Genomic DNA, 226,135 nt, shown 5'->3' with positions numbered 1-226,135 from the left:
AGTCAGACCCCTTTTTTTTTTTTTTAAACAAACGCCATTGCTCGAGAGCAACAGGGGGGCTCAACTTAAGTGTTACATCCTCTCTCTCTCTCTCTCTCTCTCTCCCCCTCTCACTCACTACTCACTCACTCACATCACTCACTCACTCACTCACTCACTCACTCACTCACTCACTCACTCACTCACCTCACTCACTCTCACTCACTCACTCACTCACTCACCTCACTCACTCACTCTCTCTCTCTCTCTCTCTCTCTCTCTCTCTCTCCTCTCTCTCTCGTCTCTCTCTCTCTCTCTCGTACTCCTCTCTCTCTCGTCCTCTCTCTCTCTCTCTCATCTCTCTCTCTCTCTCTCTCTCTCTCTCTCTCTCTCTCTCTCTCTCTCTCTCTCCTCTCTCCTCTCTCTAGAGATATGTTCTCTCTATCTCTCTCCAAGCACACACTTATTGAAGGCAACAAGTGTCAACTGGGTGTTTTGATAAGGCAATGGTAGCCTGCACAAAAGGACCCCCGGTGTGTTCTGTCTGTCTGTCTGTCTGTCTGTCTGTCTGTCTGTCTGTCTCTCTCTAGAAATATGTTCTCTCTCCATAAATATAATTCCCTTAAAAATCCATCCGTTTCAAATGATAACAATGTATTGGCAGCTACTTATTCAGCCAATGGTGTATAATTGTCACATTTCACTAGTCAATAGCTGGAAGTATTATATTGTATTTTCATTCCAATATTTGAGGTATTTAGTTTTGATTTTGATTTAAATATCAATACCTAGTTCATAACTACAGTTTCCGCATGCTCATTAAGTGCCCTCAACCTCATCCTCTACGAATCAATAAATCCATAACAATAAGTTGAAAACCATCGGTAAAGCAATAGTTTCTGACACATAATATTTTGGCGACAATTTTGTAACTAATAGAATTCAACATCTATGGGAGAACAATATTTATGCATACATGTGATAAATCTGTAAATCCACTTTGTTTGTACAGACATATTACTTTTGGGCAACCAGGAAGGTTGTTCCACAGTTTCAATATGGAATATTGAAAAGTAATTAACGTTGTACAATCTTGTAACTCCCAATTCCTCGCTCTTTCTCTCTGTCTGCCTGCCTGTCTAAAGGTAGGCCCTCCCTCACCCCTTAAATTCCTTCCCCATCCTTTAGTCCCTGTCTCCCACCCCCCCTCATAAAGACCCCCCCCCCCCCTTCCCCAGAGAATAGAATGAACCCCCACCCTTCCCATAACACCTCTCTCTATCTCTCTCTCTCTGTCGCTATTTTTATTTGTAGTTCCCCTTATCATCCAAGGATCTCATAGGGCTATCTGTGTACATATAAATGTACACACAGCGCAGAGACAGAGTGTATTGAGAACACAGATTGCGGTTAAGTGGTAGCCTTATGCTATAAGGTACCACAGTTTTCAGCCGGACAGGTAGAACTCAGAGAAGTTTCTGTAGTCGGCTGATACATATGTAGTTTGCCCAGCCGCCATATTTGTAGTTCTTGGTAGTGCCCCCTACTCGTTAACACGAGATTATTCACAATTACATCTCAACATCTCCAAATGTGCCACAAGAATATAACTATTATAAGTCCCAACTAGACGACCCCAAGCTTTCCAAGTAGCCGATCTACTGTTTTCCCCACATCCAGCTCAAGAATCCCCTTAATTGTCTGCCCCACCAGACGAGACCAAATTTGCCTTGCAACAATAGGATCACGCAGCCCTGCAACATAAAGAGGAACACACCTAGGCTGTACCTTCAAACGCTCTCTACCACACACTACCTTATTTACATTGCTTAAAGAAGGCCACTCGCCTCTCTATTGTTAGTTACATTGAAGTTCTTGTCTTATTGTTCTTTCTTCCCCTTGCCCCCTCCCACCCTCACACCTAGCCATGTGTTGGAACCAGGATGTAAATTTAGTTAAGTGTTTGTATATTTGAGGGTCTGTGTGTCTTGGTGCTGAAATACGGGGAGCCAGTCCCTAGTTGATATCGGCAGGACACGCAAATATTTGTGCAGGTTGTAATCAATGTTTATTGATTCACCAACATTAATAGTTTAAACGATCTATAAATGTCTTGCATTTGAACAAAATTTGTTCTCTTTTCTCGTCAGGCCTTTGCAACCCGAGCAGTAATGGATGCCCGACATTCATCATTTTAATCATTAACATTACTACAAATATTCTCTTTTCTAATCAGGGAGTGGCAACACAACGATCAGTTGCCCACGATCATCATTTAACTTCTGTGCATATAATCTTAATTCTCTTTTCTCTTTAGGAGGTGGCAACACAAGCATTATAGTTGCCAAACACTCATCTTTTTACTTCATTGCATTGATCTTAATTCTCTCTCTCTCTCCAGGAAATGGCAGTATAAGAACGAATGCCAAACACTGACAGTAATTATTATTTTTTAGGTTGCTAAGCCCTTCTGTCTATTAAACATGCGTTTTGTGTAGCAAGACAGGTAGAGAACCAGGCTGGTTCAAATAGACATGGGGTTCAACTGCTAGAATAATATGTCTAATTAATAAATGGTGCACATGGTTTTAAACGGTGCCCAAGGAGGGAGTTAGCTCAACTGCTGTAGACACAATTACAATACGTTTTTTGCGAATATTAAAGGTACATGGGTTAAATTCTACTATAATCAGCTACTACATACGAATAAACTGAATAACACTGCGTGAGGTGTTCAAAGGTCAACTATTGCTTCCATTAAAGCGATTGCAATAGATATAATATCGTACCACCAATATGCATGCAATATCTTGTATTCAACAATTAGGAATGCCGGATTCCAGAACCGAAAGAAGTCCTACAAAAGGACACCAACCCAGGGGTCTTACATCAAACCAGATCCCTGTACGACAGTTACACGGTGATCTTGAGATAGGAATAATTATCTAAACTCCACATCATGAACGGTTAGCCTTTAAAGTTGTCCATAGCATGCATACCGCTCGTCCACAGAAGTCCGGGGATTATCCAGGCCTGGGGATTCTTATTTGGAGAATTCTGGGATAACCTGCCTCATAGGAGAGCGGAAGAGTCCCCCCCAATAGAGGATTCTGAGGACAAGCGGTAGAAATGCATAGTTCAACAGACCTGACGAGGTCCAAGTACAAAAATAAGAAAGAATAAAATATACGTTTCCTTACAAATTATGAAAATAACAATATTTCAATAAAAGTCTTCACGTAATCTATGGCTAATAATTGGAAATATTTACAATTAAATTACATAAGTAGAATAAAATGTTATCCATAATTCATCCTAATTGTGATTGACAATATACGTGTTACGTTTTTCATTACACGCCAAGACGGTGGATACTCGATTATTACAATATATCACAACCAGTTTAATGGTCAACCAAAACGCACAGCCGTACGTTACCCCGACTGTCCCCAACTGACAACGTTCCGGTAACGACAGATGTATGATGCCTAATATTGAAATGCAGATTTTTAATATTAAGATATTTTGATTATGTTCAAATTTAAGTTTTGTATGTTTGTATTTTCCCATGTGGTCTTGTCACCCTGTTATTCTGCAGGGTCGTTCAAATTCCTTTGAGGTTAGTGGAAGTCAGTTCTCACTCTGTTCCTTTGTTGTCCTGTGTTGGTTTGGGCCCGTTATCCTTGATCCCCAGAGAAGCGCAGAGACGCAAGTGATAAGGAACGGCCAACCCCATATTTATGACATCTTAAGGAATGATGACTTAGATGACCATATGGTTAACAAAGGCTTTTGATTTGTTGTGAGGCAGCTGCCCTCAGCAACACTTCTGAAGGTGTAAGAACTCCTGGCCACTCAGCGGACCTTTCTGCGGACCCTTTAGAAAATGAAGGGCTCCGCAGGAAGAAATCCCATCTGAGGTCTGTTGATGCATGTTATGATTAATCTTCGTTTGTGCTTTTCTTAAGAATGTGTATATAGAGATAAGAATAAAATGAAAATAAAAATCAGTAAAAATATAAAATGAAAACAAATGGTGGATTCATATACCATGTGTGAATGTCCTCTTGTGTGTGTCAGAGCCACCAAAATAATGGAGGTTACTCGACTGTTACATACACGAGGGGATATTGAAAGCATACCATATATAAAACTAAGATAATTAGAAAATGGTTCATTATAATTAACTTTCAGTAACATTTGCTTCACCCAATAACTTCTGAATTTTTCTTTTAGGTTCAAGTTTTGTTTTGTTTTAAAATATCACCCTATAAGGTAACTGTTGGAACCAGATACGGTTACAAAGAAGTGATATTGAACATACAAATTTTAACATTGTAATTTCCCTTTTTTCATCTTTTTGGGTTTATAAGATAGGAAAGGGATTAGCAATACATCTGCTCGCCAGGGACAATATAGGCTCAATTTAGATTCAGAAGTAGTAGGTTAACCTTTCAGATACCACTGCTACTGCTGTAACGCTTTGTTACAACGTCAGCGTCTCATAGTCTGATTTTTTTTTTTTTTACTCTGATAAGTTACGGCACACAGGTATACTGACTCATGAAACATTTACGGTTTACTGCATTTAACAACAGCGTGGTCTCAAGACGGCTGCATAGACCCACAACTATCGACCTTTGGTTTTGTATGTACTGGTCTTCATTTATCTTCATAATGGATTGGTTTATGTACAGATGATTAAGGAAAGGAACTTCAACTTGGTTGCACTACACCGTTGTTAGGTTTAATGCGCATGGCTGAAGCAATGCGCAAGGAGGGATGTAGTGTGAATATTAAATCAAGGTTGAAGGTTGAAATCAGCTCAGAATAAGGAATGGGTCACTCAAAACAAAAATTTAAAATCCGTACAAGCACTAAATAGATCAATTATAATACAAACATTTGAAACGCATACAATTTTCAGGTCCAATGTTTCCAGAAGCAAGATGAGTACCGTGTATCACTCTGACACAGCTAACTTTGCACGTAATGCTTACGGTTAGATTCATGCTTACACTTACATTTCTAGGATCCCATAATGGACTTCCATTCGAACAATTAAAAATAGAATTATAGGAAATATGTTTTTAAACAACTAACTGCTGTACATGAGTTTGTATTTCTACAATAGAAACAAAAGTTCCAGAACCAGATGCAGACAAACCCGGAGCCTATAAACTACGTCCGCCGAGCAAGGAGTAACAGTCACATGAGGATATCAAATAACGCACAGCTCCGGTTGGGTTGGTGGCCAGGGCGCTGGTATGATTACAATCCCTCAGGTTAGAATTGGCAGAGAACTCCGGCATTAATGACCCTTTCACAGGATGGATGGAGAATATGTTTGGGAGGTGGAAAGGCATGACCCAGTAAGTGCCCGTCGCGGGAATAAATGCAGAGACCGTGTTAATTGTCACCGGCTGCCGTTGTATTCCCTGTGCACGAGGGCTACTGCATCTGCTGATCACCACAGCAGTGGGCGCTACAGAAGCGCCAAGTGCCATTCAGGCTTACATGGGGATCAGATATGATCCGATGAAACTGAACGATACATCACCTGAGGGGCCCGACCCTATCCAGCTGTAATATCTAGAATAGTCAACACCTATACTATTCTAGTAGAATCGACTGTATTTAAGATAATCAATATCCCGGATTTACTTGAATAACACATTTTAAAATAACCATACCAGACTATGTTTGTTATTGTGCAGTGTTGCTTGGTTGCGAGTGCAACCCGTTATTTCTGAATCGCTGCATTGATAATGGTACTGTTGATCTTCTTTGAGACGGTTGTTTACAGGCCACCTGTTGCCGACACGACGACGACGGAGAACCTGTTTGGAGGCGCCCATGATGTAAAAGTAACCTCTCTGAGCTCAGCCCTTGACAAGGAGGGAGTAGTCTTGGGTTCATGAATTACAGGCCCGACGGCGACAGAAGAAGCAATGGCTACGATAATAACAACGCCCAAAACCACCCACATGCAACAGCGAACCAATGCACGAAGATCACCTGAACCACCCGAATCCATGCTAGGCTATCAATAATCTTGAATTTTTTAAATTGTATTATGATTTTTACTTTACTTTTGCACATGTTGAAAATTGTATGACCTTGTAGCACATGACCAAGAGTATTAGCTCAGGATTTCTATGAATAGTTTTGTTTGTGTGCTGTTTGGCCATGTGATTGTATGATAACAAGATTTATGTTCATTGTTGTATTGTTAAATGTGAATACCGTTTCAGTATTATGAGCGCGTAGTGGTTTTTCTCTATGCGAGAGTTGTTCCCACACGGTTGATGGTGTTGATGATTTGTCCTACTTGGACTATGTTTTCGGTGTGGTAAATGGTGTTTATGATTTAAAATATTATTGTATGGTCATCTGAGATGACCAAAGAGGGATTGTTACGTATTTTAAGAACCTAAGCTACCCACACATAGACCCAATGAAGCAGGACCAAACATATAAGCCGTAAATACCATACATAGCCACAAGGGGAGCAAGACCTTACTGAAGGCTGCAATAAATACTTTAGCCACAGAAGGCAGCACCACAGACCAGGCAAGAAAGCCGAGGGTTACCTCACATCGGCTCCCCCCACTACTTCCGGACCGCGCTGTTCAGACCATAACAGCCTACAGATCGAGCATGTCTTCAGAAACTTCTCGGCAGCTATTAGACATAGATGGGTTTATGTTTTTGATCAGCTAGGAGTCGCTCAGCACGTGTTTAGAATACATCTTCAATCTCTCTTTGCTTCAGAGTATCAGTTTACCATACCGAAAATACTTTATACTAAATAAAGTCTCTTTAAAGCTATTCCTTTGGATTCGATCACTTTCCTTGAAGAACTCAGCAGTGATCAGGATACGACTGGTCCTCTCCAACCCACGTCACCTTCCTGTTGTCCTCAGACGGAGAGAGGAGTTTGTGGGCTGTGTTTGGGTCCAGTGTGAGTTCACAGGCATCTGGCGGGAGAACAAGACATGATGAGCTGCTGAACTGCACAGAAATAAATTATTATTATTATACTATTAGTGTTTATAATAGTATCATGATATTAATGTTGTTATGTCTAAATAATAATCATAATAATAATAAAAAATACTTGTTAGGGTTAGGGTTATGTTTGATAAATAGGATGCATCACTTAAATTGTCTGTGATGTGGCCACGGAATTTGCTCCAAGGCAAGTTAATGACACTGATATTCCTTGGCACACACCAACCCGGTATCACGCTAAGGCTTGAAATAGATACGTTGGTCCACATCGCAAGGCGTGTTCAGGGTCACGCTTTGCCTGACCAAAGCTTGACCCTGAACATTCTTTCTTCTCCATTCGAAATGAATGGAGGAATAGCAACAACAGGGGGCTAGACGTTCTCCTAGCATTTGGTGAAATTGTTACGTAGCCTATATTAATCTTTATTATCTGAATGGGAAATGCAATATTTTAGGACAGATACACCATTAAACGTGTTTTTAATAACATTTCTAGCGAGAAATATACCTTTTCCTTGCATAATCTCCAGTAAGTGAATGTGTATGATCTTTATTAATCTTTATTATCTGAATGGGAAATGCAATATTTTAGGACAGAATCACCATTAAACGCGTTTCTAATGACATTTCTAGCGAGAAATGTACTTTTTCCTTGAATAATCTTCAATCAGTGAATGTGTATGATCTTTATTAATCTTTATTATCTGAATGGGAAATGCAATATTTTAGGACCGATTCACCGATAAACGTGTTTCTAATAACATTTCTAGCGAGAAATATACTTTTTACTTGCATAATCTTCAGTCAGTGATTGTGTCGGATCTTTAGTTTTATAGTTATTAGGAAGATTTTATCGGCTCGCGCGCATGTTTCAACGACGTCAGGTTGCTAGGGACGCTGCTTTCGCTAAACTAGCAGCTCACGTGTTTCCTGCGTTTGTGTTATTAAACCGTTACTTTATGTAACCTTTAATGATATCATCTTGTTAGAAACACGTTTATCTGAGAGCCAACCCAGTCGCCAAAAGCATACGTTGACAGTGTACGTTTTCGTAAACACTGGATTACGTCGCATTTCAACATAAAGTAGCGTGGTACACGCGCGCGCGCACGCACGCACGCACGCACGCACGCACGCACGCACGCACGCACGCACGCAAGCAGACAGACAGACAGACAGACAGACAGACAGACAGACAGACAGACAGACAGACAGACAGACAGACAGACACACAATGCATTTCGCTGATAAAACAACAACAGGTGGTGAAATGCTCCAGATCTGGATCCACCATGGCCAAAAGACCCCCCCTTAAATAAATACTATGGCAGAATAAAGAATAAATTCATGCATTATCATTCAACTTGAACATGTGTTTTTACAGTATAGAGTGGTGGAGGGATGACGTATGTTGGCCAACCCGGAAGTGAGCGTCGCCCTGGGTTCCCTTGACAAGAAGCCAACAGGTTTTTCCATTGGATTATTGCAGAAAATAAATAAATAAATAAAAATAACCGTGCTCCAAAGAACGAAATGTAAACCAATGCATTCTGAATGGGAGTGTTTCTCCGATTTTTCCATGCGAAATGTAAACCCATGCAAATAAAGACTTCATGGTCATAATAATTTAAATATCATTAATCTCCTGAGTGTGTAGGGTGGTTGTGGGGGGACGTGTGACGTCTGGCCTGCAGGGGGAGTATGGGCAGGTTGGGAGCGCACCGGATTGGCTGGGGGGGGGGTTGGACCTGAGTGCGAGCAGGTGTCAGCACTCAGGCCAATCAGGGAATGTTTGTATATATGTGCCTGCTTTGTGGTTAGGGGGGAAACCGGGGAGCAGAGAGAGAGAGGCAGGGGCGATCGCCACCAGAGATCGCCTGGAAACGCATCCTGTGACCGCTTGGAGCGGAGTTATGATTTACGTCCAAGGAATTGTGTTTTGTTGGACTGAGCGATCGAAATAAAAGGACTTTCTGTTGGAAAAAGCAAACCTGGTGTCCAAGCGCTCTGTGAACCTGCTACAGTGGTATTCTATTTTTTTCAACGGGGCTGCATCCAGTCACTTGACCGTCATGGTTGCTATGGTGGTTGCTATCGACCGCCCCCTCTAATCCGTACATGGCTCTAAAAACCACGCGGCAAAGGAGCTGCCATCAATTGTGTTGTTTTTGTCGTAAACTAGGGTCCGAAGGTTAAAAAATAGACAGATATTCCAAGGTATCCTTAGAAGGCATCTTGGATGTTTTTATTTTCTGCAGTTTAGACTTCTTCCATAACCTATTTTTGAAAGCAAAACATCAAGATCATTGATTTAACGAGGTAGGGTTATTTGAAACAATTTATTCAATCAATATTTGTGAGAGGTCATTCCTTCTCCTGAGTTTGATTCCTATTTATGTCTAGTGTACACCCCTACTGTCCACAAGCATCACCCCCCCCCCCCTCCACATATGGATTTGGAGAATTGTTGCCACGTCCCAGTGGTGGAGGTATCATATATATGAAAGAGGGCATTCAATTATACTACAATGATCAATAAGGAGGCCGAAGCCCTAAAGGAAGTGATGCAATAGGTGACTGAGTCGAGAACCTTTAAGTAAGCTGTACCTTGGGGTTTCTTATATATCAAAGGGGGTCTCAAAGGACGCATACGCTTCAACCTGTGGCTCCAGCCCTACAGGAAATGACTCAGCAAGTGCTCCATCTCGTTGCACCTCACCCAGCGGCTCGCTTGCAAGATTTTGGCCTGAAGTTCTTCCCAGACCTACACCATAGCCATCCAACGTGCATATCTGAGAATCAGGCCTCTCTTTAATAATGACAAAAAGTTATGAGAGAAACACACATTAACTTTTTGTTATCTCATAAGCGGCGTGGTGCCGGCTCCTTTAGACCTTTTGTCCCCAGACTTCTGGGGGAATAGCTGAGTCAATTCATTAGTCAATCAGAAGTCATGTAAATATCTTCCCGGTGGCGTAAGAGGGAAAGCAAGGTGTCCTTCAACATCTACGCTTCCAGGCGATTGCAACGGTGCCACACATGAGTATATTCGATATTCATTCATGTTTAATGGTAGTCATTCATGTTTAATGGTAGTAATTAGCTGTCGAAATTGGAGGCCTTAATCAATAATGAGCAGCTATTGATTTGCTTGATTGATTTGAGAGCAAGACAGACATTACGAGAGCGAGAAAGCCATCTCTTTCCCCGACAATCCCCTCTGTGCACGAACCCTTACATATGGTAATTAGGGCTGGCCCAAATTATTTGAATATTCGAATACTCGTTCGGAAAATTTGTATTCAAAGCTTAAATCAGTATTCAGAGCTTTTTTTTTTTTTTTCATGTACGTGACGTTACCAGAGCGAGGGAGGCAAACTATAAGCGTCAGCGACACCAAGCAGAGAAGCGAAAAAGGTGGAGGAAGAATAGATATCTTGTTTCCCTTTACTTTACAACATTAGTGGGATCTCTGGACGAAAAGTAATACTTAGCGAAATGCTAACCTTAGCTTAATTGTTTGTTTACGTTCACTGTACAGCGCCACGCCAATCAACTGTGACTGGCTCGTCCGGGATCCCTCCTCTTCACATGCATCAGAGGGGCAGATCCAGTGATACCAGAACCGACATCAAGACGACGACGACGTGACTGTAGACCAGGAGTCAACCTGTGGGTGTCCAGAGAGGGAGAAGAAGGATCTTCACCTTGCCAGGGAGCCGAACAACAGAACCGGGGTCCACGGGGCGTGCCGCGTGCGTCATCGGAGAAGCTACGCCATATCTATACAGACATACACAAACATACACCGTAGTGACATTCTATACCACCGAAGCAACGCACCATGGGAACGACACGGAAAGAGCTGGTGTGGAACATCAAACAAGGTTTGTTCAAACTCTCCAGCAATGACCTACACACTGTTGCTAGTGGCCTGTCAACAGAAGTTCATGAAGTCAGCCAATTGAAAGGCGATGAAGAAGGCTGCATAGACTATGTCATCACCTACATGGGGTCTCGGGAGTTGTTAGAGCTTGAGGATGAAGGTATGACTAACTTGTTAATGTTGGAAGATTTTGTGTGTAAATTGATTAATGAAAATGTATGTATTGAGTTGCCTGTTGAGAAATGGGGTGATGCTAAAACACACAAGACACATAGTCCTGAGCTACCCACCATCGATGTAGACAACATGTCACAAACTAACCCTCACTCCAACATCACAGTCACACCACAATATCCTCACTCCAACACACACATCCACGCAAACACGCAGTCAGTGGAGGAGCTTAGGAAGATGTATGACAAGCTTGGTGAGCAACTTAGAAAATGTTCAGCCACAGCCAACTCACAGACCCCTGCACCTAACCCCCAAGGTGAGTCCATGCCCCAACCACTCACACAGGGCATCAGGCACCATGGTTCCCCTGAGAGACCTCCCCTATCTCCAGCGCGGAGAGTTTAAAGTACATGGAGGCCAAATTGGAGACCAGTAGGGGTGTGAATCTTTGGCTTCAGACGATTCGATTCGATTAACGATTCAGTAGTTGGCGATTCGATTCAAGGACAATTATTTTTTTTGGAACGATTCGATTCGATTCTGTAAACCACGATTCGATTCAGTAACTTTGAACCAAAATTCTATATCCGTGAAATAAACATGCAATAATGTGACACCCTGTCATGGGTAGATGTGTTGGAGCGTCTTGAACTAGGTGGAAAATCACTCAGGAGCCGACGAGAAGTTTGGAAAAAGATGGGATCTTTTATTTTTCCAATTTAAGGCCCATAAGGCAATAAAAATAAAACGAAAATCAACAAAAAGAAAAATACTTTTCACTAAACAAACTGAATGGGCTTGAGAGTCACAAAAACATCAATTCGAACTTAAGCATACTGGACCTTTATATTATTGCTAGATTTTGGCGTAGCCAAAATATACAAAAACTGCAATAAACATAATTACAAAAACTCGGGGTCACTTCCGGTTTACCCGGAAGTTATGACGTTAATTTAAACCCCGTTGACGCGGCGGCACCATGGACATATTAAAGGATGGACCACAGACCGAAAATGGCCGCCCATTCATTCCTATGGAAACTGCTCAGTGGCGCAGGGCATCATGGGACTCTCTAAATCGACGCCACTTCGACCTGGGCGGGACTTTACGTCACTCGCTATGGGTGTGCATGTGTGCGCGTAGCCGTCACTCGCGATGGGTGTGCATGTGAGAAAGGTTTTGGCTTTTAGTGTCTATGGGTTGGTAATAACGGTTCTGATGATTTTTCTGATGGAAAAGTGGTCTTTTATTTCCATAATCTTTGTTCAGTGAACGCATAAACCCGTTTGTTAGTTAGCAGTTAAACAAAATGCGATCTCTTTGTTTACAGTTACCAACGACCAACGTTTAAAGACTGATGATTGGGGGTTCGATTCCCTAGTGATGCAAGGTTTTTTCTTTCATTTTGGACTGCACACACAACGCGAGTGACGGATACTCGCACAATGTACACACATCACTGTCTTTACAATTTCTAGGCAACCGAAGTTTAAAGATTGTCGAATACCGATACCGAAACCGATACCTTTGATTCGATACGATACCTTCACGATACTTTTTCCGATACTTTATATTATGAAAACCTTATAGGATTATCGACCAACTACTTTTCTACAATTATTATACATTGAGCACCATAATTCGTTAATAACTCTAGCACTTTGAGATTAAAAGGATACAATGACAATGAGGTCAACGGGCAAACTGGCAGTTTTATTGTGAGGGCATTTTCATATATTTCAAATGATCATATATACAACATAACATATTTTTTAATATTTTCCATCTACGTGGTTACTAATGTTAAAATTGCAGTAACTTGTATCTATCCATTCTCAGTTAGAATTCTTATGGAGGACGATAATCATATCTGCCTTTTCTGGGAGGAGACGGGCCCTTTCCAGACTAATTGTGTCCCCAGCAGTTGAGAAAGTGCGCTCAGCTGGAGTGGAGGATGCTTGGGGACACAAGTACCTAGCACTAAGATCAAACAAAATCGGTAAAGTCTCCTTTCTCTCCAACCACCAGATTACTGTATTTGTTGAGGTCAACACATTATATAGGCTTCTATACAGCTCCAACTCGTTTCTTGTCCTCTCTGCATCAGTTCGCGTGTTGGCACCGTCCACATTACCGCTGGCGCTGATGGTTAGGGCCCTGTCTTCCTCCACAAAGAGTTCACCGAGTGCAGTCAGGGGGGTCGACCTCTTTTGTGGTGGAATCTCAAAAAAAAGCAGATGAAAGCAACAGTGCTCAGAATGACATTCAAGACAGGGGACAGTGGCATGGCATTGATATTATCACATACATAATTTTTCCTTAGCTCTTACCTAATCTACGCCATCATCTTCATTCCCTTCCAGTGATGCTTCTTCTTCCTCCTCCGCCTGGCCATCATCAGATTGATGTTCCTTTATAAATGGAAAGAGATGTGTTTATGATTACTTCCATACATAGGTCTCTATAAGATATATAGATCTTATATAAGTCTCTATAAGATATATATATATATATCTGTCGGCTTAATATAAACCCCTCTGAACGCGCCTGTCTCTGCAACCGCAAGCAAGCCTCTTCCTCAAGCCTTGCCCACACGGCAACATCCTGGACTTTAGCCTTAAACCGCGGACCCATAGCGGTGGCCTCTTCCAGGAACGCCCGGATCTTCGGCTCCTGTTAGAGCAAATTATAAGACTATTATTACAAGTCAGTATGTCACAAGTGCTGGCTTGGACAGATGGACCTTAGTACGAAATGAAATAGGAGATAGTCAAAGGCAAATGCAAAGCCAACTAACTAACAAACGGTAGTGTTTTATTTACATTATACTACAAGCACACGCCATGTTGGTGACTTTGGAAAAAAAAAAATCTTTGCTCAACTAACGATCTAGTAAATTACGTTAGCTACCGTAATATTAGCTGGCACACAGCTAACCTGCTATTAGCTGGCTAACGTCTAGCGGGAAACGTACCTGTTATGTCATCGTTGCTAGCAGAAGAAGACCCAGCAGATGGAGTGTTGAAGACGGTGCAGTTGTCCAGTCTTAAATTGATGCCATGGATGATCAAATGCTTCATCATTTTGAGGTGTTCCCGGACTTGCATTTTATAATCACCAAGCAACGGTTGCATTTTACAGTATTGCTGTCAATTTTGACGAAATATAACCACGTTTTAGAACGCATCTGGCTAGCGCAAAGTTCTGTGAATTTTCCCCGCTTTCAACTCGAACGCAGTGACGAGTCTCACGTGACATCACCCAAATAGCTTCATGCTGATTTGTCAGTCAAGTCGCCTGTATACAACAACAACGGTAGTGATTGGCTGGCTGCGATAGATAAAAAATAAATAAATAAAATAGAGCTGTCAGTTAAACGCGTTATTAACGGCGTTAACGCAAACCAAATTTAACGGCGTCAAAAAATTAACGCGCGATTAACGCAATTATTTTATAAAAAAAAAAATAATAATAATAATAATTTCTTTGGCTCAAAACAAAGAAGCAGTAGCCTGACTGCTATGTTCAAATGACATTTGTTCAATGCAGTCGTTTAATTACACTATAGGCTCTTTTTTTGTATCGTCCTGTTTTGATCAGTATATGCCAATGTTGTTATCAATAAAAAATCATTTGCACAAGGCAAGCCGATGCACTTCACCATGTTGATAAGAGAATTAAAATGAGAAGAATTATGGGACAAAAAAATCAAGGAGTTGGAGGAAGGCTCAGTAGGGCAACTCTGCCAGAAGAAGTCAAGCATCCACTCACCCTCACTAAAGACCAGCATATTTCGACCCTTATTCTCAGGCATATCCACCAGCAACTGGGTCATAGTGGTAGAAACCACACACTATCCAAACTCAGGAGGAAATACTGGATCACAAAGGCTCCTTCAGCAATAAGAAAGGTCATAAATGATTGTTGGACGTGCAGACTCCACGCTGCAAGAGCAGGTGAACAAAAAATGGCGGACCTGCCTTTAGAAAGGACTTTGCCTGACCTACCTCCTTTCACAAGTCTTGGTGTAGACCTTTTTGGACCTATCGAGGTGAAGAGAGGAAGAAGCCTCTGTAAACGCTACGGGGTGATTTTTACCTGCTAAGTAAGTAGAGCTGTGCACCTGGAGGTTGCAAACTCGCTGGATACTGATGCGTGCATTAATGCTTTGCGGCGCTTCATAAGTAGAAGAGGCCAAGTTTCTCATATGCTATCCGACATTGGTACCAATTTCGTTGGAGCAAATAGAGAACTGAAGGAGGCTCACGCTGCACTTAATCATGAACAGATTCAAAGATCTCTCATTCCAGCAGGAGTGGACTGGAAATTCAATCCTCCAGGGGCATCTCATTTTGGCGGAATTTGGGAGCGCATGATTCGTACAATAAGGCGTGTTCTCAAATCTGTATTGCACCAGCAGCAATTGGACGACGACAGCCTCAACACGGTTCTCTGTGAAGTTGAGGCCATAGTAAATGACCGGCCCATCACCCAGCTGTCCGAGGATCCCAATGATCTTGAACCTCTCACACCAAACCATATCCTCCTCCTGAAAGGCAAACCTGCATTACCACCTGGGGTGTTTGTGAAACAAGACCTGTATGCAAAGAGAAGGTGGAGACAGGTTCAATATATATCTGATCTGTTCTGGAAACGGTGGGTTCAAGAGTACCTCCCTCTGCTGCAAGAACGGCAAAAATGGAACAGAGAAAAAGGGAATTTTGTGCCAGGAGACATTGTCATAGTCATGGATTCGGCTGCACCTCGTGGCTCTTGGCTGCTCGGACGAGTAGTCGAGACCTTTCCCGACAAAACGAGTTTGTACGGTCCGTTCGTCTTAAGACGAAGTTTAACACTGTGGTAAGACCAGTGACCAAATTGTGTCTGTTAAACGCAGCTTAAGATATCTGATGCTAATGCAGTAATGCATGACTGGTATTAATGGCTCTTTGTTTTGGTTTAAATGTTAGCTCCATCCGTCGCTTGCATTTGGGGGCCGGAGTGTAAGAGCCATTTTCCTGTTTTTCAGTTATGTTGTAATGTCTGTGTTGACCACTGAGTGGTGTTGCCGTATTGCGGGTACAGGTGTAAAGGGGACGTCATTTGGGGTACCTCTGTTGTTTGACCCCGGAAGGGCATACGGTTTTTGACCGCAAGAAATACCAAGTTGTTGTTATGTCACTGAGGATCTATGAATGTATTCCGTATTCCCATGCAATTGGTGTCATGGTGAGGAAATAAACAGGTTGTAAACCGGAGACGATCGCACGGATCAATCATTGCTTCACGTACCTGCATAGTACTGGAAACATCAACAAAGCGCGTCAACCAGGTCACCCGGGAGTCAAACCACACGGAGCACACACATTGGATGTGGCTCGTATAATATAGTGTATCTTCTCGATTTCCACGGGGTTTAGAGCCTAGAAGTGGCGGCAGACAACAAATGACGTAACGAACGAATCAAAACGAACAAATCAAATAAACGAATCGTTATAGTGAACTGAACTGAAAGAACTAGTTCCCGGAAAATAATCATTTTGCCCATCCCTAGTGGAGGGTAATGGGGGATTGTCTCGCGAGAAGGGGGGGGGGGGGACAACGTGAGGGAGGGTCCGGAAGCAACGGGTTGTTTTGATATAGAACTGTGTTACGGCTTAATGTACGGGTGGTCACGGCCAACAGTGATCGGAGATAAACTTTGGATTTGCTAAATAAAGAGCAGGATTGCAAGCCAGACATCGCCTGTTTATTCAACGCTGCACCACCGTGGGGTGAACGTTACAATATCCTCATAGATAACATGATAAAATGCATATGATTATAGCAAGTACAGTGAGTGCATGGTTTAAGTGTAGTGACATTAGCTGTGTTCGAAATCGTTCCCTATCACGGATATAGTGCACTATATAGGGTGCTCGCCATCTTGTAGTGGTGTTCGAATTCTCAGTGATTAATTTTATGCACTATATAGTGCACCTGAAATACCCAAAATTTGAGTGTACATAGGATGTACCCCACATGTTACTCCCGTATACCACAATGCAATGCGGTCTTGTTTTTCCGGAGGAGAAGAAGAAGCGGAATAACCGCGAAAACGAATAAATTTAATGATGGAGTCTCCGGCTTTCGTTTAGAAATGTCAACAATTTATTTGGGATTTAACATAGAAAATGTAGCATTAAAATGTAATAAAAAAAAAACGTGATCAAGGAAATGTAACATTCAACAACAATACAACCTCCAGCTTTCCCCGTGAGTGTCCGGTTTGTTTACATGATGTGGGCGCATCTGTCTGTGTCACACAAATACCCGGCGCGAATACTCGTTTGTTCGTTCCCTATATAGTGCACTATATCATGAACACTATATGGAATAGTGAGTGAGTGAATAAGTACGATTTCGAACACAGCTATTGTTTGTATTGTCTGTGGCCATAGCGGAAGGGGTCTTGTATGTTGACATCGGTGCCCAGAATGAGCACAGATGGAGGTCCGATCGTGGGGTAACCTCTCCAGAGGGGACGCCTTGACCTCCCACCAGACACTGTGCTCCCTAACCCTAGGGTAGAAAACGGGTGCAGAACAGCCTAGTGAGCTGAAAGGTTCTTGGTTTCTGTGTCTGCAGCCTAGCTGTAGGTGCACCTTGAGCAGAATGTCTGACCTTTATCAGAGACTCCAGGATTTCACGATGTTGCGATTCGCAACTTCAACCAATTACTGCGAATTCAGGGCGGGGTCGCAATTTTAACCAACTAGCGCAACTTTCCCGCAAATTTGACCAATCAGTGTCGTCGTCTTGAACTGACGTCGACGAACTACCTTCCGCTATACTTCCGTGTTCAAGTGATTCAACAGAGCCCGTCTACGAAGAGCCTGGGCACTCCCTATACGCCCCATTGTACCGATTTTGGTTGTAGTTCCATGAGACATCCACTGGGGGTGATCGCGGGCGAGTCCAGATTGAATGGGAGTCTATGGGGCTAGACGGCTAATTATGCCTCTTTCACCTGCTTGTCGTTGAAATATCGCAAATTTTATTGCAGATTCCGCAAGTTCAATAGATTATGGTTCAAAAGTTAAATGAGTGAGTACTTATGTCCTTTCAATTTCTTACAGTTTGGGCCGTTGTTGGCCATACACGCTAGCATTCTGCTAATGAATGCTGATTGGTCAGGGACGGACTTGCGACTGATTACGACCAGAGACCCCTCTTGACGGCATCTGAAGCTGAAGAGCAATCAGAAACGTGTGAACTCAATTTTTGCGTACTGTATTTATATTTTCCTGCAGGCCCTTTTATTTTTTAGATAGTATGTATGGTGAAAGTACATGGGCATAAATGGAATTTCTTCCATTTCTTGTGTTCAATGTGTTATATACATGGTAGGTACGGTATGACCACCTTAAATAATACAGTCAATATCCCGCTCAATATCATTTAATCTGTCATTGTCTATTTTTCGAAAATAAAGATAGTTTAAAAAAGAAATGCCTCGTAAATGTGCAATGATAAACTGCACTTACAGTGGAAACGGATTGTCCGTCTTTTCGTTTCCCAAGGACAGAAAAAGGTAACGTTCTTGCTTGCTCCTGTATGAATGGTCCTAGGCTACCTGAGGCTTCACCTGGTAAGGAAAGTTGCGCTGGAGCCCGGGTAATATCGCACATGGTAGAAACCCTACCATGTGCGATACACAACACATTATTCATGTTGCGCGCTAGACATTCTTTAAAGTGTCGAGCCTCAAGCACTTAACTTACCTTAACCGATTGTTCCATACAAAATGGTTGAATCTCATTCCTTTGCTCCAAGGAAAATCTCAGCCCTAGCCCTCGCTGTTGCGCGTTCACGCGCCGTGGAGCCATGTCCCAATACCAGTTTAAGGTAGCTTAAGGGGTAAGGGGGAGGGCTAACATCCCCTCAAAATTGAGATTTTCGATGGGCACCCTCAAAGCGCTTCAGTTCTGACTTGCTCCCACAATACCTTGCGAGAAAACGGAACATCAAGAAATATCCTAGACAAGATGGAGGGCGAACAGATGCGACAGGATTGGAAAAACACAAATGTAAGTGTTTTCTCTGTAATTAACTAGTAATTATTTTATTAATTATACTCTGCAGCCCGGCCGCGGGCTTCGAAGCCCGGCCGCGGACTCTCGGAAGATCGCGAAAGCCGCCCGACCCTCGCGTACAAGAGCCTTCCGTGGCCAGGCCACAGCTGCGACGGCCAACGGACCTCGGCCAGATGGCCTAGTGTGAGTGCAGGCCAGAGAACAATGGGGCCATTTGAGCAAGGTTAGGTGTGAAAACGGCCAACGGCCACGGCCAGATGGCCTAGTGTGAGTGCCCCCTAATACCACCTTTAACATGTAGCTAATTTACATTCAAAATAAAGGTATATTACGAGGGACAAATAGTATTATTATTATTTAATTTTTTTTAACACTTTATTTAAACATGCCAATTACAAAATATAAATACCATTTCAGGTTAAACATCTTTACAATGGGTCTTGCTTGTTGCCCGAGACAATGGCAGCCAGTCTGTCTCTTGTAACATTACCAGGGGTCTGGTTATCTGCTAGGGGGCACGGGGAGGCCATGATGACGTCACAGGGTGTCCCATTTGGTAGGGGATCGGTTAGGGGTAGCAATGAGGGGTAGCAATGAGCATGAGCAATGAGGGTTAGGGTTGAGATGTAGGGTTGAGACAGTGAGCAAAGAAACGAGATTGGGCCTTAACGATTTAACAACTTCAACATCTGCTATTAGTCGTTATTTTTTTGTAGGACTTGGGCTAATGACCTTGCACAGAGGGAAAACCATCTACACCACTTGTCATTGATTTCTATGCATTCACTGATCTTTACAGATGGGTTTGTTTTAAGCCATTGAATATAATTGCTCTGCCATGCAACACATTATAAGCTACACATGTTTGTTAAATGAGAAATATGGTCTGGGTCACATTGAAACAGTAACAGTTGTATAACAGTAATTATACAAACATTATGCCAGCATTGCAACAGGCAAGTTTATTCAAACATCACACTAACAAGAACACAATGGCCCTCATTTATCAAACGAACGTAGAAATGAGCGCAAATCTGAACGCATGATTCATTTTACGATAGGACCCACGTGAGATTTACGAAACCTTCGTATCACACCAATCCCAGCGTACGAAGGATCTTGGTGTTGATAAATACGGCGGCTGAGATCGATCGTAATTAACGTAACACGCCCATATAAAAGCACGTCTTCAGAAGTCTCGCCCCTAACTTTTACGACATGGAGAAACGTCCAACGGTAAAATAGAGGAATTTTTCCGAGACCCAAATGGAGACGCTCGGGTCACTGGTGGATGCGAACCGTCTGGTTTTATTTGGTAGCCTATAGCTGGCATTAAAGGCCAGCAAAAGAATGCTATATGGAAGGAAATAACTGTTGCAGTGAATAGTGTTTCCAATGTTCGTCGGGCTACGGAAGAGGTTTGTTAATTAAATTAATTAAATAATAAATTAAATGTACAACTTCTGTTATCCAGCTTAAAACATTTCACATATATGCTATTTGCATTCCGTTAAAGTTATTTAATTCCGAATAAGGTGAAGAAGAAATGGTCCGACATGAAGCTCAGCACCAAAAAAATCGTGTTGCGGCTGTGAAGCCGGCCAAGCAAGAAACGGGAGGAGGCCGGTGCAGTGTGACTGCAGCGTAACTCCCCGAGATGACTCTGACCATGTAGTGCGCCCTGATGTAGACGATGCCCAACGTTGCTATTTTGGAAAATAAAAGAATCGTGCGTGCCCCCAGGCCATCGGGCTACCATGTTCAGGATTGACATTCTGGCATCGCAAATAATCGGAACATTAACTGAATGGTAGCTTTTGCGGTTGATGTACGCGTAATCATTAATATATGGTTCATACGCACATGGGTACAATCAACCGCACCAATCACATTTGGAAACCTAGCAATAGCATACAAATCCCGTTTGATTCCAGTTTGCTGATCGTTATTATATGGGAATTTAATATAACGTTCGGAGAGGGACATTATAGCTGCCAAAACTGCTGGCATGGTTCGGCTAATACTTGGCTGGGAAATAGCAGACCTGTCCCCGATCTCCCGCTGCAAGATCCCGGTGGCCAAAAATCCCAAGGTAGAGCAAACCTGCACAGGTATTGCGTTTGATCGCCTAGTTTCTTGCCTTAACTGTGGCTCCAAAGCATTGCATAGCTCCATCAGGAGATGCCTTGGGAGACGAAAACGACTCAAGAGCCATTCATCGCCCTCCTTAAAAAAATCGGCGCGGTCTCGAAAAACTCTCTCGTCTGTGCGTTGAGGTCCTTAACAGAGCCAGATCTGCCATCGCTGAGACACGACCACCTATTTGGCAAAGCTCCTGTTAATATAGACAGCTGAATAAACATTTCACCTGTCACATTCTAATTATTTTCATAGCAATACTGTTTTTAATTAGGCCTGACTTGATTGTAATTGTTTGAACGGCTGGGCTAATTCCAATTTATTTAGTAATTAATACAGATGTTGAACATGGGCTACTTGTGCTGCACTATTCATCATTGAAATACCCGTATGTTGCGCCAAAAAAACTTGCGTACACGAGCTCAGACCTGACGTGAGATTTCATCGCAGCCTGCGCTCACGTTCAAATTGATAAATGCCAAACTCAACGTTGAAATGAGCGTACGTCCATTTTACGCACGTTTTCTGTCGTACGCTCGTTTGATAAATGAGGGCCAATAAGAACAGTAACTAATAAAAAAAAAGAGAAATGATTTAACAACACTGAACATACTGAAAAGAGGCAGGGGAAAAGGACAGAGGAAGAAGACTTGTCCGTTGTCACAGCATCAAGGTCCGACTGTAGAGATCAAGAATGGAAGAGGCATGAGGAGAACAACAGAACACTGCTCTCTAGCAGATTGTTTACTGATGTAAACTAAATTGATGCAGTCTTAAAATTATGATTCTAATCCAGGTTTCTATTTTAGGAGAAAGAAATGGCTCATAATCGTTACAAAAAAAAAAAAGCTTTATCATCGGCACTAGTGAGGATTAGAAAAAACACTCTGTAAGTATCATACATATGTAAAACATTTGCGCATTTCTTTTTTTTACATTAGCTCACTAAAACTCTGTAACTAGGGTATTGAGCAAAAAAAAGCCTTACCTCCAACAGCTGGTGTTATCCTTGCGGGAAAAGGGAAGTGCTTTAGAAACTGCCGTAAAGCAGTACCTCTGACAGTATGACAATGTGTGACGTCATCGCATGTTTTTTAACGCCTTTTTAGAACAGATACGTGAACTTAAAAAATGCAATATTCAGCTGAGTTTATTATCTTAGCCCCACCTTTTGATAACCCTTACTTGACAAAAAATTACATCGTGAGAAAAGTGGATTCTGAGGATAAAACCCCGTTGGCTCCCATTCATTCTGGACTCGCCTACGAGCGCCCCGCGTGGTCAGAGATTATTACTGCCACCAGTCCAGAAAACCGGAACTAACCCGCGAGTGCCCATTCTCCTCATATTAGACATTCTCTGGATTCAAGCATACATGGAGTATGTGCGCGTCAAACGTCTCACACTTGCCAACCAAAATAACTGCGAAAGATCGCGAAAAGCAGTATATTGGTATTCTACATGAAAGCGGGGGAAAATTGTTTTGCACTGCATGCAACATTATGGTGGAACATAAGCATAAATCTTCCATTGATAAGCATTTTGCCACCGTGAAACAGAACTGCAGGCAGGACATCAGACGACGAGGCAGATCACCATGACACAGGCTGTTGCATCCACATCAATTGCCAGCGCGGAAAGAATCAAGAATCAATTATTTATATGACCATTTCTCAGTGTTTTCGTTCTTTTAATTAATGTTTTTTTCAGTAATAACTTAATCATTAACAAATTAGTCGGGGAAAATTGCAGTAATAACTTAATAATTAACATCAGGAAAATCGCAACTTTCATCGCAACTTTCACTTCCTCTCGCACTGTCATCGCAACAAAAACCTAAAAAACACGGCAACTTTCATCGCAACTTTTTGGAAAAGCTCATGCAACATCAGGCATTTTAAGCCGCAACATTCTCAAAAAAATCATGTATCGGATCCAGCAGCGGACTTGGACAAAAAAATCTGCCCGGGAATTTTGGACCAGACCGGCCCAACACAATCGATAACGCACACCTTTTCGTTTTTTCGAATGTGTATACCAACAGTGCAACTCTTTAAAACCACGTACCTTAAGCCATTCAATGAGTTAACGGGAATCAGTGAGAGTGGAAACATTAAATACTTCCAGAAAGTGTACCCATCAGTGGCGGAACAACTTTACAAGTGCCCTGGGGTAGAAATGGGTCAAGCTCCCCCCCAACACACACACACACACACACACACACACACACACACACACACACACACACACACACACACACAGTGGGCCTATGCCAGTGAGAAGAGAAGAGTACAACACTGTAGGCCTACATTAAATTCATCATCAGTATTCTTTCTCACTTTCAGGTACACATAGGCTCATCTCATTAGAGTTTAATACCTGATGCCAACCCTCCCCATTAATCCAGGCTTGGGACCGGCCTCCAGTTGAGTTGGGTATCATATCATGAATTTATTTGATAAAATTCGAAAAGCAAGAACATGGATAAAAAAAAAAAAAGTCATACATTTATTCCTTTTCAAGATTGCTTTAGGAATTTCATCTCACATATTTTCTTTTACTGAAATTTAACTCCCACCATGATCAAATAGTATACCTAAAGTCACGGGTATATAATCAAGCATGTCGATTTCGACATTATCTGTAGAGTTGGTTATGGCTAGCGGTTTGAGTAACACCAATCTACGAAGACTAGCGTGCGTCAGGGCCGATGCCCATTGGTTAGGAAACCCCTGTGCTGATTGTGATTGGGCCTGCCCAGTGTCAATCGGGCCGCTGTTCAACTGGTTTTATGGGCTGGTCAGACCAATATATATAAAAAAAAAAAAAAGTGTTGGGACTGTCGGCCCACCGGGAAAATGCCCGGTATGCCTGATGGCCAGTCCATCCCTGATCGGATAGATTGACTGACTTCTATGATAATTACTTGTAGAAAACGGGCAGCCTCGAGGCTGCCGAGGCAGTGGTGCCTCAGCGCGGTCAGCGGGGCTCCGGCGGAAGACAATCGCGGTCCACAAACGCAGGCAACAATCTCCTTCTCCTCCATGTCGCAGTTCAGTCTACTTCAGATTGATGTGGAAGTGGAAGAACCAGAGTCCAGTACGAGTACAGTTGTAAGTAAAGATTAAGTAATATAACAGGTGAGGCATGATATCGCTTTAATCTGTGGTACGGTTTAATTTTTTCTACATATGTATTTGAAACAGGGATCCAGACACTCGAGAGATGAGTCGACATTTGGCACAGAGGAACACTGGAATCTCTGACGGCACCTTAAGGATTTTGTGTGGTGAAAAACGTTTTTGCCCTCTAAAGAAGAAACAACAAAAATCAAGACCGAATACACACAAAGTGCAGTCGAGATAAAGTACATCCAGACAAAAGATAGAACCCGAGATAGACGATTTCACAGTGTATAAAAGTATCGCACAACATCACTGTATGAAAAACAACATATGAAACAGCTGTCCGACAAAAAAAATCATTAAAAAGCTTGTCAAATGTACGCCCAAAAACTGGTACACATTTACTCAATGTTCAAACATGGATTGTCATTTAAACAAAATACTATGTATGTGTTTTACATGCACACAGTATTCCTGATCATCTGATTCTAGGTGTTTTATTTTTCATTTAGGCCATATTTACATCTTCATATTTCTACCAGGAACAAGTTTTGGCATGAAATATTGCAGAAGTACCAGGTGACGAGACGGTAGAAAATGTACAACATGCCGTGTTTCTACGACTACTTTAGTACTACAGAGTACTGTGCAGGGTTTCGCACTTAAATATGCTTTTTCTAGCATTGCGACAGGTGAATGAATTGGCTAGAACATTTTACCGCAATTGTACTGAAAATTAAAAAATAATCATTGCTTTAGTTTGATATATATATATAGATGGGATAAGAGACCCGATGTTTGCATTGTACCGTTTCGCTACAAGTTTGACACTGTACAATCAAACATAAGCTAATGCTAACGCCTCAACATGTCATCCTGTTTGTAAAACCGCTAACTTTGTCTTTGGATACTGTGACAATATCCCCCCCCCCCTCCACATGATCGGTACAAAAATACTTTTACTTTTCTTAGGTCATGAAAATACCAAGTAAAGTACGAGAAAAATGAAAATAAACCTTACAAAACCGTCTTCAGTCCCGGTGAGCTACATGGAAGCCCTCGGGTACAGCAGTTAGGAGACATCAACGTCAGAAATGGCGGGCACTCGGGGAAGACCATGTGACAACGACAATCTCAGTGCTGCCACCCGCAGGGGAGACGGTGCAATTCAAATATAAAAAACAACGCAGCGGCTAGAGATTTCATGTGTTGCACAACTACAATTTAAATAGATTGACATTGGACACGTAGAAAATTAGCCCCATTGGACTCAAAACAATGTTTCTAAGACAAAGAGGAGAAAGGTGGTGGTGGTGGTGGGGGAGGTGGGTGTGATATCCTGCTCCCCAGTCTCTGCGTCACCAGAGGGGACTGCTTTAGCAGCCGCAAAAACATACACAAGTTCCTTAAAACAAGCGGTGTGGACGGTAGAGAGGGGTGGAATGAGAGAAAGACAGAGAGAGAGGTGGAAGGAGAGAGAGACAGAGACAGAGAGATGGAGAGAGAAGGCGGGGTCAGTACAAGTCCTTCCGGCTGGCGGTCAGGGTGCGGCTGGCAGAGTAGGTGGCGCTGCGGATCACCTCCATCCACCTGTGGAGATGAGGGTATCAGGAGGGCATTGTTCAGAGGAACACAACAAACCAACAACTTTAACAATGCTCTCGTCCAAAGGTTCAATTGAACCCTCAGCCATTTTAAAGTTTTGGATGAGTATCGTTTATTTGATGTGTATTTCTGATCCGACAAAGATCCAAAAACCAACACACTACAGACAGACAGACAGAGACAGAAAGACAGACAGACGGGCAGAAGGCTACCTCTCGAAGGCGTACTCGCTCTCTGATCTGAAGTAGTACACGTGGGACTTGAAGTGCAGCTTGAACACGTAGTCCTTGTGGATGTTCTCCGCCTCGGCGGGCACCGTCACGGAGTAGCCCAGCAGCGGGAGGCTGGCCAGGGGGTAGTCATCCTGCAGGCAGAAGGTGGAGGTTAGGTTAGCTTAGCGTAGCTTGATTAGGCTCGCTAGAACATTGTGTAGGGAAAATGGTTGACAATATTGTGTATCTGCCTCCCCGCGCTTCGTTTTAACCTTGGAATATATCTAATATATATATAATCCGCCTATAATGCCATTGTATCCAGTGTTAGCAGAGTTAGCTGTGGTTAGCTTGTGGCTGGGAACCAATTAGGCATTCTTTCAATCCTGCCACTTGAATTGAATTCTACACTTTTTTTTCTACTTGCGACTATTCAACCAATCAATTTATTTTTGATTATTGTATTTCGTATCCACTGATCGATTCCATCTTCTGTTGTAAAAGCTACTTGGCATAAATGGATTTCCCCCAAGCTGTAACGAGTGTGCACCTTGACACTTTGACCTGCGTCACACAGTACCGCGAGAGGGCGTCTGGCCCTTGGTAGGACACTGTAAGGCAGGGGTCGGCAACTAAGTTTGGCCTCGGGCCAATTTTTTTCAGCCAGTAGGTGGCGGGCCAGAACATTATCTGTTACGCCTCGTGCCCACTGCACCGTCAGTCAACGGACGTGGGAAGGCGTGGCTGACGGATGGGGGAGTAGTCTTTGCAGAGGCAACCGTCAGCCAATCAAATCGCTTCGCCGGGTTCTTCCCGCTTCTTCCTGCTTGTTGCGAGGCAAGATGACCCGCTTTCCCGCTTTCCAGTATCGTCAGAGCCCGAGTCGCGTCACAGTGCTTAAATTTGCATACGCGATCTGATTGGATGACGGATCCGTCGCGGCCGAAAAAGTTGAACATTTTTCAACTTTTTGACGGTGGCGAACGCTCCAAGTCAACGGACGGATCCACAATGCATTGCGCGACCGTCCCCATTCAAAGTCAATGGGCAACGGACAACTGACGGAGGTAGTGGGCACGGGGCGTTAGAGCCATGGAGAAGGTAAGGCTTATGTTTGCTTTTTTTGCCTTATTTGTTAATGATATATTTTGCTTTCATTTATAATAATGAATCATAACTGATATATTGTTTTATCTTAATGTGATTGATGTCTATTCAGTAGATTAGGGTTTATTATGCTCTTATTTTGTCCTGCCACAAATAGATACTGCCGTAAAGCACAGCTAATCGTAGTAAACTGTCGTGAACTAGCCATGTGGACACCTGTCGGCGTCTCTGCATTGTTATTAAGTGTTCGGAGCAGGACGGGAGCAAAGACTTTTCTGACCGTAGCTTAACGTAGCTAAACCATAGTTTAGGCATAAGAAACTTACCTTTTCCTGTCAATTACTTTGAGGTGACAGACCAGATACCCAGGATTTTGCTTGGAAACGTTTGCTTTTTGTTCAATGTGGATTATGTTTTGGGAATAAATCAGCAATTTTTTTTCCTTTTACATCGGCCTCGTTTCCTTCTTGGATTTACTTGGAGTTTATTGCCTTACGAAAAGCACGAGTACAGAAACTTTACATCCTGCAAGAGTAGCAAATAAGTTGCCACTACTTTATCAAAGGCTAGTTCAAGGAATTGATTAACGAAAGTGCATCTGGAACTGCGACGCAGGCCCATCAGCTGGCTTAGTCATATGCCTACCAAGCACTAGATGATTCTTAAAAGACGTAGGCCTCCATATATTGCAAGTGTATGCCCTAATCATGTTAATGTCATGCCTGATCACGTTGGGTAGAGGTGTTGCTGCACTGTCTCCACAGAGACAACGCAGCGATATCATCATGAGCAGTTCTAACTGGAGACAAAGTGAAATCCGCGAGCTGCTGATCATGTGAGAGAAGGTGATGCATTCATATTAAACAAAGACGTTGAAAGATGGTGCGATCTACGAGAGAGACGCAGAGGAACTGTCCTTACGAGGCTTTTGTCGGGATAAAAAACCCTAACCCGTCCCTAACCCAAAAGTGGTCAGCAAAATAAAGAATATGTTGGCGTTTTTGCACTTGTATATAGTTAATCACGTTTGTAGCCTACACTCAGACGTGAACTCATTCTTGCATGCGGGTGCCTTCATTCATAAAAAAATAAAAACATTCAGGAATATGCAAATTATTTTAAAGAGGTCTAGACTCCTTGCGCAGCCCCGCCTTCTCCAGTGAACCAAGAAAGCTTGCGTCATGCTGAACGGGGGATTTTACCCCCTCGGTTATACACAGGAAACTTGAGATAAGACTGTGAAATCGCCGGGCGTGCCAAGCCTCGACCGAACCGGATTGGCAGTGTAGAAAGTCCTTATGCTGGAGAGAGGGCAGTAGTGCGCACCTAAAAAAAGCAGCCAACCACACAATGCAACACAACACACATACACACCACGGCGGGTGCTGACTGACTGCACACACACACACGGCGGGTACTGATTAACTGCGGGCACACACACGCACATATACACACACAGAGGCGGGTGCTGATTGACTGCGCACACACAGAAACCTCCGTTCCTAGCCTACTCACCGTTAGAAGAGCTGTAGGTGAAGTAGCCTCATCAGAGACTTGCATTGCGTTAAACAGCAAAGTCTCAGAGCTTGGCGTCTTAAATCTTTTGTGGACTTTTGTCAACAGCTCCTGCCTTTCTCTTACGTGCAGTATCACACAAAAATACGAAATGTTGGGTCGCCATGGTTGTTGTATGTAGGCCTATAAAGTGGGGTTCCCCTTCATTTAATATTGCATAGTTTCCAATAACTCCCGCTCAGCCCCTTGCAGTTTACGCCTGACCGTGACGAATGTGTCTAACCTTCCAGGAGTAGTAGCAGGATTTGATACAATTAAGTTCAAAAACGGTTGTGAAAGAAAAAAAAGTTCACTGTATCCGGTCCTTTACATTTAAGCTAACAGATAGATATTCGATATTCAAAAAAAGAAATAAAAAATATATAACATCAGAATAATCTGGCGGGGCAGATATTATGTCTGGCGGGCCAGTTATGGCCCGCGGGCCGCCAGTTGCCGACCCCTGCTGTAAGGGATGGCTGAGTGATTCATTAATGAGGGGTGAATGGGTGAAGGGATTGCTCACCAGGTGGGACTTGTAGAAGAAGAGACTGAAGCTGGTGAAGACCACCCAGAGCTTCTGCCAGCCGTTGCTGTTCTTGAACTTCCTCAGCAGGTTGCCTGAAAGCTGGTTCTATGTACATACATCAAAGAGAGAAAGAGAGAATATCAGCAAATACGTCAAATACGTTGCGTTCCACAGAGACAGGTTGGCCCCGTACAGAGGGGACTCCCTCCCTTTCCCAAGCTCGGAGTCTCAGGTGCCCGCCCGGAGGGGCGACGGCGCAACTGCTGCACGCGGCTACACAGGGGCACACGAGCCCTATCGAAATCCCATTTCCCCTGCACATACTTCCACAGAGACAGTGACTAACAGGGGCGTAGGAACGAGTTTAACATTGGAGGGGACACATATCGGAAACCTGACAGATCCATTAATGGTTCGAAAAGAAATATGGCATAAATGAACTACACTGCAAAACATTCACAAATGTATTTTATTCTTCTAAAAAGATACATTTGTAAAGGAAAACACATTTTGAATGGCAGTATTGAACTGATACATATCAAGTCAATTCTTTAATTGCAGGCCTTATCATACAGTTTTGTAGACTGATAAATAACATGGGAAGAATATTGATCTAAATTTGAATTCGTATTTTCTGAATACCTTTTATTTTCTTAGTTGTATCTTATGCCTCAATGAACAGACACAGGCAAAGGTTAAGGTTAAAGGGAAAAACAGCATCAAGAATTTTAACATACACCAACTTGTTTTACTCTTGAGTGTATGATATTCCACATTTCCACTAACTAATTGGTGTGTGAAGGTAAAGGTAAACGAAATCGACATTAGAATGGATGTAATGAACTGATAAATATCAATTACTGTGACACACAAAAGGTTGAAAAACACTGGCCTAGGCAAAAGAGCCAAAATGTTTTCTCCTCCTGTCATTCGCAGCCACAAATTGCTTGCAAATTGACTTCTTGTCCAGTAAGTCAAGTCTATCCGGATGGACATGACAGACAGCAACATGGTTGAGTCTGTTTTGAGACATCGTGTACCGGAGCCAGGTTTTGAGCCTGCGGAGGACACTAAAACTTCTCTCTGCCTCACAGGATGAAACGGGGACTACCAGAAGCAACCTGACCAGGTTTTCCACTTGCCCAAATAGTCTACGTACCTCTACAGGCAATCCACGAATGATCCCTGCAGCCTCTGCACTGTCTGTTGCTAAATGAGTAGTTCAGGCGAAAAATAGAAAGCTGCACTGAAAGTGACTCTCTGTTCAACTCTGGGTATTTCTCAATGACTGCAGCATCAATCTCTCCACTCAGAAGTGTCTCTTCCAACTTTTGCAAAGTCAACAAGTCATCCTGGTTAAATGGCTCACTGAGCTTTGCATCCACAATATCCAGGACAAATAATGAAAAATAATGTTATTTTTACAGTCATCTTTAATCAAATCGCTTTTTGTCCTTTTCTTTACTGTAAAGTCTGCTACATTTTCGCCAGCAAACGTTGGCTAGTAACGTTCATAATAACAACTTTTACCTAGCAAGAGTTAGATGTTGAATCATCAGCTTAACATCAACAACTCTAACGTTAGTTTTAAAATAGAATTATCCTCCTGGATAAAATTATGACCAACTCACATTTCCTTTCTTTTTTTTTTCTTCCCCTGGAGAAAGAAATCATTGAAACTACGCTGCTGCTGTCTTTTCATCTTAACAGCTCTAACCTTTCGCTAGCTGCAGACACCCGCATCTCAAACAATCTGACGCCTGATTTCCACCGGGGACGTGTTGGCTCGTTCTTTCGCAAACCGGTTCGAATGAACGAGTCTTTAGGACGAACCGAACCGGTTTGTTTCTCTCGTTCGTCTCGTTCACCATTCGATTCACCGGAAACTCGACTGAACGAATGAACGAGTTTCCGGTAGCACTAACTCCACTGAGTCTGACTGACTCAGATGAGAACTGTGCAATGGCATGCATTCCGGCGAAACGGCTGTGCCGCGGAACGGCTGCGAACTCTGCCCTGCGTCAATCCCCAGCGGGCGCGTAACGGCGTAGCGCTGCCTTGCGAGCCAGCCGTATTCATGCGAGATCACGTGATAATCCTAAACCTTATGTTCTCACCTTCCACTCCCAAAACTACTGCAATTAAATGCCAGGCTTTGTCCTTTCTGACATTGTCCTGACATTGTCCATAAAAAGGATGATATATTTCATAAATAATTTTATGTTGCTCCACTTCGACAATCAGTCTCTCGTCGTCCATGTTGCTGACCCTCTGAGACCCTTTGATTGATTGACTGCTGACCTGGTGCCACCGGTCATGACGTAATGTCGATGTGAATTGGTGATAGGCTACATGAGTTGAGTATTGTGTTTTATTTTGAAAATTGACCGGAGGCTCTATGGCTTTTACTTTTTCACTTCCTGCCCGGCTCGATCTGCTCTGTTGAAATTGACGCGGTTCAGCAACAGCTCGTGTCAAAAATAGAAGTGCTACGGAATGATAGGGATGCTGCAGAGAATTTCCGCAGCGCGGGATCCCCGGTGGGGATGGTTTCATTAATTAGAGTGGCAGAAATCAGCAGCGGTGACCGTGCCGCAGCCGTTACGTGGCGCTTATGTCCCCGGTGGAAATCAGGCGTTATGCTGCGTTCATTAACGGTCGGAGGTGGGAAGTCGGAATGGAAAAAGCGCATTCTTCGACCTATGTGCGCTCGAGCTACCAAGTTCGAAAAACATGGATGCTCACGTTGAACTACAAGAAAACAAATGTATAATTAGAATTATAGATGATAAATGTAATCTAGTTCTGAAAAAAATATTGTCGACAGTAAGGGAACGGACTATACATTGCTGTCATCGTAAGAGAACCCCTTATTAAGAACAAGTGCTATGAATAGTTACAATGCTGTATTGGTATAAACAAAGTATCGGCCTATACTCAAGTTCATGAATCGGAATTGGTATCGGGAAGGAAAAAAAATGGTATCGGAACATCTTTAAAAATGTGTGTTCGGAAGTACCAACTGGCACCTTACAGGCCACCGCAGCTTATCGGCAAGGGCAGGGTAATCAGATAGAATCTGCATCCTCACCGCTAGACGCCAACATTGTTGCCTACTTTGCGTTTAAAATGTTAAACATCCCGTACAACGACAAACAATACACTACATATCCACACACACACACACCTCCACGGCGACGCTGAAGTCCACCATGGACACGCTGGTGTTGCGGTGCCAGCACACGTGTACAGTGGTGTTGCCACGGTGACCCGGGCGCTCCAGGGAGGAGCGCGATCCCGCCAGCTCCTCCTCAGACTCCTGCTCCCCGATGCCCTCGTCCTGGAGCTCTGCAGGACAGGGGGAGTAGGAGGGATGAGAGAGGAGGAGGTGGGAAGAGGGGAGAGGGAGGAGAGGCGGAGGAGGAGAAGAGGAGGAGGGATGACAGGAGGAGTTTTGTTTAAATACAGCACTTTATTTACCGATGTTTTGAACCGATTTGCACATGTGACTTCATTTTAATCCTATCGATTTTTTTATTGTTGTTGTGTATTTGAGGGCCTCGAAGTGCGCTACATAAATAATATTATTATTATTATCAATGTGTTCTAAGGATTACAGGCACGGCGCAATACTATTTGAGAGGAAATTTCAGAACTACTAATAAACTACTCACTAATAAAAAATAAAAAACAAAGGCAAAATTAGGGGATTGGGAGATGGACGAGACGTGGGAAAGTATTGATGGGAAAGGGGCATAGAGGGGCGGTCGAAAGAGAGAAAAATAGATTATATTTTGCTGTTTTTGGTTCCTCTTTGATTTCAAATCTGGGAAAATACTTTACCAGGGATTCCCACAATTTATAGAAAACTATTGTAGCAGGCGGGAAAAGCAAGCTCGCGGAAAAGTAGTAGGACCCATATAGCCCCACTCCAACCCCAAATGTACCGGGAGTGGATCTATAGAACGCCCTAACAGGACGGCGCCAGCTGCTGTTATAAAACCATGTTTACAAGAGGTAATTTGACCTGTCAGAGGCTCAGGAACAGTGCTAACTTCAGTAAGGAGCTACCTAATCACACAAGAGTTTCATAGTTACCACCTTGTCATTCAGCAGCACACACGCAATGACAATCTCACAAACCACTCGGCCAATGGTCAGTGTTGCCAGAATCACCAGGGATTCTGTCCCAATCTGGCAACACTGCCTATGTTGTTGTTTTCAAGGCCTTTTTAACATATTTTGACAAAGAAATACCACACACACGCACACACACACGTACTACCACACTAACACACACACGCATACACACACACACACTCACTGTCGGCGAGGCTGGAGGATAGCAGGTCAGACTGGGGGTCGCTGGTCTGCTCGGCGAGGTCCACTGCCATCCTGATGTCTTCCAGCCAGCGCTCCATCTCCGCTGCCGAGCTGGGGAGAGAGACCACCGGTTAGGACCAGAGAGAGAGAGAGAGAGAGAGAGAGAGAGAGAGAGAGAGAGAGAGAGAGAGAGAGAGAGAGAGCGAGAGGGAGCGAGTGCGAGAGAGGCAGAGAAAAGCACAGCAGATAACAAAAAATAGACAGATAGAGAAAAACAAAGGCTAATATTAATCCTATTAAGTATTGACTATTTAGTGAAACCCATTCCAGATAAGAGAGTGAAAGAGGCAGAGAGGTCGCCATGCTTCAAGATAGGTTAGTGTCAAAAAAGACGCTTATCCGCAGCAACGTCAATTAAACGTCCAACATCAACAACGGTGTCATGAACGAAATTAGTAATGCACACAACATAACGCCACATGGCGAGATTGATTTAGCATGAGCAGAGATCCATACTTCATGAGATCAACCCCGATCCCAGTCTCCCAGCTTTTGCTCTAAGCCTCCAGTAAGATGTTGTTCATGTGGATGACAGCCCACTCTAGTCCCCACGCTGTCACTCTTCACTCAGCAGACGTGTCTTCAGTGCTTTTCTTTTGTGCGCACCACCCTTTTGCTCTCCCTGTTCGTTACGCAACTGTTAATTTTGTGTGTGTGTCTGTGAATATGTGTGCGAGTGTGTGCGTGTAGTTGTATATCATGCGTAGCCTCACTAATTGCATATTTGCCTCATTATTTGATCACTAGCTATTCTGTTTTTGTGAGTGGGGGTGTGTTTCTACATGTTGTGCGTGCGTGTACCTCGCTGCTACGACCACAGGCTGGCGCTGTCCAAAGAGGGTGAAGGAGTGAGGGACCCCCCACTCGTCCTCACTCTCTCTGACCTAGGAGAGAGAGCGAGAGAGAGCGAGAGCGACAGACACAGAGAAAGAGTGAGACACACACACACACACACACACTCTCTCTGAATGCCACTAAAGTCCTTCCGCAGAGTTTTCGGTTTGTCGACTGCACCAACAAATTATGATGGAACGTTCTAGATGTTGCTATGGGAATGCAGACCCTCCTGTAATTAAATGTCTCCCAGTAAACAAGACGAGAAGTTTGAGGTAAACATAAGATGTTCAAAACAGTAAATCTCGGGAAAATCATAAAACCTACTGATGGTTGGGTTTTTAAATTGCTTAAATGCAACCTTGTCACGGACATCGGAAAACCAGGACAAAAGATTCCCTGCTCTGAGGGGACCTTTGCATGTGTGTGTCATATATATACGTACGTGTGTGTGTGTGTGTGTGTGTGTGTGTGTGTGTGTGTGTGTGTGTGTGTGTGTGTGTGTGTGTGTGTGTGTGTGTGTGTGTGTGTGTGTGTGTCACCGTCATGCCGTAGAGAGGCAGCTGTCCGTGAACTTTGAACTGGTTGGCTTTGGTCATCCCACGGCTGGTGTACACCAAACAGTCGCTGAACTGGGAGAGGAGAAGGGAAGATGTTCATGAAGGGTTTAACACATAGAGCCACCTTGTAACACAGGGGCATTTAGAACTGGAGGACGGGTAGAACGTGGAAAATGGAAAAAGAAAGAAAGATAAATAGATAGATAAAAAACATTTACATTTACATTCAGGGCATTTAGCAGCGACTTTTAGCCAAAGTGACTTACAATAAGTACATTTGTCAGACGATAGTGTAACAACAATATATCGCTGTCGGCTCAGTAAGGATGTTCATAGAATCACTAGGTTATTCCATTCCCCGTGTACAACAAAGATAGCTAGGATAATAATACACAGTAATAAGTACTATTTTTTTAGTGCCAGGCGTACAACATACAATAAGTGCGTACAATAATTGCGAGGACGTACAACATACAATAGGTGCGTACATTAAATGCCACTCAAGATAGAAAGAGCAAGTGGCAAAGGAGGGAAGGATAGAAAGATAAATGAATTAGATGCGAGTTTGAATGAGGAGAGGAGCAGAGATATGGATCAGAGATGAGGGAAGGATTGATAGAAAGGTGACGTGAGATAAACATAAGACATAACACGACCAACTGAACTTCACCCCAAATAAACTCAAAGCTATATCGAAGGATTGGACCACTCAGGAAAGAGTAAAGTGACATCATACCAGGAAGAACATCCTCTGCTGGAGACCTTTTCCCGAGAGCTTGCTGAGACATCCCAGCCTGATGAACTCCTGTTGGACAAACATGACAGCTGTTACTCACAAACAAACCACACATCAGCACTGCCCAGGGACATTGGACCTGGTCAATTGTTTCTGGATGTTACTATTTGGATGTAACAATCCTGTTGTAAGTGGAGGCAACCAACATGAAGATGATCCGACATTGGCATTGTTTCATTTTAATCCTATTTAATTGTTCACTATACGTTTTTTGTTTGTTACATTTATTAATACCCTCATCCTTAGTTTATTATTTGTATCTAGTCATTTCATCGTATTCCTGTCCTGACCGATTCATTCATTGTTTCTCTCTCCCACTCTCCCTCCCTCCTTCTCACCCGTCCGGGGATGGCCAGGTTGTCGATGCCCGTGAGGTCCTTCCTGAGCTCCAGAAGCTTCTGGAAGTTCTCCATCTTCATCATTGTCCCCTGCAGCTGGAGCACCATCTCAGAGATATCTGCCAGGGCGGCTTTAGAGAGAAGGAGGGGAGTGGGGGGGAGAGAAAAGGTGGACGGAGGGGGAGGTAGTATAAAAGAGAGAGAAAGATTTAAAATAACATCTTCAGACGTGAGGGGACGATGGTGCTTGAGATTGGCCGGAGAATCTGAGCAGCCGGGGCGGTATTGCATTCCCTTTATTCACATTGGGTTTTCTCAGGAGGGTGGCTAGCGTCTCCCTTAGGGATAGGGTGAGAAGCTTCGCCATCCGTTAGGAACTTGGATTAGAGCCGCTGCTCCTCTGCTTAGAAAGGAGTCAGTTGAGGTGGTTCAGGCATCTGGTAAGGATGCCCACTGGGCGCCTCCCTAGGGAGGTGTTCCAGGCACGACCAGTGGGGAGGGGACCTCGGGGAAGACCCAGGACTAGGTGGAGACTAGATTATATCTCAAAACTGGCCTGGGAACGCCTCGGGATCACCCCGTCAGAGCTGGTCAATATGGCCCGGGAAAGGGAAGTCTGGGGCCCCCTGCTGGAGCTGCTGCCCCCGCGACACGACTTATTTTGGGGTCTAAAACCTCATACTTCAGACTGAATTGAAAGGGTGACATCAACAGGCTCCAGTACACTGCATCACTATGACAGGCAGTTAACGGCGAGCGGTGACACCAGACCAGGGCACTGAGGACGTCACACACTGTGGCCCTCCAAGCCCAGCAGTCTGGTCCGGGCTGGGGCAACACGCTGACTCAGTCTCTGGAGGACTGAGGGCCTTCTTGTACTCAGAGGTCCATGAGCGGCTAAAAGGGCCGTAACTGGTCCTTAAGTCGCACCGTGGATCCAGGCGGATCTTAGGGTGCGTGCCGGATGTCGCAGAGTAATATGGGCCCAACACCCACCTGACCCACCACTGACACCCATAGATGCTCACTGGCACCCATCCACCCCATCTACTGGCCCCCATTCTCCCAATCTAGTGGCACCCATCTACTGGCACCCATCCATCCCATCACTGGCACCCATCCTCCGAATCTAGTGGCACCCATCTACTGGTACCCATCCTCCTCATCTACTGGCACCCATCCTCCCAATCTAGTGGCCCCCAGCCCGACCCAACACCTGATCCCGCCCCCCCCACCCCCCAGAGCCCCACCTACCGCGGGAGTCCCTGAAGTCCTGGTGGGTAGGGGGGTAGTGCTTGCAGAGGCGCTCCAGCAGCAGCTTGTAGTGCAGCAGGCGGTGCAGCGGGCGCAGCAGGAAGACGTTGAGGGGCAGGTAGCAGGCCTTCTGCAATTCAAAGTCCCCACACACAGCCTCCAGACGACAACTCGACCTGGGGGGGAGAGGGGGGGGGGGGAGAAGGTGAGGTAGACCGAGAGAGATAGATGCAGAAGGAGAGAGATTGAGTAAGAGACAGAGAGAGACAGAGAGAGAGAGAGAGACGGTGAGACGGAGAGGGAAAAGAGAGAGAGAGAGAGAGAGGGCGGAATTGGAGGTTTAGACAGTTAGAGGAAGTGAGCCAGACAGACAGAGACTGAGACAGATTGGGCGAGAGAGAAAGTGGAAGAAACTTGATAGGGGGAGGGAGAAAGACGGTAGGATCGGGAGATGGGGACAGGGAGGAGAGAGAGAGATGAACATAAAGAAGATAGGATGGATATGGAGAGAGAAAGAGGTAGAGAGAGAGAGAAGGCGAGGATAGAGAATGGACAGAAGAGTGGCGAGGGATAGAGAAGACGAAGGATAAGGTTTGGAGAGTGCTGGGTAAACGATATGTGTGGTGATGTATTTTCAGCACACTAAAGTGAAGAGAAACTCAAATGACCAGGAGAGGAGGAATGAGGTCAGTGTCTCACCTGCAGGCCCTCTCCAGCTCTACCAGACACTCAGGGTGCTTCTGGAGTTGAACCGTCAACTGCTATAAGAGACAAACAAACGCAGAGAACCCATTAATACTGCCAAGGTCAGGGGTTCGATTCGCTGGCTAGCTTAAGTGGTAGGGCAAGGCATCAACACTGCTAGGATGAGGGAGTCGATTCCCACTGGGGGGTACCCATTTTATGAAGTATATACCTACATACATGTTAAAGTCAGACGCTTTCAATGTTAGGGGCATACATAATACTACATGAATGTAATATAAAAAAAAAGAGTTATGGAGTTACCTTCAGACCCTGGATGTTCTTGAGGAGAATGTCTCCAACTCTCTGGTAGTCTCCCTTAATGTGGGCATTGGAGCGACCCTCCCTGTCAGAGAGGAACACAAAAACACACATTAAGGTCTCTGTGAGCGTCAGCCTGCAGTACCCCAGATTCAGCACAAGGTGTCAGAGAAGAGCAGGTTACTGTTACAATTGTCCAATAGCAACTCAGTCAATTTTCCTCTGTCCCTTGAGAACTTTCGCAAACGGTTATGAGGTGTGTGTGTGTGTGTGTGTGTGTGTGTGTGTGTGTGTGTGTGTGTGTGTGTGTGTCCCTGAGAGAACTAAACCGTTAAGTTTTCTTCTTATAGCAATAACAGTAATACAACATCCCATAAAGAGTGTGTGTGTGTGTTACGCCGTCTGGCTTTAATGGGGTTTATGTGTGAAAGTGTCTCAGGATCGTTTTCTGAGGGAATAATGAGCAGGGATTGTATTCAGTCTCATTAAAAAGGCTTTAAGAGACCATGGACACAAGAACCAAAAGAGACCAGAGCTCACCCAGACATACATATTGTATCTGTCAGCCTGAAACACCTTTCATTTGTGGAACTAACACACGTTAATTAATGTTTCTTTCTCTTGTAGTGCCCTCTCTTCAGACAGAGGGTGAAGGAGGGAGAGAGAAAGACAGAGATGACCCATCCAGGCTCCATTACCAAGCCTTGCAGAGAAGAGAACAACAAAACCCTTTACCGTTGGCTCTCTGTCTGAGCTCAGACGTTTCCATGGATACACATCTGATTCTATACGTTTACCCAGCTGGTGAAAGATATTTGGATTTGAAGAATCCCCCTACATGAACGTTCTTATTTTACTGTAATTGGACAGATATTCAAAGACAGCAGCAGGATTAGTGTGCTGTCCTCTTCTACTTCAGCAATTTTCCCAAAGTCAGTCTGAAGGCAAATTCTTCTTCACAGAAACAGGACAGCTTTGAAATGATGCTCACTGCCGCGCAGGTTAGCTTAGAGCGGCTCTCCGGCTAGTCGCACGTCAGACACATCAACCAACCGACGGACCATCCTTCTGGAGTCATGGTAGGTCATGTATTTCTCAGCCAAAGGCCAGCAACTATAGATATACCTTTCCTTTTAAACTACTGACAAATTGTGTGTGTGTGAATGAAAAGATAATCTTTTGGTTTATTCATCCTTTAATGATTCTGCGTCAACTAAATGCCGACTGAATTTCGATCAGTTGAAGAGTGACAAGCCAAAAGATCACCACTGTTACGACTGAAAGTAAAGGAACAAAGGCAACTTCTTCAAAATAACACGATGTTCCTCCAGGCTGAGAACCATAGCCCAGATGTCCAGCAGCTGGTTTTTGCCTCGATCTATGTTGGATATATTTTTAAGAAAAGAGTTGAGTCACGGGACCTGATGAGAACCACAGTCTTTATTCTGGGAATCGCTCCTGGTTTCTCCCAAATCGTCTCGAGGCCACGATCAAAACAAGCCGATCCAGAGCCACCTTCTGTGTTCACAGAGAGGAGTTACAGTGCTGCATTACAGCCCCAACTACCTTTGGCTTCATTTACACCATTTACAATTCTGTGTAGTAAGAACCTTAAGACATCCTCTGCATTGAAGCTGGTTTAGAGACCCTCGTTGAAAAAAGATAAGACACAATTAAATTATAATTTCAAAATTAAACTTGAACTGCAAGCAGTTATCCAGGGGTCCAAGCGATGTGCATTTCGCTGGTACAACGCGAAGCATGTATTCAAAACGCTACCGTGAACCTGTGGATATAAAGGTTTTGACTGTGAGAGGTTCGGTGTGGGAGTTATAGCCCCAAACGCGTTTTTCCTTGGTATAGCGCCACCTAGTGACCGGCATGTCTGGATTTTGTCGTCTGCGTAGTCCTCACGGACCTAGATGTAGTCATGCAATTGGCGTGTCTGCACCATTTACGGTTTGGGTTGTGGTACCACTTTTATGGTAGGAAGTATAACTAGAACTGCAAGCAGTTATCCAGGGGTCCAAGCGTGTGCATTTCGCCGGCACAACGCGAAGCATGCATTCAAAACGCTACCGTGAACCTGTGGATATAAAGGTTTTGACTGTGAGAGGTTCGGTGTGGGAGTTATATCCCCAAACGTGTTTTCAGAACATTCCTTTGGCCAATTAGGAGATAAACGATTTCCTCGTTTATGGCGCCCCCTAATGGCGAAATTTTGTAGAAGATATACAATTTCCTCGTTTATTGCGCCCCCTAATGGCGAAATTTTCCGAAGTTTTTATCGAACGAAATTAAGGGTAGCACCAACATGTGTGTAGAATTTGGACTCGATCCGATGTGTAATTTTGGATTTCTTTGGATTTATGACTTTCCACGTATAATTTAGCTAATAAACGAAAATTCAAAACGCTACCGTGAACCTGTGGATATGAAGGTTTTGGACTGTGGGAGGTTCGGTGTGGGAGTTATAGCCCCAAACGCGTATTCCTTGGTATAGCGCCACCTAGGGACCGGCAGGTCTGGATTTTGTCGTCTGCTTAGTCCGAACAGATCTGGATCTAGTCATGCAATTGGCGTGTGTGCAGCATTTACGGTTTGGGCTGTGGTACCACTTTTGGGGGGGTAAGTATAAAAAACACTACAAAAACAATAGGGATCCAACCTGTTGGCTTGGACCCCTAATAAAAAAAATCGCTACAAAAACAATAGGGATCAAACCTGTTGGCTTGGACCCCTAACTAGAACTGCAAGCAGTTATCCAGGGGTCCAAGCGATGTGCATTTCGCCGGCACAACGCGAAGCATGTATTCAAAACGCTACCGTGAACCTGTGGATATAAAGGTTTTGATTGTGGGAGGTTCGGTGTGGGAGTTATATCCCCAAACGCGTTTTCAGAACATTCCTTTGGCCAATTAGGAGATAAAATATTTCCTCGTTTATGGCGCCCCCTAATGGCGAAAATTTGTAGAAGATTACAATTTCCTCGTTTATTGCGCCCCCTAATGGCAAAACTTTCCGAAATTTTTATCGAACGACATTAAGGGTAGCATCAACATGTGTGTAAAACTTGGACTCGATCCAATGTCTAATTTTGGATTTTTTGGGACTTATGATTTTTTCACGTGTAACGTAGCCAATAAACAAATATTCAAAACGCTACCGTTTCGTTGTCGACGGTCGGATCAAAAAAGTGTTACAATTTCTTTTTTTGTGTGCGTCTGAAGATGTCGTGTGCAAAGTTTGGTGTCGATCGGGCACGAAATGTGGGAGGAATAGCGAAAAAACAGTTTAGCGGTTTTCGCCATTTTGCGAAAGAAAAATCATCAACGAAAATGGGCGTGGCCTATGCCAAAAGATGCAGCAGACTCCAGTGAATCTGTGGGTATAACGTTTTTGACTGCGGGAGGTTCGGTGTGGGAGTTATAGCCCCAAACATGTTTTCCTTGGTATAGCGCCACCTAGTGACCGGCAGGTCTGGATTTTGTCGTCTGTGTAGTCCGCACAGACCTGGATCTAGTCATGCAATTGGCGTGTCTGCACCATTTACGGTTTGGGCTGTGGTACCACTTTGAAGGAGGTAAGTATAATAAACACTACAAAAACAATAGGGATCCAACCTGTTGGCTTGGACCCCTAAAAATAACAATCGCTACAAAAACAATAGGGATCCAACCTGTTGGCTTGGACCCCTAACAAACAGCAATGTGGGGGTCAAGCATAATGGGACTTGATAAACTAATTTAGCTGGACGGACGTAATCGGCTAGGTGGCTACATGACGACCGTCTCGGTAATCGGTAATACCGACAGCCGGTGGGATGAGCATTATGAGAGTACGCGTCAATGTTTACCAAATGGGAAAATGATCCCACCTAGAGGTAAGGGCGCAATACAGTCTGCCTGACAGAACAAATTTCACAAATACATAGGGGTATTCTGAACAATATCCCAAAAAGAGACACAATGTAAACAAGCATCCGTTCTGGAGGTGGTTCATGAAGCATCTAATCCAGTGGGAATTGCAGTTTATATTGTAAGTGGGCGGAATGGTAAATAGTCATTGTTGCATTATACATTAAGTACCGCTTGTCGCCACATGAGTGCAGTGTCTACCCATTAATGAGCGCATTTTAGTAGTGTTCTGATTGTATGCTGTATGTCAGATTGACATGATGATTGAATATGATTGATATGTTATCAGTTTTATATAACACAGTATATGATGACCATGATAAAATACATATGATTAGATTTTACTGACAATGAAAGTTATTGGCAAATGTGTATCACAATGAAAATACATTGAAGTTGCTTTCTAAGGGCTGGAATGGACTTGCTGCTAACAACGCACCCCTAAAAGTCAAATCACACCAAATTATTTGGGCATTATCAGGATAGGGTCATAAGACTATGAGCCAAGTTTGGTTTGGATGCATGAAGGCCTTGCAGAGATATGAGCTCACTTCCTGTTTGACGTGGCCCTGAGGTCAAAGGTCAGCAAATAGTTTGGATGTCCCCAGAATGATGTCATGAGTCTATAATACAAGTTTGGCTATGATATGTTAAAGAAGTGCTGAGAACAGGCTTACTTCCCGTTTGGCTGCTTTGCCGTCAAGTTAGATTGGCTGTCACGACCAAACGGTTTTGAATTTGAGAAAGCTGTTTGAACTTTCAACATGGCGGCCAAGTTCTGATGTTGCCATGAGAAATAATTTATAAGCTATATGGGGAGGTCTGACAGTATCATCAGACATTGAAAATAAGTTTGAAATGTACTCATGTGAAGAGAGAGGAGTTAAAAAACGTCTTCATTAATTACAGCGCCCCCTAGAGGTCAATGGTCACCAAATTCATTGAGTGTCCCCATGATGATGTTATGGGTCTATGTATCAAGTTTGGTTATGATATGTCAAAGGGTTGCTGAGAAATTGGCTTACTTCCTATTTGGCGGGTTCGCGGTCAAATATGATTGGCTGTCGCGGATATTTCTGCATGAAACAATATACTAGCTATATGGGGAGGTCTGATAGTATCATCAGACATTGAAAATAAGTTTTAAATATACTCATGTGAAGAGAGAGGAGTTAAAACACATCTACATTAATAACAGCGCCCCCTAGAGGTCAAACCAGATTCATTGGGTGTCCCCATGATGATCTCATGGGTCTATGTATCAAGGTTGGTTATGATATGTCAAAGGGCTGCTGAGATATTGACTTACTTCCTGTTTGGCAACTTGGCGGTCAAATTTTATTGGCTGTAGCGGGCAAACGGTTTTGAATTTGAAAAATCTTTTCGATGTTTTTTATCAAGCATGGCCTGAAGATCATGTGTGCCAAGTTTCGAGATGATTGGAGAACATTTGTGATAGGAGATGCATTTTGAAGGTTTTTGACATAAACCAAGATGGCGGAAAATCCATCATGGCTTGGACCAAGGCTTCCAATGATCCCTTGTTTGTGAATATTGGACGGATGGGTCGAAAGTTATGAACATGAATGCATGTCCAACTTTCACCTGATGGTGGCGCTAAAGCTGATGAGCTAGCGACCTCAAATTTGCTTCATGGGCTAATGGGACTGTCCTGAACCAGTGTGCCAAATTTCACAACATTTCACCAAGGCATTCTATGGGCTGCCATAGACTCCCATGGCAGGAAAATAATAAGAAAACGTACGAAAACAATAGGTTGTCTCGCAGCTTCGCTGCTTGACCCCCAATTATAATAAAATGATAATTTCACAAGTCAATTATAATTGCAAAATTCAATTATAATTTGAAAATGATATGATGAATTTCAACGTGAAGAGAACCAAGGTTCTCCCCAGAGAATTAATTTCCAATTACAGAAGACAACCAACTCGTCGGAAAAATGACCTCAAAACTGATGATTGATTCTTGTCCCTTACTGCACGACAAACAGGAAGTGAACCCCGCGCTACGTGAACAAAATTAAAGGTTGGGAATGGAATTCTCTTTTTTGGCCATTTTTGCAAAATTACTTGAAATCCTTATCATAACCAACTTACAGCCACTGAGTTAGAAGTACTGACATGAAAATTAAACAAGTCAATCATCTATGGAACGGCCAGGGCTCCAGCCAATGATTTCCAGACCCACCGAGTGGCATTGGACAGTAAGTACGTCAATCAAGCGGTCGTACTGCACTCCCCCTCCCCCGCGTGACCCCTTCAAGCACGTACTTAAAGCTCGTGACCCAGAGCAAGCTTCTGTTTGTTGTTATCCTGCGGTAGCTACTGGAGCTAGCTAACTAGCTAATGGTTCGCTCTCACGCATCAGTGTTCGCTCGTGCATGATTACGCGTCCATGTACTTGGAATGGGTGGAGTCAGAGTCAGAGTTGAAGGACAGTGGGTAGGACCATTTGAGTTGTGTGTTTTCAAAATCTGCTGCCGTTTCGCAAATCCCATACCCAACCTTTAAGGTCCTAACAGGGACGAGGTCTGAGGGCCTTACTGAGATCATTAAGGTCCTAACAGGGACGAGGTCTGAGGGCCCTACTGAGAACATCTTAAGGTCGTAACAGGGTAGAGGTGTGTCTGAGGGCACTGACCACTGAGCGAGCCGCTGCTCCACCTCGCGGAGGAAGCCCTGGTGGAACTTGAGGAGCGGCTCGTAGTTGGCGGCAAGGAGGTTCCTCACGTTCTCCGGCAGCACCTCCTCCTTCCCCACTGCCTCCTGGAACGACTGGGAGAACCGGCCGGACACATGGTCAATACACACGTTAAACACACGTTTAGACAGCTTTAACTTAAAGCTGTGTGTGTTTAGGGGATTACCACACACATTAATTCACAACACACACACTGCCATTTGTTTGTACCAGGACCACTCACACACACGTTTGAAGCCCCAAGGACAGACGTTCAATAACACCATGGCAGTGGGGTGATAAATTCAACCCACACACCAGAGTCAGGCGGCTGTTTCTCAGAATGTGAGAGTAGGGCACACACACAGTGAATATGATAGATAGAGCCAGATAGATTTGGCAGAGAATAAGACAGACAAATAAAGAGCAACCGCAAACCTACCACCACATCAAAGCATTAGCATAGAACAACACAGCTGGAGAGAGACACCAGGGAAAAAAAAAAAAAAAAAAAATTAGAGAGAAGAGAGAGAGAGATTAATGATACTGGGAGCCTAAAGAGAGGGTTCTTAAATGAACATAGTGCGATGACCCCAGCAGGTAGCAGGGCGGGTGGGGTCCTGTGTGTTCCTCACCGTGGTGACGACGTGCAGGTCTTTGAGGTAGGTGCGCTCGGTGGTCAGCAGCTCCTTGGCCAGGAAGTAGGCTTTGTCTGTTGGGAACTTCTGGACACACAGAGAGAAACACATCACTCTCTGCTTCTTCATCCAGCATTCAAAACGTCTCCAATAGCACTACAGTCTAACATCCACTTCAGTAGTAATCTATAATCTACAACATCCCCAATAGCAATGCTCTATAGGCTATCACAACTACGATAGTAGTGATCTATAATTTATAATGTCCTCAATAGTACCAATCCATTATCTATAACATAGCCAATAGTACAGATCTATGGCTATAACATCCCCAAAATAAGTAATGTATAATCTATAACCAATGGGACTGATCTATAACCATGAACTTGATAAACTTTTTCAAACATCCAACTGAATTGTTAGATTATCCTAGATGGACACACGGCAGAATTGTGTACATCATTTAAGAGTATGATAAAGCTCACATTCTCTGCTGTACACCGGAGAAGTTGATTGATTCATCCATTCATCATCTTTACACCCAGCCGTAAGGTGCTTTTAGAAACATCGCCCCACCTCCAACCCTCACACTCAGGTGACCCCTACCTTTCTATCGCCCCACCTCAACCTCACACCCTCACTTCACCCCCACCTTCTCATCTCCCCACCTCCACCTCACACCCTCAGGAGACACCCACCTTTCTCCTGGCCTCGTCTTCGTCGTCCGTGCGCACGTAGCCCGCCTCCATCAGCAGGGGGCTGGTAAGCGGTGAGGGCAGTGGATCCACGGGACTCGTACTCACGCACAGCTCCGTGGTCAAGGGCACGACGGGCGGCACCACCCCCGCAGCCGCAACTGTCAGGGCTGTCTGCCCGGTGACGCCATCGTCGGGGGAGACAGGGGTCTGGGGAGAGGGCGTGGTGGTCGGGAGGTCCGGGGAACCGGGACCGTCTGGAGGAAGGAGAGGAGAGGAAGAACACACTGAGGACTGGATCTCAAACCAAGCAGAACATCTCAGATGATGAATACTAAGGGATGACCTTTGATAAGGGCTGAGAGAGCTCAGAGGTACGATCCAAAATGACTTTCGTGTTTTCACAAGAATGCATTCATGCGTAGTCGACTTTACATTTAGGGCATTTAGCAGACGGTTTTATCCAAAGCGACTTACAATAAGTACATTTGTCAGAAGAAGAGTTCATGATAAACACACTATCCCATGTTTGAATAACATCAGACGCAAGGTTATTCCTACCTCTGCTCAAATAAAGTGTGAATAAGTGTTCATTTAAATACATATAATGAGTATGAACTAAGAATTACAGTCGTTAATGACTGCCTCGTCGTTACGCATTTCAGAATTGTACAACTTCTAAACACAGAATGGTCGGTTCATGAATGGGTTGATTGTGTTAGTCATGTATTAGTAAGTAACAGATTGTTATTAAGTCGTCTACGTAATCAATCAAATGTCTTGTTGATGAACACAAAGTTAATCAATGATCTTACGATCAATTCCCCCCCCAGAAGGAAATGTGATCGGGAGGATTGCAAACTACGACCACTACGACTAGAGAACTACAAAAAAAACGGACGGAAAGACTACGACAGGCGGGACTAGCTAGTTCCCCGGCGCTACGACTCGACCAGCATACTTGCCCGGGTGTTTCCCACCGAGAGTCCACTGACCACACTGGAGCGTTACCATGGCAACCAGTCCAGATCTGGGACCAACGAGTGTTCACAAAATAAAAAACAACAGCAACACATCGAATCGATCTACTCTACACACAAAGCAGGAGCTAGTGTCCACTACCATGAAGACTATACAACACAACACCACAACAAACACAACCACAACACGATAAGGGCTGGGCCACTATGACAACACAATCACTGACAGACTGAAACTACAAAATGATATACTACTACACAGTAAGCACAGGTGTGTGTGTGTGTGTGTGTGTGTGTGTGTGTGTGTGTGTGTGTGTGTGTGTGTGTGTGTGTGTGTGTGTGTGTGTGTGTGTGTGGCATGTGTGCTTGTGTGTTGGCCGCGTGTGTGCGGCGTACGTGTGTGTACAATAGTCACTTTTCACTTTCTAGGTGCACGTCACAAAGGAGTATATTGGGGTGTGCAAGTGTGACTGTGTTTGAGCGTGTGGCTGTGTTTGAGAGTGTGGCTGTGTTTGAGCATGTGGCTGTGTGTGATTAAGTGTGCGTGTGTGAATGTTTACGTAAAGCAAATATTCTCTAGTCTACACTGTGTGTCAGTGCATGTGCATGCATGTGTAAGGCATATATTCTTGCCAGACTACAGTGTGTGCGTGCATGCCTGTAGGTGTGCTTGTGAGTGTGTGCGGCACGTATTCTCTCTGGTCTACACAAAAGCTACACAGTCCCTTGTCTTGGAGCTTAGGCCCTTATTTTATTGACTCTAGTGCAGCACAGGTTACAGGTGGTTAAGGAGAGGTCACCGGGGGAAGAACTCATTCCAAAACAAAAATAAAAACACAGCAGAGACTCAAGACGTGGACGGTGAGAGCGTTCAAGTGATGCGAGTGCGTTGCAGAGATACAAAGAGCAGAGCGGTGTAGACAGAGGGATACAGTGTACAGTGTTACAAAGTCAACAGTGCTTCAGGGGGTGAGTTTCAACAGGAGATTGTTTCGATTAGAAAAAGGACATTTGTGAATAAAAGAACACCAAATAAGATTGCCATGCAGAATTCTCCAACATTGAACAATGCAAGGGTGTCAGGAAAGGTAAAAAGTACCAGGTTTGCAGTGGTTATTGGTGGTTTTAAAACGTATATTGTTAGCGCGCTACATCTAAAACGTTGCATAAAGTTAGCTTGCGCTGTGCTATTTGTACTAGCATGTACCTCGTAAAAAACATTATATATATATCTATCTATAGATGTATATATCTAAAAAAGCACTTCTGCCTGTTTCACGTCCCTACACAGATAACAAAATCCAGCAGTCAGAAATACAATCAAACATTGTTTAGCATTGTACACAGTTAGGATCGCTGAAACACTATCAGAAAATATTATCAAATTAATCTAGATAAAGATCTCTGATTAACGTCCATACAAATAACAATATGAAATTGAATAAGAAATTCACAATCTTCGTTGTAATATGTACATAGTTTTAAGAAACACCATATATCTGGCCTTGCTTTTGGTAGCAGACAGTGAATAGGAACTCGGGGCAGACTCTAAGCCAATGCTCAAACACGTGTGCGCGCACATGCCTACCAACAGTACGGTGTCCCCGCCTCTCGCAATATTCGACATGCACACTTTCAGACACCAAACGCCAGATATCACACGGAAAACGTTTGTAGAAACGTATTCCGCTCAGTTTCGCTGATTGAGCTACACTTTGCTTTGCCTTGATACAACATCCTCCCACCCACCTAGAACATTCTGGTTAATATTAAAACTTTATTCAGATGTTGGCTGTGAGTCCGCCCCGGTCGGTCCATGTGTACAGTGAGACAAAAAGGCATGGTTGTGAAAAATACGAGGTTCCGTGGGTAAAAGATTACAAAAAATCATGTTGTGAGGTGTGAGAACGGAGTTAGCCCATCTCAATCCAAAATGGTGTTGGGACTTCAAAGCTTTACAGAAAATGCCGTGGAATTGACGGTAAACATAAAAAGTGGGGAAAGAATATTTTGCACCACGCATTTTTCAAAACTCATGGAACAATTTTCAGCCGTGTTGAAAGAAGCAGCAGGAGAGAGGAAACCCAGACAGACGTGACAGAGCAGTGACAGAGCAGTGACAGAGCAGTGACAGAGCAGTGACAGAGCAGTGACAGAGCAGTGACAGAGCAGTGACAGAGCAGTGACAGAGGGACAGGAGACAGCAGTTCAAGGGTCAGACATTGAGTTGGAGCAAAATAAAATAAACACCATACATAGAATGGGGAGGTGAGTGTTTCCAAATAGGCACCGTGCTGAATCGATATTTTGTTTATCAGACAGTGCGGTCTATTCAAGGAGGAAAAGGTGTGAATTTTTCTTAAAAATAGTACAACGACACAAGAAAAGTATGACATGTGATTAATCACCCTATAAAAATGTAGAAAATATTTTCAGAGAAATCCTCATATATGCCTTCCACAATAAAGAAGGGTATTTTGTAATTCTGCTGGAGAAAACGCTGTGGAATCACAAGTGGAAAATCGTACAAAACCTTGCTACAAAATGATATCCTGAAATTCCTGCATTATGATGTGTGCAAGATTCACTTTTTTGTAGGAATCAGAGATATAAGGGTGGGGCTTGAAACAACGTTGGCCTTTATCACTAGTTCACTCAACACATCGCCATAAAAAGATCTAAAACAGTCTGGTCCCAAATGCAAACAAATCTGGTCCCAAATTCAATGAAATCTGGTCCAGACTCGGCCGGAGTCCCTGGCCCCAGCCCCGGCCCCAGACCCACGTCGGTGGGTCGCGAGCGTGACAGTGGGCAGCAGGCAGCTGAGGCAAATGACAGCAATGCGGATGGAAGAAGCGAAAGTCAAGCAAAACAAAATGCTCAGCACCCATGGAATGCCTGGGGGAGTTCGGGTTTGGTGTGTGCGTGTGCGTGTGTTTGGTCCTAGCCACACAGAGGAGCTGCGGGGATGCAGTGGTGACATCTGGGATAACATTTCCTGTTGATGGTCTCTCTCAGTGTGAGAACAGAGAGAAAGAGTGAGAGAGGGAGAGCGAGCTATGTATAGAGAGCGAGCGTGGAAACAACCGGGAAAACGAAGACTGAACAGTAGCCGGCACCAACGACCTCAACCACACGACACTACTACACCCAGCGCCCCAGCAGAGGCTGCTGGGACGTCAACACCATGCTACAGAGCCGCGCCTGAGACAACACATTTCTTCCGATCCCAAACGGCAGGAACAGGGCCTTTACAAGCTTGCTTTCTCTGGTTGAAAAGGTTTTCGTCCAAACCACCAGACAAGACAGGAACACGGTGTATTCCTACACCCGGTGTCAAGGAATGAAGGTTCAAAAGTGCTGGGGAAGAGGAGAGGGAACTCTTCCACTGACCACGAGAGAAGGCAGAGTGGTCAGCAGCTGCAACATCACGCCTTGTTGGAATAACTTAGAACCGGGACGTAAATCGATCCAATAAATGAATTCCTCGTCCAACAAACTACGACACAAAGCGAGTCTGGTGTATCAACTTCTTCCCACAGAGCATCTAGTTCAGCGGTAGACGTCTCTCAAGAACTATGTGACAAAGCCATTGTGGACATAGAGTCACTTTCTATTGAATAAACAGCCACTTAATAACAAAAGATTATACAAAAGATACAAGATTAGAAATGACGATTCACCTCACGCACTACAACACACAGTGGTCTGACGGTTCAGAACGGTTTAGAAGACCAACTTCGGGCAGAACCCCACAACCTATTTACTGGCTTATTGACCAATGGCATTCCCTCTGTTGAACTCCTTGAGTCAACCATATCCATAAATCCCCACAGTATCACAACTCCAAACAAAACACCATTTCAAATCCCACGGCAAACCGTCTGACACCATATAGTTAACTCAGCTCTACTACTGTACATACAGAACAAAGTTATGGCACTTTGTAAAAGAAAAAAAAAAGAAGCTCTTCTCTACAGACAGACTCCTGTGCCTCAAACAAACGTTCTACGGACCAGATTTCCTTTGGCCCTTTCATCTCCTCAGCCCAACGCAACCGTCCTCAAAACAGCCAAGCTGACCTCAGACCAGTCAGCTCTTCCTGTGTCCTCAATAGAACCAGCAGCAGAAGCCGTGGGTTGGAGAACCATTTTAAAAAGGTCCTGGGGCGCCGACTCCTGTTTTCACCTCAAAGTAGGGTGGGCCTCTAAGGTTCCCAAAGCCCCGGAGTCGCTCGAAAGGCCAACATGTTTAAGAGTTGCCATGAATACAATGTCCTTTGCACTCCAAAAAAAGACTACACAATTCTCCGTCCCTGTTACTGTGTCCAAGAAACATCTAATTTTCCCCCACAAGGCCTCGTCTCCGCCATCACACGCCGGGCGCCTCTTGAGCCCCTCAGCAGCTGAAGACACGCCCTCCGACCTCCTCCTCGGTGAAGCGATAACACCCCTCCTCCTCCTCCTCCTCCTCTTCGTCCTCAACCCCCTCCCCTTCCTCCAGCTGGAGGCTCCCGAAGGAGAACTTGCTCCGGTTCAGCGGCGACCCCTTCCCCGCATTGTTGGCGTTCCCAGAATGCACGGCAGCTGGGTTGCCGTACATCAGCGGCTGGCCGTAGCCACAGCCGACGCCGCTGCCCGTGTCTGACTCCGTGTCGCTGGTGTCCGTGCCGCTGCTGGTGGACCCGTCTATCATCTGCACCGGCGGCTGGTTCAGGTTGTTCTGGTGGTGGTTGTTGTTGCCGGAGGCGTCACCCTCGGGCTTTCCCCGGCGCCCGTACAGCCGCTGCGCCGAGTTGGGCCGGGCCTTCCCCGGGACCATCAGCTTGGCGCTCGCCGGTGAGTGGTTACCGTTGGTGACCAGTCCCCGGCGCTCCGTGGGGGCGGAGGCAGGCGCGGGGTTGGGAGTGGACGTGCCCCTGATGCCGGCGCCCAGCGAGTCGTGCTGGCGGGACGGGGCGGTTGAGTCGTAGCTCAGGATGAAGGGGTCCGTGTCGGAGCGGTTGCGGGCGCCATTGTCGTTGGGCGGCCGCTGCGCCAGGTGGGCGGGTGTGCGGTGGGCCACGATGGGGGAGTAGCTTCCGTACTGTCCCAACGCTGACGGCGAGAGCGGCATGAGGGGCGGGGCAGGCGGGGGGTCGGCCCCGGCCCCGCCCGGGCGCTTGCTAAAGTAATGCCCGCCGTCGTCCCAGCGCGGGCTGGTCGGCTGGTTGCTGTTAACCACCCCATCGCCGTAGCTCAGCGAGTTGGTCCTGTGGTGGAAGCTGTTGAGCACCGGGCTGGAGCACTGGCTCTGGGTCCCGGTCCCCAGGGGACGGCCCCCCGCATGGGCCCGGCCCAGCGCGCCGCGGCCCTGGAGGATCTCCTCCAGCAGGGTGCTGTGGAGGGGCGGCTGGCCCTGGAAACACCTCTGCTCCACCTCGTCCAGGCCTGGCCCCGCCTGGCTCACGTTGAACCTGCCCTGCGGTGAACCCTCCACCAACCTGCCCCTGTTATCCAGCATGCTTTGTGGCTGCTGCTGCTGCTGCACCTGCAGCCCCATCATAACCTGCCTGTGCTGCTGCTGCGCGTGCTGCAGCCCCTGCGGGTTGGAGTGGTGAAACCCGTTCACCACACCGAACAACCCCCGGCCCAGACCCAGACCCGGAACCCCACCGCTGTTCCCCGAGCCCACAAAACCGTTATTGCCCTGCCGATATGGAGACCCCACCTCCTCCCCATTGCTGTCATGTGCGTGGCCTCGGCCCCGGGGCCCCGCGGCCGCCGCCACCCGGTGGCCCCGGGCCGCGTCCTGCTCACTGTCTACATCACTGCAGTCTATGTAAGGGATGGAAGAGGTGCTGCCTTTGTTGGCCCTGCCCGCTGAACCTGGGTTGAGGAGGTGCTGGTCGCCCGCCGGAACGGAGCCCACCGCTGCCGCATGGAGGCGGGTCTGTCGTGAGCGTGCCATCGGGTCCGAGCCGGGGGCATCCAGGAAGCCGTTGGTGACGGCCGTGTCTGGGGGTCCATTGGGGTCGCCCCAGTGGTCCGCCCTGAAGGAGGAGGTGTCAGTCTGGCCCGCCAGGGGGATGGACATGACCCTCTGCACAGCAGGGGGTAAAGAGAGGCGGTCACTAAGTTAATAAACACTCAAGGACGTGGAGGATGACTGGATGATGGGCATGGTGTAACGACGTACCTCTGTTGTCACTTGGGAACGGAAGGACGAGGTCAGGCCGGACATGATCTTACTGTGCTTTCTGGAGACAAATGCAATCAGAAAAGGGTTAATTGACCGACCGACCAATCCGGAGGCAGAGAAAGTTGCCTACTAAAATGATGAATTCAAAACATTTTTAGATACTGTTCTGGTCACTTTGTCCCTGTCCCATTTCTGTGTTAAGATTTCCAGACAGACGCTGAGCTCTGGTTTAATAGGGGCTTCACCACCGCTGACACCACTTCACCTTTCAAACGGGATCTTCTTGAACTCCGAGTCCTTCACATAATCAATGATCTGCTTCTGGGTCCGACCGCTGAAACCACAAGGGAAAAAGGACATTGAGAGAAATAAAACACAACACAGACAAAATATCATTAGGGAAAGGAGTAAACATGAGTTCAAATGAACAGAGAATGATGTGTTTAAATGACAGAAAAGTCACAATGCATTAAATATGATTCACTGCAATTATCTTGTAATAAGAGTTCTATATCATGAATGAAATGATTTGTCATTATGGGGAGATATTGTTACCATGTGAGATAATGCTGCATGTCAAAACAAAGTTCTAATTGCCTAGGTTCTGGTATATTCACGTTCATTTAGGGTTGTACAGCACTACGACTCCTTGAGTCCTCTCAATAGGACCTATATCAGCCCATAGAAGCGTGCGTCAACAACAAACAAACAAAAAGACTAAAACGAGAGAAACAAGTGCAGATAAAACACACACACACACACAAACCTCATCCCACTACAACTCGGTTTACGCCTTCGGTTGTATGTTACACATACACATATTTTTGTGTGTGTGTGTGCATGTGTGTGTGAGTGATAGGGATGTGTCGGTCGCGACTGATTCGTTACAACGAACGAATCCCGAACGTGAACGACAAGAACTGGTTCCCCAGAGTCTACAACTTTCTCAAAGATTCAGCCAATGAGAGGTAGTAATGGTGTTGGAATGGCACCTGGGTAAACCAATGACAAGGCTGTACCGTCGAATATGCGCGCTTTCTCTGTCTGACGTATCTTGGGTCATACCATTCGACTCATATATCCCCCTACATTTTTTCGAAAATAGACTTGACCTCCATCTGTTTCTTTGCTCCATTCTACGTCAATTTAAGAACAAACAAAGAAATTAAACTGCAGTTCGTATTTTTTATTTATGACCATGCAAGTTCTGTAATGCCTGAACAATGAAGAATTAAATGTAAAGTAAAATAAAATTATAAATGTAAAACCATGAATGAATATAGAGAGTAAGCAAGTGGTATAAATATTGGTGGGACGTTCGACATACTAAATAGCAGGCATCTCCAAACGGCGGACTGCGGTCTTGACGGTCCTATCCGGACCCACGACCAATTAAAAAAAATAAAAAATTATAAAAAAAAAGATTTTTTATTTTTTATTTTTTTTAAGATGTAATCTGACGTAACGAACGAATCAAAACGAACGAATCAAATAAACGAATCGTTACAGTGAACTGAACTGAAAGAACTAGTTCCCGGAAAATAATCATTTTGCCCATCCCTAGTGAGTGTGCGGGTGTGTCTGAGAGAGAGTGTGCGAGTGAGCGTGAGTGAGTGAGAATGTGCACGAGTGTGCGCGAGTGTCCAATTGTGTGTGTGTGTGTGTACCTGAATCTGAAGGAGGATCCGCGGGTGAAGAGGACGGGCTTGGGTTTGGGCTTGGGCTCCTCGAAGAGCCTGAAGAAGGCGTGGTGCTCCACACACACCTTCCAGAACACCTTGCAGCAGTCCCGGCTCGCCATGGAGAACTCCAGCGTGTCGTGGTGGTTGCTCTGCTGCTGGGGGACAAGGGGGCACCCGTGGGTGGGGGAGGTGGATATAGAAGAAGGTTAGGGGGGGATGAGGTGGGAGAAGGACAGAGGGATGGAGAGATGGAGGGAGGGAGAAGGAGAGATGAGGGAGAGAGGGAAGGAAGGGAGTGGGAGGGAGTGATGAAGGGAGGGGAGGAGGACAGAGAGATGAGAGATGGAGGGAGAAGGAGAGATGGAGGAAGAGGGATGGAGGGAGGGGAGGAGGAGAGAGGAATGGAGAGATGGAGGGAGGGGCGGAGGGAACAGGGAGGGAAAGGAAAGGAGTGAAACGTTGAGCTTTACGAGTTTGTTCCAAAAAACTGTCAAACGGACGGAGACGGCAATCGGTAAAAACAAAAACAATCAATCCTAAAGACGAATCTCAACCACACAGCCAGAGAAGTAAGGAAATACAATTAAAAAAATAAATGGCAAAGGTTCAAGTCAGAAATACAAAGTACTGTAAAAATGGTAAATGGAATGCATTTATACAGCTCTTTCCTAACCAGTGTCCACTCAAAGCGCTGTATAATATTGCCTAACATTCACCCATTCATACACACATTCACACACGGGGGAGTCAACCATGCAGGGTGACAGCCAGCTCGCAGGAGCAGTGAGGGTGAGGCGACTTGCTCAGGGACACCTCGACACTCAGCAAGGAGGATCCGGGGATTGAACTAGTAACCTTCAGGTTACCAGCCAACCCGCTTTACCTCCTGCGACACATGCCGCCCATAAACAAATAGCAGCATTTGAAGGGAGGGAACAGAAGGAGGCGCGGACTCACAGCGGGGTCCGACCGCAGCTTGATGAGGAACCTCTTGCGCTTGAAGCTCAGCTTGCGGATCTTTGACCAGTTGAAGGCGTTGATCCTAGTGTAGCCCTGTACAGACATAGGGGCAGAACATGAACCCCAACATCTAAACAACTGGATTACTGGAGGGTTCCTCTCGGATAATTAGCATGGAAATAGATTTTTATCCATTTTCTGATGCAAAACAGAAACCCATCGTACAGGATCAGGGTGAGGGGCTCAAGGGTGATAACAGTCGACAGTGGGGATCAAACCCAAAACCTTCTGTCTGAGAAACAAAGAGCCGTAACCACATCACCATCCAGCCCGAAATAACAGTGTGACCACAAACCGTATTCACCTCGCAGCCATATTGGTTCGTCGGCTGGGGACACCTTCTAATATCTTTAAGTGTGACCACGACAACTCACTGGAAATGCATTCTTAACACCACCAAAAACCAAAACCTTTTTGAGTAATCATGGTTTCCCAGAAGATTCTACAAGCCTTCCTCCATCCAAAAATACCAAGATGGCCACCAGGTGAACGAGGTCACACACACAAACACACACACACACACACACACCCCCTCCGCACCTGAAACACCAGCACTCCGGTGTGGGCCACCGCCAGGCTGAGCTTGGTGCCCTCGCGGTCCTTGGCCGGGTGTTGCCGGATGCCGAACATCTCCAGGCGACGGGCGATCTCCAGCAGCTGGTAGTCCGACTCGGCCGGCGTCTGGCCGCTGGTGGAGGGAGCATATCCATTGATAATATATTTTTTTGTTTTTAGTTTTTTAAGATTTATTTTTGCATTTCTATTCTTTATGATAGAGTGAGATAGACAGGGGGTATGGACAGAGGGGAGGACATTCAGCAACGGACCTCGGGCAGGAATCGAACCTGGTCGCTGCGGTCAGGACTGACCCTTAATGATCCGCACTCTACCCGGTGAGCAACCGGGGCACCCTAAATCTCTCATTGATCAGCGATTGGTCAATCAATTGGTTGCTCTGAACAACAAAGCTCTTTGTGTAATGGTGTCTACCGTTTATGACCACTTGTTAAAGGCAGTATGGGGATGTTTCCTTTGGACGTCCATTGATCAACGGTATCCCCTCAGGTGATCAACTGAATCCATTCCTCTGACCACCCCACCCGGTTTGGTCACGCAGTTTACAACCAATCCAATGTCACGTGAGGGGTGATTACATTGTGACCGCTTCCTCTGGGTGTCATTGATCGATTAATCAGTCGAATCGATGAGTCTGAAGAACGATGTGTGTGTGTGGTATCTTGAATGAACACATTGTTAAAACCGTGTGCGGGGACGGACGGAATAAGGATTGTGTTTACTTGCATAGTCAAGACCATATCAAGGTATTTCTAATGATGGAGAAGGTTTTACAGATGCTAGTTCGTAGATCAACGCAATGTGTGAGCGGATCTGATCTGTGTTAACAGTACCAAACACGCAGAGACATACTGGGACACCTGGAAGGTTAGAGCGACACCATTAGAGAGATGGAGTACTCCAGCGTCTGCAAAACCCTCTAATGTTGGCAGGTGGAACCACAACACTGCCCACACCTCCCTACGGGCGGCTGGTTGCTGTTGATTATCTCAACCATTTCATACTTAGTAATAAGTATGTTTGTAAGAAGAAGGAGAACAACAATATATCGCTGTCGTAACCCAATCACTGTATACAACAACGATAGCTAGGATAAGACGCTACACAACTAAGTACTAAAACTAAGTACGACGACATACAATAAGTGCGAACGTTAAGGGCCAGGACGTACAATGTACAACAAGTGTGTGAGGGGTGGGAGGGGGTGGCTATGCAGAGTCTAGGTGAACTCTCATCGCAAATTAGTGTCAGCTTGATGTTGACAAACCACGAGCCGCATGTCTAAACCACGAGATCAGGAGAGCTGAACAAAGATTCACGGCTGATTTACATCAACATAGACGATATCAACAATTAACCTGCGGTCTTAAAGGGCTCATGTCATGCCACCAGGTGTAGGTGTGATAAACTAGTAGAAACCGTTGGGAAGGAATGATTTTCATAGTGACATCAAAAGTTGCCGTGTCCACCTAGATGTATGCTGGATAGATCAATCTACCAGCCTACCCAGTGGACGTTGCTCAAACTTTGCTCATCAATCCTTCATACATCTGGGAGGACACGCCCACTTGTGATGTCACTATGAAAAACATTCCTTGTGCCAAATGGCTTGCATCAGCTAATCACACCCACACCTGGTGGCATGACATGAGCCATTTAAAGGGGACTTATTATACCACCAGGTGTGAGTGTGATTAGCCTTACAAGCCGTTTCGAAAATCTGCCTAATATGACATCACTAGTGGGTGTGTCCACCTAGATCTGTGCTGGATAGATCTATCTACCAGCCTACCCAGTGGACTGAAGTAAACATTGCTCTTCTATCCAGCACAGATCTAGGTGGACACACCCACTAGTGATGTCATATTAGGCCAATTTTCGAAACGGCTTGTAAGGCTAATCACACTCACACCTGGTGGTATAATAAGTCCCCTTTAAGAAACCGGGTGAACCCTTTAAGGTTTATGGAACAAAAATTAGACGCCGGCAGACATGGCGGATAGCATTGAGGGTTCCAAAACAACCAAAACCACCACAAGGTTTATGTGTCCTCTAAACACTGGAGATAACTTCCTTGTTTCTGTCTGAATTGGCAACTTCTTTCCTGTGTTGGCGGTGGTGTTGACAACCGGGACTGAAGCCACAAGGGGTGCTCGTGTCTGAACCTTCTTGTCCACTGCGCTCTGATCTGACTCCTGTTTTCCCCCCTATATATATATATATATATATATATATATATATTAGGGCTGTAACGATACGCGTATCAAACCGAAAATCGCGATACTCAAAGCCACGAACCTGTCTCGCGGTGTGAGAAGGCGTGCTGGTGGATGTCTGGAGCGCGAGTTGCACATTATTCAACAGCGCCCCCTCGGGTCACACTTTTTGGTGGGTCGCAGAATTCGGTGTAACAACGGGACTCACTGCACGCCACGAAGATGTGACGTTCGGCTCAGCTGCACTTGGAGGTTATGGTAGGTGACTATTCAAAACACAGCGATACAATTATAAATGCACGAGACTTGCATTTCTTTACCGATCTATTAGTTTCATTAAGTTTAGATTTTTTCATCAAACAAATAACAGAACGTTACACCAATATGAAGCATTTGTTGTTTTATTCCACACTGACGGTGTGTTGCTGGTAGGCATAAAAGGGGCCCTATTATGCCTACCAGCAAAAAGCATCCTCCAACTGCAATCTTTGGTTATTTCTTTATTAATTTAGCTATACTTTAATAGTATTCTTTCGGTTCAAATCTGTTCAGTGTTCCAAATTATTTGTTATTAAATGTTACATTAAGATAATTGGTATTTAAGTGTTGTTTAAATAAAATGCTTTTTAAATTTAAAAGAATCGTGGGATGTATCGAACCGTGGGTCAAAAATCGTGATACAAACCGAATCGTGAATTTGTGTATCGTTACAGCCCTAATATATATATATATATATATATATATAGTGCTGTCAATAGATTTTTTAAAGACCGAAGCTTGTAACAGATATTTACTTGAGTAAAATCATGGAATTAATGTAGAATCAACAAAAAATAAAGTATATTTAGATTCAATTCTTTTTATTTTAATAGCTTTCTTGAATTTTTGAATACAATTTCTCTCCTGTGAATACAAATGTTCCAAAAAATCATCAACATTGACTCAGCGTTAAAGGCATCTCTCTTATATCTGCGGCGCTAACAGAAATAAAAACTACCCAGGCCTATGTTAAAGTGCAGAGGGCGATAATGCCTTATATGAACGGCCAGTAATATATTAACAACAAAAATGTGTTCCATACTCATGTCAGTTGAATTTCAAAAAGGTGCATGAGTTATTGTAAAAAAATAACAAGGAAAGATACTGCTGAAAGTTGTGAATGTTGAAAAATGTTCACTCCATAGAGACAATTTGGCTTAGTCCTTCTTTACACTCAGCCAGTTACTGAGGCACACCAGTCTGTTTACGTTATCAAGGGACAAAGAAGCTTGCTTCTTTTGAACGATGTGGCCAGAGAGCGAGAACAACCTCTCACAAGGCACTGTGGTTGCAGGGGTTGACAAGTACTTGCGTGCAATGGGTGCCAGCTTGGTATGTGCTTCTACCCTCTGTGACCACCATTGTAGTAACCCCCCCTCCATCTACATTTTGGGCTCTGCTTTGTAGCGGTCCAGTCCAGACAATGCTCTATGGACTCTTCTTCATCCGACGTATCAGACGAACCAAGCAAGAAGATGGACATCTTCCTCTTCTTTGGTGATGGTTCCTCTGTTGTCACAGCAGGTGGTTGTCGTGTCACCTTGCCACGTACTGAATCCCACACTTCACTCCTTTCTTCTTTGGGGAGACACTTCAGGTCTTTAAACCTGGGGTCAAGGGCAGTAGCAATCTTCAGCCAGGTGAGGTTGGTGCTGTTCTTCCGCTGAGTTAGGTCTGTGGTAAAGACCTTCTTGAACCGCACAAAGTAGATTGGATCATTGTCTGAAGGCTCCATAACTTTGACCAAGTGACGGTAGGCTGGCAACACTACAGAACAAGAGACATACTGCTCCCCCCCAGCAGTTCAGTGATATATCTGCAATGGAAAGCAAAATATGTTTTAAACATGTCAGTCAATTTGTATAACACAGAAAAAAATACTCACACAAAAAATAAATAACCTTACCTGGCGGGTTCAAGTAGTTCCTCAAGCTTTTGCAGTTTGGCAAGCTCTTGTTCAGTCACCATGGCAACCTTGCTATTTTGCTGCGCCAGTGTAGTGGTCAGTGGAGACTTGTTTCTCCGGTTCCGCTTGACCATCTCCAGGGTGGAATTGCATCTTGTTGCAACGTCCTGAGCAAGAGATTCTTGCTTATGTCCGTGTGCAAGTTGCTGCTCATTTAATTCCTGGGCGTTTGATGGACTATGCTTGAAGTACCAGAACACTTTCAAACCCACTGTCCTGATGGGAAACTGTGACTGTTCTTTGCATACTGTCGATATTTACGCCATTGATTAATAATATCTTGACCATTAAATAAATGCTGAATCTGTATCTCTCATAATGAATATCGTCAGACAATGCCAAGGGATCGGTTCTGTCCCGAAAAACCCTCTGTCTCCCGAGAGACGCCTGTACGATAAGTGCGCCGAGGTCCAACACCCACAAATGGTGACGCCATTATCGGAGGAAGGGCTAGGAAGCTGCGCACGCCGATATAAGTAGCCGATCTCCGGGTAGACTCGCTGAAAAGCTGCTCCCGACCAGGTTTGGTTGCGAGCGTAAGTCACCATGGTGATACAGCGACGCTTAAAGAGATCGACTTTCATGGTACAGCTAACCCAGGCTTTCAGCTCAACATACCTCGCTAACCCTCTAATCGAGCTTCGTAGTACAGGCCCCTGGATTGGGCTTTGCGGGTTTGTTTACCAGCGTTTCTATTGTTACCGGTCTTGCGCGTTCCAATGGTTTATTAGGTGTCTAATAAATCGCTGTCTAATCAATACTTCATTCACTGCCTCTTCCGTGGTTATTACAATATTATGAATAGACTGCTCTGTAAAAAAATAAATAATAATAATTATACCAGATACATTTTCAGTCGCACCGGAGCGCCCAAATAAAATATTTGGTCGCTGTAACGGTACACGTATTTGTACCGAACCGTCACGGTACAGGGACTTACGCACCGCGGTATGTAAATGTGGTGTACATAGTGTTAATATGGTGAATGAAAAGGCTTGTTTTGCGATGCGCGATTTAAAACTTAAAGTCGGAATTCCACCCGGACCGTTTAGCCAAAGTATACTACTCCGACTCTGTAATCCGACTCCGTAACTACGGAGACCCCTCAGCAGCTCTCCATTGGGATGTCGGATACGCAATGCAATTCGCCGCCCGATCTATCTTATAGGTTGACTACAAACCATGTAAGCAATGTTGTAAATAAACTTCAAAAGCTTTTCAAATCTTATTTGGTGTTTTATTGGTCCTTAAGGTGCAAAGTAAACAATGTACAAAGTAATTAAGGTGCAAAGTCAAACGGGAAAAGTGACTCCGGAAATGAATTTTTTAGAGGACCAATCACAGCCCTTGCCGTCTCCGTACCCTCACGATCCGTTTTCGGCGCATGTAGGTCTATCTGCCTAAGCCCAAGTTGAAATAATTTTGATGTTGAATGTTGATGGCGCAGTTGTTGAAATAAACAGATTGATTTCATACAAATCATAAAAGCCTCTCCCTGTGTCATTGTTTGTGCGTGTATCCGAGGTGCGTGCGTGCGTTGGGGGTTCTTCATTGACCGAATTTCAAATATTATTCAAATACTTCTGAGCGAATATTGAATAGTATTTTTGCCAGAAATGCACATCCCTAGCACACGCATTTGAAAAGGCACCATCCAGGTGTAAAAAAACGAGCTGTGCAAACCCAGCTCACAAGACTATTCCAACAACAGTCAGAAGGAGTCAAATATAGTGCAGGTGGAGTCAGGAGTCAGTATATATGTAATGGGTGCAGGGGGGGCAGAGAGAAAGAGTTAAGGTAAGGCCACACTGCACCCGCGTTGGCGTTGAAAATCTGCATTTTTGCACAGGGAACCATTGGCCTAGGCGCGTAGATGCATTACACGCGTTAAAGCGGTGTGTTAGTGGCGTTAGACGCGGCATATGCACGTAATGACGCACGTAAAAGCACCAACGCAAAAAGTTAAAAAAATTTAACTTTTGACGTGCCTACGCGTGACACTTAGCCGCGATAGCCAATCAGCGTGGAGCTTGACCCGACGTCACTGGCAGAGAGTAGTGATGCTTGCACAGAAGCATGTGGCAGACATCTTTCTTTATTCTTGGTGGAAATAGTTACATAGTTACGCCGTTAAAAGCACATTTTTAGCGAGAAATGTGCATTTTACTTTCATAATGTTCGCTGGGTGAATGTGAAGGATGTTTGGTTTGATAGTTATGACAAAGAGGGAACGCTCCAATGACTTGCATGGACAGCGTCTCTGGTTGCTAAGCAACCTCAGAAAATCCATGTAAAGGTATTCAACCTGTCAAATAGTGATTTATTGCACCTGCACCAGACATCATATTACAATGTAGGCATTCCTCGTGTGCACATCAGGAGTGTGTGTGTGTACGTAATGTGTGTGTGTGTGCGCATTTGCATGTACGTCATGATTTTGTGTGTGCACGTCGAGTATGTGTGTGTGCGTCATGAGTGTATGTGTGCGCGTAATGAGTGTGTGTGTGCGCCTCACGAGGGTGTTTGTGTGTGTGCGTGCGCGTCATGAGTGTGTGTGTGCCTGCTCTTCATGAGTGTGTGTGCCTGCGCGTCATGAGTGGGTGTTTGAGCCTGCGCGTCATGGGTGTGTGTGCGTGCATGTCATGAGTGTGTGTGTGCGTCATGAGTGTGTGTGTGTGCCTGCTCGTCATGAGTGTGTGTGTGCGTGCCTGCTCGTCGTGAGTGTGTGTGCCTGCACGTCATGAGTGTGTGTTTGAGCCTGCACGTCATGAGTGTGTGCTTGAGCCTGCGCGTCATGGATGTGTGCGCGCGTCTGTGTGCGCGTGCATGTGCGTGCGTGCGTGTGCAGGTCATGTGTGTGTGTGTACTTCATTGCGTGTGCGTGTGCAATGCGTCATGCGTGTGTACATCATGTGTGTGTTTGTACTTTGTGTGTGTGCGTCATGTGTTTGTGTGTGTGTTTGTGTGTACGCCATATGTGCGTGTGTGTACATCATCTATGCGTGTGTGTGTATTTACGCATGTCTCCACGTTTACTCACACGTGCTTGCGGTGGCAGTCGGTTATCTTGTCCCTGAGGGCGTCCTGGTCGGGCAGGTACTTGTTGTGCAGCAGGTGCTGCCAGCTCTGGGTCTCGTCAAAGTCCCCGATCTCAGCTGGAGAGGGGGAAGAGCCAGAGACAGTCAGAAGGAGTCAAATATAGTGCAGGTGGAGTCAGGAGTCAGTATATATGTAATGGTTGCAGGGGGGGCAGAGAGAAAGAGTTAAGGTAAGGCCACACTGCACCCGCGTTGGCGTTGAAAATCGGCATTTTTGCATAGGGAACCATAGGCCTAGGCGCGTAGACGCGATACACGCGTTAAAGCGGCGCGTTAGTGGCGTTAGACGCGGCATACGCACGTAATGACGCACGTAAACGGACCAACGCAAAAAGTTTTTTTTTTTTTTACTTTTGACGTGCCTATGCGTGACGCTTAGCCGCGATAGCCAATCAGAGTGGAGCTTGACCCGACGTCACTGGCAGAGAGTAGTGACGCTTGCACAGAAGCATGTGGCGGACATCTTTCTTTATTCTGGATGGAAATAGTAACATAGTTACGCCGTTAAAAGCATTTATGTAAACATTTTTTGCGAGAAATGTGCATTTTACTTTCATAATGTTCGCTCGGTGAATGTGAAGGATGTTTGGTTTGATAGTTATGACGAAGAGGGAACGCTCCATTCACTTGCATGGACAGCGTCTCTGGTTGCTAAGCAACCTCAACGTCTTGGCGGACTATATCTCTGCTGATCAACACTACGAATGCTGGAAACACACCAGACACACCATGTGAAGTTATTTAACCCGATTATTGTTATTTATATTATTTGGGTTTCCTACCTCGGACTCCTAAATCCAGCGCAGCCACAGGCGCGTTAGGCGCGTTAGGCGCGTTGAACCATTTTTGGGATCAAGTGTCAAGTTAGGCGCGTTATGCACGTTTTTTAACCCGAAAAACACGTGCAGTGTGGCCTTTACTTGAGGCAGTGGATTCAGAGAGAGGGAATTGGGGGGCGGAGTCAGTGAGAGTTAGGGGTGGAGTCTGATCTATAGTCAGGGAGATAGATAGAACATTTTGAAAAGATAGAGAAATATGAATGAAACATAAAATGAATGGAAAGACAAGTAGAAAAGGTGCCAGGACCAGAACAAATGCAAGGCAGCAGAAAGATGTAGTGGGGGAAACCGACATGAAAAGGTGTGTGTGTGTGCGTGCGTTTACATTGGATGATGTGGGACACCATGAGAGCTGCGCTGGTGTCGTTGCAGATGAGGCGACCACACGCCAAATCATGCTTTATCTGGAGTGCAAACAGATACCTGGAGAAAAGAAAGAAAGAAGGAAAGAAAGAAAGAAAGAAAGATACGATATGAGAGAGAGAGTGGTATGCAGTCAGATCTATGATGAGCTCCTGTTAAAATATGATAAATTAGCCTAAAAGTGAGTACAACAGAAACACTAAATGTGAATGCAGGATAGGAAGTAATAAGAAACCACTTCAGATACTTTTCCTGGATTTTTATGTGGATTACAACAAAAGAAAAGAAAAGGAACATCTTAAAGAAACCTGAAGATAACTGAAGGAGAACTGACTGGGTGACTAGCCTACAACAGGAGTTAAATAAAAAATAAAAAACTGGATTTAACCAAGGTAAGCCTGATCACAGGCCAAGGACACTTGCCCAAGAAGCCTTATCTCAGAAAACTACACTTGATTTACATTCTGTTATCTGCTAGCCATTAAGTGGGATTAGCAGGTTAGCATGGCTAACTAACTGTTAACCTTGGACAGTGACAGTTGGAGTAGAACAGTTAACATTATATCGCCATGGCAACCAAGCAGCCAGCTGAATACAGGGAAGTGGTGTTTCCTAATAAGTGCACAAGTGCTGAGGCTAGGAAAAAACACAAAGAGCAGCAGCTGGTTGCACCAGCAGAACGTAAGGTCCCACTTAGCTAAGGTCATACTGCACGCGCTCGGGTTAAAAAACGCGCCTAACTTGACGCTTGATCATTGTGTGTCACAAAAAATGGTTCAACGCGCCTAACGCGCCTGTGGCTGTGTCACACCAAATTTGTACCGGGTGCCAAATTTGTACCGGGTACGTCATCCTTACGTAATCCTTTCCAAACCTGCCAGGCAACGGACGATCGAGTCGAATGACGTGAGAAGGTTGAAGAACATTCGCGAACACGTTCATTGAGTGCGACAAGACAGATAACACTTATTTTACAAATTACATTTATTAGCATTCCTAACTTTATATTTGTATTGTATTGTATTTATCTATTTCCCTACACAGTAATAGCTAAATGTTATGGGGATAACGTGAATAATAATAATAAAAAATATTTACCAGTTAGTAAATGCCTGCTCATCTACCCATCTATATCTATCTATTACCTATAATCTATTCTCTAAATTAAATTAAGGAAATTAAATTAACACAAGCTAGCTAGACTATGATACACTTTAAACACTCAGTTTACTAGCTAAATTCGATGAAACAATTAAATGCAATACAAATATAAAGTAAAAACAAGTGTTAGCTAGCGATCCGTTATCTGTATTATGTTATTTCGTCTTTGGCAACATTAGCGGGAATGATTTTTGAAACCTGCCTGGCAACGGACAACCCCTTACGTAATCTGTTCTTCCGTTGGAACACACAAGACCGGAAACATAGCAACAAACCCCGAGAAGCCCAATCCCTATGAGAGCTCTCCGCGCTACGGCCATCCGGAGGCGCACAGAGCTTTTGGCCGTGATATTATATATACAAATATTATATTATATACTATTATATTATATATAGTGCTCCAGGAGTCGCAAACGGCAACATTCACTTTCTCCTCCATGCTGCAGGTCACCCTGGACTGCACTGCACTGAGTTTGACGGTTGAACGCTGATTGGCTGTTACGTTACACATGTGACTCAGTGGCCACGCTGTTGAACGCTGATTGGCTGTCATCACGCGGAATTCGCGTCAAAGTTCAAATATTTTAACTCGAGCGAATTTGTCGCGCCACAAATCCTTGTGAACGCGCTCGCCTGTGCACGGCGAAAGTGTGGCGCGACAAATCAAAACTTGTCGCCGGTTTTCTCTCGCGAAAAACACGCGTTAAAGCGGCGCGTTAGACGCGGCATACGCACGTAATGACGCACGTAAACGCACCAACGCAAAAAGTTCAAAAAATTGAACTTTTGACGCGCTTACGCGTGACGCTTAGCCGCGATAGCCATTCAGCGGAGCTTGACCCGACGTCACTGGCAGAGAGTAGTGACGCTTGCACAGAAGCATATTGCGGACATCTATCTTTATTCTGGGTGGAAATAGTAACATAGTTACACCATTAAAAGCGTTTATGTAAAAAGAATTAGCGAGAAATGTGCATTTTACTTTCATAATGCGTGAAGCTTTAGCTTAAGCGTCACGCGTAGGCGCATCAAAAGTTCAATTTTTTTAACTTTGCGCGTTGGTGCATTTACGTGCGTCATTACGTGCGTATGCCGCGTCTAAGGGCCGTAAAGCTAAGGCCACACTGCACGCGTTTTTGGGGTTAAAAAACGCGCATAACGCGCCTAACTTGACGCTTGATCATTGTGTGTTCCAAAAATGGTTCAACGCGCCTAACGCGCCTGTGGGTGTGCTGGATTTAGGAGTCCGAGGTAGGAAACCCAAACGCTGCCGTGTTTGGGTGCATGATAGAGTTTAGATCAGGTTAGATTAAATAATCTCCGATATAAATAACAATAATCGGGTTAAATAACTTCACATGGTGTGTCTGGTGTGTTTCCAACATTCGTAGTGTTGATCAGCAGAGTCCGCCAAAGACGTTGAGGTTGCTAATCACCCAAAGACGCAAGTGAAAGGAGCGTTACCTCTTCCTCATACCTATCAAACCAAACATCCTTCACATTCACTGAGCGAACATTATGAAAGTAAAATGCACATTTCTCGCTAAAAATGTTTCCACCCAGAATCAAGAAAGATGTCCGCCATATGCTTCTGTGCAAGCGTCACTCGTTAATCTCTGCCAGTGACGTTGGGTCAAGCTCCACGCTGGTTGGCTATCGCAGCTAAGCGTCACGCGTAGGCGCGTCAAAAGTGCATTGGTGTGTTGGGCGCGTTGCTGCGTTTACGTGCGTCATTACGTGCGTATGCCACGTCTAACACCACTAACACGCCGCTTTAACGCGTGTAACGCGACTATGCGCCTACACCAATGGTTCCCTATGCAAAAATGCTGATTTTCAACGCCAACGCGAGTGCAGTGTGGCCTTACCTTAATGCTACGGCCACACCAAACGTGTTACTCACGTTGGATAACGCGTGTAACGTGCCTAACTTGACGCTTGATCATTGTGTGTCATAAAAATGGTTCAACGCGCCTAACGCACCTGTGGCTGAGCTGAATTTAGGAGTCTGAGGTAGGAAACCCAAACGCTGCCGTGTTTGGGTGCATGATAGAGCTTAGATCGGGTTAGATTAAATAATCTCGGATATAAATAAAAATAATCGGGTTAAATAACTTCACATGGTGTGTCAAACCGAAGATCCTTCACATTCACCGAGCGAACATTATGAAAGTAAAATGCACATTTCTCGCTAAAAATGTTTACATAAACGCATTTAATGGCGTGTTACCATGTTACTATTTCCACCCAGAATAAAGAAAGATGTCGGCCGTATGCTTCTGTGCAAGCGACGTCACTCTGCCAGTGACGTCGGGTCAAGCTCCACGCTGATTGGCTATCGCGGCTAAGCGTCACACGTTGGAGCGTTGAAAGTTCAATTTTTGAACTCCGGGCGTTGGTGCGTTGGGCGCGTTACTGCGTTTACGTGCGTAATTACGTGCGTCTGGCGTGTCTAACGTCTTCAACGCGTGTAACGCGTCTACGCGCCTATACCAATGGTTCCCTATGCAAAAATGCCGATTTTCGACGCCCCAAACGTGAGTAACGCGGTTGGTGTGGCCGTACCTTAAGGAAGCGCCGATCCATGCAATACTATGCGTTGGCGGTGGGGGCGATACTGCAAATATTGTACATTATTTCAACTATAGGTTATATTTACAGAAGAAAATTTGGGAGGATGAGGGAACGTGATAAGAATGACATTCACGTCTCTTTTACTAATTACCTGTGCCAATTTATGCGAACCCTTCCACGGGGCAAAGTGCTATTTTGATGCGTGACATCAAACAGCTGATGCGTGTCATCAAACAGCTAATGGGGGATTATGAGCCATTTTAATGATATTCTTGTCACCCGATATTCGTTCTATTACTGGCCTTATTTGTATTTGTGTTAGCCTATTTGAAATAATTACGTAATGTTTTGTGTTCACGTTCTGTGTGAAACATAAGTGTTCATGTTCTGTGTGAAACATAAGTTCAGTAGCCTCTTTGAGTGAATGAAATTTGAAAGCGTGAGTGAATGAAAAATGTGTGCGTGCATGGTGGGTTTCTGTATTTGATAAATAAACCCCTTTTCTCTAATAATGTTTCCTACCATATAATTTCTGAGGACATTATGTGCTATAGCTTTGGCTATAGGCCTACACTTAAATAATTAATTAATCTGTCAAGGCAGTAGCTTGTTGTGTACAAATTTTATATGGATATGAATAATGAGTTTGACGTAAACCAAATTAGTACACTTGTGTAATGTGATAACTAATAAATCAAAAGTCATGCTTCCAAGTGACCAATGTAAATACATTTATTGGTCAGTGCGCATACCCAATTGTAGCACTTTGTACTGGTGGGGAAACACGCCAGCATCTGACAAAAAATAATCTGCCAGCTGCTCCCTGACAAGGGCCGGTTTTGATCAGAGTCGGGAAGATATCGGATGACTCGCAAAAGGAGATCATCAAACTTTGGCGCGGACATCCGAAAATACTGGAAATGCCTCTTCTCGTCCAGGCTTCGCATTGGAAGCACCAGAGAAACAAATTCCCCATCCTGATCTCGTGTGGTATTTAAAGGGCGCACATACCACCGCCTATCTCTGCACTTCATGCGTTGCCGCCGCCGATGTAAAAGGAGCAATAAGATGCACTCTTCTTCCGTAGCCATTCTGATCGGAATGTCACCCGGAATATCACCCGCAATGTCACCCGCGAAAACACCGGTGACTCTGCTGCCACCCGTGGCGTGAGTGGTGTATGCATGTCATGCATTGCCCGCGACGTTTGCGTATGCTGTGTAGACTACGAAAGGAAGCGCGTCGCTTACGCGCGTTGCTCGCGTTGACTATGTAACGGCCCTTATACTACGTTGAACGTAAATCGCCCAAACATTCGACTTTACGCTCTACTAAAAAAATAGCAGTTGTACCAAGCAGATAGTTTCAACGTAACACTAAGTTATAACTTATATTTTACACCTCCCCTCTGGTGTAAGTTCCATTCTAACGATAAAGACCGTTAAATACGTTTAAATATTTCAACACAATAGATGTTTATTCATTTTGAGCAATGGGAAGAGGAGTTTCAACACGGTTTGCGCCGGGAACGGATTGTCCGTGACCGTATCGATCCATTTCTTCAGTATGATGATGTTGATTTATATGCACGATTTCGCATAGCCAGGTTGAGGCTAGTCTCGCAAAGCCAGACCAAACTACAGCAAGTAGAATGGTCTGGAACCACGCTATTTAGAGCAGTCTATCCGGGGGGAAACTGGGCTGGCCTGTTTTTATTTCTTTAAACCAATCCCAATCGTCTAGGGCGAGGCTAACCCCAGGAAGGAGCAGCGGTGTCCATCCAAAATAGTGCAAGAACATCTTTCTTCCTCAGCAAATGCTGCAAGCAAATCTTTTGAAGTTCTTTGCAATTTTCGACAGAAAGAGCCAAACATGCTAGCTTTACAGTGCCGTCAAAGTCCTCTTCAAAACGCTCCATACTGACTAGTTTCCGAGTTTGTGGGGGAGCACAATACGGGAAAGCCTGCAACAGGAAGGGGAGGAGTAGCGGTGGAATCCGACGCTAGACGCTGTCCATTTCCGCTCAGCCAGACTAGGTAGAGGCTAACTCAGACAAAAACTCACGACACACACAACGAATAGCATACAAAGCATATTTATTTATTATAAAATCCGCCATCAAATAGCTTAACCTCACGCCTATACCGTCTAAGTACATTTTAGAGAATAAATGACTGAAACTGTTTTGTTTGCCCTCTCCTCTTTGAAACTAGCTACGTCGAGCGTAGGGTTAAGGCAGACTTTACACCCAAACTTATGATCGGCTTTACGTTCTGCTGGTGCAACCAAAAGCAGGTCCTTAAACAAAACCCAGAGGTCCTTTATACAGACTTTGCAGTTCAAAAAGGCAAAAGGGTAAAATGTACCCTCATTTTTCACACCAATCATGGTCCTGAGTGGACATCTGTCCTCTGCAAACACTACGACAACATACGCAAAGGGGGAATTGGACGTGGTGGCAGGCTAACAATATGTGAAGATGAGACCCTAAACATACAGTAGATGACCCTGAGTTGACCATCTCCTACTACAAAATGGGTACAGTCCTAGTCCTGGGTAATGAAAAACAGCCTGAGCTCCTTCGAGAGAGCATTCCCCATGCTGAAAGCAGAGGTAGAGAGTGGAAAAACACACTGCTGAGAAGCAGGTAGTGAAGGAAACACCAGTCTTAGCACCGGCTCCACCAGCATCCCCCAGCTCTGACAAGCAGTTCAGAGAATCTCTGGCTCATCTTGAGCTAGACTTGGCTGAATTCAAAGAGCTCATGCTGGCCAGGTTCGACAACACCCCTTATGACTCTTTTAGGGAACCCAAAGAGGAGCTCTAGCAACAAAGAGTTGACAATGAGACATCCATCTCTGAGCTCAGATATGCCTTCCAGACCATCAAGGAGGAAAATCTAACCCTCAGAGCCCAGATAACCGAGCTGAAAGAAGACGCCAGCAACAAGGAGAGCCCTCCCACAGGAAGTAATGCAGATGAAGGAGCAGATGGAGGTAAATAAAGCAGCAATTGACAATCATAGGCAGAAACAAAGTCACAAACACACTTACATACACAGAGGCGCAGCCCCTCCCACTAAGCACTCAAAACACACACCCAAGACCACAAACAAACAACAACAACTTGCCTTACACCTCAAACAAACACTCATCCCACACTGATAACAAAAACAGCACACAGCCTTCTATGCAGACAACAAAATTGAAACACAACCTCACGGGGAAACCTCTCCTCACTCCCCCACACCCACATCCACTGATTCACAGCTTGCCTCACAGAACCCTACAACACCTGACACACAAGTGGTACTCATCATGGATTCCAATGGGAAGTCCCTGAACCCCGAAAAACTGTTCCCTGGACGAGTAACCTCCAAACCCTGTAACAACACTAACCAAGCCCTCCGTCTCCTTAATCAGGACTCCTTTGGCAAACCCAACACCATCATCATCCACACTGGGACAAATGACTTGCATTCTCAGTGCCACAGGATTGCAGAAGCCATAAAAAAGGTTGCAGAGAGAGCAAGCATGGAGTTTCCAGAATCCCGCATTGTGGTCTCTACTTTGCTTCAACGCACAGATTTCCCACCCCACATTATCCATGACATAAATGCAGAGCTAACAAGAAGCTGCACTGCCCTGCCTAACGTCTATATAGCCCATCATCCCTCCATCGGCCCACAGGATCTGTACGACAGACTCCATATTCACAAGGACAGAGTCAGGAAATTTGCCAGAGGCCTAAAAGATGTGGCCCTAGGACAGAATCCAACCAGCTCACAGCCCCGTCCTCCATACCCCTACCCTCCCCCACCCTTCATGCAGAGCAATATGCCATTCACCTGCTGGCCTCCGTCCCCCAAGCATCTACCATCCATCACCTCATCACAAGGAAAAACTCCACAGCCAAGGAAGAAGACACCATCCCCTACAAAAGCCTCACATCCGCCAGAGAGACAGAGCTACGCTGAAGCAGTGGGCCAACCAACCGCTGCACCCAAACGACCCTCTGAGCTGGGAGAAATCAAGCTTTTGCTCCACAAACTATGTGCAGGTCTTCTCAGAGAGTGAGTTGAACTTAATATTCACATTATTCCGGAGATACGTACAAACACACACACACGGGGAATTATAATGATTTTTTTTTATTGTAACTCTTCTTATGAGTTATTTTTGCATTAGCTGTTGGAACATACAGGGTCTGTATTCCTCAACCTTTGGCTTGAAAAGCACAAACCCTGAGTTTTTAAATGTATTCAAAACAGTGAGAGACCTGGGGTCTCATTTATAACCGTTGCGTATGCACAAAATGGGGCTGAAAGTGGCGTCCGTGACTTTCCACGCCACGGTTGTGATCTATAAAAAACTAACTTGACGGGAGAATGTGCGCAGCCCTAAGCAAACTCTGACCCATGCGCACGCATGGTTTGGAGGAAAAGGAGAATTGGCGAAAGTTGTACTGAAGTCAGACTGAAGAAATGTAGAGTGAGAAGAACGATTATGTTTTATCATCGCCCTTCATAAATGTAATTTCAACCCGTATCATGCGTAAAATCTATGTAATCAGAATAATTTAAGTCAACTGTGTTATTTCTCAGTTATAATTCCAGAAACATCTCCTTAGAATCTAAATGAAAATTCAAAATGAAAATTCTCTATATTTAATCCTGTCACTCCATACTGTCCACTGACGGCGCGACTGCATGGAATAAAACATCTGTCCAACATGTGTCAATAACATAATATTTTTATGTGACACTGTAAACACATAATCAAATGTCAATTAAATCCCAAGTGTGGAAAACCAAGCCACATACTCCTCATCACAATTGTTATATCATTGTCCGTTCCTCTTGATGCTTTTCATGACAAATTACTGTCCGTCCACACCAGAAGCGAATTGAGCGACCAAATCGCCGGAAGTCATTCACTTTCTATGGGCAAGAGCGACCAAAGCGACCAACGCTACCAGCGGCCAAAGTTGAGCGACCAGAGCGTCAAAAAGAAGTTGAAAACTTTTTAACTTTATGCAAATGACTATTATTCGCTTCAGCGGCCAAACACTGACAGCCAATCGGAATGTAGACGCTCTTCGCTTTCGTGGATCCCAGGGAACATCGGCAGGCACTTTGGTTCCTACCTACCTTTATTCACTCACTGAACAAAATGTCGGCTGAAGTATTAATCGCGGCTGTAACTGGGCACCCGGTGTTGTACGAACCCACCCTTTTTCAGTTCAGAGATCGAAATGCCATAGTGGTTTGGATATCAAGTGATGATAAGTGGGAGTATTTATAGGCTACATCTAGAACGTTCGTATTTAAGCGGGACTCATTTTAATTTGCTCTACATGCCACCAATCTAACCAACCAATCGCGTGTAGCATGCTTTAAACAAAACCAAAAAAGTTTTTGAAATCGTCACATAAACAAACTAATCGACAAGACGAGGGATAAATGACAAGGGATATATCTCTTGTCTTTTATCCCTCTATTCCCCACTATTCACGGAGCCTGAGGTGAATAATTGTTAATTAAATAGTCTAGATAGATAGCCTAGTCAAGTCTTTATTAATACCAAACGCCACAAATCGTCGGGAATCCATTTAGGTGGTTCGGCCCACACAGGACAGTAGCCTACAAGACCACACAGAACAAGTCTGACTGGACATACACACAATAGGCTACATCACATTAAAACTAGACACGCGTTGATAGATATAGACAGAAAGACCTAGATAGATAGATATGTTCCATTATTTGCCTTGCGGAGCCAACCAGTCCTGTGCACGTATGCAAATTAGCCATGTGCGCTAATGTCTATTTGTTTTGAATGCGACGAATGAGTGCAGATCATGATTTGCAGATCCAGATCAGTGAAACATATTTCAACTACTACAGCACGCAGGGTTTTTTGTTCTCGGTTGTAATTAGCCTACATTTTAGGATTTTTTTTTATATTAGGGGGAATCACTGTCCTACTTGTTGTCGAAGCACTTTATCGAACAAGCAAAACCGTCTCGGCAATATGGCCAAGGTGTATGGGAGAGTTCACCATTTGATATGGCTGTCTGTAGGGCCTACTAAACGCATACGGCTCCTTTTAATGCGTCTGCATAATTGAATTGTACGTCATGATGAGCGACTTCAGCGACCAAAGCAAACAGAAAAATTCGCAGCGAAACTTTGTGAGCGACCAAAGCGTCTTTGACGCTTTGGTCGCTCCTGGTGTGGACGTACAGTTAGGCATTAAAAGGGGGTTATGTTCAAGAACATTTTAGGTGGGTGATTACAAACTGATTATCCAAGGTGTTCTCGGTCAGTCTTATTACCGTAACCCTATAAATACAGTGGTGAGCCCCGTGCGTAATACTGCACCATGGCACTGCTGGCACTGCTGGAGCCTGGGAGGACCATGCAAATAGCAGGATTCGGAGGGAGAGGGTCTTCAGGGACCATAATGATTTATTGGTACTTAAAAATATGTACCTTTATGTCAGACCACTTCTTTTTTAATTATGGGACTGTGCGCTCCGTGCCACTGACAGAGTTCACTGCTGCAGCAAATGTTGCCACTCACTCTGCTTTTTGTTGTTAGTGATCCCAATCCCGTGACCGCCGAACAAAACTACTTTTCGGGCCTCTACCTCACCCACAAGTGTCGCCACTTCAACCTCCGTGAAATATCGCTTTTTTGTTCTCAGTCCTTCTGCCATTGTTTCCGACAAGACATAATACTTGCATCTGAGTCCGTTTTATATGCAGATCGCATTCATGAGGTCGTTTGCATTGACCATTTATGGTTAAAAAGGGGCGTGTACAGGGCGGAACGTGAAGCTGATTCAGCTGCGCACACTTGTAGGCACTCTGTGATTTATAAAGCAAAGATTGCTTAGAGGTGTGCGTACGCAGGGCTTTATAAGTCTGGCTTTTGGGCGTACGTACACTTTTAGTAACGATCCCACACACAGTTTTATAAATGAGACCCCTGGTGTCGAGAAAATGTTGCTACCATGTGTCCAACAAACTACTATGAGATCATTGTGCCATCTGTAAAACTACGAACGGCACGCCGTGGAAGAGATTCTGGTGGTATTCTGGTGTGGTGCAAGAGTGAATTGGCTGAACATAGATCAGTCGTTAAAACTGAAAAATATCACATTTGGCTGAAACTACACAATATAGGCCCCACGGAAACTACAACTTACCTCTGTGCTGCCTACATTCCACCAGCAGAATCAGAATACTATGAAGAAGACTACCGGTACCTCAATAATTTGTACTCAGATATAAGCTACTTTCAAGCACAGGGAAAAGTACTACTATGTGGGGACTTCAATGCACGCACTGGTGTTGAGCCTGACTTCATAGACCCTCAGGGCAGTGCACATGTTTTTGGCCAGTCACCCTTGAATCTTTCACCAACCACCACCACACGAGGAAACCTTGACTGCGTGGTTAATAACAGTGGAAAAAAGTTAATGCACCTCTGTCGAGCCTTAAGTCTGTACATTCACGGCAGGATACCAGGGGACTCTTTAGGGAGATTCACGTTCTCTTCAGTCCTGGGTAAAAGTGTAGTGGATTGTGCAATAACTGAAATGGACCCCTCCTACTTCAGCGCATTCACTGTCAGGCCGCAAACTCCTTTTTCAGACCATAACCAAATAAATATATTCCTGAAAATGACCAACCAATCTACTAACACATGTAAAGAACCTGACAAAATGTACAAACTCAATCCAACCTACAGATGGGCTCCAGATAGCGCAGAAAAAAATTATACAAGCGCTAAACTCCCCTGAATTAACCTACAAACGAACTAACCTTACTAACCAACAGTTCTGTACTGATGAAAAGAGCATCAACATGTCTGTTCAAGAAGTGATCAACATTTTCTACAAGGCGGCTAAGAAGGCTGGCTTAAGAAAAAAGAAAGGATTAAAAAAATTAGAAATGGTTTGACACAGAATGTAAAAAAATGAGGAAAGAACTGAGACATCAGCCAAACCAATAGCACCGCCACCCTCGAAACACAGATCTAAGAATACAATATTTTACCTCCCTGAAAATATACAAAGAAACTATCAAAAGAAAAAACAACACCATAACAGCAAAGTTCTTCATGAAATCGAAGAATCCATAAATAAAAATGAGTTCTGGAGCCATCCAGAACTCATCCTCATCCTCATCCGCTTATCCGGGGTCGGGTCGCGGGGGGAGCAGCTCAAGCAGGGGGCCCCAGACTTCCCTTTCCCGGGCCACATTGATCAGCTCTGACGGGGGGATCCCGAGGCGTTCCCAGGCCAGTGTTGAGATATAATCTCTCCCCCTAGTCCTGGGTCTTCCCCGAGGTCTCCTCCCCACTGGACGTGCCTGAAACACCTCCCAAGGGAGGCACCCAGTAGACATCCTTGCCAGATGCCCGAACCACCTCAGCTGACTCCTTTCTAAGTAAAGGAGCAATTTGAGCATAAAATAACCAAAATAAATACCAATACAAAACGGAAATAATTGGACAGAGCATTTCAAAAAGCTTTACAGTGAAATAAAATTAACAGAAAGTAATCGGAACCAGATCAAAGAAAAATTGCAAAATTTAGAACTGATATTTAAAGACAATCAAAATCCACTTGACTTCCCCATCTCAAGTGAAGAACTGACAGAAAAACTTAAATCATTAAAGTCCCATAAAGCCTGTGGGCCTGACAGCATCAGAAGTGAGATGCTTAAACATAGCATACTTGCAATGCAGAATGCAATGCTCAAATTGTTCAACCTTGTTCTATATTCTGGCTGTTTTCCTGACATCTGGAATCAAGGAATTATTACCCCAATTCATTAAAGTGGAAAAAAATTGGACCCTAACAATTACAGAGGTGTGAACAGTAATCTGGGGAAGGTTTTTAATAGCATTTTAAATGGGAGACTTCAAACCTTCCTTAACAAACCCAATACCCTGTGTAGAAACCAAATCGGCTTTCTTCCAGGCCATCGTACTACAGATCAGATTTACACCCTACACACTCTAATCAACAAACATGTAAAAAAATATGAAAAATTGAAAAATATTTGCCTGCTTTGTCAACTTTAAAAAACCATTTGACTATTTGGCACACAGGATTATACTACAAACTTGTAGAGAGTGGTGTAGGGGGTAAAGTGCTTGATGTGATCAAGTCAATGTACTCAAATAATAAATGCAGTGTAAAAATTGGCAGGGCTGCAGCTTGAGTCCAACGCTTTCAACATCTACATAAATAAATTAGCGGTGCAGTAGGAAAAGTCTGCAGCTCCTGGACTCAACCTTCAAAGCACAGAATGATCTGGTTCTCCCGTCACCCTCTGAACAGGGCCTACAGCAGCGCCTGGACCTGCTAGCAAAATTCTGCCAGAACTGGGCCCTGACAGTTAAACCAAAATTATGATTTTCCAAAAGAAGCCCAGATGTCAGGAAAACAAATGCGTGTTTACTCTAGGAAGCACCGTCCTAGGAGACACAATGAAGTATACTTACCTTGGTCTGGATATTACTGCTTCTGGAAGTTTCAGCATGGCAGTGAATGCACTCAAATAAAAAGTGCGTAGAGCCCTTTATGCAATAAAATCTAAATTTTACAACATAAACATACCTATCTCAATCTGGAACAAATTATTCAACGGTATAATACAGCCTATCGTGCTGTATGGAAGTGAGGTCTGGGGTCCACTAAGTCCACATGCCTACACTACATGGGATAAGCATCCAATAGAGGCCCTACATGCTGAATTCTGCCGATCCATATTGAAAGTCTAAACAAAAAAACACCAAACAACACATGTAGTGCAGAATTAGGTTGTTACCCATTGGCTATACCTATCCAAAAACGAGCACTAAAATTTTGGATGCTCTTAAAATCTAGTCCCAAGAATACACTAAAAACCCAGGAACTGAACCCTGACAAGAGTCCCCTGTGCCAGCTGGTGCTGAGGCTTATTAACACACATCAAGATCAGTCCAGCACTGCTTCCCAGACACCAATTAGAGTCAACAAAATAATTAATCAAGCACAAGAAGACTATTTGGAACATTGGACAAACCAAACTTAAAACCAAAGTAGAATGAATTCCTGTCTGATCCTAAAGAGAAATTACAAATTTGTTCTACAACTCCTCTCTGTCAGAGATGTGAAGCAGAGACAAAGCCTGACCAAGTGCAGGCTCAGTGACCACAGTCTTGCAGTGGAAACAGGCAGACACAGAAAGACCTGGCTGCTGAGGGAACACAGAATGTGTGGTCACTTTCAGGCAGAGAAGGTTGAGACAGAGGAGCACTTCTTTTTACATTGTAAAAAATGACATTTTAAGACAGATATACTTCACCAAATTACAAACCTATATTCCGGATTTTTCAGACATGGAACATAAGGACAAAATTGCAATTCTTCTTGGTGAAGGTCCTTCTGCTGCCCTGGCAGCACAATATGTCCTGAAATGTCATAACCTGAGAAATTCAGTCTGACTTGTTATTGTTGTTATTATTATTGTTATAATTATTATGTGTTATTTGTACAATTATTCTTGTGTAATTTGAATATGCTTTGGCAATGCTGTATTCAAATACTGTCATGCTAATAAAGCACTTTGAATTTGAGAGAGAGAGCATCCAGAAAGTCCAATAGAGAGGGAAAATAACAGACAATGAGAGCGTTATCATGTCAGACAGTTGAGGTGAGAGGTCACGAGGTTAATGCATAGTCTACACATAGGCTTAGCAATGTACGATGTACCCAGCGCCTTTCATTAACTCCCAACCAGCTGGCACTCGTACGCAGTGGGATTCACGTGCACATATGGGCCCATGAAAACCCACCCGCCCACCACATGAAGAGACACGGTCACTGAGACGAAGAATGAACCCCCCTCAGAGGAGATTCCACACCAAGACGGCGCTTGTCTTCAGGTGGAGGAATGTCCCAGTCATCCCAGTCTGCTACCACGGTGATAACTAATCAATGATGATTCAATGCACACACGCACGTGCCCACACACGGGAACACACTCGGGCACACACACACTTTCCCATACAGACAAACGTGCCTTTGGTTTGTATGTCATTAATGTAGATATATTTTGAACTATTTGAAATAGTTATTTGTTTAAAAAGGGTACAATATGTAACAAATATCGAATCAACTGAATTATAAAAAGGAACAATGCTACAGCCAGTATGTACTCAGTAGAATTTTCCTTTTTAGGTCAGTTAATTGGATTTAGTTATGATTCTTTGCAGGGCCGGTTCTAGGCAGTAAGATTAGTGTGGGCAGATAGAACTAATAGGTGGGCAGCGAAACCTGTGACGCTTCGCGCGCGAGCAAATCTTTTTTTCTATCTCTGTGCCTGCTTTTGGGCACATTTACTGTAATGAAAGCTTCTAGACACACCACTGCATTATGGGGGGGGGGGGGGGTTACCATGATAGCACTGCTACCAGCAGCTTTCCACATCAACCTTTCAACCATCTGCCACCTTCTATGAAAAGCTACATAGATTTAATTTTCAAATTCTTAGAAAAGAATATCGATAAAATATACAGAATAAATTGCATAACAACTTCACAAAGACACCCCAGAACTTGATGAAATGTCACAGTATCTCTGAATTGAAAATCCAATTCTGCCGGCAGAAATACTGATAAGGAATTTTCCAGACAAAAGTAGTAAAATTGTAAGGCGAAAAAATTCTAATTTATGTAAAAAATAAATACAAATAACCTGTGGGTGGGTAACTTGGGTGGGTAACTGTGGGTGGGTAACTTGGAGGCAGGCTGTCCTGCCCACCCAATTAGAATATAATAGAGACTTTATTGTCATTGCACATGTCAAAAGTACAGAGCAACGACATTACCAGTTACATCCTGTCCAAGAAACATAAAAGACAGTGTGGGGAGACAGGACGGAGAGACTGTTGGGGCGCATGCGCTCCCTCATTATTAGATAAGAAAAGGAAAACAAGAGGGTAAACAGGGGGGGGGGGGAAAGGTAATTCCCAAACTAGGCTCCTCTAAGGGGGGCACAGTGTAGGGATTAGCAAAAAACACCTCTGCACATAAGCAACATATCAAAAACATCACAAACACATGTGGGAGGGGGGAAGGTTGTCGGGGAGGGGAGGTGTCACAGCTCAGACACCGGGGGGAGGACGCAGCCAGCGGGGGCGTCGTATCACTCGCGGCATACTGTACTGTAACGAGGGACGGAGAGAGGGGGAGGGAGTCCAGAAGGCGTTGAGTCCAGGGGGTGTGTGTGTTATGTGTCTTGTGTGTGTGTGTGTGAGCCCAAGGACTCCATCTCCACCCAGACTCAACCGTGTCTCTCTCGTCTGATGCTGGTGACGAGGACACGACTGTTGCCGTGGAGACGACCACGATGAGTTCTGATCCAGAGACAAAGTTCACGGGAGGATAGGGGGTGTCATTCCATTATCATTTCTGTGCATATGTGTATGTGTATGTGTGAGTGAGTGAGTGAGTGAGTGAGTGAGTGAGTGAGTGAGTGAGTGAGTGAGTGAGTGAGTGAGGATAGGGGGTGGGGTGGTGGGGGGGGGGGGAGAGCATGCATGGTAATGGTATATTCTAAAGTATTAATTAATTTGCTGAATTCTATTTGACATTTTCTTGGACAGCGAACGGACAGGTCCGTCCGATAGTGGGTCTGGACAAAAAAAAAAAAAAAACATTTTCTTCAATTTTGTTTGGGTGGGCAGGGCGCATATTTTGCCCCTGAGCCCACCCTTGCCCCTGGCTACCGCTGGCCCTGATTCTGTGTGTTATGATTCACTATTCTCCAAGTACTGCAGGTTGGCAGACAAACGCAGTATTCCTTCATCTGCAAACATATTCATTGGCTGATCATCTTACATCGTAGTATTCGTCATTGGAAAAAATGGAATAACTGCACTGGTCTTAAAATACAATGGCGCACTCCGCTAGTTTTGCACTCGTGTGTTCGCTGTTCTCAACCTGGCAACCCGTTTGAACTCCAAGTAGAAAGTTCAAGTGTATATGTTAGCATTATTTTAACTGCAAATCCCCCCTCCTCCTGCTCTAATTGGCCTCTTGCTGTTGGGGAGGACGCTGACATATTGTGGTGCTTGGCTTTGCAATGTTTAATACAATAGGTGCCTAGACTGTGTTCACAGCTGCATCCCTGGCCACACACACACACACACACACACACACACACACACACACACACACACACACACACACACACACACACACACACACACACACACACACACACACACACACACACACACACACACACACACACCATTTTTTGTAATAATAATTGTCTCTCCTCTCTCCAACGCAGTTAGTGAGACCTTATCTTTAACACAAGTGGATTCACACCACCCAATCAGGAACCAGGTTTGGAATAGCATGCGTGTTTAAATTATTCAGTGGTGCCAGTGGCTGTTAGCTGAATTATCTTCAGGGGTGTATGTTGTTGTGTCTTTGGAAAAAGAGTGTTGAGCTGCCATTGTTCTCAACGTACACAACAGTAAATTGGGTTGAAAATAGACCTCTCTGGCGTCTGCACTTCCTAAGTGGACATCCGTGTGATGTAGATCTATTGATCTATGACTATACCGTCTCCCTGCTACTCCACTGATCCAGCCATGATGCCCGTCCATCCTTTAAACCAAGTGTGCCCACACTTTTTCAGCTTGCGAACTAAATTCAAAATGAGCAGGTCAAAATGATCTACCTGCATTAAAATAAAATAAATGCTAAACATATATTTATTTATATACTGAGTACATATTCTGATGACTTGCTCTGAATGGAGTCAGCCAGGGTTGCAGAGTCCGGAGAGCAGCTGCTGGTAGGTAGTCTCAAGCAGGCTTCCAAATGACCAGCAATGATGGTGGAATGGTATTTGTACTTAATAATCTTCATGTGGGAAAAGGCTGCCTGGCATACATTAGCCTTTCATTTTTATTTTTTGTTTTAAACAGTGTATTCTTGCTCCAATTCGTTTGTTATTTATCACTATCATTATTTAATACTTCGTAATTCCCTTTTACCGAGTGCCTTACTTTGCATTGGGGTAAATGTCATAAACACGTCAGCTCTCTGTGCTGGTGTCTATGTCTCTGTGGGCCGCCCGGTGGAAACACTGTGCCACAGAATAACTCAACAGCAAACAAAGAGGAAGTCGGGCTCGGTGCCAACTTCCTGTTTAGCCCTGCCTGTCAGCGGGAGCCTCCGACATACTGACTGACAGGGAGGGATGGATGGAAATAGAGCGAGAGAGAGAGAGAGATGGAGGGATGGAAAGAGAGCTAGAGCTAGAAAGACAGAGCTAGACAGACAGGGATGGATAGACAGAGACAGACAGACAGACAGGGATGGACAGAGACAGACAGACAGACAGGGATGGATAGACAGAGACAGACAGACAGACAGGGATGGATAGACAGAGACAGACAGACAGACAGGGATGGATAGACAGACACAGACAGACAGGGATGATAGACAGAGAAAGACAGACAGGGACGGATAGACAGAGAGACAGGTATGGAGAAACAGACAGGGATGGATAGACAGAGACAGACAGACAGGGACAGATGGATAGACAGAGATGGATAGACAGACAGAGATAGACAGACAGGGACAGACAGGGACAGACAGGGACAGACAGACAGACAGACAGACAGACAGACAGACAGACAGACAGACAGACAGACAGACAGACAGACAGACAGACAGACGGACAGACAGGGATGGATAGACAGAGACAGACAGACAGGGATGGAGAGACAGACAGGGACGGATAGACACAGACAGACAGACAGGGATGGAGAGAGAGAGAGACAGAGCTAGACAGAGAGACATACATAGAGATAGACAGACAGAGACAGACATACAGAGACAGACAGACAGGGATGGAGAGAGAGCTATACAGAGACAGACATAGAGAGAGAGACAGATATACAGAGCTCTACTCCAACAACATCCACGGAAAATACAATCTGTTGTGCAAACTTTTGTTCATTGGGCAATGCTTTTCTTTATTAAAATATTTAAATTTTGTTTATTTTGGGTTGCTGTGATTTGTTTTTTATTTTGTTGTTATTGATATGTTGTGTGCGCCGTTTGGAAACCTAGTCATGCTGGAATTTCCATAATCCATAAAGCATAGCACTTTTATTAGGGCTGTCAGAAGACATGTGGATAAGGAGGTGACCGGGGAGACACCAATGCCACGACCTTCAGCAGAACACGGACAGCAATGTTTTTCACTAACCGCTTGTTTCTCCCGAACAAGACTTCCTTAAATGTGCGCTGTGAGAGTGTCGCTACCGACGGCTCGTAAACACAAACACACACGGCCCATCGACTACCGACCAATAAAAGCACAAAGGACGAAACAAAGGAGAGCGTACAAAAGTACAACGTGATGTTGTTCGATATTTGAGGAGTGGGATTTGGACAGGTTGTCTGCGTGGTTCTGTTGGCCTGCTTTTCTTAAAGTGAGAAACAGACATGAACAGGGCGGGCATGGTTGGTTGTTGTGAACCTACCTCGTCAGCTCCTCCATGAGCTGGGTGTGGTCAGGAGGGAAGAACTTCACCACGAAGCGGAGGATGGTGTTTTTAGGCCCTGAGAGGGAGCGACAGACAGTGATTAAGGGTGGGGAGAGAGAGAGCCAGAGAAAGATAGAGAGAGACAGAGAGAGATAGAGACAGACAGAGATTAGGGCTGTTTCCCAATGTGAATGCTCAACGGCCGCCCTTTTAAGGACGCTACGTCATAGAACGCAGACAAGCACTGTTCCCATGTTAAGAACACTCGGAAATTTGCGCCCTTTATTTTTGAGAATTCAGAGATTTTTCAAGGATGCATCAATGGATCCTCAACGAGCCAAAATACCCACAATTCTTTGCGTTCACGCGCTGCGTGTGGTATTTAAAAATAGCGTATGGAAAGCAACACACATTGCTTTACACAAGTGAAGTTATTTGAACGTTTTCAGAAATATTATGTGCCGTATTTCTTTTTATAGATCAATCATGTAAATGCAAAAATATTACCTTTTTCAAACGTTTTCGCAACGTAATGATAGGCTATATTTTGCATGGATTGATTTGTTTTAATATGTAAGTAGTTGGTGTTTGAACAAACTACTGTCGCCAATTACAATTTAAACATATAAAATATACAAATATTTACCACTGGAGCAATATTAAAAAGCGGAAGCGCTTCCACACTAGCGAGTCGTTCCAAACTCTGAACGCTACAAACGCCAGGCAGCACTCTAACCAGAACTCTAACCAGAACTCTAGCTCCATCGCCATAGGACGCGACTCGCAAGGAAGTGTTCTAGCAAGGCTGCAGCCTTCACTTTGGGAAACAGCCTAAGTGTGGGGAGAGAGAGAGACAGAGAGAGTCAGAGACAGATAGAGAGAGATAGACAGAGATTAAGGGTGGGGAGAGAGAGAGATGAAGACACAGAGTAAAAGAAAAGAGACAGACAGAGAGAGAAAAAAAATAGAAAAGAGAAAAAAAATAAGAAAAGAAAGAAAGAAAGAAAGATAGAGAGAAGAGGAAAGGAGAGGAGAGGAGGTGAGGTGTGATGAGAGTCTGGATTGAGAGACTCTGCATCTGTTACAGTTTGTCACATATTTTAGTTTCAAGGTCAAAAGTCCCCCCTCATCGTTCAGTCACTGTCTTAGTCAGTGTCTATCACAAAGATGCATGTCACTCAAAAGGTTTCCATCTAGAAGGTACAGAACGGCAAGACACATATTGAATGAGGAGGTTGTGAGCTTACTCCTTATCTGTTTGAGGATTGGCTTCAGCAGGTCCAGCCATACCTGGGAGAGGGAAAGAGAACGTTAACACAACGTATTTTTTCTTTGGATATTAAAACAGCTTGAAGGGGCAGGGCATTCTGTTTAATAGGCCGACCGGACGTTTTTTCACTTCCCACTGACGTAGGAATATCAGGCCATTAAATACGAGCGTCAAACATTTGACTAATAACTAGGGATGCACGATGTATCGGCATTAATATCGGTATCGGCCGAAGAGCGTCATTTTTTAACATACCGTTATCGGTCCGATGAGAAAAATTGGGCCGATATCCACAACCGATGTATATCCTCTAGTTGATGTTTGTGTGTCGGGAGAGGGAGAAGGAGGGGGAGGGGGATTTGGCCATGTGTATAGGGGGATTATTTGTTTATCAACACAGCGGATGCACACGCAGAATGATCGCAAAATAAAATTTGTTTGACCGGTTGCCATGGTTATATCCGTGTGGTTAATTTGCAGTTGCGGAGTAAATTAGCGATGTTGTCATCTTACTGTTACATAAAATTGTGATCAGAAAACGCGGTAATATGCTATAGACCCTATAGTATCTGTGGCATAAAGGCTAAAAGTATAGACCGTCGCGATTCCAATTGAAATGAATGCCGCTGTGATTATTCTTCCAAAAAAAACAAAAAACTGGTAAATTGTGGAAAATGAATTAAATTGTAATCAGTAGGGATGGGCGTGAGGAATCGATTACACAAGTACTCCTTGTTACAAATGAACTTGGTTGGTGTACAGGCAAACTCGAGTTTGCATATACACACACAAAGTTTTCTGAAGCAAATGTATCAATTTTCTGTCGGCGCCACTAACGCATGCCGTGGGCACAAAGCAAATGAAATGTATCCATTTCTGTGTGGCGCGTTCCGTGCCGTGTGCAGGCACGCCAGAATTCAAAAAGTTAAGAGATGGCGGTTAAAGCAAAGCGCAGCGAAGAATTGAAATACTTTAAAGAAATAGGAGATCATAAGGTGAAATGTAAAATATGCCAAGCGAAATCGAGCTACCAGAAAGTACTATGCGGCAACATATGCTCCTGAAACACAACGGTGAGTTCGGGAAAGCAGACCCGCAGCAACCAAGTGTGTCGGCTATTTTCACGCAAGACGCAGCTGAAATCCCGGCCGTGTAGAGAAGATCACAATGCTGAGTATTTCCATAGTCCATTTGCTGCCGTTTTATTTGCAGCTTTAAATTATTTGCAATGGTTACGCTACTTGTTTCGTTTTTGTTTTTTTTAAACTGTTACAGGCCTTGGTTCGACGTGATTTAAATTGTGAGACGCATATTTATTTTTGTAAGGAAAATGTGTTTTGAACGTTTGCAAAAATGAATAATGAATACTCTGATAACTCTGACTGTTTTGATGGTGAATAAGCATTACATGTTTGGTTGGTAATATTGCCGTTCATCATCAGGTCTATTCCTGCAGCAGATGCGTTGCATTCTAAAAATAGATTTGATTAAACGAGTACTCGATTGATCCTCGAGGAATTCCTTCGATCACTCGAGTTTGGAATTTACTACTCGTGCCCATCCCTAGTAATCAGACAACGCAGTAATATGCTATAGACCAGGCATCTCCAAACGGCGGACCGCGGTCCGGGTCCGGACCAAGTGACACTCCTATCCGGAACCATGACCAATTAAAAATAAAAAAATATATATATAAAAATGATGATTTCACTATACAAAGCATGATTATGTTAGTAAAATCATTTCTCACTGAAATACAAATTGAAAGGCAGAATAGTCTGTTGTACAGCATAAAAACAGCAAAAAGCAATGATCTTCACAGAGCGAAGATCATGCACTCACCGAACACCCCCCCTCCCTCCGTCTGTCACGGCATGTGCGTAATAGCGTCACTCAAATAATAGCCAATCAAATTTTTTGTTTACCGGAAGAGCAATTTGGAATGAGAAAATGACTTGCTCGAATATAAGGAAATTTGAACCCGAAAACAGACATTTTAAAGATGAATGGACTGACCAATACATATTCATTCTCCCGCAAGGCAGTACAAAACCTTTGTTGTGTCTTTTATGTGTTGAAACCGTGGCGCTGATAAAAAGCGGGAATATGCGGCATTACGAATCCAAACACAGATCCTTCGAGGAAAAGTATCCCCGAAGTCAGAAGTAAGAGCGTGGAAAATATCCAGGCTGAGAGCTCAGTACGAGAGGTCTACGCGTGTCTTCACATACTCATTTACAGGCCAGCAACGTGCAAGTGAATGCTCACTTAAGATTGCATGGATTTTGGGGCAACATAAAAAAACTTGTGAAGGAGCGCTTGAACGCCGCTGCCGAGACGTTACTTGAAGGTAAACAAAGGGATGAATTGTGTGAAAAAATAAAGCAAATCCCAATGTGAGCTGCAACGACAACCAGAAAATCCGAAATGTTATCAGATGACGCACTGTCACAGCTTCATGCGGCTGTTCAGTGCCCCATCCTTAGCCATTGATGAGTCTTCAGATGTAACAGATAATGCCCAGCTTTTGGTTTTGCCATTGTTTAATCAAGACAAGAAAGAGATCTGTGAGGACCTGTTGGGTCTAACACCACTTGAGACACTGTTTTGCTTGAAATGTAGGCCTAATGCACTTTGTGTTTATTTGAAGTGTAGGCCTAGTGTTGCTGTTCTGCTTACTTCACATGTAGGCCTTATGCACTTTTTATGTTTACTTGAATTGCAGGCCTAATGTACCTGTTTTGTTTACTTGAAATGCTAATATGCGTTACTTTGTCTTACTAGTCTTTCATGGTTAAAAGTCAGCTATTTGGAAATTGAAAATAAATACACTTGAAATTATGAGGTAATATGCCGTGTTGATTGTATTTGACAAAAGAAGGCTATTATGATGTGGTAGGTTCGGACCTTTCTTGGAAGGAATTTTTAGTAACTGGACTTTGTTCAATTTTAATTGAAGACCCCTGCTATAGACCCTAGAGTATCTGTGGTATAAAGGCTGGGACGAATTTCGAATAATAAATATTAGGGGTGTCAACAATAATCAATTCGGCGATGCATCGCAATGCGGGGCATGCACGATTCAGCATCGATGCGGCAACGTGCCATAATCGATTATGTCGCTGTTTATTTCTGGGCCTCGAGTGGACAATAGAGTTGTGAAGTACATGCTAAGCGGCGGTGTAACGTTAAAATTGTACCGGGGGTGAAAATTGTACCGGCCTACGTCATCAGTTGTCCGTTGCCAGGCAACGGACAACAGATTACGTAAGGGTTTGTCCGTTGCCAGGCAGGTTTCAATCGCGCTCATGTTGCCGAAGACGAAATAACATAACACAGATAACGGATCGCTAGATAACACTTGTTTTTGCTTTATATTTGTATTGCATTTAATTGTTTAATCGAATTTAGTTAGTAAACTGAGTGTTTAATGTGTATCATAGTCTAGCTAGCTTGTGTTAATTTAATTTCCTTAATTAAATTTAGAGAATAGATTATAGGTAATACATAGATAGATAGATAATAGATAGAATGATGGGTAGATAGGTGAGCAGGAATTTACTAACTGGCAAATGTTTTTTATTATTATTATTCACGTTATCCCCATAACATTTAGCTATTACTGTGTAGGGAAATAGATAAATACAATGTGCAATACATTACAAATATAAAGTTAGGAACGCTAATGAATGTAATTTGTAAAATAAGTGTTATCTGTCTTGTCGCGCTCAATGAACAAGTTCGCGAATGTTCAAGAGCCTTCCACGTCATTCGACGCGATCGCCCGTTGCCAGGCAACGGGCGACGCGATCGTCTGTTGCCAGGCAGGTTTGGAATGGATTACTATGGATGACGTAGGCCGGTAGAATTTCCGCCCCCGGTACAATTTTAACGTGACAGCGGCGCTAGCTAGCAACAACAACACCACTTTCCACATACGTACATTCTCGTATGCGATCCAACCTTCTCCGACCGAAAGTCCATTCATTCCTATGTGATTCTCCGTAATGTCCGTTTTTCCTCCGAGACTCCTCCCCTCCGTAAAATTTCTGTCCGGTATGTCCGAAATATACGTTCAAAAAATTTAACTTTCGCCGTCGTTTTACGGAGATACCGTATGAAAGTTTTTATGTTTTTCACAATACTTGTAAGTACCTGGCAGGCCAAACTCCTCACCGATCTCTTTCCAAGCCTGGTTGGTTTTGTTTTTATCTCTGTATATGTCGATCCTCATGTTCCACAGTACCGGTCTCCTAAAAACGGCCATTATCATACGCTCCCACATCTTTTGTCTCATCTCATTTTCGCCCGCTTATCCGGGGTCGGGTCGCGGGGGGAGCAGCTCAAGCAGGGGGCCCCAGACTTCCCTTTCCTGGGCCACATTGACCAACTCTGACGGGGGGATCCCGAGGCGTTCCCATGCCAGTGTTGAGATATAATCTCTCCACCTAGTCCTGGGTCTTCCCCGAGGTCTCCTCCCCACTGGACGTGCCTGAAACACCTCCCAAGGAAGGCGCCCAGTGGGCATCCTTACCAGATGCCCGAACCACCTCAGCTGACTCCTTTCTAAGTAAAGGAGCAGCGGCTCTAATCCGAGTTCCTCACGGATGGCTGAGCTTCTCACCCTATCCCTAAGGGAGGCGCCAGCCACCCTTCTGAGAAAACTCATCTCGGCCGCTTGTACCCGCGATCTCGTCCTTTCGGTCATCACCCAGCCCTCATGACCATAGGTGAGGATAGGAACGAAGATCGACCGGTAGATCGAGAGCTTTGCCTTGCGGCTCAGCTCTCGTTTCGTTACAACGGTGCGGTAAAGCGAACGCAATACCGCCCCCGCTGCTCCGATTCTCCGGCCAATCTCACGCTCCATAGTAGGCCTACCCTCACTCGCGAACAAGACCCCGAGGTACTTGAACTCCTTCACTTGGGCTAAGGACTCATTTCCTACCCGGAGTAAGCAATCCATCGGTTTCCTCCTAACATCTTTTGTCCGTAAATAAATTCATGCCCGTACGTAAAACACTAGCGACTCCTTCCGTAAATTTACGGAAGCACGGATACGAAAAACATACGTATGTGGAAACGAGGCGTGATTTCCACCGGGGACGTAAGCGCCGCGGAACGGCTGTGCCGCGGTCACCGCTGCTGATCGCTGCCACTCTAATCAATGAAACCATTTCCACCGGCTCAGCAGCGTCCCAGAAGCCGCGCGCCGCGCCGCAGCACTACCATTCCATAGCACTTCTATTTTTGACGCGAGCCGTTTCTGAACCGCGTCAATTTCAACAGAGCAGATCGAGCCGGGCAGGAAGTGAAAAACTAAAAGCCATAGAGCATCCGGTCAATTTTCTAAATAAAACACAATACTCAGCTCATGTAGCCTATCACAACTTCACATCAACATAACGTCATGACCGGTGGCACCAGGTCAGCAGGAGGTCAATCAAAGGGTCTCAGAGGGTCGGCAACATGGACGACGAGAGACTGATTGTCGAAGTGGAGCAACATAAAATAAATTATGAAATATATATTCCATTTTATAAGGACAATGTCAGAAAGGACAAAGCCTTGCATTTAATTGCAGTAGGTTTGGGAGTGGAAGGTGAAAAAATTTGCCTTTTTGTGTGCAGTAGAATTTTGATGCATCGCAATGCATCATAGAATCGAATTGAATCGAATCGTTGCCTGGTGAATCGTAATCGAATTGAATCGTGAGGGCAGTGCCAATGCACACCCCTAATAAATATGTACACTTTATGTTGAAAGTATAGACCCTCGCGATTCCCATTGAAACGAATGGCGCGGTACTTATTCTTCAAAACAAGAGCTAGTAAATTGTGAAAAATGAATTAAACTAATCAGACAATGTGGTTAATGCTACAGACCCTAAAGTATCTGTGATATAAAGGCTGGGACGAATTTCGAATAATAAATATGTACACTTTATGTTGAAAGTATAGATAGACCGTCGCAATTTCCATTGAAACGAATGGCGCGGTGAATATTCTTCAAAACGAGAGCTGGTAAATTGTGAAAAATGAAATAAACTGTAATCAGACAACGTGTTTATATGCTATAGGCCCTAGAGTATAGGTTGGTTGGTAAAGGTTGGTTACTTATGTTTTATGGTAGCCCTGTAACCATGTTAAGTTAAATGCGTTCTGAAAATAAAGGAAGACATTCAAAAATTCAGTTTGCATGATTTTCAGTCTGTACAAAATTGTATCATCTCAGAAACCTTTTTTAAAAAACATATATCGCTATCGGTTAATATCGGTTATCGGCCAAAACAGCAAAATTAATATTGGATATCTGTATCGGCAAAATTTTCATATCGGTGCATCCATACTAATAACAATGATGAATTATATCCAAGACATCCAAGGCGTTGTGGTTAGAGCATTAAGGTAAATACTTTCTGATTACAACTATCGTTGAACACGAATGCCAAAACGTTCAGTTGCTGACGGGAAAAGGGTGAGATACCTTCTCAGACATATTATGTTGAGGGCTTTATACTTTTTAAGTGTAGGTATGTGTTATATATTGTGAACAACAATTAAGTCAATGTGTCTTTTCCTTGGACGAACATCCTGTGTGTGCTGTTTAATGCAAATGTTTGATGTGATATTTTGTTGTTGGGCAAAACACAAACATGAGTGGTATGTCCTCTTCCATGCCATCTTGAGTGTGTGTGTGCATGCATGTGGACAATGCCATTATTCATTAATAACGCATGTATACCACTCCGTTGCATCTCCCGAGTTCAATGGGTGTGTGTGTGTGTGTGTGTGTGTGTGTGTGTGTGTGTGTGTGTGTGTGTGTGTGTGTGTGTGTGTGTGTGTGTGTGTGTGCATGACTCGAGGGAGTGAATCTTTGTGTGCACCAGTGCGTGAGTGATTGAGTGTTGTGAGGAAGTGAATGTGTGTATATGTGCGCGATTGAGTGAGCGATTGAGTGCCTGAATGTCTGTGTGCGAATGAGAATGTATGTGAGCGTGTCAGTGTGTGTGTGTGTGAGCGGTGTGCCGTCTCTCTGACTCACGGTCATCTTGCGGTGATCTTGGTACTCCAGCCCAAAGTAGTCCCCCTCCACCAGGTTGAGGTGGTTGGCCACCAGGTCAAACAGCAGCTTGCCCGGAGACCGTTGCTAGGGGAACACAAACAAGATGGAGGGTGTTAAAAGACTGCTTGGAGGCATGCCCTGCTAGCATGCTAACTACGTAGACGATACACATCTTGAGAGACCCGGGAGCATTTCCCATTGTTATTGTGCATGTTATTCCCTTGCTCTCTGTAAATATGCTTGCGGTCTGTGTTAACGGTCATGTACATATCATAACATCCAGACATCGTAGCTGTTGTGGTGCGAATTATGTCTGTTTATAAGAAAATGGAAAAAAATATATAGTTTTGGATTGTGGTAACTTTGGTAAGCGTGTCCTTATTTATTATATTGTTAATACATACGAGTGATGAATAAAATAAATAGGTAAATAGGTAGGTTGATCGACAGTGGCAACAACAGTTATAGCTCCATCTTATATACCAATTATCCATAGCTGTACACATCTACAAATATTTGTTAATTATATAAAAATAATAGACATAATATAATAAAGGTCACCCCTAACACTGCAACACACAAACAATGAAAGTACACAAACGGAAAATGGCAGCCTGTGCTGGCAGGCCCAGCTAACGAGCCGTTCAACATTAACGATCCCGTACCCTTCGACCCCGCGCTGAGGAACGCTAGAGGCAGGTTAGGCTGCTACCAACCAGACCGAGGCCACACACACACCCTTTCCTAGGGTGTGTGTGTGGCCTTCACCACTTACCGGCACCAACCTTTCCTTTTAAAAGTTACACAATGTTATTATGCGGTGCCGATAATAGTTAATATACAGCTCTGCTGCTGAGCTTGCTGTAAAACAAATACACACCCACAGCCGAGTGTAAATCTGACATCCATCGGTCAAGGTAGGGCTGGACGATATGGGCCAAAATGAATATCTCGATATTTTTTTACTATATCTCGATACACGATATATATCTCGATATATTTTGAATCTCCTCTAGAGCACATCATAAATGCTCGATTCAACCATGTCTGGCATAATGTTACGTCAGTAATAATTCTAGTATTACTGAAACATAAGTCTGCATGTAGATTACATGAAACAACATATTGTTTAAACTCATCAGTGCTTTCTATTGGAACAATTTAGAACTTGCACATAAGAAAAGGAAAATCACAGCAAGTTAGATTTACCAACACAGCATTTATTCAAACCGTTAATTATTTATTAACAGTTTGAATAATAATTATTATATATACACTGCCAGACGAAGGATCCAGTGCTATTCTTTTTCGAAACCAAATCCTCAGTTTCCATCCTTTTTTCTCTTTCTGGCTGTTCTCACTCACCAGTCGGAGGTACACGCACCTACAGCAGCGCGCCTTCCAGACTACGTCACACACGCGCGTCCATGAGAATCTCGTGGACTCGCAATGGCCGGGGGGAGTGAGTTTAGAGAGCCACCGGAAATAGCGAGAGAAGGGAACGCTGTGCGTTAAACAAACCCCGAGAAGCCCAATCCCTATGAGAGCTCCCCACGCTACGGCCATCAGGAGGCGCACAGAGCTTTTATCCGTGATATTATATAACCAATTATATTATATTATATTATATATTATTATATATAGAGCTCCGGGAGTCGCAAACGGCAACAATCACTTTCTCCTCCGTGCTGCAGTTCACCCCGGACTGCACTGCACCGAGTTTGACGGTTGAACGCTGGTTGGCTGTTACGTTACACATGTCACTCAGTGGCCACGCTGTTGAACGCTGATTGGCAGATACGCGTCTCTACGTTCACTTTGTATGAGATCTTGTCGCCCCGTCGCGTGAAAGCACAACGAGTATGCCGGCGGCGGCAAAAAGAAACATTGCGTCCCAATTTATATTCGATGTTCGCGATATGGGCATTTTATACATCCCCTGGAGAACATCTCGCGATACATCGCATATATTCGATATATCGCCCAGCCCTAGGTCAAGGCAACATTTATAAACTTTTACATACAAACGGTACACACTATACAAGAACACACACACTATACAACACACACACACTATACAACACACACACACACACACCCACACCCCCCCACACACACACACACACACACACACCCACACCCCCCCACACACACACCCACACACACACACACACACACACACACACACACACACACACACACACCCCAGCTGAAGCCTTTTATCCTCCCAGGAGGGCGTGTGTGTATGTCATGGATTGTTTGCGTGGTAACAATCTGGATTACATTTGTCTTTACTTTCAGTCATGTACCAGACGCTTCTATCCGCAACAACCATCAAAGTGAGGCTGGGGACAATGAAAGTAGAGATATTAAGCCTCTAGGTAATAGTGTAAATGTGTTTAAATCAATGAAAAAAGGATCTTAAACGAAGCGATACGAACAGAATTTGGACACGTTTCTCATTGCAGTCTTATTCTTGCTTTAATTATGATGATCATTGTATTCTGAAAAAGAAAGTCTGGGTGTGGTAGACACAGGAGCTTAGGTTGGGTAGAGGGGGAGAGAGGGAATCAGAACAGTAAGACCAAGGTGTCTGCCAAGTCTGACACCATCTGGCTACTGTGCGTGTCTGTTTCAAGGTGGTCAGTCTGTGTCACAGGCCAAACTGTCACACCCATGCATTACAGGGGCAAAATACATGCACACAGAGACACACACATCCTCAACAGTCAGTCCTAAAGTTACATCTGATATGTGGTGGAATACTTCTCCTTTATATATCGGTAAAAATAGAAGCAGATTGAGCGACTGTAAATGCAACATGTTCCCGAGGGGATATAAATGTTGGACACAGTTCCTGCTTGATGACCAATATCTTGTTAGTTAAATTTGGGCATACAGGAACATGTCTCAGTTACAGTCAGGGACGCTGGAAGTGGGGGGGCTGGGGGGGCTGCAGCCCCCCCATCCCCCGGCGAGAGGCTGAATGTGAAATTCAAAAACCCCCGCGGAAATAAATAAATAGTCCAATAGTCAAATGAGTCAGAAAAGAATTTCGGATTTTTTCAAAGATCCTGTGGGTCATGGTTCCACCAAAAGGCAAAACACTACTACGAATGTAGAATGTGTCAGCATTCAAGTGTCTTTACCATCAAAGGATCATCACCCCCCAATCAGACCGGAGGAGGAGAGCTTGGAGGAGGAGAGCTTGGATGAGCCGGCGATGCTAACTGCTGCGGCGCCGTCGGTTGATTCTGTTGCTGCTACTAGCGGCGGGGAAGCTAGCACTAGCTACAGTCTGATAGAGGAGCCTTTTCAGCCAAAATATTTTTCGTTCCCAGCCAGGCGTTTTGCCAATGAAAACTTCTCCAGATCTTTCAAGGCAGGGTGGTTTTCGAAATGGCCATGGATTCATTATCTGAAAGACACTGACAGAGCTGTGTGTTTTGTGTGCTGTTCGGCGATGGAGAAGAAACTGATAAGTGCAGAAAGAATGAGGGAGGGGGTGTTTATGAAGGGGGGGTTTGGCAATTGGCGAAAAGCAGGGGACAAATTTCGGGAACATGAGGAATCCAGTTTCCACTTGGAGGTAGTCAGCAAGCTGTCAGCGTTAAAACAAACGCCTATCAACGCGCTCCTCTCACAGGCTATCGCCAAGGACCAGGTGACTGCCCAGACTGTTCTGGAGCTGGCGTTTCGTTCCATCAAGTTTCTAGCTCGTCAGGGGTTGCCGCTGAGAGGACAAGAACATCGGGATGGCACATTTTGGCAGATGATGTTAGAGAGGACGTACGACCTGCCTGCTGCTCGTGAGTGGCTTCTCCGGAGGGACAACTGGATGGGGGACAACATCCAAAATGAAATCATTGAGCGTCTTGCCCATGCCGTTCAGCGCGTTGTGGTGAGAGAGGCTTTTGGTTCCCCATACTATGGGCTAATTGCTGATGGAACCACTGATATAACAGCGAAAGAACAGTTCTCTTGTCACTTGTTTTACACAGATGACAATTTTATCCAGCACAGTCGGTTTCTTGGTTACTATAACGCGCCCGACACCACAGCAGAAACTCTTTTTGTGTGCATCAAAGACGTGTTTTTGCGTCTCAACCTTCCGTTAGAGAAGCTGAAGGGATATTGTTTTGATGGCGCAAGCAATATGTCCGGACGATTTTCTGGAGTGCAAGCAAGACTTGGAGAGGTATGTCAGGGATCGTTGTTTGTGCATTGCTGCAATCACTCCCTTGACCTGGCACTCCAGGAGGTTGCGAGAGAGGTGCCGCTTATATCGGAGACTCTTCAGTTCGTCCAGAGCGCAGCCAACATAATCAGGGAATCCAACAAGCGACGGACAACTTTTGAGTCCTGTTTCGGTGATGAGGATGCGAGATGTAACATCCTTGGACTGTGTCCTACGAGGTGGTGCGTGAGAGCCCTTGCAGTATCCAGGATAATCCGTGCATTTGGCCCACTTCTCAAAACCCTACAAACACTCCAGCAAGATGTTCGCGGCGAAATGAAGGCAAAGATATCGGGGCTACTGAAACAAGCCAAAAAGGGAAAGACCATGTTTGGTCTTCTTTGCTCCGAGGCCCTCTTCACTCCTTGCGAAGCTGTGGCTAAAGTGCTTCAAGCTGAGAAGGCCACAGCTGCTGGAGCGCTGGAATGCATAAAAACGCTGAGTGAGCGCATACAGGCCCTGCGCAACGATAATGCTATGGAGGAGCTGCTGAATAAGACCAACGCATCAGCAGCTAAATACGATCTGAAGATGCCTGACCCAACCACCAACCGGATCACGAAAACTCCATCCAGATACCGTGACACAAGGCAGACTGAAGATGCTGTTACTTCAAAGGGAGCGGCATCATGGAAAATGCAGTTTTTTGAGGCACTGGACCTTGTCCATGCTGAAATAGAGCGCCGATTTGACCAGAGTGGCATGACAACTGCCGCACTAAGGGAAGCAACTTTGCTTTCTGCCACAAACGGGATGGTTGGAACAGAAGAAGACCTGGTCTCTCTCAAGCTGCCGGGTAATATTGATGTGCCTGGTCTGCATATGCAACTTCGGATGCTGGTGGGGCTTACACGGCAGGAGAAATTTGGAACGCTCTATGACCTCGCCACTTTCATGTCTTCCCTGCACGCCCAAACAAGAGGTCTTTTCAAGGACGTAGGAAATCTACTCCATCTCGCTCTTTCCTTGCCCATCTCCGTGGCCTCATCAGAGAGGTCATTCTCTGCACTGCGCCGCTTGAAGACCTGGCTGCGCAACACCGTCGTACAGAGAAGACTCACTCACCTGGCCCTTCTACATATGCACCAGGATATTCTGGATACACTGGACGTCCCTGCTCTGATGACGGAATTCATCAGCACCACCCCAGAACGAAAGACCACCTTTGGAGTCATACCATCTACTTAAGGTAAGAAAATGTCTTTTAACTGCATATCGGTGTGGGCCCTTGATTAGCAATATCAGATGGTTGGTTTGTGTTCTCATTATGTAGTGGCCGTGCAGCTGGATTAGTTGGGAAAAAAAAATGTTGTTGTTAGACCTTTTGGCTAATAGTACTAATTTACTTCTTTTTTGTGTGTGTTCTTCTGTAGTTCTTTGAATGGGAGCAAGAGGAGGATGGTTTGTGCGTGCGTTTGCTTCGGAGTTCGGAGGAAGGAGTTTTTTTTCTTAACGTTAAATCAAAATCAGTTAGCCTCATCTAGGCTGTTATTTGTTCATAACACTGTAATGCATACTATCAGTACCTTGTGCGTGTAATTAAATATTTGAGGTCTTAATTAAAGACATTCTGAGAAATACTTGCATTTCATGTGTGATTCAATGAAGCACATTCACAAGTTGGCCTTATGGTGTATTTCTAAAACCTCTGGTCTAATACAGGTTGGTTGTGATGACATCTCATTATAGCCTTTATCACATGATTACTAGGCATATAAATAACCAAGTGTAACACCCTATCGAGAACGTTATTTATTTATGTTTGACCTTTCGCATTATGACGTCATCGGAACGTTTCTCAGCCCCCCCAACTGTGAATTACTTCCAGCGTCCCTGGTTACAGTGAGTGCAGATGTAACAGAGTTAAAAATGTAGTGTATTATTATATATGATTCTCGCCAAAATAAAACTGCCGTGGTTAATAAGTGTGAATGGGAGCCACCCGTGGCCATATGGTGTACTGCAGATCTGCCGCGTTTAGTTCTGTGCTGCGTGGAAATCTACTGCGTTCCTACTCGATCAGAGAAGCCGTTGCTTTTGATCTGGTAGGTTCGCTATGTAAAGCACTGTACCCAATATCAGTTTTCTTAAAGTGAATTCATGTTTAAGTTGATAACTTCGATGTATCCCATGTGTTATGTTATTTTCCATTCACTGTTACGATCGTACTGTAGTTTGCATGTTTTACAGAAAGTTTATTAATACTTTTCTTATGACCTTGGGTTTCTACATGCTAAGGCTAACATGGCTAGCCGTAAACTCCGCTAGCCACGTTCATACATTGAAAGTACTATTACTCTCTTTCTTGCTTGTGCAGATGCTGTATATGTACACCGATTTCTGATGGCAATGATTAGATTTATTTTCCAAAGGTATGTGGCTCCATAATGTAAATAGGTTTTAATGAAGTGCTGTAACTGCACTTGGACTACAGTTATGCCCATTCATGGGAAGTTAAATGTTGTGTATGTATTTTCTATTGCTAGTAATCATCAGAGAAGCCGTTGCTTTTGATCTGATGCTGTATATGTACACCGATTACTGATGGCAATGATTTGATTTATTTTCCAAAGGAAAATAAAGGAAAGAAAATTCAACAGTTCCGCCTCCGTCTCCCTGATGCTTGACCATCGTTACACAGACATTAAAAATAAACATTCAACATAGTAAATAAGCTAAATAAGCACAAATCCAATCGAGAATCCTCACAAATATGGCAATAGGTAATTTCCTGTTTGGAAAGAAAGAAGCAAGGGTTTGGGTTGGGAGTTGAAAAAACAAATAATGAAGAAATAATAGCCCAAAACAAAGGCAGTTCAAATACGAGATTCGGGATCATCCTCGTATGATGAACCCACAGGAAAACGCACCACAAAACTGAAGCAAGCCTAAAAACACACCCTCCTCCTGTACTGTTAACAAGCAGCAGTGTTTCCCATACATAGACCATTGTGTGGCGCGGCGCCACAGAATCAACATCGAGCGCCACGAATTGATTCTGTCTTTTTTTTTTTTTTTTTAAATTTATTTTTAATAACGCGATTTGGAAATCTAAAAATCGTTCCGTCCATTCATCTCTGCATAGCACACGTTCCCCCTGTCATTCTCACACACACACACACACACACACACACACACACACACACACACACACACACACACACACACACACACACACACACACACACACACACACACACACACACACACACACACACACACACACACACACACACACAGCGAGAACGACGATGCTAACACATGAACCCACCGATGTCACCCGTCGCTTAGCAACCGGACACGCTGGGGTTGTTAAGTTACCGGACTACTGAAACTACTACGGAGTGATAATAACAAAGACGTGAATCAGGCAATAAATCCAATTTCCTTGACAGCGGTAAGGTTCAGTGTGCATTAAAGTACAGACGGAGTGGACCAATTGCGAACTACTGCAGCTGCTCCAAGTTAAACCCCAAACTAATCGGAATAAGTATTTATAGCGGACTACACCACCTATTCTATTCCGCATAGAATTGTATTCCGAACCGATTGAGGCGTATACAGTGGGGCAAAAAAGTATTTAGTCAGCCACCAATTGTGCAAGTTCTCCCACTTAAAAAGATGAGAGGGGCCTGTAATTTTTTTATTTTTTTTTCATAGGTATACCTCAGCTATGAGAGACAAAATGAAAAAAAAAATCCAGAAAATCACATTGTCTGATTTTTTTAAGAATTTATTTGCAAATTATGGTGGAAAATAAGTATTTGGTCACCTACAAATCAGCAACATTTCTGGCTGTCACAGACCTGTAACTTCTTCTTTAAGAGGCTCCTCTGTCCTCCACTCATTACCTGTATTAATGGCACCTGTTTGAACGCCTTATCAGTATAAAAGACACCTGTCCACAACCTCAAACAGTCACACTCCAAACTCCACTATGGCCAAGACCAAAGAGCTGTCAAAGGACACCAGAAACACAATTGTAGACCTGCACCAGGCTGGGAAGTCTGAGTCTGCAATAGGTAAGCAGCTTGGTGTGAAGAAATCAACTGTGGGAGCAATTATTAGGAAATGGAAGACATACAAGACCACTGATAATCTCCCTCGATCTGGGGCTCCACGCAAGATCTCACCCCGTGGGGTCAAAATGATCACAAGAACGGTGAACAAAAATCCCAGAACCACACGGGGGGACCTAGTGAATGACCTCCAGAGAGCTGGGACCAAAGTAACAAAGGCTACCATCACTAACACACTACGCCGCCAGGGACTCAAATCCTGCAGTGCCAGACGTGTCCCCCTGCTAAAGCCAGTGCATGTCCGGGCCCGTTTGAAGTTTGCTAGAGAGCATTTAGATGATCCAGAACAGGATTGGGAGAATGTCATATGGTCAGATGAAACCAAAATAGAACTTTTTGGTAAAAACTCAACTCGTCGTGTTTGGAGGAGAAAGAATGCTGAGTTGCATCCAAAGAACACCATACCTACAGTGAAGCATGGGGGTGGAAACATCATGCTTTGGGGCTGTTTTTCTGCCAAGGGACCAGGACGTCTGATCCGTGTGACGGAAAGAATGAATGGGGCCATGTATCGTGAGATTTTGAGTGAAAACCTCCTTCCATCAGCAAGGGCACTGAAGATGAAACGTGGCTGGGTCTTTCAGCATGACAATGACCCCAAACACACCGCCCGGGCAACGAAGGAGTGGCTTCGTAAGAAGCATTTCAAGGTCCTTGAGTGGCCTAGCCAGTCTCCAGATCTCAACCCCATAGAAAATCTTTGGAGGGAGTTGAAAGTCCGTGTTGCCCAGCGAAGGTCCAAAAACATCACTGCTCTAGAGGAGATCTGCATGGAGGAATGGGCCAAAATACCAGCAGCCGTGTGTGAAAACCTTGTAAAGACTTACAGAAAACGTTTGACCTCTGTCATTGCCAACAAAGGGCATGTAACAAAGTATTGAGATGACCTTTTGTTATTGACCAAATACTTATTTTCCACCATAATTTGCAAATAATTTCTTTAAAAATCAGACAATGTGATTTTCTAGATTTTTTTTTTCATTTTGTCTCTCATAGCTGAGGTATACCTATGATAAAAATTACAGGCCTCTCTCATCTTTTTAAGTGGGAGAACTTGCACAATTGGTGGCTGACTAAATACTTTTTTGCCCCACTGTATATATATATGATACTTTTCTATTCCGATTGAGCTGTTCTTCCACATCTATGCAAATCAGATGTGTCCGCATGTAAACGCGGAGTTACATGCACACTCACTGACGGCCGCGTCGCCGTGTCGCAGACGTCAGTGAGTGCGAGTGCGAGTGCGAGTGCGAGTGCGAGTGCGAGTGCGCCCCCCCCCCCCCCCCCCCCCCCCGCACCACACATTGGTCCTTGGTCTGTGGGAAACACTGAGCAGCATCCTCTAATTAGCTAGGCTGTCCCCAGTTAGCCACGCCGCGTCGGTAAGCAGGCTGGGGAGGAGACTCAAGATAATTGCATTCCTCCCCAGAGCAAACCCAAGACGGTGGAATGCACCGGGGGCGCGATGGAGTTGGGGAGTGGTGGAGGAATCGTGATGCAATACCCTTCCTCTCACCGCCTCTTGACTCCACATGATTTGTATGTTTACCATGCCTTAAAAATACAAAATAAAAACAACAATTGGACCAGGAGGCAACCATGGAGATCCGACATGGCCCACTGGACTGATACTCATACAGTGTAATCCAAATGGACGTAGGCTGCAAATCCACCGCTCTTAAAGAGCTTTAGCGCCTTGTCATTCAGAGATAATTCCTTCAATTTATACACTGTGACCTCTTCGTGTGACCCCCCCCCCCCCTCCCTGCGTCCCCCTAAACCCCCTAAATCTGGGAATTTGAACGCCATTGACACTCAAACGTCAAGCCTTCACCTGGGAAAACTCACCCCTCCCTGAGCCATTGACTCGTGTGGGAAAACCAGACTCGTCCGGAAGACTTTCTGATAAGAGGTTCCTGTCCACAAAAAAACGCATGAGATGTGGGTTGCACTGCAAGGGGCATTGACAAGAGGTGACCATCAACAGTCCGGCAGCCATTGTATTTCGAGCAGATAAGTCACCACCCAAGGGCTGTGGACATGGGATCACATTATGGAACCCTTCTACTATCCCCTGAACGTGGATATGAGTGGTGGGATTGAGAAACCACAATACTTCAGCAGCAAGTTATCTGGATAAACTAGGGTTGGATAAGGGTACGTTTGAAGGTAAGAAGTGATGTTCTGTATTTGTGTTGGCAGTCCAACCGTGGCTCCACCTATGGTAGGAATGGCCGTTCTCAGGTTGCCAAAAAATGGGTTTGGCTTCGAAAATCTTCCTCTTTGTCTTGGAATGTTGTTTCATGACATTATGCCTTATGTTGGAAATGAATGACCGCCATGGTGTGCACACTGAGTCACAAAATATATCTATGTTCAGATTAACCTGCGAATAAACCTGTGAGGAAGTGACGGGACAAGACATTAGCCAAGTTGGTGGTGTTTAATTAAAGTGCTGTGCTGTTGTGCTGTGCTCGTGGCTGGAAGGGCCTCCCCATGGCTAACAGCGGGAAGCTAGGTTTTATACTGCAGTCGCACCTAGAGCCTTACAAAGGATTAGCAAGAGATGCGAACCGTGAATTGCCGCTACTGAGGCAGCCAGAGACAAGGCTAGTTAAAATCGAACAAGCTAACATTGTTCATCTCCAATTTTTTAAACAGCTCTTGAAGCATTTCTTCTTCATGACTGGTGACTTCTCATTTTTGGAATGGCAGAACAAATGCTCTCAATATGTGGCTCAAAGCCCACGCAGAAAGAACAGAATTCACTGCGTTCTCATGCGGTCTCAGGCCCTTTGATGGGCTGGGTCAAACATAATGTTTATGAGGACGGGGTCGTATAAATAAATGTGGTTCTCAAGGGGACCGTGAGAGGGGAATGCATTTGTGCCACAAACATTAGCGCCTTATAATATGAATAAATGAAGCCAATACTTGCTGTAGCCTTATGAATACAGACATCCACTATGAATGTCAATAGTAGACAGCTCCCCTAGGCCTCGCGAATAACTTAAAATCGGGATAAAGTGAATATGAGGCTGTTGATCAAACCCAGTGCGTGTGTGCGAAAACATGTCTGATTTCCAAGCAGCCCAATGCCAGGCTTTGAGAGTTAGTTCCTTCCAAGTCACAATCACGTTTTTCATAGCCTTCGATCAATGGGTCTTAATTTGCCAGAAGGGCAATGCATGCTTACACACACATACACAAAGTTCGGATTTAACTTCTCAATTCAGAACCACAGAGAAATAAGGTCTTACGAGTAGGGATCGACCGATACAGATTTTTTAGGGCCGATACGATACCGATATTTTTTCATCAGCCTTAGCCGATACGCCAATGCCGATTTTCTTGAGCCGATATTTCGAGCCGATATTTAGAGCCGATACTGCTTTTGCTCCCTCAATCATAAAAATTACACTGATAACAAATGTTACAAGTCTCAATTTAAAAAAAGGAACATTTATTGAACTTCAATATAAAAAACAATATTTAACAAATAGTAAAAACCTGTGAGGTAGAGCACGTAAGAACAAGTAGATTAACAATATTTAACAAATATTAAAGACAGGTGAGGTAGAACAAGTAAAAAGAAAAAAAGAAAATTGGCGAAAAAAATATCTGCGAAAATCAGCCGCGTATCGGCCGATACGATACACGTAAAAACGCGAATATCGGCCGATAATATCGGCCGATATTCACCGGAAAACAGAGTTAAAACAAACACAAAAATTAGACTAAAGTGGAAAAAGGAGTTAGGGCTTTGGGCTGCCACGAGTCACATGAACCTGGTAGTCCAGGCCAAATATGGGGCCTTGAAGGCACGGGCCCACTGTACCCAGCTGTCTCCGTGGGAGTCGGCGCGGCACCTCCCCTTTAAAAAAGATAATTAAAGACCTAATCCCCGTCGGCGAGCCAGGAGACACAGCAGTGCCTTTTAACAACCACCCACCGTCGCCACGGCCAATCTGCGCTAGCCGTTGGGCACAGAGCCCGCGATTTTGGCCGCTTATTCGCCATTGCTTCAACGTTTACTGAAAGTCAGACCGGCCAAAGTAAGTGCCTTGACAGAGTAGAGGCATAGCCGCACCGCTGGAGCTCACAAAGAGAGACCGTCTAACCGATACCTTAAGGAGGTCCGATTAACTGCTTATTCTCAAGAACATCCAAAAGACATGTTGAAATACAACGATCGCAGTCGCCCTGGTACTGCCCATCTCATGGTCTAAGACGTAACGTTTTGTTGAAAAGCCCGTGGCACCCCTGGCACCCAAAGAACATCAGGGGCCAGATCGGTCCCTTTGCCAACAAACATCTCATTGTCTCCATCCCATCTCATCTCGGGCGGCATGTGGCTCAGGAGGAGCGAGTTTAAATATAACCTGAAGGTTGCTAGTTCGATCCCCGGCTCCTGGTGGTATCCCTGAGCAAGACACCTCACCCTGACTGCCCCTGACGAGCTGGCTGTCGCCTTCCATGGTTGACTCTCCCGTTGGTGTGTGATTGTGTGTATGGGTGTGTATGGGTGAATCTGAGGCAACATTGAAAAGCACTTTGAGTGGCCAATGTTTAGGTAGGCGCTGTATAAATGCAGTCCATTTACCATTTACCATCTCCTGCATCAGCATTAGAATAACCTCTCTATTTCGGTCATGGTCTTGATGCCGTTGAATCGTTCTCACATGTAAGCAGGACGAAGAGCCAGTTATATATTTAGCCCGTCTGGCCTGATATTTTAGTGACCCTCCTTCCCCCTTTAGTTCCTTCTCCACTTTCAGAAGCAAATCCAGCATATATTTAAAGTCCCTCACTCTCTCTTACCCTGTGTTGATCTGTCTCCGCGGTGGTGCTAAAGCAAGCATGTTAATTATAGTAATGCATCACATTCCCTCCAACACACACACTCATGCAAATACACATACATCATGCCAGTGATGACAAGCTGTCTGTCGACCCGATTTTGTCTGTAGTTTGGACGATTCGGTTTCAGTCCACACACACACACACACACACACACACACACACACACACACACACACAAAGGTCTGGTGTTAGGTCCGGTTTTAAACATGGTGCTGTTGCTTCTGCTGTGTGGTTGTGAAATGTGTGTTTCACACTTCCAACTCCGTACTGATAATCAATCAACTCCTAATCTAACCTGGGTCGTGATCCACATATTCATTGTTGGGCTTATCACCAGAATCATTCCACCAATTCCTCTATTTTTTCTTTACATGTGCTTGCTTTAACACCGGTGATATACTGGCCAGTGAACCAGTGAACTCTCTCTCTCTCTTGAAATTGCCATCTAGAAATTGACCCGTTTGTTTGGTTTTTGAGCTTGGATGATGTCCCCGTTACGAGTCGTTAACCTGAGCTTCGACCCGAGGAGGAACCAGCTCGACGCGTTTCTAGGGAGAAGGTTACCTAAAACAACATTGCATACACTCGCTCCTCCATTTTATTGGTCACTACCAGAAAGGGCCAGAATTATTAAACAGTGTTAATTAACTTAATTTGTATACTGCGTCAGAAAAAAACATGTAGCTATTTTTTTTGGTTTTTGTTAGTGCTTGGCACTTGGTTCCATGAATTAAGGGCTGATTATGGTCCCAGGTTCACGCAACACAAGGGGGTTACAGGCGCGTTACGTCCTTGCGGACCCTCCTTGCGTCCACCGCAAGGGCCTGACGTGCGCCTCCCAAAAATGGTAACGTTCCGTTGAGGCGACGCAGCAGCTTGGGCTTTCATTGGTCCGATCACTAAAACCCAACGAAGAACCAAAACAGGTTCACGACTGCGTCGAAGCGTCTGCGTGGTCCTCACGTTTCGCGAACGTGAGACAATAATCAGACCTTTACTGTACCGATAGCGGTATATTGTTGTTTCACCTTCTTTTGACACATGTACTTATTGTAAGCTTTGGAAAAAAGTACCTGCTAAATTCCCCAAATGTAAATGTAATACGCGACTACGGTTTAAACTTTCCAAAGGCCAGACTTTCTCTCATACCCTCTCCAGCGCAGAGGTTTACCCGGAGCTGACCAACACTGCCGCGGACACATACCAGACAGAGAGGCCGAGACTGTGGAAAAAGGTCCAGAAAGTAAACAACTTGATCCAGCCCTGCTCTTCTTTGCCGGTGTTGAGTTACAGTTTTAACCAAAAGTGTCAATCCATGTATATAACTCATGGATAGTGTGTGTGTGCATAAACAATCTAAGGGGAAAAGGTGAGTAGATTTGCTTGTTTTTGTAACGAACAGACGGACCATAATTCTGCAGGCTGTCCTGCAGGAAGAGGTTGAGTAACAGGCTGGGAATGAAGTGACCCCGAACTCAACCCTCTCTCAGGGATATACAAAACTGTGTGTGTGTGTGTGTGTGTGTGTGTGTGTGTGTGTGTGTGTGTGTCTGCGCGTGTGTGTGTCTGCGCGTACGTGTGTGCAGAAACATGTGACCGTTAAAAAATGCCAAATGAATAACACATTTCTGCAGGTGATCGATAGGGACAATCATTTTGTTTATAGTTTTTAGTTGTTCTTCCCCTTTAAACCCTCCATGACCAGGTACATACTGACACCACCCATTTTAATGGTCAAATCAGGAACAAAATGAAGTCAGTGTACAATGCTGCCAGGGAACAGAGACTGGAGGGAGGAGAGAATAAAAGGATCCCTGTGGAACACATATGGGAGGGAGGGGAGAGTATTCCTCCTTCCTTAGAAGTCCACCATCAGGTGGATCGGATTATGTCAGAAATAGCTTAACCCTGCAGGCAGGACGCCAAAGAGTGTTTCCTCTGATACCAGAAGGATTCTGGTTCAGGCTTGCGTGTGCACGCACACACACAAAAATGCATGTCTCCACAACTGATTGGACAGTGTAGAAAACAGCTTCCTGGCGACATCATCAGCAGCCATGCTTAATGGGGCGCTGTGGGAAATCGAACCAGCAACCCCCACCACACACACACGAGAGACCAGCCTGGAGGCGTGCAGGCGGTGTGTGTGAGACGGCTCGGCACACACACACGATCAAAAGCTACACGGACCGTGTCTCCGATTTGGGAAAAACGACAGCGGGTCAGAGGTCACTCCCAAATAGTAAGTTATGCTTCAGAGTCCACTCGCAATGCGCTTTGGGTTGAAACGTTACGCTAAATGGCTAAATAGCAAAACACATACACACCCGCCCCGCCACCGAGGATCGTTAAAGGCCACCGCCATTAGAGCCAAAGATTTTCCACCCCAGAAAAACATCCATTGGGTTCCATTGGAGCGAGGTCGGGGGGTGTGGTCAAACGTTGCCCCCCCCCCCTACATTCACTCCAGCAAGGAGGCACAGCCAATAGAAATCCACCGCTCTGGAAAAGTCTGCTTCGCCGGGAGCAGTAGAGCTCTTGTTTTTTTACAGAGGATTTGCATATCTTTCGACATGTTAGTCCAAAATAACTGTGATTATGGGGTTCACCTCCCTTTTAAACACCCCTGCGAACCAATGAGGAAAACAAACTTGAGATAACAAGCAAAAGAGGAAAAAGGGGAGTCGAGCCACACGCCTGCCGCTTGGTGGTGATGGTGATCAGGGCCGCTTCCCGGGCCTCAGGAATAGAACTCAGTTGTTGACTGAGCAGAGACCCCCACCGCGCTCGCCCCATCAACCGCCAGTTTGTTAACTCAACACCTCGTTGGCCAGCACAAAGGAGGCTGTTCACATGCACCTGAATGCTCACTGGGCCGGAGGGGGAGGAGGAGGAGTGGGTAATGGACCCCGTTTTGGTGTAGCTGAAACGTGAAAAACACCAAGGCCGAACCGGGCCCCAACACAGAGCTCAAAGCACTTCATGTTTCTTCTGTACTATGTGAAGCTTATCATTTGACAAACAGCGGATAAACATATGACCGAAGGGATTTAAAACACTGGTACAATCGCCTTTGACTCAAACTTAATGACTGTAAAAAATTATTAATTTGTTTTGCTGGGGTACTCAATTCAACTCAGTGGTATTGGATGAAGTTTAGGTTTACATGGTGGCGGTGTGGCGCATCTTGCACGTTGCCAGGGCAACATCACGTCAACCGTCAATGCCTTGGCTGTGTGCTCACGGAGTGTGTAGACACATTATGTTCTAAGCAGCCATAAATAAACCTCCACCGTTCAATCACCTTGTTCTGTGTGTGTGTGTGTGTGTGTGTGTGTGTGTGTGTGTGTGTGTGTGTGTGTGTGTGTGTGTGTGTGTGTGTGTGTGTGTGTGTGTGTGTGTGTGTGTGTGTGTGTGTGTGTAGTCAATCGAATAACGACTGGTAAACACACATACGCGTGTGCGTACATGCATGTTAACAACCCCCTCCCCCCTTGGTTCGAACTCCTGGGAAAATTTGGGAAAACTCAACAACCACAACGACGAACATTGTGACGAGTCCAGGTTGGGGAACACATGGGACAGAGAGGGTGTTATTGAGCCTGTCTATTCACTGGTGACAGACTGGTGCTTATTAGCTTATTAGTTCCCAGTCACTTCCGGTGTTCCCCAGGGTTCTGTTCTAGGCCCCCTCCTGTTCATCATTTCTCTACTTCCACTTAGCCATATTTTCCGTAAATTTAACATTCATTTTCACTGCTATGCGGATGACACCCAGCTCTACATATCCACCAAGCCCACTTCTACCCTTCCTCCCACCTCCCTCTCCGATTGCTTACAAGAAATAAAATCCTGGTTCACCTGCAACTTTCTCAAACTCAACAGCAATAAAACAGAAGTTCTCCTCATCGGCACCAAATCAACCCTCACAAAACCTGACAGCTTTTCCATCACTATCGACAACACCTCAGTCTCCCCCTCCCCCCAGGTTAAGAGTCTGGGTGTCATCCTCGACAGCACACTATCATTCCAAGCACACATCAATAACATCACCAGGTCTGCCTACTACCATCTACGCAATATCAACCGCCTCCGCCCATCCCTCACACCCCATAGCACAGCCATCCTTGTTCATACCCTGGTCACTTCCCGCATCGATTACTGTAACTCCCTCCTCTTCGGTCTCCCCCTCAAGTCCATCTGCAAACTCCAACTGGTCCAGAACTCTGCCACCCGCATCATCACCAGAACCCCCTCCATTAATCACATCACCCCTGTCCTTCAGCAGCTTCACTGGCTCTAACGCACATCCACTTCAAGATTCTGCTCCTCACCTTCAAGGCCCTCCACAACCTCGCCCCTCCATACATCTGTGAACTCCGACACATCAACACACCCACCCGCACTCTCCGGTCCTCCTATTCCATTCAATTCACTGTGCCTCCCGCCCGCCTGGTTACCATGGGGTCCAGAGCCTTCAGCAGATCTGCCCCCCACCTCTGGAACACCCTCCCACCCGACATCCGTAATTCTGACACTCTTTCCACTTTTAAGTCCCGTCTTAAAACACATATTTTTAAACTGACATATTCCATCCCATTTCACCCCATGTAAATTGTTCAATGTATCTTGTTCTTGTGTTTTTTGTGATTGTTGATTTTGTTTTTTGTTTTTTTAAACTGCCTTGTAAGGTGACCTTGGGTGCTTTGAAAGGCGCCCTCAAATAAAATGAATTACTATTATTATTATTAGCAACGCAGTGACCAAACGAGGAAGAGCCCATGAAACAGGGAAAGAGGGAAGGATGGTTGAGACATAGCCTGGTCCTACCAGACTCTCGTACTTCATTTAATTTGCCTAGAGAGACTCTGGACCTTCTCAATTGACAATTGTAACTCACTTGAAGGCAGGTGTCTGTTGAAATGTAAAGCTATTGGATCTCCCCAGTGCCACTCTGGATCTGCCACTCTGGATATTTTTGCCTTTTTTGCTGATTTCGGATGACACAAAGCAAAATCATCTCCTCTACAGATGCAATGTTTGCGATTGTCGATTCCGGTAATTTACAACACGAAAGTCACTGCCCTCTAGATGATGTATTGCGTAACATCCATAACAACGCTAAAACCGGACGGAGGTATGAAGGCTAGTCCCGGAGACAACGTTTGTTACGGATGGACGAATTTCGTCAGGATCCGGAGGTATGAATCGGACATTATACTTAAGTGCTGTCAGCTAGACTGCACTTCAAGACACATTCCTCCACAGGGTTTTCTCAGGGTGGAGAGCAACAGGAGACCTCTGCTCACTGCTCTCTGGTTTAATGTAGTGGCCCCTATATAGTGACAGTGACACCCTGCACAAGGAGGTCTTCACCACTCCAAGCGGTAACCACGGCCACCAGATTCCCGGGTGGTGGTGTCCCGTTTCGCTTTTTGTTTTCGTCTTCTTCCATGGGCTTTTAATTAACAGGTGTAGCCTGGCCGGCGGGACCTCCATCATCGTCCACTGTCCCCTGACTGACAGCAGCCTGGGACCACGGGGGGGGGGACCCATCTATCTCCTGCATAACAGAGGAGTCCCGATAGAATGAGGCCATGCGTTCAGATCCTTATTCACTTCGGGTCGTTCTTTTGCACGGCAGGCCCTTAAAACCATTTGTCCTCCGTGGCGGACATGTTGCTGAGTGGGAGCAGGTGAACGAGACCCTGAACGCTCTTAGTTTGAAAAGAAAAAGCACTTTGAGCGGATTTTTTATACATGTATGGTTGGAATAGTGCCAGACAAAATCGTCCAGCCCAGAAATGCATTTTTATTTAATGCATATTAAAAGGTTGTCGTCTCGATAGTGAGGCTTATGGACTTAAAATAGAGAAGATACAAGTCATTTGAGTGCAGGGAGGGCTCATGTGCTTCTCTCCACGATGCCGGGATACGTTTAATTTTGGACATCCAAGCCGGATGGAGTGACTAATCCCGCTAAACTTCTGAAAACGAACTTTACAGAAACGGTTCAGTTTAAGACAGGGAGGGTTTTTCAATGATGGTTGTTATTTCACAAAGAAACCCATGTCATTCATCAAGTATGACGCACAGAAAATGAAAGCTTTGGAGACGTATAATTGTCAAACAACTAACATTGAGTCCCACGGTTTCAGTCAATTGCACAGAATGCAGAGAATGCTTTCGTTTCTCGTTTCCCTCCCTCCCTCGCTAGCTCCAAAATATTTCCGAGACACACGCCTCTCTGCACTTACGCAACACCATAAACACCCGACTTCAGCACTTCTTCTTATCTGGAACCGCGAGATCCCAACGCAAACACATTGGGATCAGCAGAAACAGATGGGTTTCAGCCCGTAAACACCGAACCAAAAGTAGACGTGCACTCCCAAACAGAACGGCGTTGGCATGTGGTGCCGTGGACTCAACCAGCTAGCTCGTTAATCACGTAGCGCGTCGAAGCGACCGCAGGTTTGATTCCCACCTTTGTTTCCCACCTTTGTTTCCAATTACAAGAATCACTCCCTCCTCTCTCTTTCCAAACTTTATTTCACTGTCCTGTCAATAAAGGGCACAAAACAAACACCCATAAAAATATATATTTAGAAAAAAAAAAGGCCGGAGTTCGCTGGTTTTGGAGAAGTTTACATAGTCAACCAAAAGAACAAGCCACGACCGTGGCTGACAACAAACCTGTAAAAACAGTGTGATGCAAGAAGATACCCAACGATATCACACACGAACACACACCCATGACAAAGAGAGGAAATACAAAGGAAGTTGTGTTAAAATATGGAGGACCCTGAAGGAGGGTTAGGAGGAGGAAGATGGACCCTGACCTCGTAAGGCTAAGACACACCACAGTCCCAATCAGAAATGCACACCAACTTAAAGTTTTAGGAAATACTTAAGAAAAATGGAACTTAAAAGCGGCAAGTGCTTGCATAACACAGTACCATGAGCGATTAACCGAACCCCGAAGAAAAGAATGTGATTGTAATACACCAATGAAACCAAATACATTCCAGTGACTTTATGCATCTAACCACCGCCAGCAGGCCGTGAGAGGAACTACACAAACGTTGCATTCACCACGGCCCACCTAGTCCCCTGGCCTACTACCTGGGCCCCGCTGGGCTAGCTACGATAGCCCGACCTAGCTTACTAGCTGGGCCCCACTGTGAAAGCCCAACCTAGCCTCCTGCCCTCCTAGCTGGACCCCCTGTGCTAGCCCCACCTAGCACCCTTCCCTCCTAGCTGGGCCCCGCTGTACTAGGGCGCTGTGCTAGCCCCCCCTAGCCTATTAGCTGGGCCCCGCTTTGCGAGCTGCGTTTGCCCCGCCTAGCCTCCTGGCCTCTCCAAGCTGGCCCCCACTGTGCTAGCCCCACCTAGCCTCCTGGCCTCCTAGCTGGGCCCCGCTGTGCTAGGGCGCTGCCTTAGCCTCACCTGGCCTCCTGACCTCCTAGCTGGGCCCCGCTGTGCTAGAACGCTGCCTTAGCCTCACCTAGCCACCTGGCCTCCTATCTGGGCCCCGCTGTGCTAGGGCGCTGCTGCGTTAGCCCTTCTGCCAGCAGATGTCCTGTCCTGTTTAGTAATCTGGGAGTCAGGCGGTTCCAGGGTGACGAGGGCCAGGAATGCCGTTACCCACGCCGCCCTCTCTCTCCACAGGAATGAGATGTTGCACGCCCGCCGCTAGCACACACAGTGATGCCCTCAAGATGTCTTTCTGCCATATTTGCTTACAGATAGTTTGCAGACTTTCCTATAGCGTTGATTCATGCATGTTCACGACACACACACATGGGAGGTGTGTGTGTGCCGTTGACGGTTCATTTGAATTGATGGTGTATTGTATACATCTCCACAATAGAAGAATGACAGTAGGTGAATGTTGCACCAATATGGACCACTGAGTAACAATATAAACATTACATTATAAATATGGATTGCCTCGAGATGGTCATTTATTGTACCAAACTGTATGCAACATTAGCTCCATGCAGTATAGAGAGAATTTGTTTACACTTCATGGAGCCACACACACATGCAAGGCCTCTTCATGGGCACACACAGGTTTAATGTGGCCCTTGTGAGCTCATGTAAACAGCATTTATATTGTATTACTGCTGAAGGAAGGGATTTGAGAAGCCAATACTAGCATTAGAACTGATACGTTTCCAATAGATGGGAGGGAGAGATGGAGAGAGAGAGACAGCGAGAGAGAGAGAGAGAGAGAGAGAGCGAGAGCAAGAGAACCTGGGCAAATTCAAACCAAGAGCATTTGACATTTAGGTATGATTGAACAACAAGGTTAAACAAATTAGTATTGTAAAGAGAGAAAAAGCAGGAGACGAGGAATGAGAGATGGTAAGAGAAGACAGAAAACACGACCAACTGGAGAAAGGAATAGTTAATCGTATCAATGTCACCATGGCATGACAGTTCTGGAAACCAAAATTAACTCTGCGTCTCTGCTTACCAATTCAACCACGGCTGCCCATGGGTCCACATTGCAAACCCCCCCAGTCGCCCCTCACTGCTGTGCATGTTGGGACAGCAGAGACCGGAGCGGATAGCACACTTCAAAAAAAGTTCAATTTCTTCCGGCCGGCAAAGAACCAGAAGTTATTTGCGTAGAAAGCCGTTGTGTCCCAATGCGGTTTGGGAAGAATCGCGGGTCGTTCCGTTCGTTAGATCATGGAGACAGAAAATGTAATTATGATTGTGGAACTAAAACTAAATAAAATCACATCCCCCCTCCCCTGCCTGCTGCCAGCTTAACGCTGCTTTGAGAAGGCGAGGAGCACGTCAGTTTTAGGCAAAAAACATCACAATTTACATGGATGATCATCGCTCAAACACACTCGCAATGTTTACATTGGCGGCTACAAAACTGTATTCTGAAACCGACGACATTTTCCATTGCCAGCAGTCCTAGGGGTTTTCCATCAGTCCCGCACACGTGAATGTACGTCGATAGGGATGTGTTCCGCACGCCCTGAATGTGATCCATTAGTCAACGATAACCACCCCTTTCCTGTTCTCTCATTCTCCTCTGTCGCCCCTGAAATGCCTCAATGATTTCAGTTCAAAACCGGGATGAGAATTACATTTACATTTAGCAGACGCTTTTATGCAAAGCGACTTATATAAGAAAGAAACAACAATTTATCACTGTCGGTACAGTAAAGATGTTCATAGAACCAAGTGCCAAGCACTAACAATCGCTAGGTTATCCCATTTCCCGTATACAACAGAGATAGCTTGGATAAGATCCTACACGACAACAGTAACTATAACTAAGTAGCCTACCACATACAATAAGTGTGCACATTAAGTGCCAGGATGTTTCTTAAATGTAAGAAAACGTATTCAATAAAGTCTGGTGCTTGTCATCCCTTCACCCTCAGTCTACATCCTCTTTTACACAAACCCCAACCTGCTCCTCTCAGTTTCAGCCTTTTCCAGTCTGTTGGCATCATAGGATAGCATTTAGGCAATTAGCAGATGCTATTACCGAAAACGCCTCCGGGAATGAGTATAAAAAGATTGAGACGTCAAATCGAATAAATCATTTTGCATTCCCTTTTTTACCACGGTGAAATGTTTCCTCTCAACACACACACACACACACACACACACACACACACACACACACACACACACACACACACACACACACACACACACACACACACACACACACACACACACACACACACACACACACACACACACACACACAGGAAATGATAAGAATTTGTCACGGTAACGTCAGGGTGAGGCAGCATATCAACAGTGACCATGAGCTCTACTTATCATGAGCTTTAGTTTACACTGGGAATACAAATACACACACCATCCACTGTTGGTGGAGTAAGTCTTATCCATCTACATACTCATAAACGTACGCACACACACCCTTGCTCACACCCAACCAACAACACACAGACTTAATAAATCTGATGTCTAAATTTAAATAAAGAGGGTGTATTATGGAGATTACATCAAGACCAACTGAAACGCACTCATACATGCACACGCATGACCTATCTCCCTCCCCCTTCAAAGGAGGGAAAACGAGTGGAGCGGTGGGTTTTAAAGCTATTTTCTAAGCTTCTGGGTGGATCTTGATGACAGCGTTCTAATGGGGATTATCTGCGACAGAGGGGGGAGATAGAGTCAGTAGGGATGTACTGAAGGACAAGGCAGATGGAGGAAGAGATACAGAGAGGAGGAGGCTCTGTATGTTTATGTGTTTGTGGGAGGGGGGCATCTCACGTGATAGGGGGTGGGGCAGAGAGGTCTGGGATAGATAACATTCTGCCACACACACACTCTGAATCTGGGACAGCAGCCTTCATGGTAATGTCCTGCTGATTCCTTCTGACTGGCCCACAAGGTATACAAAGAAGGTCCTGCAATAGCAGTTAGGGCTAACCCTGCCACAGTAATTTTGATGAACTTTGTAATCATGGTGGAAAGAAGGACATTGTGTTGCTGAAAAGCACGCACACACACACACACACACACACACACACACACACACACACACACACACACACACACACACACACACACACACACACACACACACACACACACACACACACACACACACACACACACACACACACGTAACCGCCTGTGTCACTGCTGACACAGGTGAGACCAAACAAGCTCTGGAGCACCACACTGTCTTAACCTTCACGCACAACAGATGCGTACAGATGGAAGTTATCCATTATTCATGTTGCGCTAGGGGCAGCGTTGGCTACCGGCTACATGTGTAAGGCTGGTCGATTATTTCAACGGAGCAAGATAAATTTTTTCAGTGCCAATTTAAAGAGCAGGACAAAAATTGTTTGACAGGCTGAATAAATACATCATGTTTTCAAACTCAAAAAATCATTGTTTGAATAATCGTGATTTCAATATTGACCAAAATAGTCGTGATTATGATTTTTTTCCCTAATCTAGCAGCCTACATAACATATCTGTCGTCGACGGCAAAGCACTTTTAATCAGTATAACTGCTCAAAAAAAGACTGTTCTGCCAAGCGTGTGAAAGTGCAAAATGAAAGCAATTCTGTCACAATACTGACTTAACACCCTCTTGCAACAACAACCTTCCACTTGACTTGTCCACAGCTCCTTTGTACTACCCATCCGTAATCCTTTGAGGTAAGAAAGGGCGGTTTGGGTTTTAAAAACATATATTCCCACTCAGAGCGGAGTCGGAATGAAACTCTGGGAACCCTCCTGCTGCTCTGATTGGATTCCAGCAGAGGACTCGGGATGATGGAATTCATTCGCAATTCCCCTTTTCAATCTGTATTCCAAAGTGGCCACAGTACAGGAAAACGTTTCGTAGAAGACTGTCCAATGAACCACTGAAATAGCTTATTATTTTTCTTTGACTATGGCTAGTATATGTGGGGCACATTGAATACAAACCAAAACAAGTATGGGCTAAGCCTGTGCCAAGAATAGCTTACTTTACAATAAACAACCCATTGGCAGAATGTCATTATTATAAATTCCCAGATGATTTTCAGGGAGCCACCAAAATATGACATCAACTAACCTATTTAGTCATTTAGCATTCATCCAAAAGCACCTTTCAATTTATGTCCAAAATGCCATTTTAGCGTGCCACGAGAATAGCATTGTAATCCTCTTTAATCTCTCCAGTGCCAAGGAGACCTCTCTAGTCGACCCGACCTGAACATTGTTGTAAACGTTCAGGAACAGGCAGTTCTCTGAGGGATTTTTTGTTAGTTCAACTGACATTCTGCAGCAGTTCTCTCTCCTTCCTTCCCTTCTCCTGGACCATAATTAACGGTATCAGATAACGCCGGCTTTAAACATCAGAGCTGCCAAATGGAGGGCGAAGGTTTGGCTGAAGTGCAGTCCTCATTAGACAACGCCTATCGCACAAATACACTGCCGGCTCTTTATGAAGGCAGGGAGGAATCAAGGTGAGGGAACACAATGGCTCACTTGTCTATGCCAGCCTGTTATAAGCCCCTTTTTAAATCCTTTTTCTTCACGGCATCTCAACTTTCACTGGCTTTCACGCATCGCTTCCCATTTTCTTATTTTTCTCACTTTATCTCTTCCGAATAGATGTTGCAGCTTTCCCCATGCGTGGCTCCTTTCTATTTTTCACTTGACTAAACCAATACTTGCCTACTTTTCTTGATTTAATTCCTCTCATATAAATCCCCAGAACTTGTCCTTTATATAATAGTCATCTTCTCTCTGTGCTCTATGTTGTGGTGTTTGTTTGTTCAGAGTGGATATCCTAAATGCTAAACCAGCTTAATTTGTGTCTGTCAGTGCGTTTACATGCAGTAATAATCGGGTAATTTAAACGAATAAGACCTCAACCGGACCTTTACCCGATATACTTCTGTCAAAGGGTAGTTTGTCGAGGGTCTTGCCGTCAGCCAATCAAATCGCTTCCCGCTAACAACAACAAAGCCGGGTTCTTCCCGCCTCTTCCTGCTTGTTGCTTTTGTCATTGCAAGATGACCCGCTTTCCCGCTTTCAGGTATCGTCAGAGCCCGAGTCGCGTCACAGTGCTTAAATTTGCATACACGATCTGATTGGATGACGGATCCGTCGCTGCCGAAAAAGTTGAAATTTTTTCAACTTTTTGACGGAGCCGAAGGCTCCAACGGAATGAACGGATCCACAATGCATTGCGCGTCCGTCCCCATTCAAAGTCAATTAGGATCAGTCAACGGACGGAGGTAGTGGGCACGAGGCGTCACGCTTCGTGCCCACTGCACCGTCAGTCAACGGACGTGGGAAGGCGTGGCTGACGGATGGGGGAGTAGTCTTTGCAGAGGCATCCGTCAGCCAATCAAATCGCTTCGCCGGGTTCTTCCCGCTTCTTCCTGCTTGTTGCGATGCAAGATGACCCGCTTTCCTGCTTTCCAGTATCGTCAGAGCCCGAGTCGCATCACAGTGCTTAAATTTGCATACGCCATCTGATTGAATGACGGATCCGTCGCTGCCGAAAAAGTTGAACATTTTTCAGCTTTTTGACGGAGCCGAAGGCTCCAACGGAACGGACGGATACACAATGCATTACGCGTCCGTCCCCATTCAAAGTCAATGGGGATCAGTCAACGGACGGAGGTAGTGGGCACGAGGCGTCACTGCATGCGAGGGAAATGTTTGGTGCAGCCACAATAAGGACGCATGAGGACGCGCCAATAGCCGCGTCATCACAACATGAACGGAAAAGGGAAAACGGATAAGAACACCTAGGCTGAATCCGAATACTTAGTACATACTATTTCTGTTCAGCATCTACTCCTTGACGGTACTACACTTGACAGTGTAGTACGGTCTACAGCTATGCGTTGAACGCCTCCGAACGCTTCCGAACATCGCCGAAACTCCACCGGATGTTTGGAGATGACGTATCTCCCCTCAGATGCCGGCAAAATTACCTTGATAAGTTACCTGTTTTCCGTCTTGTCATCCTTGCTATTAAATTAAAAATGTCTCTTTTTACTTAATTACTTACTTACTTTACTATTTTACTCTTTTTAATGTCCCTTTTTTTCGCCGCTTTCTACAACGTCTTTCTGGTGGTGTCGGGTCAGCCATCTCTTCTTCGTTCGTTACCAGACTCCGGTTGCATTGTGGGATAGCGTAGTGAACTGGTTTACTTTGGCGGAAGTACGCATTCGGAAACGTCTTCCGTACTATACACAATTCTAATCTCTTATAAATATTTAATTATTTGTTTATACGTTTATGGTTGTCGCCGTTTGAAAACGAGAAACGTCGATTTATTTAAAAAGGTGACGCAGAAGATGGAGGAAGCCGGTGTCAAGTCTAACTGTACGTCCACACCACGCTCATAAAGTTTCGCTGCGAATATTTCTGTTCGCTTTGGTCGCTCATGACGTACAATTCAAAATTGCCTGCCGGTGTTCCCTGGGATCCATGCAAGCGAAGAGCGTCTACATTCCGATTGGCTGTCAGTGTTTTGCCGCTGAAACGCGTCATAGTAAACAGTTTTCAACTTTTTTCATCCCGGGCAAAATAGAATGTCTTATCAACTACAGTTGCCTACTAATAATTGTAATAATAGAACTGCATGATGACTGAGAATGACTGTGATTAATTACATAGCCATTAAAGTGATCTTGGAACTGGGTAGTGTCTTTTTTTTGTAAAAATGTGCCGATTGTGAACCCATATCGCGGAACAGCCCGAGATGAAGCCTCGAACGTCACACGCTATGTCATTTCACCCATGTGAATCCTACTCGATACGGAGCTTCGCTGGGGGGAGGAGCCGAGGTACTCGACACACGCCCCGATGCCTCGACGCAAAGCATAACATCACTAGTGGACGTACAGTAAGTGAGCTTCGTAGTACCATTTAGCTCCGATTGAGAGTTGCATCCCTGTCGATCCATGCTTTCTTGGGAAAGCCTGAGTATGTTCAGCGAGGTTCGTAGTATACCCCACCGGTCTGTTTTCCACAGGCGTGTTCTGTGACATTCACAGATCATAGAGATAGGACCGGCCTATCTCTATGATCTGTGTGCGTGCGTTCGTTCATGCGTGGGTGTAGTAAGGATGGAGTTGAAATTGCCCTAAAACATTTACCAAGAACTAATTTAGAGGACTTATTTCAGCAAAATAATACTTTATTTACTTAACTTTTTTATTAGTATTGCCCTAAAAGATTCATATTTTTCTGATTAAAATAAATCATATAACCACTATGATAATTTCTCAACCTTCCACTAACATGTAGAGAAAAGTAAATATCTTACAGAATCCATTAGGGTTGAACAAATGGACATTTGTCAGCTTTCTGCAGTAATTATATCCCAGCTCCGCACAAAACATACAGTTGGACCATTTTACACACAACAATACACACTGCATACCCCTTCTCTGCCACAGCAAGACAGAGACATCCCGAGGCTACAACAAAAACACCACCACACACATTCCTGGCATTTTCCCGAAGAAGAGAAGGCCTGGAAATTCTGTGAGATAATAACGTTCCTTCTTAACGATGATCACAAAGTGTCTGAAACAGGACTCCAGAAGCGTTCTGTTCCTCTTTGCAGACCATAATAAACCACTTGTTGCAAATTCCTAGCTTAGAGAACTGAAGATATTCCAACGACATGCAAAACACACCCCAGCAAAGCACACATTACAGGGACTGTAGGGACTTTTAACTGCTTTAAGATTCATTGTTTCGCAATTAATCTATTACCTGTAGAACAACTATAGGTAATAAGGAGCCTTTCGAACACACAGGCAACACGCACAGCAACGAATCACACACACAGGCAACACGCACAGCAACGAATCTCACTCACACACACACACACACACACACACACACACACACACACACACACACACACACACAGAGAGATGTAAGCCCTCCAATGTATATTAATATTTCACACTCAGACAAATTGAGGATGTAATTATATCAAAAGCTGTTACTCTCCAGGGAGAGTGTGTGTGTGACTTGAGCCGAACTTCTGCTTATTCTACATCAACTAATCACATGTCCCATAATGTTCCAGAGTGGAGCACAAAGACGGGACGATTAATGGATTATGTACAAAAAAAAAACAAGACCCGAAAACCAACCTCAAACCGGTTTACAAGGTGTAACCATTACCAAAACAACGAAAGATTAAACACATGAAGACAAGTGACCAGACACGTGACACAGGGGAGGCCCGACAGAAGCCCTGCAGACCGGTAGATGGAGTGATCTCTGGACAGTATCTAGCAGCAGACACATGCGGACCATAGCTCTTGGACCAGAACCTTCTCTCCGTCAGTGTTATCTCTGGTTCCTGGTGTTGGGTATGCATGTTTGGACAGGAAAGTGGAATCTCTCTCATTTCCTGTATGTGCCCTCCAGAGAGTCCAACTTCTTTGTAAACTCTTGGGGTGAAAGCGTCCACCAACCACCACTGACAAGTACGGTGAGTTGCTGTTTAGTCCACCAACAAATTGAGTTTTCCAATCTTCAAAAATAGATTTCTGTAGGAAATCAGGGATTAACTATGGCCCCCTTTCATCATTCATCTAGTTTACTTTGTGGGTTTGGCCGAAACTAGGCTACATATAGAAAAAAACTAAGCTAAACCAGACAAAAGTTGTATCTAGACCAAACTAGGCTAAATAAAGACAACACTAGGCTGAATAAAAGCAAAACCAAGGCCTAATAAAGAAGAATGTCAATGGTGTCAATGGTAGCGGAGGCAAAACTGAAATTTGAAACGTCCAATAACAATCTAGACAGAATGACAACAGATTCAAAACTATGTTAACATTATAAGCGCTTGTTTCGTGTTTACAAATCTTGTCCTAACTGGAACCATCAGATGTGATCTTCCATGGAATCCACTCATAAACCTGTTGACTTGGTCTAAGATCACATAAAAAAATATGCTACAGCATACAGATTCCCATCTCCCAATGGGACCCCTAACCTACGTGCGCAAGCTGAGCCACACAGGAAAAAATATTCAATGGTCTGAAAGGGTTTTGACAACCGTTCTACTCCTATGCATCTTGTCGGGAAAGGGTCGATTTTGAATTGCCATGTAATTGGCTAATCATATTGCACTTGAGGTCAAGGTTACGCTACCTGCCAAGAAGGCTAGCTCAACTCCGCTTCCTACCGATAAGTACGCTGGGCCACATCTGGCGACACTACAGCGCAAACAGAACCCGCCCACACAAACACATCATGTCAAGCCCGTTTCATGTACAAACACAGACAAACGGGTCCTCTGACTCACCGATATCTGGAAGACCTCCTGGGTGTCGTCCAGCAGCTGGACCCTGAGGGGTACCTGGCGGCCCCCCGAGGGCTGGGTGGTGGGGGGCCGCAGGCTGGGCTCAAGGGTGGAGACCCCGTAGCTGTCTGGGGCCCCCAGGCGCTGGGCCGCGGACGCGGGCCTGTCAGACGGTTCGACCATGGTGGAAAAACGAGGTGAATTCTCTCGCTCTCACTATGGATTCAGGTGGTGGTGTTATCTGTAGAGGAGAGGGGTGGAAAGGGATGCGTTAAAAGTGATGGACAACAAGATCTACAAATGTAAAATTACCTTGATGTATCACAGAATTACCAAATATCTGGTCAGGAAGAAAAGTTTAAAAATAAAGTATCTTCATATACATTTACATTTAGGGCATTTAGCAGACGCTTTGATTCAAAGCGACTTACAATAAGTACATTTGTCAGAAGACGGTGAAAAAATATATCGCTGTTGGTATAATGAGGAAGTTCATAGAACCAAGTGCCAAGCACTTACAATCGCAAGGTTAGCCCATTCCCTGTACACAACAAAGATATCTAGGATAAGATGCTACACAGCTCAAAGTCAATTAATGACAAAGAAATGTTGTTGTGCTTCTTAAAACAGAATGACTTGGGAAAGTAACATGATTAATTTGCAGATGCAGAGAACAACAGTTTACAATATATAATCAATATTGGGGTTACTCCAATAGATGCCCTGTGTTTACAATTTGTTTTCTGAACTAGACAGAGTTTAGAGCATCTCTCGGAAAGAAACAATGAAGGTTAACAGATGATCTTCTTTGATAGTAATAAGTACCATAAAGTCAACAAAAGTGTCAGCTAGTCAGATGTTAGCCAACAATGTAAAGAGAGGCTTTAAAGGCACCCAGTGCAACTTTATGTAAACATTCAATGAAAAATAAACATTCAATTTCTAGTCTTTTTTACACGTAGTAAGTTTCAATAACTCCATACCATTACATATCGACATTCAAGGAGCAAAGATGAGACGTCGTTGTGTGGTGAGAACTGATAGAAAATCGTAAACAACAACAATCGCCGGTGGGGAGAAGCCATTTTTCCATTGACTGGAAGCCTGCTTTATTTATTGTAGGTTACAAAAAATAAAGAAAATGGCGGCATTGTTGTTGTTATCGATTTTGTATCAGTTCTCACCACACAACGACGTCTCATCTTTGCTGCTTAAATGTCGGTATGTAATGGTATGGAGTTATTGAAACTTACTACGTGTAAAAAAGACTAGAAATTGAATGTTTATTTTTAAGCCTCGAAAGTTGCACTGGGTGCCTTTAAAGATTAAACGTTAACTGGTGAACAAGGTGTGTCAACAATGCTGCAATTTTCCATATCTCGAATATGGCAGCATTGAAAGTAGGGATGCACTGAAATTAAAATTCTTTGCCAAAACCGAAAACGAGGAAACCAAGTCCGAAAACCGAAAGAAATTATTATGCCAATTATTAGTACCACTACCATTGCATTTATGGCTATGACTGTGTATTAACTTCAAAATCAAGGCATTGCAATTTTTGCAAATCGCTATACGTGGGTCTTTCTCAGAAACATTGAAAAAGGTCAACACCGCAGACAGTGTTGGCGCTGCCAGCACACATGTAGACGTGTGCTGGCAGCGCTTTTTTGTGTCATCACAAATTTCTGTTTCGGCCGTGTTGTTTTGGTGATAAAAGTATTTCGGCCGAAAACCGAAAATGCGCTTTTGGGCCATTTTCGACCGAAAATTCGGTGCATTCTTAATTGAAAGGTCTACACCATCAGCACATTTTATAAGTTGTGCTTATCCTTGTGGTGCCTGAGGAACACATATTCTGAGATAAAAAATAAATACTTTTATAAAGACCTTTATAGGTTTTTGGATCGGACAGTATATTGGATACGATGTCGTTAATGGACTAGTTTGTCTCCACTCCAGAAAGACAAAAAGGCTGTTCTTCAACCAGTAACCCACACCATCAAAACGCAGCCAGCGCCGCTGTGGGCTGTTGGCGTTTGTCGTGTCTATGTGAATTGCTCGTTGCAAATATCAACACCATCAGAGGACCACAACATTTCAGTTGTGGTTCGCTCTAGGGCTGGGCGATATGGGCCAAAATGAATATCTCGATATATTTTTACTATATCTCGATACACGATATATATCTCGATATATTTTGAATCTCCTCTAGAGCACATCATAAATGCTCGATTCAACCATGTCTGGCATAATGTTACGTCAGTAATAATTCTAGTATTCCTGAAATATAAGTCTGCATGTAGGTTACATGAAACGACATATTGTTTAAACTCATTAGTGCTTTGTATTGGAACAATTTAGAACTTGCACATAAGAAAAGGAAAATCACAGCAAGTTAGATTTACCAACACAGCATTTATTCAAACCGTTAATTATTTATTAACTGTTAATAATTATTATATATACACTGCCAGACGACGGATCCAATGCTATTCTTTTTCAAAACCAAATCCTCAGTTTCCATCCTTTTTTCTCTCTCGCTGTTCTCACTCACCGGTCGGAGACACACCTACAGCAGCGCGCCGTCCAGACTACGTCACACACGCGCGTCCATGAGAATCTCGCGGACTCGCAACGGGCGGGGGGAGTGAGTGTGTTTGTGCCATTGCATGTCTTTACCTTTTGTGGAAGAGGGAGAGACGTCGGACGCGAGCTTTTGATATTATACAATTATATTATATACTATTATATATAGAGCTCCGGGAGTCGCAAACGGCAACAATCACTTTCTCCTCCATGCTGCAGTTCACCCCGGACTGCACTGAGTTTGACGGTTGAACGCTGATTGGCTGTTTACGTTACATATGTCACTCAGTGACCACGCTGTTGAACGCTGATTGGCTGTCATCACGAGAAATGAAAATACATTTCAACTTTGTCACGCCACAAATCCTCGTGAACGCGCTCGCCTCTGCACAGCGAAAGTGTGGCGCGACAAATCAAAACTTGGTGCCGGTTTTCTCTCGCGAAGAATTCGCCCAATACGCGTCTACGTTCACTTTATATGGGATTTTGTCGCCCCATCGCGTTTGGTGTGAACGCACAATGAGTATGCCGGCAGCGGCAAAAATAAACATTACGTGCCAATTTGTATTCGATGTTCGCGACAGGGGCATTTTATACATCCCCTGGAGAACATCTCGCGATACATCGCATATATTCGATATATCGCCCAGCCCTAGTTCGCTCCCATAATACAGGAAGTTATTCAAATTATATTTGTGTGGTGCTTAAGAGGATGGTGGCATTTGTGAGTAGTGAAAACACAAAGAACAATGTACAGCCTTTTATTCATAAATACCTAGCCTACGGTTTTGTCCTGCTATAAATCCAGTTGAGTGTGTGACAGCGATGGAACAGGTCGAAACACAACCAAACCAGGGAAATAACCACACATTAACACTACTGCACTTCCTTAATGGCTACGGTCTGCATGCCCTTGGGCCAGACCATTACAGAGATGGATCGGTTGGTGGTGCTAACCCCCACCGGGAAGAAGACTGTGGTTGAAACTCGGGATAAAAACCTGAGTCTCATGAATTTGAATAAAAGGTTGAGAAAAAAAAAAAGACGGATGTGTGGCATTGCACTGATAATAAGTTGAGTAAAAAAGTATTGCCCAGCAGTAAATCACAGGCATACAACTGCCCCTGGTGTGTTAAAAAATAAGCTTTTATCTCCAAAGGCCGTCAAGGGATTAGATGGGTCCATGGGTGCGGTATAACATGAGCCGTGGGTGGGGTATATTGTGGGCAATAGGTTTCACATCAGTTCACACGCATCGTGTGATCAGGCACACATTCATCCAAGTCTGCGGCTTTCCCCGTGGTGTGGGATTTAACTACTGTGTGCATGCGTAACTGTGTGCGTGTGTCTTTGTGACAAGGACAGCTTGTCTGAGTTTGCAGGTGGGCTGAACTGTACACAAAGCGGTCCTCTTTCACCTCTTCACATCACACACAGACCTGCACACAAACTCCTATGTCCACACACACCCAAAATCACACACACACACACACACACACACACACACACACACACACACACACACACACACACACACACACACACACACACACACACACACACACACACACACACACACACACACACACACACACACACACACACACACACACACACCATCTTCCAAGCGGGGTGAGTTGGGTCTTCTAAAACCAGTCCCGACGTGAAACCAGGCCTCACATAAGGTGGAACAGATGAGATACTGGGGGTTATCTCACCCCTCCTCTCTAACGTCACCTCCCCCCTCTCACCTCACCCCTCCCCCACCTCCCCTTCCCTTCCTCTGGGGGCTGATGCAGCCCACGGCCTTCATGCTGCCATCAGCAGCAGAGATAAGATGTAGGAGGAGGAGGAAGAAAATAGTAAAACCTGAAGCCTGGGACAAGAAACGGCCTGACAGAGACGGTTGGTGACATCACCGCTCGGGATGGGCGATATGGCCTAAAATCCATATTGCGATATACATTGCAACCTATTGCGATAACGATATATATCACGATATATAAATCATAATAGAACCATTTCAGAACAGGTTACTTATGCCGCTTTTCCACCGCACATGTAGCTCGACTTGACACGACTCGACACGACACGACTCGACACGGTAGCAACACGGGTGCTTTTCCACCGCAAATAGTACCTCCTGGACGTGGGCGGGGTCGGCTGCGCGAAAGGGCCGTGACGTATTTGTGTACGCGACGCAAACAACACATACGCAACCCACACATGGACAGAACCCACATAACAACAATGGAGGACATCGATCACATTACTATTATTAGCCGGCATGTTGAAGAAGTTGGAGAAGTGGAACATGTTGGCTGCGGCGCTGCTATGGATGTTACCAGCATGGTTGCCATGTCGCTCTCGTGACTTCGTCACACTCTCTGGCCAATCAGTCGCCGGCCGTCTGCCGACGTCACCTTTTAGCATCGGCTCAGCTCGCTTGGTACCTAGAGCGAGTAGGTACTAGAAAAAGCAGCCACTTCAGGTACCAGATACCATGGTACCGCGGTGGAAACGCAAAAAATGCGAGCTGAGTCGAGTCGTGTCGAGTCGTGTCGAGCTGGTACCATGCAGTGGAAAAGCGGCATTAGACTCTAAGGAAAGCCAAACTGCTAAATGTATAAAACAAAAGAAGAAAGAAACTTTTGAGAACATTTATTGTGCAAAATTGTAATCATACAACATAATGTTGTAGCTGCAGAGACTTTAACAAAGAAAAAAATCTTCTGTTTAATGACGTATACTTCTCTTAATGAACGCGATCTCGTCCGAAAGGACGAGATCGCGGGTACAAGCGGCCGAGATGAGTTTTCTCAGAAGGGTGGCTGGCGTCTCCCTTAGGGATAGGGTGAGAAGCTCAGCCATCCGTGAGGAACTCGGATTAGAGCCGCTGCTCCTTTACTTGGAAAGGAGTCAGCTGAGGTGGTTCGGGCATCTGGCAAGGATGCCCACTGGGCGCCTCCCTTGGGAGGTGTTTCAGGCACGTCCAGTGGGGAGGAGACCTCGGGGAAGACCCAGGACTAGGTGGAGAGATTATATCTCAACACTGGCCTGGGAACGCCTCGGGATCCCCCCGTCAGAGCTGGTCAATGTGGCCCGGGAAAGGGAAGTCTGGGGCCCCCTGCTTGAGCTGCTCCCCCCGCGACCCGACCCCGGATAAGCGGATGACGATGAGGATGATGAGGACTTCTCTTAATGAAATTAAAACTGGTGGTGTCTTGCTCATAAAGAAACGGATACTGTGAATTAGGGAAATACGTCCAGTATTAGGCATGGCTATTTTAAATAAAGAAAAATCTTCCAAGTGTGTGCACAGATACTTGATATTAAAACATAAAAGTGCAAAATGAACGCATACAATTTTGAAATGAACATGAAATGAGTGCAATCACCAGCACCTCCGTTTCGCTTTCAGCCATATTTACTTAGATGACGATGATGCGTTGAAGCCGGTTGCAGCTCATGGCTCTTTAAATTTCGCGGGTCGCGGATGATGCGTTGCAGACGGTTGCAGCTCGTGGCTCTTTCAATTTCGAGGGTCGCGGATGATGCGTTGCAGCCGGTTGCAGCTCGTGGCTCTTTAAATTTCGCGGGACGCGGACGATGCGTTGCAGACGGTTGCAGCTCGTGGCTCTTTATATTTCGCGGGTCATGGATAGATCACGTCAAACATACATTATCGCGATAGGGCAATACAACTAAAATCTGTAGGCTAGGGATGGGCGATATGGCCTAAAATCCATATTGCGATATACATTGCAACCTATTGCGATAACGATATATCACGATATATAAATCATAATAGAACCATTTCAGAACAGGTTACATAGACTCTAAGGAAAGCCAAACTGCTAAATGTATAAAACAAAAGAAATAAACGTAGTAGGCCTGTCGTTTTGAGAACATTTATTGTGCAAAACTGTAATCGCACAACATAATGTTGTAGCTGCAGAGACTTTAACAAAGAAAAAAATCGTATGTGTAATGACATATACTTCTCTTAATTAAATTAAAACTGGTGGTGTCTTGTTAATAAAGAAACGGATACTGTGAATTAGGGAAATACGTATTAGGCATGGCTATTTTAAATAAAGAAAAATCTTCCAAGTGTGTGCACTGTGCACAGATACTTGATATTAAAACATAAAAGTGCAAAGTGAACGCATACAATTTTAAAATGAACATGAAATGAGGGCAATCACCAGCTCCTCCGTTTCGCTTTCAGCCATATTTACTTAGATGACGATGATGCGTTGCAGCCGGTTGCAGCTCGTGGCTCTTTAAATTTCGCGGGTCGCGGATGATGCGTTGCAGCCGGTTGCAGCTCGTGGCTCTTTAAATTTCGCTGGTCGCGGATGATGCGATGCAGCTGGTTGCAGCTCGTGGCTCTTTTTAAATTTCGCGGGTCGCGGACGATGCGTTGCAGAAGGTTGCAGCTCGTAGCTCTACCCATGACCCGCTCTTTATATATCGCGGGTCATGGATAGATCGCGTCAAACATGCATTATCGCGATAGAGCAATATAACTAAAATCTCTATCGTAGGCCATTTTTTATCGTTTATATCGCGCATTCCTATCGTAGGGCATTTTTTATCGTTTATATCGTACATCGTTTATATCGCGCATTCCTAATCACCACTGAGGAATGTATCATGCGCTGACGGAGGAGGGCATACTGGGTCACACACACACACACACACACACACACACACACACACACACACACACACACACACACACACACACACACACACACACACACACACACACACACACACACACACACACACACACACACACACACACACACACACACACACACACCAGTAGGGATGGGTAAAAAATGTTTTTGATTGAATCGAATTTTGCAATATCGATTCATAGGGCATGACATAGATTATTATTATTCATTTTTTTGTTTTGTTACTATTATTTTTTGCACATTAATAAACAATGTCTTAATGCAATTTTCAGTGATTGAATGTTGTAGTTCAAGAACACTTTCACTTGCAATTCCTTTCTAATTTCAAAGTTGCACTTTTGACACTTGAGTTTTGTTTACAGCTCAAGTTAAAACTGTCCAATTTACAAGTTTGCACTTAAAACCTGTTTAAGATGAAGAGAAAAAACAAAGTACATTTGTATTTTGTAACACAGTACAGCCATTTTCCTTATTTAAGAGCAGATTGAATCAGGTCGTGATTAATCGATTCAGAACCTTATGAATCGAAATCAAATCGATTTAGGAAATTGGCCACAATACCCAGCTGTACTAAACAGTCCCTGACCCAAAGCCTCCAGTGTGTGTGTGTGTTTCTATACATAAATGTGTGTCAGTGTATGTATGCAAATTAAACCTTAAACATATCAGTCCATGAGTAATCCTTAAAGATCCCATGGCATGCTACTTTATGAATGCTTTTATATAGCCGTTAGTGGGCCCCCAATACAGTACTTAAAGACTTTCAAGAAATTCAGCCTGGGTGCAGAATTACAGCCACTACGAGCCAGTCCCACAATGAGCTTTCCATAAAGGTTTTTTTAGAGGCGGGTCAAGATGGAGGATGGGTGTGTGGCCCTGAGCAGCTTGCGGCCACGGTACCATCCGCCGTGGCTCCTCCACCGCAATAAACATCCCGCTTTGAACGGTGAACTCTTTATGCCAGCTATAAAAAGCTATAAAAACTACAAAATGACTATTAATGCAGGCTATGTGGAAAATGCGCCGACTTTGGCTCAGCCTCAACCGCTACGTAGCTAAGATGGCTGCCGTTGAGTACGGGGAGTGTCCTTCGATCCACACTTCACGATTAGCCCGTTTTGAGTACGGCATCCGGGTCCTTGAAGTATACTTCTTTTCGCCGGATCTGAATTGGAACGTACTGCGTACTCAAATTTTGGCTAGTAAGTACGGACAGTACGGGTATTGGAACACGGCACATGTTCTGTAAATATTCTAGAACACTCCGGGTGCTCCAGCGGGAGTCCTGGAGCTCTTTATCCAAATAATATCATATTATACATAGATGTCTATATCATATAATATATATTATCACAACCAAAAGTTGTGTGCGCCTCCAGACGATATTATGAATCTCAAACGACTGCGTCGGGTTCTCTGACGCCTCTTGTTCTTCCACTTCCACATAAATTTGAAGTAGACTGACCCGCGACATGGAAGAGAAAGGGATTGTTGCCCACGATTGACTCCCACCGGAATCCCACTGCCCGCTGCCGAGGCAGTCGTGCCTCGCGGCGGTGGTGCCTCGGCAGCGGGGAGCGGTGCTTCGGTGGAAGACAATCGGCATAACACCAACAGCAGAACGGTTATCAAGATAATAAAGAAGTGTACAACACTTGCATTACCATGCGTGTACACACACACACACACACACACACACACACACACACACACACACACACACACACACACACTAAGGCTGGGGTAAACGATTATTTATTAAACGATTAATCGGGCGATTATATTATCTATTAGTCGACTAATCGAATGACTAATTGGATTATCTATTTTTCTGTTGCTCGATTAATAAAAAACATAATGTATCTCAAATAAATACCCAAAACATTTTGCACAGCAAAAAACTTCTGCTTTACACAAAATAAAATAAATAAAATAGTTTGCTATTTTCCAAACATAAATCTCTCCTGAACAAAAGATCAAAAAAATGCAGTGCAAAAACCAACATAAAACCTGATGCACAATAAAAATGACTCTTAACTGCTATTCTACTAGCTTACATGCTAATGAAGTTTTTGCAATATAGCACTGTCCACTTTCCTCCACTTCTCTCCTCCCTCACCACTCTTTAGCTACCTACTCTGAATTACTGTGGAGGAATGTGAGCATGTCCACGTGCTCTTTGGTGAGGCTTGCTCTTTTTTTGCTCACGATGGACCCTGCTGCTGAGAACAGACGTTCCGAAGGTGTGGATGTTGCAGGGGCAGCCAGATAGGATTTCGCCACTACAGCCAGGGCAGGGAACTTTGTTTCATTTTCCTTCCACCACTGGAGTGGGTTTTTGTCCTTTGGAATCCGTTTCTCCCTAAAGTATGCAAGCAGCTCATTCCTGACAGCATCATCCCTTCCGTCTTGGCCTGGGTCTTCATCTTCCAGCTCCTCATCATCATCTGTGCCAAGCAACATGTCCAGAACAGTCTTTGGCTTCTGTCTGGAATGATCTGGCTGGTCACTGTCATCTTCTTCAGGCTCTTCCCTCACTTGCACTCGTCTGGCTTCAAGTGCAAGGGTCTGAAGTTTGAGTTTCACCTTCAGGATGTCTTCTGTGGACAGGAACTTGAGTTTTCGGAATCTCGGATCAAGTTGATCATATAGTAAGAACTATTCCATCTAACAGCTACATCCTGGGTGAACTTGTGTTGAGCTGTGCCCATTTGCTCTTGTTTGAGTTTCAACTTCAGGGTGGCAACATCGCTGCTATGGAAGTACCCGGCGAGGCTCCTTGCTGCCCCAAGTGCCTTGTTGATGCGGGGCTCTTTCAGAGCATGGTTGACGATAAGCTGGGTGGTATGGCCAGCACATCGAAGTGAGGCAACGCCCTGCCTCTCTTCAAGGATTCTAAGGGCTTTGACCACATTAGCTGCATTATCGTGGACAATCGCCAGGACATCATCAAGGAGAGAGAAGTCAAACTTCTCGGCAACCTCTTCAATCCAGCGAGCAATGTTTTCTGCAGTGTGTCGGTCCTCAAGGGGCTTTGTGCACAAAACAAATTAGACCATCTCCCAGTTGTCGTTGATGTAGTGGCAGGTCACTCCGAGGTATGCCTCTGTGGCAATACTTGTCCAGGCATCTGTGGTGAGTGTGATTTTTGACGACCTCTTCTTTAGGTCTTTCGTCAGATCTTCAAGAGTATGTTGATATGCCTTCTCCAACTGCTTTGTGAACCACCACCTAGAGGGACATTTGAAGCCTGGGCAGGCATATTCAATCATGTCTATGAAGGCTTCACCCTCAACAAGAGACAAAGGCCTCATGTCTTTGACGATCACCTGTAAGACAAAGAAAATGATTATTAATAACATGAACATAGCACCTTTCATTGAGCCATGTGTTGCTTACAATGTAAGAAGATTAATTATTAGACAATCTAAACAAGGACACAAAGAAAAGGGCCAAGTTAACTGAAGAAACACCCATAACCTAGCTAATAAATATAGGACACAAAAAATGGACACAGCCTTTCCATCCTAAAAGATGCTCAAAGCAAACAACAGTGAGCTAATAATTACTTACTCTCAAGATCTTTTTGCTCAATTCAGCTGCCTTCTGTGGAGTGCATTGTGTCTCTTTCCCAAGGTAGGACGGCAAGGTTCTTTGCTTTGTCCTAGAAAACACAAAAGCAATGCATATTAGAACAACAGCTATGACAGTGGGGCATTTTAAATCTACTCTTAACCTCATTGCAGTGCTTTGCTATGATTAGTTTATTTGAATGCTATCGTGGCTACTTTTAAAAGTAATGTTATGTCCAACAATGCATTTGATCATCATGGGTAGCCTAACGCAGCAGCTGTGTCTCTGTCTGTGTTGTTTTGTAACATGGAAATGGCCAGGGGTGCACATAACAATTTTGATCTGGTTACAATGCAAAATACAATGCAATACAATACAAATATAAAGTTAGGAACGCTAATAAATGTAATTTGTAAAATAAGTGTTGTCGCGCTTAATGAACGAGTTTGCGAATGTTCAAGAACCTTCCACGTCATTCGACGCGATCGCCCGTCGCAATCGTCTGTTGCCAGGCAGGTTTGGAATGGATTACTATGGATGACATAGGCCGGTACAATTTTCGCCCCCGGTACAATTTTAACGTGACACCACCAATCCAGCACGAACAAACCGCACCGCGCAGAGCCCAAGCCACACAACACACCACACAAACATGAAATTAATTTAACCAACGTTGGTACTTACTTGCAATCGTCTCCATCACGAGTGACAATGGGGTGCCATGCTCCAACATAGCCGTCGTGCTCTTGTGATATGCCATATCCATTTGGCAAAGAGTGCAAATCACAACACCTTTCCGTTTAGGACTCATCTTGAAGTATTTCCATACTTTTGAGGATTTCGCGTGCGGACATTTTCCTTTATTTTGACTTTTGTCCATTTTTCTTTTTCTCGTATGGCGAAAATCGTCGACGGAGAAATATGACGTCGACGAATTTTTGACGTTGACGCGTCGCTACAGCTCTAACTAACACACACACACACACACACACACACACACACACACACACACACACACACACACACACACACACACACACACACACACACACACACACACACACACACACACACACACACACACACACACACACACACACACACACACACACACACACACCTCATTGGCGGGCCAAATTCTCTGGGCAGGCAAGGCAGAGAAAGGGGAGGTAACTTGGCCCCTTATGACGACATATTGGGCCGAAATCGGGAGTGTCTGAGCTTTAATTTTTCAAAGGCGGAGCAGGATACCTAGTGCTTGTTTTACACCTAACGCCATTTCTAGCTACTCGGGGACCATAGGCAGGCTAGGGGAACTCATTAACGTTAGAAAACATCATAAAGTGAAGTTTTCATGCCATGAGAGTGATGAGACCTTTAAGCCCACAAAGAAACGGGCCTCACAGGCTTATGCCCGATCTAGTCTACTTAGGGTAGAGCGAAGACATGCATTCACACCACACATTGAAGATTATAGTTCATGGATCAATGTGACACACACACACACACCATAAACAGTTTACGGCTCTACGCCTGAGCAAAAGATAAGTGGATCCCATTCCCGACTAGAGACTTGACCTGCCACATACAGTGAGACCTGCCATGCAGGTTAGTCATTCTACCTGCAGGTAGGGCTGGGCGATATGGGCCAAAATGAATATCTCGATATTTTTTTACTATATCTCGATACACGATATATATCTCGATATATTTTGAATCTCCTCTAGAGCACATCATAAATGCTCGATTCAACCATGTCTGGCATAATGTTACGTCAGTAATAATTCTAGTATTACTGAAACATAAGTCTGCATGTAGATTACATGAAACAACATATTGTTTAAACTCATCAGTGCTTTCTATTGGAACAATTTAGAACTTGCACATAAGAAAAAGAAAATCAAGTTAGATTTACCAACACAGCATTTATTCAAACCGTTAATTATTTATTAACAGTTTGAATAATAATTATTATATACACTGCCAGACGAAGGATCCAGTGCTATTCTTTTTCGAAACCAAATCCTCAGTTTCCATCCTTTTTTCTCTTTCTGGCTGTTGTCACTCACCAGTCGGAGGTACACGCACCTACAGCAGCGCGCCTTCCAGACTACGTCACACACGCGCGTCCATGAGAATCTCGTGGACTCGCAATGGGCGGGGGGAGTGAGTTTAGAGAGCCACCGGAAATAGCGAGAGAAGGGAACGCTGTGCGTTAAACAAACCCCGAGAAGCCCAATCCCTATGAGAGCTCCCCACGCTACGGCCATCAGGAGGCGCACAGAGCTTTTATCCGTGATATTATATAACCAATTATATTATATTATATTATATATTATTATATATAGAGCTCCGGGAGTCGCAAACGGCAACAATCACTTTCTCCTCCGTGCTGCAGTTCACCCCGGACTGCACTGCACCGAGTTTGACGGTTGAACGCTGGTTGGCTGTTACGTTACACATGTCACTCAGTGGCCACGCTGTTGAACGCTGATTGGCAGATACGCGTCTCTACGTTCACTTTGTATGAGATCTTGTCGCCCCGTCGCGTGAAAGCACAACGAGTATGCCGGCGGCGGCAAAAAGAAACATTGCGTCCCAATTTATATTCGATGTTCGCGATATGGGCATTTTATACATCCCCTGGAGAACATCTCGCGATACATCGCATATATTCGATATATCGCCCAGCCCTACCTGCAGGGCAGCCATTCAGATCCAAGTAGGCTACTCTACTGCTTTCGCCGTCACACACGGCGTCTCCGTGTCACCGCGTCTCTGTGTCTCTCCCCGCTTACCATTTTTTCCCGGGGCGACAAGAGTGAGACAGGTTTAAAGTCGTCCTCGCTGGTAGAGACGGAACAGTTTGCCTGAGGACAGTGTGTGAAGGTGTCCACTTCGTTAATTCGTAGAAACCAAATGGACACGTCGATCAAAAATAATTGGCGGTTGCGAAGAGAGGTTGGCATCATTAGGTAAGGAGACATGTGCAAGTTAAACAAAAAGCCCCCCAAGGGCATTGAACGCAGAACAGAACTGACATGCAATGATTTAACAAATAAATGGTAGCTTATCCTTTTTACTTAATGGAAAGAAAGAAATGAGAAAACAATTAACAGCCTTTGTCACTTTGAAACAAGACAGATGACATAGTACGGGCACAACAGCCAACCAATTAACTACATTTAAGATAAAATTGCCCAGTTATACAATGGCAAGCCACAAATAATATAATTATAATTTAGACATCCAGCCTATGGAACATTACTTGGCTGAGTTAACCCCACCCTAACGAGCCCAGTCCATGAGACATCAACTCTCACCAAAGACTAAAAAATAACATGTATTTTCTTTGGTATATCGTCACAGGCTAAAGATTTCGACCAGCCTTGCAATGATTATTTGTATGGGTGCAGATTAGAGCTGGGACGACTAGTCGACGTGGTCGACTTCAAAAATTCGTCGACATGAATAATTTGCGTCGGCGCGTCGCCTTCTCCCCCCAAGCCGAGCTCCGAGGGTTTGTTTACCAGCGTTGTTATGGTGACCGGTCTTGCGTGTTCCAACGGTTTATTAGGTATCTAATAAGCTGTCTAATCACTTCATTCACTGCCTCTTCCGTGGTCATTACAATATTATGAATAGACTTTGTCGGGTTCGGATTTTATACTCTGGTGAAAAGAGAACTTTTGTCATGTTATGTATGTAGTACTAGTCTAGCTGTTGACTGTCGAAATTCCACGATCTAGCAACCAGTTCTAAGTAGTAAGAGAACTTTTGTCATGTTATGTAGTTCTAGTCTAGCTGTTGACTGTCGAAATTCCACGATCTAACAACAAGTTCTAAGTAGTAAACACACACTACAAGTTGACAATTTAAATTACATAAATCCTTTTCGAAGTTGGGTCTCTGAGGTGGCAGTGCATTATTTTTCAGTTTGCACAATGAGAGAGGGAGGAAGGAGTAGAACAGTATTTTCATTTTTTGGTATATTCCTCCTGATTGACTTATTTTGTTCATTTGTTAGATACTACATATGGCATCAAAATGTACTATTTTGCAGTTTTCACAATTTAAGTGCCTTGTTTGCACAATGTTATTGCACAAAAAAGTGGCATGTTGAAAAGTCACATTGATGAAGTAATGTGAAATAATCGGTAACTGAAAAAAAATAATCGTTAGATTAATCGTAAAATTAGTCGTTAGATTAGTCGACTAATCGAAAAAACAATCGCTAGATTAATCGTTTGAGAAATAATCGTTTGGGACAGCTCTAGTGCAGGTAGTGCGTCTGGTTTACAGTGTTTTTTCCCGACAAATAGTGTGATAGGGCTAGTTTTGGGCTTCTGAGAGTCTGTGGTCTGCTTATTAAGGGCAGGGTTCCTGAAAGGGAAGATACATTAAAAAAATAACATGAACATGCAGGGGTTGACACTAAGGTTTCAAAAGCACTTGCACATCAGGAAAGTACAGGTCATGTTTGCCTTGCCCGAATGTAATGTTCACTTGCCCAATTAATAATCAGAATCGTGAACGGGCCTCTTTTTGCCAGGCACCTGGCCTAATTTTGGGAAAATCAGAAAACTCATCCTAGCTCAGACTGAAGCTGAATGTTAGCTTCCACATATGTACATGTTTAAAAAATAACAAACTTCTTTGTTTACTTATTTACCAAATAGAGAAAAAAAAAAGAAAAAAAAGCTATGTGTAGACCTGCATGCTTTCTAGGACTAGGTATTGCCAGGTACCTCACAATTCAATTAAATTCGATTCTTTAGGTCTTCATTCGATATCGATTCGATATTGAACCAATTGCTTCGAAATCGATTCAATAATACGTGCAGATGACAAAAATATCTAAATATTATTTAGAATTAACCATTTCATTGTGCTTTAACTAGCAAAAAGGGAATACACCATTGTATAGTATTGTTCCTGAGCTGAACTTGCAGCATAAAAGTACATTGATAGTACATTGTGGCATGTACATTTAGGCATACTCGCTTCTAGATTACATTGACTGAGTAGGCTATTTTTTAAATAAAATATATATATTTTTTAAATGTTATCTTTTATTGCACTTCTTATTTATTATTGTTTGTTGTTTTTGTGCCTTCCTGCAATATTGCACTTTACTGTAAAGCACTTTGGTGCAGCTAAGCCGTCTGTAAATGCGCTATATAAATAAAATTGACATTGACATATGCTTCTTTTATTTTTTTATGGAAATAATCGATTTCAAATAAGTTCTGATATGTATTTTTTACCTTTCACGTTTCTTGTAAGTCTAACTAAATAATTGCAATTGCGTTTACAGTAGTGTTGTCACGAAATTGGATTTTCTAACTTCGATACTATACCTGGAAAAATATTGATATTCTATTCCATTTTCGATACCAGGGGAAAACAGTTTTTTTCAAAAAAGAACGTAACCAAAGTAAATAGAGTACATCTTCAAAACTGCTAGGGCTATAATGTTACATCTTGGTGCCAATAGAAAGAATGTTGTGCAAGTGTGGATCAATGTGGATACTACTTTACGGCATAAGTGGAAGATTAAGTTCCACCTGAAATAATTATCAGTTGTGGTCATTATCAGTTGGTACTGTCGTTCTATGAGACCCAATTAGATAGATATCTTACCATTTTGTCACTTGATACCTCTATATAAAGTTCAGGGCAAATATAATCGAATGACAAACAATGCCAAACATTCGCAAATACACGTATGGCCACTAGATTGCGCTAAAGAACATGTGTTCTGATTGAAGGCAATTTATCTTTTTCCTAAGAAACCTTCTCTTAGTAATTTATTGTAAACACCAAATTTAGTTGCAAAATTTGGCCGCTGGATTATCTGTTTATGGTGGTTTAATGAGATCAGATTCAACTTGGTGGACAAAAATCACAAAGGTACAATTTATTTTTGGTTGTTAAAAGAAAAGGGGAAGTTTCTTCTTAAGTTGATATTTGCGAGTTCTAGTCCCAGAATGATATGGTTAGATTGTCGGAATCAGTGGAGGCTCAGCATTCATAGTTTGTGCAGGTCCAATTTCGTGAAAAAGATCGCTATTGCTGTGCATGTGCACAGTTATGAAACCCAAAACCTTGTTCTTTTGACTTTCCTTGGTAATTTGCTTTAATCTAAAGTACTTCCAAACCGCAGTCCTCCATCACCACTCCGTCTACCTTCTCTACCTAAACGGGTTGCGGCGGCGCTGCACTTGAGATGCTAGCTGTGTTGGCTAACCTTTAGCCAACACCGTCACACAGAGCATTGAGACCATGATTAAGACTAGGGCCTAAAAAAAAAAAATTTGCTTCCTGTTGGTTGTCAGTTGAGGTCATGGGTAGGTAGGGAATTTATTTTATTTTATTTTTTCCAGCGGCAGCGAATGATAGGTAGGTTGTTTTCGGAAAATTCGGTCGGAAACCGGAACCAAATAAAAAATAAATTTAGGCCTAGTGCACCGCCGAATCACAGCCAGAGACTAGGGCTGCAACTAACGATTATTTTAATAATCGATTAATCTGTCGATTATTTTTTTCGATTAATCGATGAATCGGATAAAAAAAAGAAACATTTGGAATTGCCGCATCTTTATTAAAAAACTGAACATTACTTCCAATTCACAGTGCAGACTGAAGTGTAAAAACACCAGGTTATTGCTCCAACGTCCCGGAACTATTAAAAGTAATATTAAAAAAAAAAAAAAATTAAAAACATAACTGGGATAACACAAAAAAAACATACAATGTATGATATACTTTTATATGTATATAAGGGATGTCCATGGTTAACCGGTCGAACCTATTGATACCATTTTCGAGACTCCTTGAAATAGAACTTGTAATATTGCTTTAATTGCTGATAAGATGATAGTTCAAGATAGGACATTAAACAGGTCATAATTTTATCTTTACTATCTATTTTATATTACTGGGAAAACAAGTTTTCACCAAAATCTCAATTATTATTATTATTATTTTTCTGTTGCATTTGAACGCATCAATCATATTACTGAGCCGACCTGAACACATCACATTTGACATTGTTTGTGACCATTGGTTAGTTTTTAAGCTAACTAGCTCTATATCCTGCCGATTTTAACATGGATTTAAAAACTGCATTACTATTTTTAACTGACGGGACTTTCTACACCGTCCGGTTGCGTGATTACTACCGCTGCTTTGAATGACTGTTGATGCACGCGGTGCCGACTCTGAGCCCGTCTGCACAACGTCTACAGCAGCAGCAGCTGACAGAGTTTTCGGTTGGACTAGACGGATACTGAGTTGAAGGAGTTTTTTAACCCAAAGACAATGAAGGTCCAACACTTTTATGTAGGCCTACAGTCCAGTTTTAAGATATGACCAAAATACAAGCTGTGGTCGCTCACACTAAAGCTCGCTGTGGGCGTGCATGAACCATGAACCAACCTGTCGGCGGCTGGCTGTAAACAGTGCTGCGCCTATGAGTAACTTATTAATCGTGCGACACAACGAATCGACGACCAAATTCGTTGCCAATCGTTGCCAACGCATTTAGTAATCGATTTTTATCGATTTTATCGATTCGTTGTTGCCGCCCTACCAGAGACCACACTGCGAGTGAGTGACAGGAGGCGGGGCTATGTTCGCGCTGTCTGTTAAAGGTTGGGTATGGGATTTGCGAAACGCCAGCATATTTTGAAAACACACAACTCAAATGGTCCTACCCCATCTCCTTCAATGCTGACTCCACCCATTCCAAGTCCTGGACGCACGCGAACACAGAAGCGCGAGAGCGAGCCATTAGCTAGTTAGCTAGCTCCAATAGCTACCGCAGGATAACAACAAACAGAAGCTTGCTCTGGGTCACGAGCTTGGAGTACGTGCACGAAGGGGTCACGCGAGGGAGAGTGCAGTACGACCGTTTGATTGACGTACTTACTGTCCAATGCCACTCGGTGGTTCTGGAAATCATTGGCTAGAGCTTTTCGATCCACAGATGATTGACTTGTTTAATTTTTATGTCAGTACTTCTAACTCAGTGGCTGTAAGTGGGTTATAATAAGGATTTCAAGTAATTTTGCAAAAATGGCCAAAAAAGAGAATTCCATACCCAACCTTTAACTTGCTCTCCGAGAGAAGAGAACACAGCGCGCTGATCAATTGCAAATATATCCATTTTGTGTGATTTTGCAGAAGAAAATGGTTGTTCTACAGTTTTTAGTAACTCTTAAATAGCTTTTATATGAACAAACCCTAAAAAAAATGCACACAACCAGAAATCATCTCAGCCAAAGTATTATTTTTAGTTGCCCCGGGCAAGCGGGCAACCGTTAGCGTCAACCCCTGAACACGGGAGATTTTCCAGCAGGTCCATCATCCGACGGGGAACACCAGCAACTTGTAAAGGCCCATTCACACCCTACGGTAAATACGGATACGGACCATTTCGTCCGGTCCCGGAGGTGTTTCGTCCTTCAATGGGTCGTTAATTTGTGAAACGACAGTCAGTGCCCTCTAGAGGATTTATTGCGCAACATCCATAACAACGCTGAAACCAGACAGAGGTATGAAGGGTAGTTCTGGAGGCAACGTTTTGGGGCGACGGACGAATTTCGTCCGGATCCGGAGATCAATGGGGATCAGTCGGAGATCAATCCATCGACAATCGCAAACATGACATCTGTAGAGATGATTTTGCTTTGTGTCATCCGTAATCGGCAAAAAATTTGCAAAAAGTGTAGCCCTAGGCGGTGGTGGCATGTGACACCCCTCACCAACCCGCAGATTATCTCCTCAAAATGTTGTTAAATGACCCTCATTCTCGTCACTCATTGCCAAAGCAGGGGATCAATAAAATTGAAAGGTCAGGTATATAGTATAATATAAATATAAAACATATCAGATATTATACTACTCTATCTATTTTCGCGAATGGTCTGACTTTTGACTCTATACTGCCGCCTCGATTTCCGGTGGTATTGCTTCGTTTCTCCCGGAGCACTCCGGATTCGTAAGCTCAGAGGCGACGGACCCATTGACGGACGAAACACCTCCGGGACCGGACGAAACGGTCCGTATCCGTATTTACCGTAGGGTGTGAATGGGCCTTAACGCTTCGTGCCCACTGCCTCGGTCCTGGACAGATCCCCATTGACTATGAATGGGGACGGACGCGCAATGCATTGTGGATCCGTGCGCTGAAGGCTCCGTCAAAAAGTTTAAAAATGTCAAACTTTTTCGGCAGTGACGGATCCGTCATCCAATCAGATCACGTATGCAAATTTAAGCACTGTGACACTACTCAGACTCTGACGACCCTGGAAACCTCCCCCATCCGTCAGCCACGCCTTCTGAGTCCTTTGACTGACGGTGCAGTGGGCATGAGGCGTTACATTTACATTCAGCAGCCAATTTTATCTAAAGCGATGCCTCGTGCCCACTGCACCGTCAGTCAATTGACGTCGGAAGGCGTGGCTGACGGATGGGGGAGCTTTCCAGGGTCGAAACGCACCATCAGAGCCCGAGTAGTGTCTCAGTGCTTAAATTTGCATACGCAATCTGATTGGATGACGGACCCGTCGCTGCCGAAAAAGTTCATTTTTCAACTTTTTGATGGAGCCGAAGGCTCCAACGGAGCCCACGGATCCACAATGCATTGCGCATCCGTCCCCATTTAAACTCAATGGGGATCAGTCAATGGACGGATGCAGTGGGCACGAGGCGTATACAGCCAGCTCAACGGGGGCAGTTAGGGTGAGGTGTTTTGCTCAGGGACACCTCGACACTCAGATAGGAGGAGCCGGGGATCAAACTAGCAACCTAGAGGTTACAAGTCAAACCCGCTCTACCTCCTCAGCTACTTTTTCTTCTATATGATTTTTATCATATCTGTCGCGGTGATCCATGTGATGGGCCCCCCCTAGGGCCAGGGGCCGGAGATTAGCATCCTCTGCATCAGTCCCAAACTAATCAATCATAAATTAATTAATGTTATTTTTCGGTGCTTGAAATTGTGTTCCCAGAACATAGTTTACATTACAATGCATCGATAGCATGCTTATTACTCGATCCCAACAAGCGTTCAAAAGCAGGAACTGCTTGGTGTGATGCCTAAACAGGGAGGAGGACAGATCACCCAAGATGTTCCATTAACCCCCAGAACAACACAAATTCACACCAGACGTGTGGATTCCTGGAGCCTGAAAGCCCCCTCTGTCTACAGATCTCCAGAGTGCTGCTGGGAGCATGAGGTCAAATGTATAATATCAAGGTGTTCTCCCGTCGTGTACTGACACGGAAAAAATCTTAATATTTCAAGTGCGTCGTCTAAAAAAAAATCAAAGATCTGACAATGCAGCCATTTCTTCCATTATTAAATGAATCCAGCAAGGAGGAAAAGGAGCTTTTCTAGTCAAATATTGATTGGGCTGTCTGTGCTCACACACACACGCACGCACACGCTGTTTGAATGGAGGGTCCAAACCCTCCCGTCCTCCTCTCCTCTCTTTTCTATCAGTGGTTTTGGCAACTATAAACAGAGTCCAGACCCACATGAACGCCAGGCTTTTCTTCTCCCAACGAGAAGTAGAGAGCCAAACTTCCATGGCCTCCTCTTCTGTAGGGGCCGGGGGATCGAGAGGGCGAGAAACAGAGACAGAGAGAGAAAGAGACCAAGAGGACCAGCGAGCAAGGCGGTCACAGAGGCACAAAGGAAGCGACTGTGGGAGTGTACTTCTAATTCTGGGGGACTGAGGGTTCTCAATAGGGCTTTGAAGTGCCTGTTTGCCTGAATGTTTCCCAAGATTTTTAGCAATGGAGAGGCGGGGGGAGGGGGGGTTCAGTGCATGAGAAGAGGATGCACGTGTGTGTGTGTGTGTGTGTGTGTGTGTGTGTGTGTGTGTGGTGTGTGGCGCACAGATAGCTGAGAGAACCGTGGGCATGAATATATGTTTTTTGTACACACAGCTTATGCATGAGATGTGTTTTCAGTCATTATGTCTGGAGAATCAAGAAGGCACAACACAAAAAAACAAAAAAAAGATTATTTTCTTTTACCATGTCGAAATATTTCCAAATTTTGTTATTCTACATTGAACAGAAAGAGGGCATGTCACTGAAACAGCAAAAGCAAGAGGCCATGACATAATCAGCAAAAGATATGCTGACTACTATTTTTATCAAGGTAACACACTCGGCTCAAAAAACATTTGTATTAATACACTGTGTCAAGGGAACGCCTGGGTTTGTGTGCGTACGTGCTTGTGTGTGCGCGCGCTTGTGTGTGTCCTTGAAGAAGAGGCAGACTGAGGACGAGGCCTGTTAAGGGCCATCCTATTGATGACAACAGCTACATGCATTTAATGTATCAACACATCAATGGATTACACCGGGAAGCAACTAATCAGCGGCAGCCCACCCACTGTTCCTCATGTTCTGGTCTGTTTAAGTGTCCCTGGGCAAGGCACCAAAACACAATCCTTCTCCATCTGGTAAATGGGTGGAGGGGCCCTGGGTGACCCCTTCCTTCTGACCTGTGGAGGAGGGGGGACTGGCCATAGGGGCTTTCCCCTTCACTGAGGATCAATAACAGAGCCACACAAAAGGAAACCATGAATAAAGACTGGTTTGTCATCTGTTGTCCCCTGTAGTGGACTCCTATGCACTCAACCCCAACACCTTGGATAGAGTGAAAGTTTAGAGATATAGGCCTAGGCCCTCTGACTGCAGAATCGACAACAATAAGTCACTTTAAACCTGAGTGACTGCAAACATACGCACATAGACATAAATTACAAGCAAGGGGGATATCATACATAAGTAACCAATGCAGGGATACGTTGCCAAACAGTGCGTAGCTCAAAGCAAGCTGACTGAATGTAGGTTAACCTTAGATTAATCCTTTCGGGTCGGAGTGAAGGGATGTCAGTGGGTTAAAGACACACGCACAGAACAAACCCGGTGGCTGCGTAGGGGAAGGCAGTAAGCAGGGTATCACAATATAAAAGTTGTGTTTCCAAGTAAAAACAAGATCACAGATATTCCATACCATGTGGTGAAACAGATATGTGTCTAAATCAATCCCATTCTTGAATGTAGCAGGCTATCTGACCGGTGTGGGCTGACGTCGTGCATAACTAACTAAAAACCAACGCACAAAGGCGATTAAAAAAAGGTTTTGCATTGAGGCTTCAGTTTCACCTCACACACATACGTGCCTTGAAATCGTCTCAGTCCCATGGGAGAAAGAGGGCTGTCGGAAAACAGTAGGACAATACGATAGCAGCACTTTAAACCATTAAAATCATGCATCATTCAACCACCATTGACTCGCTCTCTAATCCGGATAGCTCGGTTTCCTTACCCCCCTCTCCGTCCGGATCTCTGCAGATCGTCCCACACGTACGGTGTTGTAATTCTCTCCCCTTTACAATCCTACAAGTTGATTCGGTAACAATCCAAGCCAGATCTTAGGGTGTTCTTCTCAGGTAGGACGTGGCGTCTGCACGGAAAAGGAAGAAGCCATGGCCGAGGAGGATCAGCGTGTGTGGGTCGCGCCTCTTATCTACACTGAAGCCAATTTAAAGGGAAACCGTGTGTACGGGGATTGAGACAATAAAAAAAGCAATGCGGCTCCCTTAACGCTAGGGATCCCGGAGGTAGGGCACAGTGGCTGGTGATCGGGTGGGAAAAAGAAGTGAAGAGCGCCACCTTGGGTGAGCTGGGTGAGATGCCATCATATGAATGCACAATGCACAACTTTTATTACATCATATTGTACAAATACACAAGAGTAAAATTATTAGGCTTGGTTCCTCAACAGCCACACAGCAGCAACTACACTACAATTCAAAGTAAATAAAGATAAGTAAAAATAAAAATATGCAAAAAATAAGTAAAAAAATAAGTAGCAGCATAGATAACAATAATAAATTATAACAAAACAATAAAGTAAGTTATAATAAGAGAAACGAATACAGTGGTAATACGTTTATTATAAGTAATGCGGTGTAGTAAAGTTTTAGGTGTAGTGTCCTGTCCAGTTGTAGTACCAGCCACGGTTGATTCTGCAAAAATGCTGGGCAAATTACATAAAATAAATATGTTTTTTGTATATAATTTGAATGCACAAGGGGTGGCTACTGGCTAGTGGTGGTGGCAATCGCTCTGGTATGTTACACTTACTGTGACACAAGAGTCAATACAGACCAGCCTTCCCACACGACCATAAACATGTGGTTTCGATATTGTTATGCTGTTGTAGCGACTGACTGAAAATGGAAACAAATAATATAAAAGAGTATGGCCAGTACGGGTATCGAACCCGCGACCTTCGCGTTATTAGCACGACGCTCTAACCAACTGAGCTAACCGGCCACTGATTTCCACACTAGGTTTATAAAGGATTTCAACAATTTCAACAATTTAATGACACAACCACCAACTGAATCCTGATTAACCAGTATCACTTCCCGCTCCAAATCCAAATAGCCCCGGTTGCCATAGTTGCCATCCAACACCGTGGGGCGTGAGCTGGGAAAGAGACCGCCGCTGTTCACGTGACCAAGCATCAAGATGGCGTCGGTAGGAATGGACATATATATATATATATATATATATATATATATATACATATATATATATATATATATATATATATATATATACATATATACATACATATATACATATATACATATATATATATATATATATTAGTTAATATATATATCTATGGGAATGGATGGGAGTGTGTGACAGTGTTGCCAGATTTCTGGCTGCAGACAGCGTTGCCAGATTGAGCGGGAAATCTGGACCAATCTGGCAACACTGCTGCTTGAGCAAGATGAGCTAACGTTAGCTAATTACTGAGGGACAACATCATCTCAAATGGTCATTCAAACTTTAGGATAATACACTATACGTTGTTCACATGCCGGGACAAACTAGTGAGTTTCATCGCTTAATCCTTTTTTGAACCATTTGTAACGATGATGTTGCCTGTTTTTTTATTTACCAAAGACGTGATGTGATGAGCGAAAGTAGTTGGTTTCTGAAAATCAATTCCGCTATCGCCTTTCCCATCACGTCTCCTGATGTTAAACTTGGTCTTGAAGTCATTTCTCGCGTTTCATTCTGTGTATAAGCACGTTGCAAACACGTTACAGCCACAGCGAGTAGTTGGTGACTGTACCCGAACCTCGTGTCTTTCCTTGGTTCTGGACCCGATAACCATCCCTTTACCTTGTGTCTTTCCTAGGTCCTGGACCCGATAACCAACCATTTACCTTGTGTCTTTCTTAGGTTTTTGTCTCGATAACCAACCATTTACCTTGTGTCTTTCCTAGGTTTGGGTCTCAATAATCAACCCTTTACCTTGTGTCGTTCCTAGGTTTTGGACTCGATAATCAACCCTGTACTTTGTGGTGAACTGGCGTCTCTAAACTACTCTTCGCTGTCATCGTATCACAGCATCAAGATGGCCCTGAATGTCTTTGGTAAGCGCGTTTTTTGGGTGGATGGTCTGAGTCCGCCTGTTTCAGACCACTATCTTTTTGTTTATATGTTGGCAAATTAAAGTCAATACTGTGCTAGTTAGGTTGAGGTAGGATGTGTGTGTGTGTGTGTGTGTGTGTGTGTGTGTGTGTGTGTGTGTGTGTGTGTGTGTGTGTGTGTGTGTGTGTGTGTGTGTGTGTGTGTGTGTGTGTGTGTGTGTGTGTGTGTGTGTGTGTGTGTTTCAACCTTTGCCCAGAAGGGTTGGATATTCGGAAGACACAATGAAGTTGGAAGACATGCCAGTCTGGGCAGGAAGTGCTGTATTAGTGTAACTGTGCCGTACATCCAGCCCTCTTTACTCAGGAGGTACGGGCTGCAAGGCCAAGGATAATAAGCAGCCCATTCATAGTTTCTAGGCTTGTGTAAACAAAGCCAGCATTTCCTGTAATATGTTTTTTGAAGGACCCAATTATTGTTTTCTATTTCCAGGCAAAGTTTCAGCCATGTATTGCATGTCTCAATTTACCTTTCTTCTCCCGAAGGCCACGGTTGTCAGATTTCAGATTTATTCTTTCCTTTACCACAGCAAAATAGATTCTGATATACACAGACAAAAAACAAACCTCCACCACCTAATATAAAACCCTGTAACCTACCCAGCCTAGGCCACAAGGCAGAACGGGGGTGAAGACAGGCACACATTGTGGGGAAACAATAATGCCTTTCTGTTTTTTTCAGATCATGATGAATACAGACCACCAGTCTGGAAGTCCTACTGTGAGTACAGTTGACTGCATACGTTTACTACTTCTCTTTTTAATCAATAATAACAATTAATTATACGTATTTATTAACTGCTTTTCATATAGGACATTGCAAAAGGGCTGAACCAGGGCATACAAGTAGAGCAAAAAGTTAACTAGATACTAACTGAATATCTTCCCATATAAAAGGCTATTTAGGCCCTTACTAACTATATAATTCCATGCACGATAATGGCTGATTCTCAATGAGAATGAGTCGACATAATTAGTATAGATATTTTCAGCCCATAAGTACATTCAATTTGTCTGCTTCAATCATTGCAACTTGTGAAGTATTCGTGGTGAAAACAAAATCCCTTCCCATAATGCATTTCACTGTATCCGTTTATCTCTTGCTATTTTTGAAGCTCATTAATAATTTATTATTGTGAGTCGTATTGGGACACCTGTCGATGATGTGCTCGCTGAGTATCTTTAACATCTATTTCATACCCTTGTACAGTTGTATTTTGTGTATTTTCTTTTGACTGCACCAAACAAAAATGATATAGTAAAGTGAGCTGAAAATAAATCAGATTATTTCCATGTCTTAGTGTACCAGCTCCAGCAGGAGGCGCCACACCCACGAAGACTCACGTGCATCTGTGAGGTGAGATCCACAGTGAGCACGAACATGCATGTGAACAGTCAGGCACACACGTGTATGTGAACAGGCACAAGCATTCATATGAATTAGGCAGTGGTGGGCTGTCAGGGCCAACAAGGCCTTCTCTGCGGGCCTAAGCACTATCAAAGCATCTATAGCTACCGGCACAAACTAAAATAAAGCGAATAATAAATAAATAAAGCGATTCCCTGAAGCGAATTAAAACTTACTCCAGAAACACGACTGGACAGACTCGACTTTCAGCATTAGCCTCCCTGGCGATAGAAAGGGACTTATTGTTTGGAACTGAAACACACAGATAAACTGTACAACTGAGTAATCAAACTCTTCTTGTGGAAAGAAAGGAGGATGGACTTTGCGTACAAATAATCAGTAGTTTTGGTGAATAATGCATTTTATTTAAACGTTTTAATATTTTTGTCATTTAATTAGGTTAATACTGATGTTTCTGCTATCGATGATGTATGTATGGCAGCTGTGGCTACAGTGAAAATAGATTTGTTGAATGGTGCTAAGTGGGTTTCTTGCTTTAGTAATGGCATCCTTTCTTGCTACATGAGATACCTGTCTGTGATGCAACGCCCTGTTATACTGCATTTCTGTTAGGAATGCGCGATATAAACGATATAAACGATAAAAAATGGCCTACGATAGAGATTTTAGTTATATTGCTCAATCGCGATAATGTATGTTTGACGCGATCTATCCATGACTCGCGAAATATAAAGAGCCACGAGCTGCAACCGTCTGCAACGCATCGTCCGCGACCCACGAATTTTAAAAAGAGCCACGAGCTGCAACCAGCTGCATCGCATCATCCGCGACACGCGAAATTTAAAGAGCCACGAGCTGCAACCGGCTGCAACGCATCGTCCACGACCCGCGGAATTTAAAGAGCCACGAGCTGCAACCGGCTGCAACGCATCGTCCGCGGAATGTAAAGAGCCATGAGCTCCAACCGGCTTCAACGCATCATCGTCATCTAAGTAAATATGGCTGAAAGCGAAACGGAGGAGCTGGTGATTGCTCTCATTTCATGTTCATTTCAAAATTATATGCGTTCATTTTCCACTTATTGTTTTATGTTTTAATAGCAAGTATCTGTGCACACACTTGGAAGATTTTTCTTTATTTAAAATAGCCATGCCTAATACTGGACGTATTTCCCTAATTCACAGTATCCGTTTCTTTATTAACAAGACACCACCAATTTTTATTTCATTAAGAGAAGTATACGTCATTACACAGAATATTTTTTCTTTTTTAAAGTCTCTGCAGCTACAACATTATGTTGTATGATTAGTTTTGCACAATAAATGTTCTCAAAACGACATACATTTAGCAGTTTAGCTTTCCTTAGAGTCTATGTAACCTGTTCTGAAATGGTTCTATTATGATTTATATATCGTGATATATATCGTTATCGTAATAGGTTGCATGTATATCGCAATATGGATTTTAGGCCATATCGCCCATCCCTAATTTCTGTGTAATATTGATGGTTTCTATAGCCGTGGAGTCATAATGATGGCATTAAGAGGTGGATTAATTCATGTAGGACACCAGTGAAGGCCTAGGTGTGAAATACACGGCCCACCGCTGGAACTAGGGATGGGCACTGATAATCCATTATTCGAAATGACGCGGGTATTCGACTTTAGCTGGAGCAGATATTTTCGCGTTTGGTGTGAACACACAGTTATGGCTGCGGCACGGAACGGCTGCGACTCTGCCCTGCTTGCATTTCCACCGGGCACGTTACGGCAGCGCAGCGCTGCCTTGCGAGCCAGCCGTATTCACGCGAGATCACGATATCACGCGATAATCCTAAACCTAATGTACTCACCTTCCACTCCCAAAACTACCGCAATTAAATGCCAGGCTTTGTCCTTTCTGACATTGTTCTTATAAAAAGGATGATTTGAGACCCTTTGATTGATTGACTGCTGACCTGGTGCCACCGGTCATGACGTAATAATGTTGATGTGAAGTTGTGATAGGCTACATGAGCTGAGTATTGTGTTTTATTTAGAAAATTGACCGGATGCTCTATGGCTTTTACTTTTTCACTTCCTGCCCTGCTCGATCTGCTCTGTTGAAATTTACGCGGTTCAGCAACGGCTTGCAGCAAAAATAGAAATGCTACGGAATGATAGTGCTGCGGCACGGCGAGCCGCTCCTGGGACGCTGCTGAGACCTTACGCAGCCGCGCCCTGTGGAAATGGTCTCATTGATTAGAGTGGAACCTATCTGCTGCGGTGACCGCGGCCAAGACGTGCCGCAGCCGTAACGCTGCCGTAACGCGTCCGGTGGAATCAGGCCTTTATGTGTTACGTTAACTGGAAATGTTTTCGACATACTGTATTTCCGTCTTACACATAAGATATTTTTGTTGCTTGTTCTGTTCAATGCACATCATGCGTAATGCGAGGCAGGCCCATGCGCTGCAAGTGGAGTTCTGTTGATATCCAAGCTGTTTGCTCTTTTGCTTCAGTTACTTTAATCTATTGAGTTTGTGCCTTTTAAAATAATTTTGATCAAATTTCAGTTTCTGCCTTAAAGGGGACATATTATGAAAACTATGAAAAAAACTATGAAAACTACACTTTTCCTGGGATTTGGTGTTGTTTTGGGTCTCTGGTGCTCCCACACGCATGCAAACTTAGAAAAAAGTCTGTACATGATTTTTTTGAGTGAGATATGCATTTCTGAAAGTACCCCGCCTACATCTACCAAACGAGTGAGTCAGTTTCGGCGCCCCCTCGGTTAAAAATCGGTCTCGCGAGATTTGTGAGCTATCCAAACTTCTATTTGTGGCCTGTAGGGGCAGTAATGCGCCTTTGCTATGTCAAGCCTGCCAGAACCTAACGAAGGAGAAGGAGGAGGAGAAGGAGGGGAAGCAGGGGAAGCAGCCATAGGCAGCCAGAATGACATCGGAAAATACCCGTATTAACGTGGAAGATGCCCGCGCCACTTTTAAATGATTTGTTTGGCAGCATTTTGGGTACCTGGCGGAAATGATGAATGGCAGTAGAGTGACTGATAAGACACGGACAATACCAAGTTGTCAGTGACATACTTGGTCGGACTGTGTTTGCACTATTTGCACTCTGTATTGATGGAGTAGAACTTTGATTTGGTTTTGCACATAATATTGTTTGCACTTGAAAAAAAAGAGAATTATTTAATTTAATTTATTTTACTTATACATTTTAGTTTTAGTTTCAATTTCATGAATGTTAAGAGTTATAATAAAACATTTTAAAATGCATGTGCAACTCGGTTAAATAAAAGTCTGTTGGTCCAGTCATATATTTTGTCATTGTCGTTTTCTTAAAATCTCGTCTCGTCTCGTTCTCGTGAACCGAAAATCGTGTCTCGTCTCGTGAGCTGAGTGTATCGTCACACCCCTAATTATAATACATAGAGCTCCAGGAGTCCGCAGACGGCAACCATCCCTCCTCCCCCATGCTGTGGTTCAGTCTGACAGCTTTTTTCTGGAACTCAAATACTATGTTTACTTGTTGAGAAAACACCATAATATGTCTCCTTTAAGTATGCAATACTACATATTTTTGTCAAAAACAATGGTTTAGTTTAAACTCGTTTCGATTCACATTACTGATTTCCAGTGTTTATTTCCTTCTAAAATGCCCAATAAATTGAACAATTTGGATTTGCGTTACACTTTTTTCTTTTTTTTCGCGAATATTCAAATATTGATATGCCTTTAAATGCACATCCCTAATATGAACAGGCACACATATGCATGTGAACAGGCACACACTTGCACACGCACGTATGTAAGCATGCACACACATGTATGTGAACATGCACTCAAACCTCTGGCTCCAAACTGATACAGTGTATGATTTCTAAATAGTGGAAATAAACGGATAATGTGGTGGTTATTTGCTCATCAAAATAAATGCTGGCTGTAAAAGATCTGGGTCAGGCCAAACATTTGTCATGACTGGCTGATTCTCTCACTCGCCGTGTGGTGCTTTAAAACATCAGAGATACGCGACAAACCGCTGTAGGAAACATGCAGGGCCGTGAGGAGGTCATGTTTGGTTTGTGCGGTCGCGTGCAGTTCAGGCACAGCGACTTTGAATTTGTTTTATCCTAAATATTGTATCTATCCGGTGAAACCCTCATAGTAGACATTTCTGGAGTACTCTGTATGATTTTGTTTTACAGAATGAATAGCTTTTTTGTGTCAAGTACTAAGGGGCTTGGAATACCTTTGATATATTTCAATGTCGGGGAGACTGGCTGGAAAAATGTGACTCTCCCCGTCGGGAATTTGAACCCCGGTCTCCCGCGTGTCAGGCGGGGATACTGACCACTATACTAACGAGGAGATGTGTGAAAGGTGTCTTTGGCATCAAATCAATTCTATAGGCTGGATAAAGGGGTGGGAAAAATTATAAATTCTTCGATGAATCGTGATTCTTTCTAGAACGATTCCGTCTCGATAATCATTAATAATCAGAATTTCAATAATAAAAAGAATAAAGAATAATTATATTTGTTCGCCTGCTGCAACCTTCTGTTTGCCAGAGTGGGATAATTTTTGTAATTTTAAAATTATTTAATTTATCTTGTATTGGCTAATCTATTTCAGTGTGTATTGGCTAATCTGATTTGTCTTGACACGATTGCGATTTAGCCTACGCATATCATGCCTGCAAACTCACAGCCAGACACAAGAACTCCTTCTAATTGACTAAGAGCAGCTTTTCTTTAATAACAGAATAGAAAGATTAGAAAGAAAAGAAAACTGAATCTGTTTTATTTTGTACATACTTCTATATTGTGTTGTAATGCAAGCTGCATTGATTATTGTATTCTTCATAGAAAGTCATATTTGTGACAAAAGCTTTTTCTCTGATAAAATATTAGATAAAGTAATTCAGTTTTTCCCCTAGATTTTTTTGTAGCAGTGGTGCTGTGAGTTGGTAACCTAGCAACTAGGGCTGGGTAAAAATATCGATTCATCAATGTACTGCAATTTATTTGTTCTCGATTCAATTTAGATTCAGAACTTTTTTGAAATCGATTTATTTCCATAAAAAGAAAAAGCATGCTCAGTCATTGTAATCTAGAAGCAAGTATGCCTAAATGTACATGCCCTTCTACATTTGTCTATGTTATGATTATTACTTTTATGCTGCAAGTTTAGCTCAGAACAATACTACAATGGTGTATTCCCTTTTTTGCTAGTTAAAATGGTTAATTCATTTTGAAATGGTTAATTCTAAATAATATTTAGGTATTTTTGTCATCTGCACGTATTATTGAATCGATATCGAAGCAATTGGATCAATATCAAATCGATATCGAATCGAATGAAGACCTAAAGAATCGAATTGAATTGAATTGTGAGGTACCTTTTTTTTTTTGCAATTTCTTTTTTTTTGTTGCAGTGGAGCTAACAATCCAGCAGCAGTGGTGCACCGCTGCTGAATGCATATAGGGGAAACACTGGATAATTCATCTGTTGATGTCTTTAATGATCATCAAAAAAGTATAAAATGATAAGCAAACTCAGAGTAGCAAACGCAGATGAATTATGAGGTCATATTTTTCAAAATCACACATGGAAATGTACGTAAAAATATTATGGCATCAATTCGAGATGCATCGATAATCGTTTTGGAATCCAATCATTGACCTCATAACCGGAATCGAATCGTGAGGTGCCAAGAGATTCCCACATAAGGTGACTTTCTAACCTTTTATTAAATTTGAGTGACCAATTAAATGCAATTCCGAATTCAGCTATAGTCTTTGATCTATTATTTGGATCTGCTTGAGTATTTTACAAGTGTATGACAGAAACGAAGAGTCTCAGTGCTTGCATCATTGCATGAATGAATTTCCCCGATTCCAAGTAGAAATGACTTATTGATTGAATTCATCGGGTCTCTTATGTTCCCATCCTATTCTGTGGGACAGAATGACCTTATTTTGAGGGAACACACCAGTGTTAAGGTAATGATGGGGAAGTACACATCTGTTCCCGATTGAGCACATGCTGTGATGAGTTGTGTTCATACAGATTAGGGATGGCGAAAACGTAAAATATTCTTGACCGACCACCGAGCCTCATTAACCGGTTAATACAGATTAACCGATCAGATTAAAATGTGCAATTTGAAATAACAGCCATTTCGAGCGGCACAAGCCGCCTGCTATTTTTGCTAACTTTTCCAGATATTGAAGGAACCATTTCTAGATGTACATGGGTTTGAGCAAGGAGATATGTGAGTGTCCAGTGTTGACAGAATGAATGAAAGGGAAGGTGTTTTCAGATACAATATTGAATATGGAGGGGCGTTGTGTACACACGCACGCACACACACACACACACACGTGTACGTTGCCATTGTTGTTGCCTGTGAAAATAAACACCTTGGGAGCAGTATATTTTGTGCGCCCTCTGCTCAGGCCCCGTCCACACAGAGCCAAAACAGGCGAAAACAATCCGATTTTGTTTTATGCAGTTCAGGAATATCTCCGAAACGAGTCATTGCGAAACCGCATCGAGCTGTAGTAAATATTCAGGGTGCTGGTTCTCCACAGAAAAAAGTGGAGCACATCAAGCCTGCGCGTATACAGCCTGCGCGCTGTATACAAATATTCAGTCACGAGGAGATGCAACCTTTTAAATTGAGCAGAAACACTTTTTAATGTACAGTTAGTAATTCAATTGATCAAGGGGCTTTATTTCAAGCTACAAAAATAATACAAATAAAATGTTAAATAAAAAATTCAACGCAACTCTGACGTCCCCCTGCTGGTGGGGGGCTAATGACGTCATCGTTTGCGTTTTAGGAGTCCACACAAATCCTAACCCGAAACCTCATAGGTCCGGATAGATTTGAAACCACCTCCGAGGGTGGTTTCAGAAATGTGCGGTTTCGGGCACCGGATTCGCCGGCTCCGTCTGGACGGTCGGCCGAAACGCAAAAGACTTATGCGGTTTCACCAAAAAATCGCCTCTGTGTGGACGTGGCCTCATTCATGCGTAACGTTGCCCCACCAACAATTGGATGTGCATATACATCTGCTCCTACACACTACTCAGACATACTAGGGCGTGTAAATTAATATTCGCCCCACCTTGGTGGGTCTTTGTCGATTTATTGGCCCGGCCAGCGGATGTGCTGAAAACAACCGAATGTTCTGTGCGCTCAGTCCTTTCCTGTGTTTGCCGGTGCAATATTTCCCCGTCCCTCCTCACGTGTGCTCCAGTGCATGTTCACACTTGTGTGCAGCACAGAGTTACTTGTGGGCCTTTTCTACATTGTTAGTAGAGTGTGGCTGCACCGTCTGCTCTGTCAAATGATCAAATATTGTCCTAAAATGTCTCCTTTCTTGTCTGCAATCTCACACTGTTACCGCGTTGTGTTCCTCCTCAGGTGGACAACCGGCCTAAATATTACGGAAGAGAGTACGTTAGTTTTCTTATTTCTCTATGTATTCTTTGTTCCCCCCAGTAATGTAAACCTGTTCTAACACCGTCCTCAGCAGCGCTATGCTAACTCCAGGGCTCATGTAGATGAGGGGGTTGTCTTTAGTCATGTAAAACAATAGTCAAACCACCCTAGGTCCCAGTTGCCAAGACAATGGGCCCTGAAGACTACATAATCGACCTAGCCATACCTAGTCTAGTCTGGAGTTATTAAACAGGATTGTATTATATTACATTTTGCAATAAAACCCTCCACCCACAGCTCAAATCAAACTAAATTATCGTTGTCTATGGGAGTGAACAAATTTGGAACAAAAGTGATGTCTCCAGTGAATCAAAGTTACTAAACTGTAGTGGCTTAAATATTTTAACTGCCACGAAACATATCTTTTCTGATCCTCCCTGATCTTTAAGTGCCACTAATGTCTACCCCAACTGTAGAGAAGAGGATGTTTTATGTTTGGAGGGAGGGAGGGAGATTGATTGATTCTGTGTAATATGTGCTATATTACCAGGTACCACGGTATGGTCTCCCGGGAGGATGCTGACCAGCTACTGAACCAGGCCGAGGGCAGCTACCTCATCAGAGAGAGCCAGAGACAGCCCGGCACCTACACACTGGCCCTACGGTACTGTGTGTGTGTGTGTTTGAGAGACAGACAGACAGACCCGGTGTCTAAAATCCAGATAGTATCTGGGCCAGACCACGGGCCCCACTCGTTGATGTGCAGCACGATATGCCTCTCGGGAGAAGGTTGTCTAATTTAGCTACCTTCAAACCATTTGCAAGAGAAACCACCTGCGGCCAACCCCTGCGCTAATTTATTTCATTGTGTCAGCTTTCAGATGTTGAGTTTGTGGTCCGTTTTGGTGACAAAGGAGGAAACTTTGTAGTTTGTAGTTAGAAACTACCAACGATGGATTAGAGAAGCGGTTAAACCAGTGGTTTTCAAACTGTGGGGCGCGCCCCCCCTGGGGGGCGCCAGAGTTCTTCAGGGGGGGCGCGACGTGAGAAAAAAATAAACCCGAAAAAACCCTGAAAGTCGATGATTCAAATCATCAGTCGTACTTCAACTGTAGAAGTAACATAACTGAATCAATTTTCAACCGTTTATCTTCGTGCAAACCATTTAACATATCTACACACTTGTATCTCAAGAATTTCGATATCATTTAAAATTTCTTCAGAATCACAGTTTTAGTTTCATACCGCTTCGTTTTCAGCCCATTCTGATACACCTACTTCTAGACATCGTAACTCATTCCTTTTTCAACCGTTTACCATCGTTCAAACCATTAAACAAATCTGCACACTTGTATCTTCAATACTATCGAAACGGAATTTTGATAGCATTTATACTTTTTTCAGAATCACAGTTTTAGTTTCTTACCGGCATCGTTTTCAGTTGCTTATAATAATTTAGGTCACCATAGCAACGCCGGTAAACAAACCCCGCAGATTAGTCTAATCTCTGGACTGAAAATGCAGATCTGATTCGACTGGCAGTTTACACAGATTAAGATGTTCAAATGTATTTGAAAAAGGTTAAGCTAAAACATGCTTAGATAAAGTTGTTAAATTGTGTTAAGAGATCTGTTTAAAAACAGATTTTTTAAGATGTTGTAATGATTAACAAATATGTTTCAAATGTTTCAAAAATATGTTTCAAATGTTTTAAAATTATGATCAGAGATGTTTCAAATGTGTAAAATAATTAAAATAGCTTTCAAAACACAGGTATTTAGAAAAAAAAAATGGGGGGGGGGGGGGCTCAGCTGAATTTTTTTTTCTCTGAGGGGGGGCTCACTCTCTCACACTTTGAAAACCCCTGGGTTAAACAAAGGACCCTGTGGGGGGTACGTACTAGAGCCCGACCGATATACGATTTTTAAGGCCGATAACGATACGAATATTTTGTGATTTAAAAATCCGATATGCCGATATATATATATATATATATATATATATATATATATATATATATATATATATATATATACAGTGGGGCAAAAAAGTATTTAGTCAGCCACCAATTGTGCAAGTTCTCCCACTTAAAAAGATGAGAGAGGCCTGTAATTATTATTTTTTTTTTCATAGGTATACCTCAGCTATGAGAGATAAAATGAAAAAAAAAAAACAGAAAATCACATTGTCTGATTTTTTTTTTAAGAATTTATTTGCAAATTATGGTGGAAAATAAGTATTTGGTCACCTACAAATCAGCAAGATTTCTGGCTGTCACAGACCTGTAACTTCTTCTTTAAGAGGCTCCTCTGTCCTCCACTCGTTAACTGTATTAATGGCACCTGTTTGAACGCCTTATCAGTATAAAAGACACCTGTCCACAACCACAAACAGTCACACTCCAAACTCCACTATGGCCATGACCAAAGAGCTGTCAAAGGACACCAGAAACACAATTGTAGACCTGCACCAGGCTGGGAAGTCTGAATCTGCAATAGGTAAGCAGCTTGGTGTGAAGAAATCAACTGTGGGAGCAATTATTAGGAAATGGAAGACATACAAGACCACTGATAATCTCCCTCGATCTGGGGCTCCACGCAAGATCTCACCCCGTGGGGTCAAAATGATCACAAGAACGGTGAACAAAAATCCCAGAACCACACGGGAGGACCTAGTGAATGACCTCCAGAGAGCTGGGACCAAAGTAACAAAGGCTAACACACTACGCCGCCAGGGACTCAAATCCTGCAGTGCCAGACGTGTCCCCCTGCTAAAGCCAGTGCATGTCCGGGCCCGTTTGAAGTTTGCTAGAGAGCATTTGGATGATCCAGAACAGGATTGGGAGAATGTCATATGGTCAGATGAAACCAAAATAGAACTTTTTGGTAAAAACTCAACTCGTCGTGTTTGGAGGAGAAAGAATGCTGAGTTGCATCCAAAGAACACCATACCTACAGTGAAGCATGGGGGTGGAAACATCATGCTTTGGGGCTGTTTTTCTGCCAAGGGACCAGGACGTCTGATCCGTGTGACGGAACGAATGAATGGGGCCATGTATCGTGAGATTTTGAGTGAAAACCTCCTTCCATCAGCAAGGGCACTGAAGATGAAACGTGGCTGGGTCTTTCAGCATGACAATGACCCCAAACACACCGCCTGGGCAACGAAGGAGTGGCTTCGTAAGAAGCATTTCAAGGTCCTGGAGTGGCCTAGCCAGTCTCCAGATCTCAACCCCATAGAAAATCTTTGGAGGGAGTTGAAAGTCCGTGTTGCCCAGCGAAGGTCCAAAAACATCACTGCTCTAGAGGAGATCTGCATGGAGGAATGGGCCAAAATACCAGCAGCAGTGTGTGAAAACCTTGTAAAGACTTACAGAAAACGTTTGACCTCTGTCATTGCCAACAAAGGGCATGTAACAAAGTATTGAGATGACCTTTTGTTATTGACCAAATACTTATTTTCCACCATAATTTGCAAATAATTTCTTTAAAAATCAGACAATGTGATTTTCTAGATTTTTTTTTTTTTCATTTTGTCTCTCATAGCTGAGGTATACCTATGATAAAAATTACAGGCCTCTCTCATCTTTTTAAGTGGGAGAACTTGCACAATTGGTGGCTGACTAAATACTTTTTTGCCCCACTGTATATATATATATATATATATATATATATATATATATATATATATATATATATATAAAAAATCCAGAAACGCGCAACAAAACAAACAGATTTCTCTAACATTGGTTATTTGTAGTTATCCTTTAAAACCTTTTCACTCTCAGCTAACACGTAACAACAGCAAAACTGGACATGGTAGTCATGAATTAAGTCATGCTTATCGACTTTAGAGATTTGATGGGGATGTTCTTTTGGTAACACTTTTTTTTTTTTTTTTTTTTTTGAGCACTCTACATTCTAAGCAGAATCTCAGAGTGCTAAAGGACAAAAGGACAGTTTAAGAAAATGTTTACATTTTTTAAAAAGTAGGAAATGCCTTTATGAATAAAAAGGTTTTTAGGCCAGTCTTAAAACAGTCTAGTGTCTGTGTTGCCCTTAAGTGGTCCGGGAGGCTGTTCCACAGTCGAGGGGCTGCAGCGGCGAAGGCCCGGTCGCCTATGGTGCGTAGCCTGGTGTTTGGGATCTGCAGGGACAGACTGTTATTTGATCTGAGGGGGCGGGTTGATGTTTGGGGAGTGATGAGTTCTTGCAGGTAAGGGGGGGCATGACCGTTTATGCATTGGTGGGTGAGTAGGAGGACTTTGTAGTCAACGCGGGATGAGACAGGGAGCCAGTGCAGTGAGTGTAAAATGGGGGTTATGTGGTTGTATTTCCTGACTCTCATCAGGATCCTGGCAGCGCTGTTCTGGATGTACTGCAGCTTTTGGATGTTCCTGCCAGTGAACAGTGAATTGCAGTAGTCCAGTCTTGAGGAGATGAAGGCGTGGACGAGCTTCTCAGCATCTGGCAGGGTTAAAATGGGGCGGAGCTTAGCGATGTTTTTGAGATGGTAGGAGATTTTGCACAGATGCTTTATATGATCGTTGAAGGTGAGGTGAGGGTCAAACCTAACTCCTAGATTTGTGACTGTGGTGGAGAGGGGTATGACCTGACTGTCGAAGGTGAGATGAGTTATGGAGGATGACTGAACCTGGTGTGGAGTGCCAACAAGAAGGGCCTCGGTTTTGCTGCTGTTTAGCTGGAGAAAGTTGTTTCTCATCCATGCCTTTATCTCCCCAAGACAGGCAGTGAGACATGACATGGCAGCAGAGGGGCTTGAGGCAGTTTTGATGTACAGCTGTGTGTCATCGGCATAGCAGTGGAAGGACATCCCATGTCTGCTGACAACACAGCCGAGGGGGAGCATGTAGATAATAAAGAGGATGGGGCAGAGGACAGACCCTTGTGGAACACCACAGGAGACAGGGAGCTGTCTGGAATTGCATCTTCCCAGTGAGACATACTCAGTTCTGCCAGATAGGTAGGACTGGAACCACTTGAGTGCAGAGCCTGACAGTCCAATGGTGGTGTGGAGGCGCTCTAGGAGGATTGTGTGATCCACTGTGTCATTTTCCTGATGATTTCCTCAACATGGCTCTCCTGAACCTCAGCAAGATGCAGGGGAGACAGCACACTTGCAGATAGGGTGTTGGCGTCAGAGGGAAGCAGAGATGGAGAGCTGGACATCTCAGAGCGAATGCTGTCAACCTTTGATCTGAAAAAGTCGATGAAGCTGTTACATTGCTCTTCTGTAGCTTCAGTTGAGGAGGATGGTTGTGGTTTCAGGAGATGCTTTATGGTGGAAAAAAGCTGTTTAGAGTTTCCAGGGTTTTCATTTATTAGGCTGGAGTAGAACTGTGAGCGAGCATCTTTAAGGGAATTTGAGTAGGCCTTTTGATGCTCACGGAAGGCCAGCTTATGGACTGTGAGCCCAGAGTGCCTGCATCGCCGTTCCAAGACACACCCAGCTGTTTTCATTTTCCTCAGTTCATGAGTGAACCATGGAGCAGACCGTGAGAAATTAACAATACGTGATTTGACCGGGGCATGGAGATCAAAAACACTGCTCAGTGAGGTATTATAGTTTTGATAGTCCACTGTTGACACTCAACAAGCCATCAGTAGATACTCAGTTGCATGTCAACAGTTAATTGAGTTGACAATCAACTGAACTATATCAACAGATAAGTAACATGTATTCAACTGACTGTAAGTTAACTATAAGTTGCACTATTAGTAGATGGTTAGTTGATATTTGACAGAGCTTGTTCAACAGATAAGAAACAAGGATTCAACTAACTCTGTTAACTATAAGTTGCACTATTAGTTGATGTTGTTTTGTACACGTAGCATGCATTCAACTAACTGTCAGTTAACTATTAGTTGCATTATTAGTAGATGGTTAGTTGATATTCAACAAAGCTTTCAACAGATAAGAAACAAGCATTCAACTAACTGTAAGTTAACTACACGTTGCACTATTAGCTGATGTTTAGTTGATATTCAACAGTGAGTTAGTTGATACTCTACAGAGCTTGTCAACAAATATGTAACATGCATTCAACTAAGTGTTAGTTAACTATAGGATATTTTTATTTTGTTTACAAAAACAGTCTGCAACAGACATTGTGCTTTTTACTACATGTTCTTTACAAATATTCAACTATCAGTTGAGTGTCAACTTCTAGTAAGTTGACTATCAACTGCTGTTATTAACCAATTCTCAACTTACGTTTCATATGGTTCAACTTTCCCCCACTCACAAGGAACACATGTGAATGTGTTCTAATGAATGAACATTCAACCCTCTGTTGATCATATATGTTCATTGTAAAATAAAGATGAGAATATTTTATCAATCAATAGGCACCCTGTGTAGGTGACAACCTGTTGATTGTCATATGACTGTCGACAAACTATCAGTCAATATTCAACTAAGCATTAGTAGAGAGGTCTTAGGACTGTCAAATTAAAGTGAAAACAGTTTAGTGTCTACAAACTATTAACAGAGCAAAACAGAGAAAATAGTTGACTATCAGTTGATTCTCAACAAACTATCAGTCGATATTCAACTAAGCATTAGTAGAGAGGTCTTAGGACTGTCGAATTAAAGTGAAAACAGTTTAGTGTATACACACTATTAACAGAGCAAAACAGAGAAAATAGTTGATTCTCAACAAACTATCAGTCGATGTTCAACTAAGCATTAGTAGAGAGGTCTTAGGACTGTCAAATTAAAGTGAAAACAGTTGAGTACAGTAGACACTCTACAAACTAGTAACAGTACAAAATAGACAAGTTTTGCTCAACTGATCAGTAAAACTGGATGACCGCAAAGTGAAATAAACAACACATAAGCAGCATATCAGAGAAGAAAGCAACTTTATTATTTCAAAAAAACTAAACTTTAACAGAACTTTTTTTTACAAAGGAAAATTTCAAAGAGACCATTACCGTTTGAACAAATACAATTTTTTTTTTTTTTTTTTAAATAAATGAAAACACTCCCCTTTCTCCTCTGTCCATTTCAGCCTCAGCCTCTTTTGGTGAATGGTATCAGTTTTTTTTTTCTTTTTAAATTCTTCAATCTTCAAAGAAAGCTCTCCAACTATTTTTGATTCGCAGACCTTTGCTAAATGGAGGAGCGTCTTTTTGCCCTTTATCTCCTCCAGGACACTTCTGTAAGCTATATACAGTTCTGCGATTGCGGCGGTGTCCTTCACGGCATTTCTTGAGACGCCTGCCTTTAGGAATGCCCTTGACATCGTGTGTCCCCTTTTAATTATTCGAAGGACCTGGCAGTACCGCTTCACCACATCCGATATTGTTGTCACTGAAAATGGAAAAAAAATCCATTTCATCACTCAATTTGGCCCACCTGATTGTGTTAACCTGCTCGATTTTAGGCAATGCAGCTCAGGGTTCACAAACTTTTGCACATACAACAGTTGGCAAATCATTTGTTTGATCTGTTTTAACAATTGATTTCCGGAAAAGAAAAATGTTGAATTGATAAACAATTCTGTTATTTCTAAAAAAAAATACTGGTATTGATAAAAAATTAATTAATAATGGTTAAACACAATAAAATTCCAAAATGGTCAAGGGGTTCACAGACTTTCAAGCAGCACTGTATATGTAATGTCTGAACCTAAAGAAATACAGCACAATTATATAATTTACTTTACCACGATATCCTTTGGCCTTTGACTTCTTCGACTTCTACGACTTTTTGCTCCTTTTTTTTGCTTTCTTCTTGTGCTTCCTCTTTTTCTTTCGGCCATCAGAGGAGGAAGAGCTGCTGCTGCTGGAATCTGAGTCTGTGCTGGAGCTGCTACTTGCGTCAGTGTTTGACTCTGGTTCAGTGTCAGTGTTGTCCACTTTGTCACCTGGGAAATGACGAAAAGCAGAAAAAAGCACTTAAAACAACTTTTAAGGGTAACTTTACCCCCAGTCTCAGCATAACTTGTCACACTGCACAATTTTGAAAAATGCGTTCTGACCAAGGTTCTGACGGCTCAGTTAGGAAGAAGGTGGCTGTAAAGGACGCTGGGTTAATCTAGCTGTCACTCAAGAAGATCTAAATGATATAACTTCCTTGAAAAGCAGAGTGACAGAGAGTCTAAGGGCACTATCGCTACACGATGTGAGCTCATATGTCACACAGATGTGTTGTTTGAGGTGGAGGATTTTTCTAATTTTAAATTGTTGGAGGGCAATTCGGAAGTGGATGATGTATCTTGATTAGGGCTCGACCGATATTGATTTTTGAGTGCCGATGCCGATTATTTTCAGAGAAAAATTACGATTACGATTTAATCGGCCGATTAAAAACAAAACAAAAAAAAGCATATAAAACGTAGTTTTTGATACCTTAAATAATAATAATAATAATAATAAATTTTATTTATAATGCACTTTATATTCAAGAATCTCAAAGTGCTTCAGAGAAAAAAAAACTATTAAAAGGGGGAACCTCAAAGAAAGTTTAGCTAAATGCTCTTTTAACCCATTTAGGCCTAAAGCGCCTGGAAAAAATGCCTGTAAAACCTATAGGCGATTTCAGAAAAGCCCCCAAAACCTGAAGTTTTTCTAGAAATTCAGCAATTGTGTCAACGCCTACTAAATTACTGATTTCTCAGCCCCTGTAACAGATAGGAACACAATTCAAAAAGTATTTGAGAGCTGACACCTGTGGCTTTCATGGGAAATTTGAGTTTTTATTTACAAATATTTACAATATTTACATACAGGTAGAAAAGTAAATAAAAAAGTAAAAAAATATGTAAAAGTGCAGGAACAGCACAAAACTGTAAAAAAAATAAAGTATAATAAAGTGAAATAAGTATATAAGAAAGTAATAAAGTATATAATAACAAACATGGGAAGGGGAACAGACTGGGACTAAAACTGTAAACAGTCTGCGTTTTAAATTACATGCACTTGTATGTGATGACTACTGAATAAAAGTATTATGCATAATACAAATACAATTGCATTCCATCCTAAGAAGTAGCGTAATTAAAAGATACAGGCTATAATTTGGGAATGTATAGTAGCCTTGGCCTTATTGTTCTGGAGATCGCAGTTAGGTGTGAAATCCAAAGAAGCTCTATTCTTTGGAAGAGCCTTGAACATCCTGCATACGGGCCCGTCGTTGCCTTGTTACGCCACTGGTGGTGACATTCCAGAGAAGCTTATCTGGTTTTACGGGTGCTTTACGCATCTCCGGGACAGTAATACATCTCTTACATATAAACTGTCGTCATTTCTTATTACAGCATCATCACAATCAATAAGTATTACTATTGATAAGTATAAGTGACATTCCAGAGAAGCTTATCTGGTTTTACGCACCCGGGTGCTTTACGCATCTCCGGGACAGTAATACATCTCTTACATATAAACTGTAGTAATTACTTATTACAGCATCATCCCAATCAATAAGTATTACTATTGTCCTTGCCTCCAGATGGCCGCAAATCTGTCCCGGGACATATTTCTGGCGAATTGCGTCCGAAAGAGATTCTTACTCTGTCGCCAGTAATCTCTTCGCACCGGCAACACAAGCAGCCCCATTCCCATAGCCCCATTCCATACTTCTTCTTCCTCGTCGTCATTCACGAACATGTGCCTTAACCATAATTCCCGGTCAATCGGTTCGTATTCGTCATCAAAGGACTCGGCCTCATCAACATCTTCGAAGCCGAGAAACTCGAAATCGCTACCGTCAGAAAAGTCTTCAGTCTCAAATTCCGCCATACTTGCTTGAAGAAATTTCTGAACTAAACTCACGAGGAACAAGTTGACACCTATATGTGTCTATTCTGATGCATTTCATTGACCCAGAGGCCGACACTTTGGGCAAAAACCCCCCTTTTACAGAAAAACGACGCAAACGCTTTCCCGTCCTTAAAGGTAGAATGACGCAACAGCGCCCCCGGCTTTAAAGGTAGAACAGCGGCAATGCTTTCCCGGCTTAAATGGGTTAAAGAGATGGGTTTTGAGGTTCCGTTTAAAAAGAGCTGTAGTCTGTGGAGCCCTCAGGTGGTCAGGGAGGGCGTTCCATAGTCTAGGGGCAGCAGCAGAAAAGGCCCGATCACCCATGGTGCACAGCTTCGTATGTCGGGTTTGGAGGGTGTGAGTGGATCCTGAACGGAGTGTACGTGAGGTTGTCGGGGGGGGGGTGAGGAGTTCCTGAAGGTAGAGGGGGGCAAGTCCGAGAAGGCACTGGTGGGTGAGGAGGGAGACCTTGTACTCAATTCTGAGTGGGACAGGGAGCCAGTGCAGTGATTTCAGGATGGGGGTGATGTGGTCATGCTTGCGCACCCTCATCAGGACCCGGGCAGCAAAAATCTAACTACAGTCTGCACTACCAACAGTCACTGGAGCTGAACAGTTCACATCACCTGCAAAATAGGCTCAGAGCAGCAAACACTATGAACCAGTGTGTTTAAATATACTTTAAACACTTTTGACGAATATGTGCATTGAATGCAGAACCTTTGAGTGTTTTAGAATACATTTACAGTCAAAAATTTGTGCAATGTAAAATGTAAAATAAATAACTAACTCCCAATGTGCTGCGCTCGTGAGCAGTGACTAACACGTGCGTGCTGAGCAGTATGGTCTCACCGTTAGAGTCTACAGTATAACAAATTAACATGGCCTGGGACCTAAAGAAAAACAGGCACAACATGCTCAAACAACGCGTCTTGTGTACATTGGTGAGGTGAGCGCGCAGATGCCTGAGCGAGCGTGCTTTCATGTTGTACGGTAAAATTCAATCTGCTCTTTTTTACTCCAGCTAAAGTTGTTAGTTAGCCAGGCGAGTAGGAGTGCAATCTGCAGGATACTAAGCGCAATAACATTTGAAAAAAAAAAAAATAATAATAATAATCAGTTGTAATCGGCGTCTTTTTGGCAGATGTTGATTATTTTCAAAAAGGCTATAATCGGCCGATTAAACCGGCAGGCCGATGAATCGGTCGGGCCCTAATCTTGATAGTAGTGTTATGAGACAGTGTAGCCTAAGTGAGTGAGCGAGAATGGCAGTGTGTTGTTGTTTGAGGGATTTCAGTGAGTGCATGGACGAGCGAGGAGAGTGAGCGGTAAGCATGTGTCAATCAAGCAAAGCAATGAATGAGTCTGGGTGTGTGAATGCAAGCGAGAGAAAGCAGCATAAGCTAATGCAACCTACTGTAAAGTGAGTGCAACGGGAATAAAGTAAGCCTGTCAAAAATCGGTGTCCTCCTCATTCCGACCCACTGCCGGTAGAGTTGAGGGTGTTACCGTAACAGTTGTGTATTTTTTAAAAGAGCGCAGCTGGCCGGCTTTGCAGCGTTCACCTGTAAGGCGCAGGTGTGAATAGTGCCCACCTGATAGGCTGATGTCTATCAGATGTTGTGACGTAGAGTGACCCTCATACAATGGGTGAACTCCAATATTGTGGTTGTTGTAGTGAAGCCACATACATTACAGTTTTTTTTTCGATCGCTAACCCACAGTGGGCACAACTGGAGCTCAATGTGCAAAAATCTAACTACAGTCTGCACTACCAACAGTCACTGGAGCTGAACAGTTCATATCACCTGCAAAATAGGCTCAGAGCAGCAAACACTATGAACCAGCCTCATCGCGATAACACATAATGTCACTCAGAACATGCTCAGAGTATAAAGCATCAAACCCCAATTCACAAATGACAAACTTTGATCTTTACAGTTTAAATAATCTGAGTTACTTACACAAATTACGTAATATTTTCTTTGAAGAAAGAGTGAAATTTAATAACAAACCAGTTTTTACTAGGTTATCATAAATAAATGAAAATCAGAAGTTTGCTTCAATAGATACATCTTTAGTATATCTTATTGATACCATTTCTGAATGTAGTATTTATCTGTGTTAATATTTTATAATTCTAAAACAGAAGTCAATTCCTTCAATTTTGCAATTTACTGAAAGGATGCATCTCAAATTTTCATAACTTTTTTAAAAATCCGAATTACCGATGCAACTTTAAATCTTTGCAGATTGGGTTGCACTCTCAAACCTGCCTCTCTCAATGAGAGACCATGATTCACAACAGGGTCTATCAGTGTAGCCCTTACTGTATTTCATCAGACATAAAGTTCTATGTCTTCTTGGGGCCTCTCCTAATAGTCCAATCTCCTAACCTATAAGCCTCCTTTCCTAAACCTTAACCCCTGAACGTCATCGGGGTTAAGGAGAGATGAAAGGTGCTTCCTATCGAACATAGGAAAAGACAGCAATGTTTCAAATGAATTCGACTCCACTTTTCCTAGTTTTACAACACTAGCCTATTTTGATCCATGCGTTCTTTTCATATTGATTTTAATCAGGTTTTCGCCAACAGAGTGAGAATCCCTCCGATATATCCCAATTCACATGTGGAATAAAAAGAGGCTACATATGTTGATGTTGAAATTAACTGCCCCAGTAACTTCATTAAATGTGAAGTTGGTATTTTATTTTCTTATGGTGTAAATTATGTGCTACGAAAATAACTATTATGATGTTGGTCTTTTATGAGTTCTTTATTATCATTATGGGGGAGGGGGGGTGGGGGGTATTTTGTTTTAGCCGAGTTAAATCTTCCTCTCCTCTCCTCTCTTCTGTTTTACCTCTTGTTCGTATGAATTTGTGTAGAGTCGGTAAACTCCGGCGGTGGCCTGTTGCTTTAAGTCTTGCCGCCGTAAAGGATTATGGGATACCACTATCTCCTTTCCTTTCGCATAGGTTGGTCCGGAGTAACCTATGCTAAAGTAGGGTTAAAGGATGAATCAAGGCTCCTTTCCCATGCCTTTCCTAAGTATTTTGAGAATTCGAATCACCTGTCCGCCGAGTATTTCCGGGTCATCTTGATAGGAAAGGAAATTTCCTATGCAAAAAAGACTATTCGGAGAGGCCCTAGGTCTTCCACACATCCACACTCTCACTGCCACTCTTCTCCCTCCACCAACCTTTCTTCCTTGGTCCATTTCCAAAAGAAAGTATTTTTGTACTTTCCCTATATACTGTACATATGTTCACTCACAAGTCTAAAACAAGACACCTTGTGTTTCAGTTGAAATTGCAATCCACAGTGTTTAAAATGCACCAGGATGAAGTCCATTCTGTTTTGAATGTGTGGTTTACAGTTGTGACAGCAGTGTGTTAGCATTTGAACAAAGTGCTGAAAATCCACAGTGTTGTGCAGGTTGTGATATAAGCCATGAGATAAGTGTGTAGAGTTCTGCAAATTGTGTTTAAGCAATGAAAAATGAGCTAGTGGTTGGTCCACAGGAACTGCATGCTGAGTTTTGCACGTGTCGCTCCAGTTGTGCCCACTGTGGTTAAGCGATCATAAAAAACTGTATTGAAATCCTCAGGTAAAACTATACTCTAGCTTTACAAACCTTGCTCTGCTGAAGGCCTTTGCTCAAGCTGCTGCTTCAGTAAAGCGTTCTCCTGCAACTCTATCCGTGTCTGCAGCTCTTCTGACTTCTTCTTCCATTGGACTTTGCCTGGTTGAAATAGAATATTTTCCATATTAACAACTGCAACATATGACATGATAGATAAAAAATTCATGTTAGTAGAGTATATGAGGCAAACCTTGTAGGAAAAGTACAATGCTTTTTTTATATGCATAATAATATTTGATCTATAAAACATACTACTGAAGTCTCGACTGGACACGCTGACAAGCATAAAATAAATTCAAATCTCCTCATGAAGCACATGAATCTGCACCTGCCACTGTCAGGCAACTCGGAGTCCAACAAAAATAATCCCACACAAGGATCAATTCTGCCCCACCATAATATGTGTTGGTGTGTTTTTCTGCACAATCCTCCTCTCTCTGGATGTGTTTTACATAGCGTGGTTCCAGAGTACGCCTGTTTTAGGCACCTGAATATCTGTGGATATTGTCTTTAATAATCGTGATTACACTGTCAATCAAAATAATCGTGATTATGATTATGATTTTTGCCATAATATACATGCTGATATGTTCAGCGATCAGATGGAGAGGAGCGTCTCCCGTAGCCTACAGTGCCAACAGGTTCACGCTGCGCTTTGCATGAAGTGTGTGTGTTTTTATTTTTCTTCCCAACGGGACCGTCAAACTCAATACTGTCCCAGTGTCAGTTTGGAGCTGAACTGCGCCGAACTGCTAGCTGATACACAGCTAAATCAGCTGTGTTTCAGTTTGAGCCTATCCTTCTCGCGAGCCGCGCGTCCAGCAGCAAAAATACAGTAGGCTATACATTATGTTTCACATCGTAGGCTACAAACCACATAACGTGGCATTGACATAGGGCTACATATTATAATGAAACAACAATAATTTGATGTTTTTCTTCTTTATTTATAGGCTAGATGTAGGCATTTTTATTATTTTTAACCCCATATTATATCAATGATATATTTCGCAGTTTTTATTTCGTTCTTCCTGCTTCTCTCCACCCCAGAATGTCTGTCCAATGAATGAATGATCTCAGATCAGGTTTTGCTTCGTAATGCTGGTTCACTTGCAAAAGGGGCAATATGAAAGTGGACCACACCAAACTAAAAAAATCTAAATTCTATTTGGTCTGGACCAAAGCAAGTGAACCAACGGACTTTCCATGTGTGAATACACCTTAAGTCACACCACTAAACATCTAAATGCATGAGTAATACCATCTTATGACACTAAAATGCGCCTTGATAGGCGCTCATAGGCGCACAGGTCACACAAGACAAAAACCTGCAAAAATTATGTAGATAAATATCACTGGTAAGGGGCTTCTGTTTTTGGTGAAATACAGTTGCTTATTTGCAGCTGAATTATTACTTTGAAAAGTAGTCCCGCCACCGTCTCGCAATTAAACGCTTGTGGTGGCGTTAATAAAAAGTCCCGCAATTTTATGGTTCATGGTCTAAAGCTAATTATGAGCCTTTGGTTGATATCCAGACAATCCTCTATTATTCAGTTGGCAATGACCACCCGCAACACTGCTACATGCGCCAAAGTATGTGAATATCGAGACGGGAAGAAAAGTCTACGATGTCGCCAAGCAGCTATTAACGTTGTCACCCCCTAGCTAAGCAAAACTAACGTTACTAGCTCTTGCTGAGCCCGGCCAGAAACAGTTCTGAGTATTACACTAACTTTACAAATGTGTCAACCCAACTTACCAGCAGTAGGCATATCGGAGCTTTCTCCTTCATTCCCCCGCTGTCCTTTTGCCCGGGTAGAGCGCTCAGGCCTTTCCACCATAGGCCTATTCATATTTCCAGGCGAGGCCGATCTTAACTGATGAAAAATCATATGCTGGTACTGAAACAAGAGATAGGCCTAACATAAGTGGTTCACACGTACAAGTAATGGCGCCTGCTTTCGAAATAAAACAATAACTGTTGAGAGAGGGTTGATACTTACCATAGCGACAAGATCCAATTTATTTTGCGCAGACTAATAGCTTCTTTCAACAGCACCGAGTTGGCGGTGCGGCTTAGCCAATCGGACGGTAGAAGCGCTTGATTATTATGATTGAGTCAGGCATCAACCAGGGAATCAGCCCAACCTTTGCGGTGGGAGGTCAGTGTTTCCCACAGACCAAGGACCAATGTGTGGTGCGGGGGGGGGGGGGGGGGGCGGGGGGGGCGGGCGGGGCGGCGGCGCACTCACTGACGTCTGCGACACGGCGACGCGGCCGTCAGTGAGTGTGCATGTAACTCCGCGTTTACATGCGGACACATCTGATTTGCATAGATGTGGAAGAACAGCTCAATCGGAATAGAAAAGTATCATATATATATATATACGCCTCAATCGGTTCGGAATAGAATTCTATGCGGAATAGAATAGGTGGTGTAGTCCGCTATAAATACTTATTCCGATTAGTTTGGGGTTTAACTTGGAGCAGCTGCAGTAGTTCGCAATTGGTCCACTCCGTCTGTACTTTAATGCACACCGAACCTTACCGCTGTCAAGGAAATTGGATTTATTGCCTGATTCACGTCTTTGTTATTATCACTCGTAGTAGTTTCAGTAGTCCGGTAACTTAACAACCCCAGCGTGTCCGGTTGCTAAGCGACGGGTGACATCGGTGGGTTCATGTGTTAGCATCGTCGTGTGTGTGTGTGTGTGTGTGTGTGTGTGTGTGTGTGTGTGTGTGTGTGTGTGTGTGTGTGTGTGTGTGTGTGTGTGTGTGTGTGTGTGTGTGTGTGTGTGTGTGTGTGTGTGTGTGTGTGTGTGAATGACAGGGGGAACGAGTGCTATGCAGAGATGAATGGACGGAAAGATTTTTAGATTTCCAAATCGCGTCATTAAAAAGAAAAAAAAATTAAAAAAAAAAAAAAGAAAAAGACAGAATCAATTCGTGGCGCTCGATGTTGATTCTGTGGCGCCGCGCCACACAATGGTCTATGTATGGGAAACACTGGAGGTGTTCAGATGTAAAAATCAAGCGTACCTCCACATATTGAACCAATAACAGAAAAGTGCGCCAGATTTTCAAATCAGGGACTTTTTGGCCAGTAACATCAGTTATTTCCTCTGCCCACCGGTGCTATGGCTTCGCTTGCAGGAACACTTTTGAGAAAAGTGAATGTCATGGAGACAAAAAAAACTTCATTCAAGTTGATAACATGGTTGCAAAAGAAAAGGTTGCTGCAAAGAAAAGTGAAATGCAAAAACTGCAGACACAAAATGAAGATGGTCTACTATACACAGTCCACAGACCTCCACATCTGGTAAGTGTGCTAATGTTATTAATGATTGTTAACTCATGGACCCATCAGTTGTTTGGCAATCGGCACAACCATTTAGGTTGGAATATGATATTATTGCGAGTTTCCGCGCCTCCACCGCGCAGCAGCTCGTCGCCTCCCTTCATTTCAATGAGGGAAGGCGGCAGAGGGGAGGCGGTTGCCCTACCGCTCAGCTTTCCCAAACTGTTCTCTCGACTTTATTATTGGTAAAAGCTCATACAGAGACTATTACACCGGTATACATGTTTTAAAAGAGAAAGACGTGATGAATTTCTGGTCAAGCTATCCCAACGAGGATGATTTTTTTTAAAAAAGGTCACTTTTCGTTTTTCGTGTTTTGATTTCCAAACGGATATGGATTGAACGGAAGATACACGGATTTTGGGGCCATAGGATTTGGTGCTTTCACGTTAAAATTGTAACGGGGGAGAAAATTGTACCGGCCTACGTGACCAATAGTAATCCATTCCAAACCTGCCTGGCAACAGACGATCGCGCTGCCCGTTGCCTGGCAACGGGCGATCGCATCGAATGACGTGGAAGGTTCTTGAACATTCGCGAACTCGTTCATTGAGCGCGACAAGACAGATAACACTTATTTTACAAATTACATTTATTAGCGTTCCTAACTTTATATTTGTATTGCATTGTATCTATCTATCCATCTATCCATCTATCCATCCATCCATCCATCCATCCATCCATCCATCCATCCATCCATCCATCCATCCATCCATCCATCCATCCATCCATCCATCCATCTATCTATCTATCTATCTAATGCAATACAAATATAAAGTAAAAACAAGTGTTATCTAGCACGATCCGTTATCTGTATTATATTATTTTGTCTTCGGAAACATGAGCGCAATTGAAACCTGCCTGGCAATGGACAACCCCTTACGTAATCTGTTGTGATGACGTAGGCAGGTACAATTTTCGCCCCCGGTACAATTTTAACGTGACACCGCCCCAAAAAAACAAATGCTAATATTGAAATATTTGTATGGTAGCCCTTATTAACAATTCCTATTTGAATGTAATATATGTAACTAATGAATCAAATGCTAATGAATGGTTTGATTGATTCAATGTTATTATTTCAGACATATCAACAAAACAAAATGAAAAGCATGAAATACAATAGACAAAAATTATGTTCAAATCAATTCACAATAAATAAAAATAAACAAAATATTAGATATATTTAATTGATATGCCTGAAACAAGTAGGAAGAACTATACACTTAATCCTACCCCATTGTAATGCATGATTGAAATGATGAATAAGCTTGTACACAGCGAATAGCCGGAAGCATGTAGCTTGATATGTAGTATCAAGCTAGTTTAAGTTTTAAGATATCTATTTGATCAAGTTATAATTTATGACATGATCATCAATAAGGGTTATTTACATTGCCACAATGTTTTAGGCTGAGCAGTTGGTAGACAATGTATGTATGTATATGTCAAACTTATAGACATCATTTAAATTTCCAATTTGTTTGCAATTTTCAGGGAGTGCCGTCTTAAAAGATGTGGACGTTTGAGGAGAAGCGTAAGGACCAAGTCTCTTTTCTCAAACTCACACTGTAGTCTCTTCACATGGATGAAGTACATTCACAGGTAATCATTTTAGGTTTTCTCCAACTCCAGTATTTCACAGATTACAGCTCTAGGTTCAGAGTGTGAAATGTTTGTACAATTTAAGCTGAAACTATAGTTGCAAGTTGCAACAGTAGTTTTTCCGTGGAAAAAGCTTTGTGACAAAAGTAGACTTACAGATTGATCAAACAAGCACATATTTTCTTTGTGTATGGAAACAGTTCTGATTAAATCTTTGTTTTCTTTGTAGATTCGCACAGGGTTTGCAGCTACGGCAGGTAGACATGCTTCAGGATGGCATCACTAAAAGCACTGCTACACTCTCAATGATGTCTAAAAAACTGCGAAGAATTTGCCTAAAAAGCCTTAAAAGGCACAGGAAAGGAAAAGGCCAGAAAATCGGTCAACGCTATCGTCCACATTGACGAGAGCAAGTTCTGCCATAAGCGCAAGGTATATTTGTAATATAATTCACTAAATATGGGGTCATTCAATTTCAACTCATCAAAAATCTGATCTTTCCTCAGTTCTTGTTTTGGATTTTATTATAAACTTAATGTTGAAATATCAATTGTCTTCAAGAGAAATCTTTAAGCTTTACTTTTAGATTAATTATTGTGGAAGTTTGGCTCTATGAACATAATTTCTGAATTTTCTGAATTTGTATTTAAAGCCTCACCATTCAAAATATTTTCCCTGGAATGGTTTTAACCACACTTGAAAAAAATTATTAATTTAAGTACTTGATGATGTTAATGCAATCAAATAAATAGCACTATGTACTGTATTCACATGCAAATCGGCATATTGGAGGGGCCGATGAAAAGTTACAAGGTCATGACTTGTGTGCTGTATGCATCTTTCAAGAAGTATGGAAGACGCCTCGGAGTGTTTTGATACTATTTGCTATAACCAATCTATACCTTAAGAAAACATGGGCTACATTCGTTTTTTCAGGTAGAGCAAGTTGAAATAAGAAATAAAATTAGACCGTAGGCTATATCATATCAAGGTAATAATGCAACTTCTAGGTAACTGTCAGGTAGTTCAATGCATGGAAGAGTTATCAACTCATTCACTGTTGACATGCAACAACACATACTAATAATAATATGCATTCCAAACTTAAAAAAACAAAAGTTTTTATATTACTCCATTATTTATATAATTTGGAAATTAGCATAATCATCCTACTTCTCACTGGCTGTAATATAACATTGAGTGGTTTTCTTGATTATGTATATATTTGACTGTAGGGTATTATTTATTTTATAACATTTATATTGTGTTTTGGCAGTACGGAAGAGGGCGCTTCAGGAACAGCTGGAGGAGAAAAAGGACATGGGTCTTTGGAATGCTCCAAATCAAACAGTCTGACAGGCGTCCTATTCTTCGCCTTGTGCAGAGACGAAATAAGGAAACCCTTGTTCCTATCATCAAAAAGCATGTGAAGCGTCACAGTCTCGTCGTAAGTGATGAGTGGAGAGCGTATGCCGGTCTCGCCACAGAGGGCTACAGGCATGTCAGGGTGAACCACAGCCAACATTATGTTGACCCTCAGACAGGACTCCATACTCAGAACCTTGAGAGAGCGTGGCAGACCTATAAAAAGGAAATTTGGAGAATGCGGGGGAATCGGTCGGAGAAGGCCTTGAAAGAGCAGCTCTGCTTTATTGAGTGGACCTACTGGTTAGCGAGGGAAAATTCAGAAGGTGTCCTTGGCAGGCTTGTCAAGAACATAAGGCGTTCCTATCAGACATAGGAAGCAGAGCTTGGCATTTATCAAAATAGGCTGAAATGGACAGGAGAAAGGGGAGAGTGTTTTAATTTATTTTTAAAAGAAAAGTTTTTGTTGTATTTGTTCAAACGGTTTATAGTATTCTTGGTTCTTTTGACTCTTCGAACTCTTCCTTTGTAAAAAGGAAGAGTTCGAATAACTTTATTATTTTTTTTAATAATAAAGTTGCTTTCTTCTCTGATATGCTGCTTATGTGTCGTTTATTTCACTTTGCGGTCATCCAGTGTTACTGATCAGTTGAGCAAAACTTGTCTCTATTTTGTACAGTTACTAGTTTGTAGTTTGTCTACTGTTCTCAACTGTTTTCACTTTAATTTGACAGTCCTAAGACCTGTCTACTAATGCTTAATTGAATATCGACTGATAGTTTGTTGAGAATCAACTGATAGTCAACTGTTTTTCTCTGTTAATAGTGTGTAGACACTAAACTGTTTTCACTTTAATTTGACAGTCCTAAGACCTCTCTACTAATGCTTAGTTGAATATTGACTGATAGTTTGTCGACAGTCATATGACAATGAACAGGTTGTCACCTACACAGGGTGCCTATTGATTGATAAAATATTCTCATCTTTATTTTACAATGAACATATATGATCAACAGAGGGTTGAATGTTCATTCATTAGATGTGTTCCTTGTGAGTGGATGAAAGTTGATCCATATGAAACGTAAGTTGAGAATTGGTTAATAACAGCAGTTGATAGTCAACTTACTAGAAGTTGACACTCAACTGATAGTTTAATATTTATAAAGAACATGTAGTAAAAAGCACAATGTCTGTTGCAGACTGTTTTTGTAAAAATAAATGAACAAAATAAAAATATCCTATAGTTAGCTAACACTTAGTTGAATGCATGTTACATATTTGTTGACAAGCTCTGTAGAGTATCAACTAACTCACTGTTGAATATCAACTAAACACCAGCTAATAGTGCAACGTGTAGTTAACTTAGTTAGTTGAATGCTTGTTTCTTATCTGTTGAAAGCTTTGTTGATTATCAACTAACCATCTACTAATAATGCAACTAATAGTTAACTGACAGTTATTTGAATGCTTGCTACGTGTACAAAACAACATCTACTAATAGTGCAACTTATAGTTAACAGACAGTTAGTTGAATCCATGTTTCTTATCTGTTGAACAAGCTCTGTCAAATATCAACTAACCATCTACTAATAGTGCAACTTATAGTTAACTTACAGTTAGTTGAATACATGTTACTTATCTGTTGATATAGTTCAGTTGATTGTCAACTCAATTAACTGTTGACATGCAACTGAGTATCTACTGTTGGCTTGTTGAGTGTCAACAGTGGACTATCAAACTAAAGTGTTACCGTTCTTTTTTTAATTTAATTGTTATTCAAGCAATGTATGTCTCGTGACAGTTGCCAACTTACCATGAACACACTTGCACACATGAACAACACCGATGATCTCCGTCGATCTCCGTCATTCACTCTGCCTAAATCTGGCTGAATCAGCGGGTTTGGGGCGTCTCTGGCTCTCTCAGCGCCCCAAAACCGCATTGGTCCGGATAGATTTGAAACCACCCTCGGACATGGTTTCAGAAATGTGCGATTTCGGATTCGCCGGATCCGTCTGGACGGTCAGCCGAACGGTTCACACACAGCCACGGCATTTAAGCCCCGTCCACAAAGAGCCGATTTTTTTTGAGAAACCGCATAAGTCTTGTGCATTTTGGAAGGGTTGTTTATAAACGGGGCTCAATCATGGACATAAAAAGAAGGCTCAATCCGTTTTGGTTTTGATTTCATGGAACGCAGCCCGTTCTTTCGCACAAACAAAGCCATTGGAAACGCGTCTAAAAGCACTGATGAATGCATATGTAACCCAGTTCCTGTTAGGGACTCTTAGGCCCTGTTCACACGAAGCCGAAACGGGCGAAACCGTTACGGTTTCGATCTATCCGGTTTCGAAGTATCTCCGTAAAGACGAAGCCAAGCGAAACCGGGTAGATTTGTAGAAACACTGTAGTACACATTCCAGGCCCATAAGGGGCGCTGCTTCTGGTACAGAAAGCCAGAAGAAATAAAATAAGAAGAGGCGAGCATGCGCATAAAGACTGCCCTTATGCGCATGCTCGCATATGATTTCTGAGACTCTGCGGGCTTAAGAGCCATTGGCTAGGAGGTCGAGGGGTGGGGCGATGACGTCATGGTTTGCGGTTTCAGGCGTACACACAAATCCAAAACGAAACCGGGTAGATTTGAAACCACCTCCGAGGGTGGTTTCAGAAGTTTGCGGTTTCGGTCAGCGGATTCGCCGGCTTCGTGTGTACGGAAGGCTGAACCGTACAAGACCTTTGCGGTTTCGCCATGAAATCGGCTTCGTGTGAACGTTGCCTTATTCTGAAGGAGGAGAACGGAAGTGTCTGCGTGTGGGTCGCTGTTTTGACTGTGTTGGGAGCGCTGGAAATAAAGTGGATCGCCCCGTTCAGTGAATGGAGTTAACCGATTCTTCTTTTATATATAACCCAAGTATAGGCAACAATAATTTGTACATTAGATTATTATTCACAGTTTAGAAAACAAAAGGAGATCGTTAATACTTGGGAATAACATGGGAATGAATGAAACGCGCATGCGCATTTAAAAGACAGCGTATACAGGAAGTGCGTCATTATTGCGCATCTAGGACCCCGAGTCGATCTGGCAGCCGAGTCAATCCGACACCCACACCGGCGATGCAAACGATGACGTCATTAGCCCCCCACCAGCTGGGGGACGTCAGAGTTGCGTTGAATTTTTTATTGATTATTTTATTTGAATTATTTTTGTAGCTTTAAATAAAGCCCCTTGATGAATTAAATAATAATAATATAATAATACATTTAATTGATAGTGCCCTTTTCATCCGAAGATCTCAAAGGGCTACAGGTTAAAAGCAAAAAAAAATAAAAAGGGGGGGTTAAAAATCATCTAAGAGTTGGAGCCAAAGGTTTTCTTAAAAATAAATGTTTTAAGACCGATTTTAAAGCCATTTGTGGATTTTGGTGCCCTCAAGGTGTCAGGGAGGACATTCCACAGGCGTGGGGCGGCAGCACTGAAGGCCCTATCTCCCATGGTCCTAAGTTTGGTTTTGGGTATTTGGAGGAGGTTAGATTGAGTGGAGCGGAGGGAGCGTGTTGTGTTATGTTGGTTGAGAAGTTCTTTGAGGTAGGGGGGGGGCAATTGAATTACTAACTGTACATTAAAAAGTATTTCTGCTCAATTTAAAAGGTTGAATCTCCTTGTGACTGAATGTTTGTATACAGCGCGCAGGCTGTATGCGCGCAGGCTTGATGCGCTCCACTTTTTTTCTGTGGAGAACCAGCTCCTTGAATATTTACTACAGCGTTTCTACAGCTCGATGCGGTTCGCAATGACCCCGTCTTTACAGAGATATTCCTGAACCGCATAAAACGAAACCGGATCGTTTTCGCCCGTTTCGGCTCCGTGAGGACGGGGCCTTATATGCCGCTTTTCCACCGCACATGTAGCTCGACTCGACTCGACTCGACTCGACACGACTCGACACGGTAGCAGCACGGGTCGTTTTCCACCGCAAATAGTACCTCCTGGACGTGGGCGGGGTCGGCTGCGCGAAAGGGCCGTGACGTATTTTTGTACGCGACGCAAACAACACCTACGCAACCCACACATGGACAGAACCCACATAACAACAATGGAGGACATCGAAAACATTACTATTATTAGCTGGCATGTTGAAGAAGTGGAATATGTTGGCTGCGGCGCTGCTATGGCTGTTACCAGCATGGTTGCCATGTCGCTCTCGTGACTTCGTCACACTCTCTGGCCAATCAGTGGCCGGCCGTCTGCCGACGTCACCTTTTAGCATCGGCTCAGCTCGCTTGGAACCTAGAGCGAGGCGGTACTAAAAAAAGCAGCCACTTCAGGTACCAGATACCATGTTTTCGCGGTGGAAACGCAAAAAATGCGTCGAGTCGAGCTGGTACCATGCAGTGGAAAAGCGGCATTAGTCCCTGTTTCGTCGTTACAAATCTGTGTGTGCACAGTTTGTGGGATCTGCATACAGATCTCACCTGGACTCTGCATAGCCTCCTCCCTTACCCCGCCCCTTCTCCTCCCTTACCCCGCCCCTTCTCCTCCCTTACTCCTAAAAACACCCTTCTTCGCACTTATTGTAGGTTGCACGTCATCAAACTAAATGTACAGGCACTTAAAAATAGTACTTAGCATCGTGTAGCATCTTATCCTAGCTAGCTTTATTGTATCCCGGGAATGGTTTAACCTAGCGATTGTTGGTGCTTGGCACTTGGTTCTATGGACATTCTTACTGTACAGAGAGCGATATATTGTTAGTCTTTCGGTACATTTTCTTTGGATAAAAGCTTCTGCTAAAGGCTGTAAATGTTAATGGAGCTTCAGATTTTCCGGTGTGAAATCGGTACGTGTCACGCAGAGCTATTCGGTTTTACTGGGTTTGCGTTTTGACACGCTGGTGTATTCTGCCTCTTTACAATTGTATGGACATCCCACGAGACACAGCTTGGGGTATGATGTGATCATATATTGAACATGAGTTTGGACACATAAAGAAACGACTAAAACAGTGGAAGTAACGTGTGCATTATAATGCCATTTCGATCTTTGTGAGGAAACCATGAATCATTTTGATAGCCTTGCTTGGGAAGTTCTTTCAGTAGTGCGAATGAAACCTTCAGTGACTACTAGTACAGATCCCCCCTATCTGTAGCCTGGCGTAAACTTTGAGTTTGAATCCCAAGATTCCATTGGGAACACTGTTGAGCAACAGTAAACGTTTTTACACTGCCAAACATAATAATAATAACACATTTCATTTAGAGGCGCCTTTCAAGACACCCAAGGTCACCTTACAGAGCATATAGTCATCATACATTTTTTAAAAAACAAGACATTGTGGAAAATAAATAAATAAATAAACATAAGCAATAAGAAATAAATAAAACAAAAACAAGACAAAACAAAAAAACAAAACAATCAAAACAGTGATCAGTTAGACGTTGTGTGCGAGTTTGAACAGGTGAGTTTTGAGTTGTGACTTGAAGGTTGTAATGGTGTCTGACTGTTTTATGTGTGGGGGGAGGGAGTTCCAGAGCCTGGGTGCTGAACAGCTGAATGACCGGGCACCCATTGTAGTGAGTCGTGATGTGGGGATACATAGTAGTCCAGCAGAGGTTGAGCGGAGGGAGCGGGAGGGAGTGTATTCTTGGAGGAGGTCGCAGAGATAACTGGGGGCTAGGTTGTGGAGAGCTTTGTAGGTGAGGAGTAGGGTTTTGTATTGGATACGGTAGTGTACTGGGAGCCAGTGAAGTTGAATGAGGACAGGGGTGATGTGGTCAGATGATTTGGTGCGGGTGATGATCCGGGCGGCTGAGTTCTGAATGATCTGCAGTCTGTTGATGAGTTTGGTGGGGAGTCCGGTGAGGAGGGCGTTGCAGTAGTCTATGCGTGATGTGACAAATGAGTGAACTAGGATTTCAGTGCTGGATTGGGTCAGTGATGGGCGGAGTCTGGCGATGTTGCGGAGGTGGAAGAATGCAGTCCGGGTGATGTTGTGAATATGGGGTGCGAATGAGAGGGTGTTGTCCAGGATGACGCCGAGGCTCTTGACTTTGGAGGAGAAGGGTACTGGGAATCCATCGATAATTATGAGTGGAGCTGGGGTGTGTTGTGATTTAGTGAGGGTGGATTTGGATCCGATGAGCAGGGCCTCGGTCTTGTTTCCATTGAGTTTCAGGAAGTTCCTGCTCAACCAGCTCCGGATCTCTTCCAGGCACGTGATGAGGGAGGTGGGGGGGATGGCAGCGGTGGGTTTGGTGGAGATGTAGACCTGTGTGTCGTCAGCGTAGCAGTGAAAATGGACCCCATGGTGACGGAGGAGTGTGCCCAGCGGGAGGAGGTAAGTGGTGAAGAGGAGTGGACCCAAGACTGACCCCTGGGGGACACCCAGTGAGACACCTGAACACCCAGACTTGTGGTTGCTTAGTTGAACAAATTGTTGACGGCCGGTGAGGTAGGATGTAAACCAGGAGAGTGCAGCACCAGTGATCCCAATACCAGCTAGGCGGTCAAGGAGCAGAGGGTGGGAGATGGTGTCGAATGCTGCGCTGAGATCGAGGAGGATGAGAATGGTGAGTAATCCAGAGTCGGCTGCAAGGAGGAGGTCGTTGGTGATTTTGACTAGGGCTGTTTCAGTGCTGTGTTTTGGACGGAAGCCAGATTGGAACGGTTCATGGAGATTGTTAATGTCGAGGTGGGACTGTAGTTGTGCGGCAACCACCCTTTCAAGTGTTTTGGAGATGAAAGGGAGATTGGAGATGGGCCGGTAATGGTTAAGCTCAGTTGGGTCAGCACCAGGTTTTTTCAGGATGGGAGTGATGGCAGCCAGCTTGAGAGTGGGGGGTACAGTACCAGTAGTGAGGGAGGAGTTAATTATGTTGGTGATCATGGGGGAGATGGACGGAAGACATGCTTTGACAAGGGAGGTGGGAAGAGGATCGAGCTGACAGGTGGTGGTTTTGGCTTTGCGGATGAGTTCTGAAACGGTCTGTTCTGTTACTAGGGTTAAGTCAGAGAGGCTGATGAGAGGTTGGCCAGAGGTGATCATCCAGGGTGGGTCATCAGAGGGGGTGCGAGATGAGGCCAGTTGTTGGTGAATGGTGTTGATTTTAGAGCTGAAGAAGTCAAGGAACGCAGTGCATTGGGTGGTGGAAATATCTGGAGGGAGAGATTTAGGAGGCTGAAGTAAGTGGTTGACTGTTGAGAAGAGGACTCTGCTGTTGCCTGTACCAGTGTTGATGAGGTTGGAGTAGTATGAGGTTTTGGCAGTGGTGAGGGCATTCTTGTAGTGATGGAGGTGGTCCGAATACATTTGGCGGTGTACAGTGAGTTGAGTCTTATTGTAGAGTCGCTCCAGTCGACGACCAGTGGCTTTGAGCTGGCGCAGATGAGGAGTGAACCAGGGAGCAGTGTGGGTGAATGAGACTGAGCGGGTTTTCACGGGGGCCAGGGTGGTGAGGGAGGAGGAGAGGCAGTTATTGTAGTGAGTCACCAGGTCAGTCAGGGAGGAAGCTGGGGGAGGGTTGGGGTAGGAGCTGATCATGGTGGAGAGGTCTGTGGTGTTGATAAGTTTGATGTTTCTGAAGGAGATGGTCCGTTGTTCCTTGGTTTTGTGTAGTTGGGTATGAATGTCAAAAAGTACAGCTTTGTGGTCGGAGATGGGGAAATCAATGACAACAAGGTTAGTGGGAGTGATGTCAGTGCAGCAGATTAAATCCAGAATGTGACCTTTGTTATGGGTTGGGAGGTTGACATGTTGCGTAATGCCAAGACAGTCCAGAAGTGATGTGAAGTCATTAGCAAAAGTACAGGATGGGTTGTCAATGTGGATGTTGAAATCACCAAGGAGGATAACAGTGGGGGACATTGCACATACAGATGTAAGTAGTGATGAGAATTCATTGAGGAAAACAGCGGAGGGTTTTGGTGGTCTGTAAATGGTGACAATGATAGTGGGTTTGGGGCCTGAGAGTTTTACAGTTAGACATTCAAAGGAGGAGTGAAGGGGGACTGTGACAGTGGTGACTTTGATGTTATCACGATGGAGGAGAGCGAGGCCACCCCCCCTCCCATTAACCCGGGGTTTACTAATAAAAGAAAAACCTGGTGGGACAGCTTCATTTAGATGGGAGAAGTCATTTGGTTGTTGCCAGGTCTCAGTGAGGCAGAGAATGTCTAGGCTCTGGTCAACAATAAAGTCATTTATCAAAAGGGCCTTATTACTGAGGGATCTGGTGTTCAGCAGACAGAGTTTCAGACAGGTGAGTGGAGTGTAGCAGGTTGCTTTGAGCAGAGGGGACAGTACACTGTGATTGACGGGACTGACCGTACGGGCTGTGTGAGGAGGGGGGCGGGGCCCAGTGGACCAGAAGGAGCGTATGTTTTTGTTGCTGGTGTGAGAGTACTGAAAATTCCGTCCAGAGCCTCGGTGGATGTATTTTGGTCGTTTGAGAATGTCCTGGTGGGATGCAAGCTGAGGTGGTTGGGTCCTTGAGAAGATCCGTAGACGTAACATCTCCGTTACCGAGTAACGGAGCGGCAGAAATGCGCTCACGTGAGAGTCAAACATAGCGCAATCCAGAGGAACAGGTTAAATTCCACAGGTTGTGAAGTCGGAAGAAGCCAGCGGTAGATCCAGGCGATTAAGGTGAAGCCACAGAGCCAGCACAGCGGAGGCAGAGGAGTGGAGCAAGCCGGTTGTAGCTACGCTGGAGACGGGGAAGCCAGTTGGACGGCGCCGGGGGTTAACAGCAGTCTAGCCGGCCAGCAGGTGTCATCCACCAACAGCTGCACGACTCCACGCACAAAACACAAAACAAAACACGCAGACGTTTAACGTTCAGAAATAAATAAATAAATCAAGAAAACTGACGCAGTTACTCAACTTAACTTTGTAGTCCGATCCGAGGTCCAGAAGGGTTTCAGACAGAAGGTGTTGAAAGTAAGCAAAAGAAAACTGATACAAAGTTAAAAGACTAGAAAGAAAAAGAAAATCGCGAAAAAATAATGTTCAGAATGACGTTCCGGTGAGCAGCAGCAGCAACAGCGTTCAAAAGGCAACAGCGTCCACCAACTGTACGACCTCACGTAAAAACACGTACAAATAAAGAAAACTGGCGCACTGACAATAGCGAAAAGTGACTATATAAAACTAGTAAACTTAGCTAAACTACTAAAGACCAAAAAAAAGACAAAATGTTCAATGCAATAGTGAGAAATATCGGAAATACTGAATAAAAACAAGCCATACAGAGCGGCGTTAGACTCGCCAGCGTCCCCGTTACTAGGCGTAATATGCCCCTGTTATGCCCGCATTTTTCCCGGCATGTTCCGCGCGTTTACACCGTTTACACTTGCATATAGTAGCCTACACTGAGATGTTGTCTACTCATTTGTGCATGCGAGTGGCTTGAATGATAAAATAAAAGAACATTCTGAGTATATTTGGTAATGGCCTTGTCAGGTCCTTCCACTGATCCAACCACAATCAACGTTTAATCTAATTAAATTCCCACGCGGTTTTTGGTTTGCAATGGAGACAAATACTGATAGCCATTAGAATCCAAAGGGTTGTGGGCCGAAACTCTGTCGCTGATCTCTTCTATATATGATTGGGTGTTGGGTTGTTTTATATCTATATATTTGCCACGTTTCTGTTGGGATTGGCATACCTCAGATATATTTGAATATCAGGAAAGTCTGGCTTTAGAAAAAAATGTGACCCTCCCCGTCGGGGAATTGAATCCTGTCTCCCGCGTGACAGGCGGGGATACTGACCACTATACTAACAAGGAGCTGTATGTAGACTCTCCTTGGCATCAACACATTTCTATAGGTTAGATAAGGTGACTTTCTGACCTCTAAAGGTGCGGACACACCAAAAGCATATCCCGCGTACCATGTAGGAGCGTAACGCAGCTAAAATGTTGCTTGACCATTTTGTGTCAAAAATGGTCCTACATACGCAGCTACGCGCCTGTGGCTGCGCTGGATTTAGGAGTCCGAGGAAGGAAACCCAAATTGCGCTGTGTCTGGGTGCATGATAGAACTTGAATCGGGTTAGATTATATAATCTCGGATATAAATAACAATAATCGGGTTAAATAACTTCACATGGTGTGTCTGGTGTGTTTCCAGCATTCGTAGTGTTGATCGGCAGAGAAATAGTCCGCCAAGACGTTGAGGTTGCTTAGCAACCAGAGACTCTGTCCATGCAAGTGAACGGAGCGTTCATTCTTCGTCATAACTATCAAACCAAACATCCTTCACATTCACCGAGTGAACATTATGAAAGTAAAATGCCCATTTCTCGCTAAAAATGTTTCCATAAACGCATTTAATGGCGTAACTATGTTACTATTTCCACCCAGAATAAAGAAAGATGTTGGCCGTATGCTTCTGTGCAAGGGTCACTACTCTCTGCCAGTGACGTCGGGTCAAGCTCCACGCTGATTGGCTATTGCGGCTAAGTATCACGCGTATGAGCGTAAAAAGTTAAATTTTTTGAACTCCTCGCGTACGCGCGTATATGTACGCGCGTATATGTACGCGCGTATATGTACGCGCCTCATACGCCCCTAACGCGAGTAAAATGTTGCTTGGTACGCATGATACGCGTGTACGCACCTCATACGCGCGTAAACCAATGCTTCCCTATGGAAAAATTGCCGATTTTATACGTGTGGTACGCGGGTAACGCGTTTGGTGTGGCCGTACCTTAAGTACATTTGAGTGACCAATTAAATGCAATTCCAAATTCAACTATAGTCTTTTGTCTATTATTTGCATTTGCTCAAGTATTTAACAACTTTTGTCCAATGTACTAACAATATTGTAAGGTCGGTGTCATACTGATCCTTACACTTTCCATCCATGGTGATTCTTACCATGACCTTTTGTTATTACAGAAATTCAGATTTACTTTAGAGCAGGAATGCTGCTTTACTTGGGTTCATTGACTGCCCCTTGCAGGGTGGAGAATACGCAATAAACACCCAAAGGTTGCTCAAAAATCAGATATGGGTTGAGTCATAGGGCCGTATCTTGCATCCAGCGCAATTGACTTTCTACACTGACACATGTATCGTAGCTAGTTTGCAACTTGCGCAGAGCGTTCTTTTCCCTCCACCTCTACACGCCGGTAAATTAGGGAATGATCTTGCGCCCGAAGGGGCGGTTCGGCGAAAGGAGGTGGCGTGTTCTGGCGCAAACGTTCCCTGGTGCTATTTTGCAGCTTCACAAAACAATTCCGCCACAAACCAGGGAATACCTGGTTTAAAGGCAGTGGCGCGTTGTTCAGATGCTATTTTAAGGGCGCATGCATAATGTTGCTTGTGCACCTCACGCATACACTTTGCTTCTCTCATCTACCTAGCCACACATTCTTGGTAAATTATTTGGGAAAGAAACAGGTTTTCGCCAAAATCTCAAATTGCATTTGAACGCATCAATCATAATATTGAGCCGATCTGAACACATCATATTTGACACTGTTTGCGACTTTTTTTTTAAGCTAACTAGCTCTATGTCCTGCCGATTTTAGCATGAATTTAAAAACGGGATTATTATTTTTAACTGACGGGACTTTCTACACCGTCCGGTTGTGTGATTGCTACCGCTGCTTTGAACTCCGAGCCCGTCTGCACACCGTCTGCAGCAGCAGCAGCTGACAGAGTTTTCGGTTGGACTAGACTAGGGATACGGAGTTGAAGGAGTTTTTTTAACCCTAAGACAGTGAAGGTACAACACTTTTATATAGGCTTACAGTCCAGTGTTAAGGTATGAACAAAATACAAGCTGTGGTCGCTCACACTAAAGCTCGCTGTGGGCGTGCATGAATGAACCAACCTAGCGGCGGCAGGCTGTAAACAGTGCCGCGCCTACGAGTGGCGTATTAATCGCGCGACTCAACGAATCGATGACCAAATTCGTTGCCAACGCTTTCAGTAATCGATTTTTATCGATTCGTTGTTGCAGCCCTACAGCAAACCCATATTTTCTTAACACAGACATCGTGTACAAGCCCATAACTTTTAGGATTGATGAGTATTTGACCGTGAGAAAACATTGTTTTACTGTGTGTGTGTATGTATAAAATAATTAATGAATGTGGGCACGCTTGGGTGCATCCATCTGTTTAAACACACGCATACTAAACACGTAACGCATAATACAGTCCATGGCAGTGTATATTAACAGGGGGACACATGCATATTAGGAACAAAAGTCGATAAAGATAATGCATACAATACTGGTAAGAAACAACGTTTCTTAATGTATTGCGTGTATCATTAAATAGAACCACAGTTACCCCATATCATACGTGTGTTAAGTTTTCTTTGCCGAAATCTATTTGAGGACTCAGTATTTCCGAAGTTGTGGAAGAAAACGCTATTCCATGTTTGAATTAGGCCATATTATTCGGCCATAAACTTAGCCATTTGAAGTTTAAAATTCATGTGGTCATGCATCTGTCTCATCGGAGACTGCAAACGCCAAAATATCAACTCGTCAGATTCAAAAGCGCTCAAGCCTCTTAAAGTGAATGGGAGATGTCACTCTCATTGGTTTATTGCACGTTACGCCCAAACCACACCTACGGGTAATTAGGCTACTTCAGACCAACCCTTTTTAGATTTGCGTCGGGCGCAAGTGTAATTTATCCGCTGGTAAAATAGCAACATCGTCAGAACCGCCCTCAAAGCTACTTGTGTTTGAAATAGAGACCGTTAAAATAGGGCCCAAAGTCTTAATGAGTTCATTCATCTTGAGTGATTGTTCACTGCTGGTTCATGTAGTAAGATAGGCTAATGGAGATGCAGTTTAATCACCAACAGGGCTCCAGACTAACATTTTTCACTGGGAGCACTGTGGCCCCAAACTAAAAATTGTAGGGGCACAACCAGAAATTGTAGGGGCACACACCATAAATCAACGTGCCAAACAAATATTCACATTTCTCCTAATTTACACTGTATTACTAATAAATATTTTGAAAATAGATGCAGCAATTACAATGTGCAGTTTCAAATTCAGTTCGACATTTTATTGTGATTCCCATCTATCCCAACGTTTTCCACGTGTGCGTGCATGTGTTCGACGAGCATGGAACAACAGTTTCACGGGAATGCGCCCGCTTGTCGTCGTGCCGCTTGACAGGACGCTGCGCCTCCTCTCTGCCCGCTCGCCTCTCCATTGAGAATGCATTAGCAGGCGCGACAAACGCCTCCTGTGTGAAAAGCCCTTTATGGCATCTAAAACAGCACGGGTTCGGGAACCCGCACAATTTGGATGAAACGGGTGAAAAATAATGTACTGTGTCGGACATGGGTGCGGGTCGGGTTGGACGCCGGAACAGCGCGGGTCGGTCGCGGATTTTTCGATTGTGAGCGAGACATTCTGACAATGTCAGAATCAGAATATTTTATTTGACACAACAAGGAATTTGTCTTGGTGAATAAGGTGCATACATTAAGACAATGAACAAACAGTCACTATCATATATACAATATAACACAATATATAAACAAGCAGGGACATATGTGATAAGTAAAAAAAAATAGGATAAAATAGAATAAAGACTAAAGTAAAAGATACTTAATAATGTTTAAGAATTTACAAATTGGTGATGGGTATGAGTGCCAGAGTCAGTGTCAGTCATTGGGGTTGGCGTTCCGGGACCTGTTAAGGATCCCAACTGAAGTGGTGGAGAAACTGTTCAAGTGGCAGGAGGTTTTTGTCCTGATGGACCGCAACCTCCTGCCAGAGAGGAGAGTTTCAAATAGTCTGTGACCATGATGGTCACAGGCCATAATCCTGCCTGCCCGCCTCAGAGCCCTGGAGCTGTGCAGGTCATTGGAGGGATGGAAGGTTGCAGCCAATCACCTTCTCAGCAGAGCGTATGATACGCTTCAGTCTGCTCTTGTCCTTAGCCGTAGCAGCAGTGTACCAGACAGTGATGGATGAGGTGAGGATAGACTCAATGTAGAAGTGCACTATCATAGTCTTTGGCAGGTTGAACTTCTTCAGCTGGCGCAGGAAGAACGTCCTCTGCTTGCCTTTTTTGGTGAGGGACCTGATATTCAGCTCCCATTTTAGGTCCTGGGAGATGATGGTGCCCAGAAAGCGGCAAGACTCCACAGGGTCGACTGGGGAGCCACACAGGATGATGGGGGCGGATGGAGCTGGGTCCACAATAATCCACAATAATCTCCACTGTTTTTAAAGTGTTAAGCTCCAGGTTGTTCTGGCTGCACCAGGTCACCAGATGGTCAATCTCCCACCTGAAGGCTCATCCCCGCCAGAGATGAGCCCGATGAGCGTGGTGTCGTCCGCAAACTTCAGGAGCTTGACCGACTGGTGACTGGAGGTGCAGCTGTTTGTGTACAGGGAGAAGAGCAGAGGGGAAAGAACACAGCCTTGGGGGATCCGGTGCTGATGGTCTGGGATTCAGATAAATGTTTCCCCAGCTTCACACGCTGCTTCCTGTCAGACAGGAAGTCTGGAATCCACCTGCAGGTGGAATCGGGCACGTGGAGCTGGAAGAGCCTGTCCTGAAGCAGAGCTGGGTGGATAGAATTAAAGGCGGAGCTGAAGTCCACAAACAGGATTCTGGCATATGTTCCTGGGGAGTCCAGATGCTGGAGGGTGTAGTGCAGAGCCATGTTTACTGCATCGTCTGCAGACCTGTTGGCTCTGTAGGCAAACTGCAGTGGGTCCAGGAGTGGATTGGTGAAGGATTTGAGGTGGGACAGTACAAGGCGCTCAAACGACTTCATGACCACAGAGGTCAGTGCAACGGGTCTGTAGTCATTCAGTCCTGTCGACCTTGCATTCTTGGGGACGGGGATGATGGTGGAGACTTTGAAGCAGGTTGGCACATGACATGTCTCCAGTGAGGTGTTGAAGATCTCTGTGAACACTAGAGACAGCTGGTCAGCGCACTGCTTTAGGGTGGATGGTGAGGCAGAATCTGGTCCGGCTGCTTTGCGGGGGTTTTGTCTCTTGAAGAGCTTGTTGACGTCCCTCTCATGCAGGCAGAGTCGTCACTGTGGTAGAGGAGGGGACAGACCCAGAGGTGTGAGGTGTAGAGGCCAAGGTTTCTGCTGAGCTGGGGGTGGAGGGGTTGGTGAGATGGGAGAGGGAGTCGCGTGGGATGGTGTCAGGACTGTCCCTTGGTCTTTCAACACGACAGTAGAACTCGTTCAGTTCATTAGGAGGTTGCAGGATGTTGACTGAGTAGGGGGGTTTAGGTTTGTAGTATGTAATCTGTCTGAGCCACTTCCAGACAGAACCAGATTCGCTGAGAACTGGTGTTGGAGTTTCTCAGAGTAGTGTTGTTTGGCTTCTATCAACGCCTTGCTGAAGCTGTACTTTGACTTCTTAAACCTGTCTCTATCCCCACTCCTGAATGCATCCTCCTTTTGCAACCTAAGCTGTCTGAGTTAGGCTGTGAACCAGGGTTTGTCGTTGTTATAACTCACCCTGGTGTGTGATGGAATACAGCAGTCTGCACAGCAGCTGATGTATGACGTCGAAGCCTCTGTGTATTCACCAGACTATTGGTGGTGTCATGCCAAATTTGTACCGGCTGCCAAATTTGTACCGGGCACGTCAACAGGACAACTGATTACGTAAGGGTTGTCCGTTGCCTGGCAGGTTTCAAAAAACATTTGCGCTCATGTTGCCAAAGACGAAATAACATAATACAGTTAACGGATCACTAGATAACATTTGTTTTTACTTTATATTTGTATTGTATTTAATTGTTTAATCAAATTTAGCTAGTAAACTGAGTGTTTAAAGCGGGTTTCAAAAAACATTCGCGCTCATGTTGCCAAAGATGAAATAACATAATACAGAAAACGGATCGCTAGATAACACTTGTTTTTACTTTATATTTGTATTGTATTTAATTGTTGAATCAAATTTAGCAAGTAAACTGAGTGTTTAGAGCAGGTCATGGACGAAATACCACAATACAGATAACGGACAAGTGCGAATGAATGAGCTTGAAGGTTCGCGAATGTTCGTGAACCTTTCACGTCATTCGACGCGATCGTCCGTTGCCAGGCAACGGACGACGCGATCATCTGTTGCCAGGCAGGTTTGGAATGGATTACGTATGGATGACGCGCCCGGTACAAATTTGGCAGCCAGTACAAACTTGGCATGACAGTGGCAGTCCTGAAAGCATCCTAGTCTGTACAGCCACCGCTGTACGAGTCCACTGCTTTGAAGTCCTCACCACAGGTTTACAGAGCTTTAGTTTCTGCCTGTATGAAGGAATTAGGTGGACCATGACGTGGTCGGAGAGGTCCAGTCTAGCACGGGGGTCGGCGTGATATGCACCGCTGACTGTGGTGTAGCAGTGATCCAGAATATTGTTCTCTCTGGTCGGGCATTTCACTGTTTGAATTTGGGTAGTTCATGGTTGAGGTTGCCTTTGTCAAAGTCACCATGCACAATCATCAAAGAGTCCGGGTTAGTACATTCCACATTCAGTATCTGGTCGGCTAGCATGCGCTGCGCCTCCTGCACACAACAGCAGGAAGACTCCAAGCACACATTTCAGAAGAGAATTAAGGGCTTTCTTAAAATAGTACAGATCTGAAAATGTACACTGTTAATGGTATTCACCTAATGATACCCATATGGTACTTATACGATAACAAAATGGTAATCTAGGCAAAATGGGTTGAGACTGTGGACGTTTGGCTTTTCTATGAAATTGTGGGAAAAGTAAAAAAATTTAGAGCAGAAGACCAGGGTGAAAAAGGTGCATCTGATTTTAGAGATTAGTATGATGAAAGAATTATGAGTCCAGGTCCATCTCGTAAGGAGAAATAAGGCTAGTTCAGTTCATTTTTTTTAATTAGCGCCACCTTTGGGTGCAGTATCATAATTTGGGTATCCACCTAATAATAGTCATGTTTTTTTTATACAATAACAAAATGGTCATATAAGAAAAATGGGCTAACTGCTCCCACTTTATTGGCCAACATTTCTCAAATGGAATAAAGTAAAACAAATTCTGTTCGATGATTTTTGTGAGGCTTGGTCTAAAGGTTTTATGTGGCGATTTTGGTGAATTTTTGATTCTTTTTTTAGCCTGTGAATCTTTTTTTATCATGTTTAGCTTTAATATGAAATTGTGGGAAAAGTATACATGTTTAGGGTCAGGGTTTTATAAATGCGTCTGATTCTAGAGATTAATATTCTGAAAGAATTATGAGTCCAGGTCAATCTGGTGAGGAGAAATAAGCCTAATCCATGATTTCTTACAATAGCGCCACCTTTGGGTGCAGTACCATCAATTTCAAGAGTTTTCGACTTACGGTATAGGCTGCAGTATGACTTTTACAGAATTTGAGGGAGAAAAAAAACCGTTACAGAAACAATAGGAGCTAAGCAGCTTCACTGCTCGGACCCTAATAAAGTTGTGCATTCACGTGATCAGCGCATGTTTAAAGGACAATTCCTGTATTTAGCACATTGAGCCCCCTTTCTGGTTTGTCCAGGATGAAATATAGTGGTTGACACCGAAATGTTGACTATTGGTCCTGTCTGGGGTATTTGGCTAATTTCAAATCGCCCCTGCCTGCTTCAGAATGGCCTCCTATGGTCATTCACAAACCTGTCCTTAAAACGACCATAAACGTTTGTTTTCAGAAATGTGCAAATCACAGAGTGGTTAGTGGTGTTCGTTGATGTTCCTAATATCGTTGCGAAATACAGTTTCTGTCGTGTTTTATGTAGCATTTTGTAAATCCCATTGAAACAGAAACTGCACCGGAACCGGAAATGGACATGGGCTGTTTATGTTTGATTGTAGTCTATGTTTGATTGTAAAGAAAAAAAAGACTATAACCAGCCCCTCTTTGATGAAAAAAAAAAAAAAAAAAAAGATGAGGATTGCCTGGGGAGAGTGTAGACTCTACACTCTCCCCAGGCAATGCAGACATCCTCATCTTCTTGAAAAATAATTTTAAGTTGTAATTCCAGGGCTGCTGTGCTTCCTTTGGACACAGGTTTTTTATTTTATTTACTGTCAATGTTATAAAGAAGAATGAATAATGCCTCAGTTTGCACGTTATAGCGTTTACCACTGTTCTTTTTTGTAATGTGATTTATTTTTATTCATTACTTGAAGGCTACATGCCAGTGCCACTGGCATGTAGCCCTAACCCTAACCCTAACCCTAACCCTAACCCTACACAGGATTTATTGTAGGGGTGTGCGATATGGGAAAAAAAACATTTTCTCCATTTCACGATATACGATATATATCTCTATATTTTGAAATCTCCTTTAAAGGATCTCATGAATCACACTTTTACCCTTTAATGTTTTCACTACAATCTCTGCAGACTGTATACCATTCTTGGTTAACATCCCAGGTGGTTTCCATCTAAACATTTTATATATTTCCATGTTAGTGATTAATTGAATGAATTTGAGCCCATTGAATTAATTTATATAGGAATTGTAGGTGTGCTGCCCTCTACCCCCAGCGCCTTGCCGGGGTCGACAGATAACTCCTCTGCCCAACAAACCATGCAGACACGTCCCAGTGAACTCTTTATGATTGCTTGAAGTAGGGTATAACAACGATGTTTTACGAGGCTAACTTATAGCTAGAGAAGTAGCATAAGATGAGGGAGCACTTTGTATTCCGATTGTGTGTGTAACTGTTGGGGGGCCGTGCAGCTGGTAACCATGACGACATCAGATCAGACAAGACGTTACATGCATTGGCGTGTTTTGCTCCACGTCCTCCTCTCAATATCCAAAAAACTGCCAGATCACTGCCAGCAGTTTGTCCGCTTACATGTTTCATTTGTCGATTGAATTGGCTTAGGATACACTGTATGCTACACTGAGCCGGCCGGCCAGCCGACTGGTCGGGCTCTATTATCGAGTATATTCGATATATCGCACAGCCCTAATTTATTGTTTTTGTTTTTTTACCGTGGAATCGAATTGGGTATCGAGAATCATGGAATTTCACTGGTATTGGTATCGACTACTAAATGTCTTGTATCGTGACATCCCTAATACTGACCGCTATAGTAATGAGGAGTTATTTGTAGGTCCTCATTGGCATGAACTCAATTCTATAGGTTAGATAGGGTGACTTTCAGACCTTTTTAGTAAATTTGAGTGACCAATTACCGTAATTTTTGGACTATAAGCCACGCCTTTTTTCCCATTTTGCGATTCTGCGGCTTATATAACGGTGCGGCTTATCTTTGAATTTTATAGCTAACGGCCACTAGGGGACCTCCTAAATCTATGGATTTTTAAGCGGCGGGCTCCAGTGCGGCTTATATATGTAAACATCATTCAATTTAGCTGCTGCGGCTTATACTCCGGTGCACCTTATAGTGCGGTAAATACGGTAAATGCAATTCCGAATGCAGCTATAGTCTTTCGTCTATTATTTACATTTTTCTCGAGTATGCAAGGTCCTAACAAAATGATGAAGGTCGATGTCATACTGATCCTTAAACTTTCCGTCCATTGTGATTCTTACCATGGCCTTTGATCTTACTAGAAATTCAGACTTACTGTAGAGCAGGAATGCTGCTTTACTTTGTTTCATTGCCTGACCCTCGCAGGGTGGAGATGACGCAATAAACACCAAATACTCATGACTCACAAGTTCACCTAGACTCTGCCCTCCTACTTATTACGTCCTGGAACTTAATGTAAACACTTTTTATATGTTGTATTTAGTTATAGTACTTGGTTAGTTGTTTGTAGCGTCTTACCCTGGCTATCTTTTTTGTATACAGGGAATGGGTTAACCTAGCGATTGTTAGTGCTTGGCACTTGGTTCTATGAACATCCTTACTGTACCTACAGCGATATATTGTTGTTTCACCTTCTTCTGACAAATGTAATTATTGTTAGCTTAATGCCCTAAATGTAAATGTAACACCCAAAGGTTGTTCAACAATTGGATAAGAGTTGGGTCATAGTGTTAATGAGTGCATTTATCGTGAGTGATTGTTCACTGCTGGTCCATGTAGTAAGGTAAGCTACGGGAGATGCAGTCAGAAATGATTGACCTAATTCATGTTGGAAATCTATGTTTGGGATTTACACGTTTGTGTCCCCGATCACCTCCAAAAGGAGATCGCATATTCACATGCCCTTCTGTCCACTTGTGCGTGGATAACTGGAGATTCATTCATATTGCCTTGTTCTGTAGTAGAGAAGATCAAGTGAAGAAACTAAAAAGACACTAGTCTCCCTAGATGGGTTCGAGAGAAAAATGTGACCCTCCCCGTCAGGGAATTGAACCCTGGTCTCCCGCGTGACAGGCGGGGATACTGACCACTATACTAACTAGGAGTCCTGTTCAAGTGAGCCATGGATGCAATCCATCTCCTGAGGGGGTGCAGATGACGCACCCTCTGGTGGTTGAATAACCTCAGCATACCGGTGCCTTGCTTTCCAAGACTGCACTGCAACACACAGGGGTGTGTTGTGATGCAGGAAGAGTTTCAAAGCAATTAACAAAACTTACAGGCTCTACATTGTTTACATGCACACGTTGATTCCTTCTACCAAGTTAAGAGTTGAAATTTAATTTGTATTCAGGATATTCATTGGAAGAGGTTGTCAGTTAAGGTAGTGACTAGGGGGGCAACGGATCACAAAACTCGCGGTTCGGATCGTGTCACGGTTTTTGAGTCACGGGTCGGATCATTTTCGGATCAACAACAATAATAAAGATAACAAGAGAAATGTGACTTTAAATAAAATCTTAAAATGTGTTAAAACAAAATAAATAGAAAAATTAGGTAATGATCCTGCTTCCTTTAAGCATGGTCAATATTTAAAAAAATTGCAATCTGAGGCATTATTCCCTAACCCTGGATTTACAATTCAGGATGTCTGCATTGCCTCGGGAGAGTTTAGAGTCTGCACTCTCCCAAGGCAATGCAGACATCGTCATCTTCTTTTTTGTCAACAAGTATGGTAGCGAAATACAGTTTCTTTCGTGTTTTATTTGGCATTTTGTAAAACCATTGATTTCGGTTGGAAGACTCATTGCAAGGGGGGTTGGTTGTAGTTTTTTCGCTCAGTTCTAGCCCTACTGTTGATACGGAGAACCGAGCGAAAACACTACAACCAAACTTAAACATGTCCGGTTCCGGTTCCGGTTTCCGTTTCAATGGGATTTACGGAACGCCAAATAAAACACAAACAGAGAGTGTGGCCGTTTCTCAATTCGCGTTCTTTTCTGTACTTGTGTGCTTGCGTTCTTGTGAAACGTCATCAGTCGTAGCCAAAGTACTATTCCAATTCAAAGTACGCATCAGGCCAAGTACTGTCGTAAAACCCTGAAGTGTTCTTGATGCGTTCTTAAATTGGCCGAAATATCAAGGCTGTTTCCCAATGTGAAGGCTGCAGCCTTGCTAGGACGCGTCCTTGCTAGTCGCGTCCTATGAAGATGAGACTAGAGTGCTAGCTCGAGTGCTGTATGTTTGTGCGCCACCCTAAGGTGCACAAAAGCCTCAGTTTGCTGGGCTGACCCTAAAAAAAAAGATTAAACACAAACATAAATAGGTATACATAAATAATGTATACCTATTTATGAAAAACAAAGGACGCGAAAATGGCGCGGCTTTCGAGTGTCCTCAACATTGGAACAGTGCTTGTCGGCGTTCTATGACGTAGCGTCCTTAAAAGGGCGGCCGTTGAGCATGCTTCCTTGACATTGGGAAACACCCCGAACCTGCATCGATGGTGACTTGTGTGGACTTGGGACCGTTAAATATCCCAGGATGCATTTCACATTCCTGTTTTAAAGATCCCATGCCATGCTATTTTATGGATGCTTTAATATAGGTATTAGTGGGCCACAAACACAGTATTTAAATTCAGCCGTGGTGCAGAGTTACAGCCACTCCGAACCAGTCGCACATTGAGCTTCCCCCAAATGCGCTGTTTCGGTGGGCGTGTCAAGGCAGGTCAAGGAGGGGGGTGGGGGTGTGGCCCTGAGCAGCTTGTAGCCACAGTACCATGCGCTCTGTTTACGGTGGATGTATCGCAATGGCTCGTGGAAACCCATATTATACATAGATATCTATATCATATAATATATAATATATATTATCACCTGGCCCTGAGCAGCTTCTAGCCACGGTACCATGCGCTCTCTTTACGGTGGATGTATCGCAATGGCTCTTAGAAACCCATATTATACATAGATATTAGAGCCCGATCGATATATCGGCAGGCCGATATTATCGGCCGATATTAGGCATTTTTCAAACTATTCGGTATCGGCATTTATAATGGCCGATAAATGAATATAAAAAAAATAAAAAATGATTCAGGCAGAGTGAATGACGGAGATCGACGGAGATCATCGGTGTTGTTCATAGCTGTGTTCGAAATAATTCCCTATCACGGATATAGTGCACTATATAGGGTGCTCGCCATTTTGTAGTGGTGTTCGAATTCTCAGTGGTTAATTTCATGCACTATTTAGTGCACTTAAATTCCCTAAAATGTGAGTGTACATACGATGTTCCCTACATGTTACTCCGTATACCACAATGCAATGCGGTAGTGTTCTTCCGGAGGAGAAGAAGAAGCTGAATAACCGCGAAAACTAATACATTTAATGATTTAATGATGGAGTTAACTCCCAATTTAATTGGGAGTTAACATAGAAAATGTAACATTCAAAATTAATTAAAAAACTTGATCAAGGAAATGTAGCATTCAACATCAATACAAGCTCCAGCTTTCCTCGGGAGTGCCCGGTTTGTTTACATGATGTGGGAGCATCTGTCTGCGTCACACAAATACCCGGCGCATTTACTGACGCAAATGACGCTTAGAAATGTTCAGCGTAGTGTCCGAATTCTCGTTTGTTCGTTCCCTATATAGTGCACTATATCATAAACACTATATAGGGAATAGTGAGGGAGTGAATAGGGAATGATTTCGAACACAGCTCATGTGTGCAAGTGTGTTCATGGTAAGTTGGCAACTGTCACGAGACATACATTGCTTGAATAACAATTAAAAGAACATCCCCATCAATTCTCTAAAGTCGATAAGCATGACTTAATTCATGACTACCATGTCCAGTTTTGCTGTTGTTACGTGTTAGCTGAGAGTGAAAAGGATTTAAAGGATAACTACAAATAACCAATGTTAGGGAAATCTGTTTGTTTTGTTGCGCGTTTCTGGATTTTCTTTTTAAATATATATCGGCCGATATATCGGCATATCGGATTTTTAAATCACAAAATATTCGTATCGGTATCGGCCTTAAAAATCCTATATCGGTCGGGCTCTAATAGATATCTATATCATATAATATATAATATATATTATCACGGCCAAAAGCTGTGTGAGCCTCCAGACGATAGGCTATTATGAATCTCAAACGACCGCGTCTACTTCAGATTGATGTGGAAGTGGAAGAACCAGAGACGTCGGAGAACCCGACGAAGTCCTTTGTGATTCATTATTTCGTCTGGACGTGCACACAGCTTTTGGCCGTGATAATATGTATTATTTGATATAGATATCTATGTATTATATGATATTATTTAGATATAGAGCTCCAGGACTGTAACGCAAGTGTTGTACACTTCCTTGTTATTTGGATAACCGTTCTGCTGTTGGTGTGATGGCGCATAACACGTCGGACTCTCGTCTCTGGTATTTCTACAACGAGACTCGTAGTGGGGGTTATCTCAGCCATGGTTGAGAATGAATTGGGGGAAAGGAACTTTGGCTTTGACTCCCTGAAGTACATGAACCACAACATGGAGGAGAAAGGGATTGTTGGCCGCGAATGTATCCCGCTTGAGCCCTGCTTCCCGCTGCCTCGGCAGCGGTCAGCGCTAATCACCGCCTCCTGAAGCCGAGGCGGTGGTCCATCGGCAGCGAGGCTCCGGCGGGAGACGACCGCGGTCAACAATCCCTTTCTCCTTCTAATCTTTATTATTTATTATTTAATATTACTTTTAATAGTTCCGGGACGTTGGAGCAATAACCTGGTGTTTTTACTCTTCAGTCTGCACTGTGAATTTGAAGTAATGTTCAGTTTTTTAATAAAGATGCGGCAATTCCAATATATATATATATTTTTTTTATATTCGATTCATCGATTAATCGACAAAATAATCGAGGAATCGAATATTTCCCTCGTAGTTTAGTTCTGCTCGTTTAACATCAGGCCGACTATTTCATAATTCTGTTGAATTGTTTAAGTTTTCAACAATATTTCGATATCACAACAGACTGACTGAGCTTGGCTTATTATACAAGAACATGCATTCAAATGTAGGCTACTACAAGATAATAACTAATACAAGTCTACCGCCAATTCACGGTCATCCGAAGTCAGAAGATTAACAGCCCTTTAACGCAAATCAGAGCAAGCATCAATATCAACATTTATTTTGCTGCATTTCAAAAACAATGTCTTGAAAATGTCAAGAGTTACTGTAAGCTCTCTCTCAAATGTCAAATTGTTGTTGTGGAAATACAAGAGACGTCAAAGAACCGACAAGAAACACTTGCGTTACAGTGTGTGTTTTCACACACACGTGGGGGTGGGGGGGGGTGGGTGACATCGGTGGGTTCATGTGTTAGCATCGTCGTTCTCGTTGTGTGTGTGTGAGAATGACAGGGAGAACGAGTGCTATGCAGAGATGAATGGACGGAACGATTTTTAGATTTCCAAATCGCGTTATTAAAAAAAAATTTATGTAAAAAAAAATTAAAAAAATGACAGAATCAATTCGTGGCGCTCGATGTTGATTCTGTGGCGCCGCACCACACAATGGTCTATGTATGGGAAACACTGCGACCGATTCATCGGCCTGCCGATTTAATCGGCCGATTATAGCCTTTTTTCAAAATAATCATCATCTGGCAAAAAGACGCCGATTAGAAATGTTATTGCGCTTAGTATCCTGCAGATTGCGCTCCTACTCGCCTTGCTAACTAACAACTTTAGCTGGAGTAAAAAAGAGGAGATTGAATTTTACCGTACAACATGAAAGCACGCTCGCTCAGGCAGCTGCGCGCTCACCTCACCAATGTACACAAGACGCGTTGTTTGAGCATGTTGTGCCTGTTTTTCTTTAGGTCCCAGGCCATGTTAATTTGTTATACTGTAGACTCTAACGGTGAGACCATACCAGCACGCACGTGTTAGTCACTGCTCACGAGCGCAGCACATTGGGAGTTAGTTATTTATTTTACATTTTACATTAAACTCATTTTTGACTGTAAATGTATTCTAAAACACTCAAAGGTTCTGCATTCAATTCACATATTCGTCAAAAGTGTTTAAAGTATATTTAAGGTATCAAAAACTATGTTTTATATGCTTTGTTTTGTTTTTAATCTGCCGATTAAATCGTAATCGTAATTTTTCTCTGAAAATAATCGGCATCGGCACTCAAAAATCAATATCGGTCAGGCCCTAATACCTCGCTACAGTTTCGATTTACAATTACTATTCCTACCGTTCAGAATTGAATACAGTTTGATGGTTGAATAAACCGTGGACTAGACACTGCCTCCGCCTCGTATTTGAGAACATTATAATATCACGGGCAAAAGCTGTGTGCACCTCCGGAATATTATGAACTGAATTGCAACCCTTTGGTTGCGACAGTTTTTAAGCACTCTCTACAAATTACGTGATTTTGTAATTCGTCAGGCACCTTATATCCAAACCATTTCCATACTATGGAGCCATTGGTCTTTCGCTTGCAAACAAGCTCCTCTGAGCTGCTTGTGCAGGCGGACTCCATAGCTGTGTTCGAAATCGCTCCCTATCACGGATATAGTGCACTATATAGGGTGCTCGCCATTTTGTAGTGGTGTTCGAATTCTCAGTGGTTAATTTCATGCACAATATAGTGCACTTAAAATACCCAATGAATAGTGAACGATTTCGAACACGGCTCATGTTTCGCGATTTCAAAAAGTGACGTGAGTCAGTGGAGTTACGAAATAGCAGGCGGCAGGCGTGGTTCGAAACTGGAAATTAAATTATATCGATATGGTCTCGTTTCATATCGCGTTTGAAAAAATATCGATATATTTTAAATATCGATATATCGCCCAGCCCTAGTTCAACTGAACAGGAAGTCATTGGTCGTGTAATCAGAGCTTTTAAGAAAGCATGGATATTCGGGAAAACGTCCTCATTGCATATGTCCCTCACTTCAAGAATACTTTTGAGATGTTCTTTGTTTTTCTTCCTCTCTATGAGTTGCACAAACACTGCGAGCTCCGACTCTGATATGGTTATCTGGAAGCGCTTTCCTGTATCATTGAGAGAGTTCACTTTAGTAGCCGAAGTGGTGTCATTTATATCGAGGGTTAGAGGCAGAGGCGATAGAATCGGCGCCAGTCGCGCTAGCATCCTGGGGTGGCAGAGAAGAAGATGTAAGTGTTGTGAATCTCAGCTCATCTCCTGGTTGCAGTGATGACTCCGAGACCGTTCGTGTACGTTTAAGGTAGGCTACCTAAACAACGACGGCTTCAACATTGTCCTTTACTGGAAAAATGTTTACACTTTCAGATCACTTGGAGGCTTTAGCTAGTGTGTCTGTAACTGTCTGCTGAACTCGTGCTGAAACATCAACCTAGACTTAACCACCATTTTTTTAATTGAAAAATACATATTGAGACAATTTTTGCACAAATTAAAAGCCGCTTATTAAACGGCTATATTGCCAAAGCGAAAAAAATAACTTCACAAGGTGTCTTTTTATAAATAATACCAATAATTACCATTCGTAGTGTTGATAAGCAGAGAAATAGTCTGCATAAGATGTTTACGTTGCTTAGCAACCGAATACGCTGGGGTTGATAAATTACCTGACTACATGCGGAGTGATGTCAAAGACGTGATTCAGAGGCAAAAACACTTCCCTTTGACACTTTCGTTCCACAGCATTGAAAAGAGCCGTGCAATAAATTAAATATATAACATATATTATTATTATTTTTTTTTAAGAAAGGTTTTGGGTGGGCCTGTTGAACAGTGGGTGGTCCTGGGTCCGTCAGGCCCACCCATAACGCCGTGCCTGCTCGGATGTGTTTACTTGAAGTCCGGACTTGCCAAGTACGAACTTCCAAGTCCGCGAGTCCTGGGTTCGCGTACTTGGAATTGAGAAACGGCCTGTATTTCGCTACGATACTTGATGATGTTGTTAATACCTGAATTGTCCTCTAAACATGCGCTGATCACGTGAATGCAAAAAAAAAAAATGTATCAGCCGATCCACCGATCACTTGCGTCCCGAACCGTGAGGGTTGATCCGTAAGGATCACGGGTAACTCGTGAACCGTTGCACCACTAGTAGTGACAGAAACAAGTGATGAGCCTTGAATAGTGCATTGCTTTGCGCATTCTCAAAAAGAAGCTCAGCATAATCAGGCATTGGATCACCAATACACGATCCATGCTATGTCTCCTCAGGACCTAGCATGCTTGTGTGTGTACTCTTCATGGAGAAGCCAACATTGCTGAGTAACAGAAAATCGTATGGCAATTATGCATTCAAAAATAACCTATTATATATATTTATGGCTATTAAACCTATTTTATATAACTTATTTAATCAAACTCCACACTCTCACCACCATATTGAATACTATGTCACAAACAACTGCTACTAGACAAGGTATCCCTGCCTCCTCTATTTCCTGTCCTCTTTGCCCTGGCCATAGAACCACTAGCACAACAAATTATCTGACAAACCAGGGAGACTGAAGGCGTGCCCATTGGGAGAAAAACACACAAATTTGGTTTATTTAGAGAAAAGGAGGTTGAACTTTGAAGGGATTGTGTGCGCGTGTGTGTGTGTGTGGGGGGGGAGGGGGGGGGGGGTGTAAGGGTTTAGCGTTTGTCAAAGACAGCAGTAGGCCGGTAAGCTGCTCAGAAACATCTGACTGTGAACTCCCAGTGTGTGCGGTGCATGGGTAGGAGAGTGCTTCGTGAAAGGAGAGGGGGGGAGGACGTTTGTGTGAGAGTCTTATAAACAAGAACACTTCCCTGTTGGTTTGGCTCACGAACACCTTTCATTAATAATCTTTTAGGAGACATTTGATCCAAAGTAGCTTCTAGTGAATACAGATGCATATCATGAAGGGACAGGTTTGGCTCAAGGCATCTTGCTTAAAGATGGAGGAAGACTGGGGAACATTAGGGATTGAACCTGGTACCTTTGGCTGGGATCCGAACACCCTAATAACTTCAACCCCCCGAACCTCAACACATATTCAATGTATATATGTATGTATATATGTTTAATATATATTTATATTTCCATTGTTAAGGAGAGCTTGGGATACAACATTTTCATTGCCAGCTATGACCGCTTTTGTGCATTTGACTAATAAAGTAACTTGATGTTACTTTTAAATGGACCAATCAAAATCAATTCAAACTTATCAGGGGATTATACGTTATGGTAAACCTGAAGAGTCCCCAGTCGCTGCATCGTGCCTTCCTTCACTCAGCAATCCAGTCCCATTTGCCTGGAGGTCGGGGATCAGACAGCAGGACACATGTGGGGAGGAGCACCCAGCATTGGTCCCTCTCTCACTCGTCTCATTTGTTCCATTTGGTTCTGGGTCAGTCTTGGCTATTCATAGTTTTACAACTCTTTTTTTTAATGTCCCTCCCTCCCTCTATGTGTCTTTTTTTCTTTCTCTCTTTCTTTCTCTACACCTCCTACCTCTCTCTGGACCTCAACCTTCTCTTCTTTCTTTATCTCTCTCTGGCTCGCTCTCGCTCTCTCTGTCTCTCTCGACCCCCCCCCCCCCCCCACTCTCTCTGTCTCTCTGTCCCTGTCTCATTATCTCTTTACCTCTCTCATTATCTCTCCCCCTCTCTCTGTCTCGTTGTCCTCTGCCCTTAATTGGCTTCCATAAATATCATCCAAGAGCCCCGTGTTCCACTCTGGGTGCTGCCAGACTACGGCAGCTCTGGACTTTTTGGGTTAATGACACGCAGCATGTCGTGACAATTTCTCTATCAGAGTTTGCGTCTAAGACAGATGAGATATTTAGATGCAAAAAAGCACACAATACTGTTGACAATTAATGATCATATATATTTGTAATAAAAGTACGAACAAAGATACATCACATGCACAACATGCATCAACAAACAACATAACAGGCAAACATTACAATAATCTGAGGCCTCAGATGGGAGCTTCTCTTTGCGTGTTACTTCATTCTCTGAAGGTACGCTGGGGAGAAGTCCACTGAGTGTTTGAATCAATGAGTTCTTATTCACTTCGGTTGGCTTCTGGAGGGGGTGTGTCCCCCAATAAACCAAAAGCCTTTGTGTACCAGATGGTTATCTTTACAACTGAAGCTGCCCTGGATGCCATTGGAGGGGGTGGTGGCCGTGCCATCTAACCCTCTGGCTTCGTTGACGCTAGCCAGGGGGTCGAGGAACAGGCCCATACATCAAAGGATTGCATGGAAGATGATTTACAACACACGAAAAGATAGGAACAGGCAGGCAATAAAATGCATCACACGACCCTCGAACGTTCACACTTTAAATGACCCAAAAGGAGAGCAGAAGGCAGGCAATATATGCATCACACAAAATAGTAACAAAACTTAAGTTCATAGATAGACCAAAAATGTAACATGTAGATTTTCCATCACAAGCATTATGCTGGTTTCTTTTCTTCAGGTCCTTTCAATACGCAGAGAGATGGTCGTGAATTGTGGGAAAACACAATTTTAGTCTCAATGGAATTAGGAATTGGTCGGAGTTAGCAAGAGCATTGAACTCCACAGTCAATGTGTTTTCCATGCTCAAAACACACTTGGAATTAATTGGGCTCCAAAATAAGTAACCCTATTTCATCCTTGATCCTTATTATGGCCATCACAAGACGTAATAGTATTGTATTACTATTATTATCAGTGTATATTATGATGTACTGTATTCAAACATGTATTCTCTGTGAACACTGATTTCCATAATAAAACAAAGAAATATAAAATAAAAAAACATAAATTATTATGGTTATTATTTGATCATTAATATCGACTTGCACTCCTCTGATTCTAGGTTCAGGAACCAGACCAAAAACTTCCGTCTGTACCACGATGGGAAGCACTTTGTCGCCGAGAAGAGGTTCGAGTCCATCCATGACTTGGTCACCGACGGCCTGATCACGCTCTACATCGAGACAAAGGTGTGTGTGTGTGTGTCATACAAAGTGAACACCTGCTATAAGCGATACTCGATACTACTGTTGGATACATTTTACCATTTAATTCTGGCTTACATTGCATAAGAGTTGCTTTTGATGGTGGGACACATTTTGGACCCTGTGCGTGGATGTTCATTCAACAGTGGCGGCTGGTGGAATTTATCTGAGGGGAGGCTGAACGTTTGCATTCCAAACCCCTGAAGGGGGTCTGGGGGAATCCTCCCCCACAAGATTTTTTTGTGATTTTCACAAACAAACAAAGCATTCTGGTGCATTCTGACAAAATAGTAAAGGCAAAAAAAGAACATTTACTTACAAAGACGAATGGGGCCAGGGAACTAAGTTTTAAGTTAATTTTTTGCCTTGTAGAAATCAGCAACATTAAGAGTGCAGATACATCAACAATAACTTTGAATTACACACAAGGTAACATTCTCTCTCTCTCTCTCTGTGTGAGTGAGAGATAGAGAGAGAGAGAGATAGAGATAATGGGTGAGTGTGTTACGGCCAAGCAATTGTGTTGGTAAACGTCACTCATAAATATATCTACAGTCTGCATTAGTATGCATTTAGACAAATACAATGAAATATGAATTCCACAAGATTCATGTAAATGTGCCAACTTTTGTGTGTGGTTGTTGAAGACACACTTAAGGCATGATACCAACATAGGTTTGCAGAGGACTACATACAGTACAATATGCACACTGAAGGCCTGATGCCACCATAGGTTTGCAGAGGACTATAAACAGTATGTACACTGAATAGGTTTGCAAAGGACTATATACAATATGAACACTGAAGGCCTGAAGCAACCATAGGTTTGCAGAGAACTATATACAGTCTGTACACTGAATAGGTTTACAGAGGACTATATACAATATGCACAATGAAGGCCTGGTCCCGCCATAGGTTTGCAGAGAACTATATACAGTACACTTGAAAGGGGTGGGGGGAGGTTGTGAGGGTCTGCAACCAGTGTCCATCTCAAGGGAAATACATATAGGCTAGTGGAATAAATAGAAGTTGCTTACCTCTAGCATGGCTAGCTTCACACAGTTGTTAATATGCACTCTTGCTCGCTTGTGTTTTTTTTATCCGTTCTGACAGATGTTTCCGGTCTGTCAACCCTGTCTGTGTCCACAAACTATCACACGCACTTATTTTAAAAAGTATACAAGGAAATAGGGCTGCACGACAAATCGTTATAAAATCGCGATCTCGATTCACCCCCGTGTCGAATTGAGTTTTCAATTAATCAATTAATTCGATTCTCTTTTTTTTATGAGCTTAAAACAATAGGTCCATGGTTTAAAAGCACTCCCAAGCGCGCCCTCCCTTCTAGGTTCTGAGAAGGGCTTCACCCTCAGCCAACGACGGAGCGCCTTTTAGTCACGTGTTTCACTCGTTGCGCAGCGGAGAGCGCAGTAGTTCGGAAAGCTAGCTAGTGCGAGTGCGACATGAGATAAACAGTGAAGACAAAATGGATGTTGATGATGAAGACCCAGCTACTAGCGGCGCGAATCAGCCAACCTCTCAGACACAAAGAGAACTCATTCCAAAAAAAGGCTCGCATTCGGTGGTGTGGAAGTATTTCGGCTTTAAGCAAAACGACGAGAGTCAGTCGAGAGTGATTTGCAAGACATGCTTTGCGATCGTTGCAGCACCGCAAAGTAACACGACTAATCTATACCAGCACCTCAATCGTCACCACAAAGTGCCATATGATGAAGCTGTACAAGGCAAGAAGAAGTCTGAAAGTCGTCCAACAACAACACAGACATCCATTACTGACACCTTGCACAAGGCAACCCCATACCCACATAACTCCAGTAGGAGTAAGGAAATAATGGACGCAATTGCTTACCATCTGGCAAAGGATATGGTTCCAATAAACACCGTAGCACGTGACGGCTTTCAAAAGATGATCCATACATTGGACAAACGCTACACAATTCCGTCCCGCAACTAAAAATGTGCGGGCTGCGGTCGAGGCAGAAGTACAAGAAGCAGATTATTTTGCAGCAACGACTGATTTATGGTCCAGCCGAACCATGGAACCGAACCTGAGCCTAACTGTCCACTTCATAGCGACTGATTGATTACACCATGAGAAGCAAGTGCCTACAGACTGCTTATTTCCCTGACGACCACAAAGGTGAGATCTTGGCACAGGGACTGAAGGATGCCCTAGCATCTTGGAGTTTGGAAGAGGATACAATAGCATGTATAACTACAGACAATGGATCAAACATAGTGAAGGCTATCTCCATCAACCACTGGACCAGACTCCAATGTTTTGGCCATAAGCTACATCTGGCAATTGGTGAGTTGTTACTCTACTTGTTCTACTACTTGTTGCTACTCTAGTTAATCTAATACTAATAATAATTAGGGCTGTCAAGCGATCAAAAAAAAGAATCAAATGAATTACAGGCTCTGTGATTAATTAATCTAAATTAATCACATGCTTACAATTTTTGCAAGAAAGTATGTCAAAATAAACGAATTCAAAAAAATTATGGCAGATATGTAATTCAATGAATGCTAAAAAATATATACAATACTTTGTTTTGACTCTATAGCTCTATAGAGGTGCGATTCATCTGTGTTCATTTAATTTGTTATTTATTTGATTAATTAGTGATTAATTAATCAAAATTAATGCGTTAATTTGATATAATGATTGCATAAATAATGTTATTCGTGAATCGTGATACTACAGACTAATGGCTTGCGTTGTACTCATTCCGATTTGTTGTATTTTTCTTTTAGAAAATGCTGTGAAAGATCCACGAATTGACCGTGTCACAGGCCTTTGCAGAAAGATTGTGAGCACTTTCAGTCACAGCTGGCTACGGAGGAGAAACCTTGCCATTGCCCAGAAAGAGTTCAAACTCCCTGAGCATCAACTGAAAACTGAGTGCCCAACAAGATGGGGATCGAGACAAGAGATGATTCAGAGGATCCTGGAACAGCTTCCAGCCATCTCACAGATCCTCAATGATCGAAAACGTAGACATCTAGTGCCTACATGGCAGGACATAGAAGTCATTGAGGCAATGAACAACACCCTAAGTCCTCTGGCTGAATTCACCGATGCGCTCTCTGGAGAACTATATGTCAGCATATCCTCTGTGAAGCCGGTTCTCCACCTTTTTGAAATCTCTGTTTTGGCTGTGCAAGATGATGACACACAATTCACAAAATCAGTGAAGTCAAACATCCTGAAATATATCTACAAGAGAAGTACAGTGATCCCCAAACTCAGGATCTACTCGACATGGCCACAACCCTCGTTCCTAGGTTCAAGATGAACTACATCAGTGAGGAGAAGAAAGCCACTGTTAGAGCAAGGCTGACAGACGAGATGACTGGCATAACTGTAGTTATGGTAAGATCATTTCCACATTTCAATACAATTGTCCTGTCCTGAACTGTTGTGATATTATGTTACTTAATATTGATTGGATTATTAATTATTTTCCAGCCAAATGCCTCCCCAGCACCCCCCATGAAGAAGGGCCGAAAGACCCTTGGAAGTTTCATCAAAACAGCACAAGGCAATGACGAGTCCTCTTCTCTAGAGCAAGCAGTGTCCACAGAGCTGGAGGCATATCTTCTGGGATGCAAGATCGACAGTGAAGATGACCCCTTAATCTGGTGGGGGCAAAATAGATCTGTATATCCACGGTTGTCTGTGTTGGTGAAGAAATACCTATGCATTCCAGTTACCAGCTCACCTTCTGAGCGGCTGTTCAGTACAGGGGGCAACATTGTGACATGCCACCGTGCATCACTAAAGCCAGAGCATGTGGACAGACTTGTGTTTCTGGCCAGGAATCTTTAAGTGCCATGTTCAGGGTCACATATAGGGTCATATGAGAGGCCTATGTTCCAAAGAAAAGATTTGTGTTTTATTGATGCTTATTTATGTTAAAGTTGGTACAGTATACTCGTTTTTGATACTGCACTTTTTTGTTGTCATGGTTCATGCGTGCAATTAAAAAAAAAGAAAAAGAAAAAAAAAAGGTTTTTGTTATCTGTGAGAAAAAAATCGTGGCAGAAAATCGTGATATCGATTCAAATAAAAAAAATCGTGATTCACATTTTTACCTGAATCGTGCAGCCCTACAAGGAAAGCAAAAAATTGCATTGGCATACCCACAGCTAGTTAGCCAAGCCTGAACCAAACTCTGGAAAAACTTCTCTTGTAGGCTCTATCCTTTTCTCTTGCTTGTTGGGTCATGTTCACTTCTGGCTTTTCTGCTCCGAGTTCTTTTACTTGCAATTTTTCTGCAAATGTTCTTCTTTCGAGGGGATTTATAAGCAAAGACTTAACTGAATTTGGGGCTAGCTGAACTCACAGGGAAACAGTGGTAGCAGTACTGAAAGTCGCCATCTTGCTGATCTCTGAGGTAATGGCAAATGCGCGGTTACGCGCAGTGGACGGTGCACTGCGCTTGGGGCTATATCTTGAGCGCCCCAAAGCCATACAATTCGACGACGCTGATTGGCGAAATTATGTACTATTCTGCCTAGCAACGGGGGAACCATTGGCTAATAATTCAGGCAGGTGGGGCTGAGCAAACTGCGCCCCACGGAAGACATCTACTTCACCAAAATGAACGTTGAACATGTAAGTGAATGAAGATTTAATGATGGGGGATTCAAAAGATATTCTAAAGTAAATGCATTATTCTATTTTAATGCATTAATCTATTTTAATGCAATTAAAATAGATTAATTCTCAAAATGAGTAGATTATTTAAAAAAAATATATAAATATATTTAAAAAAGAAAAGATGTCCGGTCGGCGGGAGGGTGGCGCCCCAGCGCCCTCTATAGGCGAGCCGCCACTGTCATTCAACTAAGTGCCAAGCACTAACAATCGCTAGGTTAACCCATTCCCTGTATACAACAAAGATAGCTTGGATAAGATGCTACACAACTAAGTACTATTCTTAAGTGCAAGGTGGTAGAACATACAATAAGTGTGTACATTAAGTGCCAGGACGTACAACATACAATAACTGCGTAAGAGGGATGGGATGGGGTGGCTATGCAGAGTCCAGGGGAACTCTGAACAGTTTAGCTAGTTTCCAGAGATGGATAAGGCAGTGTAGCTACATCGAAGGTTTGGCTTTCTACCGTGGCGGCTCCTTAAATTCATGTAGCATCCTAAATTGGCCAAACAGTTCTCTTAAACAATGCTATGCTAATAATATGACGGCAATAACGCAACGAAACAGTAAATGGATATTATGTTAGTTTAAAGTCAAAGTTGTCAAGAATGTTGCTCCAGTGTTTAATTACAGGTAGTGTTGGTGACAGGTATAGGCAGACTGACAGGTCACGTGGTGTTGGGGCTACGTCAGTCAGGATCAGTGGTAAAAGTCAGCTGTTCACGCGCGGGTGGGGCTTGAATGAAATGTTTGAGATGAGAGGGGGTGGACGGGGGAAGTCCAACTTTGCTGACCGCACAATCTATTAACATTTAACGCACTTTAGCACCGATCACTTTAGGACTATGCTACTATGGAACGTTTTTAACTTATCTCTAATAAAACCAACAAAACACAGTACCCATTTTTAAGTGATTCTTGGAACAAGCAGCGCGTCTGGCAAAAACATATTTTCCCGATCTAGCCTCTCGGTGACTAAATAAGTGGTTCGATAGTCGCCATACAGGTAGTAATAATACTGCTGTAGCAGTGAGTAAAAATGTAAAGTTTCCCTGTCGGGGAATTGAACCCCAGTATCCCGCATGACAGGCGGGGTTACTGACCACTATACTAACGAGGAGTCATTCTGCTACAGAGACCAGCAATTGACTAAGTACCTTTTTGATTAGATTTAGTCAGGAAAGCAAACCGACTGAATGGGAATCCTTTGAAACATTCAGAATCCTTCGGAAAATGTCTACCTCATATACACTGACTAATGTGTTTGACAATACATATAATAATTAATAGCATAAGGAGGTCAGTGTCGTTTTTTTAAGTTGCAAAGTCAGAGCTTTCTCAACAGTTTCTTAAATACCATGAAATCAATGGTAGAAAATCTGAGGTAAAACTCTCATTCAAATGCAACACCAACAGTCATGCATGTCTAGGGTGTGTCAGCAGCTTGTTTGCACCCACTTAACCTAACATATGGCTCTTTAACAAACAAATCACCCATCCCTCTCCACCCTCCCCCCTCCCAACTCTCCTCTTCCAACCCAATTCCCCATCTCCTTTCCCACCTCACCCCCCCTCTCCTCCCTTCTCGTACCTATCCTCCTCTCCCTCCCCTCCCCCCTCACCCCTTTCTAACCTCTCTTCCCTCCCTTCTCCCTCCTCTCCTCCCTCCTCCTTCTCCGCCCCACCCTCTTCCTCCTAATCCTCCTCCACCCCTCTCTCCCTCCCTTCTCCCTCCACCACTATCCTTCTTCTCCCCCCCTCTCATCTCTGCCTCTTCATCCTCTTCTTCCTCACCCTCTTCTTCCTCCTCCTCCTCCTCCCCCGTCAGGCGGCGGAGTACATCGCCAAGATGACCATCAACCCCATCTACGAGCACGTGGGCTACACCACCCTCAGCTTGGAGCCCACGCTCAAGAAGCACCTGCCGCTGCGCAGCGCCCCCGACCAGCCCGACGGCCTCACCCCCACCAGGGACCGTGGCCACGCCGAGGAGAGGGTGAGGACGCCTAGAAACACATCCAACATGCCTTTATATACACGCACGCACGCACGCGCGCGAGTCTAGCGTCGCCCCGCCGGATGCTGCACTTCCTCGTCAAATGTATTCGTACTGGTCGTGCAAAAGTGCTGCAAAGGATCATGGGATGGCTTGCGTCGGTGTGACGGCATTGGTTAACTTTGCGCAAATGAGCGAAGCTCGAGCAATTTCATTGGACCGTGAGCGGTTTTGAGCAGTTCTATGGTATTTAAATTGCTGTGTGTGTGTGTGTCCCGGCTGGGCCATGTACTCACTGGGCTGTTCACCAGTTTTAGAATTGCAATCAAGGGAAGGAATCGAAGGTCTTTAGGGATGATAAACGAGAGACCCTGAAGCACACACAGTAAGTGACGTCTCTCAAGTGTTTTCTGTACCACGGGTGAAACTCCTCAGGTCTTAAATGACCTACAGTCCATGACGGCCCACCCTGCACCTCATTGTGTGTGTGTGTGTGTGTGTGTGTGTGTGTGTGTGTGTGTGTGTGTGTGTGTGTGTGTGTGTGTGTGTGTGTGTGTGTGTGTGTGTGTGTGTGTGTGTGTCAGCATTGTGCCGCTGTCACGTTAAAATTGTACCGGGGGCGAAAATTGTACCGGCCTACGTCATCAGTTGTTGACAAATTCCAAACCTGCCTGGCAACAGACGACGCGATCATCTGTTGCCTGGCAACGGGCTATCGCGTCGAATGACGTAGGAAGGTTCTTGAACATTCGCAAACTTTCAGGCTTGTTCATGCTTTAAACACTCAGTTTACTAGCTAAATTCGATTAAACAATTCAATACAATACAAATATGAAGTAAAAACAAGTGTTATCTAGCGATCCGTTATCTGTATTATGTTATTTGGTGTTCGGCAACATAAGCGCGAATGGTTTTTGAAACCTGCCCGGCAATGGACAACCCAATCAAATCAGTTGTCAAGTTGTCAACAACTGATGACGTAGGCCGGTACAATTTTCGCCCCCGGTACAATTTTAACGTGACACCGCCACAGGTTGACTTGTATTGGGCGGAGGTCTTCTGCGTACGTCGGGTGAATTGCTATTAGGAGGGGGGGGCACCGGGTTTCTGCAGACTCTGCAGTGCGTCTTTGACATTGAGCTGAGGGGAGCCCCGCCCTGGAGCCCGCGGATGGGGGGGACGAGGTCGGGGGAAGGGGGGTGATCGAGGAGGTCTACAGGGTCAGTGCCCTTGACGTAAGGCGCATACATCCACTAAATCCATAGAGTGTGTGTGTGTGTGTGTGTGTGTGTGTGTGTGTGTGTGTGTGTGTGTGTGTGTGTGTGTGTGTGTGTGTGTGTGTGTGTGTGTGTGTGTGTGTGTGTGTGTGTGTTAGGGCTGGGCGATATATCGATATTTAAAATATATCGATATTTTTTCAAATGCGATATGAAACGAGACCATATCGTCGATATAATTTAATTTGCGTTGAAATTACAGCACATTTGTTCCAAATAACACCAGTTTCGAACCGCGCCTGCCGCCTGCTATTTCGTAACTCTGCTTATGTCTCTCCCGCTCTGCCTCCGGCTCACACACACAGTCTCTGCCTGCCCCCCCCCCTCCACTGACTCACGTCACTTTTTGAAACATGAGCCGTGTTCGAAATCGTTCACTATTCATTGGGTATTTTAAGTGCACTATATTGTGCATGAAATTAACCACTGAGAATTCGAACACCACTACAAAATGGCGAGCACCCTATATAGTGCACTATATCCGTGATAGGGAACGATTTCGAACACAGCTATGGAGTCCGCCTGCACAAGCAGCTCCGAGGAGCTTGATTGCAAGCGAAAGACCAACGGCTCCATAGTATGGATGGTTTGGATATAAGTTGTCTGACGAATTACAAAATCACGTAATTTGTGGAGAGTGCTTAAAAACTGTCGCAACCAAAGGGTTGCAATTCTGTCCATAATATTCCGGAGGTGCACACAGCTTTTGGCCGTGATATTATATATTATAATGTTCTCAAATACGAGGCGGAGGTGGTCTGTCACAAAGCATCTAAGCTCCTCCCCTTACTCTGCCTGGCCCGCCCAGAGACGTTGGCCCGCCAATGAGACACGACCGTGCGAGCGCCACATGTGTGTGTGTGAACACACACACTGTAACGCAAGGGTTTCTTGTCGGTTCTTTGACGTCTCTTGTATTTCAACAACGAGACTGTATTGGGGGTTATCTGAGCCATGGTTGAGAAGGAATTAGAAGGAACTTTGGCTTTGACTTGCTGAAGTACATGAACTGCGACATGCCTCCCGTGTGTTCTAGAATATTTACAGAACACGGCTAAAGGCTATGTGCGCCTCGCCATTGCGATACATCCACTGTAAACAGAGCGCATGGTACCGTGGCTGCACGGCAGAATTTCGGGAACGTCTTTGAATACTGTGTTAGTTGCCCACTAATACCTATATTAAAGAATACATACAATCATGTCATGTCCGCCCCCCCCCCACGCAGTCGTTACGGTTCATAATATTTCGGAGGCGCACAAAGCTTTTGGCCGTGATGTTATATATTATAATGTTCTCAAATACGAGGCGGAGGCAGTGTCTAGTCCACGGTTTATTCAACCATCAAACTGTATTCAATTCCGAACGGTAGAAATAGTAAGATCAAATCTGCGCTCGGAGCCCCCCCCCCACCCCCCCCCCTCGACAAATATCGATATTTATCTTATATCGATATTCTGCTTGAAGATATCGAGATATGACTTTTGGTCCATATCGCCCAGCCCTAGTGTGTGTGTGTGTGTGTGTGTGTGGACTGTTGCCATGGTAATAATTGAGACTTTATGTCGTGGGCTGATAATATTCGCTAGCTCTCGCCATGAATGTAACTCCTCTACATATACTTTCAAGATCTCCTATTATACTACTTTTCTGGTCTTAATTTCTTATTAATGACTCCTAAAGAGCAACATCACACAAATCACAGCACAAAAAACTGTGAAACTATGCAGATTTTCGGGAAACTTCCTCTCATCTGGGCGCTTTCAGCATTCTCTCTGTCAACACTCGGCTTTGTCCTTCTCCGCTCCCTCGCCCCCCTCCTGCCAACCCCACTCCGTTGTGATTGGTTACCTTACGGATGAGCATGTTGCAGCATTACCACACATGGAAAATCTGGGTTGTTCTATGTAGATAAATCCCGGAAAAGTGAATCGCAACCGGCGATCGTAGTGTTTAGCGCTCTGCACAGCCACCCCAGACGGTCAGCAGGGAATTCGTCTAAATGCATGTACGTCATTATTTGACAATTTAATATGGTTAAAGATGACTATAAATCATTATAACAACGTTTATAGGTCATAATAGTCGAAAAAGCATAATAGGTGCTCTTTAAAGATCCCATATAATGCTCTTTTAAGGTTAATAATTGCATTTGGGAGTCACACTAGAGTAGGGTTACATGTCTGTATGTTAGAAATACCCCTTATTCTCACACTGTTAATTTCTGCAAAACCAATTTTAGCGTCTTGAAAACATTTCCTATCACTTCACTTTAAGGCCCCCCTCCCGAGTAGCCCATTCTGCTGTTATTGGTCAGCACGCCCGCTCTGTTGTGCTTGGTCGAACGCTTTGCGTGTGTGTCAGCAAATCCATCACCCCGAGAAGTCGTAAACATTGCGGGTAGCTGGGAGGCAGGGCTTCTGCACTTCAGCACCGCCCACTGCCTGACATCTGACGTCACACTATTACGTAATTAAAGTTTAAGTGCATATGTGCCGTGAATATTTCCCCTGGCTCGGACTGAGGTTTTTCTAGCTTAGCAGACGTAGAACATGTATACATACAGTACATCATGTAACAGCCTAAAGCGAAGGGAAAAGTCGAAAAAGCATGATATCACCCCTTAAGTATGATATCACCCCCTAAGTATGGACTGTTATTGTAAAGCAAGGTAGGTGACAGTATGAGACCTCTGCTCGCTGAGAGGAATTTGGTGAAGGTACGACGAAGGCATCCTTCACATAGCGTCAGTCCTGGGAGAGCATCATTTGCGTTTTCCTAACCAGTTCTTCATAACCAGTTATTTCTTGAGTACCCCCACTTTGGAGTGAGTATTAATTACCTCCCAACGGTCGACTGTTTCCAGTCCGTGAGGGAACCGTTCAGCGCAGGGTGACTTCCTCTTGCAGTGGTTGTTGTCTGTGGACAACATTTGGATAACTTCCTGAACACCATGCGATGACAGAAGACATTCAGGTCGCAGGCTGTGACCAACATTTAGCAGTCTTTGTTCTTTCAGTCCCAGACACCAGTCTAGACATGAGTCTGTTGGTTTAACATGACCGGAGGGCACCACCGGGTATCCAAACGTTGTCGTGGGGTGGACTTCTTCTACCCGCTCAGCCACCAGAACTTCTGGAGGCATGTTAAAGGTCCCATGACATGAAAATCTCAATTTATGAGGTTTTCTAACATAAATATGAGTTCCCCTAGCCTGCCTATGGTCCCCCAGTGGCTAAAACATGCGTTTGGTGTAAAATGAGCACTAGCTGTTCTGCTCGCCTTTGAAAAAACTGAGGCTCAAGCACGCTGATTTGGAATGTCTGTATTCATGACGTCACCAAGAATCTCAGCTCCTCCCCTTACTCTGCCTGGCCCGCCCAGAGACGTTGGCCCGCCAATGAGACTCGACCGTGCGAGCGCTGTGTGTGTGTGTGTGTGGGTGTGGGTGTGGGTGTGTGTGTGTGTGTGTGAATACACACACTGTAACGCAAGTGTTTCTTGCCGGTTCTTTGACGTGTCTTGTATTTCCACAACGAGACTGTTGTGGGGGTTATCTGAGCCATGGTTGAGAAGGAATTGGGGGAAAGGAACTTTGGCTTTGACTCGCTGAAGTACATGAACTGCGACATGCCGCCGGTTGCCGCGAGGCACCATCGCCCGGCAGCGGGCAGCCGGCAGCAGGCAGCGCGCGGTTCAGTCGACTTCAGGTTGATGTGAAAGTGGAAGAACCAGAGACGTCGCAGAACCCGACAAAGTCGTTTGTGATTCATAATATCGTCTGGAGGCGCAAACAGCTTTTGGCCGTGATAATATGTAATAAATGATATAGATTTCTATGTATTATATGATATTATTTAGATATAGAGCCCCAGGACTGTAACGCAAGTGTTGTACACTTCCTTATTATTTGGATAACCGTTCTGCTTTTGGTGTTATATGGCGCATAACACGTCGGACTCTCGTCTCTGGTATTTCTACAACGAGACTCGTATTGGGGGTTATCTCAGCCATGGTTGAGAAGGAATTGGGGAAAGGAACTTTGGCTTTGACTCGCTGAAGTACATGAACTGCGACTTGCCGCCGGTTGCCGTGAGGCACCATCGCCCGGCAGCGGGCAGCCGGCAGCAGGCAGCGGGCAGCCGGCAGCCGACAGCAGGCAGCGCGCGGTTCAGTCGACTTCAGGTTGATGTGAAAGTGGAAGAACCAGAGACGTTCCAGAACCCGACAAAGTCGTTTGTGATTAATAATATCGTCTGGAGGCGCACACAGCTTTTGGCCGTGATAATGTGTATTAAATGATACCGATTTCTATGTATTATATGATATTATTTAGATATAGAGCTCCAGGACTGTAACGCAAGTGTTGTACACTTCCTCGTCGGACTCTCGTCTCTGGTATTTCTACAACAAGACTCGTATTGGGGGTTATCTCAGCCAAGGTTGAGAATGAATTGGGGGGAAGGAACTTTGGCTTTGACTCCCTCAAACGCATGAACCACGACATGGAGGAGAAAGGGATTGTTGGCGGCGAATGTCTCCCGCTTGAGCCCCGCTGAGGGACCACCGCCGGAGGCGGAGGTTCCTCAGACCGGCAACGATCCCTTTCTCCTCCTTGTCGCGGTTCAGTCTACTTCACTTTGATGAGGACGTTGAAGAACCAGGAACATCGGAGAACCCAACGAGGTCGTTTGAGATTCATAATATCGGCTCACACAGCTTTTGGCCGTGATAATATATATTATATGTAGAGCTGTCAGTTAAACGCGTTATTAACGGCGCAAACCAATTTTAACGGCGTCAAATTTTTTAGCGCGTGATTAACGCAAATCTTATATTAAAAAAAAATAAAATACAATTTCTTTGCCTCAAAACAAAGAAGCAGTAGCCTGACTGCTATGTTCAAATGACATTTGTTCAAAGCAGTCTAAACGACTGCTTAGATTTTAATTGCACTATAGGCTCTTTTTTTGTATCTTCCTGTTTTGATCAGTATATGCCGATGTTGTTATCAATAAAAAATCATTTGCACAAGGCAAGCCGATGCACTTCACCATGTTGATAAGAGAATTAAAACGAGAAGAATTAATGGGACAAAGAAATCAAGGGATATCTAGCATAGAAAACGAATTTGCGATTAATCGCGATTAATGTGAGTTAACTATGACATTAATGCGATTAATCACGATTAAATATTTTAATCGCTTGACAGCTCTAATTATATGATATATCTATGTAAAATAAAGTTGTCACTAGGCAACAAACGGAGAGGACGCTGGCGCTGTCTGTTCGCCGCTTCTCCAAGCAATTTTTGGGCCAATTTTGGCCAATTTTACTTTAAAAAGTGATTTTTTGTTGACATAATCTCTACTTGGTTCCCTGCAAGCTACATCAGCGACGAAAAGCAAGCTTATGGACTGTCTTTAGTTGTTCCAGTGTTATTGTGTTATTGTGAAGAACCGTGTAGCTCACTTGTTATTTTGGCGTCCCTAGTAACGGCTAATAACAACGGCTAAAAACAAGTAGCTGATGTGACATTTTCCTGGTCACTGCTGGCGTTTTTTTCGGTGATCCTGGTGAGGAATATGCCCTGGTCAACCTGCTAAGCTGTCTCTACTGTCTCGTGGATTTTCTGCACTGCCTCCCAGCTCTTCCCCAGATGCGTCGGGTCCGTACCTAGCTACAAACAGGCAAACATCACTCAACATCAGGTTCGATGTTGACGTACTTCGCCCCACAGCTGCTGAAGTACAACAATCGCTCCATCCCACCCTGTATTTCCACCATTAAGCAGCTAGGACTATTGCGTAGACCTCGATATATCCACAGAGGCTCAGGGAGAAACTTTATTTATGGTCAGCCTGCCGGCTTCATCACATCCATTAGGTCTGCTGAGACGGCTGAGGGCAAAAGACGTAACATCGCGAGATCCCCGCACTCCCGGCTGGATAGATTTCATGGAGTGGATTCCAACCTGCGCGGAGTGGATTTTAAGGCTCTGCGACCTGTACAGAGAATAACTCCACAGTCACTGGTTAAATTTGAACTTTTCAACACTCAATCCTTAAATAATAAATCCAGCTTGATTGAAGAGCATATCAGGGAAAAAGGACTTGACTTCATGTGTCTAACAGAAACCTGGCACCAGCCAGAGGTTTACTCTGCCCTAAACGAAGCCTGTCCCCCAGGCTACAGTTACTTGGAGGCAGCCCGCAGAACTGGACGCGGTGGTGGCCTAGCTGTCATCCACAAACAGGACCTGGAGTTGTCCCCCATGGTGCTGCCTACAACTTCCTCCTTTGAATGTCTTGCATTCACATGCAAGCCCCCCCATCCCATGACTGTTCTACTCATATACAGGCCCCCAAAACCCAACTCTGCCAGGGTCCTGATGAGGGTGCGCAAGCATGACCACATCACCCCCATCCTGAAATCACTGCACTGGCTCCCTGTCCCACTCAGAATTGAGTACAAGGTCTCCCTCCTCACCCACCAGTGCCTTCACGGACTTGCCCCCCACTACCTTCAGGAACTCCTCACCCCCACGACAAACTCACGTACACTCCGTTCAGGATCCATTCACACCCTCCAAACCCGACATACGAAGCTGTGCACCATGGGTGATCGGGCCTTTTCTGCTGCTGCCCCTAGACTATGGAACGCCCTCCCTGACCACCTGAGGGCTCCACAGACTACAGCTCTTTTTAAACGGAACCTCAAAACCCATCTCTTTAAAAGAGCATTTAGCTAAACTTTCTTTGAGGTTCCCCTTTTAATAGTTTTTTTTTTTTTTTTTTTTCTTCTCTGAAGCACTTTGAGATTCTTGAATATAAAGTGCATTATAAATAAAATTTATTTTTATTATTATTATGTAGGCTATATGATAATATTTAGATATAGAGCTCCAGGACTCCCATGTGTTCTAGAATATTTACAGAACACGGCTAAAGGCTGTGTGCGCCTCGCCATTGCGATACATCCACTGTAAACAGAGCGCATGGTACCGTGGCTGCAAGCTGCTCAGGGCCACACCCCCACCCTCCTCCTTGACCCGCCTCGCTCCTCCTCATTTGCATTATAGCTACAGACACCAAAACAGCGCATTTGGGGGAAGCTCAATGTGCGACTGGCTCGGAGTGGCTGTAACTCTGCACCACGGCTGAATTTCGGGAACGTCTTTGAATACTGTGTTAGTTGCCCACTAATACCTATATTAAAGAATACATAAAATAGCATGTCATGGGACCTTTAACTACTCGACAGATCCCTCCCCTCCTTCTTCTTGACCTCCATGCCCACCCTCTGGTGCAAGGGCCTCCACTGCGTCAACCGGGATCGACCGGTCGATTGCAAAGGTAGTGCGGATAGATCGCAGGACATTCCAAAAAAAATAAAAAAATAAAAAGATTTATTTGTATGCATCCTCCCTATGGCATTTACCACTTGATTGACGACAATGATCTGCAAGGCTTTGCCAAATGGTTTATTTTCTTTAGTCGAGCCAATCGCTACATTTATGTGCTAGAATTTTTTGATTTGCATCCTTACTACACCTGAACTCGTCTGTAGTGGAAGATGAGATTTTGACAGTACAAGCTGATATTGAGCAAGCAATGTTCCCCCTATTTTTCATGTGTCTGAGCATACACATAAACTCCCGGAGAATGACTTGAACCACTGTGAGCAACATCAGACGTGCACACTGTGGCAACACCAGTATCAAACCTGTCCAAAACCTAAGATCATAACAAGTTACATGGCTTATTAAAATAATCAAATTACAGCAGTAATTTCCGTTAAATTACTTTTAATATAAGTGATTTGGCCCACTTACAATGAAAAAGACAAATCTTGTTCTGTAGTATAAAGTAAAAAGATACACAGTAAAGTAGGTCCACTTTAGACCTCTTCTCTGCCTGAATTTTACTCGGCAGCTGTTCAGAGGAAGTCCATCTCTAGGCTGAGGCTGTGATGGTGCAGGTGCACAGAGAGAACTGCTGCACACTGGGACTCCAGCTAGAGCAGGAAAACCACCACCAGCAGACAGAACAGACAGACAAGGAGGGATAAAATTAACACACAAAAACCTGAGATCATAACAAGTTACAGGGCTTATTAAAATAATCAAATTACAGCAGTAATTTCCGTTAGATTACTTTTAATTAGAGCTGTCAGTTAAACGCGTTATTAACGGCGTTAACGCAAACCATTTAACGGCGTCAATTTTTTTATCGCGCGATTAACGCAAAACTTTTATTAAAAAAATATTTTTTTTTTTTTTTTCTTTTGCTCAAAACAAAGAAGCAGTAGCCTGACTGCTATGTTCAAGGCAGTATCTTTGTTGGTTCATCGTTCAATTGCACTATAGGCTTTTTTTTTTTCGTCCTGATCAGTATATGCTAATGTTGTTATCAATAAAAAAAACATTTGCACAAGGCAAGCCGATGTACTTCTCCATGTTGATAAGAGCATTCAAATGAGAAAAATTAATGGGACAAAGAAATCAAGGGATATTTAGCATAGAAAAAAGAATTGCGATTAATTGCGATTAATCATGAGTTAACTTTGGCATTAATGCGATTAATCACGATTAAATATTTTAATCGCTTGACAGCACTCCTTTTAATATAAGTGATTTGGCACACTTCGACTGAAAAAGACAAAAATTGTGTTTTTCATGAGCTGTGTAGTATGTTGTATGTCAGGCTGAGGGTCCTGCTCTGCAAGAATTGAGTGTTGAATGTACACCTTTCAGAGATCAAATTTTGTTCACGTTAAAACATTCACATTTTTCTCAATGAGGTGTCTGCTGTAGCACAAGCATGTGATACAGTGTAAATTCCTGTAACTCTTTGTTTGTATATATAATATATAATTACAGCTTTTTTTTTGAATTTCTACTACCGGTAATCTGAATCTAGTGACAGCATTTGATGATTAATATCCACAAATAAAAATTTGTAATAAATGACACTAAAATAAGCACAAATCTGATCGGGGACTTAAATATCACCTTATTTTTCCCATCTGCCCTGTCACTTCTCCAGTGATTGTAGACTTTGTCAAGGTTGATGGCCCCGTCTGTTTCTTGCTTTGACTTTATGCGCATTAGCTGGTCCAAATGTGCCACTTCAAGACGATTTCTGGATGCTGTTTTGATATGATCCATCAAACTAAAGCCTCTCTCACAATCTGCACTGGATGATTGAAATGTGGCACAAATATCCACAAGCTGTGAGATCTCCTTTAGCTCCTCACATCTAAGTGCTGCAGCCACCATATCTGAGAATGTGCTGATTGACCCTTGTTTCAGTTTTTGCATCACTATGTACTTGAATTCAGCCTTTTCACTGTTAATGGCCTCCATAGAATGTGGGTGATGGAGAATGGCCTCCTACTACCTTGCCAGTGTAGCAATGTCTGTTGATCCATACTCAAAACTGATGTCTGAGCTCAATGCTTCAATGTCAAATGCAGACCACTCGAGCATCCAACTGATTACAGAGCTTACGAATAAAAAGAGTAATCTCACCAGTATTTCTGGCATCAGCTGATGAGGTCCTCATCACCTCTTTGACATGGTCACTCCATTGAACATCCTTCTCATCGTTCAAGTATTGGGAACGCAACTTCTCAATATTTGCTCTTGCAAAGCAGTGACCTTTCATCACAGTCAGGTTGCGTCTTTGAAAAGAAAGGCAGAGTTGTGCCAGCTCGCCCAAAACATCTCCCAGAGCAGTGAGAGTAACCTTGAACTATGTATCTCAAAGCTTTTTGTAGCAGTAAATTGCCACTGGATCTCTGTTATCACTGGATTCTCTCTTGCAGTATTCTTCAAGCACAGTGTAGTTCCTCAGAACAGCATTCACAGCTTTGTGCCGCGATAGCCATCGCACTCCGCTCAGAGGCCTGAATGAAAGTATCCTCATCGAGAATCTTTGCTAGGTCCTCCATTTTGCCCCTCTACACAGTGGACCGAGAGAAAAATGGAATATACAGTTCTAAGAAGAGTTTCCACATCTCGCATCAAAGGCACATCTTTCCAGGCATCATCAATGCCCAAGTCCTCTCTATGGGCCACGCAATGTTGTTCTGTTAGGTGTGATATTTGCAGCTTTAACTCCTAGCATTACTGGGGCGCCATCAGAGGTCAGCTTCACCAGCTTCACCATTCTCTGCAAGTCCAGTCCATGCTTGAAGTAAAACTGATTGATTGCCTGCATAATATCGTGAGCAGTGCATGCTGTCATATGGATGATGCCGCCGAACACAGTTTTATAGTTAACGTCATTCTTCTCCCTGTATTTACAATATAGGACTAGCATTTTGTGCACTCTTATGTCTGTGCTCTCATCTACTATCAGGGTATGCCAGGGTGCATTTTTAACATTGCAGATCATCTCATCTATCACTATCTCATTGATGGAGTTCACAAATTCAAAGGCATAATTTTTGCTTCGCCATCCTTCTGGTATACTCACATACTTTGCCATGTGATCATGGATTTGTTGAACCGACAGCATTGATGCATTCATTTTGATGGCGACTAGAATGTTGTCGATGAGAAATTTAGCTTTCTCCGGGTTGGATTTATTTTTGTGTGACAGCTCGTTCCTCTTCTCTCGATCTTTTGTGCTCTCCTGCAATAATGTACCGATCCCCATTCCCATCTTGCGTCTTCGTACAATTCCAACAGCATTCAAATTACTTTTCTGCTGAATGTGACGCTTGAGGTAGTCCAACTTCCATTCAGTCCACATTTTTCCCTCCGAAAACTCCCTCGTTACTTTGGCTTCGCAGCATGTTTT

General features: G+C 43.8%; 2 protein-coding genes, 1 long non-coding RNA gene and 2 other non-coding genes across 9 annotated transcripts; 1 reads left to right on the top strand and 4 right to left on the bottom strand.

Moving 5' to 3' along the window:
• Positions 1 to 24,408: 24,408 nt before the first annotated feature.
• LOC132456376 (FERM, ARHGEF and pleckstrin domain-containing protein 1-like) lies at positions 24,409 to 146,625 on the bottom strand. Of its 3 annotated transcripts, none has more exons than XM_060050721.1 (28): positions 146,350 to 146,625; positions 123,130 to 123,367; positions 93,105 to 93,209; positions 86,038 to 86,080; positions 84,788 to 84,866; positions 65,441 to 65,538; positions 64,219 to 64,333; positions 56,922 to 57,069; positions 56,319 to 56,414; positions 55,347 to 55,516; positions 53,945 to 54,013; positions 53,677 to 53,737; positions 53,367 to 53,580; positions 46,523 to 46,776; positions 45,822 to 45,908; positions 45,148 to 45,281; positions 38,573 to 38,654; positions 38,264 to 38,325; positions 37,565 to 37,740; positions 36,311 to 36,441; positions 35,913 to 35,981; positions 35,159 to 35,248; positions 34,584 to 34,666; positions 33,724 to 33,833; positions 32,587 to 32,747; positions 29,397 to 29,504; positions 26,210 to 26,361; positions 24,409 to 25,982 (listed from the first exon to the last, which is right to left on the bottom strand). In XM_060050721.1, the coding sequence occupies exons 2-28, from the start codon at positions 123,307 to 123,309 to the stop codon at positions 25,907 to 25,909; spliced, it is 3,153 nt and encodes a 1,050-aa protein (XP_059906704.1). In that variant the 5' UTR covers positions 123,310 to 123,367; positions 146,350 to 146,625; the 3' UTR covers positions 24,409 to 25,906. The 3 variants fall into 3 exon arrangements, with proteins under 3 accessions (XP_059906704.1, XP_059906702.1, XP_059906703.1); XM_060050719.1 differs by having other exon boundaries at positions 45,822 to 45,911; positions 146,350 to 146,624; XM_060050720.1 differs by having other exon boundaries at positions 45,822 to 45,911; positions 55,347 to 55,513; positions 146,350 to 146,624.
• Positions 146,626 to 147,288: 663 nt separating this feature from the next.
• Positions 147,289 to 147,362, bottom strand: trnai-aau (transfer RNA isoleucine (anticodon AAU)). Its single transcript has one exon. It is a non-coding gene; the product is annotated as a tRNA-Ile (tRNA).
• Positions 147,363 to 147,776: 414 nt separating this feature from the next.
• On the top strand, positions 147,777 to 214,384 carry LOC132456375 (N-chimaerin-like). 3 transcript variants are annotated; one of them, XM_060050716.1, is made up of 8 exons: positions 147,777 to 147,934; positions 148,378 to 148,483; positions 149,220 to 149,258; positions 149,839 to 149,894; positions 157,340 to 157,371; positions 157,908 to 158,021; positions 207,225 to 207,351; positions 213,883 to 214,134. In XM_060050716.1, exons 2-8 carry the CDS (start codon positions 148,465 to 148,467, stop codon positions 214,117 to 214,119), a joined length of 624 nt encoding a protein of 207 aa, XP_059906699.1. In that variant the 5' UTR covers positions 147,777 to 147,934; positions 148,378 to 148,464; the 3' UTR covers positions 214,120 to 214,134. The 3 variants fall into 3 exon arrangements, with proteins under 3 accessions (XP_059906699.1, XP_059906700.1, XP_059906701.1); XM_060050717.1 differs by lacking the exon at positions 157,340 to 157,371 and having other exon boundaries at positions 147,791 to 147,934; XM_060050718.1 differs by lacking the exons at positions 147,777 to 147,934; positions 148,378 to 148,483; positions 157,340 to 157,371 and adding an exon at positions 148,645 to 148,847 and having other exon boundaries at positions 213,883 to 214,384.
• Positions 154,204 to 154,275, bottom strand: trnav-gac (transfer RNA valine (anticodon GAC)). The gene has a single exon. It is a non-coding gene; the product is annotated as a tRNA-Val (tRNA).
• Positions 188,550 to 189,103, bottom strand: LOC132456373 (uncharacterized). Its single transcript, XR_009525453.1, has 2 exons — positions 189,002 to 189,103; positions 188,550 to 188,965 (listed from the first exon to the last, which is right to left on the bottom strand). It is a non-coding gene; the product is annotated as an uncharacterized LOC132456373 (long non-coding RNA).
• Positions 214,385 to 226,135: the final 11,751 nt, after the last annotated feature.

Source organism: Gadus macrocephalus, chromosome 4, assembly GCF_031168955.1.
Source record: "Gadus macrocephalus chromosome 4, ASM3116895v1".
Taxonomy (NCBI): Eukaryota; Metazoa; Chordata; class Actinopteri; order Gadiformes; family Gadidae; genus Gadus; species Gadus macrocephalus.
This window is presented reverse-complemented; position numbering and strand designations above follow the sequence as displayed.

Coding starts and splice junctions, on each gene's coding strand:
- LOC132456376 (XM_060050719.1), bottom strand. CDS start 123,309: ATGGTCGAACCGTCTGACAGGCCCGCGTCCGCGGCCCAGCGCCTGGGG. Junction 53,581..53,676: donor GTTCCCAAGTGACAACAGAG/GTACGTCGTTAC, acceptor CCTGCTGTGCAG/AGGGTCATGTCCATCCCCCT. Junction 26,362..29,396: donor TCTTCTACAAGTCCCACCTG/GTGAGCAATCCC, acceptor TTCTGCCTGCAG/GATGACTACCCCCTGGCCAG.
- LOC132456375 (XM_060050716.1), top strand. Junction 157,372..157,907: donor CCTAAATATTACGGAAGAGA/GTACGTTAGTTT, acceptor CTATATTACCAG/GTACCACGGTATGGTCTCCC. Junction 207,352..213,882: donor CGCTCTACATCGAGACAAAG/GTGTGTGTGTGT, acceptor CTCCCCCGTCAG/GCGGCGGAGTACATCGCCAA.